The 273,957-nt window shown below is 33.1% G+C and overlaps 5 protein-coding genes and 3 long non-coding RNA genes across 13 annotated transcripts; 1 reads left to right on the forward strand and 7 right to left on the reverse strand.

Annotated features, from left to right (window-relative positions):
• Nucleotides 1–17,145: 17,145 nt before the first annotated feature.
• Nucleotides 17,146–27,392, reverse strand: LOC127722472 (uncharacterized). The gene is made up of 4 exons (XR_007991753.1): nucleotides 26,973–27,392; nucleotides 24,217–24,296; nucleotides 19,053–19,145; nucleotides 17,146–17,518 (listed from the first exon to the last, which is right to left on the reverse strand). It is a non-coding gene; the product is annotated as an uncharacterized LOC127722472 (long non-coding RNA).
• A 19,612-nt stretch (nucleotides 27,393–47,004) lies between these two features.
• On the reverse strand, nucleotides 47,005–60,399 carry LOC127722113 (centrin-3). The gene is made up of 6 exons (XM_052228952.1): nucleotides 60,298–60,399; nucleotides 57,247–57,382; nucleotides 55,276–55,390; nucleotides 54,642–54,756; nucleotides 53,924–54,000; nucleotides 47,005–47,985 (listed from the first exon to the last, which is right to left on the reverse strand). Exons 1-6 carry the CDS (start codon nucleotides 60,312–60,314, stop codon nucleotides 47,942–47,944), a joined length of 504 nt encoding a protein of 167 aa, XP_052084912.1. The 5' UTR covers nucleotides 60,315–60,399; the 3' UTR covers nucleotides 47,005–47,941.
• Nucleotides 60,400–90,369: 29,970 nt separating this feature from the next.
• LOC127722114 (ras-related protein Rab-35-like) lies at nucleotides 90,370–131,098 on the reverse strand. 3 transcript variants are annotated; one of them, XM_052228955.1, is made up of 8 exons: nucleotides 130,518–131,098; nucleotides 124,852–125,107; nucleotides 122,497–122,557; nucleotides 121,820–121,880; nucleotides 120,309–120,386; nucleotides 119,011–119,118; nucleotides 92,078–92,197; nucleotides 90,370–91,059 (listed from the first exon to the last, which is right to left on the reverse strand). In XM_052228955.1, exons 2-8 carry the CDS (start codon nucleotides 124,982–124,984, stop codon nucleotides 90,598–90,600), a joined length of 1,023 nt encoding a protein of 340 aa, XP_052084915.1. In that variant the 5' UTR covers nucleotides 124,985–125,107; nucleotides 130,518–131,098; the 3' UTR covers nucleotides 90,370–90,597. The 3 variants fall into 3 exon arrangements, with proteins under 3 accessions (XP_052084915.1, XP_052084916.1, XP_052084914.1); XM_052228956.1 differs by lacking the exon at nucleotides 92,078–92,197 and adding an exon at nucleotides 117,346–117,465 and having other exon boundaries at nucleotides 130,518–131,097; XM_052228954.1 differs by lacking the exons at nucleotides 90,370–91,059; nucleotides 92,078–92,197 and adding exons at nucleotides 115,639–116,328; nucleotides 117,346–117,465 and having other exon boundaries at nucleotides 130,518–131,095.
• Nucleotides 131,099–149,751: 18,653 nt separating this feature from the next.
• On the reverse strand, nucleotides 149,752–153,019 carry LOC127722115 (uncharacterized). Its single transcript, XR_007991659.1, has 2 exons — nucleotides 152,633–153,019; nucleotides 149,752–150,496 (listed from the first exon to the last, which is right to left on the reverse strand). It is a non-coding gene; the product is annotated as an uncharacterized LOC127722115 (long non-coding RNA).
• A 581-nt stretch (nucleotides 153,020–153,600) lies between these two features.
• On the forward strand, nucleotides 153,601–190,215 carry LOC127722116 (G patch domain-containing protein 4-like). The gene is made up of 8 exons (XM_052228957.1): nucleotides 153,601–153,637; nucleotides 155,747–155,795; nucleotides 175,557–175,630; nucleotides 183,068–183,160; nucleotides 183,838–183,939; nucleotides 184,714–184,805; nucleotides 188,871–188,921; nucleotides 189,695–190,215. The coding sequence occupies exons 1-8, from the start codon at nucleotides 153,632–153,634 to the stop codon at nucleotides 190,176–190,178; spliced, it is 951 nt and encodes a 316-aa protein (XP_052084917.1). The 5' UTR covers nucleotides 153,601–153,631; the 3' UTR covers nucleotides 190,179–190,215.
• Nucleotides 190,216–199,198: 8,983 nt separating this feature from the next.
• Nucleotides 199,199–225,388, reverse strand: LOC127722117 (uncharacterized). 4 transcript variants are annotated; one of them, XM_052228958.1, is made up of 7 exons: nucleotides 225,304–225,388; nucleotides 216,213–216,247; nucleotides 211,929–212,252; nucleotides 209,317–209,631; nucleotides 204,492–204,533; nucleotides 203,507–203,578; nucleotides 199,199–201,416 (listed from the first exon to the last, which is right to left on the reverse strand). In XM_052228958.1, the coding sequence occupies exons 2-7, from the start codon at nucleotides 216,244–216,246 to the stop codon at nucleotides 199,261–199,263; spliced, it is 2,943 nt and encodes a 980-aa protein (XP_052084918.1). In that variant the 5' UTR covers nucleotide 216,247; nucleotides 225,304–225,388; the 3' UTR covers nucleotides 199,199–199,260. The 4 variants fall into 4 exon arrangements, with proteins under 4 accessions (XP_052084918.1, XP_052084919.1, XP_052084921.1 ...); XM_052228959.1 differs by lacking the exon at nucleotides 216,213–216,247 and adding an exon at nucleotides 216,477–216,511; XM_052228961.1 differs by lacking the exons at nucleotides 216,213–216,247; nucleotides 225,304–225,388 and adding an exon at nucleotides 217,321–217,343.
• Nucleotides 225,389–235,827: 10,439 nt separating this feature from the next.
• LOC127722121 (ficolin-1-like) lies at nucleotides 235,828–242,131 on the reverse strand. Its single transcript, XM_052228964.1, has 4 exons — nucleotides 242,004–242,131; nucleotides 238,834–238,930; nucleotides 237,101–237,265; nucleotides 235,828–236,192 (listed from the first exon to the last, which is right to left on the reverse strand). Exons 1-4 carry the CDS (start codon nucleotides 242,115–242,117, stop codon nucleotides 235,957–235,959), a joined length of 612 nt encoding a protein of 203 aa, XP_052084924.1. The 5' UTR covers nucleotides 242,118–242,131; the 3' UTR covers nucleotides 235,828–235,956.
• A 688-nt stretch (nucleotides 242,132–242,819) lies between these two features.
• LOC127722127 (uncharacterized) lies at nucleotides 242,820–259,721 on the reverse strand. The gene is made up of 3 exons (XR_007991662.1): nucleotides 259,504–259,721; nucleotides 258,668–258,758; nucleotides 242,820–242,916 (listed from the first exon to the last, which is right to left on the reverse strand). It is a non-coding gene; the product is annotated as an uncharacterized LOC127722127 (long non-coding RNA).
• Between the last annotated feature and the right edge of the window lie 14,236 nt (nucleotides 259,722–273,957).

A 273,957-nucleotide genomic window follows, 5' to 3' on the forward strand; every position in this document is an offset into this window, starting at 1 on the left:
ATGTAAGCAGTTATAGGTATCAGTATATGGCCTTAGACAATGAGCCTGTTTATAATAAGGTCAAACAAAATAAACATCTACCGGATACAAACAGACAAAGATGTAAGCAATTATAGGTATCAGTAAGGCCTTAGACAATGAGCTTGTTTATAATAAGGTCAAAAGAAACAAACATCCACCAGATACAAAAAGACCAAGATGTAAGTAGTTATAGGTATCAGTATGGCCTTAAACAATGAGCCTGTTTATAATAAGGTCAAACAAAACAAACATCCACCAGATACAAAAAGACAAAGATGTAAGCAATTATAGGTATCAGTATAGCCTTAGACAATGAGCCTGATTATAATAAGGGCAAAAGAAACAAACATCCACCAGTTACAAACAGACAAAGATGTAAGTAATTATAGGTATCAGTATGGCCTTAAACAATGAGCCTGATTATAATAAGGGCAAAAGAAACAAACATCTACCGGATACAAAAAGACAAAGATGTAAGTAATTATAGGTATCAGTATAGCCTTAGACAATGAGCCTGATTATAATAAGGGCAAAAGAAACAAACATCTACCGGATACAAAAAGACAAAGATGTAAGCAATTATAGGTATCAGTATAGCCTTAGACAATGAGCCTGATTATAATAAGGGCAAAAGAAACAAACATCTACCGGATACAAAAAGACAAAGATGTAAGCAATTATAGGTATCAGTATAGCCTTAGACAATGAGCCTGATTATAATAAGGGCAAAAGAAACAAACATCTACCGGATACAAAAAGACAAAGATGTAAGTAATTATAGGTATCAGTATAGCCTTAGACAATGAGCCTGATTATAATAAGGGCAAAAGAAACAAACATCTACCGGATACAAAAAGACAAAGATGTAAGTAATTATAGGTATCAGTATAGCCTTAGACAATGAGCCTGATTATAATAAGGGCAAAAGAAACAAACATCCACCAGATACAAAAAGACCAAGATGTAAGCAATTATAGGTATCAGTATAGCCTTAGGGCTATTCCATTAAAATGTATGTGGGAGGGTAGGAAGGGACTTTCAAAATATCCCTACAACCAAGAACCATTTTTAGCTCACCTGACCTGAAAGGTCAAGTGAGCTTTTCTCATCACTTTGCGTCCGTCGTCCGTCGTCCTGCGTCCGTCGTCCGTCGTCCGTAAACTTTTACAAAAATCTTCTCCTCTGAAACTACTAAGACAAATTTGACCAAACTTGGCCACAATCATCATTGGGGTATCTAGTTTAAAAAATGTGTCCGGTGACCCGGCCAACCAACCATGATGGCCGCCATGGCTAAAAATAGAACATAGGGGTAAAATGTAGATTTTGGCATATATCTCTGAAACCAAAGCATTTAGAGCAAATCTGACATGGGGTAAAATTGTTTATCAGGTCAAGATCTATCTGCCCTGAAATTTTCAGATGAATCGGACAACCCGTTGTTGGGTTGCTGCCCCTGAATTGGTAATTTTAAGGAAATTTTGCCGTTTTTGGTTATTATCTTGAATACTATTATAGATAGAGATAAACTGTAAACAGCAATAATGTTCAGCAAAGTAAGATCTACAAATAAGTCAACATGACCAAAATGGTCAGTTGACCCCTTAAGGAGTTATTGCCCTTTATAGTCAATTTTTAACCATTTTTCGTAAATTTTTGTAATCTTTTACAAAAATCTTCTCCTCTGAAACTACTAAGACAAATTTAACCAAACTTGTCCACAATCATCATTAGGGTATCAAGTTTAAAAAATGTGTCCGATGACCCCGCTCGCGAACCAAGATGGCCGACATGGCTAAAAAATAGTACATAGGGTAAAATGCAGTTTTTGGCTCATATCTCTGAAACCAAAGCATTTAGAGCAAATCTGATGAGGATAAAATTGTTCATTAGGTCAAGATCTATCTGCCCTGAAATTTTCAGACCAATCAGGCAATCCGTTGTTGGGTTGCTGCCCCTGAATTGGTAATTTTAAGGAAATTTTGCTGTTTTTGGTTATTATCTTGAATATTATTATAGATAGAGATAAACTGTAAACAGCAATAATGTTCAGCAAAGTAAGATCTACAAATAAGTCAACATGACCAAAATGGTCAGTTGACCCCTTAAGGAGTTATTGCCCTTTATAGTCAATTTTTAACCATTTTTCGTAAATTTTTGTAATTTTTTACAAAAATCTTCTCCTCTGAAACTACTAAGACAAATTTAACCAAACTTGTCCACAATCATCATTAGGGTATCTAGTTTAAAAAATGTGTCCGATGACCCCGCTCGCGAACCAAGATGGCCGACATGGCTAAAAAATAGTACATAGGGTAAAATGCAGTTTTTGGCTCATATCTCTGAAACCAAAGCATTTAGAGCAAATCTGATGAGGATAAAATTGTTCATTAGGTCAAGATCTATCTGCCCTGAAATTTTCAGACCAATCAGGCAACACGTTGTTGGGTTGCTGCCCCTGAATTGGTAATTTTAAGAAAATTTTGCAGCTTTTGGTTATTATCTTGAATATTATTATAGATAGAGATAAACTGTAAACAGCAATAATGTACAGCAAAGTTAGATCTACAAATATGGCAACATGACCAAAATTGTCAATTGACCCCTTAAGGAGTTATTGCCCTTTATAGTAAATTTTTTACAATTTTCATAAATTTTGTAAATTTTTGTAAATTTTTACAAAGTATTTTCCACTGTAATTACCGGGCCAAGTTCATTATAGATAGAGATAGTAGTAAGGAGCAAGAATGTTCAGTAAAGTAAGATCTACAAACACATCACCATCACCAAAACACAATTTTGTCATGAATCCATCTGTGTCCTTTGTTTAATATGCACATAGACCAAGGTGAGCGACACAGGCTCTTTAGAGCCTCTAGTTTAGATAATTTTGCCTAATGGTAATAGATGCATACTGAAAAAAGACCCATGACACACATTCAATAATAAAACTTCCCTACCTACCCTCCCACATACATTTTAATGGAATAGCCCTTAGACAATGAGCCTGTTTATAATAAGGTCAAAAGAAACAAACATCCACCAGATACAAAAAGACAAAGATGTAAGCAATTATAGGTATCAGTATGGCCTTAGACAATGAGCCCGTTTATAATAAGGTCAAACGAAACAAACATCCACCGGATACAAAAAGACAAAGATGTACAAGCAATTATAGGTATCAGTATGGCCTTAGGCAATGAGGCTGTTTATAATAAGGTCAAAAGAGACAAACATCCACCGGTTACAAACACAAAGATGTAAGCAATTATAGGTATCAGTATGGCCTTAAACAATGAGCCTGTTTATAATTAGGTAAAAACAAAAATGTGTTGGAAGTTTCCCTTTTGACCCTTGTTAGTTCATATTAACCTTAATCTCAAATTTTTTACTGATTGTGTATAAAAGGGCTCATTTCTCACCTTCAAGAACAAGATAATTTGCTTTAAATCCCTGCAAAATATTGAGAATATTTGGTTAGTATTAGATGACTTTATAGGTTATTCAGGATATGGGCTCATATTCTCTGTCAGTGTTTTATATCTTTGAGCCCCCACTTGAAAGGGATATAGGGCACTGACAGGGAATATGAGCCCATGTCCCCTGTGAAGACCTAATAACAATTATATTATACTGGAGTGTCCTGATTTCAACATTCATTACCATTCTGATCTTCGTTTTTGATAACAGGCTTATATAAAGTAACCAATCAAATTGCAGGATTAGCAGGGACGTTTCACTCCAGTATAATATAACATTGTAATCAGACTTTTACAATACAAGATGCTTTATTTACAGTATGAATACATCTCTAAGATTGTCAAAATATAAAAATTATATTCTGAAAGGCTGTATTCAAAACTTGATTCACTGATTCATCATCAAAAGGATTATGGGTAATGGCATTGTTCCAAAATAAAAATAACTTAATAACTTCATTGGTCAAATATTCATTGTTACAAATGTAATCAGCCAATTAAAATGTTCTTATGTATGCTTTTGAAAATATTTATATGAATTTATTAGACTTTACAACAATGCATCCGTTAGGTTTTATGTATATTCCATATTTGTACTTGGTTAAAGTTCAATTGAAAAAATTTTGGGTAAAGATGCAACTTACTGACCCTTTAATTTTTAGCTCACCTGGCCCAATGAGCCAAGTGAGCTTTTCTCATCACTTGGTGTCCGTCTTTCGTCGTCGTCCATTGTCGTCTGTTAACTTTTACAAAAATCTTCTCCTCTGAAACTACTGGGCCAAATTTAACCAAACTTGGCCACAATCATCATTTAGGTATCTAGTTTTAAAAATGTGTCTGATGATCCCGCCCGCCAAATAAGATGGCCCCCATGGCTAAAAAATAGAACATAGGGGTAAAATGTAGATTTTGGCTTATATCTCTGAAACCAAAGCATTTAGAGCAAATCTGACATGGATAAAATTGTTCATCAGGTCAAGATCTATCTGCCCTGAATTTTTAGACAAATCCGACCACCCATTGTTGGGTTGCTGCCCCTGAATTGGTAATTTTAAGAAAAATATTGCAGTTTTTGGTTATTATCTTCAATATAATTATAGATAGAGATAAACTGTAAACAGCAAGAATGTTCAGTAAAGTAGGATCTACAAATAAGTCAATATGACCAAAATTGTCAATTGTCCCCTTAAGGAGTTATTGCTCTTTAAAGTAAATTTGTTCACAATTTTTCATTAATTTTTGTAATCTTTTACAAAAATCTTCCTCTCTGAAACTACTGGGCCAAATTAAACCAAACTTGGCTACGAACATTTTTTGGGTATCTAGTTTAAAAGATGTGTCATATGACCCCGCCTGCCATCCAACATGGCCACCATGGTTAAAAATAGAAAAGGGTAAAAATGCAAGTTTTGTCTATTACAAAATGTATTTTGAAAACCGTTATGAATAGAGAAAACATTCCAAGAGCAAAAATGTTCAGAATGTTAAGCTCTACCAATTGTCCATATATGTCAAAAATGTCAGATGACTTCTTACAGGAGTTATTGCCCTTAAATGAAAAAAATTACAATTTGTTTTCATTTTTGCCTATTATCTTGAAAACTATAATAGATACAGAGAAACATTTAACTGCAAAAATGATCAGTAAGACAAGTTCTCCAAATAAGTTTTGCATTGTCGAAATCGTCAGATGACTCCTTATTAGAGTTATTGCCCCATTTGATGATTTTTACCATTTTTTTTGTGTTTTAACCTTATATCTTAAAAATTATAATAGATAGATGGAAACTTAAATAAGCAAAAATGATCAGCAAGACAAGATTTACAATGAAGACTATTTAGACGAAATCGTCAGACGTCTCCTTGGAATTATTGCCTTTTAATGACAATTTCTATAATTTTTGGGGGGTTTTGCCTTACATGATAAAAATTATAATAGATAGACACTTTAAATCACAAAAATAATCAGCAAGGCAAGATCTACTAAGTAGTCTCATTTCGATGATATAGGTAGTAGGTTGTCACTCTCTATAGGAGTGATTGCCCAGGCTCATAAATAAGGATTTGTTTTTACCCTCTTTTGTGTTTTGAGCAAAAACTAAAGAAGATAGAGAGAAACTAAATAGACTAAATGATCAGCAATACAAGATCAACAAAACAGATTTTTGTCATGAATTCTATTCTCGTCTACAATGTTGGAGAGTGTCCTTTGATCAAGATGCACATAAACCAAGGTGAGCGCCACAGCCTCTTTAGAGCCTTTAGTTTTGGTTAAGAAACATAATATGTAATTTCTAAGGTCACACACCTATATGATTGATTCAGTGGTAATTACAAATGTACAATGTATTAGATAAATGATCATGTAAAGAAAAAAAGAACAACTACTGATTTTTGAAGTTCTTATATAGATATTTTATAGTTTTTTTTCATTAAACCTCAATTCATACAAATTCAATTCATATCTCTAAATGTGTACTTGCCATGAGCAACAGGATTGGTGCCGCGTGTGGAGCAGGATCTTCTTAATTTTCCAACACACCTGAGATTATACCCTTGGTTTTTGGTGTGGTTTTGTTGCTCAGTATATAGTTTTCTATGTAATGTGTTGTAGATTGTAATATGTCGTTTCGTCGTTTTCCATTGTGTTTCTCTTTGATTAAGATTTTTGATTTTCACTCTTGGTATCCTTTAACTCTTTTTCATACATATGATATTTTCAAGAGCATATTTACTTGTTGCAGGGAAGATAACATTTTCTTGGCTGTGTTGTCTTTAAAGTATGAAATTTATATTGTATGAATAACAGGGGATGTGTAATGTAGGTCAATGAGATAGATATTGAAAGGGCCAGCGAGAGTTTTTCTTGTCAATTGCCATCAAGCAAATATTTGAAACATCTTCTCTGAATACTTAAGACCAATTGAAGCAAATCTGGACCATAATCATTCGTAGGATAATTGTCTCTAAATTGCATCTTTTAATCAACAAATATGACCTCTGTACCCAGACAAGTGGACGAATAGCATCACACAGTTCCCCAGACCTACATCATCTGATATGCATCCTGATCCAGACTTTCAAAATTACAAATTAGGGTAATTGTGTTGTGTTATTGTGTTGTGTTGGAAGTCCCGTTACAACACAACCAAAGCATAGATACAGGAAAAAACAATACTATATATAACTGTATCACCGAAATACTGGCATATGCTGAAATCAAGTAAACTCTCAAAGTGCACCCGCCGATAATATAGTATATTGTGGCATGATTTCTTATCAGCAAATATGGTTTTATGCTTTAAGTGACTGCAGCATTCTTTGACACATCAACTGTGATTTTTATAATTTTGTTTTTGTCTTCTTTTAATCAGAACCAATATCATAGTGTTAGTTAGAAAATTAAGAAGATGCGGTATGATTGCCAATGAGACAACCCTCATAAGGTTAAAAGATTTGTTTTCTATCCGGTTGTGTAACTGTCTCATCGACTTTTCCCCATATCTCCCTTTATTCCTACCGGAATTCTTAATCGCAAAATGCTGACTATATTTATTTCCATTTCATCAAATAAGCGTTGTTACTTTGTTTCGAGTTTGATGAAAAGCTTGTAGGGATTTTGTGTGTTGAATTATTGTATTCATATTCTTTATAATTTCCATAATGTAAGAATTAAAAGATATAGTCTGACAATGACACAATTGCCAATCAATGACAGGTGAATCTACAAATATATAGGTCATAGTAATCATACACATTTTAAATGACTTAAAGTGACATGAGGCAATTCGAGATTGGTTCCCTAGGTGCTAAAACATGTCATTACTTTAAATAAACTTTTTGCAATAAATCTATGAGACAGTAACCAAATGGCTATCGTTTATACAATATGACAAGCTCTAAATTGTCACGAGTCTACAAGATTGTGAATTTTCTTGAACAAAAACTTAAATAATTTGTGTATATCAACTCAAACTTAAATGCATTTAAGCTATGATTGGACACTTTCTTTCAAAACCTGATATACCGGTATATTTTAGAACGTCTCTTAAAATTGTAAAATTGACCAGTTGCAAGTAATTTATTTAACACCTGTATAAGTTCGTGTGTAACTAAATACAGATTGAAATTCAATAATTTTCTGATGTCACATGGACATATATCATAAGTAAAAAACACAGACAACACCATGGCTCAATGAAAAACGCAAACAAGTCTTTGAATGCGTATGACTGAGCAGCAAGAACCCAACTAAAAGCGTGGGGTGTACTCAGGTGCTCGAGAAAGGTAAGTGATTCCTGCTTATCTTGTGACACCTATAAGGTAGGTAAACGCAGACACCTGAAACAGGGCGCTTTACGCGTGCCTTCTAAGTAAAACTAACGATTTGGATGATGTTGAACCATTTAATGAATACACCTTGTCTGTCATACAAGACGGTTCATAGATTAAAAATAATCATGTGGACTTGGTCTATGATGGAACTACAGAAAGCAATATTGGAAACAACAGTAAAAAGAGTAGTTTTTATCTCTTGTATTCATGTGGCAAAAGAGAGGCGAAAGATACCAGAGGGACATTCAAACCCACAAGTCGAAAATAAACTGACAACGCCATGGCTAAAAAAGAAAAAGACCAACAGAAAAACAATAGTACACAAAACACAACAGAGAAAACTAAAGACTGAGCAACACGAACCCCACCAAAAACTGGGGGGTGATCTCTCATGTGATGTGGAAGGGTAAACATATCCTGCTCCACATGTGGCACCCATCATGTTGCTCATGTAAGTACAAATCCGGTGATATGCAAGCTGACATCAACAACCACCGGAAGATACCATGATCATTAGCATTCCAATTCAATTTAGAAGAGTAAATTTATGGACAAAAGTGGTTGTGAGCACTGAAGGGTTACGATTGCATACATTTACAGCAACGTGAACTTAAATTAAACTCTAATTTGCCGAGAAATATACGTTGACAATGTATTATACTGTTCGGGACAATATTTCGCAATATCAGTGCATTAAAGCAATAACATTATACTGACAGATATTCCTACAATATCAATATAAATGATGAACTCAAAGTCTTTATTTCGTGTTCTAATAATCGCAATAAGTATAATTGTTTTGATAAATTACGTAACTAACATTTCATTATGATGCATAATGGCCAACGCAGATACAAGTATCCTGTCATAGGGAGAGATAAATCGTACTTTGTAAACATCACTCTTATTCAAACAACAAATTCTCTGAAACTGACATTATCAAGATGCTTGATTTCTTAATTGACAACATATTTGTTACGTTTGCAGGATTTTTATTCAACAAACAATCGTCATTCCCATGGGACCCAAATGTGCTTCTCTTCTTGCAGAATGTTCCTAAATTCATATGAGACTGACTTTATACAGGAACTTCTTAGGAAGAAAGAAAAGAAGTAAGCAGTATCCTTGAACTTCACTTTCCGCTATAAAGATGATGTTCTCTCACTAAATAATTCAAAAGTTGGTGACCATGTTAAACGCATCCATCCAATCGAACTTGAGATAAAGGATACAACAGATATAGTTGAATCTGCCTCATATCTTGACTTACATCTATAAATTGAAATTGAGGGTTGGTTGAAAACAAAACTTTACGACAAAAGAGATGATTTCAAGATCCCAATTGTGAACTTCCCATTTCTATTTAACAACATTCCAGCAGCGCCTGTATACGGAGTATATATCTCCCGCCTGTTCATTTTCTTAAATGTTTGAGAGATTATGCACTTGACAAGGGATGCATTAATTAATACTTTTCTCCAATATACAGACTGGTCAATAAAATTTGTGATGTAGCTCTTTTCCGTCATTTTAAACCAGTAAGATCATAAAGTATTTAACTATAAGAAAGCATTGCAGGACCTTGATTTAGAAGAATACTTTAACAACCCTCTGACAGTGGACTGTTCAAATTAGCCTTTTATTAACAGCCATTCTGGCCATGCATGTTACTACTGGGAATCCAAACATAATTCAACATCTCCGAAAGGTAATATCTCATGGACCGAAGTTCCGAAAACCCCAACACATCAATTGGAACCATAACTTCAAAGTAATTATGGATTCCATTGAGGACTACGCCAGAGCATGGACTAAACGAGCTAAGTCGAACTGGTCACTTTGTCAGATTGGGTTGAAGCAATCAGGTGATAAAAGATAAAATTGAAAAACTGTGTGAATGATCGACCAAAGTTCGTATTCAGAGACAAAGAAGCTGTGCAATGTCTATAATCTCTTCACGATAAATATGCTGTTGTTCCTGCGGACAAAGCTTCAAATGAAAATATTAATCCTCCTGTGTAATTAAAAAATTATCTAAAAGAAATGATCCACAATGCTTTTCAATATAAAAATGGTAGCATACGCTATATTTGTTTTGCTTTGGGATACCATACGGCATATTTTGTTAATAGTGAACAAAAAAGAAAAACATGCTACACCGAGGAACAAGTGATCACTATGCTGGAGTTTCTTATTGACAACATATTTGTTGCATTTGGAGGTAAACTGTTCAACAAATTGTCGGCATTCGTATTGGAACGAACTGTGCGCCTCTCCTTGCCGACCTCTTCTCATTTTCATTTGAGTCGAAGTTCCTTCAAACACTTGTCAAAAACAGAAGATCAAAGAAGCCAGATAATTTAATTTGACATTTAGATATATTGATGATGTTCTTTTATCTATTATGTCTGCTTGCTTTGCTCACACATTGTTGTCAATATAATGGAATTCTATGCGACTGTCATACAAGTGAGAGGTTTAGCTAGCTATAAAACCAGGTTTAATCCATCATTTTCTACATAAGGAAATGCCTGTACCAAGTCAAGAATATGACAGTTGTTTTCCATTCGTTTGATGTGTTTGAGCTTTTGATCTTGCCATTTGATAAGGAACTTTCCGTTCTGAATTTTCCTTGGAGTTCGGTATTTTTGTTATTCTACTTTTTCTGTACTCAATTCTATTAACTGATCTGTAGATCGGTACTTTGTACAAAAACTAATACAAAAAAGAAAATGAAAAAAGTACTGATCTAACAGTACTTGCAATTACTGGAAACTAGTTTAAAGCCCAAGTTAACCTAATTACCAAACCATGTTGTTTCAGACTAAAATGTCAATATGTATACCTCCGAAGGATTTAGTTAAAACAAATTATTAGCAGTCCGAGAATATATAGCAAATATTTTAATTTAGAGAAGCAAAACCGATGAAGTCGAAATACCATTAGCTATGTTGTCCTTGCTGGAGTTCCAAGTGAATATAATGATGCAATTTTATTGTTTTCATTTAAAAAATATGCAAAACGTTCTCCTAGACTTATCATGATACGTCAGTGCAAACATTGTTTCTTAAAAATCACAAACTACGGGTCTGTAAATAATAACTAACAATTTAATGCATTTGAAATACAACATAGTCATTCAAAAGTATTATAAATACAACTGAAACACCCTCTGTCAATGTTCGCCTAAGCCGATTTGGGCGGTTTTGTTTTGTTTTTTTCTTTTGGATTTCAAAAAAGGTTAGAGGAATATCCATTTCTACCTGTTGCTAGGAGAGCTTATTTATATTTTCGATTTTGTACACAATCCTTTCCTGCCTTGTGTGTAAAGTCAGAATAAAATAACAATGATTTTGCTAGATGGGATTATTAATAATTTTGATTTTATTTTGATTTTGTGCACAATCCTTTCCTGCCTGGTGTGTAGCAGAATATTATTTTCATCCCGTCTTGTGCAAGATTTCTTTTCATCATTTCAGAAGTTCGTCTTTATGCAACTTGTGTCGTATATACACAAATTGTGTGTACCTTTTTATAATGGAGAAAAAAAATACTGGAAAAAAGTTGACTCAAATAATACCGGAGCAGCTGTCCATGTCATTTTTAAAATCAAAATAAAATAACAATGATTTCCATGTTGCAATCATTTTCTCTCACAACCAACAACAGTTATATAATGTAATAATACAAACCATTAAGCTGGTTCATGTTCTGAATATATTTATTAGTCTTTCAAGACAGATACAACATTCACACGTTTACTGCATTTCGACTAAATTTATTTGCTATTTCGTTTAACTTATCTCTTTAGAGAGAAATAAAGTGCTTATTAGAAACATCTGAAAGTGTTAAAAGGGTCAATCAGACACCTCATATTGATTCCTTGTGTATTATCTGGGCATACGTTCATGTTTCGTAGTCTGACATCATCCTTTTCCGCACTTTTATGAACGATGGCCATTATGTTTTTGGGTCTCCCCCTTTCCATGATCAACCTGCGGATTCGGTATCACAGCATCCTCCAAAATTGTGTTCAATCTGTCAAGCATGTGTTCTGTTTGTGTTTCTGGACGTTTAGTTGCATTTCTTTGCTTATACATGTTATAGTACGAATTACATGTTCGTTAACTTTCATCCCCTTTATTTTACAGCAAAAGAGGGACGAAAGATACCAGAGGGACAGTCAAACTCATAAATCGAAAACAAACTGACAACGCCATGGCCAAAAATAAAAAGACAAACAGACAAATAATGGTACAGATGACACAACATAGAAAACTAAAGATTAAGCAACACGAACCCCACCAAAAACTGGGGGTGATCTCAGGTGCATGATCAAATTAGATGATCTGTGCATTTATGTTGGTAGTATTAGTTTCAATTTAAAATAATTATTTGTTTATGAGTTAATGTGGTTTAACACATTTAAATAGAATATCACCAGAAAAACTGTTCACTTTGATAAGATTTGAAAAATCGATAGGGACTGTCTACTTAAACCATAAAGAGTTTATACATGTGATGTATTTGTCTGTATTCTATTTATTTTTACCAAACAGAGAATATTTGTATTATTGATAATCCCTGAAAACATTCCAGGGAATTTGTAAAATAATTCATAACATTTTCAGTGATGATGTAACATGACTGGTCATTTTCAGAGATTATATATTAGTACTAATGATTTTAGTGATTATGCAACATCCCTGGAAAATCAGGGATTCTACATATTCCCTAATTATACAAATTCACTGTAGCATATCTATGTTATTTGCTATTGTAATTAATGGTGTTCATATTAAAGAATTTTTTTCTCAAACCTAACAAATTACTTGTTATTGTTGTTCTACGCACAAACATTGCTTAACGAGTTTGATTGATTGATTGTTGGTGTTTAATGGCATATCAATAAAGGAAGAGAAATTTTATAATGAAAGGTGTAGAAAAATATTGTTTGGCTCCACTGTCATGCGTTGTATGCATTTTCGAGCGGAATTCTAAACGAAGTAAATATTATGATTCTTTAAAGGTTTATAATTAAAATTGGTGGTCGTGTATTCCTTTAACAACATATCTTGGATGCCTTTATTGACTGTCGTAACATAGTTGTGTGGAACAGATGATCCTGCCATATAACGTTCTGTCTTCGTTTTGTTTTTGTTTGTTTTGTTTTAGAAGAAAGAAAACCATCTTATTTATTGCATTTAGAAGGAAGGAGAAAAGTACGGATTTCTAATCATCGTACTATTCAAAGCACCAACACCCTTTTTGAAGTTTTGTTCAACATCTTGTTTATTGATAATGCGGGGAAAAAATTCAGAATTGTTACTTACGCACTTAAGGATGTACTTATGTGAGGGTTTGTGAAATTCAAAAAATCAAGAATTTAAAATTGATACTATAAGTCCAAATATCATTGGTGAAGAATCAAAATAAGCAAAAAATATTGATAGCTCATGGACCTCCTTTTCGAGATATTTGATATTTAAAATATGGCGGGAAAAGGCTGACTCCGACTTTTACCTTATATTTGCATTGGTATTATTTGGGTCTCAAATCAAAAGAAGGAAAATCAACAATCTGCTATAATTTTGGTAAATCCTTTTATGAGCTATTAAATCTTGTATGAAAAAATAAATGGGTGTTATGGGGCAAAATATTTTACCTTGTATTGTATGGAAAAACACCAAGGAGTCCGAATATTTGACACAAATGCCAAAACCTCACCTAAATCCTTAAACGTTGGATATTAGGTCTAATGCATATAATTTCTGAACAAGGCAAATAAAAGGTAATGGAGTTTTGAACAGATGTTCGGTCCTCTGTTATAAAATAACAAGCTTTTTCAAAGACTGTGATAAATTGATAGTATATACATAACGAAACTTAAAAAGAGAAAAAAAATGAAAGGTCCATGTCCTTGTTTTTGAGATATTATCAACTGAAAATTTGGCGGGAAATGATTCTCTCTAGTTTTTTCATAAATTTAACATTGGCATCTTTTTTCTTTCAAAAAAAATGAAAAAATAACAAGGATTTCATAAGATTTTTAAAAATGGCTTTTTAAACTGTTATGTAATAAATTAACGAAAAGAAAAGTAGGGGTTAGCGGGCAATTTTTTTTTATTGGCACTACATGGATAAAACTAGAGGGTTCCGAATATCTGACAAGAAGTCAAAAATAAGAGTAGCAAACATCCTTAACAACAACTGGCGAGATGTTCTATTCAAAGTTTAAACAACATTAATTAAATATTCAAGATTATCTTGTTAAAGGGTCTTTCGTTTGCGTTTGAGTGATTGGTAATGCTAAGGACAATTGAATTGTTGTTATGGTCATATACTGTATAGGTTAGATTGTGGAATAAATATTTACTATACAGACATTATAGACAACTGATTGATGTATTGACAAAAGCATTGTCATAAATTGTCAGAGTTTGTATGACAATAAGACGAAAATATGGATTCAGCTGCCACAAATGAAATTTGTATATTCTTTTTTGGAGATTGATAGAACTCAAACGGACTTTAATGTCTAGTGGATGTGGTAAGAGACAACCGAGAAAATCTGAGGACACTGGGAAAATTAAATTGATAGTATATGCAAAACACAATAAAAAAAATGTTAATTGCATAGTATAGAAAGGATCTATTCCTGCTGTAGTGTTTTCAACGATATTCAATAAGACATTTCATTGAATCAGTTCAGCTATTAGAAAACATTGGCAGCTAATCGAGCAAAACGGAAAAACAAAAATGCAGTTTATTAAATAACGAAATTTGAGAAAATATGAGAGGGATACCTGATGAGGATAAACCTTGGTCCATATTATGTTAACAGGAACGCTATATAACTAGAGGCTCTAAAGAGCCTATGTCGTTCACCTAGGTCTGTGTGCATCGTCAACAATGTGGACTACAAAATGTCTTTTTTTTTGGTTGATCTTATTTTGCTGATAATTTTTTCTGTGTACAGTTATTATCTATCTTGTTTAGTTTTTGCCCAACCCACTAAAAAGGGCATACAAATTGTCATTTAAGGGCAATTATTCCTTCAAAGAGTCTACTAACGATTTCGGCAAATTTTGATTTATTTGTAGATCTTATCTTGCTTATCATTTTTAGACTATTTTAATTGTCTATCCTTCTTTTATAGTTATCAAGATAATAGGCAAAAACGTAAAAATATTGGTAAAATTGTCATTAAAAAGCAAGAACTCCAATCAGGAGTCTACTTACCATTTCTGCTATGCTGACTAATTTGTAGATCTAGTCTTGCTGTTCATTTGTGCTATTTGTAGTGGCTATCTTTCATAATAGTTTTCAAGATAGAGGAAGAACGCTAAAAATGGGTAAAAATTGTCATAAAGTCGCAATAACTCCAAAAAGGAGTGAAAAAAAAAGATTTTGGCCAGGAGACTTATTTGTAGATCTCGACTGGCTGATAATATTTGCTTTTTTAATTTTCTATTTATCTATTTTAGCTTTTCAGATATTAGACAAAAATGCATAAAAATGCTAAAAATTATCATTAAAGGACAATAAATCCAATAAGGAGTCGTCTGATGATTTCGATTATTTTACAAATTTGTAGAGTTGATAATTTTTTGCTTTTGAAAGTTTCTATCTATCTGTTATAGTTTTTCAAATATTAGGCACAAACACGAAAAAATTATAAAAATCGTCATTAAAGGGCAATTACTCCAATAAGGAGTCGTCTGATGATTTGGATAATGTTACACTTATTTGCAGATCTTGTCTTGTTGATCATTTCGACATTAAAAGTTCTCTCTAACTATTATCATTTTCAAGATAATAGACAAAAAAGAAAAAAAACAAGTGAAACTGCGAGCTACTGCTCACTGATGATAACCCCGCCCAAATATGCATTTGTTGTTGAGTTATGAATCTGAAAACGCATCACACGGTATAGCTGACATATATAAACCCTGAAACCAAATTTCAGAAATCCTTATGATGTAGTTCCGGAGAAAGATGCGACGAGAAGTATTCATGGGACGGACGGACGGACTGACGGATGGACGGACGGACGGACAGACGAACGGACAGAGGTAAAACAGTATACCCCACTTTTTTAAAGCGGGGGTATAAAAATGGTAAACTACGTCATTCAAGGGCAATAACTCCTATGAGAAGTCGTCTGACAGTTTTGATGTAAAATGATAATAGGTAGATCTCATTATTCTGAACATTTCTGTCACCCGTCAGATTTTCTCTATGGATAGCGGTTTTCAAGATAATAGACAAAACTTGCATTTCACCCCGAAGTTCTATTTTTAGCCATGCCGGCCATGTTGGTTGGCAAGTGGGGTCATCGGACACATTTATTTAAACTACATATCCTTATAATAATTTTGGCTAAGTTTGGTTAAATTTGGCCCGATAGTTTCAGAGGAGGAGATTTTTGTAAAAAGTTAACGACGATGAAAAAAGATCACTTGGCCCTTTGGGCCAGTTGAGCTAAAAATAAGGAGATGTTGTATGATTGCGAATGAGACAACTATACACAAAAGTTCAAATGAAGTAGATTTCAGTAATTATACGCAACCGTACGGCCTTCAACATGAGAAAAAACCATACCGTATGGTCTGCTAAATAGGTTGCACTTTTTTAATACAGCTGTTTCACAAGCCACGCCTCTTTTGGGGAGATATATACTATTCATAGATATGTTAATTTGTTAACGTACTGGTTCCCAGATTTGATCTCTGTGTTTCATCTCATAGAGACATTACTTGAGAATGTTACCAGTATAGAAAAAAAATGGTAGCGCCTAAAATTTAATTCTTAGGAGGTTCAAAAGTGGAGGCATGAGTAGTATAGAATTTTAGTATAAGTTTAAACATTTAGAAGTTCAGGGCATATAAATGTTAAAAATATGCCGCGCAGCCCTATATTTTGACCTTTGAATAAAATAGTAGTGCATATCAACTTTCCGTTCTGGGATATAATTTTTCACGAAACTTCCTAGTAAAAGTGGCACAGTTTTAGCCGCAAAGGGAGTTCCTATGGGAAATTGCATTGTCTAAATTTACAGAATTGCAACCTAAAAGGCCCCGACATGAAAAATATGAAACAATTCAATAGAAAAAACTAACGACCTAGTTTATTAGAAAAACAATATAATAAAAATAGATATGATACATGAATCAACGACCACTAGAGCTAATGTTTACACTTGCACAGTCAGCAACACCAGCAGGACCATTTGGTTCACCAGATTTCCAGTTAGAATATGAAATTGAAATTCGCTATATATAAAAATAAGAAGATGTGGTATAAATTGTCAGGGACACTGACCCTAAATATGTTCAAGTGACGAGAAAAGAAACATAACAGGCCAATATCTAAAATACAATACATGAATTGTTAAAGAATATATTGTGTCTGTTTAACGAGTCAAACTTGCAAACTACCCTGTGATTTCAGCTTTCAAGTTTTTTACACACAACAGTATGGATTCCGTCGCATCTTATATCATCCCATTTACCAGAGCTAATGTACACACTTGCACAGTCAGCCACACCAGCAGGACCATTTGGTTCACCAGATTTCCAGTTAGAATATAAAATTGAGATTTGTGCTGCATGTGTGTCTTGCCATACAATATCGCCACCAGAATCACGAATCCCGGCTATCCAGAAAAATGTCCCTGATACCTATTGGATTATTATAATTAATTTATGACATGTTTTTAGTTTGATGAACTTGTTTCATTATTTTAGTCCTAAATTTTTTTTGTATGTTTGATTGATTAAATCAGCTGCTGTTGGCTAGTTTTGTTGCGCATCATCTCCTCTTCGTTAAGTTGACTTGAGATGACTGGTGTTAGGTTTTCGCTTTACGCTTTCTTACAGTTAATAGTTTTAGTTTTCCTATTTAGGTCTCAATCTTGCATGATATAAATGTTCTGCGGGTGTAAATCGGCTAGCCAATCATTTTTTATGTCATGTCTTCGGAGGTTTAAGATTTGACAGATTATTTAAAACAAAGGCGTACAATTAAAGCATAAATATGTATGTGCTACTGACTAGGATAAAATTGAAAAAAAAACAAATTTCCGTTGTTAGTCCTAGACAGCCAATTTTTGCATGTAATGTCCAATTAAATAAATAATAACTTTTGAATTGAAGCCAAAAGCGCTTCAATTTTAATCAGATACATTTACATGTATTTTAATGGAAACAAAATTGATTATAAAATATAACTTTTAATGATTTGAAGCAAATATATGAATGATATGATTTGTTCTGAATTCGAAAGTTATGATTACTACGGTAGTGGTTCTCGTTGGTTGCTGCCTGTTCTATTTTTCTCTTTGGAACAGTTTCAGATTTTGTCATTCCAAATTTTATAAGTTACTATGGGTAGGGTTTTGCTCATTGATAAACGTCGTACGGTGACCCGTAGTTGTTTACAGTTTTTTTTTGTCTGATTTATGATATTTATGATGTCATTTACTGAACTTATCTTTATATATATGGAACCCACACATTCTTTCAGAGTCTTATTTGCAAGTAATGTACTTCTTTACAATCCAGCTGAATTTATGGTCAAAGGGACATGATTTATATATTTTACTTATATGCAGCAAGATACGAACAGGATTAACTTTTGTATACACATAGGACCAACTCAAATGTTTTTGTTCGGTAGTAAGAACAATTGATTGGTGTCTGTTTGGATATCATAAATATTTTTAATACGCAGTGACGTCGGGTCAACAATGGAACGAAAAATCCGATTCCTGGTATTGAGAGACTGTCAAGCTCCCTTTAAGAGGCGGATTTTAAAATTTAATCATTGCAGGCAGGTGTGCCTTTTTATGAGACCATCTCTTACTGTTAAAATCAATCTTTTAGCCCTTCTTCCGGATCGACACAAATTTTTTATTGTTAAATTTGTTCTTAATCCGAATATAGATAGAAAAAAAGTATTAAAAATATACCGCACGAGGGGTTTAAATTCAAAAAGGGGAATTCCATAAAAAGTGACAAAATCAAATGTTATACTGTATCAAACAACCGAACGACTGCAAAAGAACTGTCATATTCCTGACTTGGTACATGTAGTTTTCGAAGAAAGAAAAGATAAAATTCATTTATTTCCAAAACTGAAGTAAGCAAACCAAAATAATCGTTCCTTCATGTTATTCGTCAGTAATCAATATTCGTATATAATGTTATGACTTACATATGATAATTCACCAACTGTAGAATAAATCCAATTATTCTCATCTTGATCATTGATTGTGAGCAACTGGCTACCACGTGTGGCACAGAATGACTAGAACATATAACATTATTATCAAATTGGTTTTGTCTGATGCATTTTCCATTGTTTACCTTTTTTCTTGAGACACACGTTGCAACTCTCTTTGGTAAGGTTAATTGTTTTTTCTCGGTAAGGTTACCCGTTATTTCTTGGTAAGGTTGACCGTTATTTCTTGGTAAGGTTGACCGTTTTTTCTTGGTAAGGTTGATCGTTATTTTTGGTAAGGTTGACCGTTATTTTTTGGTAAGGTTGGCCGTTATTTTTTGGTTAGGTTGACCGTTATTTCTTATTTTTCGAAACTTTTTTTGTGTTGATCATGTATATTCATGGATGTTTATGCATTTGGCTGCATTAATGTCGTTTCGGGACTACGTTTAGCCCAGATAGGCGTTCATTTTTTTTATCCTAACGTTATCTGCTGTAGGTCGTTCCAGAATTAATTGCGTTTGGTCTTGGGTTTATCTGGTGTACACTGTTCTAGAACTACGTTTGATTCTGAGCGTATCTAATATAAGCTTGTTGATGGAGTTGTTCCAGAAAAAAATGTTTCGTCCTGATGAAGGTGCTCGAGAATAACGTTTTGTGCGCATATGTTTTTCGAATACTAAGTACTCCTGTGTCGATGTCTGCTAGATCATATAACGTAATTTAAGATGTCTAAATTACAACAGTTTTTTAAGAAGGATGTAAAAGGCAAACGTTTGGTCCTGAGTGTACCTGTTGTAGGTTGTTCCACAAAAAATATTGGATCTAAGGGTATTTGTTGTGGATTGTTCCAGATAAAAGTGTTTGGTCCTGTGTGTATCTGTAGTAGGTTTTTCTAGAATAAATTTTAAGGTCTAAGGGTATCTGTTATAGGTTGTTCCAGATACAAATTTCACCTGAGCGTAACTGCTGTAGTTTGTTGGTTATTCCAGAAATACTGAGCATAACTGATTTTGGTTGATCCAGAATTACAATTGGTCCTGATGGTATCATATGTAGGTTGTTCCAGAATAAATTTTAAGGTCTAATGGTATCTGTTATAGGTTGTTCCAGATACAAATTTCACCTGAGCGTAACTGCTGTAGTTTGTTGGTTATTCCAGAAATACTGAGCATAACTGATTTTGGTTGATCCAGAATTACACTTGGTCCTGATGGTATCAGATATATGTTGTTCGAGAATTACGTTTCATTCTTAGCGTATTTGATGTACATCGTCTCAAAATAACATTTCCTCTGCATATCTGGTATATTGTAAATAGGTATTTTGACCAAAAAACAAATAGCAAGAAGATGAAGGATAAAAGACACAGAGTACCGATCTAAGATCATACATAATTACAAAAAGCTAGCTCAAAGCCCAATTTCAAATAATTAATAAACTACTTTTTCCTAGACTAAATTAACAGTACACCTTCAAAGGATTTAGTATACTAGTAAATACGATAGAAGTGGTAGTATGGGAAAGCATGACCATATGCAATGTAATAATAATCAGTATGTAGGGCCTTGAGTGTAATACCTAGATAAATTTTACTTATTACTTTGATTTTTAAGTGTTTAACTTTATTATTTATTTTTTATCACACTCCTGATTCAGTTCTTTCTTGAAACATGTATGAGGTTCATTTTGGTTCGCTCGATATTCTAAAATAACATTAGGTATGTTTTTCTGTTGGGGTTATTAAAATGAGCAGAGTGTAAATATGTTCATTTAATTTCGTCTAAGGTCAAATTATTCGTTATCAGTTCTTACTGGGCCAACATATGCATTTACAAAGTCTTTCTTCGTGAAATACGTGGCATGTATACAGAATAATCTCATCATAAATACCATGATTAAAATTGTGTACGCCAGACGCGCGTTTCGTTTACAGAAGAATGATCAGTAACGCCCGAATCAAAAATGCAAAACATGCCTCATAAAGTACGAAGTTGAAGAGCATTGAAATCCTTCTTTTGTGTTTTATAACGGAAGTGCGTATACGTTTGTATACTGGGAGCATAAATCACCTGACTAAAGTTTTCGTCCATTTATTTCCCCTGGGAAACTAAAAGATATCCTGTGCAAAATATCAGAAATACTTACGCGTAATATAGTACCTTTAATTTTCTAATTCCCTATGAAACTTTTCGTGAATACCAGTTGAATCTGTATAGTTTCCCCAGGAAAATATTTTTGTTGTCTGTTTTGTTTTATGAAACTTAATCATTTCCCTAAAAACATATATTCTTTTTGGCTATTCTTTTTCATAAAAAAAATAATCCTATATGAGATATTCCTTTTTGTAGCACTGATTGTCTGTATAATCCTCGGAAATTAAACTTGTGTAGCACTGATTGTCCGTGTAATCCTCGGAAAATAAACTTGTAAAGTTAAGATGATTTCAATAAGTAAAATTGAATCATGTTCAGAAATCTATGCATTTTTCTCACATTGTATATGGCGGAAATTCGAGTTTCTATTGCTTCCCTCACAAATCACGTTCACTTTGGAAATCATTAATTTTCTTAAAAACAAGGAAGTAGTTTATTTGTGTATATTTTTCAACAGTTTCTATAACCTAATTCCATATAAAGAAGGAGATGTGATATGATTGTCAATGAAACAACTAGTTCGTTATAATATTAAGTTGTTTGTATCCCTCTGATATGATGAATTATTCCGTAAGAGTCGGCTTAATTTCAGTAGCAGTGCTGAATCAGGATTTGAACTCTTTGCTTTGTAGTTTTTATATATTTTATTTCATCACAATCACATTTGATTGTTTTTTACCCCGGAAAAATTTATTGCTATATTTTTTCTTGGATACTTTTCCATTAACTCTTACAAAAACCCCAAAGCAAGATACTATTGTTTACAGTTGTCAGCAATGTTAAGACTCAAAAAGATCATACTTCTTGCATATCATACTATTATAACGTTTGTTAGTAACTCCTAAAATGAAATATTAAAACAGTAGCATATAATTGATTTTCATTACTAGAACTAAATCATGTTGGTAAAACTCTGGACCTGCTCAACACTATATATGGATAACAATTGAATATTTATTTTTTCTCATGGAAACATTTCTGTTGTATGTTTCCCAGTGAAACTATTCATGGATAACAATCAAATTTGTATTGTTTCCCAAGGAACTGTTTTTTGTTGTCTGTTTCTTAAACAATAGGGTATTCTTGTTTGTAATTTTCTTCAACTGTTATCCATATTTGATGTGGGAAAGATGTAGAGATTTATCAATATAATAAGTACTACTGATACAACTCAACTATAAGCTTCTAGTTTAAAATGGTACCTTACACTACAGGGAGATAACTCTGTAAAAATCAGCTAAACGTTTTAATCACGTTGTATTGTTAAGGAAATATTAAGCTTCTCAATGATCAAAATCAGTGTTTGTCAAACTGCTATATAACCAATGAAATTTTTCTGATAAAGTGGTTGGTTCAAATTTTTTGAAATTTTTATATTTTTGTCAAAGGGTCAAAGGAAACATTTTGTCAAAATTTTATGAAAATTAAACGAGCCAAATTAATATTAGTCAAGGTGTTGGGTACCACCTTAATATGACATTTTAGAGGACAATTACAAACAAATATTATATAAAGAGCTGATTCGAGAAGACGATATTTTCTTTGGTCTTGCCATTTATGAAAAATGTATACATTAGAGTGTAACAGTTGGAGAAAATTGCAAACAGGTCCTTGGGAAACAATACAAATTCGATTATTATCCATGAATTATTTCTACAGGAAACAGAACCAAAAGTTTTTTTATGGGAAACAATACATATTCAATTGATATCCATATATTGTGTAGAACAGATCCGGAGATTTACATGATTAAGTACCAGTAATGGAAATAAATTATATGCTACTGTTTGTTTCTTTTTTTTTTGTGGTGAGTACTTATGTATTAAGAAGCATGATGCATGTGGTAATTAACTAATATACATAATATGCACAGACATAGATTCAAATATCGATTACAATAAAAATATTGGTTTTCTTTCTGTAAAAATAACATATTGTTCACTACGTTCTTTCTAAAATACAATAAGATTATTATATATGGAATCGAAAACACCTTTAGTATAGAGCAGTAGAACTAAGTATATCTTCTTATATTTTTTCGATAAAAAAAATTATGCTACTGTTTTAATATTTCATTTTAGAGGATACTTACAAACAATACTATATTATGAGATGCCTTGGTTCAAGAAGTATAATTTTGTTTAGCCTTTACATTAATAGCAACTATAAACAATAGAGTATCTTGTTTTGGGTTTTTTGTAAGAGTTAATGGAAAATTATCCAAGAAAAAATGTAGCAATAAACATTATCTGGGTAAATAATAAATTAAATGTGATTGTTATTCAGTTAAAATATATAAAAACTACAAAGAGTTCAAATTATGATTTTGCACAATGTAGCACTGATACCGGAATTCAGCTGACTCCATCGGAATAGTTCATCATATCAGTGGGATACAAAAAAAACTGAATATTATAATGAACTAAATATAAGCAATAAACACTTTTGAAAAATATACAAATGTAACCTACTATGTTGAGAAAATTAATAATTTCTAAGGGGAACGTGTTTTGATTGGGAAACAATAGAAATTCGACTTTTCTCCATATACATTGTACAATGTAAGAAAAATGCATAGATTTCTAAACATGATGCAATATTACTTATTGAAATCATCTTAACTTTACCAGTTTAATTTCAGAGGATTACACAAACAATCAATTAGATTTGGAAGTGGTGATACAAAAAGGAATTTCTCATATAGCACAATTTTCGTAAAAAAGAATAGCAAAAAAATGGGTTTATTTTTATGAAAATGAATAATTTCAATACAAAACAGACAATAATAGTATTTCTCTGGTATGCATATTCAACTGATATTTTCAGGGAAATAGAAAGTAAACTGGTACTATTTTACACGTAAGTATTTTCGATATTTGCACCAAAAATCTTATAGTTTTCGAGGGAAATATTTCTTATATGGTTTCACTGGGAAATAAATTCACGACAACTTTAGTCAGCTGCGATAATAAATACTTCATTGAAATTAACTCGATTAATACCTGAGCAGCTGGCCATGTCATTTTGTCAGTCGGAACATAATAACAACTATTTCCATGTTGCAACCATCCACACTCACAGCCTACAACAATTAATTATAAGATAAATAATTAGACTGGCAATCCTAGTGTACAGATAAATCAGAATTGTTTAGAACTGCCAGGGTTAAGCTAAAATGTGATAAATACGTGTTTAAATGATAGACCTGCGCTCTGTGCGACAACTCTTTAAATCAGAAAGTGCTTATAATATAGTCGGTTCCATCGATGATGTAGCGCAGTCATGTGAAACATAATTTTGATAATCGGTGTAACTGAATATCATAGTATAGAGTGCTGCAATAACAATATTGTTCTTTTTTTTCTAGAAAATATTTTAAAACATAGCAGTGATTTTAAGAGTGCGTCCAATAACCTAAGTTTGAACACCGGTTTACCGTTGTCACCTTCGTCTACCTCCGTAAAAGAAAGTTATATGTCTATTTGCAGTTCATTTTTTGGCATATATTTAAATGTTTCTTTGGGAGAGGAAAAAAAAAAACACTTTTCACACGTTCACTTTATTTTAGGTCGATAGGGGATCTAATGTAAAAACAAAAAGGTTGTTTTTTTCATACTTTGCCAAATGAAATTTATAGCTTACAATTTTCAAAAATTTTATAAAAAGTATAGGTCACTGAGTTTTTTCAAGCTACATTTTGTGCAAAGTTGCCAAATTTTGTAAATATTATACACGGCAAAACCATTTAATGTGTATAGAAAACTAAACTATAGCATTTATCATAAAATATGAGACGATAGCTCTCATGATGAGCTTTTAGAAAATAAAAAGAGTCACGAAACTAGTTTTTCTGCTACATAATAAAATGGATAAATTTACTGTGCATCCCTTTATAAAATTAGATTTACTGAGTTATCTCCTCGTAAATTGCTCAGTTGATTTGTTAAAATCAAACAAAGAATGATTTGTGTATGTAAGAAAAATCGTTGTTATAAGATTAATAACACACTGTTTTTTTCTTTATTTAGATGAAAATTCACACAAATAAATTGCATTCCTCTTTCAATATTCGCATATTTAGTTTAAAATCTAGATCGCTCTTTCTTCTTTTTTACAATCTAATGGAAAACACACGAACTAATTTAAACACATTATATTTGCTATAACGTACAACAAATGGGATCAGACTTCCCTTTCTTATTCAAATAAAACTAACTTATCTTCTTAAACAATTACATGATGCAGAAAGAAAGATAACTAACTACAAAAGGTTAACGTTTTTTGATAAATCTTAGATTTCTTTAATCAAGAACATATTTTTGCGTAAAGGTTAAATTAACGTTTCAATTAAGAAAAACAAACATCTGAAGACGAAACAAAAAGTAATTCATCCAAAAGATTGATATTATTTGTGCATAAAAAGGGGTGGGTGGGGGTGGGGGAGATGGGATTGGATGATAAATTTAAAGAATGTGATACATTTTAAAGTTAATTTCCTAGTGGAAAGGGCAGCTTTAAATTACTTGGTCCAAAGGAACATACATTTGGTACTTTTCAACGAAACAGGATGCCCTACTTATGTATTATGTGCATCGATTTGTTAGGATTTTAAATAGTACAGAGTTTCGTGAACAACTGATAAAGCATAAAAATTAGAAGTTGCGTCTACCAAATTTATAAAACTTTTTGTATAACATGTGAACAGAAAAGTTTACTCAATTCTGAAAGAACATACCAGAAAGTAGTACATATTACCTTAGTGCTGCTGATACCAGAATCTTGTTTTAAAAATTTGTAAAGCGACAAAGAAAATTTTCCTCCTTAAACATCGACATATACATGCATAAAATTTACTTATGAAAATACAAGGAATGTATCAAAGAGACAACAACTCGACCAAAGAGCAGAAAACAGCCCAAGGCCACCAACGGGTCTTCAACACAGCGAGAAAATCCAGCACCCGGAGGCGGGCTTCAACTTGCCTCTAAACAAAAAGGTGTACTAGTTCAGTGAAAATGGACGTCACACTAAACTCCGAAACATATAAATGAACCAAAATTTAAAAAAAAAGACTAACAAAGGCAAGAGTCTCCTGACTTGGGACAGGCGCAAAAAATGCGGCGGGGTTAAACATGTTTTGTGAGATATCAACCCTCTCTATACTTCTATCCAATGTAGAATAAACAAACACACAGTAAAACTCAGTTTACAAGAAGTCCGAGTCCGATGTCAGAATAGGTAACAGAAGAAACTAAGCAAAATGACAATGATACATAAATTAACAAAGGACTACTAGCAGTTACTGACATGCCAGCTCCAAACTGATTGAAAGATTATGTCTTCATCATATAAAAATCAAGCACAATCCCTCCCGTTAGGGATTTAGTATCATACCATCATAAAATATATGAGAAGAACATAACCCGTAATAACGGTTTTTAGAATAAATGTGTTTATTTCCGATGCAAAGACCCTATGAGTGAATCAATATTTATTCCAAAAATGCCATCTTTAATGACCTGACAACAGTATCGTAACTATATTCCTTCTGTTTAAAGGTTTGGTTAGCTTTTGAGGTGAATGACGACATTTTTGTGCTTTGTATAGAATATTACCATAAAAGATTGGATTTGAAATACCTGAACGTATACGATGTCTGCATGTTGATTATTATTTACGAATGATGTACTTGTACCGATGATAAAATTTAGTAACTGTTTTGACAAGTTTGTGACATCGAAAACCCTGGTATACTTACCGATCTTCTCTTTTGCCATCACATGCCACCCAACAGTTGATGTTGTAGGCAAGCAACAACTTCCAGAAACATCAACAATGCAGTCTGAATTAACAGTATCATAAGCAGCCATGCAACAGTCATTTCTTGATGAACATAGTACGGAGCAAGCCAATTTCGATATACCATTTACAGCCACATTTGATGTCGTTGTTGTTCTCTTTCCTTCAATGACTTTATAAATGGCGTATTGCAAATTGAAGTCTGAATGTCCATTACAAACTATTATAACTGTCAATATATAGTGAAGTGTATAAATCATTACTGAAATACCGATTATCACTTGTCAATAGTTATTCTTGTGATTCCTAATCTAAAAATGACTGATATGATTACACATTAGAGAAATAGGTTGTTTTTGTATATCAAGAAATGTTGATATAGCTGTCTTAATTGGCTCTGACTAGTTATCTATGTACATAAAATGAAACAAATGTTCCCCAACGTATACATTGATAAGAGTCACGCATGTCTATTTGATTTGATAATTGTCTATTGATCCTTATTAAGTTCAATAATTTCAAAATAAATTGTAGAAATACATTTGGGATTTACAGTTACCTACAAGTTCAGGTATTGGATATAGATAAAAGTCATTCAGAGCGTTTAAAATTTGCAATTATATGAGAACAATGATGATTTCACAAAATAAAACGATTCAGGAAAATCGACATTTTCAAGAAATTTGATCTGCATATATATTTTACAGTGAATTTGTATAATCAATGAGTTATTATATATGATCCCAGCAAATGACTAGTATTTTAAATAATCACTGAAAATTTTAAGAATTATTTTACAAATTCCTTAATATCATTTCAGGAAATATCAATAATACAAGGATCCTTTGTTTGATAAAACTAAATCAAATATAGACAAAAAATCAATTTTGTTAGTGATATGCTATTTAACTGTGTTGAACCCCATTAACTTATAAACAAAAAAGTGTTAAAAATTTAAATTAATAATACCATTTTAATGATAATGATACCTGCACATGCATGTAATGAATTGCATTGTTTGCCCAAAACAGCATCACACGCGCATTCATGTTCTAAATGTAAATGCACAGCGCTTGTAATTTGCTGTAAAACAAATGGCGACGAAGGTTATTGAACATCTGTTTTATGTTTTCTATGTTCCAATGAACAAGGAATTCAAACTTTAATAGCAAACTAATGCAACTAAACGTACACAAAAACAGAACGCATGCTTGACAGATTGAACACAATTTTGGAGGAGGCATACATTGGCTATAATGTTTTGATACCGATTCTACATGGTGATTGCGGAAAAGAAGACTTCAAAAAATATAATGACCATTGTTTATGAAGGGGCTAAAAAGGATATTGACTGGCTTACTAAACATCGAATTGTGCTCGGATCCCATACATGAAATGAATTTGAGGTGGCTGATTCACTTATTTGGCACCTTCAGATGTTTCTAATGAACACTTTTTTTTATCTCCAACATGCAGTAAAATCAGACTAAATATGCGAAGGACAAGGTTTTTTAAAGCGGATATTGTTGCAAAAAAAAAAAAAAGGAAGAAAACATCAAAGAATGAAAATGGCTGACTGGTAAATATGAAATAGTAGATGTCTCCCAAATTTACAATGTAGTTTTTAAAAAAAAAATTTGTATTAGAACATTTTTATATTCATGTTTCTAAAGATGCTCAAATAAGATTTTATAGAATCAATTATCGATAATTGTATTCATTGTCTCTTCATTCCAGTAATTATGTATAATCCCTGACATTATTTCTAGTGATTATGCATAATTCCTAAAAGAGTTGATTATTAATTGTTTTTCATTTTGTTATGTCGAGGCCTTTTATAGATACGGTGTGGAACAGTAATCCAAATAAACGGCCCTGTAAAGGTGTATTTTCTAAAACTTAAATTGTTTGAGTAAATCTATTGTGTATGTATTGCTAAATACATAATTTTTGAAAGTATGAGAGAAATTGCATAGCTTCATGTTTATAAATACATTAGCTTGAAATAGGAATAGATTTCCTTTTAGTCAACTTTTTTAGAAATATGTCGCCTTTTCTACTTTTTTTCTTGATTTTATATGGGGCGCCGACCCTCGCCCATTGAAATTGTGGTTGACAGTAAAGAATAAGGTATACAAAGAATATTTCAGTAAAAGTATTTGTGGGCTAGGGGAGGGGTGACTGTCAGAAATTTTGAAAATTCTGAAAAAAAATCAGGTTTTATCGAAATTCTCCTGAATTTATGTTGTCACAAATACATCACTAATGACGCAATTGGAAAAACTCTTTTCAAACTAAAACAATAAGAAATATTATCATATATTTTCATCAAATTCTACCAACATAGTCGCATTAAAAAAAATTCTGATTTGTAGGGCTAAAATTATGAGTTAGTGAACCTACTCTTATAATTGCTGTATTTTATAGTAATGAAATATGTGGTTAAATATCAGATGAATTTATGGTATTTGCAGTAAATGAATGGATTCACGTGAGAAAGAGCAAATTGTGTCTTATAATTTCATAAGTTTACTTACTGATGGGAACTTGCAAGACCGAAAATTTCAAAAGTGTTTGACGATGTATAGAATATACACAATATGACAACTATATTTGTTATGGGATCCCTACAAGGTCATTGATTAGTGATCAAGGTCAGGTTTCGCGGTGACGTCCACATCTCAGATACAATAATCAATGGATTAACTATATTTTGTTTATCGAATGATTGCAAGGTGAACATGACCGTGTGGTAGTGTTAATCTGACCTTCAACTCATTTTTATGGTCCATACATCATTGTCTAAAAAATAATCGTTCCTTGCAGTGTTTGAAAGACATTTTTTGCTGTAACAATCCGTATGTCACAACCTTGCCCCTTTCTATAATTAACAAAGCTTAGAGCAGCTCGTTTGGCGTATTTTCATTATTGACGATCAATTTTGATTTAATCGTAAGATTTTGGGGAACAATTATCAAGTGTAATATCACATTCAGAGTCAGACCGAAAATAATTTTTCTTTTCTTTTGTCTTTAATTGTAGGTTGTTTTGACTCATAAAATATGGCCAATGTGTCTACAGAATGTTTGATTTCATAAAATAATCATGACCTGCCGAAAAGTAAGATCCAAACAATTTGTTCTTATTATAAAAAGGGGAATTGATTGGAAAATAATCAACAATTTTTTTTTTGGTCTGTTAAAAAACTGATCACACATAGGTTCAAAAGTATAAAATTACCATTATCGAATGCAGGAGAATATGATATAGGGTTTATAGAATGAGAGAATAATACATCCAAAATATGAGAAAACAAACAATGGGCCCAAAATATTCAGAAATGCATATAAATGGGCCTAAAATGAAGAATACAGAAAAAGTGTGTTAAAAATGAGTTTAATGAACACAAAATTCAAAAAAATGTATCACATAGCCTAAATATAATACAATACCAAAACGTAGACAATCAAACAAACCTTCATACAGTACGAAAACATTTCACATTGTTTAATATAAAGCTTTTCAATGTAATATGAATTCGGCAATAACTGTGTAATTTACACAATTTCTGCATAACATAGATTACATGATTTTATCATTATTCTATTTAAGAGGGTCTGGATTTTTATTTTTTATTCTTTATTCTTTATATTTGAACACCCACTTGTTCTCTGTTCAATATTTTTATATTCATTTTCCCCCATTATCATCTATTCTGTAAACCCCATCCAGGCCCTTATTTGAATCAAGATTTTTTTTTACATAAAAAATGTTCAATGAATTTTAACAATAGTTATACATGATTGTCTACGTTTCGGCCTGTTTGAACAATCAATTTGTTGTCTGTCTTAAATTAAAAATGGATTGCAAGAACGAAACATATGAAAGCCGTTAGCAAACGTTAATTTTCTGGATCGAATTAAGTCTTTCGGCAATCGAATTGTAACTCATCAACTGGGTCAACAAATTGATCGATCCGAACTTTTTTTTTAATTTTATTTTTATATTATTTCTTTTACTTTTTATGAAATGTATAGAGTTTTTCTTTTGATTTTTCAATCAACTGTTTGAACATATACTCATTTTGCTAACTCCAATTATCATAGCAGTAACATATTCCCAGCTCCGTCGAACGGCGTTTACATATCTCAGCTAATACAATATTTCGCGCATGTTCACACTATACGGACTTCGTTATCAGGCGTGTGCTCTTTGAAACAAAACTGATCCGACAGAGTCATATGGCAGAACGTCTGAAATCTACACTATATAAATTTTATGGTAGCCATCACGAATTTGCAGGAGAGGCGTACCCTGTCGACATAAATTATTTGGTGTATTTTGGAGTTCATGGGATTCTCTTAGCTTTTGTTGGTGATTTTGTCTCTTCTAAATCAATTTTTGGAATTGAATATCGCTTAGCAACTGGTGCCTTATCTAAGAAACAGAGGTATTGTTTATAAATCTTACTGTTTAGAATTCATTTAAAATGAGATCATACCGTTCTATCCAATACTATACATCTGCTAGTATAAATTTTGAAAGAAACTTCCAACGTATTTATGTCATAAAGTGTATAATTCTTGAAACATATCAGTTGTTTGCTTTAAAGCCTTTACGTCGTTGTCGGTGCTATTTAACTGTTTATATAAAGCAACAACATCTTGCTGTCTTGCAGTTTCATGGCTAGTTAACATAGCTATTTAGTATTTAGCGATCGTATTCGCTGCTCAAGTGCTTAAATGGACTGTGACTGATTAATACTTTTAAAATTTTGAAGTTCCGTTATCTGTTCCTTCAAATGAAATGTGTTTTTTTTACTAAATTAAGTTCCACCATCTGTGCAATAAAATAAGACTGCATTGAAGCGTATCTACGCGTGAGGACACTTAGGTTAGCAGTAATAATGACATTTTCTACTTTTAAATTGGTATTTTGTGTTTTCAAATCTCAGAAGTCTTTTTCATTGATTGTTTCGGTCGGCTTATCAAAATAGATTCGTTATTTCAATCCTATTTCTTCTTGTTGGAGTTGCATTACAGCTTGCTCTAACTGATGACGGATTTGTTTTGCCTCGGACAAAAGTTGCATGAATAACAGTGACAAAATTTCGGTCAGAAAGAGATGACTGTTCAAGAAATGTTGATTTTGTACTAGTATCTAACAAAAATGCTAAACAAATTCCAAGTAGAAAAACTATAAAAAAAATAATACACATTTCATCTTGTTTTTACTACTGTTATTTGGGGTTGACATTGATGTTTTATACAGACTATATATTTATACATATCTATCAATATTGGACACCAATAAAAATATGGCAAAGGTTATCAATAGTGTACTTCAGATAATCGGAGTTTCGATATCTATTTTTTTACTCGGGGTCTTCATTCTATTTTGCAAACAGGACAGAGTAGACAAAAAAATAATTATGATATTAATGCTTCTGTGAGCAAAATAATACAAATGGCATCATGCTGTCACGAAACTACCTAAAACTTGTCTTTTTTATATATAAAGCCTATTTTTAATTTATTCGGTTGATGTGAAGGATACTTTTAACATAGTTCGTTATTCACCGTCTGAAGCGGGATTAATTTTATCATGAATTGCGAGCGCACACAAATAAGTAACAATGTATTTGAACATGCCGGCTATATAAATACAAACACTTTTATATATTGTTGCCTCGTGGTATTGTGCGCGCTTCGATCTCCAACCGGCTTATACCTGAAAATTGGTATTTACTACTCCGTCGTTAAGCACGCGACATCTAGGAGTAAACGCTATATAAATAACACACAGATAAGAGGGTGATAGTGCAAATTGTTACCCCAAGAAATAATTGTCAACTGAGTCGAAGCCGAGGTTGACAATGTTCTTTCGAGGGGTACCCATCTGCTCTATCACCCTCTCAGCTATGTGTTATTCAATTTATTATATTGACTGTTCTATCATTATTGTCTTTTATTGTTAAATTTAAAATTGAAAGTTCTTAACTATGACGTCACGTACAAAATAACTTTACAGTTATTAGAAAACAACAGAAGTGGAGCAAAATGAATTTTTTATTTTGACAGTCTGAAAAAGTTCTGAGGCCAAAGCGTATAACTTGGTCATTGTCTTTAATTTATCGATGTAAATTCAATTCATTGTCCTTAAAATTATCGATTTTTCATTGGTCTGCACGAAAGCATGACATTAAAAAAAAATGCCTCCCGCTGAGCCATGGAATACAGTAAATTGTTTCCCTCGTATTAGCTAATCAAACTCTTGCATTTTAACTTGAAGTATAATACAAATAATTTCTTTACACAGTTTCAAAAATTTTCATTGTCCAGGTTTTTCATAGAAACAATTAAATTTCTTTTCGTGAAATACTTGAAGTTATGTGGCACTGGGAGCAGTTTCAATAGTTAAGTGAGCAAACTAAAACAATCGTTTTTTATTTCACCCTCTCCCTTATTTATCAGTTTAATTTTGATTTGTTAGTTAAGTATGTGCTTGTCCTAAGTCAGGACCATGTTATTAAGAGGCTGTCGTTGGTTGCTGTTTCTCGTTTGAATTGTTTTACGTTGTTTCATTTCGGGGCCTTTTATACCTTACTATACGATATTTTTTTTTTTCATTTTGAAGGCTGTAAGGTGATGTATATTTGCTTACATCTACGTCATTTGCTTGATTGTTGTCTCATTTCAATCATACCACACCTGTTTATTTCCATATTAATTAGTTATACTATTTCGATACATGAAATCACAATTGTGTATTTACTATATTCTAAAGATCGTCAATCATGTTGGATGCTTATTTACTGCTGTAGAGTTCCTATGCACAAGTAAACCTGCAAACGTATATGACAGAGTTGGCAATTTCGTATCTCAATACATTCTTTCACTGCAGAAAAATAAATTCATTTGAGATTTTACCATATGTTTCTTTACTATACAGCAGTTTTATAAATTTAGGAACGCAAACATATCCTCTACCATTGTCTGATCTACCCTTTACAAGACAATTGTCATGAATTAACAGGCACTGAACATCTTCTCTGCATTACCCGTTCTGAATCACACAACATGAAAATAAGGATATGTGATATGATTCCCAGATGACGTTGAATGAATTCATTTCTACGAAACCTTAACGAAGTATCAAATGCATGTCTTTATTAACCTTTATTTTGTTAATTGAAGGATTTAGTTTTTGAATTCAAGGCACAACATCTTCATATATGTTCAATTTGCGGAGCTGGTAGTAGTATACATTTGAGAGACCTATTCAAAGAATCGTTATTCAAGGATTTGAAGTGTTTTCTCTTTCCATCTAAGAATGATATGATGTTAGTGCTGATGCAGGGGCAAATTTCTATATTAATTCTCTTTTCCATTGGTGTTTAGGCAACTCTCCTTGGTTTTCCATCTCGAACAACAAAATCTTGTATCAAGCGCAAACAAAAGAGAGGCGAAAGATACCAAAGGTAAATTCAAACTCATCAGTCGAAAATAAATGACAACGCCATGGCTAAAAAAGAAAAAGACCAACAGACAAAATACAGTACAAAAAACACAACATAGAAAACTATAGACTGATCACATGTACCCCTTCAAATACTGGGGTTGATTTCAGGTTCTCTGGAAGGGTAAGCAGATCCTGCGCCACATGTGGCACCCGTCGTGTTACTCATATAAGTACAAACCCGGTGATAAGTCTAATTCGGTAGGTCACATTCGGGGAAAAGGGGACGGGATTGTAGTTACGACAATAGGAACATATCCGTCGTCATCTGTGAAACAGATATTCCATAACGGTAAACCAACTCGTGATGACGTCCGCAAATTTTAAGAAGGGATGATTTCAACTTAACCACTTGGAACTTTTGGTTTAATAGCTTCCTTGTGAGCAGCAACCTACTATCAAGGAAATCATGATGGGAAATAAAAAAAGCCCTAGACTATCGTATCAACTGGGAGATGTAAACTCCGTCTGCAGAGGCTCCTGGAATGTTGTTACGTAGAAATGGAAAGTTCACAACTGGGAAGCTGAAATAATCTCTTTGTCGTTAAGTTTTGTTTTCAACCGACCCTTATTGTCAATTTCTAGATGTAAGTAAAGATATGAGGCAGACTTTACTGTATATGTTGTATCCAGTAAGTTCGAATGGGAATGATGCGTTCAACATTTTCACCAAATTTTGAATTAATAAGTGAGAGAACATCATCTATATAGCGGAAAGTGAAGATAAATGATACTGCTTACTTCTTTTCTTTCTTCCTAAGAAGTTCCTGTATGTATACCACCGAGGCCCCCTATTCCAGAAGATTTCTTGTTATTCTAGTATCGTTTGGGGTATTTCATTGCTGAATTAACGGTATGGGTTTTGCTCATTGTTGAAGACGGAGACCTATAGTTGCTTAAATCCATGTGATTTGGACATTGGTCAATAGTTGTTCCTTTGGCAATCATACAACATCGCCTTACTAGTATTTCATGTTGTAAGTATGAAGATTATAAAATGAATCTTCTACTCTTGAAGGACACAGTTTATCTCCAAATGTCTTTTTTTATCTTGTAATGATCTTATAATATTGGCAATTCCCAACATTTCATGTTACTTATATAAAACAGGTTTATCAGTTACCATGACGTTTTCGTAATGTTGAAATTTCTTTATTTAATTCAGACATCTGCAATTGTAAATTTCTTTGCAATGTTCGATTGTAGACGACATCATGTTTTAATCTTCTTTGCTATTTGTCACCTCCTTACGCAATACTTTTTACAAATTCTTGTTTTCGCTGATCGTCTGTACTAAGGTATCTGTAAGTCTAGGGGAACTATTCAGTTTTCCATTTATTCTAAATAGCTGTTTCAAGATTGTTGCAAGGATAGAATTATCATTTGCTCCAGAGGATATATTTCTTCTTTCATTTTCTTGATCAGCTTCAATTGTTGATAAAAGATACAAACCGAGTGCTATCCTAATAAAACACATTTTGGACAAGCAAGCCTTTTAAGGAAAACCGTTTCACGATTATCAAGTAATCAAACTGTTTGTTTTTGAGCAAGTGCGTGACAAGCAAAGCATGTTCATAAACATATGATATGAAGTCGATTCTTGATTCTCAGAATGTAATAAATTAAAAATAAATGTTAACTATAGAAACACTTCATATGGCAATAAATCATTATCTAAAACATTAAATGGTTTACATATATAAAAAGCAAAAATGTAAAATCGAATAAACAATAGATTAAAGAGTTAATAATGATGATAAATGATAAAATAGACAAGAAGATGAATATAAAAAGTTTTCATAAAGGTTTTCCTTTTCAAATTGATATGATTACAGTAATCATATACTATTCTATATATGATTCACCTAAAAACGTTACATATTCAAACCAAGCTACTAAGATATACTCTTTCATAAGAACTCTTTTTCGCTGCCGTCAATTTTGTTGGGTTTGAGCATTAAAAATGAAGGTATATCCTGAAACGTGCTTCGGTTGCATAAAACTTATAATTTATTATTTTCATGTGTTACTGTGGTTCCAAGTTATAATTTTTCTTTGATTTTTAAATTTTTTGCATTAATGAATGTATACTTTGTAATAAAACTTGGAATACAATTTGTTTTGATATACATGTAATAATATCGCGTAATTATTCACAAAATAATTCAATATAGTAGTATATCGTGTATCATTTTAAAAAGCCAGGATATGAACTGACCTTGTAAATTTCCTGTACAACGTCCGCTTTCTTGTTTCAATGTTATAAAACAATTATATTGTGCGTATACATTGTTTGACATTGCAAACAGTCGTTACTGAAGTATTTATAAGAATGGAGACCAATGTTCTTTGTTAAATCAAACTGATGTTTATAGTGCTGTACATATTCATCACGGTTCTGCACCTTCTTGCGACGGAGGCAACTGCAAGCGGTCAGTTGCCATTCCATTGGTTGCAAAATTGGATGCACCTTTAAAAGCTAAACTGGACATTACTTCACTTACTGAGCAATTGACAGCATTGGTCAAAAGGGAGGTTGGTAACAGTTTGGAAGACATCATTGACAGAGTAAGAAATGACACGCTTTTATCCGTGGTAATGACGGACTAATTAGATTTCAAAACATGAAAATGTCAGTAGGAATACACAGTCTATCGTCATTCCGCAGTACTAGGAAATTCACGGCGGAACATTCAGGACTTTTTAGCTAACTGACCGAGGACAGTGATAAAACTTTCGACATCAAGACAAACAGAGTTGTAACATGTCAGGTTACACACAACACCACGACTTGGACCAAAGATGGCATACTAGTACCATGACAACGGCTGTTGAATTGGATGTTGGTGATTTGCTGTACGTGTTAAAGGGCACTATAACCAACGTTTATGCTAACTGGTCGTGCATAATAATAATAAAAGTGTAATGAGAAAAAATTTCTTTGAAATAATACATTACAACGTAAAATCTAAAACAGTTATAGTTTAGATAATTTAAGGCGTTGTTTATACACCAAAGGATATCGTAATGCTAGATTTTATACGGGGCAATTTAACAAACTCCTGATAAGATGCATTCTTAATATTCCATTTTTTTCTGGCAACATTTACAATAAGCACAAGACGGACGTATGATGCGCTCTTTGTACTTCTGTCTATTTTTATCTTAAAGTTGTTTTAAGTTTTACAATAGAACCATATATCTGCCCATTTCCAAATAATCTCATCAGGGAGTATTTTTAGTTATAGTCAAATAGAGGCAACAGTAGTAAACCGCTGTTCAAAAGTCATAAATCGATTTAGAGAAAACAAATTCGGGTTACAAACTAAAACCTAGGGAAACACATCAACTATAAGAGGAAAACAACGGCAACAGAAACACTTCCTATAGAAAATTTTGAGTTCTTGGCAGATCTTTGATAGTCTATGTTAAATTTATTTCTTAAATTCTGATGATTTAGAGCTTGGTATGCTGTTTTAAATTCTTTTATCGGTTGGAGACATATATGTTGACATAAAAAAGTCAAGTCAAGATGTTTTTGTTTATATATAAAAAAAAAAGAAGATGTGGTATGATTGTCAATGAGACAATTCTCCATCAGAGACCAAATGACATAGAGGTTAACAACTATAGGTGACTGTTCGGCCTTTAACAATGAGCAAACCCCATACTTCATAGTCAGCTATAAAAAGCCTGGAAATGACAAATGTAAAACAATTCAAAAGAGAAACTAACGGCCTGATTTGTGTACAAAAAAATAAACGAAAAACAGATATGATATATAGCAACAAACGACAACCCCTCAGTGACAAGCTCCTGACTTGGGATAGGCACATACCGAACATGGCGAGGTTAAACATGTTCCTGGCGCGCCAAACCCTCCCCCTGACCTGGCACAGTGGTGTAACAGTACAACATAAGAACAAACTATAAAAAATAGTTGAAAAGGTTTATGTTTCACTTTTGCTCGTCTGGGTGAAGACCAGTATAGCTTTAACTATCACTTGGCCTTTGTCATTAATAAATATATTTTGCATATAAATAATTTGATTGAAAATATATTTAAGGAATGACTGTAATATTTTTTCTGTCTATGAAGAAATAACATAAATAATGTGATGCACACTGAATAACCCACGTATTTCGAATAGACAGAAAAAATATTAGTCATTCCTTATAATTTAATTCTAAATTCCATTTTTAATGAGTAAATTTTGAAAAAAACGTTGGTGACGTCACGGTCACATAAAAAAAATATGTCTTTGAGTTGATAGACAAAACACTTTCAGCCAATCAGAAGACGTGTTACATCCAAAATTAATTTATTTGTGTTTAACGTCCAGTTTTAAATTGAATGAGTTGAGTTTTATAAAATGGGAACTGCAATGTTATAAGCCTATGACAAAATTTTACAGAACTGCTTATATTTATTTCCAAGTGAATGTGCATGTTTCTTTGTAAACGCTGAACCCTGCCATAAAAGACCTGTATATCTATGAAAAATCGGGGGTTTGATGATAAAAGCACCACATTTTGCATGTTAGTAGTGATTGGTGTTTCAAACGAAATCAGCTATGGACCCACTTTGAACATTTCAATATGGTGGCTATTTCAAAGATGCCTGTCATAAAATATCAGAATAAAAGATTATCACTTATATAAGGCTACTGTGTGTTTCGTTTTAACGTACTTTCAACAAACTTAATTGCCCTATCAAAAAATTAAAAGGTGACGATTAAATTTTGAAGGAGGGGGCTGGTGAATTTTGAAAATAAATATTCTGACTCTTATTAAGTTGGAAATAAATTATCTTGCATTATTGCACATGAAAATAAAAAATATTCAAACGGTAAACAAATGTTAAGGACGCCCATTGATTCTAAGGAAGGAAGGGTGTAAGTTTTTGGATGAGCAGAAAATGCATATTCTGATCTTAGAATAATCTGGCTGTCTGTTAATTGGAAATAAATATTCTGACCTTATAAAATTTACCAGCCCCGTCCCCATTAAATGATGGTTCCCTTAGTGAGTAAAGTATAGATAATCCTCACCAGGGCACCGTTTTTACACAATAGTAGTCTACAACGAAAAATAGCGTATCGACATTGATGTCATTCCAATATTTAATGAAGACTTAACTAGAATGTTTACATCGTGACGCGAAACGTTTTCTTTATGAACAACTGGAAGGGTTATAGTAATGAAATTAACATTCTGAATTCATGCCAAAAACCCAGGCTTGGAGGGTCATTACCAAGGCAGGTGCGTGTTTATTCTTTCAATGATTAGTGTTGCATGTATGACAGGGAAACATCGATACTTTCAAACACTGCACAGGTAGTTCAAAAAGAAACGATGAAAAAGAAGTATACATTCTATGAAACTAAAAGACAGGTTATTGGCAAATGTCTTTTTCACAGTAATTGAAAACATTAGTTGATCATCGTTTGGCCGAATATTAAGATGCATTCAAGTTATTCAAGTGAGGAATACGATGCTTACCATTTCAAAGTTGTTTCTGCTTTATTTTCTTCTTCTTCTTCTTTTTTCTTCTTCTTCAATATAAAAGCAACTGAATTGAAACCGTCTCTTAATATAACTCGGCCTTCTACTGAATGTTAGAACCAGGAAAGGAACACGACTAAGTGACAAAATGTACAGTTTATGGTTGTTGTTTAAGTGTGATTCAATTATGTATTTATCTACAGTACTAAGAGATGCCGTCTATGAAACATTTAACATTGAATATATCGTTTGTACCGCGAATCTTGCTGGTGATTTTACAATTGTAGCCGATGACAAACTGAAAACAATCAGACTTCAACTACTGCTAAAAAATCGTTACAAAGTATGATAGTTTCAATATTTATGCGTCAATTTCCAGTGGAAGTGTAGTAACAAGTAATAATAATAAAAATCTCCGATTGAAGCCGCATCAACTTAACGCTAAAGTCTCAAACCTTTAACAGAGTCATATAGTCGTCTCACTTGTTATTCTTCCAAAGAAACTAGTTAAGATACTATCAGTTCATGGTAATGTTCTTATGATGGGTGACGGTGACGAAACTCTTGTTAATTTAAACTGGGTACAGGTTTGTTCTTTCTTTCAGACGTATGCTTAAAGAAGAGATCATTTTGAAAACTGCATTATTATGTTAGCTTTAAATATCAATAATATACAATTGGACTGTCATTTCAGTAGGTTACAGTTGGGAAGTTCATCATAACCTTTTGCTTCCAAATATGTACTTGGGCCAAAATATGACGTTTCAGAAATAGAACATATCTGTCGTTTCGATAATCAATGATATAATCAAACAACTTGTTAATTCTTAAATCCTAAACAAATACCTAATGAGTAGTATGGTTTGAGGTTTTCATATAGAAATTAAACCTGATGCGATTGGTAACAAACGAGTGTACTATGCTTAGGAAAATAACACCTTCAGGAACAGCAGATTCTTTTTAGGGTCTCTCGTGTGTCACGAAACATATATGTTAATGAGGTAAAAGCAGGTGTACTTTTCATTCTAATTCAAATATTCTGACAATCTTTATATTGAGGAACGAGACTCTGGTGAGATTTACGTAACATTCAATGCGGAGTGACAAGAAGGAAATTGAGACCACTTTACCTTTGCTAGTCTGTACCATCAAAGATTGAACTAGTCATGCTGATGTGAGATAACTATGGGAATGTTCCTTCTTAGTGTATAAAGATTGCATTATACTGCTTAAACATTGGTTCTTTTTATTAGTCCCCCAAAATAATTATGGTTACATTTACCATTTTTTTGCCAAATTGCCAAAGTTATCAACAAGTTTCAATATTCCTTTGAAAACTTCAATCGAGATTAGGATATATACATGATGTTTGACATAAGGAAGCGGTTAAAAGCAAACAAATGATATTAAAAAAACATGTGAAAACTGTAGGTGGGGGAATGTTTCGAACTTTTTCTCAGGGTGTTTTTTCGAATGATGTATGATTGGCATATACCCTACTAAACAGACAGGTATCAACATTGTGTAATGAGCTGATAAAATGTCGCTGCAAGATATAAACGGATATTGCGGAAGATACAAATGCGAGTCGTCAATTTTATTATATGCTGTGTAAATGCAGTGTGGAGTGTAACAAAGAATAAATAGGCTGGCAATCAGATGCTGATGATGAAGAAACAGCTTGTATTTTAAATGTGATAAAAAAAGATGGAGAATATCCTAAGTAGTTCAATAAAAACATACACTACCACGGAAAAAAATGCAAAATGCTTACTGCAGTTAACAAATCACTACAAAGATATCGAAAATAAAGAAGCAACACGAACCCCACAAAAAAACGGGATTTAACTTATGTGCTATAGAAGGGTCAGCAGTGCCTGTTCCACATTTTCTATATGTTGATAGGTTTTATCAAATGATAAGGCATCACAAAATAGAAGATTGGTAATAGAATCGTTTCCAACCCTAAAACATCACCAAATTAATAAAGCATCGGTAAAGTAAATATTTTAACCCTAAAACTTGACCAACTTTGAAAAGGGATGTTTAAACTTATAAGTCGACAACAAAGAGGGACGAAAGATACCAGAGGGACAGTCAAACTCATAGATCGAAAACAAACTGACAACGTCATGGCCAAAAATAAAAAGACAAACAGACAAATAATAGTACAGATGACACAACATAGAAAACTAAAGACTAAGCAACACGAACCCCACCAAAAACTGGGGGTGATCTCAGGTGCTCCAGAAGGGTAAGCAGATCCTGCTCCACGTGTGGCACCCGTCGAGTTGCTTATGTTATTACAAATCCGGTAAATAGTCTAATTCGGTAAGTCACAAACTGACAACATCATGGCAAAAACGAAAAACGACAAAAAGACAAACACCACTATACAAATCACAACATAGAAAACCAAAGACTGAGCAATACAAACCCCACAAAAAAAACGGGTATGAAAGCCTTGATTTCATTTTCTACTTGATATAAATTTGCAGCATTCGTATATCAAAAACGCAATCCCTAGAACATCGTATCAGCTGCAAAGTACAATTTGACCCACAATAATAAATATCAGCAAAGCCGTGTCTCAGTTTTGCTCATTAAGTCTTGTTGGTGGCCATTTTGATTTTTTTTTTAATTTCTAATAGAACATCATGACATACTAGAAATGTTGTATTACATTTTATTTGCCTTCAAAAGATTTGGTTTGAATATTATTTGCGTTGTTGTATACATGGTTGTGTTAATTAGACTAATTGGACGCCATCATGAAAATGGCCGCCATATTGAATGTTTCAGAGTGGGTCCATAGCTTAAATTGACTACCAGACATATTTCTATAATTGTGCAAAGTTTCATTCTTTTATCATCAAACCCACAATTCATTTGGAAATATACATGAATCATCAGCACTAAATCTTAAAAGGCTGCCGAATGACAAATGGAAAACAAGGACAATTTCAGTCTTTTGACAAATTCTAAGATAATCTTTTTTTCTGCTTACAGTTTTCGCTATCTATCATATATAGTTTTCAAGATAATTGCAACAAATGGGTAAACATCATCAATTAAGGAGTAGATTGACATTTTTGCTCATATCTAAATTTTGTAGATTGTATCCTGGTGTTCATTTTACTTTTTTTCAAATCGTCTATTACATATTTTATCAATCTATTTTCTTTGTTCTCTTTACCATTGCTATATATACAATATTTAGGTTTCAATACAGCCTACCTTTGCTTTTTGTGTGGTATTTTTTTGGAGTGCATGTACTGATTGTGTGTCATGAATGGATACCCCATATCCTTTATTTTTCTATTACATTTAGGCAGGAGGACCCACGTGTTTGTTTACACATACATACATAATCTGCTTAGCTCTGACCCTTTGTTCATATAAACCATCAGTTTGGTAAACTATAACATATTTACAAGTGTCAAATAGCATTTATCCAAGTATAATTTCCTGTTGTCGTAAAAAAACAATCCAGCAGATAATTAATTTAAATTGGTTTCAAAGATTATTAATATTGCAAAGATGACATTTGCTATCATTTCATTCTACGTAATTCTTCCTCTCCTGTTCTATGGATAATCTGTGATTCTATATTCCCTTATGAGCAATGCGCAAAACCTATAATGGTTAGTAAGCTATAAAAGCTCCTTAAATTGAAAAAAAAAATTAACCAATTAAAACAAACAAAAACCAAGAGCTTGATTTATGTACAAACAAACTAGAGGCTCTAAATAGCCTGGCTCGCTCACCTATGTACCTTGGGTATTTCAGTTTTACACGGGAAACTCCACACTAAAATTTACGACAAAATAGACGATTTTTCGTTCCCTATTGTTAATTTTCCTTTTTGGGATGGTGATGTTCCTTTGGCACCGTCTTACGGTGTTTATATATCACAACTCGTTCGCTATGCCCTTGTCTGTTGTGACGTTTTGGATTTTAATAAACGTAATCTATGTATTACTGGTAAATTATTAAGTCAGGGATTTCGTTACCACAAATTACTTAAAACCTTCACAAAATTCTTCCATAGATATAAAGATTTGGTTTTGAAGTTTGGTTGTACCTGTAGAAAACTTATTTCAAACGGGATAGCACATCCTAATTTTTACAGAGATGTTGTGTATTACCTTTTGAAAATTATATAAATTGATAATGTGTTCACCGTATTACGACTAAAATAGTATCAATTAAGTATTAATAACTACACATTCTGTATGTATATGCCTGTCCCAAGTCAGGGGCCTGTAATTCAGTGTTTGTCGTTTGTTGCTGTGTTACATATTTGTTTTTTGTTCGTTTTTTTGTACATAAATTAGGCTGTTAGTTTTCTCGTTTGAATTGTTTTACATTTGTCATTTCGGGGCCTTCTATAGCTGACTATGCGGTATGGGCTTTACTCATTGTTGAAGGCCGTACGGTGACCTATAGTTGTTAATTTCTGTTTCATTTGGTCTTGTGAAGAGTTGTCTCATTGGCAATCATTTCACATCTTCTTTTTTATATATGTGCATCTTCAATAATGGACCCTCTCCAACATTGTGGACTAGAATAGAATTCAGGACAAAATTTTCTACTTAGGTGATCTTGTATTGCTGATCATTGTTTCAGTCCACAGTTTTTCTCTGCCTTCTTTAGTTTTGCCCAAAAACATAGAAAAGGGTTTTAAACAAATCGTCCCTAAAGGGCAATTACACCTGTCAAGAATCTCCTAATGTTTTCGGAAAAAAAATATTGTTGATCTTGTCTTGCTGATCATTTTTGCGATTTAAAGTGTCTATCTGTCTTTGACATATTTCAAAATAATAGGCAAACATGCCAAAAAAAGTCATTAAAAAGCAAGAACTCCAATAAGGAGTCGACTGACGATGTCAGTTATGTTAACTTACTGTGGATTCATTGATATTCGTTGGATACCAATTTTCGAGGGTTTCGTGATTGAAGGTGAACCACGAAATCTAATATTCAACGAATTACAAATTTTGTATAGGCTTTGTATTCAGAGATTAACCAAACCACGAAATCAAATATCCACGAAAATGCTAGTTTTTCTGAATCCACGAAAATCAATACCCACGAAAATAAATTAATCGACAGTATTTGTAGAACTTATTTGCAGATCATTTTTTTTTATCTCTCTTTTATAGCTTTTAAGATTTAAGCAAAAAATTGTTAAAAATCGTCATTTAATGTCAATAGCTCGGTAACATTTTGTCTTGTTACAGATCGTGTCTTGCTGATCATTTTTGCTATTTAAAGTGTCTATCCATCAATGATAGTTTTCTAGATTTTCTTTTAGACTACTTTGTAGAAATTGTCTTGCTAATCAAGTGTGCTTATTTTAGTAACTATCTACCTATTATAGGTTTTAAGATAAATGTATTGACAAAACTGCAAAAAAATAGTAAAAATTGGCATTGAAGGGCAATAACTCCAATATGTCGTCAGACGATTTAGGCTTCGTTTCCTCATTTGTAGATCTTGCCTTGCTGATCATTTTTGCTGCTTAAAATGTGTATTTATCTACACTGTAGTTTTCAAGATATAATGCAAAATCACTAAAAATTAATAAAAATCGTCATTAAAGAGAAATAACTCCAATAAGGAGTCCTGGAACAATTTCGACCATGTTGACTTATTTGTAGATCTTGTCTTGCTTGCTTATCTAAGTTTCCATCTATCTATATTTTTTCTTGAATTTAAGACGAAAATGCTAAATGGTGCAAAGTCATAAAGGGCAATAACTTCAATGAGGAGTCGGTGGAGCCATAGAGCTTATTTGTAGATCTTGTCTTGCTGGTCAATTTTGTTATTTAAAGTTTCTCTCTGTTTATCATAGGTTTTAAGATTTTTTAATTGGTAACATTTGTCATTTCAGGGCAATAACTCCTTTAAGAAGTTGTCTGACAGTTTTGATGAAAATGAACAACATGTAGATCTCAACATTCTGAACATGTCTGTCCCTTAGTGGTTTTCATATAATAGACAAAACTTGCATTTTACCCCTATGTTCTATTTTTAGCCATGTCCGCCATTTTTGTTGACAGGCGGGCTCATCCGACATATTTTGTTAACTAGATACCCAAATGATGATTGTGTCTAAATTTTAGATTTGTCCCATTAGTTTCTTAGATATTTGTAAAAGTAACCGGACCACTTCTGGCTACAGAGGCCAAGACAAATATGATAAGACAGCAACCTACCACAATCACTGAATTACAGGCTACTGACTTAGATCAGGCATATACAGAATATGGCAGGATAACACATGTTAATGAGCACTCACTGCTCCACCTAAACTCAACCAGCAGTGTAAGGCTTGACCATTAGAATGACACAAAGCTAAAATAAATAAAATGTTTGACACAGAGCAGAAAACTTAAAAATTGCTAATTAATTCAAAATCATTGGACCATGACCTAGGTGGCAGGGCCTCAAAATAGTTTTCAAATTGATATGTACTGATCATGATAGTAATGCAACCTTTTAGGAAATGTCATTGATCTATCACAAGCAGTTCCTCTCAAACTAACTTAAGCAGAAAACCTAACAAGTGTTGATGCCAACAGTGCTGTTGCTAAAATAGTAACAGCTATGTCTCCACTTCCAGGTTTTTCTTTGCAGGCGAGACAAATACAACAACTCCCAAAATAACTTAAGACACAAAGTTACCAACTAAGAGTACTCACAGTAACTGAAAGCTAGTTAAAAGCAAATTACAACTTATAAATAAATCATGTTTCCCAGACAAAATCGACCAGTACACATCAAATAGATTTAGTGTAAAGAGGTCATAAACAGTCTGACCAACACCTTTTCTGGTTTTTATTTCAATGGTCCATCAAAAATCAGTACAACTTGATTTTCTCTTTGAAATTTGCAGTGGGACAATGACAGACACTTATTGTACATGTAATACCAATAACTCCAAAAAAAGTAAATACAAATCATAAAATTCTTAATAATTTTATTATATAATATGGAAACTAGCAATCGTTTATATAAAAATATTTAAATAAAATACAAATATTCACAAATACCTCTTTCACACCATCAAGTTTTAAAATGCATAATATAATTGATCTTTAAATAAAGGTGGGAAAAAACAACAGATTTGAATATACAAAAAAAATAATGTGAACTAGAAAAATGTTTCAGCACAAAATTTTAGTTGAAATATCAAAGAAATGTGACAGTACTTAAAGAAAGAAAAAGAAAATTGACATCTACAAGCTTCAACAGTAGTTCTATCTTACCAAGTTAAAAAATCCCTGAAACAACAAAACTTTCTCTAACAAAAAATATGTATCCTCTCTAACAAATTCTCATGGATTTCGTTATAAAATGAATTCACAATCCAAAGGAAAGACATTTTTTATGCAATTTTTAAAACCAGGAATAAAGAATTCATACACCAATCTTTTCCCTTACATCACAAATTTCCAAATTCATGTAACATTTTTATTATTGTATCATTATTTTTACAAATTTAGGAGCAACTCTATCAATATCTTGTAAAATAGTTTCAAAATTTGGATCGTAGCTAGCTGGTTTCTATTAATAGAAATATCATATATTTTCTCAGTGTCAATCAATAATATTTTGCAGGAATGTAGAATAGTGTAAATTGATCTTCATTCTTACTGATGCACAATAAAACTGAACACATTATCCATGAGTCTGTAATGATGATGACACAGTACATTTGTAAAGTGAAATGATAATCACACACATGTATACTAAATGCACATCTGCAAAAATGTTCATCTGTTTTTTATATGTATCCATAATAAATGCACATCTGTACATATGTTCACATTTATTATTTTATGTATCCGTACTAAATGCACATTTGTCAGGTCTGTACTAACATAGAGATCCGCTGTCTTATGTATCTCCTGTCATAATGGCAATGAACTCATCTTCATTTACTGAAATATAAAGAAAGTGTACAATTCATTTACCATGTTTACAGCAAATATAAAAATAAGGAGATGTTGTATGGTTGCCAATGATACAATTCTCCTCCAGAGTTCAAAAGATGTGGGTATACGCAATTATAGGTCACCATACAACCTTCAACAATGAGAAAAAACTCACACTGCACAAGCTTTAAAGTCCATCTTTTTTTAAATTTTTTATGAAAGAAAGAAAATTTAAGATCAACATCAATGGAACAGCAATTCACAAAACAGTCATGTTGAGGTCAAGACTGGGATATCAACAGAAAACAAATAGTATGTTTTATTTTGACTATTCTTAAATATTGAAAAATGAAAAATATACACCTTGCATAAACTGACCATATGGGTAAAGCCAAAAAGGTGCTCCAAATTGGTCAAATAACCATCTGAAGCTTAAATCCCAATTTTAAAATATCTAATATATGTTATTTGATTACAACTTGTTATTGTGCATCAGTGACATGATGAAGCAGAAGATTTGATAAATATCAAATATCCGCTAATTCAATATGTCTTGTTATTGAAGTTTGTCAAACGTAGATCTGTACGTTCCTGTGTCCCAAGCGTGACATGGAAACCCCCTTCTAACAAAAAATATACCTGGTTGTTTTTATGGGCAAAAGAAAAACGGAAAGTAAGTTAAATTGTCAGAAAAGTGTTATTGCACTATAAATCCGTCAAAGTTTTTCGTGAAATGCAGTAAAATTAATCAAAGAAACGATTATTTCGACAGGGTTAGTAATGTTATATTGACAATAGACTACAATGGTAAAAATAACGCACGGGGTTTTCCGCGATATCGTCATCTGCGGAACATTTGATTGGTTCCTGTTATATTCATGCGCCGTCGTATCTCGGCTGTTTCAAATAGTTCTAGTTTTGGTTTCGTATTCCGTTTTATGAGAAGCATAGAATGGCAAGTTTGTCATGTCAAAATAACGTTAAACGTACGTAAATGTTTATTCCTTATTATTAACGGAAAGAGTTTATCCAGGGAGAAAAAAATACTTTGTTTCATTTCAAAATTGCTATATATACGAAACTAAATGTAAGCATCACTATCATTCATGGATGAAAATGGAAAAAGAACTCGATGGTAAGTTTTGAGCAAAATGTCAAACTAATAACGACCAGGGCGTCAAACAAAATATAACGACCAAACCATTCTGTCAAATTGACACTGTTTTATATAATTTTTTCCAAAATAATATGCTTAGAATGATAAGAACTAGCGAAAATAACGCATTCAAACACCCAAGTCAAACCGTTCGTTCACTTTTTACAGTATCATCGATATGACCGTTACTTGACCAATTTTGTCAACCCAGTCAATATAACACCTAGGATGTAGATGATCTTTGTAGAGATATACTGCACCATTCTTTTCATTTTACTTCTATTTCAACTTACAGATAATAAAGGGGGAAAGTTAATATACATGATATACATTTAAAAAGGGTGAAGTAATTTTCAGTGCTTTTTCACAGGGTGTTAGTTGACAATTATATGCATAGTCAATATAACCATGGCCATTAAGAGAGTTAGTTGACACCTTAATGTTAGGGTCAATATAACTCCTACTCCCACAGTAGTCCTAAAGCTACTATTACTACTGAAATATGTTGACTTTGGCTTTTAGCCTACAAATCTCTTGTACAATAAAAAAATTAAGCCTTTTAGTGAAATTGTAAGCATATTTCCTGCTTCTTTGAAATAGAGAGTAAGTTGACGACTAAAGGATTCAAGTCAATATAACCATGGTCCATAAGAGAGTTAGTTGACGCATTATTTTTCAGGTATTATAACCTATATGAAATATATTTTAAAAGCCAATACCATTGTTATTTTTTTTGTTTGGTCCTGGCCCTTAGCATAAAAATGCCTAATATCTGGGACTATTATACTATTATAATTAGTATAATAGTCCCAGCTAATATCCAATTCATATTTAAATTGGCACTCATACCACATCTTCTTATTTATATTAAAGCTTTTTAGATAAAATATGCATATTCAAGTCTCCTTTAATATAGAGAGTTAGTTGACAACTTAATTTAAGAGTCAATATAACTACTACATGAAATAAGCCATGCCAAAACCAATTACTTTTTGTTGGTCTTAAGCAAACAAGTCCCTTATTTTTCCTGCGCACGCAATTGCAGGGGACAAAGAAATACCGTCAGGCGGTCTGTCAGGTCTTGTTAGCGCTCTCACGGGTACAATTCTTGCCAGATTTTTATAAAACTTATACTATAGTTTTATATCAGCAATATCTCGGACAAGTTCTGAAATGGGTGCCGATCAACTTTTTAAAAAGAGTTATGCCCCTTGGAAATATTAAATTCATGGAAAATGACCTCGTTAGCGCTCTCACGGGTACAATTCTTGCCAGATTTTTATAAAACTTATACTATATGTTAATTTCAGCAATATCTTGGACAAGTTCTCAAATGGGTGCCTATCAACTTTTTTTAAAAGAGTTATGCCCCTTGGAAATATTAAATTTATGGAAAATAGTCTCGTAAGCGCTTTCACGGGTACAATTCTTGCCAGATTTTTATAAAACTTATGCTATAGGTTAATATCAGCAATATCTTGAACAAGTTCTCAAATGGGTGCCGATCGACCTTTTAAAAAGAGTTATGCCCCTTGGAAATATTATTTTTTGGAAAATGGCCTCGTTTACGCTCTTACAGGTACAATTCTTGCTAGAATTATATAAAATTTGTACCATAGGTTAACAACACCAATATCTCGGACAAGTTTTAAAATGGGCGCCAATCATTATCAACTTTTTTTAAAAAAGTTTTTTTTTAATTTCTTGTTTGTATTCTTTTTCAATACTTTGGGAATTAAAGGATGTGGGGTATAAGTGCCTATGGCATGGGACAAAAAAAATAACTGGCTAAAATGTGACAAAAAGCAGCACCATTCAACTCACATAGACCCAACAAATTCTTAATGGCTAAATAGAATTAGTGAACACTGTAAAAACCACAACCTATATAGATGTAAATACAGCATTTTATCAAAAGAATATCAACAATAAACAAGAAAACAGAAAATTGTCTCAAGACTATAACATGCAAGTTTCTGTCTTGAGACGGTGCAACAAGTTTGTTTTTAAGGACTCAACCTCCCCATAGGCCCATACCCTTAAATTTGACAATAAAAACATGAATGAAGACACACTGCAAATCAATGTGAAGTGGTACTTATTTCCAATGCTGTTTTCAACATGGATAACATACAACATCATAAACATAAGAAGATGTGGTATTATTGCCAAAGAAACAACTCTCCACCTAAGACCTAAAGAAGTAAAAAAAAACAATTATAGCCTATAAGGTCACGTTATGGACATGGAGCCTTGACTCACATTTTCGTTCATTTCAATTTAACGTCATGTATAAAACTATTTTAACTTTATTTATTGCTTTTCAGATCTTTGAGATAAATCAACTGAGTATGAACAGTGGAATAGACAGCAGAATGAACTTTAAAATGTTTTTAATTTGTTTAAATAAATGATTTATGGTTTAATTCTTGAATAGTGGTTTAATTATTAGTATTGTCATACATTAATGTGTTTTATATTTTACTTTCAAAAGTGTTGATTTAATAAGCTCTTGAAAAAAATTTGTTGAAAACAGTTGATCAATAAAGTCACCATCTGACATAGCCAAGAGTATCATAACTGTACATATTAAATGAGCAACCTTTGACCAAAGTACAAAGTCAGTTCAAGTGAGCCTAATTAACAATACTCCTTAATACGAACAGTAAACAATATGTTCCCCTAAATACTGTGAGTAACTCATTAAGTGTCTGTTTACCATCAGGCTAAACTAACTCTTGCAGTGCACCGGATAGTTTTATTGGGTTTGAGTTGTTATTTAAGGTTTGTTCTTTTCTTGTTATTTATCTTTATTTCTCCTCTCCCTTTTGGATTTGTAAATTAGTGCACCTTTATTTTTCTTGCATTCTATAGTTGTCACTTTGATCTGATAGGTCTCAGATAGTTTTGATTATGAGCTTGTGACTTCATTATTAGCTGAACAATAATGAACATGAACCCCTGCATGCATTCAAGAATTAGGTTTATATCAAAATAAACATAATGGATCAAACTCTTTGTGTTCAGATGTTACACCAGATTTCCTGTTTTTTTTTCAGTAAGTTACTTGACATTGTGTCAATATAACAACCAAAAGACGGTAGTGTTGTGAGCAATATAAGCATTCAATCATAATTTGGTAAAATGAAAAATAACCATCAGTTACCTAGACAATAGTAGAAAAAAAATCTTAAAAAAAAATGATTTTGAAAAAGGTTAAATTTAAACACTATTCGTCAATATAACCTACATGTAAGATATGGTATACAAGATTTAATAGTCATCTTCTTCATTTAGAAGATTAAGCTGTATTGGTTTAGTTTTTCCCTACTTAAAATATCAGCTAGTGTTGCCCCCCTGTTTTTTGAGTGGCCTGTTTTAAAATTAAGGTAGAAAAACTATCAAAAAGGGTTATTGTCAAAATAACATACATTGAATTTGGATTTAAGTACGTCAACGAAGATCTGGGTTTACAACAACTACATAAAATATTTCATTTGAAATTTTAATAATTATGTTTACAAATGTAATTGCTGTTCAAAAAACGTTTTACACAAGTTACTAGAGGAAAACTTTATTTTGGACATCTATAACATACTGATCTTGCTCAGAGCACTGACATTTTAGAACATCAGGGATATCTCTGTGAATTGGTCTATGATATGATGATGTTGAAAGATATTATGTGCAGCTTAGTATTGATACATTTCATTAATCCCATAAGAAATTATTTAAAACAAAAGATTGCACTATTGTCAACATAACTTACACAAAATATACAAGGAAGGTCAATTTTACAAAAACATAGCAATACCATGGGTTTCAAATAAAAAGAGGTAGTAAGATACAGATGGTTGCAAACAAAATAATGTGAATTGATAGAGATATTAAAAACTTCAATTTTATATCCTAATGTCACACTTTCCAGACCACCTTTATGGCTTTACCCATATATTATTCTATTGCAATTTGTTTGTAGCCACCATTTTAATTGGAGAACATCATTATATTTGAGTGGAGTAAAATCTACCATTCATATGTCTGTAACCAGGGAAGCTACTATTTTGAATTAAATAATTCATTGGTAAATGTATGTTATTGTTACAATAATTAGGGTAACAATAAGATGTCTTATAGGTTAATCTCTTTGTCAAATTTGGAATAATTGAACGATTTTACATTAGAATGGAGATCAAAGTATAATATCTAAAGCTTGGCCAAATTTAGACTTGGTTTAACTGTCACAAATTTCTTTTTACCATTGCAACATATGACACTGGGTAAACTCAATTCGCTACAGTTACACCTACGTTTAATTCAAGTTGCTGTATTGTATGGGATATAATCAAAAGTTATGTAGTCACTTGTTGATTCAATGCTAATATATACAAATTGTGTCATAGACAATGGTGAAAGATACAAATATGATGGTCATCACTGAGACCCATACTTGCCGTCAGAAAACTTTTGGAGTACAATTATCGAAATCAGTCTCAGAATTCAATTTACTGGATTTGGTGCTTCGAGCACAAATTTTGTACTCCAAGTACTGAGCTAAGTTTTTAGACCGATACTATAAATTCAGAAATTATTGTGTGCACTTATTATTACGATTTTTCAACAATGAACAAAAATGAGAGACTAATTATTGTGATTTCAGCTTAATCTCTATAAAGATGTGTGTATCAGATAGCAGAATGTGAGTCCTTATTATTGCAATACTCATCCAGTTGCAATAATTTCTGAATTTACAGTAAATAAGACAAATGCCTTTAACAAAATACATACTTTCACCGTCTCCATCTCTATCAAACTCATCAATCATTGCTCGCAGTTCTTCATCTGTCATGTTTTCTCCCAATTCTCTGCAAAATAATCAAGAGTACTTCAAAATAGATGTACATTATATCTGATCTTATAAGCAACTTGGTACTTCGAAAGACCAAAGGACTGTCTTCTGTTATTTGGTCAAGTTATGGTCTCTTTGACACACTCCCTGTTTCCAATCTAAATTCAAATGAATACTACGGTATAAGTCTGTGATCCTTGTACATTCTTTGCTACATGTCACTAAGGCTAAATGAGAATATTGTCTAGAAATTGTATGTTCTAAACATTTCTTTTCATGACCTAGTTCAGACTTTATATACTGACCTTACTGGTAAACACTTAGCAAAGTAGTTCCATTGTTTCATTCCTTTTTTATATTATAAATAGTAAGTGGATAAAACATCTGATAAATATAATAGTAAAATTCAATTGTGTCTAGGTTTGTGTTTGCAGGTAAATAAATTGTAATTAAAGTCCCAGTGTGTTACTCCAAATAATTGGTTTTATTAAAATGATTGTAATCAAGGTTTTCTTATCGTGTTTTCATATCTTACAGGACATGTGAAACAAATCTAACCTAGTAAATTGAAAGATCTGATTTTAAGAATTATTTTTTCCTCTATATATATTTAATGAACAATGCATATGTATCATGAGAAAATGGAACTGTAATTACCTAGCCACTCTTCTTAGATTTCGTAAACTAATTTTTCCTGATGTATCATCGTCAAATAGTTTAAATGCTTTCAATATCTCTTCTTGTGGATCTCTTTCTAACATCATATCTGTCACTGGAATTATAAACATTCAATTTTGATAAATTTTGGACTTATCTTAATATCAATATTGGTGGATGCAAACTTCAATTTGGGTTAATGGATCTAACTAAAAATCATAGTTGGCGGAATGACCGCATTCCAGGTAAAAAATAAACAATGTAATTTTGTTCTTTCTGTGGAAATTTTTCACATCTCTCAAAAACAGGTGTTGAATGTCTTCACCACTAATTGAAAATACACCTACAACTTTACCCTGATATCCTGTTAATATAACACTTCATTAGATGGTTTGAAATGTTTAGTATCTACTTTTTGCATGTCCAATTAATTATAATCAGATTGCTAGAATCAAATTGATTGTTCTAATCGTCTTTCCATGAGATGCAATGAAAGGTCATGTGCAGAATGTAATGTAAGGGTCAGTATAAATCATTTTAAATATTGAATGTTGGTAGAATAGACAGGCAGAATAGTCATAGATTTTGGAAATTTATAACAAAACAAAAGGTGATACATGTAGGTCATACTTACTGACTTCATTAAAATCTTCAAATGAAATTTTACCCGTCCCTTCTCTGTCATAATCTCGTAAAATTTTTAACACATCTGCTTTCTTGACATCAAATCCAAGTGCTCTCATAGCAACCTTAAAAATAAGACAATAAATTAAATAAAATGTGATTATCAAAAAAAATCTTTACAAATATTGTTTTACATTGAGTTTGTTATCTATTACAAACAAAGACATGCGATGGATAAAGACTGTAGAAGTTCACAAATTTCTGGATTCAGTTTGTGTGTTGATTTTTTAAATGAACAAGAAAACTGAAAATTTGAGAGTAACTTGCTTATTTAATCTATGTGGTATCCATACATGCCATATGAGTGATTTTTTTTTTCGGAATTAAAAATGCCAATTTTTATCAACATTATAAAATAAAGAGGTGGCATATATCAAGAGGACTTCCAAGATTCGTCAGCCAAAGAAAATCTGACGATCCTATGGCAAAAAAAGAAAGAAGATGAAAGCTGAAGACTTAGCAACATAAACTCCACCAAAAACTGTGGTGATGTAAGGTGCCTTGATCACTAGAGGTAATCAGATCCATGATACATTATCTTCTTTTTGCCTCCCTTAAATATTTTATGCTATAAAAAATGAACAGCAGAAACAGGGGTAACATGAATAGTTTGTGCAATGTTTTTTTTATGACAATCTTTGAACACATAAAAGAGGTGCATGTGACTACCAGTAATTTAGCTTGTCTGGCAAGTCCCTTCATTTCAGGTCATATCAATAAAATGGAGAGACTAACTGGATGAACAAATTACCAGACTTTAGCAGGTGTTGGTCTAAGATTGAGGTAAGGGGATGTGGTCATTAAAAGTTGGCAAATTGGAGTGAAAGAAAAAAAATTGTTGACATGTTTTATGCCAAAAAAAAGATATTGTGAGGGATGCAAGCTAGGTTTGCCACAGCCTGAATCTGCCCCTTTCGAGGGATCACAAATATTTTATAATAAGTTAATAAATAAGATGATCTAAATACGATTGATTGATGCAAATGACTTGTAGAGGTCAATCTTTGGTCTGCAATATGTTCAACAATAAAAAAGTGTCTATTGAATATCATGAATATATAAATGCAAAGCTCTTTATAATATCACCAAAGATAGATTTACTGTACTTTGTGTTTCGTTATTATCCAAAGCCCTGCCTTTTCATGCTTCTGTTGTCTTTATATGTTAAAAATTTAGCTGTTGGTCATATATCTTTTGTTTTATTCATTGTTGTACAATTATAGCATAGATCAGGCAATTGTTTTTTCTATTTTGAATGGTATCATATTTTTGTCATGTAAAGACATTTTATTTTTTTACTATACAGTAAGGGTTTTGGTCATTGTTGAAGGCCACAGTGACCTTTAGTTAATCACATCTTGTCCTTTGGTCTTTATGGATAGTTGTCTCATCATGCTCATTGGCAATCACAACAAATCTCCTTGTTTTTATAAATATTAACATGATTAAGTTATGCTGAACCCTCAATTTAGGAAACTGTGGATTCATTTATTTTTCGTGCATTGAGGAAAAATTGTTTTTGTGGATATTTGATTTCTTGATTGTTTTTTTTTTAGTTTTCATACAAGCCTATAAAAAATGTGCACTTTGATTGGTTGAACATTTAACATTTAAATTCATGGTTTACCTTAACGCACAAAATCCACGAAAAATTAATATCCTTCGAATGATAATGAATCCACAATAAACTTTACTAGGCTATACCTCTGTATTATTTGTCCTAATACAAGTTTTATGTTACCTTGAGTTAATGATAATCTATAGCTCTGTATTATTTTTTGTAAGACAAGGTTTATGTTAACTTGAGATCATGATAATCTATAGCCCTGTATTATTTGTCCTAAGACAAGTTTTATGTTACCTTGAGATCATGATAATCTATAGCTCTGTATTATTTGTTCTTAGACAAGTTTCATGTTACCTTGAGTTCATGATAATCTATAGCTCGGTCTTTATCTGTATCGAATAAATCAAATGCCTCTTTAATTTCTTGTTTCTGTTCTTCAGCTAATTCTCTTTTCTTCTTTTTCTTTGTCTTGTCTAAAGCAAATTCTGCTCTAAAACAAGATTTAAACCATTATTTATTTCATATACCATGTATGTACATGATGATATTCATCATACAATACATTGTATATGTCATAAGAGACCATAAGGACAAAAATGAAGTAGTTCTAAATTTGCTCCATACTAATCACTCCAAACCTTAAGTTATAATGCTCCACAAAAGCATTGCATCAATGAACTATAGAATATGAAAAATAAAAGAATTTAGTTCAACTTTCTGAAAGTCAATTTTTGTAATATAAGTGAATATGATAGTGTAGTCCTCCAAGCAAATCAGTGTTCTCCCCAGGATTTTTGGATAGCACCAGGGTAACGTGTGTGGACAGCTTACTACATATTTATGAGTTGATTACGGGTACCTACATGTACATCATTTTCAATGTTCAGATCAATACATAAATGTTCTCAAAAACATTTACCACTTTTTCAAATTAAATAATTGCAGTGAACTTCCCAGATTTTAAATTCTTTATGAATAAACATGATACAAGGAAATGTATATGGGGTATACTTTAATGACACAGCAAGTGAACAATACAGCTGTGAAATTGTGAATCCACCAAGAAACCATATCAGCTGACTTATAGCATCAAATAAATTCCGGGGTCTCAGCTACAGCTTTACAAGTGGACGCAACAAGAAGATTCAAAATGTGCACATTGCATTGATTTTAATATGCGCTTGGTTGGATTTGCTGTTTGCGAGTTTTAATACCAGAAATATTACCAGATATCAGGCTAGCACCATTTCTTGATAAACTAGGAAATAAACATGTGCTATATGCAAAGTGCACCAGGGCACTTTTATTAGTTGCGCTTCGACCTGATATTACTAATGGAAACATTTATGTTTTTTCTGTACTCTTCATAATAAATGAAAACAGTATTGGGTTATTTTCTGTGCAAGTTGATTAATGTTTATTCTATTTTAATTGGTATCAAAGCCAATGAAACTCTTTGTACTAATTGAAGTACCACACGTAGTGAAAAATGTCAACAAAGAGATAAATTTTACGAATTACACATCTGGAACTGATCAAGTAATATAAATTTTACCTTTCACCGCTACTGTACATGTACATGTGATGATTGAAATGATTGATAACGAGACTATTTACCGTTACAAAAAGAAGATTAAAAAATGAAATATTTATTTAATCTTAATCTTCTTTATACTACAGAAAATTTTTAATTCAGACATACCTGTGAATATGCTATATCACATCTGTTTATTTTTTTATTTTTTAAGTCATGGCCGGTGTGACAATATTTGTTTCAAAACCAGGAAGATGTTTGATAGAAAAACAATTCACCCGTACGTTTACGGAGAAAATATGAAAAATTTCCGGAAACAATACCCAAAAATCAATTATTGCTAGATGATATATATAGTAAATTGTTAAACAAATAAGTACCATTGATATATACTTGTTAATTTCATTGCTGATAATTTTATAATTTAACTGTTAAATTAAAACTAATGTTAATTTAATATAATGATGCTTACCAGAAACAACCCTGGATTTCTGGTATTAACAAACAGGGACTCTTTACTGGAATGCTGGACTAGTGAAGTACATTGTTAACAGCAGAAAGTGCAATTAGTTGTTGTTGAATAAAAAAAAAAAAAAAAGGAAAATGTCAACACACAAAGATGTTTCAATTTTAGACGTTTATATATGAGGGTTGGAATGGGGTAATATTGATTATTAATTCTTTTTACCCATAATACGATTTTCCTTTCTTTTATATTTTAACACCATTTTAAATCTCTATTTTTAAAGTTTGAATTAATTTCTTGGCATTTTTCTGTATTCTGTAAAGCTCACTTAGACCCTCATATACTAGAAATTTTTCTCACACAAAATTAATAATTTTGCTTGGGGTAGGATTAAATAATTTTGTCAGCTTTAATTGTCAATTTTCATGATTTCCAATTAGGGGAGGGAATTGTTTCCACAAGTCTTGAAATAGCAAAGGGTATGAATCAATAACGACAACAAGACAATATAAGTTGTAATATTACATGTAGCATTAATTAGCGACTCGAGGCTGTTGCATTTTGTGAAAATTGTTTAAAAGAATATAAAGAAGAGTTTTTAATTTTTTAAATGATTTTTACCGAGGCAACTGCGGTTGCCGAACGTAAGCTATGCCAATGCTGAGTCCCACCTCTACATATAGCCCCTTACATAAAATAGAAACATGCTGGGGTGTCAAAAACAGGTCCCATATCTCCATGTTCATCTGCATCATCAGAGTCTGAATCATACTCTGAAATCTGATCAAACTGCCAGGAACCAGCTTCACGCTACTTAAACTTTAGTGACTGGTTTCCGTACATTGCTTCCGATAATACCAGTCCTTTATAGAGTTTAAGAACGACAACTCTTAAGATAAATTAGGGTGATTTTTATTTTCAATACCACAAAACTGTTCACGAAAAACAACGATTTAACATCTTCATCACGGAGAAAATATGTAAATCTGAATTGAAAACAAGCCACAAATAATGCACTCATCACGAGTCACGAATAATAAATCAATGCAAAAACGAATCACAGAAAGCAAAATTCCATGATCACAAGGACGAAAAATAACCCATCAGCCCCCTCAATATTACAATAAACTCAGATGGTCCAATAAAAGAAATGTTTTACTTTTATTTTGTGTTGTTGTTGACATTAAATGTTTATTTCAGTAATTTAACAAAGTTTCGTCAATGCTATCACAATGTCAACTTTGAAATAATTATTTTTTGCATTCATATCCGACTTGTCAGAACTTGAAAGATTTGGCCCATTTGCACACATTTTTTACTGTATACACGATATCAAAACGTTTAACGTAGGATTTACTTTCGATTACATTCGAATACAAATACTCGAAACCCGTGCACTTTGTACCTTAATGCTAAACTCATTGCTAGGTTAGTTTTCTGAAGATTTTATGGAAAGCGGTTAAAAATACCGCTTGTCGTTGCTATCCCTGTTTGCTGATAATTCGTGATTGTTTCGAAAAGGGAAATCAAATGTATGCGCAACAATTATTCAATAAAATAAAACAAAAAATTATTATAAATATTTGTATTTAATATTAATCTGATAATGTTAAAGAAAAATTAAAATTTGAAGATCCGAAAGTACAGTATATGTATTAATTTGAGACAATTCGCCCCAAATATACTCGTCCCCATTTTGAAAGACTCATCACTGAAAAAATGAGTCCAATCTCGCCCTACGTATAAAAAGAGTCAAAAACAGGGAATACAAACCAGTTAAGAACTCTTGATTAAAGGAATTAGGAGTTATCATAAAAGATGGGCGAAAGATAGCAGAGGGACATTCATTGTAATAATTTTACATTAATTAATTTTTTTAGCAATTTAATACAGATTGGTGTCTTTTGTCTTTGAACTAAGCCTGAATAATAATTTGAACGTTGACGAGCAATCACTGAAGGATAAATATGCCTTCTTAAACGGGGCAAGTTGGTAAAAAAATTGAGGACACTTAAGATAAAAAAAAAACGGGTCGTATGGATACTTACAATCTTTAATCTTTAAAAATAACTATTAAAAGTGTTGCTCAGTCTTTGGTTTTTATGTTGTGTTTTGTGTACTGTTGTTTGTTTGTTTGTCTTTTTCTTTTTTAGCCATGGCGTTGTCAGTTTATTTTCGACTTATGCGTTTGAATGCCCCTTTGGTATCCTTCGCCTCTCTTTTAAGAGCGGACGTTTTCTTCCTGTTATTGTCGATTATGACAATCATTTCGTGACTAAACAATGCTATGAATAAATAAAATAGCAAAGAGATCATACAGTATGACACGATAAACTACTGATTTGTTTCTTTTTTCTGTTTAAATATTTTTATATAGTTATTTCTTTCTTTTTTTAAATAGCGGTTGGCGGCTGATATTGCCATTACATGTATTATGTTATAGTAATCTCAGTTGTCTGCCAGTAAGTACATTTGTGTACTACAACTGTTAAAAAATATCTTACCAAAAGGATATTTAGTGTATCATGTAAAAAAGGACAAAAGCTAAAACAGTCTTAAAATGCTCGAAATGTATCAAGGATTTCCTCTGTGATCTTTACTTGTCATTTAAAGTTTGAAATTTTATTAATGATATTCCTTCATTTAAAAAAAACCAACATGGCTTAAACTCATCTTAATCTACAATATAAACAAACAGCACTTAAAACTTAAGTCACTTAGTCAGGATGATGAGTTTTTTGCTTGAAATGTTGAAATAAAATAAATTAAAATATATCAAACAAATCATACTTCAAACCTAAAATTAAAATATTTAAAAACTTTTTAAGTTATTTTTAACAATTTCATTCAGTTGAATTTCAGCTGATTTACAAGACAACCTTTTTTAAATTCCATTTATTTATGTGACTATGTGCAAATTCTTTCACATTAATTTACAGATTTTAAATTGAAGAAATAAACACTTTTAAAAGTGCTCCAAATCATACAGGTATATGCTTTCTATGCAGAGATGTGGGTGTTTTTATTTAGATATTTTTTTTTCGATTTTTTACGTGTGCATTTTTAACAGCATACCTGTAGTCAGTGCGGGTACAGTGCGTTTTATTATTTTTGAATAACTGGTTAAGAATATTATTTCCTCGTTATGATATCAATTTAAAATTAAAAAATAAGAATACATTACAGGCTTTTGACTTTGGACAGGCACATATTTAAAGAATATGGCGGGGTTATATATGCTTTTGAGGGCTCAGCTATCCCCTAACCTCGGACATTGCTGTAACAGTAACACATTAGAAATATTTATTTAAAAAAAATACGGAATGTTCCATGATGAAGATATTAGATTGAACATTTTGAAAGGAAAAATCACAATGAAACACAATTCATGTCAGGGTAAAATCTGTTTCACTCTTCATTCAGGCTAGAAGTGCTTCTTCTACCGGTTCCTGATTTTTCCTTTCTTTGGTAGTGAGCCAGAAGAAGTCCATTCCTGCGACGTATTTTTTTTTGTTCTTCAGTAGTGAGCCAGAAGAGGTATTTTTTTTTTTGCATTATGAAGATCTTCTGTCCCTCTTCTACCTCTTCCCTTTAAATGGGTAGATTAGACAACAGAGGCACATACCAAATATGACGTCGTTTAGTCTAAATGATGTTGATAAATTTATGAATGCAGATATATTATAATGTGAGCTGTGTGATAAACGTTTCTATGGTATGGTAGTCTTTGTATGACATCCCAGTAGGAACGATAAGATGGATGAAGATAAACATTTTCTTGCAATACTATTATATTTTTAAGGCACGAGTTAAAACGTCTGCTTAATAGGGGTACGTGTAAAGTGCGAAACGAAATAGAAACGGAAAGAAACAAAACAAAACGAAACAAAACGAAACGAAACGAAACGAAACGAAATTGCGCAAAACGAAAAGAAATGAAACGAAATAAATATTTTTTTTATAATTTTAACGTAAATATCTGCCAAATGTCTTATAATACAACATGTTTGTGTGTTGCAAAGTTTGCATGTATTTGAATGTCATTGTTTTAGTGGGAACAAATCAAATGAAACCGGCAGAGGGGCGAACGTTTATTTTCAGGGGGGGGGGGGGGGGGGGGGGGGGGGGAGGGGAGGGTCACACCTACCGGTGCTTACTGCCTAAATGTTAAGTTTTCATACGTCGTTTTGAATGATAAAAAGTTTTTACGGTAACATATTACCCTAGAAAGAAAAAGGGGTGGTACACCTGAGATAAATAATATATATGCGACTATATTTCACAACTGGGATAATGAGGACACGCACTTGGGTCTCAATCTAGATTTTGGGTTCTATGACTAAATGAAGGTATACACAGACGTGCCGCTGAAATAGGTTTCCCTTTTATATTTAAATCATATTAATGGCATACACTGAATATTACTGAGGTCAAATATCAATGGGTCAGTAATTTTCATCCTCCGAATTATAATAGATGTTTGTTTAAATGTTGTTATATCGTTTTTATTCAAATTAAGATATCAAAACTTGTACTTGGATGGAGAGTTGTCTCATTGGCAATCATACCACATCTTCTTATTTATATTGTATAATATGTGATTACTGAGAAAACTATGAATGGGTCATGATTTTGCCATCGGAAACATATTAAGTGTCGTGATTTTTTTCTCAAGGTTTTAATTTATGACTTTTTTGGGTGTTTTCCCAGCTGCACTGCTGTACCCAAAATCCAATGTTTAGATCGACCCCACTCCCCGTGATTGAGAAATAAGCTTCATTAAATGAGAGTGGCTTGAAAGATTTTAAAGCAAACTATTTCAATCCGAATACTATTGAAAATTAATAGTTTTGGGCTAAACTTTGGGGAAGTTTTTTTATCATTTGCATTTTTATTTGGGACATCAATAGATATGATCGTGCCACTTATAACCCCCCTCCCCTCTTCCTTTTTGCCCTTCCACCAAGGAAATTTACCTTCACGTACTGCTGCACCCAAATTAAACACAGAATGAAAATAAATAATTGAATTTGATCTTATAAAAAAATCTAAAATAATCGGGTTTGACAACAAATTAACATATGATGTCAGGAAATGTCAATCTAATTAAAATATAGAACTCGGATTTCGTTATACTACATATGTTTTGTGCCTCGTACTGATCTTTTGAGTTCAGCCAATTGCAACTAATTTTTACAAGTTGTTCTTCTATTGTGCTGTTACATCACTGTCCCAGGTTGGGGGAGGGTTGAGCGCTCACAAACATATTAAACCCACAGGGACTCGGCTAGAAGAATAAATTGTTGTTTATCAATGTTTTTCAATTTTTTTTTTTTCGTATTTTCTGTCTATTTGTATTAATTACATTATTAACGTTTTTAACGTTGGCATCAATATTTCTTTGTTTTCTAGCAATGTGCAGTTTACTATCCATATCAATATACTAAAAAATCAGTGGTTGTCGTTGGTTCATGTCTGTCATGATATTTGTTTTTCGTAAATCGTTTTGTCATAAATTAGGCCGTTAGTTTCCTCAGTTGAATTGATTCACATTTTTCCTGTCGGGGCCTTTTGTAGCCGACTAAACGGTATGGTTTTTTTGTCATTGTTGAAGACCGTACGGTTGCCTATAATTGCTTACATCCACTTTATTTGAACTTTGGTGGATAGTTTTCTCATTGGCAATTATACCACATCTCCTTGTTTTTATATTATATACCGAACTTTTAAGCTCGTGTCGTCCTGAACATGCATGAACTATTTGCCACTGGACGTTTAAAAATAAACAATTAACAATCAATCAATTTAAACTCGTATAAATTAAGGTGACACTTATTTTATATTTATTTATTTGGGGAGGGTTACAGGAGGATTTTGAATATGAATATGCGATCCAGGTAAGAACTGGGAAAAAAACATGCATAGCGGCAGATTGATGGTCGACCCCTTCCTGTTATTGTCCGGCTAGTTCTATAATATATAGAAACATTTTTTTCCTTTTTTTTTTTGCCATTTTTCATAGGATATTTTCATTATTTGTTTTCAATTGGAATATCTGATGGAAAATGTAAAAAAATAGACAAGAAATTTGTGATATATTTTATAGAACTACTATTAAGCGGGTACCTGTAAAGTGCGAAACGAAATAGAAACGGAACGGAACGGAACAAAACAAAACGAAACGAAAGATCGCAAAACGAAACGAAATACAGCAAAACGAAATGAAACAAATACAGATTTTTTTTTTTACAATTTCATCTTAAATGTCCCGCTCAATGTCTTTATATGTACCAATATAGGGAAAGGCAGTGTGAACTGATATATATGGGTCCGAAAAGTGGGATTATCGGGATATGATTCAGTAGTTAGAATGTTTTTCTGTGGACTGTTTTTGTGTGATCAGGTTTACATTCGGCTATTTTTTTACATGTAAAGAACATTACACATCGTAATGTTGGTTTATTTGTTGTCGTGAACACGAAATATTTGCTCCCGGGCCGACGTTAAGCCGCGAGTCACCCATATCGAACGAAAGCATTAATAATAGATCATTGTTAACGCTTTATTTCGCTGTCAGGTCCCCCAGGGGTGACTGGGGAATAAAAGTATGGTCACCATTGGTCTTCCTCCGACCGGCAGTAAAACCCTCGCATGAAAGTGGGGCGTCCGTTTGGCTGTGCGGGATGTACAAATTTGCAGCTACGTCCGATCAGAATGGGGACGTTAAATCCGATGCCTCGTGTAAAAAGAGTGCCACGCTCTTTGCACGTTAAGAACCTTTGCAACAACTTTTCGAGGGATTCATAGGTGACCTGTTGCAAGGTTAAATTTCTGTCCCTATCCAATATACCCTCATTTCCCGTGGCAGTCTAAATTTCTCCGACCTTAATCCCTTAATCTATTACAGAACCTACCTATTGTATTTATTGTTAACTTGTTCTCGTCCTGAATATGCATGAAATATTTGCCACTGGACGCTAAGCAACCAACAATCAATCAATCAATCGCTGTCAGGTCTAGGTATGGATGTGTAAACCTACGTTGGTTACGAGTGATGGCTGTCCTCTCGGGTGAACTTGGAGGGTTAGGGGATAACTACAGTTTGTTTATGTGAGGAAAAGTTTGGGCATTTTTGTGAGTACGTTTCAAGAAATTTCGGGTTGGCATTGGTCTTTCGGGTCTGCAATGGTCTTGAAAGCAGTTTTCGGGTAGCCTTTTTGTCAGAATGTCAGATTTCGGGTACGTGTGTTGTAATTTTATGCAAATTCCCTTTTGTCACATGTTTTATTAAGTAAAATTTTATTGGATTTATGTCAAGTTAAATTCGGATAATTTAGGGTATGATAAAAAAAAACCTGAAAACCCGACTGGCACTCAACAGCTTACATTTCCTCAATCTAATTAAAATATAGAACTCGGATTTCGTTATACTAAAAACGAAATCCGAGTTCTATATTTTAATTAGATTGGTTTAAGATTATTCTTGAAAATCAAATGGTCAGAATTTTAAGCCGGATTTGTTTAGCTAAATTAAGTTAGGAAAGCATAAAGAAAAAATGCCACGAACGTAGCGATTTTTTCCATCCAATTTACTTTGTTTTTACACATATCATATAATTACACCAATGACAAAAACAGAGCACAGTATTACGGCTATTACAGTTATGTTTTGTGCTGACGTAACTGAATTTTCTAATACATCATCGTAATATATCGTCATCCAACATAAAAAAATTCTGCTATATTCGACCCCAAATTGAAATAATGTTTTATTGCTTCTTCTTCCGAATATCTTCAGAACAGGTCCAGATTAATTTTTTTGGACTCTTCACCAGAAGATATACTGTAGATGTACAGAAGAGAGCAATAAAACAGGCACCCGTATCACTAGCCTTTCAACACTTAGTTTGCGAGTTTGAACCCAGAACGTGACAGGTGCGCCCGACTTCAATCTTAATTGACAAGAATTGTGTTCCTGCCGAAGGTCGGTGGTTCTCTCCGGGTACTCCGGCTTTCTCAACCAAAAAAATCCGACCGCCGCGAAATAACCAACAATGCTGAAAGTGGCATTAAACACTAACCAATCAATCAATCAATCAATTCTTAAAGTTCTCCATTATTACAGACTCCTTTGATTCCAATATATATATATATAATAGAGTTTCTAGGAATATCAACAAGCAAATCTAATAGTTATCTAATCATCTGGAAATGAAAATACAACAAAAATATCCATAAGACTTCAATATATATGTGAGAGTCAACTCTATGTCCGGCCTAAAATATATGTCATTTCCTCAGATCTGTGTATTCTGATGTCATGACACTCAAATCTGTGTCCTTTTGTCCAGCCTCAAATTTGTATCCTTTCCTCATATATGTTTCCCGTGACGTCAAGACACTCAGATATGCCGCCCTTTGTTTATTCTAATCCGTTTATAAAGTAATATTTCAGTAATGTGACGTGACTTGAGACAGGCACGTATTTAATGCAGAGGGGTTAAAGCGCTCAACCCTATTCTTATCTGGGACCGTTGTAAAACAACACAACAGACTCATCAAATCGAAACAAAGCATAAAATTTAACTAACAAGAACAAAAGACAAAAGACACATATCTATTTTACCGTTTGGCTTTCAAGATATCTGTACTAAATTGACGAACCCCCATAAAATCGTTCATGACTAATGTTTCTATATTGACAAAAATGTGTCCATAGTACACGGATGCCCCACTCGCACTATCATTTTTATGTTCAGTGGACCGTGAAATTGGAGTCAAAACTCTAATTTGGCATTAAAATTAGAAAGATCATATCATAGGGAATATGTGTACTAAGTTTCAAGTTGATTGGACTTCAACTTCACCAAAAACTACCTTGCCCAAAACTTTAACCTGAAGTGGGACGGCCGGACGGACGGACGAACGAACGAACGAACGGACGAACGGACACACAGACCGAAAAACATAATACCCCTCTACTATCGTAGGTGGGGCATAAAAATAAGTTCTGACTGTTTTTACTTTTTAACTATTTCTTTGATTTAATTTTTTTTTAACTTGATAATAAGGCTAACTTACATCTGATAGATAAAAAGGTTTTTTTCACCTTTTTTTAATATCCAAGAAAACGTGAACAGGGGGTTCCTGAATCTCACTTCCCATCCCTTCTCCTAATCCCCCTGTAGAAGAATTAGGAAGCATCGTTCCTGAATAAGGATAAGTGTTTATGGAAGTAGTTATATAAAGAAGCAGCATGCTGAAGAAGAAGTTGCGTCCGAGTCAATCATTCGCTGTAGCATAAAGCCTTTGCTGAAGTATAAAGCATTTGCTTTAGCTTGACGCATTGACCTATTTTAAGATAATTGGCTTTAGTTGACCCATTGACACATTTTAAAGGTCAATTAAGAGCATTGGCTGTAAACAGCAATTAAGAGCATAGGCGTTAAACAGCATTTAAGAGCATTGGCTTTAAACAGCAATTAAGAGCATTGGCTTTAATCAGCAGTTAAGAGCATTGGCTTTAAACAGCAATTAAGAGCATTGGCTTTAAACAGAAATTAAGAGCATTGGCATCCAAGAGCAACTGTAAGAAAAGCAGTACACTTGATCAAAGCAAATCTTCCTTGGCATCCATATTCAACAGTTATAACCCTGGTTACTTTATTTGAGGACACAAAGCCATTAAGCCCTACGTGTCCGTCGTAAATATTAGGGCGACCAAACCATGCGCCACGTATCTTGCTGTATCTGGAGAAATAACTCTGGTACAAACTCCGGAGAGTACCTACTCCGTAGCCCCGGTACGTGACAATATGTGTATAATGAAGAATTAAGCATCAATTACTTATGTTGAAATACTCTGGTCTAATGGTCACTAGTGACCCTATTTACAATAATTCATATCATATATACATCTTTTTGGAGTTTATACTTTTTTGGAATTAATATTGATTCACTCATAGGGTCTTTGCATCGGAAATAAACACATGTACATTTATTCTAAAACCAGTTGTTGGCATGATACTGGTTATGTTCTTCTCGTATATTTTATGATGGTATCACTATGATAGTAAACCCCTAATGGGAGGGATTGTGCTTGATTTTCATATGATGAAGACATAAATCTTTCTATCAGTTTAATTGAGCTCTGGAACTGGCATGTCAGTAACTGTTAGTATTCCTTTGTTTATTTATGTTAATCATTGTCATTTTGCTTAGTTTCTTCTGTTATCTATTCTAACATCGGACTCAGACTTCTTATAAACTTTTGCTGTGCGTATTGCTGTGTGTTTGTTTATTCTACATTGGCTAGAGGTATGGAGGGGGGAGGGGTGAGATCTCACAAAACATATTTGATAATATAAATAATTTGACGCTTGCGTGATACGAAACAAAAGTTCAGATTGAACACCCCTTTGCTTCATGAGGTTTGGAACTTGACTGAGAATTGTTATTTACAGTAATAATTTTTAGAAATTTTAATATGGCAAGCGAATTTATCACTTCGTATTAGCTGTAAAAAGTAAAACAACAAAATTACCGAACTCCAAGGAAAACTGAAAACGGAATGTCCCTTATCAATTATTAAAAAACACCGTCATAGACATGCTTTATTGAGAACTACAATGTACCATAATACAGGTAATCGGGCACAGTTTCCAAGTTACAGTCATCTCCCTTACAACAAAATGAGCATTGGAAATGAGCGTCTTGTAGTTTTAAGACGTTATAGTGCTTACATTCATTCCTGTCAGCCGATTCTGTAATCCAACTTTTAATACACTCTTCTGATGTTGCACATCTGAAATATGAATCGCCCGATCATGAGCTTATAAATGCAGCAAAAATTGGGAACTTATCGGTTTATATGTCAGAAATATATGACATACTTATATACAAGTTTGCAATTTTTAATGCCCATTGACTCCAGAATAGAAAAAAAGGTAGTAGCTACTGGTGTATGTATATTGAGATAGAGAGATGTCTACTACTTTACATGGTAAGATGACAAAATACAAAATATTCGAGTTTCTCAGTCTTTTGTTTTCTATGCTGTGTAATGTATACTGTTGTATGCTGTGTAATGTATACTGCTGTATGCTGTGTAATGTGTACTGTTGTTTGTCATTTGTTTTTTTTTCTTTTTGGTCATGGCGTTGTCAATTTATTTTCGATTTATAAGTTTGAATGTGCCTTTGGTATCATTCGCCTCTCTTTGACCAGAACAAGTATACATAGTTAAATGGCAATGGGCGTTCTGCATGACTTTGAATGTCCCTTTTGTATCTTTTGCCTCTCTTCTACATGTTTCGAAAACATTTTTCACTTCCACAGTAAAACTAAAGCTATGTTCAATTAGAAAAAAAATATAGATATATTTGACCCCAAGGTAGTTTAGCGGATATGCATTGAAAAACAACTATCAATAGATCATTTATAAGCTTAAGATTCCAGGTTTTGGAAATTGTTTTTTATTTCAAACTGAAAACTAAAACTTTATCAGAATCAAGATATATGTTTTCTACATATTGTATAAACACTTTAAATAGTCTCTCATAACCCTTTTAGAGTGGATCTTGTATGTTATGTGATTATGTTTTATTAACTATTTGTATGTTTTATAAAATGAGGAGGTGAGACTTAAATATGATATTGTCTTGTCTTGTCTTGTCTATTTTCCAATTCATGATGAAAGGGACCAATGTCCTTAAGAACATTTAAAAAAAATGATCGCCAACATCATCATTTTATGTGACATTGATATTTTTTCCCTCAAGTTTATACTACAAATTGTCGTCAAATTAAGTTACTTGAATTTACCTTCACAAGGTTTTCAAAGTTCAGTCTTTTTTGTGAACAAAGTAACTGCATGGATGATGGATGACCACAATAATAAGATAGCTTAAAAAGTTTGTACTCTGATCAAGGTATAAAGAACCATATTTTTTGTAACGTGTCTTTTTAGAAATTTAAAAAATATTTTTTAAAACCAACAATTTTAATAGCAGGATATATAGAAATCATTGTGAAAACTAATAACATATTAATATTACACTTCGGCACTTTTCGGTCTTAATATCTTGATAACCATACAATGCAATCTTATCCTTGTGGTCATTCATATATATATATATTAGCGGCAATAAGTGAAATTAGGCATTTAAAGCTTAAATCCTAGGCAATAAGCTAACGCCTAGGCATTAAGTTATTGCCTGAAATTTTCAGGTATTAAGCTTATTTTCTGAAATCTGATGAAGATTATTCAACCTATTGCCGAACATCATTTCAGGCAATAAGTTAACTTTAAAATTTTTGGTTATCTTCCAAATACATGAACATTCGGTGAAATATTCTTGAGGAATAATATTTTAAAAATTATATTCCAAAAGTTAACTTACTTGTATTCCTTTGTAGTATTGCAAAAATAATGGGTTTTAAACAAGTACTTGTATCTAATGGAAAAAGAAATCTGTCTGAAAATTATTCAATGAAAATGCAATGGTCGAGCCGGTGAAGATATGAAATTCTGCCAGTCACATCATCTTTCCATCTGTTTAATTGGATATGTAAATTTTCGTAGATACCGATCTTGTCTTAATCTGGATTATAGCAACAACAAATTTCTTGAATCTTTGCGGAATATAAATTTGAATCAGGGAAAACAAAGATCATATACCAAAGGCAAAAGACAGTACAATGATCATTTGGCAAAGATTAAACTTTCAAAATCAGAAAAGAAAGCAGCTAAAGACTTACAATTTAAAACGGTTTGACATTTTTTACCATTGGAGGTTTGAAAGACTGGTAACAAAAGTAAAAGAAAATATCGAGGGAAATTCCAAAGTTTATATTTTTCTAGAAGAACTGTATTTTGGGAAAACACATAAAGAAATACGTCAAAGTGGCCTGTTATTATTATAGACCGTATAATTAAGCAACCTTATAATGGCTTTACAAAAATTTTCCATGATTAAATTGTACTATTTCTTTCATTTTGTGAAAATTGTAACATAATAAATTGTGCATAGGGAAGTGAGTAGTAGAAAAACCCGTTTTATCCAAAGAGTTTTACCGAAAAAGACATGTTGATTTAATCGGTTTCCAATCAAATAAGATGAAACTATATTTTGTTAAGGCGTACCTATCACCTAGTAAATACTTTGTATATCACTAGAAGTCTTGCGTAAAAAAGTGCTTCAAAAGTGGCTTCTAATTTAGTTGATGTTTTCACAATATTTGGTGTGCCTCATAAACAGCAAAGTGACAATGTCGTGAATACACAGCTTAGGTTATATCTGAATTTATGCTAATGTGACCAGAACTAGTAAGTGTTCATGGGAAGGCAATACATCCCAAAACAAAGGATAGTTTTAATTGGTCAAACGGAAATATTCATGACATGTTTACTGCATGGATGAGAACAACGAATTAGCAGTGGTCAATTGGAATCAATTTCGTCCATATGCAAAAGAATTCTAAATCTGCTCTACACAAAGGTGGATCACCAGGTACAAATGCTAGAAAAAGTTAATACTGTGAAAAAGTCTGTGTTATAGTTCCGCACCAATTGGTAAAACATAAATTTTAATACAATTTTCTATCAATATAGAAAATAAGGAGATGTGGTATGATTGCCAATGAAACAACTATCCAACAACTTTACATATATATCAAGAGGTGTATTCTATGAGTTTTAACATCAATATTTTAATCATGATCTTATTTCATGTAATTGACATTCAACCTTCAGTTTTTATTATTTTACAAATTGTATTTTAACTTTGAATAAGTTTCTTTTTATTCACTCTCATTTTCATTTTAGGCATTAACTTTAATGCCTGGACATAATTTGTAGGATTTAAGTTTAAATCCTAGGATTTAAGTTTAAATCCTAGGATTTAAGAGTAATGCCTAACATTAGTTAGGCAATAGACTTACTGCCTAGTCGTTAGCTTATTAAAAGATAATCTTTTACAGAATTTTACAGTGAAATCGAAATTTCTAATTTAAGAATACTTTCAAAAGGTATACTTATTTAAACGGTTTGAGACCTTACAATGGGTTCTGTTAGTATGCAAAAAATTTCCAACGTCTGAAAGACTTTAGCTGCCGTTTATTTGTTTTGCGTTTAGTCAAATTGTCAAAACCTACACGCTATTTTGGAAATAAAAGCACACACAAAAATATTAATTTGCCCATAATATACAATTTAACACCAGAACATTTTATAAAACCAAAATTATTCCTGTACGATATTTCTATCTAACAAAACTCACAACAGTGATTTTTAAAATTTGTAATAAAAAATGATTAAAAGGATTTTCAACGGACAAAGCAGAACAAACAAAGTTACGCAAAACAAATAATGCAAAATATAATGTCTTTGGCCTAACTCCGTCCGAAACATGTTTTTACCAAAATCTTTTTCGATGTCACAAACAAGTGATTTTTATTTTTAGATTTTCTGAAAAAAGAGCAGATATATATATATATATATAGTGAAATGCGATAATTAGAATTAACTTGCCTTCTTGTTACATATCTACTGCCATTCAGTAAGTTCTCCACATCGTTTATGCAGAATTGTTGTTCTGGATCGACACATTTACTGGACACGTGAGATCGTTCGCAAATGAATTTCGGGCCTCGACAAAGATGACAGGAAATAGCTTTAAAGTACAAAATTTTACAATAGGAATTGCATTTATTAAAGTGCATAACGGAGAGGAAAACCGGTTTTGAGAAGCAAATGTAGGCAATCGGAATCGAACAATAAAGCCAAATGTCAGGAAAATGGCCATTGTTATATTATAGTTCGTTTCTGTGTGTGTTACATTTTTAATGTTGTGTCGTTGTTCTCCTCTTATATTTGATGCGTTTCCCTCAGTTTTAGTTTGTAACCCGGATTTGTTTTTATCTCTATCGATTTATGAGTTTCGAACAGCGGTATACTACTGTTGCCTTTATTTAAGACAAGACGCTGAAATGTCTCGCCTTTACTAACCATAATGGGTTTTATGTTCAAAGTCTTAAAAATAAAGGTTTTACTACAAGTTTCACATGAACTTAGCATGTTTAAAAATGAATAACAATGAGGTCGAGGTCAGATAAACCCTGTCAGACAAACATGTACACCTTACAATTATACCGTACAACAAATGTAGGTCACCTATTGCTTAAAGTATCCAAGAAACAGGAGAAAACCATGAAAACTAAGCATAGAACTAGGAAACATGAAAATTAGGTCAATGTCAGATGATACATGCCAGACAAACATGTACACATTACAATCATTCCATGTACCAAATGTAGTTGACCTATTGCATGCGTATAGTATCTAAGAAATATACTTAACCAAGAAAACTAAACATTTCACAAAACATGTTTAACCCCGACGCATTTTTGCGCCTGTCCCAAGTCAGGAGCCTCTGGCCTTTGTTAGTCTTGTATGTTTTTTTTTTTAATTTTAGTTCATTTATATATTTTGGAGTTTAGTGTGACGTCCATTTTCAATGAACTAGTACACATTTTTGTTTAGGGGCCAGCCGAAGCTCGCCTCCGTGTGCGGGATGTTCTCGCTGTGTTGAAGACCCATTGTTGGCCTTCGGCTGTTTTCTGCTCTTTGGTCGGGTTGTTGTCTCTTTAACACATTCACCATTTCCATTCTCAATTTTATTGACCAATGAAAATGAAAAAATGAAAAGGTCGGATGAACCCTGCCAGACTTGTTCACATCACCATTTCATACACCAAATAATGTTGACCTGTTACTTACAATATATGAGAAGAGGATATCACCATGAAAACCTAGCATTGTCCAATAAACCATGAAAATGTGGTCAAGCTCAGATAATACGTGCCAAACAGACATGCATACCTTACAATCATTCTACACACCACATATAGTCGACCTCTATAAGTGTTTATAGCATGAGAAGAGGATCTAACTATTGAATGTAACATTGACATATAATAACATGAAAATGAGGTCAAGGTCAGATGAAACTGGCCAGACTGACATGTACACCTTACAATCATTTCATACACCACATATAGTTGACCTACTGCTCAAAGTATATGAGAAACGGAACTCATCACGTAACTTTAATCTTGATCACTGATCCACGAAAAATGAGGTCGAGTTCAGGTGAACCCTGTCTGACGGATATGTAGACCTTGCAAGAAACACGTTTCCAAACATAGTTATCCTATTACTCGTAGTAAGTGAGAAATTCACAGAACAAAAAAATAAGCATTTTTAAGCAGTCACTGAACCATGAAAATGAGGTCAAGGATAAAGGACATATGACAGACGGGAACTTCGTAACATAAGGCATTTGTATATAAGATATGAAGTATCCAGGTCTTCTATCCTTGAAAAATAAAGCATTATACGTCCGATAGTTTACGCCGCCGCCGCCAGAGGAAAATAATCCATGTGTCTCGCATACTACGACTTTCATCATAGGAGAAACAAAATGCAACGTTCAGCATGTTCCATAAATTAGTACACAGGGTCTAAATATTTAACATCCTTATTCTACTGATTAGTGGTGAATGACGTCTTGGACTGAAAATAAGCATTTCGTGTTCTTATTTAGGAGCAACTGTGTTACTTCTGTTTAATTTCGAGACATGTCATGTATTGAATGTTGAGAGAATATGACTACGAATCATATAACAATGTCTGTGGTCATCATCTGTGACACAAATAGTCTGTTACGTAATGTTAAACTAAACAGTAGTTATCTAAAACTGTCTGTATATATGCAGGTTATCATATGACCATAAAGATGTACAAGTGTGGACACCATATGGCACTCTCTAAATTGGACATTTTGAGTAACTAATTGGAAGTCACATCATGATCCATCATATCCTTTTTGTGTTTATTTCGAACGAAATGCACCACATTCTTCAAAGATCAAACAGCAACACAAAGTGTGACAAAGGACAGTGTAGAGGCTTGGTTAAACTATCTTTTGGGAGAACTCAGCCCTCAATGCATTTACTTGTTCAACGGAAGATCGAATTCTTCAGTTTAAACATTAAGCAAGATTTCAGTATCACGAAAACATCAAAGCAAAGCTACAAATATTTGTACTAGCCAGTTATATGATTTTTCGTAATAAAAAAAGACATCTATCTTTGTAAACGCTTTGTGTTAATATGTGTCTTAGCTAATTCGGCTTTCCCATAATTTGTTATCGGGTTGATCATAAATAATAGCTACCTTTACAAAATGTAGATCAACCAAAATTAAACAAAAACAATGTTTTATTTGAAACTTGCACACATGTGCGTATATATAGTATTCGTCATGGTTGTAAGAGAAAACTGTAAATTTTAATATTTTTTTTTTAAAGAAACAAAATAGCGTTAGAGTATAACAAACAAATGGAATTACGTTCAAGTGGCTTCGTAGTCGTTGAAGTAGCAGCCGTAGTCGTAGTTGTAGCAGGCGTAGTTGAAGTAACAGCCGTAGTTGAAGTAGCAGACCTAGTTGTTACTGCTTCCAAACTGGGTTTGACAGTATTTACTAAATTGACTATAAAACAACATATGCTATTATTTGATATCCGTATTTCTGTGGGGTGCGTACGGCAAGTGATTCTAAAATTACCTTCATCAGATATTATTAGTCATTTAGCTCCTAACAGTTCTTAGTGTTTACGAATACCTGGCCTTCAAATGTTTAGGTTTTAGTGTTCCGTGGGATGGTAAATCCAGAAAAGTATTTCGGACGCACGGAATTTATAAAGCGTTTATTTCATATCTTCGAAACTCCATGGTTTCGGGACAGATTCTAATTATCATTCAACAAACAAAAGCTAAACAATTCCCAATTGAATTGTTTAATATTTTTTCATTTTCTAATTTTTGAAGGCCGTACGGTTGCCTTGAATTGCTTTCATTCACTTCATTTGAACTTTGGTGGAAGTTGTCTCATTAACAATCATTCCTTCAAAACTCAAATTTGCTTTGACTAATTCACACAAAATTTTAACAGAACATTCAGACTGATAGAAGAAAACATCCTTTTGATTTTAAATTCTTTGGTGTCGTCATTCATAGATACCATATTTTTTTGAAAATTTATGATTTGCCATTCCACAGTTATGGAACTTTGACGGTAAGGTAAATAAAATAATATTTATTTGATTATGAATATTTTCCCGCATATTTTCCACACAGCCATTTTATTAACTTATTATTATTATAATACCTCCTGAATATTCCAGATCTACCTCATAACAATTCTAATGCACAATCATGTAGTCTAGGCGTAGCTGTTTTTTTACTTGAATGTATATATCATTTGTTTGTATAACATGAAACACAGGAATTCTGACAAAATGCTTGAAGATCATTGGCAACTATATGTATTTTAAGTGTTGGTGTATATGCATATATAGTCACATGAGCACTCAGAAACGTGTTCATATTTGCCCCCTCTTCTTATTTACCAATAATGTACATTACAAATTTAGGTAAACCAGTAAAGGCAAAATTATTCATTCATCAGATACCCATAATGTAATTGTTCCCGTATTTAATGTCTTCTCTTTGCCTGTAAATGTTCGCAATTTTATATCGCTTACTAACCAATACAATCATTCAAAAATCATACGGCGACGAGTTTTTTTTTTAACTACCTTGACTACCCATGAGGGTCTTTCACGGTCGGTGAAAAATCATACGGCAACCAATGAGAACCGATATTTGTTACGTAATAACTTCAAGATGGTGTGACTATCTTATGAAACTGATAGCTTTGCACCGTGATGCGACGCGAAAAAGAAAGCTCTACCCACTTTACATATTTGTTGTGTAGGAAATAATAATAGCTTTGTGAAAATTATCTTATAAAATCCTCCGGGTGAAGGACCTTTTCGTTGCGTTTTAAAATACCCATTCGTAGCCTGTGGCTGTTTTCTGCTCTTTGTTAGGGTTGTTTTCTCTTTGACACATTCCCCTTTTCCATTCTCTATTCTAAAGTGATATTGATGCATTTGATGTTTTTATATGATCTGTATTGTACAAATATTATATTATTTTATTTTTGTTTCTCCTATTCACAGATTACGTTTCATCAACATAGAATCGTTTCAAGATTGGTAACCTGTATAGTTTTATTCTTGTATTTTGCCAAAGAATTAAGATCGTTTATAATAAATATGGATACAACAATATAAATTTCTTTTACTTACGGTTACAAAAGTTGGAGTCACAGCAAGCTGTCGATAAATCCCTCTTGCCAAATATGTATCTATCACAAATCTACGGTAAAAATAATATTGGCTATTTTAATGAAGAAACATGTCATTTTTACATTCTTTCTAAAAGTGGATAATTGTATAAAACTTCCATGTGCATTATTCTTTATGACGTTACTGTTTGAAATCTAGTTGCAAGTGCAATGGTAAGAATTCATGATTCGTAATTAACAGCTTAAGTACTTTATCTTTCTCACACATGTCACAGTGACACCTGAAATTCTTCTTAGTGATAACCATGTCATTCGTTTTCTTGTAAACTAAAATTGTATTTAACATAAAATAAGGAAAAATGAGAACATAGACAAGCCATATTATGTAAATTGACAGCTTATGGGCTGAATTAGCTTCATCTTGCATACGGCAGTAGATCATGTCCCCATTTTCATAGTTCCATTACCTTTTTTTTGAATTCATACTTAGGTTTTCGTATCTTATTTAGTTAACAATGGTTTAATGATGTTCAAATCTCATAAATCGATTAAGAATGTAAGAGACAAAACTTGTGGGAATTGTATGAACTCAAACAGAGCGAGATAAGGGTGGTAGGATAACCGTCTCCTGTGATACATGCATTACCCGCTATGCGAGTCAAATGTCGGAATTGAGCATAGGACACAATGGGTAAATTACATAGACTGGTGGTCACATGTGGCACCAGACCACAATTAATGATCCCGATAGTTCCCTTTAATTAAAGTGTATTTTTTCTTTATTTTTTTTCTTTCCCTTTCTCATACTTTTTATGGGGTGGAAATGAAAGAAGAGAGCTGAAATAAATTTTTGAATGTTTTATTTTAACTGATTTTGATATGGAAAGAGTGATTAGGCCAGGTGCAAAAAGGTAATATTTACAGTTTTCGGAAGATCTCTTGACTTGTCTATAGGGGTATGGATGTGTATTGGCTAAATTTGTAAGATGTACACATGCAATTTTTCTGAAAGTTGGAGATATTTTTGGACTTGTACTATACATTACACACACAAAAGATTTGACAAAAAAAGTAGATAATTTTTTTTTAATGCAACAAAACGTTATAAAGAACTAATAGGGGAATTAATTGTGGTCTGTGGCCATGTTTAAGAAAACGTGACAAGGTATCGAGATTATAATTGTATTTAAAACACAGTCTCTGTATAAGACATATCAAATTACTCACAGACTTTGGAATACAGCCAAGTGTATGAGACAGTCTTCTACTTAGATCTGGTGCCCGGTTTGCTATGCATATCTGATAAACGAAAACTTATAAATATGTATATATATGCTTCCTTTTTAAATGACATATAAATAGTGGGATTATTACAGGTATAAACATCTGGTGAATAAAAACAATTGGACAAATTCTGCAAAACCCAAGAAGTTACAATATGTCTAGTTATTAAATTTGAATGTAGTTATTTTTTCTTTATAAATGATTTTTCATTATCAGGTCGAAGGTATTCTCATTACACATTGTGTCACATTGGGGCCTTTTAAGCTTACTACATAGTATGGGTTTTGCTCATTGTTGAAGGCCGTAGGTTGATCCTTCGTTGCTTACGTCTACATCACTTTGGACACTCTGGTGTTTAATTGTCTCACTTACAATTTTAACAAGCCTTCTTATTTTTATTAAGTTTGAAATTTTCTATAGCTGATCTGTAATTAAATTATAATTGTACATTAATATAAAATTAAGGAGATGTGGTATGATTGCCAATGAGACAACTATCTACCAAAGTTTAAATGAAGTGGATTTAAGCAATTGTAGGCAACCATACAGCCTTCAACAATGAGAAAAACCCATACCCGTATAATCGGCTATAAAAGGCCCCGACATGAAAAATATGAAACAATTCAATTGAGAAAACTAACGGCCTAATTTATAACAAAACAATTTACGAGTAACGAATATAAAACTAATTGTAACGAACCTCATTTGATTGACACTCCACTAAGGACTTACACCTATTTAAATCATACTCTTTGTCACAATGGTAGCAAATTATAGCTGTAATAAACATGTTACAATGTAATAAAAGTATAACAAAAATAGCTCCGATGCAAATTCAAATAGGGGAAGTCCATACAAACTGACAAAATCAAACGCTACCAATCAACGGAATAAGGAAGCTGCCATTTGATTTTTATGGGGGCTAGGATGAAAAATTTTGTCCAGCATTTTTTTTTAAGTTGTAATCTCTGTCCTGCCTTTTTTTTTTAGTTTATCCTGACTTTTTTTTACATAAATTGTTATCCTGCCTTTTTTTTTGCAAAGTGTCTCATCCTGCCTTTTTTTTTTACTCAAAACTCCTGTCCTGCCTATTTTTTTTTAAATTTCATCCTAGCTCCCCCCCCCCCCCCCCACCCCCCACCCCCCATAAAAATCAAATGGTAGCTCCCTAAGTGAAAAAAAAAAAAAAAACCACCTTGTAATTGGCACTTAAATGTCTTCGATGATGCACTTAATATATGACACATAAATCAGGTTGATTGAAATGATGTTCAGTTAGTTTTATCGGGTTTTTTTTTTTGGTGCTTTGATTAATTCACAGTTTCTAGTCTAAAGGGTTGTACAACATTTTATAAAAAAAAACATAATATGTTTGATAATACTACAAAAGTCGTGTTAATGTACGCTTATGAATCAATGCTCTATATGCATTTTGAGTTAACGATGTAACGGAAAATAATACCACGTAGATTAGTTTGGACGTACAATGAGGGTACTGTTGTCTAATAGAGGGACGAAAGATACCAGAGGGACAGTCAAACTCATAGATCGAAAACAAACTGACAACGCCATGGCCAAAAATAAAAAGACAAACAGACAAATAATAGTACAGATGACACAACATAGAAAACTAAAGACTAAGCAACACGAACCCCACCAAAAACTGGGGGTGATCTCAGGTGCTTCTAAAATGCACACACATGACGTTGAATACCATCCTTTCGATAAACATCGCCTTTTTAAATATAGATATGAATTATGCAATGCCATATTACTCTTTTATTGAAATAACATATATCTATATTTTGAACATTATAAGGCTGGACGAAAACATGTGGCATTTTTACCGCAAACTATGGAAAACGCTAAGGCAAAATCGTGAAAGCGAAAACGCTGATGATATAAATAAGAAGATGTGGTATGAGTGCGAATGAGATAACTCTCCATCCAAGTCACAATGTGTAAAAAGTAAACAATTATAGGTCAAAGTACGGCCTTCAACACGGAGCATTGGTTCACACCGAACAGCAAGCTATAAAGGGCCCCAAAAGACTAGTTCAAAACAATTCAAACAGGAGAACCAACGGTCTAGTCTATATAACAAAAGATAAACGAGAAACACTTATGAACCACACCAACAAACGACAACCACTGAACAATAGGCTCCTGACTAAGGACAGGTGCATAAAAATGCAGCGGGTTTAAACGTTTTAACAGGCGCCAACCATCACTCTTATTTGAAACAGTGGTATAACATTACAACATAAAAAGACACACAATAAAATATCAATTGAAATGGCTTAACTCGATCAAAAAGACAATACACAAAAACAAGTAAATATACACTGAACGAGTAAGTTTGATCTATGACACAATATAAATAAAAAAGATGTATCAATGTCAAAAAGACAACTTTAACCAAGGACAAAATGGCGTTAAATAAAGTAACGTACACAAGTTCAAATATAATAATTTTGTTGTTAGGAGTACAGAAACATTTTTTACAAAAATAAATTTGTTATTCATAGTACGAGTACAGAAGTGAAAATTTTTTTCGTCATACTAAATACTTAGCATGAAATTATTAAACGTGTTGTTTTCAATTGTTTATCAAAGGTGGTACATATTGAAAATAGTAAAACGAGACAAAATAAGTAAACATGGAATAACAGAAATGCATTACAAATTGTGTCAACAGGTCAAATTAAGCACGATTTGAGAGTACTCGCAGTTACTGAAAGCCAGTTAAAAAAAACAATTAATAATAAAAATTCATACATCAGAGACTAAAATCAATGAAAGAACCTAAGTGAGCGCGCTCACATACCCCACGTCCCCACATAGTCATTGGAGAAATAAAATAAGTGTAAGTAAAAAAAAATTGTATCAGAAAAAAAAATTGAATCATAATTTCCTATCAATATGCACATCTACATAGTATGTCCTTATTATCTACACATTTTCATGAAATTCTGTTGTGTGGTTTGAGAGGAGTTGCGATGACAAAAGGTTGCAGTAGTATATTGGGCAAATAAGTTCAAAAAGGCGTTACTCCTGGAAAAAAAATTGAATCGTAATTTCCTGTCGATATGCACATCTACGTAGTATGTCCTTATTATCTGAGAAGGTTTCATGAAATTCTGTTGTGTGGTTTGAGAGGAGTTGCGATGACAAAAGGTTGCAGTAGTATATTGGGCAAATAAGTTCAAAGGGGCGTAACTCCTGGAAAAAAAATTGAATCGTAATTTCCTGTCGATATGCAAAACTACATAGTATGTCCTTATTATCTAAAAATGTTTCGTGAAATTCTGTTTTGTGGTTTGAGAGGAGTTGCGATGACAAGAAACAGAACTGACGGACAGACGGACCGACGGGTCAAAAACATTATACCCTCCGCAACTCGTTGCGTGGGGTGTAATTAAAACACATCCCAAACAGGGATTTAGTGTTTTAACGCCATAGACAGTCAAAGAAGACATGACTTGTGCAGTGCCAGCATAAAAGTAACGACAGGCAGTAGGATAGTTAGGATTTAACCTTATAATAAATATGTATGATGTTATGTATAGATAAAACAATTTCTAAATAGAAAATAAACGTGGATGTGTATATATACATCCAAAAAAAAAAACATTCGAAAAGAATACAAATTTAGTTATGTTTTAATTTGTTGATGACAAAATCGATGTTAGTGTCAATGAAAAACAATATTCAAAGACCTTATTATAACATTAATAAGATAACCTTTACTAATAAGTTTGTTTAAAGGTTCGATGAATTTGTTTTCGCGATTTTGCGATTTCACGATTGAAAATACAAACGAGAAAACGCAAAAATTGGCTGCATCCGGCTTCCATACCAACCAAAGTTATATGCAAAGGTTTTATAAATATGAAGTCAAGGTTAAAGGCAAATGTCGTGCAAAATGTCAAGAAGGTTAATACTGTCTCAACGTGATATATTAACGTGTCAAACAAAGGAACTTTGATGTAGATGTTGTACAGTCAAACTTATATGTAAGAATATCACCCTAAATACGTCTTTTACGACGTTTAACCCTAACTGATATGGATCTTCCTTCAATTTTCTAGAAATAGTGTCGGAAGATAAATAAAAAAATTCCAAATAACATACAACCAAATTCCAGTGTATTTAAATCTGTTATTTTTAGCTATAGGATTCTTTTTTTTCCTGAAATATTTCCTCCCGTATCCAAATTTTATATTCAAATATATTCCATATTTATCCAAATATTTTTATCAAGCAGTTGGGAAAATAAATTTTCTGATTGAGAGTTTTAGCTATTAAATTTTATTAATGTAAGTTAAAAAAAAAAGATTTTGAGATTCGATCACCTAAAAAATGAATATTTGATGCTTGCGTGGAATGAAATAATATTCCAGAATTTATAAAAAAAAACATAACCCATTACTAAAAGTGCAGCCTAAAAATGAGGCGTGGGTACTTTAATTCGGTCACGGGGGTGTGTTCTAGTAGACTAGAATATAAACGTAATTCGTCCGGTTTCGGTGCCTTCGACACGTGCTTCTGGGACTCCCCTTTAACAGGAATGATCGAGACATGTACGTCGCCAGTAAACAGTCAATTTGCGACTATCAAATCACAATTGAAGCCCGCATATCTTCAAGTACTATAATATGGTTTCTCCTTAGTTTAAACATATTTCATTTGCAAAAGTAGCTAAAGGGATTAAACACAATTTATAACAACATTTCTGACGTCCTCTCCCGATACAATAAATACAAAATATAAAAAAAACAATATGATATGAAATATTGTATAAGATTGGACTGGAGTGATTTGTGAAGTCAAGGTTAAAGGCAAATGTTAATTGATAAATGAATTAGGTATTGACAATTCACTTGGAAACTCAACATATATCCTCACGACACTTACAAAAGAGGAAATCCTGGATAACCATAGGTCTGTTGGAATTTCAACCAAAGATGAAGAACTGGATCTTCCATCACTGTATTGGATACCTAAACTACATAAGTGTCCTTACAAACAACGGTATATTGCTGGGTCTTCCAAGTGCTCCACGAAACCTCTTTCTAAATTATTAACATCTATTTTATCAACAATCAAAGCCGGGCTCCAAAGTTATTGTGAAACTGCCTATTCTAGAGGTGGCGTGAATCAGATGTGGATACTAAAAAATTCCAAAGATCTTTTAGAGTACATACAATCTAAGACTCTCTCATCTTGCAATAGTATTACTAGTAAAACATTTGACTTTTCTACACTTTACACAAGTATTCCCCATTCCAAACTAAAAGACAAATTGAAAGAGTTGGTATTACTTTGTTTCATTAAAAAGAATGGCGAACGTAGATACAAGTATCTTGTCTTGGGGAGGGATAAATCCTACTTTGTAAAGAATCACTCTGATTCAAACAAAAAATTCTCTGAAACTGACATTATCAAGATGCTTGATTTCTTGATTGACAACATATTTGTTACGTTTGGAGGACGTGTTTTTCAACAGACTGTCGGAATTCCAATGGGAACCAATTGTGCCCCTCTTCTTGCCGACTTGTTTCTTTATTATTATGAGGCTGACTTCATACAGGAACTTCTTAGGAAGAAAGATAAGAAGTTAGCAATATCCTTTAACTCTTCGTTCCGCTATATAGATGATGTTCTTTCACTAAATAATACAAAATTTTGTCACTATGTTGAACGAATCTATCCCATCGAACTAGAGATAAAGGATACTACAGATACAGTTAAGTCTGCCTCATATCTTGACTTACATCTAGAAATTGAAAATGAGGGTCGGTTGAAAACAAAACTTTACGACAAAAGAGATGATTTCAGCTTCCCAATTGTGAACTTTCCATTTCTATGTAGCAACATTCCAACAGCGCCTGCATACGGAGTATATATCTCCCAATTGATACGATATTCCCGGGCTTGTGTTTCCTATCATGAGTTCCTTGATAGAGGATTGCTGCTCACAAGGAAGCTATTAAGCTAAGAGTTCCAAATGGTGAAGTTGAAATTATCCCTTCGTAAATTTTACGGACGCCATCACGAGTTGGTTGACCGTTATGGAATAACCGTTTCATAGATGATATCGGATATGTTCCTTATGTCGTAACTACAATACCCTTCCCTTTTCACGAATGTGACTTACCGAATTAGACTATTTACCGGATTTGTAATAACATAAGCAACACGACGGGTGCCACATGTGGAGCAGGATCTGCTTACCCTTCCGGAGCACCTGAGATCACCCCCAGTTTTTGGTGGGTTTCGTGTTGCTTAGTCTTTAGTTTTCTATGTTGTGTCATCTGTACTATTATTTGTCTGTTTGTCTTTTTATTTTTGGCCATGGCGTTGTCAGTTTGTTTTCGATCTATGAGTTTGACTGTCCCTCTGGTATCTTTCGTCCCCCTTTGTGAGACAGTAGGAATTCAAAATTTTAATTGTATGTTCTGAATCTTCGTGATTTCGGATAACAAATTGTACAGTCTCAAAAATGTCTATACCCTCACCAGCCAATAGAAGTTCAGTTGATATAAAATATCTTTCTAATTTTAAAAACAATATTTATCTTGCTTCAATGTAAAAAGGGCACTCGAACAAATAGTAGATACAATGGTTTTTCTAAGCAGCGCTTTTATCTTATTTTGTTTTCCCTACCATTTCATTGAATTTCAGTTTTATGTACATCTGCCCCATATCTTTTTGTTTCGTAAATTTCAACAGTAGTATTTAGTTATTTGCTAATGATTTAATTTTGGATGTAACACGTCTTCTGATTGGCTGAAAGTCTTTTGTCTATCAGCTCATAGACATAATTTTGTCATGTGACCGTGACGTCATCAACGTTTTTTCATGATTTACTCATTAAAAATGGAATTTAGAATTAAATTATAAGGAATGACTGTAATATTTTGTCCTGTCTATTCGAAATATTAAACCTCGAGAGAGTTATTCAGTGTGAACCACATTTTTGATGTTATTTCTTCATAGACAGAAAAAATATCATAAGCAATTAATTATTTCAGTATTGTACACCTGTAGTGGGCTAATATGCACAAACCCACTTAAGTTAAGATATCCAATCGTAGTACTAATTTATCGTAGGACATGTAGAAAAATCCGTTTGTTCGGAACAAATCTTAACTTAAGTAGTATAATGCATATCAGCCCTGTTCCATATCCCTTCCTCTTGTAACTGTCAAATGTATAATGAAATTATGCTTACATGTACAACAATGAAACACTTGACGAAATCAACCTGGACGATATAGCCGTAATCAAATATAAATCATTGATCATTCTGGTAAATTGAAAATGGTTAAAAGGAAAGAATGTAAACCTATTTCCCCTTTTATTTCTATATTTTACCTGTACACACTGGTAAAAGTAATACTATCCAGCAGTTAAAGAAAACCATGATCAAACCTGTAGTTTTGTGCATTTAAATTTTGTGTTTATCATATATCTTGTGATAAGACATTCTCTATCAATAGAACGAATATCGGTCGTAAACTGTTTGGTATGATTCTATTTATCTTAAATAAGTAGCAGATGTTTAAAACGAACTAGTTTTACAAGACAATTCAATTTTTGGTACCTCAATTCATAAGGTAAAGAACTAGTAGCTGGGGTTTTTGTAATCATGTCCGGTTTGTTAAAATCTTGTACATTTTCATAAATATTTCAAAACACTATGTAAACCGCACTACTTTATGTATACTAATTTTTAGTTACAGACAGTATGAAAACACCGTCCAAGGTTCATCGATTTTCAACTTTATTTTTAGTTTGTTCTAATGTTGTGGTGTTACCTCACTTCCTATGGACCAATTCACTACACAAGATGTGCAATTTTGACTAGCTTCTTTATTGATGCTCGAGGCCAAAGTATTTGAAAATCCAAATCATTATACAAACGTTGAAGAACTTATGTAGAGCTAGTAGCGTGAGGGAGATAAATTCCGTAATTTCAAATAGTTTCCCATGTTATTTCAAATAGCTTCCATGTTCTATCTGCAAATTTCTTATAAATAATATCCGTATGTTCATGCAAGTACCTAAGATTGGGCTATTAGACTCGTGATACCTTCGGGAACTAACAAAGGTGATACCAACGGAGAGTAACGGTCCACCAGTAGATATATCGTTCCAGTGGTACAATAAGCGGTACCAGTTTTACTGCACCAGCTGCCCATTGCGACAACTAAGTAATGCTCGAGGCCAAGATTTTTAAATCCAATATGAATTAGGCAAAATAGGCAGCACGAACTCTATACAAAATTAGGGATCAACTCGGATGTCTAGGCATTTCGACAACGTATGTCTTTTCAGTGATGTTCGACGCCAAACAATTAAAACAATCTAATATATATTATGCAACGCTATAGGCCTATTCAAAACTGGGGATGAACTTAGTTGTCTGGCCATTTTGACGCTCGAGGTCAAACAATTTAATTGATAGAGATAATGCAACACTAGCCCTATCAAAAACTGGAACGCCTGACAACTAAACACTTTTCAGCGATGCTCAAGGCTTAACAATTTAAAAACCACCATAGATTATGCAACACGAACTCTATAAAAAAAACTGGGGGAGGGGAACTCATATACTTAGAAATGGTAAGCTGTTCATGTTCAATTCGTGACTTCCGACTTGTTACTCCTGTTTAAGATAACAGGATATCAAATGGCATATCTTCAGATTTCTAAAATTTTTGGCACACTTGTACTTTGATTCTAGTTACATCGGATTATGAAATAAAAATGGGGGTCACAATTTTTTTTTTGTTTTGTCGTGATTTTCATAAGAAAACGTCAATTTTGCCGACAAATTTACATATTAGTGTATGGAGAAAATGGTTTTTTCCCCCTTTTTTCCTAGATTTTTTAATGGATGGCTATGTTCTCATATACGGAGTAAGAACGAAAACTAACATAATATCAAGGATAGTATACTGGATCCATGCATGTATAAAAACACATATGTCACCATCCTTGTTTTTTTTAGATAAATTACTTCAAAGTAGACCGATACGCTTAAAATTTGACAGAAAACGTTTGGCTTTACTGAATACAGAATAGCGTTATTTGTATCCAGAGATATTGAAAAAAACTTATATAACGGGATTCCAATGGTGTTGTTTTTTAATCTTATTTTTATTTATCTGTCGGGTTTCGTAAATTTCCTATTAATTCAATATAACATACTGTTGATTACTGATTTAATTGCATTTCGTCCTGACCGAGTGCACATTTAGCTTTTCAAAACTGAATCTTCAACTTATCCTTCCAAAATAGACAAAGGTGATGCCACCGCTGCATGCACGAATAAAAAAATATTAAAAAGTTTAATGTAGAACATTGTAAATAGCGATGTGATAGTTCAATTTGAAATGCTTGTGTATAAAAGACACATTTGATGCACCCGCCAAAAAAGGTTAAACATTATTATTTGTGAATAATTAAAAGTAAATCGATATCCTGATAAAATACACATTCTTGAGATCTCTTAATATATTATATAATCTGTATGATGTAAACGTGTGAGGAGTAAACCGGACTCTGTACTCTGCATATTACCTTAAATTACCAGATTGCCAAAGTTCAGTTTCCTGTCATTTTTTGAAAATTTAAGGAAAAACCAAAATCCTGACAATAAGCACATCTTTAGTATAATGCTTTGAGTTTCCCCCTGAAATACAAGAAGTTTAAATGCTTTAACAGATATGTACTATGATATTAAAATGTGCTACTATTAAAATCTGACTGTGTTGTGAACATGTGATATTATGATTTGATAGATTTAATACTTGTTATAATGTCATAGATTTAATACTTGTTATAATGTGATAGATTTAATACTTGTTATAATGTGATAGATTTAATACTTATTATACTTAATATACTAATTTACATTCGAATTCAAGGGACCAAAGATCCTTTACTAAAACTACAAAACAGGAGTAAACAAAATATTCGTCCATCTTGCTAAATCCGTTGACGAGTCATACTATGAGGAAAGGTATTAAACACTAGCAAGTTTGTAAATGTATATCTCATCACTTAAATTTGTCGTTTTTCATATTCTAAATGCGGCAGTGAATGCAATGTAACAAACGCATTAGCTTAAGGATTCAACCTAGCAAACTGTTGTAGTAAGGACGAGATAACCAATTTTCAACATATATATAGAAAAAGTGGTATGATTGCCAATGAGAGAACTATCCAGCAAAGTCTAAATGGCGTGGATTTAAGCAACTATAAGTCACCAAACAGCTTTCAACAATGAACAAAATTCATAATATATAGTCAAGCTAGAACTTAGAAACAAATTTGAGTTTTGTCTTTTGTTATCTCTTAAACACTGTGAAAACGAGATTTATTCAAGTTATATGTGTCCATGATATAGTCCCATAAGCCCAATGGTTCATCAATTTATATTTTGATAACCAACGAAAGTGATATATAAAACCGGATGACCCGCCATCGGAACAATTTTATCGCGTTTCAGAAGGTTTTACTTTTCTACGTAGCTCCTGTAATATTCTTTTTCATAATTTTATAACATTCGCATATATTGTAAAATTTTTGAAAATCTTAAAAAATCCTTGTTATTTTTTCATAGTTTTTGAAAGATAAAAGGTGCCAATGTTAAATGAAAAAAGAATCTAGAGGGAATCATTTCCCGCCAAATTTTCAATGGCTTATATCTCAAAAACAAGGACACGAATCTTCATTTTTCTCTGCTTTTTTAGTTCCATTATTTGTAAACAACCAATCTATAAAAAGCTTGTTATTTTGTAATTTTACAGTTGAAAACAACGCCTGTTAAATTATAGGAATGACAACTCTACAATAATTACTGCTGGTTCATTCCAACTGAAAAAGGGTCATCGTCTAAGAATAAGTTTGGACTGAAATAAAACTAATCATTATTATCTTTCTTTAGACAAAATAACAAAACTTGGAAAATTATGATATCGTTTTTTCAGATACAATTAATATAAATATTTAATCCATATTTCAAATAAATGCCACCATGTAAAAATTAAGTTAATACTGAACACATTCAATCAAAAAATGTTAAACAGTTTTCTCCGACATAGAACCAAAAGAGCACTTTCCTTGCTCAACAACTGTTCGAAACTTCGTTTGGGGACTCGGATTGGAACACTGTATGATAATGCTTGTGACATATCATAATATAATACAACTATGATCATGTCTTGATGTGTCTTCGGTACTGCTTCCGCTTTCTCTCTTTGAACTATCTCGTTTTCGCCTAGTAAGCTTCCGCCAAAGGAAGCCTAGTGTCTTTCTCTTCTTTTTCCTTTTATTTTTATTTGTAGTTTTAATGATTTTTAGTTTTCTCTTTGTCAATTTCAGTCCTCGAGATTTTTTCTTTATTTTTCCGTTTTGTTGTGGGTTATGTTCATCACAGTTTGTGATTTCATTTTCTAGGAGATGACCATTTGAATGTTCAGTTGCTGTACATGGAGATGTCAGTAACTTATCTTTTTTCGATTTATTTTTATCTTGTTTTGTACTTTTTTCTTTCTTTTTCTTTTTCTTCTTTTTCTTTTTTGAATTTTCATTCTGCTTTCGCTTTTCTTCCATTATTTCTGGCGGTCGTAACATGTATGGATGATAACTTTTCATCTGTTCAAAATTAGAAATGTTATAATAAAAAGAGTTGAAAAATACCATTGAAATTTCATTATTAATTACTGATTATCGTGTGAGGTTGAATTCTCGGTACTCATAACTATTTATAGGTCATTTCTCTAGAACTTCTAGAATTTTATTAGATAAACTCAGACGAAGTAACTGTTCTACAGGAGCATCAATTATAAATAATACATTATAATAACAGCAGACAGAATGAGTACAGTTTATCTAATATACACAAATAAACAATGTCTAGTTATTAAAACTTAATTGATACTATTTATTGTCGTAATACGGTGAATGCATTATCACGTATATTTTTCAAACGGTAATAAACAAATTCATACACCAATGATTTATGCCTTGAGTGCACTCGATTCGATTTCAGAAATGGTGTTGTATCAAAATTTGATTTGTTTGGCTTAATAAAACAGAATTGTTTCAATGAATTACGATTTAAAGAAGAAAAAAGCAGTGGCAAAGAGTAAAACTATAAGCATTGTAATTTATGTCAGATAATGAAATCTGAAAGATATATTTAAACGTAGTGCATGATTAAGAATGTTCCTACTTTTTACAAATAAGGCAAAATACTTGTGTTAAGGGTTTCCCTATTGGCCCCTTTTTTAATGATATGGTTAATGTTTTTATTGCCACCTTTTGTAGTGAATTGTGACAAAATTGATGGTCTCCCTATATACTTAAGATATAAAAATCAGCAAATTATATAAAAAAAAATTCTAAGGGAGCAACCATTTAACTTCAAGGGAGGGGTATATGGTTTTTTGTCTGAGTCAGACATTTTTTTTTAGTTTTTCGACGCTATCAATCAAATTATTTTTTTCAAAATTTAACACTATAAGGTATGGGGAAAATCTAGATTCAGATAATTTTTTTTTTCATTTGCTTGACCACAATATTTTTTTCATCAAATTGGGGATCAGAATATTTTTTTAGGAAAAAACCGTAACCCTACCCCCCCCTTATATATAAGTATAATTATTCTTACCACTTTAGGATCAAACGTTTCAGTAACATACTGAGCAAGTCTTTTAAACATCATGAAGACATTTTCATTCTTTTTGGCACTGGTTTCTATGAAGTCAAACGCCAGTATTTTGGTTGCTAGCTATAAAATATAAACAAACTTTACTGCTTTCCCTTTTAAATCATTTCAGCTTTTAATTTTCTTTTGTGTGTTTCTATAGTGTTAGTTTTCTGGTGGCGTTTTGTGGACTTATTTGTCTGTTTTCTTTTTTGTGATGGTGTAATCGGTCCTTCTGGCACTACGACGTCAACGTATATTTTTGCATGCTGACTTGATTTTGTGTCGTATTAACGTATCCCCCAAATCTCATCATTGTTATATTCTACTATTGGTAAATTAAGTACTTCGAGTTTGCTTCCAGTAACAATTGAATGCCTTCTTTATGCACTCGTTTGCGTACCTTTTTATATTCTACTCTATAATGTTAAAGGTGGAGGGTTGAAACCTTGAGATTACGGCTCCAAGTTTGCTTTGCTTTGTGTTTCCGTCCGAGTCGAAGCAAACAAACAAGTATGTTCTGTAAACCTGATAAAGGACTCTACCATATCCATGCATTATACCTGCCGAGTTTGGTATAAATGTGCATGATGATGATAAGAGGAGATGATGAAAATTAAGATAATCTAAGTACAAATGGTCCGTCGGATGAAAGACGCAAGTGAAGAAGCTCACGAAGCTCTGTTGAGCAGGTTGAACTAAAATTCTAAACTCGCCACATGGTTATATGCCAGGGCAAGTCAGGTAAAATCATTCACATCTATTACAAAATAAATGGAGAATGTGTCCATAGGACACAGATGATACCTCATCTTGCATATAAAGTTAGAAAGATCCATCACTACAGAACAGTAAAAGTGACGCCACCCAAATTCGAACTTGATCTGAGTTTTGTGGTAATAAGCATTGTGTATAAGTTTTATAACATTTGCTCGAGGTAAACTGAGGTTAAAAATGGAAACTAATTTCGGGACGTACATACGGACGGACGAACGAACGAACGAACGGACGAACGGACACACAGACCGAAAAACATAATACCCCTCTACTATCGTAGGTGGGGCATAAAAATAAGTTCTGACTGTTTTTACTTTTTAACTATTTCTTTGATTTAATTTTTTTTTAACTTGATAATAAGGCTAACTTACAACTGATAGATAAAAAGGTTTTTTTCACCTTTTTTTAATATCCAAGAAAACGTGAACAGGGGGTTCCTGAATCTCACTTCCCATCCCTTCTCCTAGTCCCCCTGTAGAAGAATTAGGAAGCATCGTTCCTGAATAAGGATAAGTGTTTATGGAAGTAGTTATATAAAGAAGCAGCATGCTGAAGAAGAAGTTGCGTCCGAGTCAATCATTCGCTGTAGCATAAAGCCTTTGCTGAAGTATAAAGCATTTGCTTTAGCTTGAAGCATTGACCTATTTTAAGATAATTGGCTTTAGTTGACCCATTGACACATTTTAAAGGTCAATTAAGAGCATTGGCTGTAAACAGCAATTAAGAGCATAGGCGTTAAACAGCATTTAAGAGCATTGGCTTTAAACAGCAATTAAGAGCATTGGCTTTAATCAGCAGTTAAGAGCATTGGCTTTAAACAGCAATTAAGAGCATTGGCTTTAAACAGAAATTAAGAGCATTGGCATCCAAGAGCAACTGTAAGAAAAGCAGTACACTTGATCAAAGCAAATCTTCCTTGGCATCCATATTCAACAGTTATAACCCTGGTTACTTTATTTGAGGACACAAAGCCATTAAGCCCTACGTGTCCGTCGTAAATATTAGGGCGACCAAACCATGCGCCACGTATCTTGCTGTATCTGGAGAAATAACTCTGGTACAAACTCCGGAGAGTACCTACTCCGTAGCCCCGGTACGTGACAATATGTGTATAATGAAGAATTAAGCATCAATTACTTATGTTGAAATACTCTGGTCTAATGGTCACTAGTGACCCTATTTACAATAATTCATATCATATATACATCTTTTTGGAGTTTATACTTTTTTGGAATTAATATTGATTCACTCATAGGGTCTTTGCATCGGAAATAAACACATGTACATTTATTCTAAAACCAGTTGTTGGCATGATACTGGTTATGTTCTTCTCGTATATTTTATGATGGTATCACTATGATAGTAAACCCCTAATGGGAGGGATTGTGCTTGATTTTCATATGATGAAGACATAAATCTTTCTATCAGTTTAATTGAGCTCTGGAACTGGCATGTCAGTAACTGTTAGTATTCCTTTGTTTATTTATGTTAATCATTGTCATTTTGCTTAGTTTCTTCTGTTATCTATTCTAACATCGGACTCAGACTTCTTATAAACTTTTGCTGTGCGTATTGCTGTGTGTTTGTTTATTCTACATTGGCTAGAGGTATGGAGGGGGGAGGGGTGAGATCTCACAAAACATATTTGATAATATAAATAATTTGACGCTTGCGTGATACGAAACAAAAGTTCAGATTGAACACCCCTTTGCTTCATGAGGTTTGGAACTTGACTGAGAATTGTTATTTACAGTAATAATTTTTAGAAATTTTAATATGGCAAGCGAATTTATCACTTCGTATTAGCTGTAAAAAGTAAAACAACAAAATTACCGAACTCCAAGGAAAACTGAAAACGGAATGTCCCTTATCAATTATTAAAAAACACCGTCATAGACATGCTTTATTGAGAACTACAATGTTCCATAATACAGGTAATCGGGCACAGTTTCCAAGTTACAGTCATCTCCCTTACAACAAAATGAGCATTGGAAATGAGCGTCTTGTAGTTTTAAGACGTTATAGTGCTTACATTCATTCCTGTCAGCCGATTCTGTAATCCAACTTTTAATACACTCTTCTGATGTTGCACATCTGAAATATGAATCGCCCGATCATGAGCTTATAAATGCAGCAAAAATTGGGAACTTATCGGTTTATATGTCAGAAATATATGACATACTTATATACAAGTTTGCAATTTTTAATGCCCATTGACTCCAGAATAGAAAAAAAGGTAGTAGCTACTGGTGTATGTATATTGAGATAGAGAGATGTCTACTACTTTACATGGTAAGATGACAAAATACAAAATATTCGAGTTTCTCAGTCTTTTGTTTTCTATGCTGTGTAATGTATACTGTTGTATGCTGTGTAATGTATACTGCTGTATGCTGTGTAATGTATACTGTTGTTTGTCATTTGTTTTTTTTTCTTTTTGGTCATGGCGTTGTCAATTTATTTTCGATTTATAAGTTTGAATGTGCCTTTGGTATCATTCGCCTCTCTTTGACCAGAACAAGTATACATAGTTAAATGGCAATGGGCGTTCTGCATGACTTTGAATGTCCCTTTTGTATCTTTTGCCTCTCTTCTACATGTTTCGAAAACATTTTTCACTTCCACAGTAAAACTAAAGCTATGTTCAATTAGAAAAAAAATATAGATATATTTGACCCCAAGGTAGTTTAGCGGATATGCATTGAAAAACAACTATCAATAGATCATTTATAAGCTTAAGATTCCAGGTTTTGGAAATTGTTTTTTATTTCAAACTGAAAACTAAAACTTTATCAGAATCAAGATATATGTTTTCTACATATTGTATAAACACTTTAAATAGTCTCTCATAACCCTTTTAGAGTGGATCTTGTATGTTATGTGATTATGTTTTATTAACTATTTGTATGTTTTATAAAATGAGGAGGTGAGACTTAAATATGATATTGTCTTGTCTTGTCTTGTCTATTTTCCAATTCATGATGAAAGGGACCAATGTCCTTAAGAACATTTAAAAAAAATGATCGCCAACATCATCATTTTATGTGACATTGATATTTTTTCCCTCAAGTTTATACTACAAATTGTCGTCAAATTAAGTTACTTGAATTTACCTTCACAAGGTTTTCAAAGTTCAGTCTTTTTTGTGAACAAAGTAACTGCATGGATGATGGATGACCACAATAATAAGATAGCTTAAAAAGTTTGTACTCTGATCAAGGTATAAAGAACCATATTTTTTGTAACGTGTCTTTTTAGAAATTTAAAAAATATTTTTTAAAACCAACAATTTTAATAGCAGGATATATAGAAATCATTGTGAAAACTAATAACATATTAATATTACACTTCGGCACTTTTCGGTCTTAATATCTTGATAACCATACAATGCAATCTTATCCTTGTGGTCATTCATATATATATATATTAGCGGCAATAAGTGAAATTAGGCATTTAAAGCTTAAATCCTAGGCAATAAGCTAACGCCTAGGCATTAAGTTATTGCCTGAAATTTTCAGGTATTAAGCTTATTTTCTGAAATCTGATGAAGATTATTCAACCTATTGCCGAACATCATTTCAGGCAATAAGTTAACTTTAAAATTTTTGGTTATCTTCCAAATACATGAACATTCGGTGAAATATTCTTGAGGAATAATATTTTAAAAATTATATTCCAAAAGTTAACTTACTTGTATTCCTTTGTAGTATTGCAAAAATAATGGGTTTTAAACAAGTACTTGTATCTAATGGAAAAAGAAATCTGTCTGAAAATTATTCAATGAAAATGCAATGGTCGAGCCGGTGAAGATATGAAATTCTGCCAGTCACATCATCTTTCCATCTGTTTTAATTGGATATGTAAATTTTCGTAGATACCGATCTTGTCTTAATCTGGATTATAGCAACAACAAATTTCTTGAATCTTTGCGGAATATAAATTTGAATCAGGGAAAACAAAGATCATATACCAAAGGCAAAAGACAGTACAATGATCATTTGGCAAAGATTAAACTTTCAAAATCAGAAAAGAAAGCAGCTAAAGACTTACAATTTAAAACGGTTTGACATTTTTTACCATTGGAGGTTTGAAAGACTGGTAACAAAAGTAAAAGAAAATATCGAGGGAAATTCCAAAGTTTATATTTTTCTAGAAGAACTGTATTTTGGGAAAACACATAAAGAAATACGTCAAAGTGGCCTGTTATTATTATAGACCGTATAATTAAGCAACCTTATAATGGCTTTACAAAAATTTTCCATGATTAAATTGTACTATTTCTTTCATTTTGTGAAAATTGTAACATAATAAATTGTGCATAGGGAAGTGAGTAGTAGAAAAACCCGTTTTATCCAAAGAGTTTTACCGAAAAAGACAGGTTGATTTAATCGGTTTCCAATCAAATAAGATGAAACTATATTTTGTTAAGGCGTACCTATCACCTAGTAAATACTTTGTATATCACTAGAAGTCTTGCGTAAAAAAGTGCTTCAAAAGTGGCTTCTAATTTAGTTGATGTTTTCACAATATTTGGTGTGCCTCATAAACAGCAAAGTGACAATGTCGTGAATACACAGCTTAGGTTATATCTGAATTTATGCTAATGTGACCAGAACTAGTAAGTGTTCATGGGAAGGCAATACATCCCAAAACAAAGGATAGTTTTAATTGGTCAAACGGAAATATTCATGACATGTTTACTGCATGGATGAGAACAACGAATTAGCAGTGGTCAATTGGAATCAATTTCGTCCATATGCAAAAGAATTCTAAATCTGCTCTACACAAAGGTGGATCACCAGGTACAAATGCTAGAAAAAGTTAATACTGTGAAAAAGTCTGTGTTATAGTTCCGCACCAATTGGTAAAACATAAATTTTAATACAATTTTCTATCAATATAGAAAATAAGGAGATGTGGTATGATTGCCAATGAAACAACTATCCAACAACTTTACATATATATCAAGAGGTGTATTCTATGAGTTTTAACATCAATATTTTAATCATGATCTTATTTCATGTAATTGACATTCAACCTTCAGTTTTTATTATTTTACAAATTGTATTTTAACTTTGAATAAGTTTCTTTTTATTCACTCTCATTTTCATTTTAGGCATTAACTTTAATGCCTGGACATAATTTGTAGGATTTAAGTTTAAATCCTAGGATTTAAGAGTAATGCCTAACATTAGTTAGGCAATAGACTTACTGCCTAGTCGTTAGCTTATTAAAAGATAATCTTTTACAGAATTTTACAGTGAAATCGAAATTTCTAATTTAAGAATACTTTCAAAAGGTATACTTATTTAAACGGTTTGAGACCTTACAATGGGTTCTGTTAGTATGCAAAAAATTTCCAACGTCTGAAAGACTTTAGCTGCCGTTTATTTGTTTTGCGTTTAGTCAAATTGTCAAAACCTACACGCTATTTTGGAAATAAAAGCACACACAAAAATATTAATTTGCCCATAATATACAATTTAACACCAGAACATTTTATAAAACCAAAATTATTCCTGTACGATATTTCTATCTAACAAAACTCACAACAGTGATTTTTAAAATTTGTAATAAAAAATGATTAAAAGGATTTTCAACGGACAAAGCAGAACAAACAAAGTTACGCAAAACAAATAATGCAAAATATAATGTCTTTGGCCTAACTCCGTCCGAAACATGTTTTTACCAAAATCTTTTTCGATGTCACAAACAAGTGATTTTTATTTTTAGATTTTCTGAAAAAAGAGCAGATATATATATATATATATAGTGAAATGCGATAATTAGAATTAACTTGCCTTCTTGTTACATATCTACTGCCATTCAGTAAGTTCTCCACATCGTTTATGCAGAATTGTTGTTCTGGATCGACACATTTACTGGACACGTGAGATCGTTCGCAAATGAATTTCGGGCCTCGACAAAGATGACAGGAAATAGCTTTAAAGTACAAAATTTTACAATAGGAATTGCATTTATTAAAGTGCATAACGGAGAGGAAAACCGGTTTTGAGAAGCAAATGTAGGCAATCGGAATCGAACAATAAAGCCAAATGTCAGGAAAATGGCCATTGTTATATTATAGTTCGTTTCTGTGTGTGTTACATTTTTAATGTTGTGTCGTTGTTCTCCTCTTATATTTGATGCGTTTCCCTCAGTTTTAGTTTGTAACCCGGATTTGTTTTTATCTCTATCGATTTATGAGTTTCGAACAGCGGTATACTACTGTTGCCTTTATTTAAGACAAGACGCTGAAATGTCTCGCCTTTACTAACCATAATGGGTTTTATGTTCAAAGTCTTAAAAATAAAGGTTTTACTACAAGTTTCACATGAACTTAGCATGTTTAAAAATGAATAACAATGAGGTCGAGGTCAGATAAACCCTGTCAGACAAACATGTACACCTTACAATTATACCGTACAACAAATGTAGGTCACCTATTGCTTAAAGTATCCAAGAAACAGGAGAAAACCATGAAAACTAAGCATAGAACTAGGAAACATGAAAATTAGGTCAATGTCAGATGATACATGCCAGACAAACATGTACACATTACAATCATTCCATGTACCAAATGTAGTTGACCTATTGCATGCGTATAGTATCTAAGAAATATACTTAACCAAGAAAACTAAACATTTCACAAAACATGTTTAACCCCGACGCATTTTTGCGCCTGTCCCAAGTCAGGAGCCTCTGGCCTTTGTTAGTCTTGTATGTTTTTTTTTTTAATTTTAGTTCATTTATATATTTTGGAGTTTAGTGTGACGTCCATTTTCAATGAACTAGTACACATTTTTGTTTAGGGGCCAGCCGAAGCTCGCCTCCGTGTGCGGGATGTTCTCGCTGTGTTGAAGACCCATTGTTGGCCTTCGGCTGTTTTCTGCTCTTTGGTCGGGTTGTTGTCTCTTTAACACATTCACCATTTCCATTCTCAATTTTATTGACCAATGAAAATGAAAAAATGAAAAGGTCGGATGAACCCTGCCAGACTTGTTCACATCACCATTTCATACACCAAATAATGTTGACCTGTTACTTACAATATATGAGAAGAGGATATCACCATGAAAACCTAGCATTGTCCAATAAACCATGAAAATGTGGTCAAGCTCAGATAATACGTGCCAAACAGACATGCATACCTTACAATCATTCTACACACCACATATAGTCGACCTCTATAAGTGTTTATAGCATGAGAAGAGGATCTAACTATTGAATGTAACATTGACATATAATAACATGAAAATGAGGTCAAGGTCAGATGAAACTGGCCAGACTGACATGTACACCTTACAATCATTTCATACACCACATATAGTTGACCTACTGCTCAAAGTATATGAGAAACGGAACTCATCACGTAACTTTAATCTTGATCACTGATCCACGAAAAATGAGGTCGAGTTCAGGTGAACCCTGTCTGACGGATATGTAGACCTTGCAAGAAACACGTTTCCAAACATAGTTATCCTATTACTCGTAGTAAGTGAGAAATTCACAGAACAAAAAAATAAGCATTTTTAAGCAGTCACTGAACCATGAAAATGAGGTCAAGGATAAAGGACATATGACAGACGGGAACTTCGTAACATAAGGCATTTGTATATAAGATATGAAGTATCCAGGTCTTCTATCCTTGAAAAATAAAGCATTATACGTCCGATAGTTTACGCCGCCGCCGCCAGAGGAAAATAATCCATGTGTCTCGCATACTACGACTTTCATCATAGGAGAAACAAAATGCAACGTTCAGCATGTTCCATAAATTAGTACACAGGGTCTAAATATTTAACATCCTTATTCTACTGATTAGTGGTGAATGACGTCTTGGACTGAAAATAAGCATTTCGTGTTCTTATTTAGGAGCAACTGTGTTACTTCTGTTTAATTTCGAGACATGTCATGTATTGAATGTTGAGAGAATATGACTACGAATCATATAACAATGTCTGTGGTCATCATCTGTGACACAAATAGTCTGTTACGTAATGTTAAACTAAACAGTAGTTATCTAAAACTGTCTGTATATATGCAGGTTATCATATGACCATAAAGATGTACAAGTGTGGACACCATATGGCACTCTCTAAATTGGACATTTTGAGTAACTAATTGGAAGTCACATCATGATCCATCATATCCTTTTTGTGTTTATTTCGAACGAAATGCACCACATTCTTCAAAGATCAAACAGCAACACAAAGTGTGACAAAGGACAGTGTAGAGGCTTGGTTAAACTATCTTTTGGGAGAACTCAGCCCTCAATGCATTTACTTGTTCAACGGAAGATCGAATTCTTCAGTTTAAACATTAAGCAAGATTTCAGTATCACGAAAACATCAAAGCAAAGCTACAAATATTTGTACTAGCCAGTTATATGATTTTTCGTAATAAAAAAAGACATCTATCTTTGTAAACGCTTTGTGTTAATATGTGTCTTAGCTAATTCGGCTTTCCCATAATTTGTTATCGGGTTGATCATAAATAATAGCTACCTTTACAAAATGTAGATCAACCAAAATTAAACAAAAACAATGTTTTATTTGAAACTTGCACACATGTGCGTATATATAGTATTCGTCATGGTTGTAAGAGAAAACTGTAAATTTTAATATTTTTTTTTTAAAGAAACAAAATAGCGTTAGAGTATAACAAACAAATGGAATTACGTTCAAGTGGCTTCGTAGTCGTTGAAGTAGCAGCCGTAGTCGTAGTTGTAGCAGGCGTAGTTGAAGTAACAGCCGTAGTTGAAGTAGCAGACCTAGTTGTTACTGCTTCCAAACTGGGTTTGACAGTATTTACTAAATTGACTATAAAACAACATATGCTATTATTTGATATCCGTATTTCTGTGGGGTGCGTACGGCAAGTGATTCTAAAATTACCTTCATCAGATATTATTAGTCATTTAGCTCCTAACAGTTCTTAGTGTTTACGAATACCTGGCCTTCAAATGTTTAGGTTTTAGTGTTCCGTGGGATGGTAAATCCAGAAAAGTATTTCGGACGCACGGAATTTATAAAGCGTTTATTTCATATCTTCGAAACTCCATGGTTTCGGGACAGATTCTAATTATCATTCAACAAACAAAAGCTAAACAATTCCCAATTGAATTGTTTAATATTTTTTCATTTTCTAATTTTTGAAGGCCGTACGGTTGCCTTGAATTGCTTTCATTCACTTCATTTGAACTTTGGTGGAAGTTGTCTCATTAACAATCATTCCTTCAAAACTCAAATTTGCTTTGACTAATTCACACAAAATTTTAACAGAACATTCAGACTGATAGAAGAAAACATCCTTTTGATTTTAAATTCTTTGGTGTCGTCATTCATAGATACCATATTTTTTTGAAAATTTATGATTTGCCATTCCACAGTTATGGAACTTTGACGGTAAGGTAAATAGAATAATATTTATTTGATTATGAATATTTTCCCGCATATTTTCCACACAGCCATTTTATTAACTTATTATTATTATAATACCTCCTGAATATTCCAGATCTACCTCATAACAATTCTAATGCACAATCATGTAGTCTAGGCGTAGCTGTTTTTTTACTTGAATGTATATATCATTTGTTTGTATAACATGAAACACAGGAATTCTGACAAAATGCTTGAAGATCATTGGCAACTATATGTATTTTAAGTGTTGGTGTATATGCATATATAGTCACATGAGCACTCAGAAACGTGTTCATATTTGCCCCCTCTTCTTATTTACCAATAATGTACATTACAAATTTAGGTAAACCAGTAAAGGCAAAATTATTCATTCATCAGATACCCATAATGTAATTGTTCCCGTATTTAATGTCTTCTCTTTGCCTGTAAATGTTCGCAATTTTATATCGCTTACTAACCAATACAATCATTCAAAAATCATACGGCGACGAGTTTTTTTTTTAACTACCTTGACTACCCATGAGGGTCTTTCACGGTCGGTGAAAAATCATACGGCAACCAATGAGAACCGATATTTGTTACGTAATAACTTCAAGATGGTGTGACTATCTTATGAAACTGATAGCTTTGCACCGTGATGCGACGCGAAAAAGAAAGCTCTACCCACTTTACATATTTGTTGTGTAGGAAATAATAATAGCTTTGTGAAAATTATCTTATAAAATCCTCCGGGTGAAGGACCTTTTCGTTGCGTTTTAAAATACCCATTCGTAGCCTGTGGCTGTTTTCTGCTCTTTGTTAGGGTTGTTTTCTCTTTGACACATTCCCCTTTTCCATTCTCTATTCTAAAGTGATATTGATGCATTTGATGTTTTTATATGATCTGTATTGTACAAATATTATATTATTTTATTTTTGTTTCTCCTATTCACAGATTACGTTTCATCAACATAGAATCGTTTCAAGATTGGTAACCTGTATAGTTTTATTCTTGTATTTTGCCAAAGAATTAAGATCGTTTATAATAAATATGGATACAACAATATAAATTTCTTTTACTTACGGTTACAAAAGTTGGAGTCACAGCAAGCTGTCGATAAATCCCTCTTGCCAAATATGTATCTATCACAAATCTACGGTAAAAATAATATTGGCTATTTTAATGAAGAAACATGTCATTTTTACATTCTTTCTAAAAGTGGATAATTGTATAAAACTTCCATGTGCATTATTCTTTATGACGTTACTGTTTGAAATCTAGTTGCAAGTGCAATGGTAAGAATTCATGATTCGTAATTAACAGCTTAAGTACTTTATCTTTCTCACACATGTCACAGTGACACCTGAAATTCTTCTTAGTGATAACCATGTCATTCGTTTTCTTGTAAACTAAAATTGTATTTAACATAAAATAAGGAAAAATGAGAACATAGACAAGCCATATTATGTAAATTGACAGCTTATGGGCTGAATTAGCTTCATCTTGCATACGGCAGTAGATCATGTCCCCATTTTCATAGTTCCATTACCTTTTTTTTGAATTCATACTTAGGTTTTCGTATCTTATTTAGTTAACAATGGTTTAATGATGTTCAAATCTCATAAATCGATTAAGAATGTAAGAGACAAAACTTGTGGGAATTGTATGAACTCAAACAGAGCGAGATAAGGGTGGTAGGATAACCGTCTCCTGTGATACATGCATTACCCGCTATGCGAGTCAAATGTCGGAATTGAGCATAGGACACAATGGGTAAATTACATAGACTGGTGGTCACATGTGGCACCAGACCACAATTAATGATCCCGATAGTTCCCTTTAATTAAAGTGTATTTTTTCTTTATTTTTTTTCTTTCCCTTTCTCATACTTTTTATGGGGTGGAAATGAAAGAAGAGAGCTGAAATAAATTTTTGAATGTTTTATTTTAACTGATTTTGATATGGAAAGAGTGATTAGGCCAGGTGCAAAAAGGTAATATTTACAGTTTTCGGAAGATCTCTTGACTTGTCTATAGGGGTATGGATGTGTATTGGCTAAATTTGTAAGATGTACACATGCAATTTTTCTGAAAGTTGGAGATATTTTTGGACTTGTACTATACATTACACACACAAAAGATTTGACAAAAAAAGTAGATAATTTTTTTTTAATGCAACAAAACGTTATAAAGAACTAATAGGGGAATTAATTGTGGTCTGTGGCCATGTTTAAGAAAACGTGACAAGGTATCGAGATTATAATTGTATTTAAAACACAGTCTCTGTATAAGACATATCAAATTACTCACAGACTTTGGAATACAGCCAAGTGTATGAGACAGTCTTCTACTTAGATCTGGTGCCCGGTTTGCTATGCATATCTGATAAACGAAAACTTATAAATATGTATATATATGCTTCCTTTTTAAATGACATATAAATAGTGGGATTATTACAGGTATAAACATCTGGTGAATAAAAACAATTGGACAAATTCTGCAAAACCCAAGAAGTTACAATATGTCTAGTTATTAAATTTGAATGTAGTTATTTTTTCTTTATAAATGATTTTTCATTATCCGGTCGAAGGTATTCTCATTACACATTGTGTCACATTGGGGCCTTTTAAGCTTACTACATAGTATGGGTTTTGCTCATTGTTGAAGGCCGTAGGTTGATCCTTCGTTGCTTACGTCTACATCACTTTGGACACTCTGGTGTTTAATTGTCTCACTTACAATTTTAACAAGCCTTCTTATTTTTATTAAGTTTGAAATTTTCTATAGCTGATCTGTAATTAAATTATAATTGTACATTAATATAAAATTAAGGAGATGTGGTATGATTGCCAATGAGACAACTATCTACCAAAGTTTAAATGAAGTGGATTTAAGCAATTGTAGGCAACCATACAGCCTTCAACAATGAGAAAAACCCATACCCGTATAATCGGCTATAAAAGGCCCCGACATGAAAAATATGAAACAATTCAATTGAGAAAACTAACGGCCTAATTTATAACAAAACAATTTACGAGTAACGAATATAAAACTAATTGTAACGAACCTCATTTGATTGACACTCCACTAAGGACTTACACCTATTTAAATCATACTCTTTGTCACAATGGTAGCAAATTATAGCTGTAATAAACATGTTACAATGTAATAAAAGTATAACAAAAATAGCTCCGATGCAAATTCAAATAGGGGAAGTCCATACAAACTGACAAAATCAAACGCTACCAATCAACGGAATAAGGGAGCTGCCATTTGATTTTTATGGGGGCTAGGATGAAAAATTTTGTCCAGCATTTTTTTTTAAGTTGTAATCTCTGTCCTGCCTTTTTTTTTTAGTTTATCCTGACTTTTTTTTACATAAATTGTTATCCTGCCTTTTTTTTTGCAAAGTGTCTCATCCTGCCTTTTTTTTTTACTCAAAACTCCTGTCCTGCCTATTTTTTTTTAAATTTCATCCTAGCTCCCCCCCCCCCCCCCCCCCCACCCCCCACCCCCCATAAAAATCAAATGGTAGCTCCCTAAGTGAAAAAAAAAAAACCACCTTGTAATTGGCACTTAAATGTCTTCGATGATGCACTTAATATATGACACATAAATCAGGTTGATTGAAATGATGTTCAGTTAGTTTTATCGGGTTTTTTTTTTTTGTGCTTTGATTAATTCACAGTTTCTAGTCTAAAGGGTTGTACAACATTTTATAAAAAAAACATAATATGTTTGATAATACTACAAAAGTCGTGTTAATGTACGCTTATGAATCAATGCTCTATATGCATTTTGAGTTAACGATGTAACGGAAAATAATACCACGTAGATTAGTTTGGACGTACAATGAGGGTACTGTTGTCTAATAGAGGGACGAAAGATACCAGAGGGACAGTCAAACTCATAGATCGAAAACAAACTGACAACGCCATGGCCAAAAATAAAAAGACAAACAGACAAATAATAGTACAGATGACACAACATAGAAAACTAAAGACTAAGCAACACGAACCCCACCAAAAACTGGGGGTGATCTCAGGTGCTTCTAAAATGCACACACATGACGTTGAATACCATCCTTTCGATAAACATCGCCTTTTTAAATATAGATATGAATTATGCAATGCCATATTACTCTTTTATTGAAATAACATATATCTATATTTTGAACATTATAAGGCTGGACGAAAACATGTGGCATTTTTACCGCAAACTATGGAAAACGCTAAGGCAAAATCGTGAAAGCGAAAACGCTGATGATATAAATAAGAAGATGTGGTATGAGTGCGAATGAGATAACTCTCCATCCAAGTCACAATGTGTAAAAAGTAAACAATTATAGGTCAAAGTACGGCCTTCAACACGGAGCATTGGTTCACACCGAACAGCAAGCTGTAAAGGGCCCCAAAAGACTAGTTCAAAACAATTCAAACAGGAGAACCAACGGTCTAGTCTATATAACAAAAGATAAACGAGAAACACTTATGAACCACACCAACAAACGACAACCACTGAACAATAGGCTCCTGACTAAGGACAGGTGCATAAAAATGCAGCGGGTTTAAACGTTTTAACAGGCGCCAACCATCACTCTTATTTGAAACAGTGGTATAACATTACAACATAAAAAGACACACAATAAAATATCAATTGAAATGGCTTAACTCGATCAAAAAGACAATACACAAAAACAAGTAAATATACACTGAACGAGTAAGTTTGATCTATGACACAATATAAATAAAAAAGATGTATCAATGTCAAAAAGACAACTTTAACCAAGGACAAAATGGCGTTAAATAAAGTAACGTACACAAGTTCAAATATAATAATTTTGTTGTTAGGAGTACAGAAACATTTTTTACAAAAATAAATTTGTTATTCATAGTACGAGTACAGAAGTGAAAATTTTTTTCGTCATACTAAATACTTAGCATGAAATTATTAAACGTGTTGTTTTCAATTGTTTATCAAAGGTGGTACATATTGAAAATAGTAAAACGAGACAAAATAAGTAAACATGGAATAACAGAAATGCATTACAAATTGTGTCAACAGGTCAAATTAAGCACGATTTGAGAGTACTCGCAGTTACTGAAAGCCAGTTAAAAAAAACAATTAATAATAAAAATTCATACATCAGAGACTAAAATCAATGAAAGAACCTAAGTGAGCGCGCTCACATACCCCACGTCCCCACATAGTCATTGGAGAAATAAAATAAGTGTAAGTAAAAAAAAATTGTATCAGAAAAAAAAATTGAATCATAATTTCCTATCAATATGCACATCTACATAGTATGTCCTTATTATCTACACATTTTCATGAAATTCTGTTGTGTGGTTTGAGAGGAGTTGCGATGACAAAAGGTTGCAGTAGTATATTGGGCAAATAAGTTCAAAAAGGCGTTACTCCTGGAAAAAAAATTGAATCGTAATTTCCTGTCGATATGCACATCTACGTAGTATGTCCTTATTATCTGAGAAGGTTTCATGAAATTCTGTTGTGTGGTTTGAGAGGAGTTGCGATGACAAAAGGTTGCAGTAGTATATTGGGCAAATAAGTTCAAAGGGGCGTAACTCCTGGAAAAAAAATTGAATCGTAATTTCCTGTCGATATGCAAAACTACATAGTATGTCCTTATTATCTAAAAATGTTTCGTGAAATTCTGTTTTGTGGTTTGAGAGGAGTTGCGATGACAAGAAACAGAACTGACGGACAGACGGACCGACGGGTCAAAAACATTATACCCTCCGCAACTCGTTGCGTGGGGTGTAATTAAAACACATCCCAAACAGGGATTTAGTGTTTTAACGCCATAGACAGTCAAAGAAGACATGACTTGTGCAGTGCCAGCATAAAAGTAACGACAGGCAGTAGGATAGTTAGGATTTAACCTTATAATAAATATGTATGATGTTATGTATAGATAAAACAATTTCTAAATAGAAAATAAACGTGGATGTGTATATATACATCCAAAAAAAAAAACATTCGAAAAGAATACAAATTTAGTTATGTTTTAATTTGTTGATGACAAAATCGATGTTAGTGTCAATGAAAAACAATATTCAAAGACCTTATTATAACATTAATAAGATAACCTTTACTAATAAGTTTGTTTAAAGGTTCGATGAATTTGTTTTCGCGATTTTGCGATTTCACGATTGAAAATACAAACGAGAAAACGCAAAAATTGGCTGCATCCGGCTTCCATACCAACCAAAGTTATATGCAAAGGTTTTATAAATATGAAGTCAAGGTTAAAGGCAAATGTCGTGCAAAATGTCAAGAAGGTTAATACTGTCTCAACGTGATATATTAACGTGTCAAACAAAGGAACTTTGATGTAGATGTTGTACAGTCAAACTTATATGTAAGAATATCACCCTAAATACGTCTTTTACGACGTTTAACCCTAACTGATATGGATCTTCCTTCAATTTTCTAGAAATAGTGTCGGAAGATAAATAAAAAAATTCCAAATAACATACAACCAAATTCCAGTGTATTTAAATCTGTTATTTTTAGCTATAGGATTCTTTTTTTTCCTGAAATATTTCCTCCCGTATCCAAATTTTATATTCAAATATATTCCATATTTATCCAAATATTTTTATCAAGCAGTTGGGAAAATAAATTTTCTGATTGAGAGTTTTAGCTATTAAATTTTATTAATGTAAGTTAAAAAAAAAAGATTTTGAGATTCGATCACCTAAAAAATGAATATTTGATGCTTGCGTGGAATGAAATAATATTCCAGAATTTATAAAAAAAAACATAACCCATTACTAAAAGTGCAGCCTAAAAATGAGGCGTGGGTACTTTAATTCGGTCACGGGGGTGTGTTCTAGTAGACTAGAATATAAACGTAATTCGTCCGGTTTCGGTGCCTTCGACACGTGCTTCTGGGACTCCCCTTTAACAGGAATGATCGAGACATGTACGTCGCCAGTAAACAGTCAATTTGCGACTATCAAATCACAATTGAAGCCCGCATATCTTCAAGTACTATAATATGGTTTCTCCTTAGTTTAAACATATTTCATTTGCAAAAGTAGCTAAAGGGATTAAACACAATTTATAACAACATTTCTGACGTCCTCTCCCGATACAATAAATACAAAATATAAAAAAAACAATATGATATGAAATATTGTATAAGATTGGACTGGAGTGATTTGTGAAGTCAAGGTTAAAGGCAAATGTTAATTGATAAATGAATTAGGTATTGACAATTCACTTGGAAACTCAACATATATCCTCACGACACTTACAAAAGAGGAAATCCTGGATAACCATAGGTCTGTTGGAATTTCAACCAAAGATGAAGAACTGGATCTTCCATCACTGTATTGGATACCTAAACTACATAAGTGTCCTTACAAACAACGGTATATTGCTGGGTCTTCCAAGTGCTCCACGAAACCTCTTTCTAAATTATTAACATCTATTTTATCAACAATCAAAGCCGGGCTCCAAAGTTATTGTGAAACTGCCTATTCTAGAGGTGGCGTGAATCAGATGTGGATACTAAAAAATTCCAAAGATCTTTTAGAGTACATACAATCTAAGACTCTCTCATCTTGCAATAGTATTACTAGTAAAACATTTGACTTTTCTACACTTTACACAAGTATTCCCCATTCCAAACTAAAAGACAAATTGAAAGAGTTGGTATTACTTTGTTTCATTAAAAAGAATGGCGAACGTAGATACAAGTATCTTGTCTTGGGGAGGGATAAATCCTACTTTGTAAAGAATCACTCTGATTCAAACAAAAAATTCTCTGAAACTGACATTATCAAGATGCTTGATTTCTTGATTGACAACATATTTGTTACGTTTGGAGGACGTGTTTTTCAACAGACTGTCGGAATTCCAATGGGAACCAATTGTGCCCCTCTTCTTGCCGACTTGTTTCTTTATTATTATGAGGCTGACTTCATACAGGAACTTCTTAGGAAGAAAGATAAGAAGTTAGCAATATCCTTTAACTCTTCGTTCCGCTATATAGATGATGTTCTTTCACTAAATAATACAAAATTTTGTCACTATGTTGAACGAATCTATCCCATCGAACTAGAGATAAAGGATACTACAGATACAGTTAAGTCTGCCTCATATCTTGACTTACATCTAGAAATTGAAAATGAGGGTCGGTTGAAAACAAAACTTTACGACAAAAGAGATGATTTCAGCTTCCCAATTGTGAACTTTCCATTTCTATGTAGCAACATTCCAACAGCGCCTGCATACGGAGTATATATCTCCCAATTGATACGATATTCCCGGGCTTGTGTTTCCTATCATGAGTTCCTTGATAGAGGATTGCTGCTCACAAGGAAGCTATTAAGCTAAGAGTTCCAAATGGTGAAGTTGAAATTATCCCTTCGTAAATTTTACGGACGCCATCACGAGTTGGTTGACCGTTATGGAATAACCGTTTCATAGATGATATCGGATATGTTCCTTATGTCGTAACTACAATACCCTTCCCTTTTCACGAATGTGACTTACCGAATTAGACTATTTACCGGATTTGTAATAACATAAGCAACACGACGGGTGCCACATGTGGAGCAGGATCTGCTTACCCTTCCGGAGCACCTGAGATCACCCCCAGTTTTTGGTGGGTTTCGTGTTGCTTAGTCTTTAGTTTTCTATGTTGTGTCATCTGTACTATTATTTGTCTGTTTGTCTTTTTATTTTTGGCCATGGCGTTGTCAGTTTGTTTTCGATCTATGAGTTTGACTGTCCCTCTGGTATCTTTCGTCCCCCTTTGTGAGACAGTAGGAATTCAAAATTTTAATTGTATGTTCTGAATCTTCGTGATTTCGGATAACAAATTGTACAGACTCAAAAATGTCTATACCCTCACCAGCCAATAGAAGTTCAGTTGATATAAAATATCTTTCTAATTTTAAAAACAATATTTATCTTGCTTCAATGTAAAAAGGGCACTCGAACAAATAGTAGATACAATGGTTTTTCTAAGCAGCGCTTTTATCTTATTTTGTTTTCCCTACCATTTCATTGAATTTCAGTTTTATGTACATCTGCCCCATATCTTTTTGTTTCGTAAATTTCAACAGTAGTATTTAGTTATTTGCTAATGATTTAATTTTGGATGTAACACGTCTTCTGATTGGCTGAAAGTCTTTTGTCTATCAGCTCATAGACATAATTTTGTCATGTGACCGTGACGTCATCAACGTTTTTTCATGATTTACTCATTAAAAATGGAATTTAGAATTAAATTATAAGGAATGACTGTAATATTTTGTCCTGTCTATTCGAAATATTAAACCTCGAGAGAGTTATTCAGTGTGAACCACATTTTTGATGTTATTTCTTCATAGACAGAAAAAATATCATAAGCAATTAATTATTTCAGTATTGTACACCTGTAGTGGGCTAATATGCACAAACCCACTTAAGTTAAGATATCCAATCGTAGTACTAATTTATCGTAGGACATGTAGAAAAATCCGTTTGTTCGGAACAAATCTTAACTTAAGTAGTATAATGCATATCAGCCCTGTTCCATATCCCTTCCTCTTGTAACTGTCAAATGTATAATGAAATTATGCTTACATGTACAACAATGAAACACTTGACGAAATCAACCTGGACGATATAGCCGTAATCAAATATAAATCATTGATCATTCTGGTAAATTGAAAATGGTTAAAAGGAAAGAATGTAAACCTATTTCCCCTTTTATTTCTATATTTTACCTGTACACACTGGTAAAAGTAATACTATCCAGCAGTTAAAGAAAACCATGATCAAACCTGTAGTTTTGTGCATTTAAATTTTGTGTTTATCATATATCTTGTGATAAGACATTCTCTATCAATAGAACGAATATCGGTCGTACAACTGTTTGGTATGATTCTATTTATCTTAAATAAGTAGCAGATGTTTAAAACGAACTAGTTTTACAAGACAATTCAATTTTTGGTACCTCAATTCATAAGGTAAAGAACTAGTAGCTGGGGTTTTTGTAATCATGTCCGGTTTGTTAAAATCTTGTACATTTTCATAAATATTTCAAAACACTATGTAAACCGCACTACTTTATGTATACTAATTTTTAGTTACAGACAGTATGAAAACACCGTCCAAGGTTCATCGATTTTCAACTTTATTTTTAGTTTGTTCTAATGTTGTGGTGTTACCTCACTTCCTATGGACCAATTCACTACACAAGATGTGCAATTTTGACTAGCTTCTTTATTGATGCTCGAGGCCAAAGTATTTGAAAATCCAAATCATTATACAAACGTTGAAGAACTTATGTAGAGCTAGTAGCGTGAGGGAGATAAATTCCGTAATTTCAAATAGTTTCCCATGTTATTTCAAATAGCTTCCATGTTCTATCTGCAAATTTCTTATAAATAATATCCGTATGTTCATGCAAGTACCTAAGATTGGGCTATTAGACTCGTGATACCTTCGGGAACTAACAAAGGTGATACCAACGGAGAGTAACGGTCCACCAGTAGATATATCGTTCCAGTGGTACAATAAGCGGTACCAGTTTTACTGCACCAGCTGCCCATTGCGACAACTAAGTAATGCTCGAGGCCAAGATTTTTAAATCCAATATGAATTAGGCAAAATAGGCAGCACGAACTCTATACAAAATTAGGGATCAACTCGGATGTCTAGGCATTTCGACAACGTATGTCTTTTCAGTGATGTTCGACGCCAAACAATTAAAACAATCTAATATATATTATGCAACGCTATAGGCCTATTCAAAACTGGGGATGAACTTAGTTGTCTGGCCATTTTGACGCTCGAGGTCAAACAATTTAATTGATAGAGATAATGCAACACTAGCCCTATCAAAAACTGGAACGCCTGACAACTAAACACTTTTCAGCGATGCTCAAGGCTTAACAATTTAAAAACCACCATAGATTATGCAACACGAACTCTATAAAAAAAACTGGGGGAGGGGAACTCATATACTTAGAAATGGTAAGCTGTTCATGTTCAATTCGTGACTTCCGACTTGTTACTCCTGTTTAAGGTAACAGGATATCAAATGGCATATCTTCAGATTTCTAAAATTTTTGGCACACTTGTACTTTGATTCTAGTTACATCGGATTATGAAATAAAAATGGGGGTCACAATTTTTTTTTTGTTTTGTCGTGATTTTCATAAGAAAACGTCAATTTTGCCGACAAATTTACATATTAGTGTATGGAGAAAATGGTTTTTTCCCCCTTTTTTCCTAGATTTTTTAATGGATGGCTATGTTCTCATATACGGAGTAAGAACGAAAACTAACATAATATCAAGGATAGTATACTGGATCCATGCATGTATAAAAACACATATGTCACCATCCTTGTTTTTTTTAGATAAATTACTTCAAAGTAGACCGATACGCTTAAAATTTGACAGAAAACGTTTGGCTTTACTGAATACAGAATAGCGTTATTTGTATCCAGAGATATTGAAAAAAACTTATATAACGGGATTCCAATGGTGTTGTTTTTTAATCTTATTTTTATTTATCTGTCGGGTTTCGTAAATTTCCTATTAATTCAATATAACATACTGTTGATTACTGATTTAATTGCATTTCGTCCTGACCGAGTGCACATTTAGCTTTTCAAAACTGAATCTTCAACTTATCCTTCCAAAATAGACAAAGGTGATGCCACCGCTGCATGCACGAATAAAAAAATATTAAAAAGTTTAATGTAGAACATTGTAAATAGCGATGTAATAGTTCAATTTGAAATGCTTGTGTATAAAAGACACATTTGATGCACCCGCCAAAAAAGGTTAAACATTATTATTTGTGAATAATTAAAAGTAAATCGATATCCTGATAAAATACACATTCTTGAGATCTCTTAATATATTATATAATCTGTATGATGTAAACGTGTGAGGAGTAAACCGGACTCTGTACTCTGCATATTACCTTAAATTACCAGATTGCCAAAGTTCAGTTTCCTGTCATTTTTTGAAAATTTAAGGAAAAACCAAAATCCTGACAATAAGCACATCTTTAGTATAATGCTTTGAGTTTCCCCCTGAAATACAAGAAGTTTAAATGCTTTAACAGATATGTACTATGATATTAAAATGTGCTACTATTAAAATCTGACTGTGTTGTGAACATGTGATATTATGATTTGATAGATTTAATACTTGTTATAATGTCATAGATTTAATACTTGTTATAATGTGATAGATTTAATACTTGTTATAATGTGATAGATTTAATACTTATTATACTTAATATACTAATTTACATTCGAATTCAAGGGACCAAAGATCCTTTACTAAAACTACAAAACAGGAGTAAACAAAATATTCGTCCATCTTGCTAAATCCGTTGACGAGTCATACTATGAGGAAAGGTATTAAACACTAGCAAGTTTGTAAATGTATATCTCATCACTTAAATTTGTCGTTTTTCATATTCTAAATGCGGCAGTGAATTCAATGTAACAAACGCATTAGCTTAAGGATTCAACCTAGCAAACTGTTGTAGTAAGGACGAGATAACCAATTTTCAACATATATATAGAAAAAGTGGTATGATTGCCAATGAGAGAACTATCCAGCAAAGTCTAAATGGCGTGGATTTAAGCAACTATAAGTCACCAAACAGCTTTCAACAATGAACAAAATTCATAATATATAGTCAAGCTAGAACTTAGAAACAAATTTGAGTTTTGTCTTTTGTTATCTCTTAAACACTGTGAAAACGAGATTTATTCAAGTTATATGTGTCCATGATATAGTCCCATAAGCCCAATGGTTCATCAATTTATATTTTGATAACCAACGAAAGTGATATATAAAACCGGATGACCCGCCATCGGAACAATTTTATCGCGTTTCAGAAGGTTTTACTTTTCTACGTAGCTCCTGTAATATTCTTTTTCATAATTTTATAACATTCGCATATATTGTAAAATTTTTGAAAATCTTAAAAAATCCTTGTTATTTTTTCATAGTTTTTGAAAGATAAAAGGTGCCAATGTTAAATGAAAAAAGAATCTAGAGGGAATCATTTCCCGCCAAATTTTCAATGGCTTATATCTCAAAAACAAGGACACGAATCTTCATTTTTCTCTGCTTTTTTAGTTCCATTATTTGTAAACAACCAATCTATAAAAAGCTTGTTATTTTGTAATTTTACAGTTGAAAACAACGCCTGTTAAATTATAGGAATGACAACTCTACAATAATTACTGCTGGTTCATTCCAACTGAAAAAGGGTCATCGTCTAAGAATAAGTTTGGACTGAAATAAAACTAATCATTATTATCTTTCTTTAGACAAAATAACAAAACTTGGAAAATTATGATATCGTTTTTTCAGATACAATTAATATAAATATTTAATCCATATTTCAAATAAATGCCACCATGTAAAAATTAAGTTAATACTGAACACATTCAATCAAAAAATGTTAAACAGTTTTCTCCGACATAGAACCAAAAGAGCACTTTCCTTGCTCAACAACTGTTCGAAACTTCGTTTGGGGACTCGGATTGGAACACTGTATGATAATGCTTGTGACATATCATAATATAATACAACTATGATCATGTCTTGATGTGTCTTCGGTACTGCTTCCGCTTTCTCTCTTTGAACTATCTCGTTTTCGCCTAATAAGCTTCCGCCAAAGGAAGCCTAGTGTCTTTCTCTTCTTTTTCCTTTTATTTTTATTTGTAGTTTTAATGATTTTTAGTTTTCTCTTTGTCAATTTCAGTCCTCGAGATTTTTTCTTTATTTTTCCGTTTTGTTGTGGGTTATGTTCATCACAGTTTGTGATTTCATTTTCTAGGAGATGACCATTTGAATGTTCAGTTGCTGTACATGGAGATGTCAGTAACTTATCTTTTTTCGATTTATTTTTATCTTGTTTTGTACTTTTTTCTTTCTTTTTCTTTTTCTTCTTTTTCTTTTTTGAATTTTCATTCTGCTTTCGCTTTTCTTCCATTATTTCTGGCGGTCGTAACATGTATGGATGATAACTTTTCATCTGTTCAAAATTAGAAATGTTATAATAAAAAGAGTTGAAAAATACCATTGAAATTTCATTATTAATTACTGATTATCGTGTGAGGTTGAATTCTCGGTACTCATAACTATTTATAGGTCATTTCTCTAGAACTTCTAGAATTTTATTAGATAAACTCAGACGAAGTAACTGTTCTACAGGAGCATCAATTATAAATAATACATTATAATAACAGCAGACAGAATGAGTACAGTTTATCTAATATACACAAATAAACAATGTCTAGTTATTAAAACTTAATTGATACTATTTATTGTCGTAATACGGTGAATGCATTATCACGTATATTTTTCAAACGGTAATAAACAAATTCATACACCAATGATTTATGCCTTGAGTGCACTCGATTCGATTTCAGAAATGGTGTTGTATCAAAATTTGATTTGTTTGGCTTAATAAAACAGAATTGTTTCAATGAATTACGATTTAAAGAAGAAAAAAGCAGTGGCAAAGAGTAAAACTATAAGCATTGTAATTTATGTCAGATAATGAAATCTGAAAGATATATTTAAACGTAGTGCATGATTAAGAATGTTCCTACTTTTTACAAATAAGGCAAAATACTTGTGTTAAGGGTTTCCCTATTGGCCCCTTTTTTAATGATATGGTTAATGTTTTTATTGCCACCTTTTGTAGTGAATTGTGACAAAATTGATGGTCTCCCTATATACTTAAGATATAAAAATCAGCAAATTATATAAAAAAAAATTCTAAGGGAGCAACCATTTAACTTCAAGGGAGGGGTATATGGTTTTTTGTCTGAGTCAGACATTTTTTTTTAGTTTTTCGACGCTATCAATCAAATTATTTTTTTCAAAATTTAACACTATAAGGTATGGGGAAAATCTAGATTCAGATAATTTTTTTTTTCATTTGCTTGACCACAATATTTTTTTCATCAAATTGGGGATCAGAATATTTTTTTAGGAAAAAACCGTAACCCTACCCCCCCTTATATATAAGTATAATTATTCTTACCACTTTAGGATCAAACGTTTCAGTAACATACTGAGCAAGTCTTTTAAACATCATGAAGACATTTTCATTCTTTTTGGCACTGGTTTCTATGAAGTCAAACGCCAGTATTTTGGTTGCTAGCTATAAAATATAAACAAACTTTACTGCTTTCCCTTTTAAATCATTTCAGCTTTTAATTTTCTTTTGTGTGTTTCTATAGTGTTAGTTTTCTGGTGGCGTTTTGTGGACTTATTTGTCTGTTTTCTTTTTTGTGATGGTGTAATCGGTCCTTCTGGCACTACGACGTCAACGTATATTTTTGCATGCTGACTTGATTTTGTGTCGTATTAACGTATCCCCCAAATCTCATCATTGTTATATTCTACTATTGGTAAATTAAGTACTTCGAGTTTGCTTCCAGTAACAATTGAATGCCTTCTTTATGCACTCGTTTGCGTACCTTTTTATATTCTACTCTATAATGTTAAAGGTGGAGGGTTGAAACCTTGAGATTACGGCTCCAAGTTTGCTTTGCTTTGTGTTTCCGTCCGAGTCGAAGCAAACAAACAAGTATGTTCTGTAAACCTGATAAAGGACTCTACCATATCCATGCATTATACCTGCCGAGTTTGGTATAAATGTGCATGATGATGATACGAGGAGATGATGAAAATTAAGATAATCTAAGTACAAATGGTCCGTCGGATGAAAGACGCAAGTGAAGAAGCTCACGAAGCTCTGTTGAGCAGGTTGAACTAAAATTCTAAACTCGCCACATGGTTATATGCCAGGGCAAGTCAGGTAAAATCATTCACATCTATTACAAAATAAATGGAGAATGTGTCCATAGGACACAGATGATACCTCATCTTGCATATAAAGTTAGAAAGATCCATCACTACAGAACAGTAAAAGTGACGCCACCCAAATTCGAACTTGATCTGAGTTTTGTGGTAATAAGCATTGTGTATAAGTTTTATAACATTTGCTCGAGGTAAACTGAGGTTAAAAATGGAAACTAATTTCGGGACGTACATACGGAAGGGCGTACGGACGGACAAGTGTAAACCTTAATGCCCCCTCCGCTACGGCGGGGCATAAAAAAACATATCTAAACCCGCTGCATTTTATGCACCTGTCCTAAGTCAGGAGCTTGTTGTTTGTTGTTGTGGTTCATAAGTGTTTCTCGTTTCTCGTTTTTTTATATATATATATAGATTAGACCGTTGGTTTTCCTGTTTGAATGGTTTTACACTAGTCTTTGTGTGGCCCTTTATAGCTTGCTGCTCGGTGTGAGCCCAGGTTCCGTGTTGAAGGCCGTACTTTGACCTATAATTGTTTACTTTTCACACATTGTGACTTGGATTTATAGTTTCATTGGCACTCATACCACATCTTCTTATTTATATATACGTGAATGTGACATTTGCGTCTCAAAAACAAGAATAATTATGTCAATTGAAATGATGTAGAACATGGAAAAACGATTCCAGAATATTATACCATTTATGAAATATATGCTAGAAATATAGGGCTAATTGTGAAAATAAATTAGTTAACATGACAGCGATGTGCTGTATTTAGTGATAAACAAGATAAGACATGATTTTATTCATTTAGTTTTCATTTCTAAGGTTTCAATTCTATATAGTAGTTTTCCAAGTGTTTGTTCTAAACTGTACCCACCTGTTTCCCTTCTTCCTCCTCTATTTGTCTTCCATGGTCTAAATCTGATTTGTTTCCCACTAATATGATCGGTACTGTATCGTATTTATTCTTACTATTTGTTATTCCCTGAAATTGGAAAAAAATCGTATTTATTATATACAATGTCAAGGAATTGTTCAAGAATAAATTAATATGATTTTTTAACTAAGGAAGTCATATAAAGGTTCGTGAACACTCATAAATGTTAATAAGATTATAATATTTACTTCGTGTATTTTTATCTACCTTATAAACCTGAAACCCTAGATAAGCGAAAAACATTTTTGTTTATTTCCTCGGTCTTTCATGATATAAATGTATTTTCAACGTAATCGATTTTGTTCGTGTTTACCTTTTTAATAGTGTGTATTTGTTTTGTTTTTTTAAAGGAAATTTGAAAATAAATAACCTAAAAAATATTTAACCCATCAAAATGCAGGATATGAATGTGTACAAAAGTGAAAATAAGTTTTCACGCGGCAAAGCACAAAAAATAAAAGATACTTGCAAAAGGTCCAAATAAACATTCCGTCAGAAAAAAAAACCTCATGCCACTCCCGCCCCACCTGAATATCAAATGATAAAATCATCCTGCCCCTCACCACCCACGTGCACCGCCGTACCCCAGAATATCAAATGTTGACCCCTAAGTGAGATTACATGTATTTGTACACTCTTTCATAGTGATTTCAAGAACATTTTGATTGTCAAATAAAATTTTATGTCTTTTTATCGTGTCTTATAATTCCACTTCGAAGTACACAAGTTATAATTTTCCTTCACGAATTCTTTCATGTCATGCTCTATGCTAATTTTAGCATTGGCAGCCATTTTTGTGTCAATATCTTTACACTTTGGATGGGTATTTGTTAATTGGACGCTACAACAAACTGACACTTTTCAAAGACACATGCAAATTATAGAAAACAGTAAATACTTGTATTATAATAAGCGAAAATTTTTAAGCTGAAGATAGTCTAACCAATGCCATATCAATGAGTTTTATCCAATTTAAAATAAAATAAGTTTTTAATTTATGGTCAGACTGGTGTGTACAGTGTAAAGACATATTCTCTCTCTTGTTACCTTTATTTTATTTTAGTTTAACATTCATAACTATATTAACAAGGTAATTTTTTTTTTAAATAAACACATATATTGTTAATGCGGTGGCTCTGTAAATAGGGTGGATACCCTATAGAAGAAGACAAAGAAGAAGATGGAGCATGAATCAATGTTCTGTTATAATTTGCAGTTTTCCAAGATACTGCACTTACTTTATTTACACTGTCGACCCAAAACGATAAATGTGTGAATGATTTCCTGTCTGTGATATCATAAACCAATACTATACCCTGGAAAAAAAACGTCGAAAAATGATTCATTTAGAATAGAATAATACTAAAGAAAACATTTAGAGTATATATAGAGGAACGAGTTCTTTCACGCCAAGCTTTTACCGTTATATTATTTTTAAAATTACAAGTTTAAGAACTCCCCCCCTAATGTTTGATTTGGTCGCCATTGCATTATTGCTAAAATTTAATGATAAATTATACTGTCGGTTTTTTTTTTGCTCATTGCGTCTGGTATTTTTTCGATGAACATTAATTTGCTAATTTATAGTTTCAAACAAGACGAAAAAGTTAGTCTTATTTCTACATTAAAATATAGCACAAGATTGTGTTTCTGTGTAGTTTTCATAACAGAAAATTTATTGTAGGAAATCTGCCTTGGGGAACAACCACCGATATTAGAGTGTAAGACGGCATGGTGTTACACCTGCAGAAAAAGAACTTTTAACGCTGCCATTTGATCTTTACCACTCCCATGTCAGGAACCTAGTTAGTTGTTGCATTTTGTCATATCTTATTGTATTTTGTCATTTACTAGGTGAAGTGAATTGTGTGTTGATAACAGATCTTTGATGGGCTCTGTTAATTCTGTATATTAATAGCTCAGTCTTTAGTTTTCTATGTTGTGTTTTGTGTACTGTTGTTTGTTTTTTGGTCGTTTTTCGTTTATTGCCATAATATTGACAGTTTGTTTTCGACTATGAGTTTGAATATCTCTATAGTATTGTTCATCTCTCTTCTATATCCAACCTGATTGGTGTCGGTGATTTGGACACTAGTTGGCAATGGGGAGGTTTGTGCGCACATTTTGGGCATGTCCTAAGTCTGGCTATCTGGACCATGTGTTGTCACTGTTATTTGAAAGTGTTTTAAAGGAGTTTGGTTTTGGTGGTTAGTGTGTTTGTTGTACTCTCCAGTATTTTTGGCGATTCCTTTAATCATTTCTATGTATTAATATAACTTTTTGAATTAAATTAAGTTTGAAAACTCAGTTGAGGTATTTTAATGTATACAGGTCAGAACACCTACCTACATGTAATAGTGCTAGCAAATGTACTTGCAATGTGTTAAGTACACGAACGTGTTGTAAGTAACTGTATTTGTTATAAGTACACCCTCTTTAAGTAAGTAAATATACTTTATTATACATAAGGGATTACCATTGGATATTCTAGGGACTGAGAGGGGGCAGGAGGATTTTTTTTCGGATTGATCATTTATTTTGAACTGTTGCTATATACGTATGTTATTTTTTTATTCACTTTTGCACACATTTGTTTCCGGGATTTTGTTTTGCAGACTATTCATTTTCATCCTGTCTTGTGCAAAGTTATTCATTTTCAGTGTTAACCAGACTAAGTTGTTCATTTTCGAAATCCTCTTGCCAGAAAATCAAATGGTTGTCCCTTAAATGATTTTTATTATAATGTTACCTGTACTCCTCTATAATGCTTCCTCGTGACAGAATGAAATCTTTGTTGACCAGCAGTATCCCTAAAAAAACAAAATATTCTAGTGTAAAAAACTTATAAGATCTCATCTGGTACTTTTTCCCAATTTATCAAAATGTGTATGTCCATAGTATAATCTGTTTGTGTTCATGTAACTTTTTAATGGACTTATATTTCTATTATGTTTTCATTTTGTTTTAAAGATATAACGTTCAAATGCATTTTACTAATGTTATACTGTACACACTGCTTTGTTTTTATAATAAATTTCGATAGACATCCATCACCTAGAACCGTCACTCCTTTCTGTTTTGTAATCCACTGTGCATTTGAAATATAAAATTTACATTTTGTGGGTGATGTAGATTCGTGGCTAACATACATTATGTACGACTTGTATTTCTTACCATCAGCTAGTGAAAACCTCTATGTACTAAATTCCTTTATCAAAAAATCATTGTTCTACTTTATACGTTCGTGTGCAAAATAATTTCATCAGACTATTATTCCAATAATGCAAAGTGACAAACGTGAATGTTGACATCTCATAATGATTTAATTTTGTTCAATGCCATAAAAGTTGCAAAAAAAATGTTTTATCATTGCAGGCCTCTAAAAAACGTCTAAAACATGGATATACTATTAAATAAGTCACTCACCATACATTTAGTTTGACAAGAGCTCCATCAACTTCAAATGTTCTTCGAACAAAGTCAATACCTAAAAATGTGAATTTAAACAGCATTAGTACACAAGCTTATTAGTCCTAAATATGAAGATGGTTTTTCGACTTAATTGTAAAGAATTCGCCGCGTCGTGTTACAGGAATAAAAAAAATACTAGTTCATCCAAGAGTTGACTTGGTAAAGAGAGAAGTACTTTATAATTTCAGGGATATAAAAATACACAGCCACGTCCGGTCGGAATGGAGATATTAATTCGATTCCTCTTGTAAGGAGCGTGCATTGTACTCTGTATGTAAATGAATCCTTATAGCAACTCTTTTAGGGGCATGTTGCACGGCAACATAGCTGTCCTATTGATGATGATGATGATGATGATGATGATGATGATGAATGGCTGCAGCAAATTGATATGCATATTCAGGCTGAGAACCTGTTAATGTTATATGAATATTAACCCTGCTTTGTACTAGACCGACACGCTGAGCTTGATTTTTAACGTGCTAGTTCACAAGGTAACAGTACGCAGGAAGACATCTCACATTAGTCGGATTACCCGGACACATTATTCTGACTCCGAGCCGCCAGTCTTTGCTTTTAAAGTCTTTGGTTTGACCCGGCCGGGGTCCGAACCCACGACCTCCCGCAATCGAGGCGAACACGCTACCACGAGACCACCGAGGCGGTCTCTGTTCTATTAAACTTAATACCCTGTTATTTTAAGTGGCAGTATAAATTGCCCAGCATTCACCTCAGTTGATCCACTTTGCATAACCTTTTGCGTTTATTGTTTTAAATTATCTAATCTCGTTTAAATACTTGAAATATTTGCCACTGAACGTTAAACAAACAGTAATCAAGTAAGCAATCAATCAATCATTTAATTAGTTTACTTTTTACTGTAATAAATAACAAATCTGGGAATCCTACTGTAACCTCACATAGAAATAGACTAAGGCCTCACTGTGACTTTGAGATCAAGAACTGCAATAAAATCGCTGTTCCTTTGCTTTTTGTGTGTTTTTTGCTGTGCATGTACTGATTTTGTGTCAAGGATGGATACCCCATATTCTTGTTTTTCTATTAAGTTAAATTACATCAATGAATCTTCGCTAATACATGCATATACATTCGCTCGAAAATAACAACATTTTATTAATCTTATCATTGTAACACTGGATGCAATGTGATTATAATCGACTTGCACGAAATAGCTGCTCCTACTCCAAATCTGATGAGCAGACGTTACACATTTTGAGATCGCACACATAAAAATTGCCTCCAATCATAGTTATCTATGAAGTGCTGCTTTGTTGTAGTTAGGGGCATATATAAATATTTTGTTTGACTTATTAGTTAAATGTTATTGAATGACTTAAAATGACTCCTCAAGTGTAAACATGTTGGTCACAAGCCCAGCCCGGATAAAGGAGGGGGTTTTTCTAATTGGCGCAATCGTATACTTTATTTTTGCGCAAATTATACTAGGTATTTTGAAAACTAGTGGTGAAAACGTAGCATTGGCACAAATGAGCTAGTTGTTGCTCAGCAGGGCACATTTTTGGCGAAAACGGATTTATCCTGTCTTATCACGTTATTCAATATCAATGGGGAAAGAGATTGCAATTCGGCAAAACACTTGATCCTTTTCGGTCAAATCAGCTTGTTTGTATAAGTTTTGGATTTTCAAATATTTAGGCCTCGATACCACTGTCTGTAGAAACATTAAAAGCACATCTGTTTGGGTAAAATTGTGACGTAAAATGTTATACTTATTCTGGTAGGAGACGCGGACATAACAAAGGATAATCAAAACCCATAGGTCAAAGAGCCGGAAGATATCAAAATGTACAATCAAAATTCATAAGTCAAAGAGACCGGACGATACCAAAATGGACAATCAAAACTAGTACGTCAAAGAGACAGAACACACCGAAGGATACCCAAAACTCATAAGTCAGAGTGGCGGGAGATACCAATTGGACAATCAAAACTCATTAGTCAGAGTGACGGGAGATACCAATTGGACAATCAAAACTCATTAGTCAGAGTGACGGGAGATACCAATTGGACAATCAAAACTCATAAGTCAAAGAAACGAGAGATACCAAAGGATAATAATACTCATTAGTCGTTAACTAAAGCCATAGGACTGAAAAAAGCATGTTCACATGCAAACAAAGATCATTGTATCTGTACAAAACAGCACAATGGTTAAACGTTTGCCATTGGAAGGTGGACGACTGCGTGAACTGTCTTTTTGCTGACTGAATGTGATTAATAATTAAGAAGATATATATATTTTATATAAGATTATTATGAAAAACTTACCAACAGTCGGGAGAGTCTTATTCACGAAATCTTTCCCCACTAAAGTTCTTAATATAGAAGATTTTCCAACAGTTGTATCCCCTAATACTAGAATCTTATAGGTGGCAGCACAGTCGGAATCAGTTAATGGCATAGTTCAGTAACACAAATAAACACACAATGTTTTGGTCGGAGTTTTCAAGAGTTACAATAACGATTATTTAGTTTTTCGTATCTTTATTTCCTTTGTATCCTGTTTATCTGTTCTCTTACAGCTCTAAAAAATAACAAGAATTAAAGTTTATACAAATATTAGACATATCAGAAAGTCAGTTATTTCTATCTTTTCATCCTTTTTAACTATGCTCTGAGAGCTCTAAAAAATATGGAAATTTTAAACATTCATATGCAACATGCTCGCAATTATTTTAGAGAAGAAAGAGAAGCAAGTCAGAAAAGCCTGCGACAGTTAGATCTCTGTACAAAAATATTTAACACGTGACTATAAATGTTTAGAGTAAGACTGCCAATGCTGTGTTCTCGCTAACGATACATTGATCGGTGCCTTTATACATGAACAACTGTGGTGTTATTACCATGCGAATTAATGACATGAACAACTGTGGTGTTATTTACATGCGAATTAATGTGATGAACAAATATGGTGTTATTTCCATGCGAATTAATGACATGAACAACTGTGGTGTTATTTCAATGTGAACTAATGACATGAACAACTGTGGTGTTATTTCCATGCGAATTAATGACATGTACAACTGTGTTGTTATTTCCATGCGAATGAATGACATGAACATCTGTGGTGTTATTTCCATGCGAATTAATGACATGAACAACTGTGGTGTTATTTCCATGCGAATTAATTACATGAACAACTGTGGTGTTATTTCCATGCGAATTAATGACATGTACAACTGTGGTGTTATTTCCATGCGCATTAATAACATGAACAACTGTGGTGTTATTTCCATGCGAATTAATGACATGAACAACTGTGATAGTATTTACATGCGAATTAATGACATGTACAACTGTGGTGTTATTTCCATGCGAATTAATGACATGAACAACTGTGGTAGTATTTACATGCGAATTAATGACATGTACAACTGTGGTGTTATTTTCATGCGAATTAATGACATGTACAACTGTGGTGTTATTTCCATGCGAATTAATAACATGAACAACTGTGGTGTTATTCCCATGCGAATTAATAACATGAACAACTGTGGTGTTATGTCCATGCGAATTAATGACATGAACAACTGTGGTAGTATTTACATGCGAATTAATGACATGTACAACTGTGGTGTTATGTCCATGCGAATTAATAACATGAACAACTGTGGTGTTATGTCCATGCGAATTAATAACATGAACAACTGTGGTGTTATGTCCATGCGAATAAATGACATGAACAACTGTGGTGTTATTTCCATGTGAACTAATGACATGAACAACTGTGGTGTTATGTCCATGCGAATTAATAACATGAACAACTGTGGTGTTATTTACATGCGAATTAATGACATGTACAACTGTGGTGTTATTTCCATGCGAATTAATGACATGAACAACTGTGTTGTTATTTCCATGCGAATTAATAACATGAACAACTGTGGTGTTATTTCCAAGCGAATTAATGACATGAACAACTGTGGTGTTATTTCCATGTGAACTAATGACATGAACAACTGTGGTGTTATGTCCATGCGAATTAATAACATGAACAACTGTGGTGTTATTTACATGCGAATTAATGACATGTACAACTGTGGTGTTATTTCCATGCGAATTAATGACATGAACAACTGTGTTGTTATTTCCAAGCGAATTAATGACATGAACAACTATGGTGTTATTTCCATGCAAATAAATGACAAAGTTAATTCAATGTTGGCAACACCCTGACCCCTAGAATTTCTTATAATCATAATGATGTTGTACGATTTATAATTTTCATATTGTCCTACGTGACTGTGTGATTGGTGAGATATTCCCGGGAAGTAACTCTCACCTTGGTGCTTATTACTTTAAATATATGATAACACTGACCATGATTTTGTACAAATGTGTACAAAGTAGCACGAAGCACGAATACAACTACGAGGGTGTTTACTGACCAATGATCATGAGGGTATCGCACGGTTTACCCTGGCTTTATGATGCTTTCTTAATTGTTCCTTTAATATTATTAATTTTAACCACTAGATAATTCATGCTAAAGGGGCATTTGCTATGAGATATGAAAAAAAAAATTTGAAAATATGATTTTTTTTTTGGTTCAATCATTAATGAAAGTGAAAAAGTGAAATAATAATTCGGTTTTAAAAGCCAACTTGGTTCAATTTTGTCAAAATAAGCTTAGAAACATCGCTGATGAATTATTCACTTGCAAGTGAATAATTCGACCTCATTGAATCCGTATTCATGTGACCTTCAATTAATTAAACCCCTTAGCTGGACATGGGTTACGCAAGTATTCAGCTATTAAAGGGAAAAGAATGTCAACATTGAAATTGAAACAAGGATGAACTATTTAATTGACTAATTCGATCCACAAAAAAAAATCATACTTATAGAGGTAAAAATGACGAATAACATACTTTTTAACCTACAATGTGAAATCAAACAGATTAAGAAAAATCCAATTGCACGTTGTCACTATATCTGTTTATATTTATATTTATGTTTATATCAGGTTATATGACCGTCGGCAGTCTTCGGAGGTCACCTCGAAGGTTAATTAGATGGCGTCTAGACAGAAATACACACTATGTTGTTAAAAAAATTCTTGATAAAAAACAAAGTAAATATTAAACGATTACCGAACAATTGTTGAATATTGACTGTGTTTGCTGGCATGTCGTTATTACAGAATTTGAGTTTCAATGCTAGTAAATCGGAACATTGTCGACATCCACGCTTATTCCTTAAGTAAACTGGGATAGTGCAAACCAGACCAAACGAAAACGATGCAATTAATAAATGAACGCGTACGACGACGTCGTATAGTTTAGGGAATAAGAAATGTACTATACTCCTTAATAATATACGGCTTAATACCAATAGTGGTTTCCATTAATTTAAATAACCGGTTATAACATTGTAAAACGAGATTACTTATCACTGTTTAAAATTAAAAAGTCAAATTCAACATGTATATATACGATGTAATACCTTTAAGATCTTTACTATATATAATATCAAATTTACCTTACTTTTTATGAACGATTATACAGGTATCATTATAGAAGCTGGAATATTTCACATAATTTTTATGACCTTACCTTGTTTATTTCGTTGTGTCCTTAATTATCATGCACATTGAATCATATGACTTGTATATGTAATTGGAAGAAAAACGGTTTCTTCTTGACAGGTATATAATTGGAAGAAAAACGGGTTCTTCTTGACAGGTATATATAACAGTTACATATGTTAGTTACATTTTCGTGATTTTATTCAAATATAAAACCGGTTTATCATTGAACAGTTTTAAGCTTTGAATCTTATTCATTTATAGTTATATCATGTATATAAGAGTTTCAATAGTAATTTTAATATATCCATATTAAGAAAACGTGTCGTTTCATTTTCATCGTGGATCCAAAAACCCTTGAACTTTCAAATTGTAGGGGTAGCAGGGACCATAATCTTGTTTGCATTTTTCCTAAGGTTACTGTTCAATCGAGAGAGAGCGAGCGAGAGAGAAACTCGGTGATTGGTGCCTACATCCCAAAAGAAAACTGACGCGGTTGGTAAACAGTATCATGTTCCGAAGGTGCGAACCGAGTAAGTGTTTACCGATGGATTGGTTAATTGGTGTCCTATGCAAACCGACGTTCTCATTGTAGGAGCTCAAGTCCAGAGTCTGATCAGTTCGGAAAAAATCGCATACACCATCAACCTATCTCTCTGTGCACTTTTTATACGTTGGTCATTGTGTGATCTATTGTATGATTTTGTACGTAATGAGAAATCATAGAAAAGATTAAAAATTTCAAAATTAGACAATAATATAATTTAATATGCCACCTACGTCATGTGGGCTCTGGTTGATAGTTGTCTCATTGACAATTTTACCAAATATTCTTATTTTAATATATAAATCATTTCATAATCAAATGACTTATCACTGTGTTTACGACATAAGCTATATCATGATACTAAAGGTTAACCCTCGTCTGTAGCCACGACGAAGCATTGTTGTAATTTCCTAGGGAACAATTCATCAAAATTACAAACAATTTATCAAGAAAAACGTTATAACATATTGTATATTTCAATTTATGAGAAATACAGATAAATCATTATCACATTAAATATAAGGTAAATTTAGTTTATATTGAATATACCTGTATTATCGTAGGTGTTTGTGAATTGACATTTATATCAATACAATTAACTTGAAATGATCTCAGTAACCTTCCCGGTTGTGATAAAATTGGGAATGGGTGCTGCACGTTTTTCAATTTATATAAATTAAAGAATTTTTATCAATAAACATTATACAGAAATGGGTAACGTTTAAACCGACCACAACAGTTTAAATTGATAAAGGTAATTTCCTTGTTGTGTTACGATGGGGAAGTTGAACAAAAGCATACGTATGCTTTAGAGGAGTGGCTTAATTGGTATAAATATTTTGACGGTCTCGTTTTCAACTTTTTAGGGTTGCTATCGAAGACCCTTTCCCGAAAAATAAGCGGGAAAAAATAATAAATGTGTAAGAAAATGTTTCCAAGTAAAATCACGGGGTCCTTCATTTCTGTATTCTTTATTTTTTAAGGTAATGTTTACCTATTCTTTATTTTATTTGTCCATTATTCTCTATTCTGTAAACCCCATACTTTAAAGAAAATGTATCTTTATTTGATAAATGTTAATTGATTACAGTAAGTATTCAGTTCAGTTTAAAATCAAGATTTGAATGTTGTTTGCTTAACGTCTGATGGCAAATATTTCATATATACCCAGGACGTCAACAAATTAACAATTAAAGATATTGGTATACTAGGGTATGCAAAATGAGTCTACCGATAGAAGGCTAAGAACTTCGACTGCCATAGACTGGAAAATTAGGTTTCTAGCAGTAGTAATCTAGTCTTAAAGTTTGCAACTGGTCAAACAGGACCCTTAAAGAGTTATTGCAAGGGTTCTTTAAGCAAGCACTAGTATGTTTTCTAATAGCAAAGGTTACCGATATGTAAAAATAAGAAGATGTGGTGTGATTGCTAATGAGACAACTCACCACCAGAGACAACATTACGTAGGAGTTAGTAGCTATAGGTCATTTACGGCCTTCAACAATGAGCAAAACCCATACCATGCTTGGTTTAATTTATTCGTATTTGTAATGCAAAATTTTTGATACTTTCTTACATTGAAATTCAAGAGAAATAGATTGATTAACAAAGACGATTATATTAAGGAAAATAGCAGTAGGAGTCAGTAGACTCGGCTTTATTCTTTAATTTTTCATCGTTTATTTGTAACATAAATGAAACATGTACATTCACGATAAAAGGGGTCTGGGTACATGGGTGTATGCTTTTGAATGATAACGTTATATAAAAAATAACGACAATTTAATGTATGCATACAAAATGATAAATATACTTGTAAAGAAATATCATGTGACCAAAAAAATAAATAAAATAACCTACCGTTCAACAGTACTTTAAACTTAGAAAGTACGAGGTAACACTATCATGACTATATCCAGTTTCAAAGAGGCCGATGTGTTTACTGCTGTCAAACACGAATTTACACTCAAAAATGGAACAATCATTGTTGTTTATATCAATATGAATTTGTAGTCCCTGTGAAATTGAGTTTACAATAGAATGTAGAATCAAAAAGCGAATTTTAACAATCCTATACAGATATTACTAGTTCCTTTGGTTATGTAGTTAGGGTAAGAAATCCTAAATAATAAAACATGCGTTCATTGCACTCGACGGAATACACATCTTTTCAATAAATATAATCAGGTAAAAGAAGTTTAAACCACATTATTTACATAATAAATAAAAATCAAGGTGAAAGTGTCAATTCACGTTATAAAGTTGTTCGTCCATCAGTTAACAACAGGAGTTACTCCTACATTCCAATGATAAATCAAATTCTATCTTTTATTCCCCAGTGAATAGCACCAATTATCACCCTTTCGTAAATTTTACTGTAAACTTTAATTGTTACTTCCCCGTTTTAAGTAGCCGTCTACAGACAGTCACATCTTGTACGTTTTAGATAGGTAAACTTTAAATTTTCTTTGTTATATATAACATGCGTGGGCCTTTATATATCATTTTTTTTTTATTTTTACGCTTAGTAGGTTAAGGTTGTTTATATATTTTTTTGGTGAATAAAATAATCGAATTTGAACAGACTTAGGTGAACGGGTTGGATATGGTTACATTTGTTCCTTGATAATGAGTTTTTGTAACCATATTAAAGACTGTGTTTTTACTGATATTTTCGGATTTCTAGTTCAGAACAAATAAAAAGGATAGGCCTTTTTGGGGACATTTTTATCTTTATTAACATATTTATTCAACTCTATAAATTTACAAAGATTATCTTTCTTTCATCGACTGTTACCCTCTTGACATTTTATTATTATATTTTAAAAAGCACAAAATTTACGTAATACTATGTCTGGTAAAGATAAATAAACAAACTACGATTTATACATTTATACAATTATGTAACATGTATGCGATAATATTGCGATATTTTAAAATTAGTACTGTTCTTTCTCTTACCGTTTAAACGTGAATTGTATGAAAGTTCAAAATTAAAAGCATGACACTTAATTTCCATTAATTGAGTGAACAATGGTGAATTGTAAGTAAAGAGGTTTTAAGATTCAAATTATCACGATGTCTATACTGCATACTCACCAACCCAGCCAAAAATACAGATCAAAATTAAAGTGGAAAATTCTATAACTCCAAAAACATTAAGTTCCACCATAGAAAAGACCTTCCTTATAGTGATTGTTCTTTTGTTGCGGACAGTTTTAAAAGATCTATACACATGTGAATTTTATCCAAATTGTAAGACAAAATAAGCTTTTTTTTCTAGTACAGCTGTTCATTTTTATACATGTATGGTTCCATAAAACACTGTGGGAAACAGAAAGCAATAAGTTCAGACAGTTAAATGTTGTTTACATTATATTCACCTGTCGATAATCTACACCTGGCCAAAATAATCATCTTCTGATCTCTGGCTTGAAAGGTGAAGAAATCATTACTTTAATCCAATAAATATTTATATCTTTAATATATACAGCGATCATATTCTCCGTCCAATTTGAGATTCAAATATACATTGTAATGTCTACCAGCAAGATTTATTCAATTGCATCTTTTCGTATGTTAAATATCCCTTCCATTAATATACAAATACAAACAAGACTTTGAAAGTTTCATAAACTTTAAATCATGACATCTTTGATTTGTTAGTTTGATTTCTGTATTTTAGAATCATATAGAAGCGTTTGCCTAAACTACAAAAGACTAAGAACTTTTCTATAAATTCATGAAAATCACGTGAAATGGCGTCATTAACGCGAACGAATGTACGCACTCTTGCATGCATGGATAATATCACCAAATGAATGACAAATATTTTGAACTGTACCACGATACCAACTATCATAATGTTTCATTTTTTAGTTTGTAAAGGAAAAATGAAATATGCATGGTTTTTTGGAGGATTAAAAAGAACAAATAAAATGCGATAGAAATTATAACTGATATGACATTGATGAAAGAAACAAAAAGTCTTTCTTTAAACAATTGTAAAGTACAAGTAAATCTAGAATGAACGCCAATGTGACAAAAAATCAGGCCAATTTTCCCTGAAACTAGTTAATATCTGGTACTTGAAAAGTCAATTAATCGTTTCTAAAATTCCCAGTATCTCATCACCACTGTGGAGTTCTAATAGAACATTGTCTTTTTTATGGCAATCATATTTCAGATTATCGTGCTCAATGTAGATTGGAACTGCAATTTTGCATAATGTGACGCTAACATTGAAGAGATATGTATCGAAAAAAAAAGAATTTAAAAAAAAACCAAAGAAACTGTTCTGATTGTAAGATATATACGGTCCCAGATGTAACACTATATCAGTTTCCAGATGCAATGAATTTATGTTGGTTTTAAATGTCCAACATAGTAAAGTTTTACAAAATCCAAATATCCATTTTTTACGAAAGCCTATTAGGGTCACAAAAAAAATATTTATCGCGTAATTACGAGATAATCATTTTTTAACTCGTAATTACGAGATAATCATCGCGTAATTACGAGAAAACTATCGCGTAATTACGAGATAAGAAGTTTTTATCTCGTAATTACGAGATAATTATCTCGTAATTACGTGATAGTTATCTCGTAATTACGCGAAAATTATCTCGTAATTACGCGATACCTATCTCGTAATTACGCGATAGTTTTCTCGTAATTACGCGATAGTTTTCTCGTAATTACGCGATAAATATTTTTTTTTTGTGACCCTAATAGGCTTTCGTAATTTTTGTATGACAGCCTTCGTCATTAATGTTTTGCGACCGAGATTAAGAGGGTTTGAGAGAAAAAAAAACAGAATATTGATTGAGAAACCCTATATTATGTTGTGATACATTGATTGAGTGTTGTGAGCTTAACGTCAAGTCAGTGCCAACGTTTTGATACAAGATTCTGGTAACCGGAAATGAAAGTTATCAACAAGATAGAAAGTTTCTTGATTTGAAATGCTACAAATGCTTTCTAGTTTTTGATTGAATTGGTTATCTGGCCAAAAAAATTCCTCCACGAACTAGATCAAGACTGATAGTTTTGTATGGTTCAAGTACATGTATATCGAATCGCCCAAATGCATACGAGAGGGTCTTGATTGGGTTTACAGAATAGAGAATAATGACCCAAAAAATAATGATTACAGAAAAACGAGCAAAACATAAAGAATAGCTAATGATTGGGTGCAAAAGTATACAGAATATCTGTTGAAAATAAAAGCATTTAGCTTACAGAAATGAACGATGTACAGAATACAGAAATCATATAACTATAAATGAATTTGATAGTAAAATGTAGCGTTATTTTTAAAGATAAAGATAAATACCCCATAATATCTTTTTAAAATATACAGAAATAAAGAACCCCCATCCAAACTCTTATACGAGGCTTTTTATCTTATATCTTATAATTATAAACCATGACTGTGAATTTGAAAAAAAAAACTCAATGCTGACTTGTTATGCATACGAAATGGCGGAAGTGTTTATAAATGTGAAGTACTGGTCTTTACAAGAAATCAATTTCAGAATAAAAAGAAATATGTTTATGTTATATCTTCATGATCTTCCTGTCTTTCGGCAGTTTTTAATATACTTTACATACAACTATCGACCAAGGTTAGTAAGATATTTCAGGGTTTAATGATTCACAAATCTTGCAGAATACGCAGATCTAAATTGAATGATTTATCTCAACACAAACAGACATCTATCTATCGGCCTCGTTAAACCAGGAGAAAAATGTTACTTGCACTGATAAAAGTTTAATTACTTTAGTATGTTATTTCAAGACTATAAAAAATTTTACATGCAATTTTATTATTATTACTATTGAATTATATAATTTAAAACTTAAATTCAGTATAACGTGGACGAAGGTGTTAGATTGTGTCTTTTTCAATTTTCTTTCCAATCAATAAAATATTGTGTCTCATTTTCCCTCCTAGGTTATCCTGTACATAAATCTACCTTTTAGTTATGAAATTCCTTGATTTCCCCCTTAGTAAGTACAAGTTTAACCTACTCATGTTAAAAAATGGCTTGATGTGTTAAAATCGTGTTATGATGGATAAGCATGCTGATTTTTGAAGTCAAGTTTATCCCAAAGGTGCATATCCTTAGATAGGGTAGTGGTGATATTACTATAACAACTGCCACCGGAATTAAATGGGCGCATTACATTTGACAATGTTTGAGAGCATTTGGATATTAATTTTTTTTAAGTTTGCGCGCAGCTTTTTATTACATTTGCGCGCATTTAATACAGTTAAATATGAAGATAATTCGTAAAAGAAATGTGAATTATTATAGTTATTAATTTGGAACATATTCATCATATTGAATTATAAAAAAATGTATACGGTGATCATGATAATTCCCGTAATCGCAACAGGCATACGTGTAACTTAATTGTGAATACGGCAGAGTGAATAGCATTCTGCTTCCAAACTATTTTTTTAGTTCAATAATATAGGTTCCCATTGCTTTTCTTAATTTGTACTTATCTCCCTTGCGCAACAATTCTGCACATTAAATACGTGTCTCGTCTCAGGGTAGAAATGACTTCTCGTTCCCTTTTACGAAAATATATTATTTTGCCTTTGGTATAATGCAAAGTGAAAGAAGTGTCTAGTAATAAAAAATTCCTGCTGCGCACATCGACCAATCAGGATTAACCATAGTCTTAATTCTGAATATCATGTTATTTAATTATTTATAGTAACCTTCATATAAAACATAAATAAGGCCATAAAAAAAACATGTTTGTTTGCCCTAACCCTACCTTCCCAGAAAATATCTGCCTACTCAAAATCTTTTATTGTCCTGATTTGAAAAAGTTTTATTTTAATCAGATAGTCATGAAGAAAAAAATCTGACACTTCAATTTCTCTTAGCCGAAAAAAAAAATGCCTGCCTACCTACCCACTGTCTCTACCTTTGAGTAATTAAAGGTTTGGGCAAACCAAAATAGTTTTAAGTGTGGCCTAAGATTATAAGATTATCTTATGGAAGCATCAATTCACAACACTATACAATGTCTTCACAACACTACAATGTCTGTGGCTCTAGTCATGTATAATTATGTTGAAAAAAATCGATGTGCTTCAAACAATTATCAAACATTTTACGTTAACTATAATATCTGGGATTAATTATACATTGATTTACTAGCCCCAGATAATACGAAACAAAATGTTTAGATACTAAAAAATAGCATGTTATAATTATAAGAGAGGCGTACCTGCATAATTGTCTGATAATCCTTTGTACGGTGTCAATATAACTCCGACTAGAAAGGATGCGAAAAGATGTGCTCAATGCCATGCTTGTAAATTTTGAATTATTCAAGCATTCCAGGGGTAGTGGGTGAAACGTTTTGATCTTCTTTTAAAAGATGGTATCGTTTTTATTTATATATCCCTTTATATATTTTATTACTTGCTAAAATATTTTCTGTGGTCAGTTCTCACCTTTAAGATTTACACGTACGTACTTTAGACATTTGAAAAATCTAAACGTTTCACAAACACAAAATAATTTCAGGAAATTCTTTTATATATTTGTCAATATTTAGTTGCTGATAACAAGAACAGTATTAAACCAAAAAAAAAATGGATTTTTTTTTACCACGGAGTGTTTTTATTATTATATTGATTAATAAGATTTTTTTCAAAAATTTATCATGCTCTATCTGTTCAAAATTTTATAACCGTGGCTGGGGTAAAATTTGCTTCTATAGATATAAAAGAGTTTTCTTTAACGATTCGGTTGTACGGTGTGTTAAAATGGGTTTATATAAGATTTTTACATGACGAGTACTGTGGATCATATCACATTCTGATCATTAACATTTACTTGAACACATGCACGACTCTAGTCCTGAATATATCAACAAAACAGATACTTTAAGATATTAAAGAATTCCTTTTTCCAAAAATTCTTTTCATGTCCACATTATTTTATCGGCTATTGTTTTCAGCATAAATCAGGATCTTGCTTTTTCTTTTGATTTGTTATAAATTTCGGCATGCCGGTGTCCTTTATAGCTTATATATCTATACGGTATAGGTTTGGCTTATTGTTGTAGGCATCGACGTCATGTGCTATCTGCTGGATAATTGTCTCATTGACAATTAAATCACACATCCTTACTGTGAAATCTTTACTTTATCTGCAGTAAATACTTCAGAATCAGTGTTTTTGAAAAGTTATCGTGGTTCTTCATAGGTAATTCATAATTGATTATAACTGTAATTTATTCCGTTGCCATGGTACTGTTTTATAATTCAATACTTATTTTTTTTATTAATTATACTTAATAATTAAAACTGAGGGTTGATTATTTTGTGAGTCTAATTTGCATAGATAAAGACTAGTATGCTACACATACCTCTGAAGAAGAAAAAACAAGTGTTAGGAATAAAAGAGGGACGAAAGATATCAGAGGGACAGTCAAACTCATAGATCGAAAACAAACTGACAATGCCATGGCCAAAAATAAAAAGACAAACAGACAAATAATAGTACAGATGACACAACATAGAAAACTAAAGACTAAGCAACACGAACCCCACCAAAAACTGGGGGTGATCTCAGGTGCTCCGGAAGGGTAAGCAGTAATAAAAAAGACCAAACATCCTTCCATATATGAGAATAGAGTCATGGGAAACATCTAAATTAGATTCAAATGAAACAAACATGTATATATAAGGTGTGTCTGATAAATTATCAGTCAATTAGCAATAGTGACATGCCGTATAGATATAACGGTCTGTTTAGTACATAATCAGATTGACCACAGGTTATACTGGTCACTTTGGTTATTAATGTATACCTCTCGACAATTTACATCTAATCGTGAAAATTCAAATATATATACAGTTACCTGGATCAATTAGTCAAAATTTATACATGAATTCAAACTGGTTTCATTAGATTTGGTATTTATCATTTGCAATTAATTTCGTGAGCACGGGGAGTTAGTTTGTATTATAAATTTTCCAATTCTTTATTCATATAGAAAAGTAATATATTCTATCCTCCAAAGACATTGTGTATAAATATACACAATTAGTATTCAACGCGTAACCAGTATCATGTAGTTAAATTATGAAAACGAATATTACGAATTTTACGAATATTTGTACTATTATTTTGTTTTCCTAAATATAATGTTTCAGATAAATTAATAAACAATTTTAAGTAATACAGTAATGATGGATGTGTAAATACACGTACATGAATAAATCATTTTTGCAACTAAGGTATTATAGTACACGGCAAATAAACATGTTCGTACACCAGACTCAAGCTAGCGAACAATAAGCCAGCGAACAATAATGTGTATCAAGCTAGCGAACAATAAGCCAGCGAACAATAAGAAATACGCGCCAAACTGATCTTGCCTAAAAACCGAAGACTTGCATTAACATGAAACGTTCTTTGAAATCTGATGACAATCATTTCCAGAAGGAAGACGAAATGCAATACATTTTCAGAAAGACTATTAATTGAAAACTGTTTATTTATTCATTTATTTATTTATATATTCAAGACAACATAATTGTTCTTGATCACAGGACATCTCTTGTAGGATTTTCAAAATTCCATTTAGGTTCTCCTCTCCCTTTTTTGATTACCTTTGAGTAGAAACGGTTTGTCTTTATAATCATGATAATAGTGAATAAATAACTGAAAAATTAGACCATACTTAACTAGTGTAAAGATAAAATTAAATCCACATGCTTATATTCTTTTTAAAAGAAAACAAAATACCGATTTTGGAACGTAAAGTACAGAATTTTGCAGTCAGAATTATAAGTTGAAATAAAAGCTAATAAATATCCAGTTTTCGTAAGGAATGATTGAAAACTGGCAATTTATTTATTACATTTCAATAGGAAATGTGTTTTATGTGACAATGACACACGTGACACGATATCTGAATGGATTTTAGCTACTGTAACAGACAAAATTTTCAAATCAAAGCTTTTCAAGGAGGCATATTTAAAAAAAATCGGGAAACAGACGGAAAACCGAAATCAGAAGAACAATTTCTTTACACTGATTTAAATTAACAAGAAAGGGAAGCAATCACAACAATACAAACTATTTCATTTTAACATTGGAATTATAATCAGGGAAACGGTTCAAAGTTGGGGTAGGGTGACCCAACCCCCTCCCTTCTTTAATTCATAAAAAAGTCCCTACGGCAAAGCTTTTGTCCACACTAGGTACAAATGATAGGCAATTGCCTAAGGTTGCCTGGACCCAAAGACCCAGGTGGGTAAAGTTACGGAACTTTTTTAATTGAGGTCCGAAGTTGGGGTATGTCACCTTTTTAATTTAATTCATAAAAAAAGTTGCGCACCATACATTGATACATAATATTGTTCTCAATCCTTTAACAAAAAGAAAAACGAAATCCGCTTTTTCAAGAAAAAATCAATTTACTTAAACACTTTTGTCTTGAAAGGTAATCATTTACATAGTTTTTACATTGTCTATACGTTTATTCTACAAAAAATGTTATTTTAGGAACTATTTGACAGGATGCCGAAAGTACGGAAAGCCATTTCACACAACACATAATTTATAGTTGAAAAGTTGATAAAATAACAGGGAATGTTGTTTACACTTTTAAATTAGATTATTTAACAAAATATAGAAATTTATCTGCAAAAACCAGCAAAATATAAACAATCAACTGACGACAATAACTAATAAGTAGATCATAATTAGCGGATCATTTTTGTGGAAAATCTTTTGTAAAAGTAAATGGATGATGACGGCGGACGACTACGGACTACAAACAACAGACGCCAAATATTGTAAAAAGCTCACACTGAACCTTTAGACCAGGTTAACTAGAACTTTCCATCAAGCTGGACTAATAACCCCGCATCTTGGATTGACAGAGTATTCTAGTTACTGAAAAACATGTTGTTAAAGAAGCTGATAATAATAATTTGGTATTTTTCCCAGTATGGAACTGTAGATTCATTTGATATATATTTTTCTTTGATTGCGTGGGAAAAGGTGAACCAGTAGTATTGTCTGTGATTTTTTAACCCCCACCACAACCCGTGCTGCTGTGGTTGTCCAAAATATGGTTTTGCCCCGCCCCTTAAAGCCAAACATGGGCATATCCCGCCCCCTTACGTTATATGATATATGGGCATATACGCCCCCCCCTCTCCCCGATCTAATGACGTCACCGGAAGTAAGGAAGATGAATCACGACGGATGCATGTTGACCATATTTTGATATGTATATATACCGCCCCCCTTTCCCCCAACCTAATGACGTCACCGGAAGTAAGTATATATATATATATCATTTTATTCTGATATCACCTATGTTGAACAGAGGTAAGGAAGATGAATCACGACGGATGCATGTTGACCATATTTGGTCTTGTTGTGTAGGTCTGACGAGTCAGACATCCGTATGAGTAACAAAGTCGACATTGTTGGTACGTTCATTATACAAGGGCATCATGTCTCCCTTATTGGAAAATTTAAACTATAAAAAATTCAAAAATTCAAAAATACATTTTAAATATGTAGCTTATGTGAAGTTGAATCGTAAATGCGCCACCGTTATTATTTTCAAAAAGCATAAAAGAAATCCGCTGGATACGTAAAGGTAAAATTCATCCATCGTTTTGCTTCAGGCATTCTTATAGATAGGTTGATATCAATGTATGCAGTGATTTTTTTTTTTTCGATTTTCAAAATATTTTGATTTTTTTTATTTGATTGTTTTTTTTTTATTTATTTTAAAAAAAATTATTACTTTTTTTTTTATTTCAATTTTTTTTTCTATTTTTCAAATTTTGAATTTGAATTTTTGGATTTTTTTGCATTCAAAATTTTTAACAATTTTTATAAAATTTTGAATTGTGTGGATTTTTGGATTTTTAAATTTTATATAATTCAAATTTTCGAATAAGGGAGACATGCCCTTGTATAATGAACGTAACAACAATGTCGACTTTGTTACTCATACGGATGTCTGACTCGTCAGACCTACACAACAAGACCAAATACGGTCAACGTACATCTGGTGTGACTAATGGTATTGTGTCATGTGGTGCGTCATGCCCTGATCTTGCATCCTGATGACTCGTTGTATCGAAATGGTCGGATCGCATCATGACCAAATATGGCGGGCGTGCATTCGATATGACTCATGGTTTTGGCATGGTTCTACGTGAGTCCTACTGTTATATTCATATCCAAATATGGTCAACATGCATCCGTCGTGATTCATCTTCCTTACCTCTGTTCAACATAGGTGATACCAGAATAAAATGATATATATATATTCTTACTTCCGGTGACGTCAATAGGTTGGGGGAAAAGGGGGCGGTATATGCCCATATATAATATTAGGGGGGTGGTACCACAGACAATACTACTCATAAGATTATTCATCTGATGACATGGGCCATCTGGTCTGGGCAAAAGACAAAAGCTTTGCCATAGGAATCTGTTAAGGGTTACATGTAAAATTGGGAGGGGAGGGGTCTCCATACCCTAATTTTGAATCTCATTTGAAGAAATTCGGTGAATTTACCCACCTCCGCTATCTGGTCCGGGCAACTTCAAGGCCTTACCTATCGTTTGTTCATAGTATGGACAAAATTAAAGCTTTGTCGTAGGAAATTTTATAACAATTAAAGTTTGGACGGAATGATCTCCTTATCCCAACTTTGAACCTCAGTTGCAGTAGTTCCGTGAATTAACTCACCAGGTTCATCTAATCCGGGCAACTTTATGCCATTGAATTTCATCTGTACGTTATGTGGTCAAAGCTTTGCCGCGTAGAGAATTGTTTTGACGAATTAAAGTTTTGAGGGGAAAAGGTCTCCATTTCCCAACTTTGGACCTCAGTTGCAAACGTTCCAAGAATTTATCCACCCGGCCCATCTGTTCCAGGTAACACGTAGGGAATTGCCTATCATTTGTATCTAGTGTAGAAAAACGCTTAGCCGGAATGATTTTTTGACAAAATTAAACTTGGGATATGATAGGGTGTGCAAACCCCAAATGTGAAATCAGTTGTAGAAATTCCGGAACTTTACTCACCTGCGGGTTCTTTGAGTCCAGGCATCCTTAGGCAATTAATATCATTTGTTACTAGAGTGGACAAATGCTTTGCCGTGAGAAACTTTTTAAGAATTCAAGTTGGGAGATACGGTCTACAAACTTTGGACCTAAGTTGTAGGAGTTCCGTAACGTAACCCACCTTGGTCTTTGGGTTCAGGCAACCTAAAGGCAATCACAATTCATTTGTACCTTGTGTGGACAAAAGCTTTGCCATAGTGAGTTTTTATGAATTAAAGTAGAAGGGGGGTTGGGTCACACTACCCCAACTTTGGACCTCAGTTGTAGAAATTCCGTAACTTTACCCACCTGGGTCTTTGGGTCCAGGCAACCTTAGGCAATTGCCTATCATTTGTACTTAGTGTTGGCAAAAGATTTGCCGGAGGGACTTTTTTATGAATTAAAGAAAGGAGGGGGTAGGGTCACCCTACCCCAACTTTGGACCTCAATTAAAAAAGTTCCGTAACTTTACCCTTCTTGGTCTTTAGGTTCAGGTAACCTTAGGCAATTGCCTATCATTTGTACCTAGTGTGGACAAAAGCTTTGCCGTAGGGACTTTTTTATGAATTAAGATTGGGTGGTGGTAGGGTCACCCTACCCCAACTTTGGACCTCAATTTAAAAAGTTCCGTAACTTTACCCACCTGGGTCTTTGGGTCCAAGCAACCTTAAGCAATTGCCTATCATTTGTACCTAGTGTGGACAAAAGCTTTGCCGTAGGGACTTTTTTATGAATTAAGATTGGGTGGTGGTAGGGTCACCCTACCCCAACTTTGGACCTCAATTAAAAAAGTTCCGTAACTTTACCCACCTGGGTCTTTGGGTCCAGGCAACCTTAGGCAATTGCCTATCATTTGTGCCTAGTGTGGACAAAAGCTTTGCCGTATGGGGCTTCTTTATGAATTAAAATTGGGTGGTGGTAGGATCACCCTACCCCAACTTTGGACCTCAATTACAAAAGTTCCGTAACTTTACCCACCTGGGTCTTTGGGTTCAGGCATTTTTAGTCAATTGCCTATCATTTGTACGTAGCGTGGACAAAAGCTTTGCCGTAGGAAATTTTTTATGAATTAAAGAAGGGAGGGGGTTGGGTCACCATATCCCAATTTTGGACCTCAATTAAAAAAGTTCCGTAACTTTACCCACCTGGGTCTTTGGGTCCAGGCAACCTTAGGCAATTGCCTATCATTTGTACCTAGTGTGGACAAAAGCTTTGCTGTAGGGACTTTTTTATGAATTAAAATTGTGTGGTGGTAGGGTCACCTACCCCAAGTTTGGACCAAAATCTTTATGTAAATTCGTTTCTCGTTCTATTTGGGTGCCACTCTTACACTTATCACTCTTCCTATCGAAATATAGTAAATACATTACCAGAATGACGACATACTTTTGAATAATTAGAACAAAATAGTTCTTTGACAAAAGAAGAAAACTGCATATAATGCTTTTATTTCTAAAGAAAATCTAACAAAAAATACTGGACGTTCCAAAATCAGTCGATTTATTTTTCTTTTCTTTTCAAACGCATATGTAAAGTAGAAGATTTATTTGTATCGATCAGAGAGCACTAAAAAGAGAAAGGATTACCTAATAGGAATTTTAGATGTCCGGTTAAAAAAAAGTTGTGTTAGATACACGAATAACTAATTAACTTTGTCTGTGTTAAAATGGAATTGCATTTCGTTCTCCTACTGGAAATTATTGTCATTAGAATTAAAAGGACGTTTTGTGTTATTGCAAGTCATCGGTTTTTAGGCGTGATCATGTTGGCGCGTTTTCTTATTGTTCGCTGGCTTATTGTTTGCTAGCTTGATGCATCTTATTGTTCGCTGGCTTAGTGTTCGCTAGCTTGAGTCTGGTTGTTCGTACGACACCAAAACGATGAGTCGATTATTAACGTGCTTGCATGTTCACAAGCGGTAACGTAGTCTTCAAGGCATGTGTCCTTTCTGGTACGAATCAACGGACTTTTACTTCACGACGGAGTAGCAGAAAATACAAATTGGCTAGAAAGTCACAGTCTTTCGTTTGACCCGTTTTGTATCGATTGAATCCTAGACCTCTAGCACTTGCGGCGAGTACATTACCCCCAGTCTTAAGGATGTCTATTTTCTTTTGAGGACTAAAACTTTAGAGCACTTCGAAACGATGTGACGTTCCCTATACATTATAAAATATCAGATTACAAGTTATTAAAAAAAATAAATAACAGTTCGACCGATCCTTAAAACTGGTCCATTTGAATCCCTCTTGCAGTCTTGTTTTAAAATGAGTCAGTCTCAGTGTCTCTCGAACAAAATTAAAAGAAAATGACTTACCGTGAATCGTTAATTTCTCGATTAAAGATATCGAATGACAGACTGATAAAGAGAAAAGCAAAAGCCAAAGAGCACTGACTGTTATTGAACAAACCAATAATCTACGTTTCAGGATTGCATCGTATATACCTGACCTTTATCATTTCCCAGTAGCGCATCAGGTAGTCAGATCAAATGACAAGAATTGTAGTACAAGAATACAAACCTTTATTAGTCAGATAAAGAAACTTTTCGTGAATTCGAATTGTGTAAGAAAAAAAAAGGATAATTAAGAAAGTTTTTGTCAATAAAAATGTCTGGCTATACTTTAGAATTTAGAAATTTCCCCTTAAAACACGATTAATAACTTCCCGGACATCCGGCTCTGTTCTTTTCGTCATTGCTTTTTATTAGGTTTCCACCCAGACTTTTATTTTTAAGTGTCACGAATGTCTTGGTTTTTTCTTAGTTAGTTGTGTAAATACTGATTTTGCATAATTATTTACGACGGAGTTTACAAATTAGTTAATATTTGTCCAAAACATAAAGAATAGACTTTATTATTCATAGATCAAATTTATTCGTTCAGTTGTATGTTTACTTGTTTTTGTTTATATGTCTTTTTGATTGAGTTAAGCCATTTCAATTGATATTTTAAAGTATGATTTTCTATGTTGTAATGTTACACTACTATTTCAGGTTAGGGTGAAGGCAATCTAATTAAAATATAGATCTCGGATTTCGTTATACTACGTTATACTACATACGAAGATCTAACAACTACCCGTATAAGGTTTCACTTCTGAAGGATTTTGCATGTGACCTTTTCAACCAATCAGAATTCTAGTTATCCAATCTGAACAGCGCACGCGGAACATATTTACTTGAATGAGGTTCATTGAAAGGTCCCGAGGGTATCCAAAAATAAAAACAATGGGACTTAAAATTTATCGCTACGATTGTTAATCGTTTGGAAATAGTTTTTAAATCTCCTTCGTCGTCATATTGTAACTATAGCCATGAATATTTGAAATATGTGACGTTTGTCAAAGTTTTCAGATGTGCCTCATATGCTTTATGACTTGAGGTCGGATCGTAATCGTGGAAATTAAAGAGTACAGTAAACACTGTTAAACTGTACACTATAGCACTGCCAGTGGCGGATCCAGGGGGGGGGGGGTGGTGGCTCCCGGGGGTTGGAACCCCCCCTTTTTTTTGACGATCAATGCATTTGAATGGGGACATATAGTTGGAACCCCCCTCTTTATCCTGGGTTAGGAACCCCTCCCCCTTTTATAAATGGCTGGATCCGCCCCTGACTGCTTCCCTCTGCCAGACGTGGATCAAGGATTTTGATAAGGGGGTGCAAACGGCTATGCATAGTTTGAATGGGACATGTAAAAAGTCTAAGCATTGATAAACCATACATATATATGTTTAGGGCTGCAGAAGTCATATGCAGAATATAGTGGCCCTATTGCTTCATAGTGTCTGCAAAATAGACCAAAATCACAAATAATAAATCATGAAAAAGGTCAAGGTCAGAAAAAATGCCTGTATTGGACATGTTCACCTTAAAATCATTCCATACACTAAATGTAGAGGCCTTATTGCTAGTTTGAGAAATAGACTTAACCACAACAACTAAAGAATGAACCATGAAAAAGAGGTCAAGGTTCGATAAAAACTGCTAGTCCAAAATGCACATGTACATCTAACAATTATTCTATACACCAAATATAGTTGACCTATTGCTTATAGAATCTGAGATAATACATTTGTAAAGTGAAAATTTCAAATGAGAAAAAAAAACATAATTTTTAATCAAGCAGTCACTGAACCATAAAAATTAGGTCAAGGACAATGGACATTTGTTGGACAGAAACTTAGTGACTACACATATAAGGTACACAAAAATGTATCTGTGTACAAGGTATAAAACATCCAGGTCATCTATCTTCTGAAATATCAAACTTTATTCAAATAGTTTATGCTGCTGCACAATTATGCTGATTGTAATCCCTAAGTGTCACATTTTGCAACAATGGTCTCAGGTGACACAAAAACTATTTCATTAAATTCAATCACATTTCATGTGCCTGTACCAAGTATAAACCCTGTTGTATACTTGTAGTACATGTTGCATGGCCTATAGTTCTTATTTTTTTTATTTTCAGAATTGTGTATTAAATGCATATGACAGATCTATATAAAATAGATGTGGTACATTTTTGTACATGCAGTGATGTGATGTACATGTACATGAATGATTATCACAGACACAATGAACAAGATATTTCTGCTGAATTTATTCACTACTTTTATAGACACATTAAAGAGTAGAGCTTGACATATTGCATAGACAATTGCCTTTCCTTCTATTGAAGCCTTATATATACATATAGGTTTCATTCTAGATGTCATTTAGTTATTTTTTGCTATTTTAGTTGCTGTCGGTCTATAACAAAGCAGGGTTATTATTCACATCACATAAACATATTCTTGTCCTGAATATGCATATTAATTTGCCACTGGACTGTAAGCAGCTATCCATCATCGTTAACATATATATAAACGTTTCATGTATAGTATCTCTTCTTGTTCATATGTAAACTTTGACCTACTGCTTTATATACATTGTGTAGAATCTGAGAAATGGAATTAACCACAATATATATTAATTTGCACAAAAAAATAACCTAAATCACTGATGGGTAAAATGAGGTTGGGGTCACATGAACACCTTCTTTTGTTTGATTTTATTTTTACCTAATGTATATACCTTAATTTTTTATTTAGATATCTGTAGACTTATAAGTTGAAACAAGAGTGCACACGCTGAAATGTCTCGCCTACTATACTGACCATTGATTTTATGTTGATAGTCCTACTTATAAAGTTTTACTACAAGTATCACATTAACATTTATGATCCAAGAAAACGAGGTCAAGGTCAGATAAACCAAGGCGGAAATACATGTACACCTTTAATACAATCATTCCATACACAGAATATAGATGACCTATTGCTTGTAGTATAAAACAAACAGACCAAACCATGGAAATTCCATATGGACCAATGAACCATGAAAATGAAGTCAAGGTCAGATGATACCTACCAGACATACATACATGCATACACCTTACAATCATTCCTTACACCAAATATAGTTGACATATTGCTTAAAGTTTAAGAGAAACAGACCAAAACACAAAAGCTTAACATTGAGCAATGAACCGTGAAAATTAGGTCAAGGTCAAATAATACCTGCCAGACTGATATGTACATTGTAAAATATTTCCATACACCAAATATAGTTGACCTACTGCATACAGTATTAGAAAAACAGACCAAAACACAACAAGAGTGCACACGCTGAAATGTCTCGCCTTCTTTACTAATCACTGATATTATGTTGATAGTTCTAAACATAAAGCTTTATTACAACTGTCACATAAACTTAACATTAACCAAGAAAACTAAACATTGACCAATGAACCATGAAAATGAGGTCAAGGTCAGATGAACCATGCCAGGCAGGCATGTACAGCTAACAATTCTTCCATACAACAAATATAGTTGACCTACTGCTTATAGTTTAAGAAAAACAGACCAAAACACAAAAACTTAACACTGAGCAATGAACTGTGAAAATGAGGTCAAGGTCAAATAAAACCTGCGTGACTGACATATAGATCATAAAATATTTCCATACACCACATATAGTTGACCTATTGCATATAGTATTAGAAAAAAAGACCAAAACTCAAAATCTTAACTTTGACCACTGAACCATGAAAATGAGGTCAAGGTCGAATGACACCTGCCAGCTAGACATGTACACCTTACAATCATTCCATACACCAAATATAGTAGACCTATTGCATACAGTATAAGAAAAACAGACCAAAACACAAAAACTTAACTATAACCACTGAACCATGAAAATGAGGTCAAGGTCAGATGACACCTGCCAGTTGGACATGTACACCTTACAGTCCTTCCATACACCGAATATACTTGACCTATTGCTTATAGTATCTGAGATATGGACTTGACCACCAAAACTTAACCTTGTTCACTGATCCATGAAATGAGGTCGAGGTCAAGTGAAAACTGTCTGATGGGCATGAGGACCTTGCAAGGTACGCACATACCAAATATAGTTATCCTACTACTTATAATAAGAGAGAATTTAACATTACAAAAAATGTTAACTTTTTTTTCAAGTAGTCACTGAACCATGAAAATGAGGTCAAGGACATTGGACATGTGACTGACGGAAACTTTGTAACATGAGGCATCCATATACAAAGTATGAAGCATCCAGGTCTTCCACCTTCTAAAATATAAAGCTTTTAAGAAGTTAGCTAATGCCGCCGCCGCCGGATCATTATCCCTATGTCGAGCTTTCTGCGACAAAAGTCTCAGGCTCGACAAAAACTAAACTAGTACCACTGAACCATGAAAATGAGGTCAAGGTCAGATGACACCTGCCAGCTGGACATGTACACCTTACAATCATTACATACATGTACGCCAAATATAGTAGACCTATTGCTTATAGTATCTGAGATATGGACTTGACCATGAAAACTTAACCTTATTCACTGATCCATGAAAAGAGGTCGAGGTCAAATGAAAACTGTCTGACAGGCATTAGGACCTTGCAAGGTACGCACATACCAAATATAGTTATCCAATTACTCATAATAAGAGAGAAATTAACATTACAAAAATTCTGAACTTTTTTTTCAAGTAGTCACTGAACCATGAAAATGAGGTCAATGACAATAGACATATGACAGACGGAAACTTCATATCATAAGGCATCTATATACAAAGTATGAAGCATCCAGATCTTCTACCTTCTGCAATATTAAGCTTTTAAGAAATGAGTTAACGCCGCCGCATCACTATACCTAATTACACAAAATTTAGATTATTTTTTAACTTTTGTGATAAAATGGTGATATACATGTATGTGCTCAGTTGATACAACATTTTACAATTTTCATGCATCTTAGGACTCGCAAGTTTTGAAAATGATGAGTCCAGGACTCGCCTTAATGAGAACCCGGGGCTCGACAAAAAATTGAGAGACAAGTTGAACCCTGTCTGACAACACATGTAAACCTTTGATCCCATACATGTATACCAAATATCGTATTACTTATAATATGCCACAAATTCACTTGATAAAATCACTACACATGTATTTTTTTAAGGAGCACTGAACAATGAAAATGGAATAAGGACAATGGACATATGTCTTGACAGAAACTTCTAAACATAAGGATTCCTTATACATTATCATGATTATGATTTTAAGTATGACAAATCCATGATTTCTACCCTCTGAAATATAAAACTTCATATAAATAGTAAATGTTGTTGTCCTATTAGCATTTCATGTCTTGCATGTCTTGTATTCTGAAACTTTTGTCACAGACAGGACATAACTGGAGACCTTGGAGGAATTAAGCCTACTTATACATGTTATAAGCCTCATGGTGATAGTCAGTAATTTATCTGGAGGAAAAATGAACAAGGAAGATACAAAAAGTGAAGGTAGTCTTCAGTTCCAGAACAGACATAGTTGTCAGAAATTTTTTTTTTAATTATCTGGTTTATCCGTTCAAATAAAGACAGAAGAAATCTATCTATTACTAAAATATAACTGTTCTGAACTGCATTTTATTTAATAGACGTATAGCACTGTCAACATGTACAATGTACCTGACAACAACCAAGCAACAATCTTTTAGTTCACAAGTACAACAGCTTGATCCATATGTGATCCAAAATGTGCAGAATGCTATTATGGTGGGAGGTTCAAATTCACTTTATACTTCTCTACTTTGAATATTATATCCTATATCACCTTCATTGCTGGTGATCATCATGTCATGTACATGTAGAACTTATTTTTAAACTTCTATAAATGGAAACCAGATTGGTCAAATATGTCTTCATAACGAGTTGAAAATATGGAATGTCTTGGACTAGGTACTGTGGCTTCCAAAGATTTAAAGATTGTCTGATGGTCTTAAATCTGTATTGTATATGACTGTTACATGTATAAATGAAAAAGGCTTTTATATCTTTGCTTTTGTACAGACATCATTGACATTTATATTAGCAAACAATTTGCATTTCCTGGCATATCTATTTGTTTGGCGGCTGAACATTTCCAAATGCATGTTTCATGTTTTTCACATTCTTTTTAGTTTTCTGATGAAAATGCTGTTGCTTCCAGTTGATACAGATTCTATAGCTGAGCCTGTGTCTGGCCATTTCTTTACATGTATGTCTAGCATGTGTGTGAATTATTCACAGTGACTCTCAATTTCATTTTCCAAAACTTTCTGTGTCTGATTCCTTTCAATGAAGCTATATAGACCAGGGAAGAATGTCTGCTCCTGAAACATGTGAAATATCAATTTAAATATATTTATGGAATATTCTGATTTCAAAACAATGCTGACTCCATTATAAAGCTTATTTAAGATTATTTAACATCCGTTTCAGAGGAACTCATTTAATTTTTTTCTTTAATAATTATTACTAGCTTTTCCAGACTAAAAGATGAAGAAAAAATGTACATGCATGTTTGTTTAGGTTTTCCCTACCTACATGTACATACCCTGTTACTTAATACTAGTGGGAATTCAAACACATTTTAATTGATATGTTCCTCTGGTTAATGACAGAATGTTTTATTAAATAAATGTTACTTACAGATATATATACATGTAGGTTATCTAAAAGTAAATTTATAAATTGACACTGTGAATCCATTTCTAGGATCCACATCTTCTTATCTTTGAACATTTTTTGGGGAAATAAAAACACTGGCCCTTGAGTAATCCTTTTTGGGATTAGTCCTTGAGGTGTGGATTCCCTAATCAAATTTGTACGTACATGTATTTATTATCAGAATCTGTACACAAATCTTTAAACTTGTATTTCATTTCATTTCACATTTTTTACTTTTTGTTTAGCATCATCATTTCCAGACATTAATCTTATAAGATACCTATTGATTTTGTTTGATGGTTGGTTGTTTTCTGAACAATTTAACATACATGTATGTACTATGATAGAGATAGCCTCGTCTGTCTTGTTCTATATATTGATCAAGTATATATATGTATTAGACATGTTGAATTTAAAGATAGAGTATTCTATCAGTCAAGAGCATAATTACTTAATCAAGTCTTCAAAATTATTTATACTAGTAATGTTACAAATGAAAACAAAGCAGTGGCGGACCCAGAAATTTTCTTCATAATGGGGGCCTGTACAGCCATGCTTCAGTGATTCCCTATATAAACAACCAAATTTTTCCAAAAAAGGGGGCCTGAGCCCCCCTCTAAATCCGCCTCTGCAAAGTTACTCAATCATGTAGTTAAAGCTAAATATTTGAGTATAAAAGACTACAATAAATGGGGAATGTGTCCATAGGACACAGATGATGCCCACTCTTGCAGATCATATAAAGTTATAAAACGACATAACTGAAGAACGGTAAAAGTGATGCTACCCAAATTTGTGCTTGATCTGAGTTTTTTTGGTAATAAGTATTGTGTAAGTTTCATAACATTTGGTTGAGGCAAACTAAAGTTAGAGAATGGAAACGAAAAATTCAGCAATTATACCATTTGTTCTGGAACGGTTAAAGTAACACTTTTTGCCTCTTTCAACTGATTTTTATAGTTCGTTCTTATATTGTACTGTTACACCACTGTCCCAGGTTAGGGGGAGGGTTGGGATCCCGCTAACATGTTTAACCCTGCCACATTCTGTATGTATGTGCCTGTCCCAAGTCAGGAGCCTGTAATTCAGTGGTTGTCATTTGTTTATGTGTTACATACTTGTTATTCGTTTTTTTTTTTTTGTACATAAATTAGGCCGTTAGTTTTTCTCGTCTGATTGTTTTACATTGTCATTTCGGGGCCTTTTATAGCAGACTGTGCGATATGGGCTTTGCTCATTGTTGAAGGCTGTACGGTGACCTATAGTTGTTAATTTCTGTGTCATTTGGTCTCTTGTGAAGAGTTGTCCCATTGGCAATAATACCACATCTTCTTTTTTATATGTACATAAACAGGATGAAGTTATTTTTCTCACAAAGCACTAAACTAATATTTAATGAACACTGAAACACTAATTGCCATTCTGACCCACTGTAGCCGAGTCCAAGAATAGTGAACAATTAATTTCTTTCTTGGCAGAAAATTTCCCCTAACAATTATCTGGAGCACCTCATGATATCAACATGTATCAGTGTGTGACAGAGGTAAAAAAAGTATGCTGATATTAAAACTTCTTCTGCATGTTCTGGCATTGACTTTGTAAATTAATAATTATAATTTTTTGGTAGGAGAATTAGGAGAATGAAGTTGAAGACTTGCAATGTATTTTCTGGGATATTGTCATGTTTTTTTAAAGTACACTGTGAATCCTCCACAAAGATTTTTTTTTAATAAACACTCGAGAAGTTGCCCAATGATAGAAAAATGTCAACCTTTAATACTCTATTTTCGAGAATTTACCTTTGAATGCAGACTTGATTATCGGGTAGCAGATATCTGGTATGTAAACTCTTTCCATAGCCCGTTTGAAGCATGTTGGAAGCCTGACCATGCAATCTTTGATTTCCAAAATTTGTCTCTTCTCAAATTTCAATTCTTTCACTTTGTACTAAGGCAAAATTTCAGTAAATGCATTTTCTATGTTGTTTTTCCATTTCTACGTCGCCATCTTCAACATGTTCCTAGGTCGCGTTTATAAGGAGCATTCTGATTGGTCGATATAAATACTTTCTGGGGTCAAATATTACGTTATATAAGGTCACAAAAGTGAAACCTTGTAGGGTAGTTGTTAGATCTTCGTATGTAGTATAACGTAGTATAACGAAATCCGAGATCTATATTTTAATTAGATTGGGGTGAAGGTTGACGCCTGTTAAAATGTTTAAATCCGCTGCATTTGTTTGCACCTGTCCTAAGTCAGGAACTTGTTGTTCAGTAATTGTCGTTTGTTGATGTGGTTCATAAGTGTTTCTCGTTTCTCGTTTTTTTTTTATATATATAGAGTTAGACCGTTGGTTTTCCTGTTTGGATTGTTTTACACTAGTCATTTTGGGGCTAGTAAACTTTTTTTCCATAAATGATTGAATAAAAACTAGTCTACATATTTGTTTAGGGGCCAGCTGAAGGACGCCTCCGGGTGCGGGAGTTTCTCGCTGCATTGAAGACCCATTGGTGGCCTTCGGCTGTTGTCTGCTCTATGGTCGGGTCGTTGTCTCTTTGACACATTCCCCATTTCCATTCTCAATTTTATCTCATGTCACTAAATTTATCTTTTCGCTAATTTTGTTTTCTTGTCGCTAAATTGCACTTCTTGTCGCTTCTTGACCGCTTCTTGTCGCTATAGAGCTCTGTTAATTGTTGCTAATTAGTGAGACCGACATGTTGTCTTTTTATTCGGAAAAATACAAACCAGTTCCGTCATTGTGCATATTTTAGAATGCATAACACACTTCCGACAGCATGTCGAAAAGGGAAAACGGTACTATTACATTTTCCCAGCATTAGGTTGGTCTTTTGTGTACCCAAGGCAGGTGAAGGAAGTCAACTTAGGAGCGCTGTGATTGGATGTTAGGGTACAATATATTTTTTTATTTATCTATGAATAACTGCAGTGTGTATATTTACAATATAAATTTTGAAACCTATTGAAATATTTTCTAGAGAATTATTCAAAAAGACTTCAAAAATTTCATAAATTTGGTGTAAAATGACGGTGGGCATGGATAACATTAACAAGCTCCATTGGAAGTTGGTCATGATACTATTTGGCTTCAATTTTCAAAACAGAATAATAAAGTACTAACACCACACATAACTGTTTTATCGGGGTTTTTATTATAAAAAGTGGTAAATTTAGAAAATGTTAGTATTGTCGCCTATGGCAGAATAAATAGTACCGTGTTCCCTATACTGAAGATAGCAAGGGAAATCAAAATCAATCAGACTTCAGTTAAAGTAAACTATTTTGAAGCTTTTGGTTAGTACATTTGATTTTTATCACAAAGAATAGAATTTTTTCACTGAGAACAATACTGTGTTGAGAGAAGTGCTGAGTCATCATAATAAGTCAAATTGATGGGTACTGATATAAAACTTTATTCTAGGATTTCAATATTAACTATATTGTATAAAATGCACCAAACTATAGTTCTTTTGTATTTGTTTTCACCTTTCGCAATGATTAATTCAATTGGAAACACCAGAATTCAAGTCGCGACAAATATTTTTAACTGAAATATTTGCCTTTTTTGCTGTGTAATTCCCTAAATGTATCACTTGGGTATTTCTGTAGACATAATCTATTCAAATGGGAAATTGTCTGGTTAAGTTTGTACTGTTTATGGAGTAAGGCAACATTTGGTCATACTAGAAGCATTTTCAGTGTTAAAATTGTCCATTTAAGGAAAAAAGAGGCCCACTTGAGGCTAAATTTAGATAGAATTTATACTCTCCTGTGTAAAGAATTGGTCATATTCTTGGCAATTCATGCAGCAAATATTTCAATAGTGCTTCATTTTGTAGTTTCTATCTTTTATTATATCAGGCATATATAATTTTTCATTTTCTACTGTTTGAAAGGACTTTTGTTGGAAATTAATACTCCAAAGGGACATAATTCAGCTTTTTCATAGATTAATACAGGCAACAAAGGCAACTTTACAGCTGAGTATTTTGCATATTTAATGTTGAAAGTGTCTAATATCTTTGTTCTCATCATCTCAAGACAGAATAATGGATTTTATAACAAGCTCTGAAATTTTGAACCACAGTATGGCATATACTAAAGCATGGAATGGAGATTAGTATGAAAAATCTTGAGTTTGTGCTTATGTTGTAAATTTTAGATGAAATGAATACAAATTGAATGGAACTGTTATTTTTATCTGTTTAAATGGAACTGTTTATTATTCTTTTTAAATAAGATAAGATATGATTGGATACAGGTTGTTTATTAAGCCTTATCTGAAAGAAGTAGAGAAAGAGGTAAACCAGCATGTAGGGGTGGGGACATTAAATGATCCATGTTTCTTTAAGTAATGGGAACATACAAGTATTTATTATAGCCAAGGTTTTCACAATAACCCAGTATTGCATTAATGGTGTCAAAAGAATTCTTTATATCTTTATGTCACAGTATAGGGAAAACGGTACTATTACATTTTCCCAGCATTAGGTTGGTCTTTTGTGTACCCAAGGCAGGTGAAGGAAGTCAACTTAGGAGCGCTGTGATTGGATGTTAGGGTACAATATATTTTTTTATTTATCTATGAATAACTGCAGTGTGTATATTTACAATATAAATTTTGAAACCTATTGAAATATTTTCTAGAGAATTATTCGAAAAGACTTCAAAAATTTCATAAATTTGGTGTAAAATGACGGTGGGCATGGATAACATTAACAAGCTCCATTGGAAGTTGGTCATGATACTATTTGGCTTCAATTTTCAAAACAGAATAATAAAGTACTAACACCACACATAACTGTTTTATCGGGGTTTTTATTATAAAAAGTGGTAAATTTAGAAAATGTTAGTATTGTCGCCTATGGCAGAATAAATAGTACCGTTTTCCCAAAAACAAATTCGCTAGGAGTCAACTAACAAAACATGGCTGGACTGAAGGTTTTTAATTCTGAAATTTACAATGAATATTTAAAATTACAAAACTAACATATTCTCAAATAATGATACATTGCATTTTTTTGAAAACTAAGTACAGTGATGCCATATCGGTGATATATACTCATTATTATATAGCATGTATGTACGTAATTTCCTCCGATATCCGAAGGGAAGCAAGTCAGCTCGTACCATTCTGTAGATTGAAATAAACAATTAATTTCCCCATAGGCGACAATGATAGCCTTTTTCGAGATACAGACTTCAGAAAGTTGATTTTTTTAACGAAACCTTGCTAGAATTAAAGAAAAGTTATGACAGTATTTTTTGGTCCAAAAAATATAGGTTCGCGTTGCTTTTCTTAGCGTAATTTGTACTTATCTCCCATGCCTATCAATTTTGCACTTAAAAATACGTGTCTCATCCTAGCGTTTAAAAGACATCTCAGTTCCGTTCGGGCTAAGGAAAATAATTTATTTGGCCTTTGGTATAATGCAGAATGCACGAAGTCTCTAATAACAAAAAATAACGGGCGCACTTATCAACCAATCAGGATTAGCTATACTCTTAATTCTGAATACCATGTTATGCTCATAAAATGGCTGCGCCCATAAAATCTAATGGTGTATTGTAACCTATACGGTATTTAATACTTTCTAGAATCATGCAATTCATAGTTCGTTATATGCACAAATATATATGCCACACAAAAATCATCTTCAAAACGTTCTGGCATTACTCTCTGAATTTTCACAATTTTTTATCAGAGGTGACCCCAGTCAAGAAATGGGGAAAAAAAATTTCAGATTTTTTGAGTAAATGCGGTACTGCTAAAAAGGGCCTGAAGATAATGTCCACTTTCTCCAATGATTCTTTGTATGTCATCAAGTACTGATTATATTGATACCAAAACCGATCCAATATGTAACTACTACGGTGAATTTTGAACAACAGTTTTAAATGAAACCATTTTCGTATAAAAGTACATTTTTGAAACAGACTATAGCATTTCAAAATATGAAAAATGTGTAAATATTTGTGTTTAAGCATCAAAAACTATTCGTTAACTACAAAATGTCATGCCTATTCTTTTTTTATAGTCTGTCATTTGAGTGAACATTTCAATGTTCGATGGGGATCATTTCTGTACATTTTCACTGAATTTGGTAATTTCGATAACAGCACTTGGATCGAGATTGTCATGTTTAAAAATCGATTTGTATATCCAAACTCTAGACGTGTACGTGCTTTTTTCAAACAAATCAGCAGAAGTTCAGAAAATGACATATTCTCTCCACAGTAAGTCAAAAGTCGAACCCACCCATGCTTCTAAGGTAAAAAGCAATACAAAAATGAAACAGACTATAGCTTAAAAACTAGTTAATCAATAATTCATTTGTCACCAAAAAATACTGTTTCACATCAAATATCAAGTAAAATTACTGTTTTTGACACTTTTTGAGCACTATGATAAAGAAATGCAGGGGTGAAACTTAACTTTGTAAGGCCAGTAGCCAGCTGGGCTACTAGACTTGAAAATCAGTTAGCCCAGACAGAAAGTAAGTAGCCCACTTTATTTCACTATGAGTATCACCGGTGAAGCCCGCAAAGCGGGCTGAACTTGCTAGGGGGGGTTTGGGGGCATGCCCCCCCCATGAAAATTTTGAAATTTTAGACTCAAAACCCTGCATTCTGAGCATACCTGGAGGTGATTTAGATGCTTGGGAAAATGTAAATTTTGTCTTATTTTTGTTGTTGACTTCAATCAAATTTAATAAAAAGAAAATAGGGAATCTTCATACCCTGTGTACCAGTTTTTTTTTAATATCTTTTTAAGACAACTAAAGAATTCTCTGTCCTTAAATACATGTAGATGATCGATGAAATATTTAATTTTATTTCTTTAATAATCTAATTTATTAAATATCTTGATCGATTTATTTTGCGTAACTACGTACATTTGTAAACAAATGACCCCCCTTTTTTCTCAAAAGACTTGTAAACGTATTTCAAAAGCATTGTCATAAAATTGATATCTCCTCTGATTTTCTCTTTTTTGTAAACTGTTCAGTAAGTAGGAAACTAAAATCATTTTGAACTAATGTTATTTATTTGTGGTCGACAATATTCTACTTTCGTTTTTGACCTTCATTCTCTGGACACCACGTGGGCTTTGAAAAGGGAACTACAAAGGTACTGTAACAAAACCGAACAGGGTATTTGATTGTAAATGACCATCGGAACGTCTCTCTTGTTATCCTTGCAAACATACGATACTTTCCGGACTTTAAATAGACGACCAATCAGTGACCTGAATTAACGTGAACTATATTTAGTCAAAGGTAAACACTGATTTTACATCCTTGTTTATCGCGACCGCGACTTTGCGACAATACAACTCTCGACACTTGCCTGTATACATTTTAAAAAGATTTTTTTTTCTTTTTGAATTTATATTTTTGTCAGTGAAGTAGCCGGCACTTGGAGCCACGGTAAACAGCGGATTTCCGTCTGTCGAGTACTTTGTTTTCAATTCGCCACCTGGGCTACCACAACTGAATAAAAAGATCGCCCAGTTCAATTTCTGGTAGCCATGGGCGACTGGGCGACCGTTAAGTTTTTTCCCTGAAATGTCGACGCTGTATAGATTGAAATAAACAATTAATTTCCCCATAGGCGACAATGATAGCCTTTTTCGAGATACAGACTTCAGAAAGTTGATTTTTTTAACGAAACCTTGCTAGAATTAAAGAAAAGTTATTAGGACAGTATTTTTTGGTCCAAAAAATATAGGTTTGCGTTGCTTTTCTTAGCGTAATTTGTACTTATCTCCCATGCCTATCAATTTTGCACTTAAAAATACGTGTCTCATCCTAGCGTTTAAAAGACATCTCAGTTCCGTTCGGGCTAAGGAAAATAATTTATTTGGCCTTTGGTATAATGCAGAATGCACGAAGTCTCTAATAACAAAAAATAACGGGCGCACTTATCAACCAATCAGGATTAGCTATACTCTTAATTCTGAATACCATGTTATGCTCATAAAATGACTGCGCCCATAAAATCTAATGGTGTATTGTAACCTGTAATCTGTAATCTGCTATATAGCTTCTGCCAATGTAGGCACACCTCTTCCGAGTAGTGTATTTTACAATATGAATAAAAATATCTTCCACAAATAGGCAATATCACTGACACTGTCAGGGGTTAAAAAAATTTGTTACAGCTCACTAGCCCAGGACTTATTGGTAGCAGGATTTTACTAGCCCTGTTGAAAGAGCTGCTAGCCCATCAAAACTGACCTGCTAGCCCGAGTATACCTTACAAATTTAGAGTGGGTGTCCCTTGTTTTGAATGCAGCATTATACACGGTATTTGATAAAATAAATCAAATAAATTTTTGTTTTATTAATTATAACAAGGATCCCTAGACATCTTTTTGGATATCCCTTGTACTATGGGTTGTTAAATATTTTCTGGCACAGAAAACATGTTCATTGATCTTGTCATGTGAAACCAGTGGTTCGTATATTTGTTGTTCCCACATTCAAAGCAGACTTTTTATCAGCGTGATCAGGAAAATAACGGCAATATTCACAAAACATCATCTCTTGTTTATCATCAGTAACAGTCGACCTTGCCCATGGGGAATCTTTCTGTCCATGACACTATAAATGTTTTTTTCCGCTTTTCCTGGTCGTATTTGGCATTTTTTGGGATAAATTTTCAGCCTCATTACCTACCCCCTTCATCTACCGCTTTTTGTTTTGAAACTGACAAAGTTCCTATGGTGGCCGTACTAAAATGTTTAGAAATAATTTGTGCATGGTTTCAAGCTCAAATTAACAGCTGTCTGACAAGACAGGTCAATATCGATCATTACATCATACACCCAAGTACCATTAATTGAAAATCTCGGCATAAGCAATGTACAATACCCCCTGTACTGAGAAATTGATATTGAAAGTACGTGAATTGCGATCAATACATGACCGGTCCACCCAGAGTTAGTTGTTCTATTTTTAAAACATGTACAAAATCGGTTCAAATTCTTGGAATCCCGGATGACGAACGTAATTGAATCTGATTGGCTAAGATAGAATAGTGATGAGGGGATTTTCCACTTACTATTTTGGAAATGCCAAGAATTGTTTGTTACTAGTCCGTCGGGCATATTCGGTTACAAGTTTTAATTGCCCAAAGTGTAAAAGTCTAGCGTCGGGCTAGTGGATTTTTTAACCCCTGCACTGTACATTATTTACATTCTTGACGATAAAATTGGGCTTAATGTCAATTTAGACTGCATCAACACTTTAAATACTTTAAAATCTAAAATATCTATCTAAAGATATCACTGTTTAAGAGTAGACAACCATTAATCACTTAAGGGTTTATATAAAGTTATTATCTACTTTTTCTTCTTTTTCTTTATATCATCTAATTGCAACAATCTATACCTTTCACAATGGAGATTGTAACATAATCGTCTACATTTTGGATCTATAAGTTTCTGTATCACTTTAAAAGCTTTTTCATTTCTTCACATTGTCAAGTAAGCAAATGGATCTATAAACAGTTGTAAAATGTCAAAGTGTTCATCTCTCATATTAAACATTGTTCATCTCTCATATTAAACCATTGCAAACTCGTACCACATCAGCCCGTACCAGTAAAAGTCAACTCGTATCATAAACTCGTACCACTGCGAAGTCGTACCATTGCGAACTCATACCACTATAAACTCGTACCATTAAAAATATACAATATACATGATATATATGCATTTGTACATGATATATGCAACGTTTTGGCAAATTAATTAAAATATTAGTTGATTTTCCTGAATTTCATTACTGAATTTTCGATTGAATAAATATACAATATACGGATGTTTTATGAATTGTTTTTGCAATTCTTTATAAATGATTTTTAGAATTTCTTAATCAGTCAGGGGACTTACTTAAAGGGAAACTTCGCAAAAAAATGAAAAATTGATATTATGTTCATTATGTCATGTATGTATAAAAAAGCACAAATTCATAAATATTAAAGTTTTATTCTGCTAGATAAGAGATCACCATCGATTTTAAATTTAGAGTATCAATTCTCCGCATGCGGCCATTTTGACATCCTCCCTGAATAGAGACCACGATATATCTATAAACCACAAAGGACCAAAACAAGCAGTAACCTAACGTAGCCGTAATTTAGTGTATATATCTTGTCAAGCGTACGGTTGTTTTATCCGACAAGAAAAGCATAAACAGTTTCCCGGGTCACAAAAAAGATTATAATAGACATGGTTGTGCAACCTTTCCTAACTAACTTGATACGGAAAATGTAATTATATATTTTTTTTTAAAATAACTAGTGTTTTCAACCTGTTTTTTTTAACTTAGTTTTTGAAACAAGAAATTTTAATGGAAATTAGTTAATAGTCAAAGTTCAAAGTCATAAATAAGTGTTCCGTGTAAAATTGTTTTCGAAAATCACGTTTGTTCATAATTCTTTTATGTAATAAACTTATTTAAATAAATTCAGACCTTCCCTTATCTGATCACTAGCATAGCTAAAGAAATCCCAGAGGTATTGTGAGGTGACACGTCCAGGTATTCAAGCGATTTCCTGTCGGGCTTTAAAACTCTTATTACACAATTACATAAAGCAAGTAGTTCTTCTGAGGGTATTGATCAGTGTACACGGCCGACTAACTTGCCGGTAACTTTCCATTTTGAAACTATCAGGTGTAATATACATCTTTTTCTTGCGTGTCCGATAGTGATATACTAGTCATTACTAAACTCATACGCTTGTTTATAGATAACATTTCTGGTGTAAAGAATGATATTTATGAAAATCTAAATAATTCCAAAAAAAAGATTTGATAAAATAAAAAATCTATTTACATATTTTCCAAGGGTAAATTGGGGAAAATGTAAGTATATACTCGTTGTCAATAAGTATGGACATTTTGAAACATAAAAATATTGATTTAACAAAATGTACGCACTTGTCGATCATTGGTTTATATGCCTAGATAGAAGGTTACGAAACTATAGATAGTCGCAATTTAGAATATATACATGTAAATTGAATATACGAGAGAAACATCCAGAACCAATCTGATTTAAATACAGTTTGATATCTAACTTGCTTTGGTTCATCGAAGGTATGGACATAGTAAAATCACAGATTTATTTTTCAATAAGATTATTTTGAACAGTTTAAGAAATTCGTCATCATCACAATTGTTGGGTATAATGTATAATAATGTGAACATGGTTCTAAAAGTACCTGATGTCAGTTTTCCTGTTCCGACATGCATGTAATATATATGCCACTAGACGTACACTAATGATCCCCAAAAAGCCTATTTGAAGAAATAAAGAAACTTCACTGCGGATAGACTGATAGTAGTTGTATTAACGTCTGGTCAGCTAGAGGGTTGATTAATTTATTTAGTTAGCTTGTGGTGGTAATAAACCATTCCCAATATTGCACTTATGCATAAAATATCAAATGAGAGTAATATAAGAGAAAATATAAATACGAAAAGTTGCATATCTGGTACAAAAAGTCTCACCATGAACTATAGGATTTTACGTACGATTGTCATTCTTAATCGAAATAACGGACAGTCATTTAAATACATGCATGTACGCTGTGATAAAAAAGGGTGTCGCAGTTGCATAGTATTCATCATAAATCTATTTCAAGTTTATACTTTCCTGTTTTTTTTATAAGTTAATGCAGAGACATGTATACATCTCTAGCTAACGACAATCAACTATATAAATATCTGAATCTGATGTGATTTACCGTTCATCTCTTTCTTTTTCTCCTTTTTTGTTATTTTGGCAGGAATATGTTCATTGTAAGATATACTGTTCTCAGGTTTGGGGAGGGGGGGGGGGGAGTTCATGTCTATCGAAAGTTACAAAATAAGAATGGTGTATTTATGAATTTACAAGAAGAATTCTGTTCTTGAGCGTAGTTTTCTTCTTTTTTTTTAGTTCAGTGATTTAAATTGAGAAAAAAAAATCTAGTCAGAATTTAAATTAAATCGTTCCGGCAATCCCCCACCTAAGACGCCTCTAAAATCATGAATGGTCATGCTTCACAATCATCAGAATTTTCTTTGCATTGGAACATTCTGTATCAGTAGTGATTAACCTTGACATTTCCGGGTATAACAGAGCTACTTGTATATTACATGTATGTGGTTAGGTGATCTTAGTTGACGTCCCATGAGGTCTTGTAACGTATACAGGTTCACATTTATAATGGTTTCTGATATAACAATTAGGTTTTATGACATTCACACTTCTGCATGTTCTGTATACCAAATTCTTATCTTTTTTCAGACCGAATGAGGATGTGAATATTTTCTTGGAAAAATATTGAGTATCAAATTAATTTCGGGATTTTTTTCTTTCTTGGTATTAAATCACAGAAATTAAAAGAACATACTGCTTGTCCGTTTTAGGAGTATTCTTGTCAGTTTAAACAGACGTATATATGTCTCTGGTTTAGAGTGGGTTTATGAATGAATGATAATTTATAAGTCTTGCAAAGGTACAAGATATAAAGCAAATTGAAAATTGATTCCGCCGGTCTTTCTCCATTCAAAAAAGAAAAGTTGATGTTAGATTGATTCTGTTAATTTTTTAAAACATCGTTGGTCAAATAGCTAAAGAATTTATACGTTGTGAGATTTAGAATATTTTAATCAGGGCATTCCCGATTAGGTAAATGTAGATCGCTTTGGACGGACCAAACTATATTTATGTAACTGATCATTTTCTCTGCACATTTAAATAAATATTCAAGGTTACTGATGATAATTTGAAATAGTACAGTTTTGATTTATACGCTCATTTTCGTGAGCCATTTTTATCTATAAAATTATTTAATTGAAAGTAATTCAGAATTTCGATGTTACAACAAATTGATCACCTATTTATTAAAAAATTGAGCTAACGCAAAATATTAAAAAAATTATAACGACGATTCAGTTATTTTGCCACCATATTCCTCCCCAAATAATTAAAAAAAATATCCTGTCTCAAACCCGCACTTCTGTTTTATCCTTTTTTTCCCAATGTTTTTCATACCTACAACGGTGAACCCTTGAGGCCAAACAAAACTCTTGTGAAGATCAAAAGATTAAAATTACATAATGCTAATCTTTTAATAACCGTGAATTTAACCACGCCTTTACCAGGTGGTGTCAGTATAATACACATGCATTGTATTTACACAGTACTAGACTGTCAAAGCAAGGATTTGTATAGTAAGACAAATCCCGGTCGACTGAAGTAATAGGTGAGAATACAAATATGCATTTTTATTACACTATCAGTTATATTTGTTTGTTCAACATATCCGTCGGAAAAAAAATCATAACAACATTCTATTGTCTGATTTACTTTTATTACTATAATCATATCAGAAATCCTTAAAATATAAAAGGTGCATTTTAATTTTAAAAGTTGTATGGCTGATCACTTTTCTTTCTGAATTATTAGTTGGTTAATAGCTACGCCAAAAGTCGTCGATGCGCTTTAAATCGCGTTATAAGATGATTAATGAACAAGACTTAAAATGAGATTAATCCACTCCCGGCATGCAAAAAGACTTAAACTACGTCACAGAAGTCAGGAAGTTCGAATAAATAAAATTAATAATTCCCAATTTTCTTCTTTATTAGTGTTCATATCCAGATAAAACTTGGTGAATATGTTTTTTATGGTATTATGAACATAATAAGATGATAAGTAAAAAATCGTGAATTTTCCCTTTAAATGAATGATTTCTAAATCCATGATTCAAGTAACATTTTGTCCACAAATGTTGGAAGTAAGAGTTGTCTTTCTTTAATAATCACCTATTTAAGTAGTACAAATAAATCACGAGACTAAGTGATTTGATTTTATTTTAGCTTTAAATATACAATACTAATGATCATGATGATCCAGGGACTAATTATGTTGCTAAAATTATCAGAACCAACATCTGTGTTGATAAGATGACCTGTCATGTCAGGTGATGACCTTGCTCTGAAAATGGGATAATGACATGAAAATCACTTGTTTAAGTATCATACCTCTATTTTCTTCCAAAAAATCACTTCTTTAAGTATTATTACTTAATTACCCCCACTAATTTCAACACCCCCGAACAGTGAAATTTTGATTGCGAACAGTAAAATTTTATTACATAATCTGTAAGATGAAACCTTGCATTTTACAGGAAAAATACTCCCACTGTCGTGACTGCTGGGAAAAATCTGTTAAGAAAGTATCAGATCATTATGTAAAGCCTTCATTATAACATTTTTTCAACAAATATAGAATTTACAGCTAAATGATTGCATCAAAGGCATACACCTTGCTACTTAAAAGAACCAAAAGGTTCATTTTTTAAAGGCAGTGCTTTAATGCCTTTCTAGTTGCCGTGTTAATATTTCTTCCCGCGATATCCAACTTATCTACGTGGGGGGGTCATTTAGCTCTAAGTAGATCCGGAAAATGTTGATTCTCTCCTCTTCTTATTGTGGTATAAAATGTTTTTTGTCTCATTTCATTTACATTGGGAAATAGAGAAACGATCATTGTGTTTTGTTAGTTTTAAAAACTTTTGATATATTTGTATTTTACATTATAAGCAGTCAACCGATTGACAAACTAGAATTATTTGAATTCCGTGTGGAAAGAGGTCGGGTTAATTTCGAGTGTTATCTGCAATCTAGATGTTTATAAATCATTTCAGTCGTTGATATAATAATTAAAGGTCGACTGAACATGAATTATATTATACAATTTAACGCGCATTTCTGTTTATGCACGCGAACCCGTCTAACGTTATTGTTATTTCGCAGTTATATAAAGTAGCAAATTATCGTTCCTGAATAGGTGGCGCCGTGGAAGCCGATCCTGTACTTCAACTTCCGGTTTCTGCACTGTGCAATTACAGTTGCATTTTTAATTAACGATGCCAAGTACTTGTTGTTGTGTACCTGGATGTCATTTAAGAGGAGGACATGCATTTCCAAATGACTTAAAAAGAAGGAAAAGTTGGATCAACGCCATGGCCCATACGCAGATTGGACGAGAACACGATGAAATCGTGGAGTCCATCTCAATCAGCTGTTGTTTGCAAGGCACATTTTACTGAAAAAGACTACGTGCAGGAAACTATTCATGGTAAAACTCTATTTTCTTTTTAAAATATATAGTTATATATGTAATCGCCATGCGAATAAACCAAAGTCAGTTTACAACTGCAATTATCGTTTTAGAATAAAAGGGGGTGGTTAAATCAAGACGTCATAATTTTTTGGATTACGATTCAATGTGATCTGTTTGAGATTTTTTGGTGCTTGCTACAATTATAATGATTTCTTACAAGAGGTATATCATACTGAGAATTATTTTAGCAGTAATTATGCTTATGTAGTAATGACAGGAATGCATAAGCTATGCCTCATAGACTTTCTTGAAAAATATCAATGACAATGTTGACAGGAACAAAACAATGACATGCTCTCATCTATATTATAGTTATTTAGGTAAAAACAATGTATGTTTGTTGCATACGTCTCTCATTGTTTGTCCTTTGGATTTACATAACATACATTTTGATGTACATTGAATCAGGCTAACATAGTTTTATCCAGATTGTAATGAATAAATCTAGTTAATATTTTGCCAGGTTACGAGTACAAAGGAATTATAGTTATCTTGTACCATTGTAACTCGTACCAATGTCAACTCCTACCACTAAACAAAAACTCGTTCCAATGCAAACTCGTACCACTGCTAACTCGTACCACGGTAAATTCATACCATTGTAAACTTGTACCAACTTATTTAAATGCATTCAAATGGTGTTTAATGATGAATATATACTTTAATTTCACTCAATACCTCTTAAGTCTGTAAAATGTATATAATTTGAAATTACAATAACCAATTTGTAGCTAATTTTCCTTGTCTAATTGGATAGAGAAAACCGTGGCAGATTGGCTTTGTTGTCTCCCTTGAATAGACTCTTTTTTAAACTTTTACTGACAACTATTTGATTTAATTTTTAATCATTCCAAATCAGTAACATTGAATAGATTTGGGTATTTTTCTATTGTTTCTAAAAGAAATTTTATTTAATGAAAGAATTTATTGATTGTGTTTTAAAGGTTTAAAATTGTTTATGACCAACAGTTAGAAAGTATGAAATTTATTTTTATACAGTATTCAGCACATTTCAGCAGAATATGACCATGCTTATATGATTATACAAGTTGATTAGTTAAAGATAAAAAAAACCAAGTTGATTAGTTAATAATCAACCAATAATCACACAATCAAAGGAATTTAATATATTTATTAGCATGATAATTAAGAAATTACATTTGTATTTTTGTCTAAGTTTTCATTAAAATCTGGTATAAATGTCAAAGATATTTTAATTTTTTGTATAAAGCTTAAGACAAAAATAATCATAAAACATTCGTATTTTTGTCTAAGTTTTCATTAAAATCTAGTATAAAATTCAAGTAATTCAACTTTTTTTATTTAGTTTACCAAAAAAAAAATCATAAAACTTTCGTATTTTTGAATATATTTTAATGGTACGAGTTTGCAGTGGTACGAGTTCTGATTGGTACGACTTCCCAGTGGTACGAGTTTACGTTGGTACGAGTTTACATGGTACGAGTTTACAATGGTACGAGTTAACTTGCTTCTGTACATTGCTACATTGTAATGGAAGTTCATTTAATTATAAAAAAACTAATGTTTTATAACCTTTTTCAGGGCACAAACCCATCATACAGAGACTTAAGTCTACTACCAATCCCAGCCTATTTTCCTGGACCAAGCAAGAGACTGAATCGTCCGCATAAAGAAAAATCAGGGCAGTTTCCTGTGAAAACAAAAGAACTAAACTTGATGAATATTGTAGTAGAAATCTAGAGGAAAGTTTTGATTGTAAAGTTGGTTTTCCTGAAGAAGTAATTCATACTGCAGACAGGATTTATGACTGTCCACCACCAACTGCCGAGCTAATGTTGAGCTTCACAGATGGAATTACGCAAACACCATCAATGCCTATATTTTCAGCAGAGAATTTTGAAATGAAGACACGTGACACACCCATGCATTTTTATACCGGTTTAGAGTTGTATACTAAATTTTTATTTGTTTTGACCACACTTGGTCCAACAGCACATTGTTTGAGATACATATATTTTCAAATTGATAGGGTGTCATTTGAAAATCAGTTTTTTTATGACTTTGATGAAATTGATGCATTATACAACCAACTTTGAACTGTCTAGATTCTAGATTGAAACTAGTGTTAAGAATATTGTGTAAACATGGATTGTTTTTATGTCTAAACAGTGGCGTGAGGCTAACACTTGGCCATTTAGTGGTTTAGTCAGGTATTTTTCGCCATCCAACTTAGAATTAAAGTTTCCTACAACTTGGATTATTATTGACAGCACAGAATATCCTGTGATAAAACATAAAGCTCCTAGAGCTCAGGCAACCTTTTCATCATATAAAAACAGAAACACTGAAAATACTTGTATGTTCGACACCTGGTGGTTTAGTCAACTATGTCTCTAATGCATATGTTGGTTGTACCAGTGACTGTGAAATAGTTGAAAGATGTAGAATAGTTCAATTATGTGATCCAGGTGACAGTGTGATGGCAGACAAAGGTTTAAATGTGCAAGATTTGTTTGCTCACTTTTTTCAAAAAAAGAAACAGAATTAGTTCCAAAACTCTTATACGGGATAGAAAAGTCTCCAATTAACACGTGCACATAGAGCTAATTATTGGACTTGGCAAAACATACAAAATTCTAATAAATCCTATGAATGGAACTGAAACAAAACATTCATCTGAAATAACATTTAGTTGTTTTATGTTGTGTAATTTTAGAACTTGTATTGTGCCAAAGGATGCATAAATAAAAGTGACGCAATGAAGTTTGTTCTGATATATATATATATAAATATTATTTACAATTATAGCACATGTAAATTGTAATGCATATAAAGATAAGGAGATGTGGTATGATATTCAGTGAGTTTATCGAACCAAAGTGCATAAGAAATGGGTTAAGCAGTTACAGGTGTTACTGTCACCATACAATCTCCAATAATTAGAAAAACTTGTACCGTGTAAAAAATTTCAGAGATCTTACAACTAAGTTTTGTTGTCTCACCTTGACTTTGGTGAATTGTTTATATCTGTTGATGTAAATATAAAAAAGAAGATGTGGTATGATTGCCAGTGAGACAACTCTCCACAAGAAACCAAATGACACAGAAATTAACAGCTATAGGTCACAGTACGGCCTTCAACAATGAGCAAAGCACATACCGCACAGTGAGCTATAAAAGGCCCCGAAATGACAATGTAAAACAATTCAAACAAGAAAACCAACGGCCTAATTTATGTACAAAAAATGAACGAATAACAAATATGCAACACATAAACAAAAGACAACCACTGAATTACAGGCTCCTGACTTGGGACAGGCACATACATGTACATACAGAATGTGGCGGGGTTAAACATGTTCGCGGGATCCCAACCCACCCCCTAACCGGGGACAGTGGTGTAACAGTACAATATAAGAGCGAACTATAAAAATCAGTTGAAAGAGGCTTAACTCATCAGATGGATAAATACAAATACAAGTGGACGTGGCCGGGTAGTTGTACATCCAAACAACAAAAAGACACTAAGTACAGATCTGAGAGTACTCGCATTTACTGACAGCTAGTTCAAAGCCACAAACAACTGATTAAAAAATCTTGCATCTAAGACTAAATTATCAATCCGTAAGCTCCCTTTAGAATTTTATAAATTTTAGATTTTACATTTCTGAGTTGTGGGGTTTTATTCATTAAAAAGGGGGGGGGGTTTCCAGTTTTTGGACAACAACTCAAAAATGCTTTAAGCAGTTCGAATGAAACTTTGGTGAATTATTTATAGCTATTGATGTAATCTCCCTATTGATTTTCATAAATTTCAAATATGACATTGAGAAGAAATTGAACTTTATTTGTTTATAGTCTGGCAACAGATTTATTAAGTATTGCACAACAGCACAGTGTATTGCACAACAGCAAGAAATCTTTAATTGAATATAAATTCAATTCAAATAACCGATTTCAAGTTCTTTGACTACATTTATTCAGAAACTATAATATGTCAAATATTTAATTACAATCCAAATTCAGACCTGTATCAAGCTTGAATATTGTGTCCATTTTTGCCCCAACTGTTCAGGGTTGGACCTCTGTGGGTGTATCCAGCTGCGCTCAGCGAATCAGTTTATCACTTAATTAAGAACTCCTTTTTGTCGAGCCTGCGACTTTTGTCGCAGAAAGCTCGACATAGGGATAGTGATCTGGTGGCGGCGTTAGCTAACTTCTTAAAAGCTTTATATTTTAGAAGGTGGAAGGTCTGGATGCTTCATACTTTGTATATGGATGCCTCATGTTACGAAGTTTCCGTCAGTCACATGTCCAAAGTCCTTGACCTCATTTTCATGGTTCAGTGACTACTTGAAAAAAAAGTTAAGATTTTTTGTAATGTTGAATTCTCTCTTATTATAAGTAATAGGATAACTATATTTGGTATGTGCATACCTTGCAAGGTCCTCATGCCCGTCAGACAGTTTTCACTTGACCTCGACCTCATTTCATGGATCAGTGAACAAGGTTAAGTTTTGGTGGTCAAGTCCATATCTCAGATACTATAAGCAATAGGTCTAGTATATTCGGTGTATGGAAGGACTGTAAGGTGTACATGTCCAACTGGCAGGTGTCATCTGATCTTGACCTCATTTTCATGGTTCTGTGGTTATAGTTAAGTTTTTGTGTTTTGGTCTGTTTTTCTTATACTGTATGCAATAGGTCTACTATATTTGGTGTATGTAATGATTGTAAGGTGTACATGTCTAGCTGGCAGGTGTCATCTGACCTTGACCTCATTTTCACGGTTCAGTGGTCAAAGTTAAGTTTTTGAGTTTTGTCTTTTTTTCTAATACTATATGCAATAGTTCAACTATATTTGGTGTATGGAAATATTTTATGATCTATATGTCAGTCACGCAGGTTTTTTTTTTACCTTGACCTCATTTTCAAGGTTCATTGCTCAGTTTTAAGTTTTTGTGTTTTGGTCTGTTTTTCTTAAACTATAAGCAATAGGTCAACTATATTTGTTGTATGGAAGAATTGTTAGCTGTACATGCCTGCCTAGTATGGTTCATCTGACCTTGACCTCATTTTCTTGGTTCATTGGTCAATGTTTAGTTTACTTGGTTAATGTTAAGTTTATGTGACAGTTGTAATAAAGCTTTATATTTAGGACTATCAACATAATATCAATGATTAGTAAAGAAGGCGAGACATTTCAGCGTGTGCACTCTTGTTTCATTCATAAATTACTTTATACTTGGAAATATAATTTTGCTTGGAGTTGTAGTTTCTAAAAAAAGTATTGTCATTGAAAGAGTTGACATGTTGCAATGTACATTTATTCTACATAGTTCTATGGTACCAAATCAAAAGTTTATATTAAAGAAAGAAGTCAAAGGTTTCCCATCATAGTTTAGTTACATACATTTTTTTTGTACCTGAGGTCGTTGAATATAGATCATTATATAAATAAGGAGATGTGTTATGATTGCCAATGAAACAACTATCATCCATACATTGTACTTACCAGTAACAAACCACATTTGCAAAGTTGAATAAAATACAGTTGATAACATTTACTTATTACTTAAAAGAAAATGCCAAACTATTTTAAACAGTATTTGACTATAAACATAGATAAAAAAGGTACAAACTGGACATAATGCACTAGTTCATAAACAAGTGAGAACAATCGCCTTCATATAGTGCTCAGAATATGACATTCATAAAACTTGTTCAATATCATTAGAGAACTCTAAATCTCAAATACTGAAAGCCACCTCTGATAAGTACAATGCACTATGCAAGATAATGATATAACTGGACTAAAAATACACACAACCTGTAATTAACTGCCTTTACAGCGCTTTCGCGCTTTGATTTCAATTTTACTAATAATAAGATATAATCTAAACCTATATGTTTAAAATTTTGGTAAAACTACAAAATCACAATTTGTGACAAAATTTTGAATTTGCTACTTAAATCAGTGATTTTATAAATCACTTATTTCAGTAATTCCCCTGACTGTTAATTTGATTTTAACTTTGTATCATTACTTTACCATTCTAATTAATAAATGCAATTTATTTGTTCTGCTACAGTTTTCTTCATCCAATTAACCAAGGAACAATCAGCTACAAATTGGCCATTGTGATTTCAAATTACATTGGTACATACTTTTTACAGACTTATGAGTTATTAAGTGAAATTTAAATATTTATTCATCATTTAACACTATTTGAATGCATTTAAATAAGTTGGTACGAGTTTGCAATAGTACGAATTTACCGTGGTACGAGTTTGCTTTTGTTGGTAAGAGTTTGCAATGGTACGAGATGACTATAATTCTTTGAGAAGCACCCCTCGAGAGCTGCGAGGGTACAGTGGAATCCATGTACACTCCCTATAAGGATTAATGGAAATGTGTCACTAACTTATATACAACCTGCCACATGGACAATCCCCAACCCAACCCCAAGGGAGTGTTAGGACACCGTGAAGTTTGTTATTATGGTACAGGAAGCCGAAGTAGTGAGTATTTGGAGAGAACCACCAGGCTCCTCGGTGGAAATAGACAAACCGAAGAGATACAGATTGATCTCCAGTTCAAAGTCGGGCGGCCTTTTTGACCAACCGAGGCCCCTAAAGTACTCATTCTAGTTTTAAACTCCAATCTGGGTACCAGAGATGTGTGTGGGAAGGTGAAAATCGCCCTTCTAATGTACTGAAATTTCCAGTGCCCTGAGTCAGGATTAAACCTGGGACTTTCAGTACTGTAGCCAACTGTCTTAACAACTGAGTGACACACCCACATAAAGCATGTATAGCAGATATAGTATTTGACATTTGTAGATTTCTTTCTTTAGTTGTTGCGATAAAAGGTTGAACTCTAATTTAAAATATTTAGCAACCAAGAAAAAAAATGTATATAGGCCTCTATGATTCAAATTCACATTCACTCCCATTCACGTTTGCCCCCTTTCATGTTCTTTGCATCCTTTTTCATGTTTTTATTGGTTTTGTGTTGAATACATTTTTTAATTGTGTTTAAGGAAGTGTATAAACATGATTAATAAGTCTTTTTCAGTCTTCACAGTAAACTTTTTGGACCACAGGCCCACACCCCATTTTTCAGAATTTTTTGTTTAAATTTTATAGGCCTGTACAACTTATTTTCACAGGCCCACCAGGAAGTTTACAAGCCTCGGGCTTCGGACTACTGGTTTATTGTGAAGACTGCTTTTTTATTGTGTCCTCATGAAAATAAAGTGACATTCTTAAAACTTAAACAGGTTTCCATTTAGCATGTATAGTCCAAATAATTATGACGTCTTGAAATGCTATTTGGACTAGGTTTCCTTAAGTGTTTCATTAATAATTATGAGGAAATGAATCATTGATAAAAGATTGATATGAAGAGTAAGGGATCATAGATTTATTCTTACGAGGAAGCTCCGAGCATGCTCAGAGGATGCTCGGAGCTTTTTCAGTAGGCTCTTCTCTGCAGTTTATGTGAAAATAATTATCATGATCCATTAAAATTGCTATTTTATAAAAAAAAAAAAACAACCATTGTTTAGTTAAGGGCATTACTTAAACTAGTAATTTTCAAAATTACCTATACAAGTTATATTGAAAACAAGGTTGTTTCAAATATTACTTATATATCATGAATAAGTAACTTCTGTTAATATTATTTCTATAGGTGTCCATTCATACAGGTTTTACAAGCTTTACCAAATTTTCACATCTGGTTATTTTCCCCATGCAGTATAAAACTATTTAAATCCTCCTGAAACACTAATTGCCTTTCTGATGCCACACTTCTTGGTCATAGATTGGTCTCTTGGGGCTATTAAAATAACATTTTCCTTTAAAATCTTAGAGATGAACAAATATAAATGGATGGAACTTTGTGATTTAATTAAGACTTGAAGTTATTTATAATTTGAAATCTTTATCAAAAACAATTACATATGTTCCTTAAATAATTGTAAGTATGCTTAATTTTTCGAAGATGTATCAAATAATTTATAAAAGTAATATTTTTGTCATTATTTTTAAAGTAATCTCTCTATACTCATCTCAAGTTGGATAAATACTTAATTTTACTTAATGAAATGATATAAAAATTCTTAAAAACTACATTTAGTCCACTTTTGACATATAAAATAACAATTGAGATTATATCAAATAATTTAAAAAAACAAAAAATACCTATTAATATAAGTAACTAAAAAAAATAACTTGTTTACTATCGCCCCCTGACTGTTGTTTGTGTCTTGATAACTTTTATGTAGCATATTATATAACATAAACTATATTTAAATCATATCATCTAATTATAAAATTTGAGAATTTTTTTTATTATAAAAAAAGAAATGATTATTTTAAAAATATAATAATTGTATATTTTTTGTTAAATGACTTTCACTTTTTGTGGAGACTTGAGATTTCTTTCCAAGCATTACACAGTACTGTTGAAGAATTTCTAATCTATTCTATAGTTTTGTAAAATTTCAGGCAAAATTTATTTGAATAGATTAGATGTTTACACAGGTGTTAATTGAGCTTCCTCTATAATGCTCTACTTTCCTTATTATAGAAGTGGTGTAGATTTGATTGACATCTTAATGGATCATGATAATTATTTTCACATAAACTGCAGAGAAGAGCCTACTGAAAAAGCTCTGAGCATCCTCCGAGCATGCTCGGAGCTTCCTCGTAAGAATAAATCTATGATCCCTAAGGCAAAGTTCATTCATCTCAGACTTGTGAAAAGAAGAAAGGCAGAAGATACCAAATCTTCATTAAGTTAACTCATAGCAAGCTAACTTCATGCAGTATTTACATCAACGCTAGTTATTACAACAATCATGATTTGTAAACACAGAACAATAATACCAAATTTGGCTGTGTAAATACCTATTAACAGATAGTAATCATACATAATTAACATTTAATATTAAATTAATCATCAACATGATCAAATCACCCCAAAAAATATTTCATTTATAAAAATTCTCAAATTTTTATTAACATGATTAATGAAAATTTAAATATTGAAAATAGGGTGCGAATGAACCCAGGGGCGAACATGTGTGGTGCAAATGTGTATTGAGAGAAAATGGACTCGATACCATAATGGTAAGCAAAAAAATATAAAACAATTCAAACGAAAAAACTAACAGCTTAAACAAAACAATTTTAAGAAAAACAAATATGAAAGACATGAACTACAGCATGTACAGAACATGAACAATGATGAACTACGTATACTGACAACCACTCCTGACTTGGGACAGGCTTATAAAGAATGTGGTGAGGTTGAAGATGTTTGTGAACACTCAACCTTCCATAACCTTGTACAGCATTTGTACAGTGGTGTATCAGCTCAACATAATAACAAACTGTAACGTGTAAAAATCAGTTGCAATAACCCTACTTAAAAGATCGGTAAGAGGTGCAAAAACCTCTAACATAAAAAAATAGACCCAAAGCCCCAAAATAATTTATAAAGTGTTATTTTCCTATTTTACAGGATCTGGGCTTGGTAAAAATGAAAGTGGTATTACAGATGCAATCAAAGTGAAGCTAAAGCATGATACTGCAGGGGTTAGTATTCAACTGTTATATCAACCTTGTAATATCTTCTTAATAGATTTTATACTCCATGTAATGTAATTATGCTTAAGCTTAGGTTGCATCTCACTTTGGCTGTTCTTATGAGATCTATTTATACCCTACAACACTTTGTTTTGTAGGGTATAATGTTTTTGACCCGTCTGTCCATCAGTGAGTCCATCTGTCAGTCCTGTTCTTGTCATCGCAACTCCTTTGAAACCATGAAACCACATACAGTGTTCTCCCCAGGAATTTTGGATAGCATCACATTTGGCGTAAAAAAAAATTGTATTTATTTTTCAATGTCATTTGTTGCGTCCCGGCGATGCTCTCTTTCTTTTAAGTTATTATGTTGATTTTTTTCAATTCATAACTGAGAATACAATAAAGTATAACCAATCTTTTAGTTTATTTCTTTAATATTCATTTATAGTTACAGAATTATATTTTTCTTGTTAGAAACTACCAACTAAAAATCTAGTACAAAAGAGAACTTCTTTTATATCAAAAAGGAAAAGAAAGTATCATATAGTAATACCATTTCAATTAAAAACTATTCTGTTCATCATGTTTATGAAATTCATTATTTCCTGGGACTCAATGTATCAGTCAGTCCCAGTTGTTTCAAACAGATTATGTTTTTAACATTGTTAAACTACTTTAATCAGTAAATTAATTGAAACAATGCGTTTACATAGAAATAAATACATTTTGCAAGGAGATCTAACAAATAGTCTGTAAATTCATGTGGAATGAGTAGCTTTCCCTATTGGGATCATTATTATTCTGTCAGCTGTGCCGTTTCTGTGTCTGTAGTTATTACCGTATAAACGCGGATTTTGATCATAGCTGGTCCGCTTCCGATCCGTAATTAGTACAAATATATCAATGGCGGTCGAAGAAAAATTTACGAAAATAAACAATGTTTGAGAAGCGAATTGGATGAATATATCACGATTTTACTGTAATAAATAGATGAAACATTACCTAAAGGCAATTTTCATCACGTTCTTATGAAGTATAGAACTTATTTTGCCCAGAATCGAAATGTTTTAAGTACGCTCTCGAGTACCGGAATGGAAAGAAAACACTTCTTTACAAGTTGTTAGTTTGAAATAACAAACGACCAGCCTGTTAGGTTCGCTCGTTTTTTTTCTTCTCTTAGGAGACGAATTTGCCTTGATTCAAACGTAGATTTCGAATTGTTTATGATTTTCTCGATGTCAAAATTTTGCAATTGGGCCACGTGTTATCAGTCATGTCATAAGTGTCAGCTTGGGGTATTCGTATCCAAACAGTTATCACCCAAAGGGCAATTAACACCTATTTAATCAATCTTAATTGCCTCTTATGTCCGATTTGAAGGGATTACAATTAAAGGTGATATAATTTTTATGATCACAAGCGGCAATTCGATGAAAGTTCGAAATTTAGGACATCGATATTGCGGCAATGTATAGAACAGACAAGAAAAAAATAGCGTCCTCAAAATAATTATAGCGTCGCGGAAATTATTATAGCGTCACGGTAAATAATTATAGCATCGCGGGGCCGCGACGCTAAAACGGCCTGGGGAGATCACTGACATAACAGAATTTTATGAAACTTTTAGATAATGAAGACATACTATGTAGATGTGCATATCGACAAGAAATCATGATTGAACTTTTTTCAAGGAATTATGCCCCTTTGAATTTAGAATTTTGGTCTAAATATCCAGGGTTTAAAATTAGCGGTTGCCCACTCACCATTTGCAAGTGCTTTTTGATGTGTGCTTATAAATATGTTATCTTGTTAGCCAAGGGTCGACGTAACCGCTGGGCTGCCGGCCCGTGGCCAGTTAAATGATGCTCAGGCTGATTGTTTTGAAAGTATAGTAGCTGTTTTGGGACCAGTTGAACCAGTAGGTTAATATTTTCGGGCCAGAAGGACCCAAGGTCAATATGCAGATACGAGATACCGAATAAAAATAATGACCAATCAAATTTCTCATTATCTGGCGATAACCCAATAACGAACGTCCGTGATTTCGCGAGACTTCAGTTATCAAAATGGCAGCCCTAATAATATTTTAAAACAAAGCCGAGATGGAGTGTTTTCTACATAATTTTAACCCACAGAAACGTCCCGCTGCAGCTAATTGTGAAGATCAAAAGGAGAAACGAAAAAAGTATGAAACAGAAAAACGGAAGAGAGAATTTATTCTGTCGTGGAAAGCTTCTTATAGATGGCTGGAGAATACGGATCATGGGACATGTAGAGTGACCAATAGTTGTTTACTTCTGAGTCATTTGGTCTCTGGTGTAGAGTTTGCTGTACAGTGACCTATAGATGTTAACTTCTATGTCATTTGGTCTCTAGTGGAGAGTTTGCTGTACAGTGACCTATAGTTGTTAACTTCTGAGTCATTTGGTCTGTGGTGGAGAGTTGTCTCATTGGCAATCATACCACATCTGCTTATTTTTACATTAACATACATTTCAAAAATAAACTGTGTGACACAATTTTAATTCTGAAAATATTTGATAACATAAATATAATGCTAAAAGATTGACTGTTATCTACATGGATTTTCACATCAGAGGCTCTCAGAATGCAGGATTTTGCATAAAAAAAATCATGGAGGGAAACAACCCCAAACCCCCCTTTTGGAGAGGTCCACACAGCGGACCGCTGACTTTAGGGCCAGTTTATCAAAAAAATTTCTGGCCCTATGGACCAGGTTCTTTCTGATCTTAAATCTACCCCTGTTAGCCCACATTGCAAGTGTACTATGAAACTTATTATTATTTTAATCACATGATATCAAATGTAGTTCCGCTGGAAAGAATAATAATCTGCCAAAAAACCAGCTTTAAAACTGTTACGTTTTTTAGAAGTCTGGGATTCAGTTCGTAATTCAACTGACACAAAGTTGAGGTTGGGCCATGATCACCTGATCACAGGCTCCCATTTCACAACTTGATTTCATCTACACATACACATGTCAAATGCTTCTGGCTGTTCTGTTTTGTGGGGATGTTATGTTTCTACATGTAACTTAGTCATAGAATTGTTTTTGGTCTGATACATGAACCCTGAGGTCATATTCATCTCAGATGTCTCGTAATTTTTCTTTCCAAGTTGCTTGTCACACATCATTTATTTTGTTAAATTTTTCTTCGTCCGCCATTGAAATATACACAAATTCATTGAAATTACGGATACTATGAACGAAATTGGTATTCTATCAATAATAACTACAGATACACAAATTACACAGTTGACAGAATAATAATGATCACACAAGGGAAGAATAGGCATTCCACATGGATTAACAGACATTTGGTTAAAATAGGCATTCAACACGCATTAACAGACATTTGGTTGAAATAGGCATTCCACACGCATTAACAGACATGTGGTTGAAATAGGCATTCCACACGCATTAAAGGACGTGTGGTTAAACTAGGTATTTCAAACGCATAATGGACCTGGTTAAAATAGGCATTCCACACACATTAATGGACATGTGGTTAAAATAACCATTCCACACACATGAACAGATGTGGTTAAAATAGGTGTGCCACACGCATTAACAGACATTTGGTTGAAATAGGCATTCCACACGCATTAACAGACATGTGGTTGAAATAGGCATTCCACACACATTAAAGGACTTGTGGTTAAACTAGGTATTCCACACACATTAACGGACATGGTTAAAATAGGCATTCCACACGCATTAACGGACATGTGGTTAAAATAGGCGTTCCACACGCATTAATAGACATGTGGTTAAAATAGACGTTCCACACACATTAACACACGTGGTTAAAATAGGCATTCCACATGCATTAACAGACATGTGGTTAAAATAGGCATTCCACACACATTAACAGATATGGTTAAAATTGGCATTCCACACGCATTAACAGACATGTGGTTAAAAAAGGGTATTCCACACACATTTACAGACATGTGGTTACTATAGGCATTCCACACGCATTAACAGACATGTGGTTAAAATAGACATTCCACATGCATTGTAACAGACATTTGGTTGGAACAACATGATGAACATATATTTTTCATAGCATGTGATATAACATAACAAAATGAAAACAAACAATATCAATAAGATCATTTACATGTATATACATAATGAAAGTAAATATTTCAAGTGTCCCTGTCCTCAGTTCTATAGACTGGGAAACTAAGCCTAGGTGTCCCCAAAATTTGTATTGAGAATAAAAAATTCTATAAATTTTGTGGGCTATTAAGATTTACTGTGGGCCCCAAAATCATGAAAATCTATTTTACTAATGGCCCACATGGCTCCTTGAAAAACCCTGTATACTACTGCAACAGTTTGTCATCACAACTCATCTGAAACCACACAACAGAATTTCATGAAACTTTGTAGATAATAAGGACATAATACATGTATGTAGATGTGCATATCCACAAGAAATTATCATTTTATCAGTTGACTTTTGTAGGAGTTATATAAGTCTTTGAACCTAGGAATCTGGTGAGATTTTGTTTGCCTAGTTGCTCACAAAGGTTGTTTAATTCATTGTTGTGCTATCCAATGTTGCAGCAATGTAATGTGCCTTTAGCAATCATATACACCTTATCTCTATTTGTCGCCATTACTGGACATCACAAAGGTTCGCATAAAATTTTGACGTCACAATAGAAAGTAACTTTGACGCCACAATGGAAAAGTGATTATTGTATGACGTCAATAGTTCAAGAGGCGCAGATTCTCGTGTCAAGCGACAAAGATTTCCAAATAGCGATAAGGTCTATTGTGACCTTATATAAATAATTTTATATAAAGCATGATGCACAAGAGGTCATTTTTCAGGCTTATACTTTAATTTTTTCATGGAATTGAATATGAATAAAATGAGGTGGGGACATATGTCAATGAGATGGACACCTTAGGATAGATAAAAAAAAACAAAAGATGTGTAAAGGTCAACAAACAGTTTGTTAATTGCCAAATATAAATGATTATACACTTTTTAAACATGTTAAAGTGCTGTTTCAACAAGATCACAGATATAAATCAGAAGTTACCAAAGCATGCAAAGGTCAATATACAGACATTTGGACTAATATTGTGCGTCTCTGGAATAAACTTGTTCTATTTGATGACAATCGCATTACCAAATAAGCTTTCAATCATGACTATGAGAGATGTAGAAATAATTGGTGTTCTGATTTCAAAGACATACTCACGAAACTTGATATAGTGGAATATTTTGAGCGCAAGGACATTATTAGGATGAATTTGTTCAAATCCGTTTTGAAAGAATATTACAACTGTTAATGGAAAAACGACATTTTGAAAACTCTGAAGTTGAGAACTTACCGGTATGTGAATCTAAAGGATAGATAAATAGAACTTATATTAGGTAAATTAAATTTGAACAAAACTGAATGTTCTTTTCTAACACAATTGTTATGTGGAATTCTTCCTTTGAGGCTTGAGACAGGAAGATTTAACAGTGAGAAACCAAATGAACGCTTATAAATGTAATTTTGTAACAGCAACTCCAGGGAGGATGAGTGTCACTTTATTCTCCACTGCTCCTTATACAGTGACTTGAGAGAAAGTGCTTTTAATGATTTTTTGGAAGCAATGAATTACGAAATATGATCAACGATGAAAAGGTGTTCTTTTTTATGACAAACTATCCTAGAAATCTGGACAAGTATACAATGAAAGCATTCTGACATCGGCATGGAGTGTTATACACATGAAAAGCTTGATAAATAGTAGATTGTTATTTCAATTTTGATAATTAAGTTAACAGTAAAGAGTGTGTTTTGTGTTTGCCTGTAGTATTAAAACGTAAAAAGGTTACTGCTTAATTAATCTGAATATTTTACGATTCTTTATTATAATTATACCTCATGCAACAAGTTGCGGAGGGAATAATGTTTTTGACCCGTCCGTCCGTCAGTCCTGTTTCTTTGTCATCACAACTCCTCTCAAACCACATAACAGAATTTCACGAAACCTTTTTAAATAATAAGGACATACTATGTAGTTGTGCATATCGACAGGAAATTAAGATTCAATTTTTTTTCTAGGAGTTACGCCCCTTTGAACTTATTTACTTTAATGTACTACTGCAACAGTTTGTCATCGCAACTCCTCTCAAACCACACAACAGAATTTCATGAAACCTTTTCAGATAATAAGGACTTCTACGTAGATGTGCATATCGACAGGAAATTACGATTCAATTTTTTTTCCAGGAGTTACGCCCCTTTGAACTTATTTGCCCAATATACTACTGCAACCTTTTGTCATCGCAACTCCTCTCAAACCACACAACAAAATTTCATGAAACCTGTTCAGATAATAAGGACTTACTACTTAGATGTGCATATCGACAGGAAATTAAGATTCAATTTTTTTTCCAAGAGTTACTTCCCTTTGAACTTATTTGCCCAATATACTACTGCAACCTTTTGTCATCGCAACTCCTCTCAAACCGCACAACAGAATTTCATGAAACTGTGTAGATAATAAGGACATACTATGTAGATGTGCATATTGACAGGAAATTATGATTAAATTTTTTTTTCTGATACAATTTTTTTTCTTACACTTATTTTATTTCTCCAATGACAATGTGGGGACGTGGGGTATGTGAGCGCGCTCACTTAGGTTCTTTAATTATTAATTTATTATTTATTCAACAGGACATTAAATTAATCTTTTATTTATCATGTTTATTTCATTTTTATTTATTTTTCAATTTTTCATTATGAATTACTTCATGTACTTACTTTGAATTCAGCTGAAACTTTTTCATTATTTTGTATGAAAAATCCATGATAAAAGAAATACTTTTTATGTTTTTGAAAGTGACTTCTAGACCCAATGAGTCAGCTGTATTTTGTTGTTTTTGTTACATATTTGTATTTTGTTAAACTGTTATTCATGGTCAGTAAAACCGGTGAGACATTTCAGCATGTGCACTTTTGTGCAAGTTATTTTTAATTTGACTATTATACAACTGATTTAAGTGTATTTAGAAATAAGAAGATGTGGTATGAGTGCCAATGAGACAACTCTCCATCCAAGTCACAATGTGTAAAAAGAAAACAATTATAGGTCAAAGTACAGACTTCAACACAGAGCCTTGGCTCACACTGAACATCAGAACAGCAAGCTATAAAGGGCCCCAGAATGACAAGTGTAAAACAATTCAAACAGGAAAACCAAAGTTCTAATCTATATAAAGAAAGAGATACAAAAAACACTTAAGAACCACATCAACAAACGACAACCACTGAACAACAGGTTCCTGACTTAGGTCAAGTTAGGACAGGTGTAAACAAATGCATCAGGTTTAAACAGGCACCAACCTTCACCCTAACCTGAAATAGTAGTGTAACATTAACATTTACTTATATTTACAGGTAGGACATAATAAAGGAGACGAATTTACATTCCAGTGGTGGGACCATGTATTTAACAAGGCAGCAAATAGTATATCTGTCAAGTCTTCTGATGTAAGATTTTCTTACAAAGGTGATCCCCAAAATGTAGCAATGATTACAGATTTACCAACTGTTTAATTTCTGTAATCATTTTCTTGTTGTCAAGTTAACTGGTTGATGTATCTTTTTTTCAGTGTTGTAATAAAACAATATCTTTAAAAGAAGCAACCTTTTGGAATATAAAACATATGAGATTTGTTACTTAGAGCAAAAGTGTTGAATGATTGATTGATTTAGTTGGTATTTAACACTACTTTCTGCACTCTTGACCACTTGGTATTGGTGGAGGAAGCCTGAGTTTCTCTAGAGAACCACCAACCTTCAGCAGGAAAACAAGCAATCCTAGTCAATTTAGATAGGAGTCAAATGTACCTACCACATACAGGATTTGAACTCAAACCCTCGTGTTGACAGGCTAGTGATACTGTAGATGAACTCACCAAAAAAATCCCTTCTTAACTGATGAGAGTTAAAATTATTTAGCAATCTGAATAAGGTTTTCAGTTGAACATGCTGTTTTCTACTTTAAAAAGTCACATATAAATCACTCACAAATATTAATTGGTTAAATATTTACAGTTTTAATTCATAAATGCTTACAGAAAAAATATCCCTGTGAACATGTTGAATAAAAGCTTGTTTTTTTCCCCATAGTTTTAATATATGTATTAGAATTTGGTTCTTTACAGGATGGTGTAGCTGTTAAGAAAGTCGGAGACAGTGGACCTGTCAGTAATAAAAAGACAAAAACATATAATAATAAGGCAATGTTGTATGGTCAGTTTGTAAAGGTAAATTATATCTGTATTAGAAAACATTTTGACGCCCTGCACCCCTTCAATGAGGGGGGAGGGGGTAAAATGTAACATTTGATTTTAAATTCGCAATAAAGAATGAAAGCTATTCTTACCCCCATTAGGTGCTGACTTTGGAATAAGGAAAGTTGGTGGTAAAAGATATGGCACAGAAGAGAGACACCAAATATGTAAGAGGGATTAAGGATTTCATTACACAGTCAGTAGGGGAGATAATTCAGATTGTCTAAACATTGAATAGTACTTTGATATCAAAAACTGTATTAGTCATGAATAAATTAAATAAAATTGAACTGATTCAGCAGATAAACAACAGAGAGACAGCAACCAATCTTTGCCATCAGTATAGAAATATCTTCAAGCCTCTTTCAATGGTTTGTAAGCACCAAAACCATATGGCAAGCAAATAAGTACAAGACTCTTAGACAATTTGATTTTTAAATTTGATATCAATGTATATATCTTATGTAAGGGCTGTACCAAAATTGAACACATGAGAGACACTTTTTTACGACCCAAACTGCCCAGAAATAAAATTTTCATTCAACCTACATTATTCTTGCAAAATTCTAAGGAAAATGCAACAACCCATACTTGATTAATTTGAGTGACTCCCATCCTCCACTGGATAAATGTTGGAACAGTCCTAAAGTGAGGACAATGTAGACATATAACAATTAAAAACAAAAGATGTTGCCCTGGGGTCTTGGATGATTTTCTCTATCATATATTTGTTTTATGTTTTTTCAGGGAGCTACCTTAACAAATGGCAATGAAGATCATATAGAGGAAGGTGTTGAAAGCAGTGAGGATGAAGAAACAGAAAAAATAAAGATGAATAGGTAGTAGAAGTTTAGCATCATTTGAAAGAACAACGTTCACTTTTGGTCAAATATCACTTTGAATTTCAATTATATCGTAAAATATCAAAAAGGCCATTATCTAGTTCTTAAGGATGTAGTTAGGTGAAATTAAATAAATCTAGATTTTAAAATTGATACTATAAGTCAGAAGAGCATTAGTTAAGGAACAAATAAGCTAAAAATATTGATAGGTTATGGAACTCCTTTTTGAGATATTTGATTTTTAAAAAATGGCTGGCAAAGGCTGACTTGGACTTTCACCTTATATTTAGCATTGGCATTATCGAAAAAAAATTTAGAATCTGCTTTAATTTTGTAATGACCTTTTTATGCCCTATTGAAGTCTATGAAAAAAAAGTGGGTGATATGGGGCAAAATATTTTGCCCTGTATTGTAGGAAAAACCCAAGGAGTCCAAAAATTCCTAAACCTGATCAGACTACATCCTTAAAATGACATATTTCAATAGCCTTAACGCTAGGTTAAACACATCTTGACATAAGAATATGTAATCAGGGCCGTAACTAGACATCAGAAACAAACAAGGCAGGGGTATTGGGGCATCAGATTTAGGCCCCCAGGTGAATGAAAATTTTATTATTAGGGTCCGAAATATAACTTGTTACATCTGTTTTTGTTTCATATTTACCATGTTTACCGTATGAAGAACTGCATTAGGCTATCAGAGCTTGCTGACAGATACGCACCTCGAATTTTGTACCATCAAACATGTATCCATTTGCAGTAGGATACATGTTTGATAGAAGAAAAAGCAGGACAAGTGTGTGTGGTCAACACTTCATTAAAAATAACACATTATAATAACACTTGAATAATGCCTACAGTGATATTGTTTGCCTCAAATTACAGCCGAAATTCGGCTTTTTCCCCTAGATAAAATTCCCAATTACTAAAAAAAATGGCTTAAAATTCCTCCCAAAATGTTTTACATTTTCCCCAAACAGTGATGGCATTGGTAGTAATGTTTGTAAATATCGTATTCATGTATTTTGATATTAGAAAGCACTTTTAAGATCCATTTTTCTGATCAGAATCATCACGGTGTTTGTAACACATGTGGTTTTCAATGCATTAAGTACCATCATTGCTTCTGTTTCTTTCCCCTCTCCGAAAAGTACCTTTCAGGTTGAAAATGTCTGACAACCAAAATATACATGAAAAAAAGTTGCAAAAAAGACAGCAAAGGTCAGCAAAAAATCGGAGATGTGTTTAGAATAAAATATACAAATTTCCCAATTTCAATAAAAAATATGCATTTTTCCCAATAAAAAACGGTACAGGTAGTTTTGAAAAAAGACAACAATATCACTGGCCTAAAAAGTGGAACCTAGTCACTGTCTGTGAATGCCAGTTCGACCTTTCTTGTGCCACTAATAAAGATCCCATCATTTGAGAACAACTTCTGGGTCCACTTGCCCTACATTGTCCGTATGGTGGACGTGAAGCATGGCTAAAACAAATAATCTGTCCTTGGTCATTGTTGACCTGCACCATGTCTTTAAATGCTGAAGGGCAGACAAAGATCTCTTACATGAGCAAGAACCAACCATCAACCAAAATCCCTTACGGTCAAACTTGTTCATGAGACTTTTTCACAGGAAATAAATAGTTGCAGAATCAAATGCTGGTTTACAGATGATGGTAACAGACAGAGAGTTAGATACCTAAAGTAGTTGAAATAAAAGTACAGAAGCTGCACGTCAACATTAATTACTATTCGAAGTATGCATTTCTTTATTCTTGATCATCTATGAAAATGCAAGGATGTTTTCGACATAGAAATACCGGGCGTCCGTCTGTTCTTTCCACCGTCTGCCAGCTCTTGTGTAGCACTGTCATGTGTTCAATTCTTGCCAGATTTTTATGAATCTTATATCATAGGTTTATATCAGCAATGTCTTAGACAAGTTCGAAAATCAGTACTGATCAATTATTTTTAAAAGAGTTATGCCCCTTGGAAAAACTAATTATATTTGTCTGCCTCAATGGTAGTTAAGGCCCTGGTAATAGTCTCCAAAATCAAAATATGATGATTTTGTGCATTTTTCAGAGCTAAACAATTGAGGAAACCTTGGCCGCATCCTATGATACAAAATGTTCCAGATAAAAATTAAATCCCTAGAGACAAACTTTTTTGCTGGATCAGGATAGAGTAAATGATGCACAAAGCTGTTATAAGTTATGAGAAAATTGGACCTAAAATTTACTTTACAACACAAATAATTCGTAATTAAGGGGTCATTTCTTCATAAATTGTAATGTGATGTGCCAAAAAGAAATATTAAGAATTATATTTATAGTAATAATACAACTATTAAGGGTCAATTTTAACCTTTTGTTAATTTACTCCTCTGTTGTGCCCTACCACAACATTAAAATAATCTTTCATACAGGTGACATACTTCGGAAGTCATTTGAGAAGATTGTGTAAATCTTTTTTTATCTCCAATGCAAAGCAGTGTGAAGACCTAGAAATACTAGATCTGTGTCTGTCTGTTTGTTTGGTCTTGAAAGTGCTCTCACATTTAAAATTCTTGACATATTTTAAGGAAATTTATATCAAAAGTTTATAGCAATGCCTGACGAGTTTGAAAATTAGTACTGATCAATTATTTTGAAGGGAGTAATGCCCCTTGGAAATAAAATTTATATGGAAATTGCATTCTCACATCTACAATGTACATTTTTTGTAGGATATTTGTGAAAAGATTTAAAGAAACAAAAAAAATATTATACTATCATTCCTAGAGTGAAGGCTATATTGCATTCACCTTGTCTGTTCTTCTGTCTGCTATTTATCCAAAAAATATTTCCATCACACTTTCCTTAACTGTACTACTGAACAGAATTATTTCATATTAGGTCAACTGCTTCAGCGGGGGACATTGAAACATTGTTTTGTTATATGATAGAAATATTATCACCATCTAAACCTTGGTTGTTTTTATTATACCCCTATATACTGCGTTTGAGGGGTATTGAGGAATAACCATGTCAGTCCATCTGTCCCACTTTGTGTCCCATGCATAATTTTTGTACTATAAAACTTAGGTTAACCAAAATTGGTATGCATTTGCATCAATGACTGGGTGTGTGTCATAAACCAAGTCCGATAACTTAGACTTTGACCCCTATGATAGTAAGACCTTGTCTAATTCATGTCCACCTCATAACATTCCTACCTCTTAACTTGGGCTAACCAAACTTTGTTGAATCATGGGCTTGAGGTTTGTCACATACCAAAGTCATGTCACTCTAATGGTTGACCCTCATGGTAGTAAAACCTTGTCTGATTTGTGTCCTGTGCTTTTATACCATTGAACTTAGGTAGGCCAAACTTTGTATGCTGATACGTCATGGGATGGGAATGTCTCACATATAAAAGTCAGGTCACTCTGACCTTGAATTTGACCTCTGACCCCTATGATGGTAAAACATTGTCTGATTTGTGTTTGGTGCATAACTTCTGTACTGTAGCATTAATATTGACCAAACGTTGAATGCAGAAGCATCATACTGACCTTGACCTGTAATTTCTGAATTTACAGTATACAAACCTTAGACATTGTTCCTGTGTCAATATAATTTTTTCAGATTGACCTATCAGTAGCCATGTGTCAATATAACACAGTGAATGATAATATAAAATGAATGGCTGAAAAAATCCACTCAAAATGTCATTGCCTCAATACTGAATTTCAAAGCAGTAACTAAAATGCATGTACAGGGGGAATTAGTCTCACTATGCAGACAGCTCTTAATTTTTGCTGGGTTGGCAAATAGGCTTATAGTACGGCAATGTCTGGCAGGTACCTATGGCTGGCTTGTTGGGAAAAGTTTGTACCTATTTTGTGTGATCAACTTCTACTTTTTTCAACCCAGATACCTGAAACTTCACATAAGGATTGGATTTAAGTATATTTGTTGTATAACATTATAAATAACTGTCACAAGATGAATGGGACAATAAAATTCTGTATATCGTATGAACCAAGATATCATCATGATTATTATATTTTTACAGACTTATGGATGACAATATGGTGGAAATTTGTGGAGGTATGACAGCTCACAAGTAAGTATTTTGGAATATAAATGTAAATCTATTCCACATCCATAAACAGTACTTACTCAAATTATTAATTTACTTTTGCCATCATAAATTATATGAGAACATAACCCCTATCATGCCAACAACTGGTTTTAGAATAAATATGTTTATTTCTGATGCAAAGACCCTATGAGTGACTCAATATTAAGTTAAAAAATGCCACCTTTAATGACTTGACAACAGTATCATTACTGTATCCCTTCTGTTAAAATGGATAATATACAATAGGAAATGAGAAATCATCACTTTTATCAAAAATTTTAGAACAAATAAAACACAAAGACAGTATTGTAGTCATTTATTTTCAACAAAAACTTTTTATTTATTGATTTCTGTAGGTTTGGCAATCAAAAATGTAGTTTTGACCAGGAAATTCACTCCTGACCACTTTTCTCAAGCTTGGATTTTTCCTCTGGTCGCTAGATCTCGTCTATTAGTCGGTCCCCCTCTCTGGATTATGAATTTTACTCCCAATTTTCCGACTAATAATCGAGTAGGTACGGTAAGCTTCCCGTTAAAAAATATAGATATCCGGATATAGGAAAGGGTAGGGTTCATTGTTAGTATTAGCCTTATTTTAAGTAAGTTCAACAGGATAAATCTATTTAGTGTACATACTGAAGTCTTCATTATTGAGAGCCAATATATCATTCAAATATCTAAAAGTTTTGTAAAATTTTTGTATCAGATGGGTCTATGACATGCTTTTAATCTTTAATGCTTTTGTTCAATTTCAGAGCAGCCAGACATGGCCATAAATTAAGTGCCAAGATGGCAAGAGTTATGGAGCAAGAAAAACAGGAGTTGGAAAAACTGAATAGGATAAAAGAATTAAAACAAAATCATGGAAGAAAAAGAACAAGAAGTCAGACCTTAAATGATACAGAAGAAGATAAAATAAATGAAGAGGACAATAAAAGTGTAAAAAAGAAGAAAAAGAAAAAGAAAAACAGAGACCAAATCACTGATTCAGATTTACATTCTAGCAGTGAAAATGCTAAAAAACGTAAGGAAAAAGTTGACTCTGATGAAAATATGTTAATAGATGGTTACCACAGTGCAATATCTAATAATTGTATAAAACCAACAGAAAGTGAAACAATGGACATTGAAATGTCAGAAAGCAGTAAGAAAAAGTCAAAGAAAAAGAAAAGAAAGAAGGAGAAAATTGAAGAGACAGATGCAAATGAGAATAAAAAAAGAAAGAAAAGGAAACATTAGGAACTAGATTTAAATAAATACATATTTTATTGATTTACATTAGAACTATTTTATTTTGCCTCTAGCATGTCTTGCCCATTATAATGAATAGGTGACACTATCGTAAATAAAATGTGCAGATTAATTTTGAGACAACTATTCACCAGAGTTTAAATGAAGTGGATGTAATCAATTATAGGAAACTGTACAGCCTTCAACAAAGACAAAATCCATACTGTATAGTCGGCTATAAAAGGCCTTGACATGAAAATTATGAAACAGTTCAATAGAGAAAGCTAACTGCATAACCTATAACAAAACAATTTACGAAAAACAAATATGACAGACATGAACTTACAAACTACAACCACTGAAATATAGGCTCCTGACTTGGAACAGGCACATTAAGAATGAGGCGGGGTAAAATATGTGTAAAGGCGCCTACCAACCCTAACCCGGGACAGTGGTGTAATGGCACAACACATGAACAAACAATGCAAAACAATAATCGAAAAAAAAATATGAGAAACAGAAAAAAATGAAAACCACTCAATAAGAGTCTCCTGACTTGGGACAGGCACATATAGAATATGGCTGGGTTAAACATGTTTGAAGGTGAAAATGCTCCCCTAACCATTAACAGTCAATAAGTCTTTTCTGAACACTAAATCAGTCATCCTTTTTATTGTCACAGTCATTGATATGGTATTAATAAAAAATCAACTTTACAAAATTTTTTTTTTTGCATTTTTGCAAAATACTAAGGACTTTCTACCCCAGGAATAGATTGACTTAGCTGTAATGGGCAAAACCTTTTGGAAATTTGGGTCTTCAATGCTCTTCAACTTCGTACTTTATTTGCCCCTTTTAACTTGTTATGCCCCCGCTGTCACCGGAGGGGGCATTAAGTGTTACCATTGTCTGTCCGTATGTCTACGTCTGTCCCAAAATTGGTTTCCGTTCTCTATAGTTTGCCTCAACATAATGTTATAAAACTGATACACAGTGATTACTACCACAAAACACAGATCATGTTGAAATTTGTGTGGCGTCACTTCAACCGTTCTCGAGTTATGCCCCTTTATAACGTTATATGTAAGCAGAGGCATCATCTGTGTCCCATAGACACATTCTCCATTTTTAGCTCACCTGGCTCAAAGGGCCAAGTCAGCATTTCTCACACTTGGCGTCCGTCATCTGTCGTCTGTTAACTTTTACAAAAATCTTCTCCTGTGAAACTGCTGGGCCAAATTTAACCAAACTTGGCCACAATCATCATTGGGGAATCTAGTTTAAATATGTGTCTGATGACCTGCCTAAAAATAGAACATAAGGGTATAATGCAAGTTTTGTCTATTATTTTGAAAACCTTTATAAATAGAAAAAATCTGACAGGAGCAAAAATGTTCAAAATGTTGAGCACTTGTCTACCAAATAACCACATACGTCAAAACTGTTATTGCCCTTAAATTACAAATTTTACCTTTTTTGTTCATTTTTATATGACTGCAAAAAATTTTGCGGTCGTATATTGGTATCACATCGTCTTTGTTGTCTGCATCGCCTGAAAAAAATTTGGTTTCCAGACAATAACTTTAGTATATGTAAATAGAAATCTATGAAATTTAAACACAAGGTTTATAACCACAAAAGGAAGGTTGGGGGTTATGGTCCTAACAATTTAGGAATTGGGGGCCAAAAAGGGGCCCAAATAAGCATTTTTCTAGTTTCCTGACAATAACTTGTGGAAAGGTGTATGAATCTCTCTGAAATTAGTTTCCATACCACAAAGGGATGGCTATGATTGGCTTTGGGGGGTTATGGCTCAAACCGTTTAGGAATAAGGGGCAAAAAAGGGGAAAAAACAAGGGTTTCCTGGTTAATGGACAATTACTTAAAAGTACAATTAAGTTTCGATTACCTCCCTTACACTGCTTTTAAATTATGTATAAAGAAATGTATTTTCTTGAGGTGATTAGCAGTCAATTTATTTTTTTTTAATGAGGTTTTTTATTACCCTCTTTTGTGTTTTGAGCAAAAACTAAAGAAGATAGAGAGAAGCTAAATAGACTAAATGATCAACAATACAATATAAAAAAACCAGAGATATTTGTCATGAATTCTATTCTCGTCTACAATGTTGGAGAGAGTCCTTTGTTGAATATGCACAAAGATCAAGGCACTACAAAAGTCAAAAAGTCTGAAAAGACCAGTTTTTGTCTGAATTTGCATGAATTTTTACTCGACATTCTTAATTTGTCTGAATAATTTTTTAAAATTCTTGACATAGTATGAATTTGTCTAATAAGGTTCTTGATTTTTCTTGACAAGTGTCTTGACAGTATGAACATTGTCTTAAAATTTCTCGACACTTCCTGTATCATCTGATAAGTGTCTGGATTAGTCTCGACCAATTCTTGACTGTCTTAAATTTGTCTCGATCTGTCTTGACATATTCTTGACATTCTTAATAATGTCTGAATATGTCTCGACATATTCTTGACATTCTAAATAATGTCTGAATATGTCTCGACACATTCTTGACAGTCTTAAATATGTCTTGACATTATCTCAACAGTATAAATTTTGCCTGAAATGTGAACAGACTTATTCTGCACTGTTTATGACATTCTATTGCTGTTGTATACTCCTTTTTATTATGGCTAAACTAAACTTTGAAGAATCAAGGATTAATTTGGTATAGTAAGATACTCATTTGGTGCAACTAAGTTGGAATACCCTGAATAATCACCCATGTAGTTTAATTTTGATTTATTTTTATTAAACATTTACGTAATTGTTTTCACTTGGAATATAAGTCGAAGGTAATGACAAACAGCATTTAGATTTTTGCCGTTCGCAAAACTGCCAGTCAAATTTGCTTTACTAAAATAGGTGTCTTGTATCTCTTTTGGACCCCACAATTCATCTTTTGGGTTTGTGTGGCTAAAAAAAGAGGGGGGCTTTCATTTAGGTCAAAGAATTTGTTCCCATCTTGATTCAAAAACCTTATTCATTTTTTAGAACAACCCAAAAACATTTTTATAATTTTTTATCAAAAATAAATATTTGTGATAACTCCTTCCTGAAAAGAAAAAAATGTTTAGATCTATATTATGCATGTCTGTTTGAGAACCATTTCATAAGACCGATGATTTCTATAGAAATCATTGATGGGACCCATTATAAATACATTTTTTTTATTATTCCTGGAGTAGATAATAATTTTCTTTTAATCTTTGGGAATTATTCAATTTGTTTTTATGTTAAAATAATTAACTTCATAATTTTGATGAAGAAAATCCATTTCAATTCAATTTTTTTTCATCAAAATGATGATTTTCATTTTCATCTATCAACAAACTTATTAAATTGTAGTGGCATGGTCGGTCAACTGATAAGTTGTATGGCTGATTACAGGTAAAGCAATAACTTCTATTTGACAGTTGCGTGTACTCTGGGGTGTGGAATACCTTAATTTTATGGGGAACATCCTGTCCATGTGTAATACTTAATATATTCCAACAGATGACATTACACTAATTTTTCTTCTGTTAAATGAATGATTTGTATATCATCATAATTTGCTATTTATGTAAACCATATTTTGGTATAATAATTATTTACCATATCAACTTTGAATATTATGAATGTAGAATGAAATATGTCTACAGTATGATTGGTTTGAATCATTTAATTTATAAGATTTAGGAATCAAAATTTGTAATTATTTAAAAACCCACATTGAAATTGTTTTATATCAACACACCCACATTTGAATTATTTTTATTTGAATTCATAGCCATATTTGCATTTGTAAAAATATTTATATACCCAAATTTTCAATTATTTTACATGCCCAACTTTTATTTTTGTTGTAAAGAAGTGTAACTTGAAACAACAGTATATCATATAAAGAGAAATAAAGATTAAAGTTATATCATGAATATTGGTCATGATTTGTAAAACTCAGAACTGTCAAGTAAATTTAAGACACGATTCAAAATGCTCAGAATATGTCAAGCCATACTGAGAAAAAATAAGAATGTCGAGAATATGTTGAGAAATTTCAAGACAGTATTCAAATGTCAAGAATTTGTCAAGAAATTTTAAGACCATATTCAGAATGTCGAGAATATGTCGAGTAAATTTCATACAAATTTAATATAAATGAGAATTTGTCAAGAAAAATTAAGACACAAGTCATACTTTTGGAGAATGTCGAGTAAAAGTTCATGCAAATTAAGACAAAAACTGGTCTTTTCAGACTTTTAGACTTTTGTAGTGAGGTGAGCTACACAGGCTCTTTGGAGCCTCTAGTTTGATTCTAACATCACTGAATTCAAATTAAAAACCTAACAACGCTTGCATGATTTTAAATGTGGAAGGTCACGCAAATTAAGCATTTACAATTGACGAGGCTGAGTATGTATACATTCCAAATGAAACAACACATCAGCCTGCAATGTTGAGCACTGCACGATTATTAGACTACATATTTTCATTTATCCCATTTGTGGCCAACATGAACCCACCAAAATCCAGGGGTGATCTCAGATGCTCCAGAATTGAGAATTACAGTCAGTCAATTGAGATATTCCTTAGTGCGGTCAAGGGATCTCAAATATTGACTGAGAGGAAGGTCTTGCTTACATTCATAGTCGCTAGGATGGCCGTTCATATGTTTGTTAAATGGCTGTTCTGACGGTAAACGTCACAGGATAGGAAATAATAACAATTGTTGTACACATGTCTAATATAAAATTGAGAATGGAAATGGGGAATATGTCAAAGAGACAACAACCCGGCCAGAGAGCAGATTACAGCCGAAGGACAACCAATGGGTCTTCAACGCAGCGGGATTTTCGCACCCGGAGGTGGTCCTCAGCTGGCCCCTAAATAAAAATGTATACTAGTTCAGTAAAAATGAACATCATACTAAACTCCAAAACATATAAATGAACTAAAATTAAAAAACATACAAGTCTAACAAAGGCCAGAGGCTCCTGACTTGGGACAGGCGCAAAAATGCGGCGAAGTTAAACATGTTTTGTGAGATCTCAACCCTCTCCCTATACCTCTAGCCAATGTAAAATAAAGAAACACACAGAAATGCGAACAGTAAAACTCAGTTTAAAAGAAGTCCGAGTCTGATGTCAGAATAGGTAACAAAATTAACTAAGCAAATTGACAGTGATACATAAATAACAAAGGACTACTAGCAGTTACTGGCATGCCAGCTCCAGACCTCAATTAAACCGATTGAAAGATTATGTCTTCATCATATGAGTATTAAGTACAATCCCTCCCGCTAGGAGTTTAGTATCATACCATCATAAAACAAAGGAGAAGAACATAACCCGTATCATGCCAACAACTGGTTTTAGAATAAATGTGTTTATTTCCGATAGATTTTCTAATAGTCTTTCCTTGTCTTTCTCCTCTCTAAGATATGCATACCTTTCAATGGTTGATTAAGGACATATTAAAAAAACAATTTTTTAAAGGTTTTAATTGTAAAACTTTCTTCCTACATTCGTTCTGACTCACCAACATACTGTTTACCACATTTACACTGCAGTAGATGCACAGTATATGTTGTTCTTTTAATTAACATGGCAAAATATGGTGTATTAAGTAACAATTCGCAATGAAGTGACAGTTAAACGTCTGGGTATAATGTTTGCCTTATAACCCTTGCGAGAATTTGCTGAGGTGGCTCGGGGAAGAGCTTGGAGAGTTTTTGATGTTCATGATTTCTTTCAATTTGCGTGGATAAGATGTCACACTTTATCAAATTTAGGATGATGAGTCAGAACAAATAACCTTTTTGATGACCTTTTTCTCCTTATACTGTAAGTTTATCTTGGCTGATGTTTTAAGGAGGGATAAACTTCTATCAGTTTTTCTTCTGTAGTCCTGTTTTTCGTTGACCGCTTAGTGCTTGTAAACGCTTTGCCACAGTATCATAGGTGAAGCAAATCCACTTAACTGTGATGACTTGGCTGTAGGGAAGGCTTAAGGCGCAGTGTTTTGGATAACAACTTGGGAAAGAAAGATCTTAATGTTTGTCTGTTGTCTTGCAATACAGATTTGTTAATATGAACCAATTGACAACTAATAGTGTTCGGCGAAAGTGCTTTATTATAATAATGCTATCAACTATAGTTATAACAAACATCAATAAACTACAATGAACAAAGTGTCTATATGAAGCACCTGAACCCGTTCTGTGTAACAACAACATTAATAAAAAAAACAAAACAAAAAAAACAAAAAAAAAAAGAAATAAAATGTGGCTGAAACATGCTCTTGCTTAAAAAAATCATTGGATGTTGGATTTTTACTGATTAATAACTTAGTCTTAGATACATGATTTTTAATTAGTTGTAAGTGGCTTTGAACTTGATGTCAGTAACTGCGAGTAGTCTCAGATCTGTACTTTGTCTCTTTTTTTGTTGTGAGGGATGTCGAAATACCCTGCGACGTCCGGTCTGTGTTTGTGTTAGATGTTTTTCTGCTTTGTATCAATCTGATTAGTTTAGCCCTTTTCATCTGATTTTAATAGTTTGTTCTTACGGTGTACTATTACACAACTGTCCCACATTAAGGGAGGGTAGACGAACTCAAACATGTTTAACCCCGCAACATTCTGTATGTGCCTATCCCAAGTCAGGAGCCTGTAGTTAAGTGGTTGCATGTCGTTGGTTCAAGTCTGTCATATTTGCTTTTCGTAAATTATTTTGTTATAAATTAGGCTGCTAGTTTTCTCAATTGAATTGTATCATATTTTCTATGTCGGGGCCTTTTATAGCCGACAATATAGACGGTATGGAATTTTCTCATTGTTGAAGGCCGGACGGTTGCCATATTGATTACATCCACTTCATTTTAAACTTTGGTGGATAGTTGCAATTGTCTCTTTGGGAATCATACCAAATCTTCTTGTTTTAATATTCAGAGTCGTAAGATTGGAAAGAACAATATCGTACTATATCGTACATAATTTGTATAAAATATTTTCACTCGGGGACACAACCACGAATTTGTTGAATGATTTCGAATTTGAACAAACTTAACTACCAATATTTTGGAAAAGAGGGTACAGATCTAATTCTACCATACGCTATTGGGATCTCCCGATGCTCTCTAAAAGGAAGCTGATCAACAAAATACTAAGTAGCTATGTACACAAGCGTAAATTTTACGGACGCAATCACTAGTTGGTTGACCGTTATGGAATATCTGTTTCACAGATGACGACGAATATGTTCCAATTGTCGTCACTACTATCTCGTCGTCTTTCCCCCGAATGTGTCCAACCGAAATATACATATATAAAAAATTAAAAAAAAGTAAAATTACAAAAAATGCGTAACTCAAAGGAAAATTCAAAACGAAAAGTTCCTTATCAAATGGCAAAATCAAAAGCTCAAACATATCAAACGAATGGAAAATAATTGTCATATTCCTGGATGATACAGGCATTAAACCAGATTTTAAAGCAAGCTTAACCTCTCATATGTATGATAGTAGCATAGAATTCCATTATATTGACAACAATGTGCGAGCAAAACAAACAGACGTCATAGGTACCAAATGTACAGCAGTCCACATTGGAAAACAATGCATGTTGTAAAGGATTTGATTCTAGAACTGTCTAGTAGTTTCAAGCAAGAAAATTATCAATTTTGTTGTGTGTTATATCATATGCAACAGGAGTACCTAAATTCTACAGTTGTTGGGATCAGTATTGATGTGATGTAATAAGGATGCTTGGTCGCTCCGTCTCTTCTAAATCATTCAGCTAGCTTAAAGTACTCTGACTATTACAAGGTGCTAAAGATTGACAGAAGATATTAGATTTCAACATAATTTTCAAAAGGGGGTAAGAATCCGCATTTTTTAAATCCATTTTCGTAAGGGGTAGGGAGTGTCTGTCAAATGTTTTTACGAAAATAAGAAAATGATTTTTAAAAAGGTGGAGCCTTACAAATGTGTGAAAATATAATAATGCTCTGTTCCTTACATAGTCTACAAGAGTGTAGATATGATACGGCAAGGAATTGATTAAAGCATAAATTGGAGCATAATTGGAGTGTCTAATTTTTTCTTAACAGAAAAAAAGGATATTCTTTGCATGCACAAATAATTTGGATAGACTTTGTAAAAAACGAAAACAACACGTTATATATGCGTCCGAAGCGCTTTTCTGGATATACCTTCATCAGAAACGCTTAAAGTCGAATATTTCAAAGCCAATGATGGGTAAGGACCGAAAACGTTGAAGAGCTATAAATCACATAAAAAATTAACCATGCAAATGGGATCCGGTTTAACATTGTATGTTATTCCGCTTGTACAATTTGAAATCAGCCCAAGTTAGTCGTGAATAGTGAAACTGACATTTGCTGAACCAACTTTACCGTATCTGATGCACATTTCGATTAATGTCTCTTCAGTGATGCTCGAGACACAAATATTTGAAAACCTTGTACAATCCTCGAAGAGCTGATGAAACCAAAAAAGAACTAAAAGTATAGCATTCGTCGCTTTGCCTGAGGGAGATACATTTCTAGTTACATATTTTCTTTCCTGAAAAGCCTCTGTCAAAATTTTACGGAATAGGATAATGTTTAGGAAATGGTGTGCATTATATTAGAACAATAAGATGTTCAATTGATATTTTTATGTCACAATTCTTGAAACGTGTATTTAGTAAAGTTTGATAGGTATAACAACTGTAAGGAGGATATATCTTGACTAGATATTTATAGCCGACTATAGTATGGGTTTTTCTCAGTGTTGACGGCCGTACGGTTACCTTAAACTGCTTACATCAATTTCATTTGCACTTTGGTGCATAGTTGTCTCATTGGCAATCATATACCACATCTATTTTTTTTTATAGCAATGGATAAAGCATCTCAATAGATAACTGAAGAAACTTAAAAACAATGAAATTATAACATGGTAAAACTTATATAAGTATAAAGCATATAAAGAAAATTTTTAAAGAAATGAAAGAAAATGAACGTAAAGACAAAAAAAAATTCTACAAAATACAACATGTACAACTGATTTCGAAGAAAATAACGATACTCTATAAAGTATGGCAGTGTTCTTGTGCAAAACATAAGGTCACGTCTGCTCCTTTATCAATTAGTGTGTTTGCAATGGACGGTTGCTTCATATGGCATGCCTTATATAAAGGTGATGCACCTCCTTTCACGCCAATGTTGACCTCTGCCCCTCCTTCAATTAGTTTATTTACAATAGGAATATTCCCACTACCGATTGCAACATATAATGGTGTATATCCTAATTTTATGTATGTATTGGCAGACGCTCCATTATCAATCAATGCGTTCACTAATTCGACATCCGCAATACTACAAGCAATATATAGTGGAGTGAACCCATCTAAGTCACCTTTGTTAAGGTCAGCTCCTGCGGATATCAGCGCATTAACAATAGAAACGTGCTTTATATAACAAGCTGTATATAACGGAGAAGAATTAGTTTTGGAGCATATATTTACATCTGAACCATTCTCAATTAGCATTCTGACAGTTTCAATATGTCCTTTGTGGCAAGCATTGTGTAAAGGTGTCATTCCTTTGTTGGAGCTTTCATTTACCTCTGCACCTTTGTCAATGAGTTTTTTGGCGATTGAAAAATGACCGTTTAGTGCCGCTACACCCAGTGGAGATTGTCTATCACTTCTACACACATTCACGTTTGCGTTGCAGCTAAGCAAAAAGTCTACAACATCAATATGGCCCTCTTGACTTGCCATAAAAAGTGGAGATACGTTATTTTTCTTAGATTGGTTAATTTCAGCACCATGATTAATTAAAAGACGAACGATGGGTAAGTGATTCATATACGAAGCAATTAAGAGTGGTGATTCACCATTTGGTCTGCTCTTGTTGCAATCATTATCGTATTCTAATATCCAGCTGGTAATTTCTTGGTCCCCTACAAAACAACTCTGTAGTAAAGCACTGTCATCAATATTTGTATTATCTTTTTTTCTTGCGAGGTCTGACTGAACAGATGTATCAATAGTCTTCAATTGCTGAAGTAAGTCTGTTTTGAAGGACTGGTTCTTCATATTAACGTTGGACAAAGCAACGGATACGTTTCCTTTTGACCATTCGGTAATAACTCTCAAAATGTATTTGGAAGTACATTTTACTGGTAATGTTATTGCAAACTCTGCATCAATATTCTCTATTGGTGTTGGATATGAAAAACGCTCCTTAATAAAAGAACTTGCACAGCAATCTAATAGACAGTCGATATGTCTTGTCCCAAAGTATTTACCAATGAAGTCAAATAGTTTGTCATGTATAGTACGATATTTGTCGTGTTCCTTTGATATAAACGTACCATTAAGTAAATCTAGTGCTTTCCTAAATACAAGCTTGGATGTACCCTTGTTTAACTCGCATGCCTCGCATACTGTTTCAAGTTTTTCATTAAATACCAGGTCATGTATTGCAAAATGATTTTCCATCAAACTGTTGTCATAAATGACGCATAGAAGAAGAGCACAATATTTGTATTTACCTTCATCCCCACCCACGAACAGACTATCAAGTTCATTTTCAAAGACAGAAAAGGGATGTTTTAGAAAATCATCTAAATCAAAATCCAAGTTAGTTTTATTCCTTTTATACAGTTTACACATGAGAGGAAAAAAGTCACATGTTTCTGCCATCGTAACAGCTTTTTTAGAATGATCTCCAAAATACACATCTGCCAATAATATTTTCTCATCTAAAGTTAGACAGAGATCGTCAGAGTTCAGATTGCATTCACAAGTTCTGAAAAGGGGCAGTTCCGCCATTTTTGTATCCTTAAAAACTTGTAATCTGCAAGTTGCGATAATTTTACAATACTCGTCTTCTAATACGGTTTCTATGTCTCTCAGCCACAGTTTCCATTCTTCTATGCTTTGATAATTAGCCGTGTAATTACCACATAGGTCATCGATAACGAAAATGGTTCTCCTTCCAGTGGAATAGAAGTCTCTGATATCTTTTGGAACAGTAACTGGAATAATTTCATATCCCATCTTTTGCATTTCAAGTGCAGCGTATTGTGTTGTCACTGTTTTCCCCACTCCAGGATTCCCTAAAACCGTCACACATTTATTGCTCTGGAGACATTCCATTACTTTCATGCTGGCCCTTGTAGACACAAACTGCATATTATCAGTTTCCCAAGATTGCAAGATTCTACAAATGTGCGCTGAAAGTAAAAGCAAAAATTTGTATAAGGCCATATGTCTTGTAAACAATGCATATCGTATACAGATTTTATTTCACTGTTCTGTTGGAATGTAACCTTGAAAGTCTCGATGAAAGTCAGACTAAAACCTGCAATAGACTGTATTTTCTACAATGTCGGACTGATGTGATGTTGCTGTTAGTCCAGGTTAAATGTTTTACAAAACTGTTGCTTTTGTTTTTAGTTATTAACAGTTATTCGTGGACAGAAAATTCGTGCAGAATGATCACAAAGACGGAAATATTTCCTTTTCTGTTTTTTGCTGTTCTGATTTTTTTAGTATGTTTTTTTTTCGTTCAAGGCATATTGGAAGAGAAAGATTTACTACGCACATCAATTTAACTACTAGTATCTAAGATACCGATATCTTATTGTTGAAAGTTAAAAATTAATAACCCAAAATGATTTGAATTACAAGATCGGTAGCAGTAAGTTTGCAAATTAACTCGAAGCGTAAAGAGTAAATATAATATTGTTATACTAATTACTCAATCAAAAATATTTTACTCACACATTTCTGTCAACATAATGGAATTATATGCCACTGTCATACAAGTGAGAGGTTTATCTAGCTATAAAACCAGGTTTAATCCACCATTTTCTACATAAGGAAATGTCTGTGCCAAGTCAGGAATATGACAGTTGTTTTCCATTCGTTTGATGTGTTTGAGCTTTTGATTTTGCCATTTGGTAAAGGAATTTCAGTTTTGAATTTTCTTTGGAGTTTGATATTTTTGTTACTTTACATTTTACAGCACAATAACTAATTATAAGTCTTATTTACTATAATTGTACATTGTTAAAAATATTTATTTGTAATACTAATGTCCATCTTAACCAAAAAACAAAACAAAAAAATAACACCACTTTGCTTTTAATTTTGTTTATGATAATATTGTGCATAATATTTTCAGAAAGTTGCTGTTAAAAATTGTTTCTCTGCATAAAACTTAAAAAAAAGCCTCTATAGCAATGAAATAAATCGTAATAAAATTAGCATTTAGAGTTTAGTTTAACCTTTATGTAAGGAATGACTGCAATATTTTTTTCTGTCTATGAAGAGATAACATCAAAAAATGTGGTGCACACTGAATAACACGCATAGTGGGTTATTTAAGAGTATGCACCACATTCTTTAGGTTATTTCGAGTAGACAGAAAATTATAACAGACATTCCTAATAATTTAATTCTAAATATTTCTAAGGAGTAAATCATGAAAAAAAAAACGTACATGATGTCACAGTCACATGAAAAAAATATGTCTAAGAGCTGATAGATAAAACACTTTCAGCCAATCAGAAGGCGTGTTACATCCAAAATTTAATTATTCCAGTATGTCGATTAATGTTATTTGTTTGTAATGTGCGCTTCCACAAATTCAATAAAAATGTGCGTGCTGTCTTGTAAAATATATACCCACTCTAAATGCAAAACATTGAAAAAGGAAGTATGTGCAGATCAAATATGAAAAATGCGCGCACACTTTACAACTCATTACGGCTTATCTGTTAACCAACTATCAAATAATTCTGTTCTGCAGTACAATGTGTAACTGACCAATAATTACACCAGGTTCACAAAATTCTGTTGAATTCGACTTTTAATTTTGAGTTCTTAACTTTCGATACAAACAGCCTGTGATTTTAGATTATTCTCCGTTCAATCGATCTTTCTGTTTGTTACCCCAGACAATCTAAATTAATGATAACAGTCTGTACGTGTCATTATTTCCCTACAAACCATGAAATGCTTTGACACTTGCTATTTCCTGTTCATGACGATTTTCAAGTTAAACATCATCCTTTAAGAAAGACATTAATACTTAATTCTTTCTACAACTATAGGAAAAAGAGACAAATTTTCCGACTGCTTGTCCGTGTCTCACAGCATCTCTTGCAAACCATTTAGCTTACTAGTAATACCTGACATGTCATTGCTTTTGTTTTTTTTTATTAGAATTTCAAATTTTAAGCGTTAAAAATTTGCGCATACATGCCAGTAAAGCAACGATCGATAGTTTAAAAAAATAGTCATCTATTATATTAAGTACCTTTAACGTTTTTTGGAATACTTTCGTTGATATCAATTTCTAACCTCTGTACCGTTTCTTGCAGCTCCTTCACTAAAGATGTATGAAATAAAAAATAACGTAAGATCAACTGAAACATGAGTCATTGACATATTTTTAGCACTGACTTGTTTGTATATTTCTTTGGCTACTAAGAAAGAGTAAGTTGTGCAGAACATTTTATCAAGTTAAAAATAGATGATTGATATAAAGATTCAAGTTTTATATCAACAAAAATGTGTTGTTTTCATTCTTGAAAGCTATATTCTTTAACAAATACACGGTTTTTTGTGCGGGGATAAAGGGGAGGGGGAGGGGTTTGTGATCTATATTTTATTACATCATCAACATTGTAAACACATAATAATTGATGGATTTTAGGATTCGACATTGTATTTCGTAACTAACTATTGTCGTGTCTGTTTTACGTAAATAAAACGTATGAATTTTGCTATTCATCGTGTTCATTACTGATATTGTTTATCATTTTATTAATATATGAGCCCCGTCGGATAGAAATCGACCTTATGCAAGTGCACGTCTACATGTACATGTATAAGACTTTGATTTATTTTAGAACATTGAAATACGAAACAAAAAATGAATCTAGGTCTGTTTTATAGAGTTCTTATAACAACTCAAGTTTCAAACAGTTACAGACTTTCCGAACTGATTTTGTCAATCCGAAATAGGCTAACAGATGTATTGATATTGATTTGTATAGGTCGATTTCTATCCGACGCAGCTCATATGTTAATCATTGTTAATTGTCTGTTTCTATGAAAGAGAAAGAGTCTCCGGCGCAGAGATCATATCCGTTCCGTTCAATACTACGTAACACTGCTACACTCAATATGGACATATTAAGTGTAGTATTGCGGAGCATGTAAGGAACGGATATGGACCCTGCGCCGGAGATTGATAGTTTACATAATCCACGGAAATTAAACGTCTTACAATAACATACCTTTTTCTACATCTTTCATCCTGTCATTTATTTTGTCTCTTCCTGAAAAAATATAAGTGATACAACATTATTACATAACTATGCAGTTTAACAGTCAAATCGTATATTCTTACTGTTTTGTGAAGTTCCTTACTATGACACATTCATCAGGACATATCTTTGGAATCATTATATGAAGTTCTGGAGGGGGAGGCGGTCCTTCATTTCTGTATTCTTTAATTTGTTATGCCATTTTCACTATTCTTTAATTTGTTATGCCATTTTCACTATTCTTTATTCTTTTTGCCAATTAATCTCTATTCTATTTTATTTTAGCACCTCAATATTCTCTATTCTTTATTTTTTGGGCCATTTTCTCTATTCTTTGTATTTTCCCTCATTATTTTCTATTCCGTATAACCCATCCACACCCTCATTATATTTTTACTATATACATAGCATGTGATGGTTTCCCTATGGCAAAGCTTACCCGTATGTCATATCTTTTGTAGTTTTTTTCAACTTTGATTTTGTTTCACTCAAGTGTTTGTTTGTTTATACCTGCATTTACGACATTTCATTATATCAGAATTGACCTCCTTTTTAGATCACCTAACCGAAGGTCCAAGTGAGCTTTTCTCATCACTTGGCGTCTGTCGTCGTCGTCGTTAACTTTTTACATTTCGAACTTCTCCTAGCTATATATATATAGAGAACCACTGAATGGAATGAAACCAAACATGGCATGAATGTTACTTATGGGGTCCTCACCAAGTGTTGTTACTTTGTAGCTGATCCATCATCCAAGATGGCCACCAGAGGGGGACTTCGTTTAACATAGGACCCTATGGACAATACATACACATGTCTTGTTTTAGAGAACCACTGAAAAGAATGAAACCAAACATGGCATGAATGTTCCTTATGAGGTGCTGACCAAGTGTTGTTACTTTGAAGCCGATCCATCATCCAATAGTGCCGCCAGCTGCGGGACTTCGTTTAACATAGGACCCAATGGACAATATATACAAATGTCTTCTTTTAGAGAACCACTGAATGGAATAAAACAAAACATGGCATCGTTGTTCCATATGAGGTGCTGAACAAGTGTTGTTACTTTGAAGCCGATCAATCATCCAAGATGGCCGCCAGAGAGGGACTTAGTTTAACATAGGACCCAAAGGAAATACATACAAATGTCTTCTTTTAGAAAACCACTGAATGGAATGAAATCAAACATGGAATAACTGTTCCTTAAGAGGTGCTGACCAAGAATGGTAACTTTGTAGGTGATCCATCATCCAACACGGCCGCCAGCGGGGGACTTCGTTTAACATAGGACACTATGGACAATACATACAAATGTCTTCTTTTAGAAAACCACTGAATGGAATGAAATCATACATGGCATGAATGTTCCATTTGAGGTGCCGACCAAGTGTTATTACTTTAAAGCCGATCTATTACCCAAGATGGCCGCCAGAGAGGGACTTAATTTAACATAGGACGACGATACATACAAATGTCTTCTATTAGAGAACCCCCGAATGGAATGAAATTAAACATGGCATGAATGTTCCTTATGAGGTTCTGGCCAAGTGTTGTAACTTTGTAGGCGATCAATGATCCAAGATGGCCGCCAGCGGGACTTAGTTTAACATAGGACCCTACGGGAAATACATACAAATGTTTTCTTTTAGAGAGCCACTGAATGCAATGAAACCAAACATGGCATGAATGTTCCGAATCAGGTGCTAGCCAAGTGTTGTTACTTTGTAGCCAATCAATCATACAAGATGGCTGCCAGCGAGGAACTTAGATTAACAAAGGACCCTATGTGAAGTACATAAAATCTTCTTTTAAAGAACAACTGAATGGAATGAAACCAAACATGGCATGAATGTTCCATATGAGGTGCTGACCAAGTGTTGTTTCTTTATAGCCAATCAATCATCCAATATGGCTGCCAGCGGGGAACTTAGTTTAACAAAGGACCCTATGTGAAATACACAAAATCTTCTTTTGAAAAACCACTGAATGGAATGAAACCAAACATGGCATACATGTTCCTTATGAGGTGCTGACCAAGTGTTGTTACTTTGTAGCAAATCCATCAACCAAGAAGGCTGCCACCAGGGGACTTAGTTTAACATAGGACCATATCGGAAATATGTACAAATGTCTTCTAGAAAACCACTTAATGGATTGAAACCAAACAAGGTATGAATGTTTCTTTTGAGGTGCTGAGCAAGTGTTGTTACTTTGTAGCTGATTTGTCATCCAAGATTGCTGCCAGCAGGGGGGAGTAAGTTTAACATAGGACCCTATGGGAAATACATACAAATGTTTTCTTTTAGAGAACCGCTGAATAGAATGAAACCAAACATGGCATGAATGTTCCTATTATAATGAGGTGCTGACCAAGTGTTGTTACCTTATGAAGACCTTAATACATGTATCTTTATAGATTAAGATATACTGTAAACTGCAAAAATATCAAGAAAAGAAGATCTACACTTAAATCAACATGAGCAAAATTGTCAATTGACATCTTGTTGGAGTTATTGTCCTTATAAAATCATTTTCTACAATTTCAATGAATTTATTGGTAATTTCTGTAAACTTTACAAATGTCCTCTGCTTTTCATTAAATTACGGGCCAATATTAAACCAAATTTGGCCTCAATCATGATTAGGTTATCTGTTATGATTTTAATGTATTTTTACATGATTTCCAAAACCAAAGTAGAATCAGCTGAGCGACACAGGCTCTTCAGAGCCTCTAGTTTACATAATGTTATCTATTCCATAGACAGAAATTAAGGACAGGCAAGCAAAGATGTGTAGATAAGTTATCATATAGAATAAATGTCTCTCACGACTTGATCTCATAATCCAACCAAATTACAATGTAGAACAGGTTAACAATGATATGTAAAAAGCTATAAGAAAAATCCCGGGTACGGCTTGGTTTTATATTCACACTAAAATGGTCATGTTTAAATTTCAGGATTCTAGACTCTACGCATAAAATGTATCAACAATACCTGAAATGATAATTCGTTATACATGTTATTGGCTGTAAATGTGCCTTTGAATTTGATCCAAAATTTAAACTACTGATCTTTCTATTCCTTCCGATTTTGACAGAGGTAAGACGTTTATGTTTGTCAAATCATTTGAATAGGATCTTGTTGTAACACTTATTGTTGCTATATTGTTCCTTAATTATTGGGCTCTTCAAAGATTCTAGCCACTGGAAGTTAAGCAACCAACAATCAATCAATCAAAGATTCTAATTAGCCAAGATATTTTTTTCCATTTGGTCTGAATCTTTAATAGATAACATTTACAACCATTTAATTAATTCGTGGTTACGACGCACACTGAATCGATGCTTTAAGGGCCCGAATCTCTCTCCTGACAAATAATGCGAATTGAAATCATACTTATATACTACTTATGTTTTACGACGCTGGGATACGGTACTGGTATTTTTTATATCCCACTATCAAATATCAAACGTTTCAGAAAAGTATGATACATTAAAAAAAACATCCTTTGATTTTCCTGTAAACCTCGCTGTTACATTTTCTGTCTCTTATAGTTTTCAAGATAAGCGCCAAAAAACGTAATTACGGGGTAGTTACTCTTATAAAATGCCGAACAACAAATCAGTTATCAAATAATATGTATCTTATTGATCTTTTTCGTTGTTAATAGTTTAACTCTATCTATTACGAGTTTCCTGAGTATAGCAAAATAGGTAAACGTCGTCAAATGTAGACAAAACGTCATAAAATTAGCTTATTGTCGACTTCGGCCACTATGACTCTTTCGTAAATCGTCATTGATCATGTCTTGGTGATTTGGTGATTATTTATGTATTTCATTGTTGCTCTATCTTCTATTATTTTCGCAAAAAAAAATCCTTAATTGAAGTGAAACCACTCTTCCACTGAAGATTCGACTGATCTATTCGACCATGTTTTTTTGGTTTTGTTTTTGTTTTTGTTTTTTCATTTACCACAGTTTTCAAGATGAAAAAAGGGTTAACAATTGTCATTTAAGAGGTTATAACTTCCAGTCAGTTACAAATGAAAACAAAAATCAAGTAAATAATTGCATTCTGTTCGATTTGAGTTGACGATTTGTTTTTCTATCAAAACATTTTGAAGATATAAACCAAAAGCACATGCGAACCCTCTGTTTTTTTTAAAGAAAAACCTGCCATTTTCATTGCTTAAATCCATGAATACAAGTTAAAATTCAAATGTTTTTAAACCTTAAGGTAAATTCTTTCATTTCTTTATTTTTTAATCTATCGATCAATTTTTTTTCTCTATTCTTTTTCTGTTTAGTCCATTTTTCTCAATATCTTAAAATTTTAAGACACCGTTTTTCTCTATTCTTTTTGGGGCTATGATTCTGCACTTTTGGCCGTTATTTTCTAGTCTGTAAACCCTATCTAGACCCTCATTTATATATTTTAATTAGAACATTTATCTTGAAAATAATACTATTGATAAACAGTGCTTTCACAGCTGAGCTAGCCACATAACTAGAAAAGATATATTTTCTCTTCTCAAAATCGACCGATTTACCTCAAAGTATATTGTGTGAACAGCTGAAGCCGCCTCATGAAAAACGCAGAAAAAATAGACCATCTGAAATGGCCGAGAGCACATTCATAATTGCTCAGTATTTACCTTTAGAGCTTTTACTTCCATTTCTCTTTGATTGGCCATAACATGAATTAAAAAATTGACATATTTATATCCTTCTTATACCCGTCATTATTATAGAAAAAAGTCTCCAGTAAATACAAAACGGTTGATGTACTTACCTATCATAAGAAATGTAATATCAGTTTGACTAACATCTGTTTGTTCAATTTCATCTGCCAAAGCACTGTCACAATTGTCGTCCCTTAATACTTCTAAAAAAGTCCTGTAGCAAATTTTATTCTTAGGAATAAGTTTTTCGATAATCAATCTGTTGCGATCTGTGGCCGTTATTTCTGTCCCCATAATCTGTTCTTTTTCTTCTCGTCCTATTACATCTTCAGAAAACAACTTGTCAACTATATGTAAACTTGATCCCATCCCCTCTACCAAAGATTTATAGTTCTTTTGCAATCTAACAGAGTGTTCTCGCAGATCTGTAAATAAAAACAGAATATTCAAATCGTACAAAATAGATGTGTATTGTAGAAGACTATACACATGCGGGAACGCAAATTTCTATATAATTATGTGTTATGCATTTAAATTGGGTACTGTTAAGATTAACAGAATGTTCGAATGACTATTAAGTATTTCATACCATTATAAATTTGTAAGAGGATTCAACTCTTTCCTTTTCATCCGGAGCAATGAAAAAACAAGCTGAAAAAAGCAGTGTCTATATCGATATCAGATGTATTATGTATATATATGTCTTTGGGTGCTGTCAAATAAGCTATTATCACATCTCCAAGTATCAACATTTATCGCACCATGACGGATGTCACAGATGGTGCAGGATCTGATTACCCTTTCGGTGCATCTGAGATTACCCCAGTTTTTTACGGGGTTCGTGTAGCTCAGTCTTGAGTTTTTATGCGTTTTCTTGACTGGTTTGTATTTTCGTTTGCCATGATTTTGTCTCTCCGTCTTATACATGAGTTTGTCTCTCTGTCTTATACATGAGTTTTGTCTCTCTGTCTTATACATGATTTTGTCTCTCTGTCTTATACATGAGTTTTGTCTCTCTGTCTTATACATGGTTTTGTCTCTCTGTCTTATACATGATTTTGTCTCTCTGTCTTATACATGAGTTTTGTCTCTCTGTCTTATTCATGATTTTGTCTCTCTGTCTTATACATGAGTTTGTCTCTCTGTCTTATACATGAGTTTTGATTCTCTGTCTTATACATGATTTTGTCTCTCTGTCTTATACATGAGTTTGTCTCTCTGTCTTATACATGATTTTGTCTCTCTGTCTTATACATGAGTTTGTCTCTCTGTCTTTTACATGAGTTTGTCTCTCTGTCTTATACATGATTTTGTCTCTCTGTCTTATACATGATTTTGTCTCTCTGTCTTATACATGAGTTTGTCTCTCTGTCTTATACATGAGTTTTGATTCTCTGTCTCATACATGATTTTGTCTCTCTGTCTTATACATGAGTTTGTCTCTCTGTCTTATACATGATTTTGTCTCTCTGTCTTATACATGAGTTTGTCTCTCTGTCTTATACATGAGTTTTGATTCTCTGTCTTATACATAATTTTGTCTCTCTGTCTTATACATGAGTTTGTCTCTCTGTCTTATACATGAGTTTTGATTCTCTGTCTTATACATGATTTTGTCTCTCTGTCTTATACATGAGTTTGTCTCTCTGTCTTATACATGATTTTGTCTCTCTGTCTTATACATGATTTTGTCTCTCTGTCTTATACATGATTTTGTCTCTCTGTCTTATCTCTGTCTTATACATGATTTTGTCTCTCTGTCTTGTACATGATTTTGTCTCTCTGTCTTATTCATGATTTTGTCTCTATGTCATATACATGATTTTGTCTCTCTGTCTTATACATGAGTTTTGTCTCTCTGTCTTATACATGACTTTGTCTCTCTGTCTTATACATGAGTTTGTCTCTCTGTCTTATACATGATTTTGATTCTCCTTTTGATATCTTCCGCCTCATTTTTATCGAACACAAAGTCGTCTTTTCAATATCAGAGGTATATACACGAAAACACAGCTGCTGGTAACACAATTTTGTATTATGTATGTTTTAAAAAGAGGCAACTCACAGAAAATTCAACATACTTAATTTGCTGAGATGAAGGTTGATAATAACAATATACCTGTGTATACATGTATCAAGAGAGAAATAAGACACACACACGAAACTAAAAGTAATTTTAAGTTTGTCATCTTGGCGTCAACATTAGACAAGTGTCCTTACAACATGGCAAACGCTTCATCGAAAAGAACCTAGAAAAGATATGCTTTTCACACCAACATCGGTGTATATCTATAAATATTTTGTACATGCAGAAGCGTCATGTAAAGTGCCAAAATCAAAGACCACCATTCTGAAAGTAGAAGATACTTACACCGTACCTACTCTTATCGGTGATGTCATTGTCAGTTTAATGTATTTATGTCAAAGTTGCAGATACTTGTTAGTATTAAAAATGTAACAGTCAATGAAATCGGCAAACAAGTAATCAGTACAGATTTGTATGTTTCATAAGAAGGAGCCAATATAACAGTCTCATCAACATGATCAAAGAAAGGTAAATGTGCAAAAAAAAGGAACCACTATAACTGTCTTTAAGCATTTATTTGTGTGTACAATACGTGTTTTGGTCTCTAATGGAAATTAACGTTTTTGATTTTAAATTGCTGATACATGTATCAGACAGTCTGTCATATTAAAGCCGGTCCATTTATATTACTCTTACCACTTCTAAACGAATCCTGCTCAGTTTCAATGTCTGTTCTGACGTAGTTGTTCTTGTTTTGTCTCATCCGTAGCACTAGATCGAGGTATAAAGAGCCAGATTCTTCCAAAGCATCAACAAGATAGTAAAAGCTATTGTACGGCCGGTCTATCAGGATATCTAATAAGATCTTGTTTCGTTGAAACTGTCCAGGTGGACTTTTTATTTCCCGTGAATCATCAATCGTCAGAACACATCTCGAAATAAGATAATCAGCTACACATGTGTGCAGTTCTGTGTCATGTAACAGTTCGTTATAGAAAACATATATTCCGTGATTTGTAGCTGAAAAAGACACATGATTACACGCTTACATATTTTGATTGAATGTATTCCTCAGGTACATAAGCTGATAATGTTTAGCTAAACAACACATTTATATATTTACGTAAACAGATCCACATTTGTATTATGTTACTGCAATATGATGAGTGGTATCGGTGAGCCAGTGGTCTAAGTAGTTCATCTATTGTATCACTAGCCTGTCAACACTTAGGTTGTGAATTCAAACCCCGGACGTGGCAGGTGCATTCGACTTAAATCTTAATTGACTAGGATTATCAGTTTTCCTGCCGAACGGCGATAGTTCTCTTCGGGTCTTTCGGCTTCCTTCACTAATATAAACTGACCGCCACGAAATAGCAAATAGTGTCGAAAGTTGCGTTAAAGACTAACAATCAATCAATCATCATTATGATAAATCAGCTGATGGAATACGCATTTCGTTGATAATTCATCACATTAATCATATAGTTTCATTTTTTTTTATAAATCGTACAATCTAATAGATATAAGAAGATGTGGTATGGGTGCCATTGAGACAACTCTCCATCCAAGTCAAAATTTATAAAAAAGTAAACCATTATAGATCAAAATACACTTTATATTAACACAGAAAACTTATTTCGTGGTCTTCTATGTTATCTTTTTATTTAATATGTTTTACTTTCTTTCCCTCGATTATATCTTCCTCTGTATTTCATTCAATGTATTGCATAGAATGACTATTGTACTTATTTCAGTTGTTGACTTTAAGGGAAATAATTATCATTACTTTACCGTTTAATTATTTGTTACCTTCTTTTCAACTTGTGGAAGTTTTATACATTGGCTAGAGGTATAGGGGGATGGTTGAGATCTCACAAAACATGTTTTACCCCGCCGCATATTTGCGCCTGTCCCAAGTCAGGAACCTCTGGCCATTGTTAGTCATGTACGCTTTTTTGTTTTTTAATTTCGGTTCATTTATATGTTTCGGAGTTTAATGTGAAGTCCATTTTCTATGAACTAGTACACATTTTTGTTTAAGGGCCAGCTGAAGTCCGCCTCCGGGTGCGGGATTTTCTCGCTGTGTTGAAGACCTATTGGTGGCCTTGGGCTGTTTTCTGCTCTTTGGTTGGGTTGTTGTTTCTTTGACACATTTCCCGTTTCCATTCTCATTTTTATTGAAGGGTGTCATATGAACCTTATTCTAACTAGAAAAAAAGAAGTATTTTGACAGTTGTTATTTATTCATTCTATCGGTTAACATATATATATTAGGTATTTTTCCCGTTTCTTGTAGTAAATCTTGAAGGTGCTTTGCCAAATAAGCGTCTCTAATTATAACCTTTCAATTATAGATTGGTAAATAAATGTTGTTGATTGTTATTCAAAAAACACAAGTCGTGCGTTCGGTAGACTGGTTCCCGATCGCAATATTCAGTATGTTACACATATACCAATGTCGTGACAGCGTATGGCTATTAGCTAATACCTGGAACGTAGTACCGGGAACCAGGATATGCGTTCTGTAGTCTGATTTTTAAATATGAAAATAAAGAGATGTGGTATGATTGCCAACACACCACCACAGTTCAAAGGAAGTGGATGTCAGAAATCATAGGCAACCGTACGGCCTTCAACAATGAGCATACCGTGTCAACGGCTATAAAAATCTCCGACATGGAAAGTATGAACCTATATTTAATTGAGAAAAGTAAGGGCTTAATTTATAACAAAACAATTTACAAAAACAAGTTTGACAGACATGAACCAACGACAACTACCGGACTCCTGACTTGGGACAGGCATTTCTTTTGAACCTATTGTCAAATATCAAAGTCATATTAACGATTTATACAATATTTTGAATTATAACCATACTTTTTATGATACCCAAAAAGTTAGTAACAGTGACGTACAGTGGTAAAAGAAGACAAGCCGTAATTTATTCATATTTTGGGATTAGAACCTGTTTTAATGAAAAAGAAATATGGGTTTATACTAATGCTTCAATCTTCATTAATACAGAAAAAACAGATTAAAATATGTTTTCACCATTTGTCTGGTAAATTATAACGACAAAGCAGACTTGGAAATTGACCTCTAAAAAAGAATGAAGGTAAACATTAAAACATAATTTTATACATATAATATATGTAATACCTCCCTATAGCCAGAAACAAAAACAACACATTTTTTATAACTTAGATATATACAGATACAGATAATTCTATTAACCAATCAAGATGCCATTTGAAGGGCAGATTAGTTACTATGTAATTATTCATAACTTACCATTATCAGGTATTGATCGTGTGTCCGTGGCCATCCTGTAATTATTGATAACTTACCATTATCTGGTATTGATCGTGTGTCCGTGGCCATCCTGTAATCATAACTTACCATTATCTGGTATTGATCATGTGTCCGTCGCTATCCTGTAATTATAACTTACCATTAACTGGTATCGGTCGTGTGTCCGTGGCCATGCTGTAATTATAACTTAGTTATCTGGTATTGATCGTGTGTTCGTGGCCATCCTGTAATTATAACTTACCATTATCTGGTATTGATCGTGTGTCCGTGGCCATCCTGTAATTATAACTTACCATTATCTGGTATTGATCGTGTGTCCGTGGCCATCCTGTAATCATAACTTACCATTATCTGGTATTGATCGTGTGTCCGTGGCCATCCTGTAATTATAACTTACCATTATCTGGTATTGATCGTGTGTCCTTGGCCATCCTGTAATTATAACTTACCGTCATCTGATATCGATCGTGTGTCCGTGGCCATCCTGTAATTAATTATAACTTACCGTTATCTGGTATTGATCGTGTGTCCGTGGCCATCTTGTAATGATAACTTACCATTATCTGGTATTGATCGTGTGTCCGTGGCCATCTTGTAATTATTTAAAACTTACCATTATCTGGTATTGATCGTGTGTCCGTGGCTATCCTGTATTTATTTATAACTTACCATTATCTGGTATTGATCGTGTGTCCGTGGCCTTCCTGGTATTATAACTTACCATTATCTGGTATTGATTGCGTGTCCGTGGCCATCTTGTAACTATTTATAACTTACCATTATCTGGTATTGATCGTGTGTCCGTGGCCATCCTGTAATTAAAACTTACCATTATCTGGTATTGATTGCGTGTCCGTGGCCATCCTGTGATTATAACTTACCATTATCTGGTATTGATTGCGTGTCCGTGGCCATCCTGTGATTATAAGTTACCATTACCTGGTATCGATCGTGTGTCCGTGTCCATCCTGTAATTATAACTTACCATTATCTGGTATTGATCGCGTGTCCGTGGCCATCCTGTAATTATAACTATCGATTATCTGGTATTGATCGTGTGTCCGTGGCCATCCTGTAATTATAACTTACCATTATCTGGAATCGATCGTGTGTCCGTGGCCATCATGTAATTATAACTTACCATTATCAGGTATTGATCGTGTGTCAGTGGCCATCCTGTATTGATAACTTACCATTATCTGGTATTGATCGTGTGTCCGTGTCCATCCTGTAATTATAACTTTCCATTATTTAATATCGATCGTGTGTACGTGTCCATCCTGTAGTTATAACTTACCGTCATCTGATATCGATCGTGTGTCCGTGGCCATCCTGTAATTAATTATAACTTACCGTTATCTGGTATCGATCGTGTGTCCGTGGCCTTCGTGTAATTATAACTTACCATTAACTGGTACTGATCGTGTGTCCGTTGCCATCCTGTAATTATAACTTACCATTATCTGGTATTGATCGTGTTTCTGTGGCCATTTTGTAGTTATACCTTACTCCTATCTTGTATCGATCCTGTGTCCGTGGCCATTTTGTAATTATAACTAACCATTATCTGGTATCGATCGTGTGTCCTTGGCCATCCTGTAATTATAACTTGCCATTATCTGGTATTGATCGTGTGTTCACGGCCATCCTGTAATTATAACTTACCATTATCTGGTATCGATCGTGTGTCCGTGGCCATCCTGTAATTATATATAACTTACCGTTATCTGGTATCGATCGTGTGTCCGTGGCCATCCTGTTATTATAACTTACCATTATCTGGTATTGATCGTGTGTCCGTGGCCATCCTGTATTCATAACTTACCATTATCTGGTATTGATCGTGTGTCTGTGGCCATCCTGTAATTATAACTTACCATTATCTGGTATTGATCGTGTGTCCGTGGCCATCCTGAAATGATAACTTACCATTATCTGGTATCGATCGTGTGTCCGTGGCCATCCTGTAATTATAACTTACTATTATCAGGTATTGATCGTGTATTCATTGCCATCCTGTAATAATAACTTACCATTATCTTGTACTGATCGTGTGTCCGTGGCCATCCTGTAATCATAAGTTACCATTATTAGTAACTGATCGTGTGTCCGTGGCCATCCTGTAATTATTTATGACTTACTGCTATCTGGTATCAATCGTATGTCCGTGACCATCCTGTAATTATAACTTACCATTATCTGGTATTGATCGTGTGTCCGTGGCCATCCTGTAATTAATTATAACTTACCGTTATCTGGTATCGATCGTGTGTCCGTGGCCATCCTGTAATTATTTATAACTTACCGTTATCTGGTATCGATCGTGTGTCCGTGGCCATCCTGTAATTATAACTTACCATTATCTGGTATTGATTGTGTGTCCGTGTCCATCCTGTAATTATAACTTACAATTATCTGGTATTGATCGTGTGTCAGTGGCCATCCTGTATTTATAACTTACCATTATTTGGTATTGATCGTGTGTCCGTGGCCATTTGGTAATTATAACTTACCATTATTTAGTATCGATCGTGTGTCCGTGTCCATCCTGTAGTTATAACGTACCGTCATCTGATATCGATCGTGTGTCCGTGGCAATCCTGTAACAATAACTTACCATTAACTGGTACTGATCGTGTGTCCGTGGCCATCCTGTAATTATAACTTACCATTATCTGGTATTGATCGTGTTTCTGTGGCCATTTTGTAGTTATAACTTACTTCTATCTTGTATCGATCGTGTGTCCATGGCCATTTTGTAATTATAATTTACCATTATCTGGTATCGATCGTGTGTCCTTGGCCATCCTGTAATTATAACTTACCATTATCTGGTATTGATCGTGTGTTCGTGGCCATCCTGTAATTATAACTTACCATTATCTGGTATTGATCGTGTGTTCGTGGCCATCCTGTAATTATAACTTACCATTATCTGGTATTGATCGTGTGTCCGTGGCCATCCTGTAATTATAACTTACCATTATCTTGTATCGATTGTGTGTCCGTGGCCATTTTGTAATGATAACTTACCATTATCTTGTATCGATCGTGTGTCCTTGGCCATCCTGTAATTATAACTTACCATTATCTGGTATCGATCGTGTGTCCGTTGTCATTCTGTAATTATAACTAACCATTATTTGGTATTGGTCGTGTGTCCGTGGCCATCCTGTAATTATAACTTACCATTATCAGATATTGATCCTGTGTCCGTGGCCAACCTGTAATTATAACTTACCGTTATCTGGTACTGATCGTGTGCCCGTGTCCATCCTGTAATTATAACTTATCATTATCTGGTATTGATCGTGTGTCCGTGGCCTTCCTGTAATTAAAACTTACCGTAATCTGGTATTGATCGCGTGTCCGTGGCCTTCCTGTAATTATAACTTACCGTCATCTGATATCGATCGTGTGTCCGTGGCCATCCTGTAACTATTTACAACTTACCGTTATCTGGTATCGATCGTGTGTTCGTGGCCATCCTGTAATTATAACTTACCATTATCTGGTATTGGTCGTGTGTTCGTGGCCATCCTGTAATTATAACTTACCATTATCTGGTATTGATCGTGTGTCCGTGGCCATCCTGAAATTATAACTTACCATTATCTGGAATCGATCGTGTGTCCGTGGCCATCCTGTAATTATAACTTACCATTATCTGGAATCGATCGTGTGTCCGTGGCCATCATGTAATTATAACTTACCATTATCAGGTATTGATCGTGTGTTCGTGGCCATCCTGTAATCATAACTTACCATTATCTGTAACTGATCGTGTTTCCGTGGCCATCCTGTAGTCATAACTTACCATTATGTGTAACTGATCGTGTGTCCGTGGCCATCCTGTAATTATTTATAACTTACCATTATCTGGTATCAATCGTGTGTCCGTGGCCATTCTGTAATTATAACTTACCATTATCTGGTATTGATCGTGTGTTCATGGCCATCCTGTAATCATAACTTACCATTATCTGGTACTGATCGTGTGTCCGTGGCCATCCTGTTATTATAACTTACCATTATCTGGTATCGATCGTGTGTCCGTGTCCATTCTGTAACTATTTATAACTGACTGTCATCTGATATCGATCCTGTGTCCGTGGCCATCCTGTAATTAATGATAACTTACCGTTATCTGGTATCAATCGTATGTCCGTGGCTATCCCGTAATTATAACTTACCATTATCTGGTATTGATCGTGTGTCTGTGGCCATCCTGTAATTATAACTTACCATTATCTGGTATTGATCGTGTGTCCGTGGCCATCCTGTAATTGATTATAACTTACCGTTATCTGGTATCGATCGTGTGTCCGTGGCCATCCTGTAATTATTTATAACTTACCGTTATCTGGTATCGATCGTGTGTCCGTGTCCATCCTGTAATTATAACTTACCATTTTCTGGTATTGATCGTGTGTCCGTGTCCATCCTGTAATTATAACTTACCATTTTCTGGTATTGATCGTGTGTCCGTGGCCGTCCTGTAATTATAACTTACCATTATCTGGTATTGATAGTGTGTCCGTGGCCATCCTGTAATTATAACTTACCGTCATCTGATATCGATCGTGTGTCCGTGACCATCCTGTAATTAATTATAACTTACCGTTATCTGGTATTGATCGTGTGTCCGTGGCCATCCTGGGATCATAACCTACTATTAACAAGTACTGATCGTGTGTCCGTGGCCATCCTGTAATTATAACTTACCATTATCTGGTATTGATCGTGTGTTCGTGGCCATCCTGTAATTATAACTTACCATTATCTGGTATTGATCGTATGTCTGTGGTCATTTTGTAGTTATAATTTACTATTATCTTGTATCGATCGTGTGTCCATGGCCATTTTGTAATTATAACTTACCATTATCTGGTATCGATCGTGTGTCCTTGGCCATCCTGTAATTATAACTTACCATTATCTGGTATTGATCGTGTGTTCGTGGCCATTTGGTAATGATAACTTACCATTATCTGGTATCGATCGTGTGTCCTTGGCCATCCTGTAATTATAACTTACCATTATCTGGTATCGATCGTGTGTCCGTGGTCATCCTGTAATTATAACTTACCATTATTTGGTATTGATCGTGTGTCCGTGGCCATCCTGTAATTATAACTTACCATTATCTGGTATTGATCTTGTGCCCGTAGCCATCCTGTAATTATAACTTGCATTATCTGGTATTGATCTTGTGTTCGTGGCCATCCTGTAATTATAACTTACCATTATCTGGTATCGATCGTGTGGTCTGTGGCCATCCTGTAATTATAACTTACCATTATTTGTTATTGATCGTGTGTTCCTGGCCATCCTGTAATTATAACTTACCATTATCAGGTATTGATCGCGTGTCCGTGGCCATCCTGAAATTATAAATTACCATTATCTGTATTTTATCATTATATTTTATGATGGTATGAGATCTCACAAAACATGTTTAACCCCGCCGCCTTTTTGCGCCTGTCCCAAATCAGGAACCTTTGGCCTTTGTTAGTCTTGTATGTTTTTTTTTTAATTTTGGATCATTTATATATTTTTGAGTTTAGTGTAACGTCCATTTTCGCTGAACTATAAAAATAAGAAGATGTGGTGTGATTGCCAATGTGACAACTCTCCCCAAAAGACCAAATGAACTAGAAGTTAACAACTATAGGTCACCGTACGGCCTTCAACAATGAGCAAAGCCCATACCGCATAGTCAGCTATAAAAGTCCCCGAAATGACAAATGTAAAACCATTCAAACGAGAAAACTAACGGCCTGATTTATGTACAAAATAATGAACGAAAAACAAATATGATGTACAGCAACAAACGACAACCATTGAATTACAGGCTCCTGACTTGGGACTGGCACGTACAGAATATGGCGGGGTTAAACATGCTAGCGGCGCCCAACCCTCCCCCTAACCTGGGACAGTGGTGTAACAGCACAACATATAAAGAAACTATAAAAAACAGTTGAAAAGGGCTTAACTCATCAGATAGATACAAAGCAAAAACAAGTAACAAAAATACAGAGTAGACGTAGCAGGATACTTATACATTCCAACAACAAAAAAAAAAAAAAAAAAAAAAAACTAAGTAAAGATCTGAGAGTACTCGCAGTTACTGACAACTAGTTCAAAGCCAATAACAACTAATAAAAAACCCATGCATCTTAAACTAAAATATCGATCAGTACACATCCTACATCCAATGGATTTAGTGTAAAGACGTCATAAAAAGTCAGAGAAAAACATGACGCTATGCAATGCCAAGATACAGGTATCGACAGATTGTAGAGCCATAAAAATGCATATGTATATGAAAATAATGTTTAGTTTGATTTTAATTACTGTTAACAAAATCAATATTAATACCAATAAAAACAATATTCAAAGATCTAATTACAGTGTTGAATTGGTAACCTTTTAGAATAAGTTTATTTAAAGGATCGGTAAGTTTACCCGGATCGTTTCTAAATTTCCGGACTCGGTAAACAACATTTCAGTAAAAATTAGGATGTGCTATCCCGTTTGAAATAAGTTTTCGACAGGTACAACAAAACTTCAAAACCAAATCTTTATATCTACGGAAGAATTTAGTAAAGGTTTAAAGTAATTTGTGGTAACGAAATCCCTGACTTAATATTTTACCAGTAATACATAGATTACGTTCATTGAAATACAAAACGTCACAACAGACATGGGCATAGCGAACGAATTGTGATATATGAACACCGTAAGATGGTATCAAAAGAACATCACCATCCAAAAAAGGAAAATTAACAATACGGAACGTAAAATCGTTCCTTTTGTCGTTAATTTTATTGTAGAATTTCCCGTGTGAAACATAAATATCTAAATCTAGGAAAGGACAGTTATTACCATTTATATTTCATCTATTAAGAGTAAGTTCCTTTGTGTAAATTTCGGCAGTTTATTTAGAAAATTATTGATTATTTCACGAAAAAATATCATCAAGATAACGGTAAGTGTTGTTGAATTTATCAATTAAATGCAATTTAGACGGGTCTTTACTGAGTTTGGTCATAAACTGTGTAACAGTACAAGAACAAGTCTGCCGTTAAAGGGGCGCAATTGGTGCCCATAGGAATACCTACAACCTATCGATGAACTTTATTGCCGAAACGTACATACATATTATCAAGGAGAAAATTGACAGCTTCAATCATCTCATCACACCTCCAGTAAGTATATCTAGCATATTTACCTTTCTCATTAAATTTAAAGAAGAAGGCTTTCATTGAGTTGCAGCAAATATATTAGCATTCAGATTTACCAAACGACCAGTTGATTAAATAGGAAAACTTTTGTTTGATAAGATTGTGTGGAAGTGTAGTATGAAAAGTTGAAAAGTCAAAAGTGTCAACAGAATCAAAAGGATCATCAAAAGCACGTAATTTATCTAAAACATCTAAAGAATTTTTCACATCCAAAAATAGTTAATTCCACTATTTTCAGATATTTTACTGGTTTTTTGTGTATTTTAGGTATCCAATACATAGTAGGGACCTTCAAATGGTCAGACGAGGCCTTAAGCTGTGATGTGGTTATGATATGTTTGTTTACTATATGACTCTCTGAGGTGCGCACGGACTTGAATGTAGAAGAATTAAAAATCTCATTCTTAAGAACGTCCGTGTAGTATTTACGGCATACCACCACCACATTGTTGGCTGCTTTGTCGGCCGGTACAAACACAAACCACTTTGAAAGTATTTGAAGTGTGTTTCTTATTCTAGAAATAGCATACATTTTTTAAGGGGCCAGCTGAAGCCCGTCTCCGGATGCGGGATTATCTCGCTGTGTTGAAGACCCATTGGTGGCCTTTGGCTGTTTTCTGCTCTTTGGTCGGGTTGTTGTCTCTTTGACACATTTCCCGTTTCCATTCTCAATTTCATTGTCTATTCTTCGCGGTATCAATTTCTTGAGTTTATTTGTTGTTTTGTTTTTTTACTTATCCTATATACAGAAAATTAGAATTCGATCATACGTTGTGGTATTGTGTCAATATTATTTTCTTTTATACCAGAACAAAGGTTGGTGAAATCAGGTGTTCCGAAAAAGTAAGCAAATGGTGGCCTCATAATATTTATAGTTTCGCTTTATTCAAAAGATAGGCAAAAGATACCAAAAAACTGACAATGGTTAAAAAAGAAAAAGACAAACAACAGTACACAAAACATAGATAACTAAAGACTGAGCAACACGAACCCCACTCAAAACCGGGGGTGCACCGGAAGGGTAAGCAGATCCAGCTCCACATGTTACACCCGTCAACAGGATAACATATTTAGTTCAATGATTAGTTTACAATATGGTTGTTCATTATATACATATAATACAACATAAAGTATAAAATTCAATGATAAAAATACTAATACAAATATTAATTTATTAAAATGGTCTTAGGATTAAACGAAATATTCTTCAATATATATATTTTTCAAAGATTAACAATCAAATGTGTAGAAAAAATGTTGCATAAAGTACTTCTAAGAACGTTTATTGTGTTTTTTCTATTTTTTTTTTCTAACATTCCTTCTATTTGCCTCCTTTTGATTGACCATGGCAGCTAAAAAATTTAAAACGTCTTAGTCTTTAAACATTTAGTCGACAGAATCGTGGAGGATCGTACGGAAGCGTTTTAGGGACATAGTAAACATTAAATTGGCATTGAACTTTTTTTTTCAAAGTCGAAATTTTGACATTTCAAGTCTTAAAATTTAGTACAATCGAAATTTTAACTTTTGACTTTAACTTGAAATTTTGACTTTATAAAACTTGAAATTTCGACTTTAAACTATTTTTACTATGTTCCCAATACGCCTCCGTAGGATCGTGGCTATTGCAAATGAAAATAGTTTATGATCATTTACACTGATATTATGTAACGATCAAAACAATTAGAAAAACTAATTATTGTAGCAGCAATCCTGATAGGACGCGGAAGCTCTGGAATCGTATTCCAACTGACCAATGGAATACATGTACAAGTCCAGTTGATTCGTGCATATTTTTTTTGACGAATTGTGGGTTGATGATAAAAGCATGAAACTTTGCACAATTGTAGATATATATTTAGTAGTCAATTTAAGCTATAGACCCACTCTGAAAAATTCAATGTGGCCGCCATTTTTAAGATGTCTGCAATCAGTCCATATTTCACAACCATATATAATTTAATGAAAGTTATATTCAAACCAAATCATTTAAAAACATATAAAATGTAATCCAACGTTTATAGTAAGTCATGACGTTATATTAGAATTGTTATTTTTTTCAGAATGGCAAGCTCTGAAATCGCATTTCAACTGAGCGATGGAATAATTATTCTTTGCATGCATTGGCATCTAGCAATCGTCGAAGCTATGAGTACATATTGAACTTGGAATGAAGTGTGAGCTTAAGCTCCATGTTTAATAATGCAATATATGCGTTGTCGATTTGCTGATTTTGTTTATAGTGTTTAGAGGTTTTGTGTCATGAATTAAAACATCAGACGCCTTCATTTCCAACAGTTCTTTTTATTCGACGTAGATATATGTAATTGTTGTCTTTTTATTGTTGAGTAACTGACCAAAATAGAAATGTGAAAATATTGTTGATTATCATTTTAACGAGTCAAACAGAACATTTTGTTTAAAGTTTTTTTACATAATCTATTCTATGTATGTGAAACCAATGATAATTCATGTTTGTTTCTATACGCCCGTCTAAGACGGGACGTAATATGGTATACCGCTGTCCGTCTGTGCTTCCGTCCGTCCGTCGTCAACACTTCGGACAATTACTCAAAAACGCTTTTATCAATTTTCATGAAACTATCAAATTGGTAAATTGTTTATATCTATTGACGAAAACTCCCTTCGGATTTTTATACATTTTATAATTTACGTTTCCGAGTTAAGGAAATTTTATTGATAAAAAAAGCGGATTTTCCAGTTTTTAACCAATAACCCAAAACGCTTTGAGCAGTTTTCATGAAACTATGGTGACTTGTTTATATCTATTGCAATTAGCTTCGTTTTGTTTTTCATGAATTTCTGATATGATATTACGGAGTTATAAAACTTTATTCGTTGAAAAATCATCAAAACTAAAAGGACGACGGGCGTATCATGCTCTCATGGCGCAGCTCTTTATTATTTATTAGGTCAAACTTTATCAAAATAAAAGAACAACACTTGATAAAGTTATCTCACAACACATAGATATAAGAAGATGTGGTATGAGTGCCAATGAGACAACTCTCCATCCAAGTCAAAATTTATAAAAGTAAACCACATGTATGTAAGAGAATAAGAGAATACGATTCTTCACTACTCAATCAAATGAAAATACCTTTAACTTAAAGCAGAAAAAGTAGCAAGACTGCAAAATTTAATCTTAAATAATATTAAAACTTCTACAACCGCTATCACAAATTCAATGAAGGGTTTTTGTGATGTCCGAAACCTTCCAAAGTTTTGTAAATTTTCCATTCGTAACATAAGCCATTTGATTTTCTTGCCATTGCAGAATGAATGATGCATATATATAGATTGCAGACACATGGTCTCATTTTTTGGTTCACTACCTTTGCATTTGAAATTTGTTATAATACAATATATTATTTAAGCCGCATTATTCGGTTACACGATGTTGAGATATACAAGAAATTCTAATTGTCTCTGCATATGTGCTGAAAATTAAATATGTAAATATAGCAATTAAACATAACATATCTTACCTTTTTCAAAGAAGTAACAACTTTTAGTGTACATGGTGTAGCTACAAAAGTGAAAAAGTAGAACATTCCCCTAACACTTGATATAATGAAAGATTAATCACAGATTTTACCTGTAATGTCAACTTCTAATGTGTACTGTGCAAAAGTAAACTTTAAGTGTATTTCTGATTTACAAAAAGATTTATTTACAGGGGTTGAATTTCTGTTTTTGTTATCACTGATATGATTTTTATCACTGAGATATGAGGGTCTGAATGACGTTTACATAACAGAGAATAATGGACAAGACGTGCAGAATTTAAGGGGAAATAAAAGAAATAGAAAAAAAAAATGGACAAAAAGATAAAGAATAGAGAATAATGGGGTGCTAAAATATGTAAATAATAGATATTATCGCTATTTTACGAATTTTTCCTTTGATCTTGCTGACTGATAATTCCCGTTCTCAGCGGAGTCTAGTGATATGAAAACGGAGTCGAGTGATATGAAAATTATCGCTAGAAACTAAGGGAACACGTGCCGTTGTCAAGGAAATTAACAACGTCTTCATAGGTAAAATAGCGATAAACAGATTATCATTGGTCATCTCAACTCGATTGCTTTTCTCGCTTTCGCCGTACTGGCTCAAGCTAGAAAATCAATCTCGTTGAGATAACCAACGATAATCTATAAATAACAGTAAATAAAGAAAAGAAAAGAATAAAGAAATGAGGGACCCCCTATCCAGACCCTCAGATGTGAACTTTATACTGCGTGTGTACTTCTCCGATCTTCTCCTTTAAGGATATAACTAGAGTAAGAACATAGCGTAGTTATAATTAAAACTGTTCAAACTAATATATCTTGAAAACCACTATAGATAGAGAAAATCTGACAGAGACAAAAAAAGTTCACAATGACACATCAAAGCTGTCAGATGACTTTGTTTTATAGCAGTTATTGCCCTTAAACAATTATCAACAAGACAAGATCTTTAAATAATTCAAACATGATCGATTTCTTTTTGGAGTAATTTCCCTTTTATAACGATTTGCTCATTTGTTTTTGCATTTTTATAAAAAATAGGAGATGTGGTATGATTTCCAATGAGACAACAATCCACCAAAATTCAAATGAAGTGGATGTAACCAATTATAGGTAACCGTGCGGCCTTCAACAATGAGAAAAATCCATACCGTATAATTGGCTATAAAAGGAACCGACAAGAAAAATATGAAACAATTCAATTGAGAAAACTAACGGACTAATTTATAACAAAACAATTTACAAAAAACAAATATGACAGACATGAACCAACCACAACCACTGAACTACGCTCATCCCTTCCCCTAACCGGTGACAGTGGTGTTACACCACATCATCTATAAAACTCAGTTGAAAAGGGCTTAACTCATCAGATCGGAACAAAGCAGAAACACATTTAACAAAAACACATACCGAACGTGACAGGGTATTTATACATCCCGAACAAAAAAGGATTTATAGATCTGATAGTACTTGACAACTAGTTCAAAACCAATAAAAACAAATAGAAAGAATCTTGTATCTAAGACAAAAATATCAATCAGTACACATCCAACATCCAATGGATTTAGTATAAAGACGTCATTAACAGTCAGAGAAAAACATGACCTTGTGTAATGCCAAAATATAGTTATCGACAGATTATAGTACCGCGAAACTGCATATGTGTATAACAATAATATTAAGTATGGTTTTAATTTACCGATTACAAAATCAATGTTTATACCAATAAATACAATATTCAAAGATCTAATTACAGTGTTGAATTGGTAGCCTTTTAGAATAAGTTTATTTAAAGGGTTGATTATTTTTCCTGGATCGTATCTAAATTTTCGGACTCGGTAAACAAGATCACCGTAAAATTTAGAATGTACTATTCCGTTTGAATATTATGTCGAAAATTATAATAGATAGATGGGAACTTTAAATAGAAAAAATGATCAGCAAGACAAGATCTTGCATTGGACTCATGTTATCTTGAAATCTGTAATAGAAAGATAGAAACGAAACGTGATCAGCAGGATAAGATCTACGAATAAATCAACATGACCGAACATCGTTAATCGACTCCTTATTGAAGTCACTGCCCTTGACTTTTTTCTCCAATTTTTACATTTTTGCCTATCATCTTTGAAACTATTATCCTAGATAGATAGAAAATTAAAATGGCAAACATGGCAAAAATGATCAGCAAGACCGTATGGCCGATATCTTCAGTCAACTCATTGTTAGAGTTATTGCACTTCAAGGATATTTTTATTTTATTTTTGTTGATATTTTTTTTGAATACTGAAACACAACACTGGCTAAAGACTTTAAATAATTAGAATCATTGTGTTTGAAGGCATTTTTAGGTTCAGAATCTCCTCACACATTGTCATGTGATAAACATCGCGAATAACAGTTTTGGTATTTTAAAATATATATGATTGGAATTGTAATGTGCAGTAAGATAATTATCACAATGTATTTCAACACTAGTCGAAAAAAATACATTATCGGCAATTTACCTATTCAGGTTTTTAAAACAAGGTAGTCATTTCTTGATAAAAATATTCTAAATGAGACAGCAACGTTAAGACGCAAAAGACACAAACATCAAATGACTATTGTAGCATGTACATTGTAGTTGCAATCTCGTAGTAAAGTATTGTCATAATCTATATAATCTTAGTTGTTATCATATCTAACTGATAGAACTCAGCGTATTGCAATCGGCTCTGTTCAGTCGGACGATATTCATCTGAAGTATGGTGTTCGGCAGGGATTCGTCTTCGGACCCAAACTTTACTGCATTTTCTCGAAACCCATAGGTGAAATATGTAAACGTTATAATATGTGTTACCACTGCTATGCGGATGATACTCAGGTGTATCTCGTAATTAAACCGCTTGACAATTTGAACAATATATCTGCTAGACTTGAAACCTGTATGGCGGACATAAGCTCTTGGATGTGTTCAAATAAGCTTCAATTAAACGAAGATAAAACTGAGCTGATAATTTTCTCTCCGAAACACCGAGTAAAAGAGTTCTCAGACCGTCACTTCACTTTTGGCAAAAACATCGTTAGATTCAGCATGCGTCAAGAACCTTGGTGTTTACTTTGACAAAACATTGGCGATGGACCAACAGATTAGTTCGACCTCGAAATCGTGTTTCTACCAGATCAGAAATATCGGTCGAATTCGTCCATCCATTACAGATAATGCAGCAAGGACACTTGTTTGCTCTTTAGTGATGTCTCCCTTGGACTACGGGAATGCATTGTTATATGGACTTCCCGCAAATGCAATCCAACGATTACAGCGTGTACAAAACACCACCGCAAAATTAATAGCAAGAAAAAAGAAAAACGAACATGTAAGTCCCATTTTAAAATCTCTTCATTGGCTGCCAATAACATTTCGTTGCAAATACAAAGTGTTGCTTTATGTGTTTAAAGCACTGAAAAAGGAAGCACCCGTGTACTTTCTAGAACTAGTTAACATTTACAAGCCAAAAAGAACTCTTCGGTTTGAAAACAACATGCTTCTAGTCAAACCAACAGTTAGAACAAAAACATACGGAGAGAGACGGTTTGATAGAGCGGCCGCCGTTTTACTGAATGACTTGCCGAAAGAACTGCGAAACACGGAATCTGTGAATGCTTTAAAACTTATTTATTCAGACAAGCTTTTCCACATAATTGATAATCGGACGGTATTAGACTTTTTTCGATCTCAGTATATATGTTAATGTATCATACTTACTTTTTATTGCATTTTTATTTCCTTTACACTTTTTATTTTTAGACATTTCTCATACTTACTTATTTTTTATTGCATTTTTATTTCCTTTACTATTTTTATTTTTAGACATAAAGCTATAAGTCCAATTTCTAAATTGAACCTCTTCTGTTTATTTTCTTTTAATATTTTTTTTCAAAATTTATTTATATTCTAAAATTATTTTTGATGAATAATTTTTAATTTTCCTATATTGAGTTGTATTTTTAACGGTTTCTATTTTGATTCTATTGCAACATTGACACATAGATTATTTTTTTTTAATTTTGTTTATATATATATGTACTTGTATCGTTGTTTTTTTTTTCTAAGCGCTTAGAGTAAACGTTTATTTAGATAAGAGCTATATAAGCACTGTAAATGATAACTTAGATTGATTTAACGATAAGAAAATATCAATATAACTATGTTGAAGTCATCTTTATGCACGTGATCTTTACTTGCTATGATATCAATTAGTTATTCTTGTGAACTTCATGTGACACCAATATTAGCCAATTTTGTGACGTTTAAATATCGGAAGTAAAAACTTCATAGTAAAATGTTAGAAATATGTATTGAATAATAAGCACTGAATGAATAATCTAGTGTTTAATGAAAACAAAAATCTGTACTCATGGATTTAATGCGATCAATAAAAAAGTGTTGAAATTGAAATACTAAAAAATAAACAAGTATAGGTAGGTGTAAATGAAGACAGTAAAAAAGCGGCATGAAACAAATTACAATCACAAATCAAAAAACTTTTCGTGGTAGCATTCCAAATCATGGTTTCTGCTAAAACTTTAGATAAATTAAAAGAAAAGACTTAACAAAATAAGATGAAACCTGATAAAAGACAGCTTTTACTTTCGGGGTTAAATTACAGCTTATCAGTATGATACCGACCAAAAGATATATGTATAAACTCAAACAAAGCATACTATCTTTCTGTAATCAATGCATCAATGTTTACTTATTATTGACGTCAGTGCCTATGAAGGTTCAATATTTGGTAAATTATTTTGGTCTAGCGTATCTGGTGAATGTTGGTCTAGCGTACCTGGTGAATGTTGGTCTAGCGTAACTGGTGAATGTTGGTTCAGTGTACCTGGTGAATGTTGGTCCAGCGTACCTGGTGAATGTTGGTCCAGCGTACCTGGTGAATGTTGGTTCAGTGTACCTGGTGAATGTTGGTCCAGCGTACCTGGTGAATGTTGGTCCAGCGTAACTGGTGAATTATTTTGGTCTAGCGTACCTGGTGAATGTTGGTCTAGCGTACCTGATGAATTATTTTGGTCTAGCGTACCTGGTGAATGTTGGTTCAGCGTACCTGAAGAATGTTGTTCTAGCGTACCTGGTGAATGTTGGTCCAGCGTACCTGGTGAATGTTTGTCCAGCGTATCTGGTGAATGTTGGTCCAGTGTACCTGGTGAATGTTGGTCTAGCGTACCTGGTGAATGTTGGTCCAGCGTACCTGGTGAATGTTGGTCCAGCGTACCTGGTGAATGTTGGTCCAGCGTACCTGGTGAATGTTAGTCCAGCTTACCTGGAGAACGTTGGTCCAGCGTACCTGGTGAATGTTGGTCCAACGTACCTGGTGAATGTTGGTCCAACGTACCTGGTGAATGTTAGTCTAGCGTACCTGGTGAATGTTGGTCCAGCGTACCTGGTGAATGTTGGTCCAGCGTACCTGGTGAATGTTGGTCCAGCGTACCTGGTGAATGTTGGTCCAGCGTACCTGGTGAATGTTAGTCCAGCGTACCTGGTGAATGTTGGTCTATCGTACCTGGTGAATGTTAGTCCAGCGTACCTGGTGAATGTTGGTTCAGCGTACCTGGTGAATGTTGGTCCAGCGTACCTGGTGAATGTTAGTCCAGCGTACCTGGTGAATGTTGGTCCAGCGTACCTAGTGAGTGTTAGTCCAGCGTACCTGGTGAATGTTGGTCCAGCGTACCTGGTGAATGCTGGTCCAGTGTACCTGGTGAATAGTCCAGCGTACCTGGTGAATGTTGGTCCAGCGTACCTGGTGAATGTTGGTCTAGCGTACCTGGTGAATGTTGGTCCAGCGAACCTGGTGAATGTTGGTCCAGTGTACCAGGTGAATGTTGGGCCAGCGTACCTGGTGAATGTTAGTCCAGCGTACCTGGTGAATGTTGGTCCTGTGTACCTGGTGAATGTTGGTCCAGCGTACCTGGTGAATGTTAGTCCAGCGTACCTTGTGAATGTTGGTCTATCGTACCTGGTGAATGTTAGTCCAGCGTACCTGGTGAATGTTGGTTCAGCGTACCTGGTGAATGTTGGTCCAGCGAACCTGATGAATGTTGGTCCAGTGTACCTGGTGAATGTTGGGCCAGCGTACCTGGTGAATGTTGGTCCAGTGTACCTGGTGAATGATGGTCCAGCGTACCTGTTGAATGTTGGTCCAGCGTACCTGGTGAATGCTGGTCCAGTGTACCTGGTGAATAGTCCAGCGTACCTGGTGAATGTTGGTCCAGCGTACCTGGTGAATGTTGGGCCAGCGTACCTGGTGAATGTTAGTCCAGCGTACCTGGTGAATGTTGGTCCAGCGAACCTGGTGAATGTTGGTCCAGTGTACCTGGTGAATGTTGGTCCAGCGTACCTGGTGAATGTTGGTCTAGCGTACCTGGTGAATATTGGTCCAGCGAACCTGGTGAATGTTGGTCCAGTGTACCTGGTGAATGTTGGTCCAGCGTACCTGGTGAATGATGGTCCAGCGTACCTGTTGAATGTTGGTCCAGCGTACCTGGTGAATGTTAGTACAGCGTACCTGGTGAATGTTGGTCCAGCGTACCTGGTGAATGTTGGTCCAGCGTACCTAGTGAATGCTGGTCCAGCGTACCTGGTGAATGTTGGTCTAGCGTACCTGGTGAATGTTGGTCCAGCGTACCTGGTGAATGTTGCAATTGGTCTAGCGTACCTGGTGAATGTTGGTCCAGCGTACCTGGTGAATGTTGGTCCAGTATACCTGGTGAATGTTGGTCTAGCGTACCTGGTGAATGTTGGTCCAGCGTACCTGGTGAATGTTGGTCTAGCGTACCTGGTGAATGTTAGTACAGCGTACCTGGTAAATGTTGGTCCAGCGTACCTGGTGAATGTTGGTCCAGCGTAACTGGTGAATGTTGGTCCAGCGTTCCTGGTGAATTATGGTCTAGAGTACCTGGTGAATGTTGGTCCAGCGTACATGGTGAATGTGAGTCCAGCGTACCTGGTGAATGTTGGTCCAGCGTACCTGGGGAATGTTGGTCCAGCGTACCCGGTGAATGTTGGTCCAGTGTACCTGGTGAATGTTGTTCTAGCGTACCTGGTGAATGTTGGTCCAGCGTACCTGGTGAATGTTGGTCCAGCGTACCTGGTGAATGTTGGGCCAGCGTACCTGGTGAATGTTGGTCCAGCGTACCTGGTGAATGTTGGTTCAGCGTACCTGGTGAATGTTGGTCCAGCGTACCTGGTGAATGTTAGTCCAGCGTACCTGGTGAATGTTGGTCCAGAAACACATGCTCGTAAATCCGCTAAATTTAGGTATTCCAGAGAAGAATGAACGGCAATGTTGACTTTTACAGGATTCGGATTCTTACAAACAATCAGAAGAAACCCATCTAAATACGGAAAAGCTTGATTTTGGTGGGCCTGATTATTAGCTGCCATGTGCAACACGGCGGGAATTTAGGCTTTGGTCCCGATTATCCACACAGAGTGCTCTCATGTTTAGACTTTTTTAAAGATGTTAATTTATATCTTTTTTTAGGTCTAATATCCCCCCTTCCCCCGTCTTTGCACTTGAAGTAGTTCCTTCTGCCTAAATACATTTGTCAATTTATTTGAAAGTGAAAATCATGTAGGAATTTCTGAAAATAATTTTGGTAATTTTAATTTAAGAAATAATATCAATTACTTAAATGTACTGCGAGAAAAGGTCTTTCATTCTAAAATCGGTATTCACCTTGACCTTGCAAACAGGTATTCCTCATTCACCAACACTGCATGGTAGTTCGTAGCAATAATTTCATGCTTTATAAATAAGGCATTTGAAAGTTCTGAGTCGAACAAGACTTTGTATATATTTGAAATGGGAATGTACTTTTTCTTTTTGGTAGATATCTTGCATATAGACCTTTCAGTAATATTATTTCACAAGCTTTTAGTCTGTCATAACTTTTGTACATTTGAAATTACGTTTAGGGCCTGGTAGACAGATAGCAATGCATCCTGTGGTGATGGGCTAAAATGATAAAAAGACTCATATATATCCGGCATGTCAATTAAATGTTCCGAGTCGGACACGACTCTGTACATTCTAATAAAGGGATTTAAAGTTTCTTGTTCATGCAGACAGACATTAAAAATTCTTCGCAACACACACTCATCTTTTAATTCATAATCACTACCATTACATTCAAATGATCCGAACAAGAATCAATATGCACACAACAAAAAAACTGAGTGATTGTTGCTCAGTATAAAGTTTTCTATGTTGTGTTTTGTAGACTATTGTTGAGTCTTTTTTTCGTTTTTTGTTTTGTTTTTTGCCATGATATTGTCAGTTTGTTTCAGCGTTATGAGTTTAACTATCCCGTTGTTTTCTTCCGCCTATCTTTTATATATTTCTTTAAAATCCTCGCAGTTTGAGGGAAGGTTATGATAAGTAAAATAATCAGTCACCATGCTGTATTTGTTTACATTAATATATAGTTTCAGCTTTGAGATAGTTCAGCAGTGGTAACAATAAGGACCGATAATTTCAGTGGTCTTGTTTAATAAATATATGCTTTTCTAGTATTGCATGATATTGTAACCTCAAATTCATTTACTTGTATCACTTCTTCAAGAACATTGAGGCTGACCTGCTAGAAACGATCCCACAAATCAGTTCAAATTAACTTTGATCACAAAGATGGAGAGAAAGTTATGATTCAATCATGTAAAACATGTCAAATTAAAGAACCTTAGTGAGCGCGCTCACATACCCCACGTCCCCACATTGTCATTGGAGAAATAAAAAAAGTGTATGAAAAAAAATTTGTATCATAATTTCCTGTCAATATGCACATCTACATAGTATGTCCTTATAATTGACATTCACATCGCAACACACACTCATCTTTTAATTCATAATCACTACCATTACATTCAAATGATCCGAACAAGAATCAATATGCACACAACAAAAAAACTGAGTGATTGTTGCTCAGTATAAAGTTTTCTATGTTGTGTTTTGTAGCCTATTGTTGAGTCTTTTTTTCGTTTTTTGTTTTGTTTTTTGCCATGATATTGTCAGTTTGTTTCCGCGTTATGAGTTTAACTATCCCGTTGTTTTCTTCCGCCTATCTTTTATATATTTCTTTAAAATCCTCGCAGTTTGAGGGAAGGTTATGATAAGTAAAATAATCAGTCACCATGCTGTATTTGTTTACATTAATATATAGTTTCAGCTTTGAGATAGTTCAGCAGTGGTAACAATAAGGACCGATAATTTCAGTGGTCTTGTTTAATAAATATATGCTTTTCTAGTATTGCATGATATTGTAACCTCAAATTCATTTACTTGTATCACTTCTTCAAGAACATTGAGGCTGACCTGCTAGAAACGATCCCACAAATCAGTTCAAATTAACTTTGATCACAAAGATGGAGAGAAAGTTATGATTCAATCATGTAAAACATGTCAAATTAAAGAACCTTAGTGAGCGCGCTCACATACCCCACGTCCCCACATTGTCATTGGAGAAATAAAAAAAGTGTATGAAAAAAAAATTGTATCATAATTTCCTGTCAATATGCACATCTACATAGTATGTCCTTATAATCTACACAGTTTCATGAAATTCTGTTGTGTGGTTTGAGAGGAGTTGCGATGACAAAAGGTTGCAGTAATATATTGGGCAAATAAGTTCAAAAGTGCGTAACTCCTGGAAAAAAAATTGAATCGTAATTTCCTGTCGATATGCACATCTACGTAGTATGTCCTTATTATCTGAAAAGGTTTCATGAAATTCTGTTGTGTGGTTTGAGAGAAGTTGCGATGACAAAAGGTTGCAGTAGTATATTGGGCAAATAAGTTCAAAGGGGCGTTACTCCTGGAAAAAAAAATGAATCGTATTTTCCTTTCGATATGCACATCTACATAGTATGTCCTTATTATCTGAAAAGGTTTCATGAAATTCTGTTGTGTGGTTTGAGAGGAGTTGCGATGACAAACTGTTGCAGTAGTACATTTAAGTAAATAAGTTCAAAGGGGCGTAACTCCTAGAAAAAGAATTGAATCGTAATTCCCTGTCGATATGCACAATTACATAGTATGTCCTTATTATCTAAAAAAGTTTCGTGAAATTCTGTTGTGTGGTTCGAGAGGAGTTGCGATGTCAAGAAACAGGACTGACGGACTGACGAACGGACAGACGGACAGACGGACGGACAGACAGACGGACAGACAGACGGACGGACAGACGGACAGACGAACGGACAGACGGACGGACGGGTCAAAAAATTATACCCTCCGCAACTCGTTGCGTGGGGTATAATGAGGAAGGAGATATCAAGGGTCCATTAAACCTGTATATCACACTGACCAGTTATAAAAGTTTCTGATGGTCTTTTAATCAATGTATATTTGACAAAGTGAAAATTGGTAACATACTATTTTTCAAATAGTTCACTCATGTCAACAAAAAATATAGTATTTCAATCATTTTAATAGAAAAGAAATCCGCTGATGAATAGCAGAGTCGAACTGTTTCAAATTTTCAAATGATTGTTTTGTTATTATTGAGTGTCATATTAAGATTGAGCAGCGGTCGTGACGTTAACAATGATCTGTACTGTAAGTTACACATGAGTGATTGTTATGCTCTACGGAACATCATTCTTGTCGATTTAAGTGAGTAGTAATGTCCTCTCCATTCAAACCAGTTCAAACCATCAGCATATGACGCATGCCTTCCGCTCAAATACTGACCATTCAGGTTGCTATGGTGACAAGCATTGTACCACCAAGCTCCTTTAAATTCCTGGGCACATTTGATCTTATTTTTATCTTTAGTCGAAAACATCTGTCCATTATGAGTCGCAAGCGCATCTCCTAAAAAATCATATTGATATATTAATTTGATTGAGTGTTATTGATTAACGATTAGAAGACCCGCAATGTTATAAATCGAATGAATTTTTAAGTAATTTACCAAAATGTATTTTACATCATCGCCTTGTCAAATACATGTATATAATAAACAGTATGGATCACGCGGCATTTGTCAAGCTATCAGGTTGTTCATGGAATATACAATATAAATGTGATAAAAAAAAACTAAATGATAGATTTTTAAGATAAAATATGAGAAGATATCTATTACAATGGGCTTTCGAAAAAAGAAAAGAAATTTCCGGGTCACGGGACTCGTTTTCTAGCCACAAAACCAAATAGGTAAAATCATAACTCATTCCAGTATAAAAGTTACATTATCTGAGTGTTCTACCCTTATATCATGTATATGGCAAAGATGAAAAAATTGAATCAAACAAAAAAATTGTGATTTTTTTAAAAACAGTCGCAAAAATGAAAAGTTTGACAAATGAATTACATTCTTCTCTCCAAATTTGCACATTTCATTAAATATCTAGACCAATTTTTTCTGCTATTTTACAATTCAAGATGATGGGAGACACCCGAGCAACCTTAAATATTGGTTTGACAATTTATAGCTCATAAATTTAAACTCCCTCAGACTCAGTTGACCTTAGACCTTTTGTGTTTATATAAAGAACCTCTCTTCGTTTTAAGATTTTAATTGTTTCGTAACTTTTGCTTTCTCAAATTTTGGCTTCGAGCGTATCCCGTGAAGTTTATTCCAAACACGGTGACTTATCCCACTGTTTAATGCCATGTCAGAGGATATGTTGTTTTGACGAACCTGCTAAATATACCCATGTCCTGGAAAGCTACATCTACTAGAAAATTGTAACAACTATTGAATTTATTTTTAATAATACCTGCATCTCCTGTATAGTCACTGTATTTCAGTTTGAATCCAGAACTTTCATCGCTTATAGAGAAATGTGTGTATTCAGCATAACGATGATTTCCGTCAAAATCCTCTAATTCGATTCTCATAGTAAAGTTGCCTGGGTTTGTCAATAAATGTAAATATGTATTACCTGAAAATTAATGGATTAGATTTAAAGTAGATATACAATTAAGCACGCAAATCCCACATGCAATGTTGACCCCAAACAGTTTTGATTGTGTGTATGCCATGTCGATATGAAAGCTTTCAAATATGGTGTATAATTTGGTCTAGGGCATACTTGATTAATGTTATTCTATAAACTCGTGTTGTGACAGGCCTATGAGAATCATAGCGATGGGTTGAAGCTACTGTAAGTGAACTGCCAGTCACCGATTTTACCATGGTCCATGGTCCTGAAGCCAACGCTTCAGTAAGGGAATGATTCAAACTGTTTATTTTGTTTTAACAATGATGACCTTAGAAGGTTTTGGCTGTTTTGCTTAGTGGCTACAGGACATCATGCTTTCTAACTAATTATAGTTTGCGTGGGTTTTAGAACTTTTCCGGGCCAATTAGAAGGCTTTCGAAAAAGTTAGTTTGTTTTCCATGCGACTGTTAATATTGGTATTGTTAAGGTTTTGAAATGTGCAAATTAAACGAATTATAAAGTACATTCAAACCTGCTATAAATGTCAACTGTAGCAAGCGACACCTGTCTTGCCAGTCAACTTCTACTTTTCTCACTGTAGTTACATTTATACCGCATACATATTAAACTTGAATTACCAGGTCACCTTTCGTGTAAGGTCAGTTTCCTCTGCTCCGGATGGTGACCTTTATTTGAAGGTTTGACTGTAATTTTGAAATTCTTATTTTGAGTTTAGATTGCAATTTTCGTTCAATCACTCGGGCCTTTGACATTTAACATAATATTCCAATAGGAAATTCATCTAACCAAAAGAAGATAAACGGTCAATCTTAAAATATCATCTGATGGGCTGTGCTACGCTAATAATATTTTATCGGATGCTTAACTTATCCTTCGCAAAGTGTTTGTTCATCTTGCAAGATCGTTGTCAAGAAACATTTTATAAATTACTAGGCATTAGGACTTTAAACAGCTTTCACCAGCTAGTAAGATTAACAGACTGGTTCCCTGTCCTTTATTCGTTTGGCTTTGACAACAATGGTAACTCAAATGCCCGTATGTTTTAAGGGATATTACCAGCCTAGTAAGATGAATTACGTGTACAAGGGTATTTGATTGGCATGTATTGACAAATATTGAACACAATCTTTCACCTGAAATGTACAATTTGTTCAATTGATTGAAATATGTGGAATAATCCGGAATCTATTTTAATTTCTTCGTCTGTAACATTTTTGTTTATAACTGATGCATTCAAGGATATAAATCTGTAAAAGAAAAAAATACGGCTCCACAAGTTTTTGAGTACCATCCCTGTCGAAAAAACTTTCATAAAAAGATCTAATTTGCATCAAGACCAAGAGACAGAATGTGATTTGTTGTACATGTATATTATATTTTTTCTTAACCATAGAACAGTCTAGAAATGTTCGTTTTTCTATTTGTTATCGTCGTTTCTACTCAAGACTAAACCTCTGACCAGATATGCCATACATTCGTTTTACATGTGTAATGCACTTTCTATGCTAATTCAAATTGTAACTCAAATACGTAGACATACAGCCTACCTAGCCAGAACTCTTCACTCATATTTCCAAATCCTAGTTTGTAAGAATCCCAATCCCTGTAAAATTCAACATTGCCGTTCATTCTTCTCTGGAATACCTAAAATAATTAGTAAAATCTTAATGGTATAGGGACATGGTTTTTGCAGAGACATATCATATAACCGATACAAACAAACAATGTAGATGTCTGAGCAAACGACGACGTGTGTTTCTGAGCCAACCTTCACCAAAGTAAGAACCAATTAGTAAACCGTCATGAATATTAGCTACATGTATCTCCAAAAAAATAATCTCAATAAATTTGAGTTATTTACAGAAAGTTGGTACATACACTTTTTTTTTGAGAAGTCAATGTTTTGGCATTTGTCGGATTGTTGTTCTTGTTTTTTTTATCCTTAAACTGACACCAAAAACTTCTGTAATTTCTACAGAAACCATGGTTTAAATGCTACTATAAGAAGAATTTTTTGCTTTGTAATTGGAAATTGTGTTTAATTTTAATATTTCATTACTGAACGCTTGCACCCATGAGTACAGATTGTTATTATTAGTCAATACGTGATTATTCAATTCAGTAAGTGCTTGATATTCCATACATCTTGTTTTTATTACTTTTTTTCATCTGACATTTTAACATCACAAGATAGGTGTCAAGTAAAGTTCAAAAGCATAAATAATTTGTATCACGTGTATAAAGATGACTTCAGCATATTATATTGTCACCAATTAAGAGATATTTTCTCTTCGTTTAATCAATTTAATTGCAGGTATAACAAAAGCAGTTTTGTCAATATGCAAATTGTGTAGTGACATTAACTTCCAGTCGGGATTACAAGCAAGACTGAACACATTGAAATTGTGAAATTAGTAATTATAAAAAAAAATTATTGTGTAAATGGTTTTCACATAAGAATGTAAATTGCAATACAGATAAATGGAGTAATTACAGACGGAAAATCTCACATTAATAACATGAAAACTTGCAGATAAACATAATAAAGGTATTGAAATGGTCATTATCCAATAAGAAATTTTACCTAATTTGCAAGTTTTCAGTTCACTGTCATCAGTCTCTATGATTAAATATTTAATATAAAAAAAAAAAAAAAAAACGGTTGACACAGACATTTGTCTCACCTATCTGATGAACAGCAACATTGCTTATTAATTCAGTCACTTGACCATGATATAGTGGATACGGCCTAAAAATGGTCGACACGCGGAGATGTACAGACAATAATGTAACTTTATAGAAAATATCGTTTTTTATTGTAAGTAGTTCTTATCGAACTAGCTTAAGCGGAAAAAAACTTAACATTAAAAATTGCTAATTAATTCAAAGTCACTGGACCATGGCCTAGGGGGCAGGGCCTAAAAATAGTCGTCAAACTGATATCTATTGATAGTAATGCAACTATATACATATAATCATTGATCTATCACATGTAGTTCTTATCAAACTGTCTTAGCCAGAAAAACTCAACATTGAAAATTGCTAAGTGATTCAAAGTCACTGGACCATAACCTAATGGGCAGGACCTCGAAATAGTCATCGAACTAATATGAACTGATAGTAATGCGACTTCATACAAAATATTACTTGATTTATCACCAGTAGATCCTATCAAACTAACTTAAGCAGAAAACTTAACATTGACATTTCCTAATTAATTCAAAGTCACTGGACCATTTCCTAGGGGGCAGGGCTTCAAAAACGTCGTCAAACTGACATGTACTAGTAGTAATGCAACTTCGTAAAAAATATCATTGATCTATCAAAAGTAAATCCTATCAATATAACTTCAGCAGAAAACTTAACATTGAACATTGCTAATTGATTCAAAGTCACTGGACCATGTCCTAGGGAACAGGGCCTTGCAATAGTCGTTAAACTGATATGTAATGGTAGTAATGCAACTTTGTACCAAATATCAATGATCTATCACAAGTAGTTCCTATCAAACTAACTTAAGCAGAAAACTTAACAATTGTGACGCTGTTGCCGGATCCGACACCGCAGACTTCGCCGTCGCCGTCTCCGGAGACGTCGCCTGTTATTCCAATTCCTATATATGTCTGCCTTTCCGCGACTTTCGTCGCAGGCGAGATAATAAGGATACGTGGTATGGTGTCTTTTAATACCATTTGTAAATATTTTATTTAACTTAATTTCAAAGGCACTAGTCTCTGAGATAATACTCTATATACATTTACAAGTTAACCAACGATAATTAACAATGTATATTTGTTAGAGACAAGTGCGAGTGCTCAATTTTCAGAATTTTCAGAATTTTGACGTCAACTTAAGGCGTTAAAATATGATAAAATATACATAAACAGAAAAGGTTTTACAAAATGCTCCTATCTGAAGTCGTCGGATATCTTTTTTAAAGATAGTTTTTGTTATCGTAAATTTCACTTCTATGTAATTCATTTGTAAAAAAAGTCAAAATTATATTCATATTACCATGATTACGGATAATGCACTTGCGAAGTAACAAGTATTGTCAGATCACGCATACTGCTCTAACGAAGTAAAAAATATTGTCCGATCAAGGATAATGCACTTACGAAGTCAAAGTTATTGTCAGATCAAGGCCAATGCACTTATGAAGTCACAATTATTGTCAGATCATGCATACTGCACTAACGAAGACAAAACTATTGCCAGATAAAGTATAATGCACTTACGAAGTCAAAGTTATTTTCAGGTCATAGATAATGCACTTTTAAAGTACCAATTATTGTCAGATCATGGATAATGCACTTATGAGGACACAATTAATGTCAGATCATGCATACTTCACCTTCGAAATCAAAATTATTGTCAGATCACGGAACATGCACTTACGAAGTCACAATTATTATCAGATCATGGTTAACGCACTTACGAAGCCACAATTATTGTCGGAACACAGATAATGCACTTACGAAGTCACAGCTATTGTCTGATTACGGATCAAGTACTTACCAAGTCTAAATTAATGTCAGATCATGCATTATACATTATGATCACACCACTTCACTTCCTCTTTTAAGGTAAAGATACATTTTGTCGTACCTAGGACTTGTTTTTCTATAATTGTGAAAAATCAATAAATTTTGAAACAAAGTCCTTAATTTATAAATAGACTATCAAGGACATTTGACCATTAACTAATAGTACTTACTGTCCAGCTTCCTCCATTATCATTCATTTCACAGAGTACATTAAATGTGCTGTTCATATTGATTTGGTATATACCCGTTTTGCAGATAGGGTTTTTGAGATCAGAACAGTCCATCTTAACATCACATAATTTTACTAAAAGAAATAGATTCATTCAAAAATAGTACTTGATTTTAGGAATGTCATACATTATGTGTTTTTGATTGGTGAAAACGGAGTATTAAAAATACATAACGCCAGAAAAATTTCTAATTATATATCATCGTAAGTAACTCACAATGGAAAAATATAAAAATTGTGGTAAGTTCACCTGTTGTAAACCCAAAATTATGTCACTTGGTTGGTTGGATTTGACAAATACGAATACTTATTTAAACCAATTATCGTCCCATAAAGGACATGTTATATATAATGATTACAATAGACATAAGTAAAAAAATAAAAATAGTGAGAATGCTTATAATAATAAGGATTTAACCATAGCAGTTGTTTATTTACTGTTAAATATTTAAAAAAAATTACAGCCACAGCGTTGAATATTTCTTCATGTTCACAAGAAAGAAACCAAATAAATATGTTTTCTCTATTTAGATTAAAGCAAAAACTAATATTACTTGTCGTTGTTCGAATGCTGGACTTTCCATCAGAAAATGAATTCCATCTTCAATTGAAGTTGAAGAACACAATTTACAAATTCTTTAATTTTTGTCAATTTTTCTATAACGACCCTCTTCATTCTTTCCCAACCTAGTCAGTCTTACTAAAGGGCTTATACAACGAACAATTTTAAGACTAATTAAACTTACTTTCACAGTGAGGACCAGTCCATTCATCCGGACACGTACATAAATAGCTGTTCACCTGGTTACGACATATGCCTCCGTTTGTACAAGGCTGCGCATCGCATGGTGCTCCTGTTAATGGATAACATAGGTATAATTATATAAACTTTCCAATTATAATTTATAAAAAATATCAACTACTATACAATTCTTTTTTGGTGTATTGGCGAACTCTTCTATTATAATTTCTTTACAAATGACCACGTATCTGAACACTCCAGTCATTTTTACAAATTCGTTCTTATTTCTGCGTTTATGACAAATACGAAATTCAACATACTAACATTTTCAAATGCAATTAGAAAACACGGATATATCCCGATTTGAGCAGTTTTTTGTTCTTTATCACATTCAGATTAACTATTAAAATAAAGTATCAAGCATTCAAGTTGACTTTAAGGTCGTTCATATAAATACAAGTTTACATAGCACTAACTGGTTCATTTTTGCTTTGTGACTACCTACGAATAAAAACGTAGTTTGAAATATGCATAAACTGCATAAAATACACTTTGGTACATGTATGTAGCAGCTTTGTATGTCAGAAACCAGACTGATTCTGTACATTTTTTATTTTGTCACTGCTTGCAATACTTAGGAATATGATTATTACGCCATAATACTGCTAAGCACATTCCTTCTTCGAAATAATAAATAACAAAATATAGGTGTGTGGTGTGATTGTCAATGATACAATTATAACCAAACGTAGAAGTCGGAGTGCCAATGCTAATACTTTGTAGTTAGTTTTAAAAGGTTGAGGATGAAAAATTTCGAAAAATACAAATACTTAGAACTTACAGCCTCATTAAACTATAAACTAGAGGAGATATACGGAACACAATTATAACAAACGTCAACCTCTTGGCTGCAGGTTCAATTCTGGCTAAGGAAAGGCAAACGTAGAATGCGGTTGGGTTAAGCATATCTTTGAGCGCTCAACCTTCTCTAATATGGGACAATGGTGTATCAGCTATGACTGATTTATTAACATACATTAATAATGATTTAGATCAGTCAATTAACTGTACGAAGAGAAAGCAGAGACCAAAAGGACAATCAAACTTAATAAGTCGAAGAAAAGTCGACATTACCATGGTTAAAAAAAAAGAAGAAAAACGTCAAAAACGCAATCAAGTCTAGAAAACATTAGAATTTTGATATTTCAATTTTAGTAATAATTTTCGTTTTATTATCTATATATGATGAACAGCCGATCCTAGTGCAGATTGTAACAAAATATTATGTCATAACATTGTAAATAGATTATGTTTGTAATAAATAAGTTTATATTATTTACAAATAATTGTCTTATTGCTTTTTCTTAAAATTGATAAGCTTACATCAATATGAATTGATTACTTGTGCAATGCAATTATAACGTTTACAATTTCACAAATTTACTCAGAAGTGTATGATCAAGTGTAAAACTATGTACAATATGTAATTGGTCAATATACTGTTTCAAGAAAGTGTTTTAAGTAGTAAACAATTTAGTAGAAACACATCTTTGGCAACTCCAATTGGTTTAAATTCAACTCTATATCATTTGAGTGATAATCAACGTAATGTGTAAAAACATTCAAGTGACAACCATTACGGTTATTATGTTCCAGCTCATATAATTATTATATACCTTACCTTATTTGACCACGATATGCAAATCACTCTATTTCCTCTTTCGATACTATTAAGGAAAGAGAATATATATTGGTCGCTTATTTGGGTTTGTTTCATCAAGTTTGTATGTTTTTAAAGTATCATTCAAACAAAATCTTCGTTAAACATTCATCAAACCCCGCCGCATTTTTGCGCCTGTCCCAAGTCAGGAGCCTCTAGCCTTTGTTAGTCTTGTATTATTTTTAATTTTAGTTTCTTGTGTACAATTTGGAGTTTAGTATGGCGTTCATTATCACTGAACTAGTATATATATTTGTTTAGGGGCCAGCTGAAGGACGCCTCCAGGTGCGGGAATTTCTCGCTGCATTGAAGACCTGTTGGTGACCTTCTGCTGTTGTCTGTTCTATGGTCGGGTTGTTGTCTCTTTGACACATTCCCCATTTCCATTCTCAATTTTATTTTTTACAGAGTTTGTCTTTAGTGCCGTGTGGAGACAGTAGAGTGCCTCCCCGTGCTTCAGGTTTATGCTCTTATAATATACTAGATTATGGAGTGTGTGTCCGAGCGAGAACTTCTCTAGTTCATTACTTTAGGAATATTTATCAAAAAGTAGTATTTTAATATTCAGCCCCATTCTACTATCTAGTCAGACGTCAGTCGCTATCCTGATATACCCGTTCTTTTTCGGGTAATTAATACGGATAGCGTTTGACATCTTTAGCCGAACAGATTTATCATGTTTACATAATTTAATTCATTGTATGCTGGTTCATATTATGGAGTCTTTGCTCCTTTCTAATATAATTCACAAACAAAAAACAAATATGAAGCTTAGAAATGGAAAAATATTAAATACTAAACTCGTTCAAAGGGTATCTACACGTCTCAATCTTTGAAATCGCTTATCTAAAAATACTACCATCGCTAACATTTTTAACAATAAAAATCGTGGTTACCCTTCTATCGATAAGTGTCATGCGAAAAAATGACTTACATATCCCCGTCTTTCCACCAACAATACGGTAAGGTCCACGTTTAATGGTCGCACATTTTCTTTAAATTTTGAAACTGATATAACTTGAAAAACAAACAGTATTATTTATTTACTCACATGAAACAAACCGGGATGCGGTATTCAGTACGTAGGTGAAACTGGACGATATTTATCTAAACGCACTCAAGAACATCTGTATCGTTTTAAAAGACCCAATAAATTCAAAAGTATCATTTATCAACACCTTAAGAAGCACAATCACCCTATTAAATATTTAGCAGTTCAACCTTTAGAAGTAGTAAATAAGCAGCCTGGTGAATCTCATTCAAAGTTTGTACGATCACGGAAAATAATTGAATTAAATTGTATTAAAAAATTACAGACAGTCTACCCTCTTGGTCTTAATGATAATATCATGGGAATTGGTAATATATCAAGAACCGATTCTGTTAACATTTTGGATATAGTTTCTAAAACTGTTCGTAAAAACCGTTCTCATGGTCGTAGAAAAAATCGCAATCAAAGAAAATTTCGGACCAATCATACCAATATTTCGGACCTAATTTCTATTTCAAAAAACAACGGCAGACATTATCTGTTAACAAAGCTCTGTGCATTACCGGTTAATAAGTTAAATAAAATTTTAGAGGATTGCAACACAATTTCATATAGCAGTCCTAAGTATGAAATCGTTCAAATTATAATGGCATATTGTTATTCTAAACTGTTTCCCAAAATTGATCGCCCTGAAGATCATAAAAAACAGTTTATTAAAATAAAGTATGTCAATAAAGGTTTTGATTTTGTAAATATTGCCGGTATTTTTAACGACCATTCTGTTAAAGAACAAATTCCGGGATATTTTGATAATACTGAGCTCCCTCTTATTTGTTATATTTACAAGAAATCTACCCGGAAATTTGTGTTTAATTATAGCCAATTGTGTAAAGATGTTAATATCAGTGAAAATACACCCACTTCATGTAATTGCAGTAATTCCGAATACATTTATGGACCCATTTCCCATGTTATAACAGGAGATCTTAACATCGTTCAAGACCGAGAGTTAAAATCATTCCTCAGTAAAGGACCTAAATATCGTCCCCCGTCAATTATTAATTGGAATGAGTGTCGTAATATCATCCACGACTCACTCCATACTTACTGTTTGAAATGGATAAAACGGGCAAAAAATCTTTGGACTCTTTTTTTAATTCAGTAATGAACATAGTTGATGTACGTATTCAACATTTTAAAGAACATTTTACTCTTAACAATAACCACAATAAATCTATTTCTCGTATCAAACATAAACTAAAAGAACTAGCCAAGGAATTTGTTTTTGTCCCGGCCGATAAAGCTGCTAATAATATTATTATTGTTTGACGTAAATTTTACATTGAGGTTCTGAAAAAAGAAATCACCAATTCACCAACATTCCAACTGACTCCATTTTCAGAAAAAGACATTTGTAACAAACATAAACTTTTAGCTACCGCTTTACAAGCAGAACCAAATACAATGAAAGTCCAAACTATGTATTGGCTTCCTAAGCTACACAAAACACCTTACAAATATAGATTCATTTCGTCTTCAAGCCATTGTTCCACTACTAAATTGTCTATTCTTCTTACCAGTACACTTGGTACAATCAAAAACCTGATAATAAATTGTTCAAATAAGGCCTTCGAAAATAGTGGAATTAATTACTTTTGGAGTGTCAAGAACTCGTTGGAAGTACTTGATAAATTACATGCATATATTGGTGATTTTGAATCTGTTCAAAGTTTTGATTTTTCTACCCTATATACCACATTGCCTCACATTCTCATTAAGAAAAAATTCACACACCTAATTAAATGGGCATTTAAAGAATGTGAATATATATGTTCAAACTCTTTTAGGTCATTTGTTAGTAGCAATAAACAAAAAAACTATGCCAATTGGACATGCTTTGATATTATATATGCCCTTGAATTTTTACTAGATAACATTTTTGTTCGCTTTGGAGATTCCGTATATCGTCAGGTTATCGGAATTCCAATGGGGACTAACTGTGCACCACTTATTGCGGACCTTTTTTTGTATTGCTATGAGTTACAATTTATGACAAAAATCAGCAAAGAACCATCGAAACAACATCTGATACACAAATTTAATAATACTTTTAGATATTTGGATGATATTTTGGCTCTCAATAATGACGACTTCAGTATGTATACTAAAGAAATTTATCCTGTTGAACTTACTTTAAATAAAGCTAATACTAACAATGACCACTGCCCTTTCCTCGATCTTGATATCTATATCATTAATGGAAAGCTTAATACTAAAATATATGATAAAAGAGATGATTTTTCATTTCCTATCGTTAATTATCCATTTTTAGATGGTGACGTTCCCTTGTCACCATCTTACGGTGTTTATATATCTCAACTTGTACGATTCGCTCGTGTATGTAACAATGTTTTAGATTTTTACGAGAGAAATTTATGTATTACTGAAAAATTATTACACCAGGGTTTTCGATATCACAAACTAGTCAAAACATTTACTAAATTTTATCATCGGTATAAGGACATCATTCGTAAATATAGCTCAACATGCAGACTTCTTATACGTTCAGGTATTTCACATCCAATTTTTTACGGAAATATTCTTTATAAAGCACAAAAATGTCAGTATTCACCTCTGAAGCTAACAAAACCTTTAAATAGACTTATTAAGAAGGGATATAGTTACGATACTGTTGTCAGGTCATTAAAGATTGCATATTTTGGCGTTAATATTGATTCACTTATAGGGTCTTTGCATCGGCACTAAACACATTTATTTAAAAACCAGTTGTTGGCATGAAACGGGTTATGTTCTTCTCATATATGTTATGATGGTATGATACTTAACCCCTAACGGGAAGGATTGTGCCTGATATTCATATGATGAAGACATAATCTTTCAATCAGTTTAATTGAAGTCTGGAGCTGGCATGTCAGTTAACTGCTAGTGGTCTGTTGTTATTTATGTATTATTGTCATTTTGTTTATTTTCTTTGGTTACATCTTCTGACATCAGACTCGGACTTCTCTTGAACTGAATTTTAATGTGCGCATTGTTATGCGTTTACTTTTCTACATTGGCTAGAGGTATAGGGGGAGGGTTGAGATCTCATAAACATGTTTAACCCCGCCGCATTTTTGCGCCTGTCCCAAGTCAGCAGCCTCTAGCCTTTGTTAGTCTTGTATTATTTTTAATTTTAGTTTCTTGTGTACAATTTGGAGTTTAGTATGGCGTTCATTATCACTGAACTAGTATATTTATTTGTTTAGGGGCCAGCTGAAGGACGCCTCCAGGTGCGGGAATTTCTCGCTGCATTGAAGACCTGTTGGTGACCTTCTGCTGTTGTCTGTTCTATGTTCGGGTTGTTGTCTCTTTGACACATTCCCCATTTCCATTCTCAATTTTATCTCTCTGATATTTGCAATATCAACATCGAATATTTACGATGTTAAAATATTACCTTTTGTAAATGTACATATTTTAATTTTCCTTTTCTTTTTATTCTTTGGAAATTCATGAACGGTCATTCGAATCATATTTGTCCATAAAATGTATCATGTTTTACAGTCCCAATAATCAATTTCTTATTTCTCAGCAGTAATATACCCTCTGCTCCATCGTATGGTGTTTACATATCTCAGTTGATACGTTATGTTCGTGTATGTTCACACTATACGGTTTTAATATACATGAGTGTGCTCCTTAAGCAGAAACTGACTCAACAGAGTTATGAGGAGGAAAGATTAAAAATGACGCTCCGCAAATTTTATGGACACCATCACGAATTGGTTGATCTATACGATGTATCTGTGTCTAAACTAACTAACGACATTTTTACCACGTCTTAGATGGTGGTTTTCCATCTACGTTGGCTGGTCTTCTACGTACCGAACGTAACCTATACCCGAATATGACTGTTTTGCCGAGTGGCAATTCGTATTGCTATTAGACTTGTCTCGGTATTTATACATCCAACATTCATGTATTTAGTTATGATGTTTCATTTGTAATTATGGTAATATATTGTTTTATATCTTATCGTTTGTCATGTTTGTGGTTTGTAATTCTATTTTTTTTTTCTTTATGTATGTAAAAGTGAAGATAATTAATCACCAAGTCCATTTATAATGATTTTTAGTTTAAAGCAACTATATGCAAAGGATTTATTTTTCTTTTTACACAGTTTGATTTAGAAGAAAAACCGACATTGTTAAAATATACAAATAATTACACCATTGCTAACACAATTCTATATTAATAGTCTTGTAATGAAAATACATCAAATAACACCATTACAAGTTTAATCCCAATTCTATATTTATTTTTAGAATTTTAACAGTGACGTCACTTTTTTTGGCGTTGAAACATTCGTGTGACGCACAGTTCATAATTCTGTTGTGCTTTCGTAAATTAATTTTAGGTGTTCGTTGTTAGTCTGTGGTTTACATGTTGAAATGTACTATTATATTATTTATCTATGTATTTTTCTCTGTGCTGAGTGTTCTAACATTTATTTGTACTGTATTCCTGTCGAAAAATGTTGTCATTTTATCGGTATTTATAACATTGCCATATAAGCGGGAGGTTTGGCTAGACATAAAACCAGGTTCAACCTACCATATTTTCTGAAAATGTCCTGTGCCAAGTCAGGAATATGGCAGTTGTTATCAAATAGTCCGTTTCTATGTATGTTGGCGTTTGTTTTTGTAGCAGTTCAGTGTTTTTTGTTGTTCCGTTGTTTTCCTCTTATAGTTGATATGTTTCCCTCAGTTTTGGTTTATGACCCGGATTTGTTTCAGTAAAAACAATCTTAGACTATTGGACAGCGGTATACTACTTTTGCTTTTATTTACAATGCTGTCCTATTTTGTTATCGTTTTCTATCGTATTGTATTTGACAATGGGTAATGACATTGAAGCGTACATAATTACAACAGGACTGTTTTATCACAAGACTAGTTTGGGTTGTTTGAGAAAAACAGTTTACCGGTATTGTTTTCCTGAAAGTATATGCTGGCAGAATGAATAAAGATGATTTCAAGATTTAAACTATGTTTTCGCAACTTATACATAGCTTGTGGTAATTTAATTGCTTTTTACATATTGCTATGATGTTTATTAATAATATGTGGTGACATTGAATCGAACCTGGGTCCTGAACGCACACAAGAGTATTCCGAGAAAACATTGTCAATATTCCGTTGCAACATTAGAAGCATTAGAAATAAACTGAACTATAATACCGATACCATTGAGGATTATGATGTAGTATTCACATGGTGGTGGCATTATTGTGTTTTTTAAAAATTATGTTCACATAATCCGTCGACAAGATTTAGAGCATGACGAAATTGAGAGTATGTGATTTGAGTTAAAGACCAAACTTCTATTTTGATTAATATAAATTATAGGTCGGAAAGGCAATCTACAGTTTATTTCTGGCAATATTTTGATCAAATGTTGAAAAACGCCTTGGATGAAAATAATTGATAATTTGTTTAGGTGATCTGAATAAAATTTTTATTTCTGAACTACCATCAACTATAAGAGATGTTATTTTCATTAATGGTCTGATTAACATAATTGACAAAGCCAAGCACTTGGACACACAAACAGGTAGCTCGTTTCTACTTGATTCTAATTAAAGTACAGATTCTATACCAGTTTTTAATAAGGACACAATACCTATTGATAGAGGTAAAAGTGATCATGATGGAACCTACGTCACAATTGATTTTGGTTTTAGTTATTGGATCTGTATGGGATTATAAAAGAGGGGATTATGACTTAATGAAACAAAAATAAAACAATATTTAATATAATTTAATTCCTGATGCAAGTGACGTTCATGTTGCTGCTACAAACTTCACTGACACTTTAACTAATATATCATCTGCGTGCATAACTACATGGAAAGTAACTATAAGATGTGATGATACAGTTTGGTTTGATTCACATTTGAGACGGAAAACGAGAAAACGGGACAGACTTCGAAAATGTTTTATTCCTTCAAGAAGTACATCCGCTGAACGTAAATATAAGCAACAAAGGAACAAAGTTAATAACTTAAAAGAACAGGCTGATAGGCATTTCTATGCGACTATAAACGAGAATCTGGATGAACTCAAAGTGACAAACGGTAAACAGTATTGGAAGACCATCAATAAGCTAATTAAAAGCGACATACCAACTCATAATATTCCCCCGCTAAGAGACCTGGATAAAGAAACAGAAATGTATGAAATTTAAAATAAATATTTTTGTTGTTTTTCTAATTTAGATACTAGTAAAGATTAACCGGAATTTGAAGATCGCTGTCATGATTTTCACAAATAATAGTTAGTAAACAAGATGTACTTGATATTGTTTCCGAGCTTGATGCTAATAAAGCTGTGGGACCAGATATCGTTAGCAACAGAATGTTACTTGTTGTTAGAAATGAAATTTCTAAACCATAATGTTTACTTTTTAATTAATCTCTTAATGATAGAATATTTCCCGATCAATGGAAAATTGCTTCTGTAATTCCCTTATTCAAAAGTGGTGACAAATCATTACCTTCCAACTACGGGCCTGTCTCCGTATTGTCATATGTGAGTAAAGTTTTTGAAAAATTGTTTTCAGAATTAATTTTAACCATTTACATGAAAATAAACTGTTGTATTAGTATCAATCTGATTTATTCTAGGATATTCCACTACGCATCAATTAAACCGTACAACAAAATTTTATTGGCGCTAAATAATAAGCTAGTAACTAGCATTACACTTGCTAATATTAGTAAAGCTTTTGATACTGTTTGGATCAAGGCTTTACAATTCAAACTTGAAAAATGTAGTATAAAAGGAGATTTTGCTATGTTGGCTTAAAAGCTACACGTGTAAACGATCTCAGAAAGTCGTCTTAAAAGATTCACTTTCCAAATTTGGAAAATCAAACGCCGGTGTGCCACAGGGTTCGGTATTAGGACAGTTATTGTTTTTGATATATATTAATGATATAGCTGATGGTTTTTATGGATTTGGAAAGCTCTTTGCAGATGATACCTCAATAGGTCATACTGCCCCTAATGAATCCATTAAAACAAATGCAATCAGCACAGAACTTGTTTATTTAAGTAAGGGGTAAAAAAAATTGCTAGTGAAGTTTGATCCTAATAAAACAGATTTTATAATATTCAGTATGTAAACTATACAAAGTGATTTTTCTTTTTCTTTTGATAGTGTTTTATAAGAGCCAGTTCATACGAATAAGCATCTTTGTGTCATATTAAGTAGTGATTGTAAATGGAGTAAGCATGTTGATAAACGGATAGAAAAAACTTCGAAGCAGCTTAATGTTTTACCCAAAACTAAAATTTAGACTTAAGAGGGAATATTTGGAAAAATTTATATGACTTTTATTCGGCAAATTCTGGAGTATTCATCAGAAGTCTTGGGTAACTGTGGGCAAGTAAATTCTGATCGATTGGAAAATATCCAAAATCGAGGCAGTTCGAATAGTTACGGGATTACCAAATTACGCTTGCTAGAACAGTATCTATGTAGAGGGTGGAAGGGAAAATTTAAGCGTCAGACGGGAGGTTAAAAAATAGACTATGTTATGTACAATAACTAATAACCAAGCGCCAGATTATTTACACCATTTGGTTCCGGGTTTTGTATCAGATATTAGTAATAATAATTTGCGTAACAGTCAAAATATTACTATTCTTGTAAATAGTTTATCAACTTATCAACAGTCTTATTTTCCGTCATCTATTGCATTGTGGAATTCTTTTGACATAAGTATTAGACAAATTCCTACATTTTCCTTTTTTAGATTAAATTTGCATAAACCATTTTATAGAAATAACACTATTTACTATATTGTATTAATTTTTAACTCATAGAAAATAATGTCTTTAATGTCAATAATACTGTTGATTTATCATTATTTGGTGATGATGCATTGAGTACTGAAGAAAATGATATTATTTGTTTATCTGTGCAAAAGTTCATTGACAACCTTAACTCTGTAAACAACACATGTGATTAAATATATTTCTATATACATGTAATGGCAATAATCGAATGATCTTGATGAACAACTACTGTTATGGCATTTTATCAATAACGATTCAATGGATTTTAACGAAAGAATATAAAATCAAATTAAAAACCAATAGTTCAGAGAACAATTGAAGGTCTTTCCACATCAATGTTCTAAATTATTGATGAGAAGCTACATCCAGTTTACTCAAAATTACTATTGGCGTCCAAGCTTTGGTTTCTTCATACTGATTCAATTTATATATGGTTTCTATATACTTTTGCCTGAAATAAGGGAGATAATTGCCAACTTCCGGTTTAGAAAATGTCACTTCCGGTCTCATATGATAGCTTTATTTTTACTGATTCCAAAAATATATGGTTTATATATACTTTTGCATGTAAAAAGGGAGATAATTAGCTACTTCCGGTTTAGAAAATGTCACTTCCGGTCTCATATGATAGCTTTATTCACACTGATTCCAAAATTTATAGTTTGTATATACTTATGCCTGAAATAAGGAAGATAATATGCTACTTCCTGTTTATAAAATGTTACTTTCGGTCTCAAAAGATAGGTTAACCTATGGTCATTCAAAAAATATATGGTTTCTAAGTACTTTTTCATGATATAAGTGCAAAAAATACTACTTCCGGTTATTTCAAGGTCACTTCCGATAGACATTTTTCAAGGTCATATGTCAACCAACAGTTTGCAAAACACCCTATGACTTTATCATGTAACAAGTTGGAGTCATAATCAATTAACCTTAAATTGAATCATTTCAGGGACAATAACTCCTATAAGATGTCATTGGATTGTTTCAGACCAAATGTATCATATCTTAATCACAATTAGGCAAACATTTTGCACTTGTTCTTTAATTTGTATCTTTAAAAGTGACAGAGGAGATCAAATAACAAGGAAAAGTCAAAATTTAGAATATGACCTTGACCTTTGACCTTGGCCTCAATTTCATTTAAATGAACCAAGGAACTCAAATCAATACCTTAGGTCTCTATCACTTACCATTCATGCTATACATTTATATATCCCTTATGTCAAATACAGAAGGGGAAATAACTCTCATATGGAGTTTACGTATCGCCTCGGTCAAAATTGGACAAAACATCCTGAGGATATAATGAGCAATTTGGTAAAATAAATTTGTCGCTTTCTTTTACGGTTACGGAGGAGATGCAGTAACAAGGAAAACAGTGTTCAGGGAGATAACTCCTACAAAGAAAATTGTTCGGCTTAGAATGGGTAAAAATAAAAAGCGCATAAACTGTATGATATTATATAAGAAATATCTAAGCGACATCCTTCGAAACAAAAATTTTACGTGAGAACAAAATTAGGCGGAAGAAAAAAAAAAAAAAAATAATAATAATAATAATCAGAACAAATACACTAGGTCTTTCCACAGAAAAGTGGAAAGACCTCAATATTACAATCTGGTTAAAAATAGCATTGCCAGTGTCATATGATAGCTTATTGTGCGCTGATTCCAAAAATAAATGGTTTATTTACACTGTTGTTTGAAATAAGGAGACAATTTGTTACTTCCGGTTTGAAAATTTTCCCCATCCAATATTATTTGATAGTTTACATGACACCGATTCCACAAATAAATGGTTCTATATACTTTACATTAAATTAGTTTAAAATAAGGACTTCGGGTTTACACAAGGTTTCCTTTTGTCTTTTTCAAGGTCATATGGCCTGCAACCTAATGCATAAAATCCCATGGCTTTATCATGTATACATGTGAATTCAAAACTAAGGTCAAAATCTAGAACGTCAAAAGTACCTGTGACATTGACCTCAATTTCAAGGTCATAAATCAGGGAACTCAAATCAAAATACCCTAGGTCTTTATCATATAACGACTTTCGGTTTACACAAGGTTATTTCCGGTTGTCTTTTTCAAGGTTATATGGCTTGCAACCTAATGCAAAAAATCCAATGGCTTTATCATATATACATATGAATTTAACGCAAAGGTCAAAATCTAGAACGTCAAGAAAAACTGTGACATTGACCTCAATTTCAAGGTCATAAACCAATGAACTCAAATCAAAATACCCTAGGTCTTTATCATATATGGTTATTGAGTAATATCACTATATGCATGATTTTAAATATAAAAGGGGAGAAAACTTCCATTTAGTATCAACGTACCCTTTTAACCAAAATGTATTTGTTACGACATATCACAACTAACAATTTAGTGATAGTTATTGTCGATATATTATACGGTTTTTGAAACGCAGTGATAATAAGCCAAAATCAAAATTGAATAGAACATGACCTTGACCTTAGACCATGACCTAATTTTCTTTTTTTTTTCGGAACAAGGACCTCATTTCAAAAGACCCTAGGTCTCTATCACTTATGGTTTACCATTTCAAATGCATACCACTTTTATCAAATGCATAATGGGAAATAACAATTCGGTGTGTTTGTTTTATATTTATACTGTAAAAAGATTCACTCGATTAAAATCCATTGATTCGTTTCAACAAATTTCTTTTTGTTTTCATGTCTTTATTCTTTAATCAATTGTTACTATGGCTTATTTGATGTATTCGTTAATTAATGTGTATATTTTTTGTTGTTTTGAAGAAGACGTTACTAAGTTGTAAAACTTGTGTCTGATCCATTTGTCGTTTTTAGCAATAAAATATGGTTAAACTAATGAACTATTTATTAAGCTGTAAGTCAAAACATGAATGGAAACATTATAGTCAAAACATGAATGGAAACATTATAGTCAAAACATGCATGGAAACATTATAGTCAAAACATAAATGGAAACATTATATTCAAAACATGAATGGAAACATTATAGTCAAAACATGAATGGATTTCAGGTTGAATAAGTTTATCTGTTTATTCTTGTGTCCCCCTTCAGGTAATTCAAACTGAAATCTATTGGTTGTCCGTTCAATTACATTTGTTGTTAAAAGTAAAGCTCGATGATATCTTGTATAGTCGATATACATTTTATTCACTGTTTTTCTACACTGGTAGTGATGTAGATATTGATTTATTTTATAGAGGGTTTGCTGAATACAAGGCACATTCGGATTTACTGATCCCTTTAAAGGAATAAATCCCTGTCCAGCTTAGCTGGAGCAAGAGAAAAGAAAATATACACATGGGAAAATTCTAGTACAACAATTCATTTATATAGCTTCATTTTCATTTTATTTTTAAATATCATTAACAAATATAATTGGTAGTTGCAATGTTAGATATTTTATTATCTATAACTTCGTAAAATCGTTAAATCCCTTTGCTCTTCATTCAGCCATGACATTTCAGGCCCTCGAGAGAACAGAATAAATCCCTAAAATTGTAATTGCTGGGATGAAACTTGGTCTTCAAAAACACTATCAATAAAAAGCTGTTAATTGTTCAAGTTGGAGTGGTTTGATTAGTGTTGCGAGTTGTTGCTATTGCGTCAATAACATGAACCGACACATTTCATTTTTTTCCTAGCAACCACGTCGTCATCAACTAACATCATTAACTCAACACAATCAATGAAGGATATATACTTATACAAACCAGAAACACACAGTCGATGCACAAATGCATTTGTAAATTTAGGATTTTGAAAAAGGTGACAGGTTCTCATATTTGAATTGCAGAAGTGAACATTTCAACCAAGAGAATGAATAGAGTCCATGTGTGAAATGAAATGTATTTAGAGAAAAACAATATGAAAAATCGATTTTTGCTGCCATTGACTATTTATTTATTACTAATCTCTATTAGCAAACATATTAAGGTCAATCGATCTGTTTATTGTTGAAATTTGATGGATGTTCAATCAGAAAATACATTTTTTTAGACTAACCTACGTTTTTAAAAGGGGAGTTTTTCTCAACATAAGTAATCTGTGTGATGTTTTGTAAACTATTTATTGATTTTTTTCTTTTTTTTTCTTTTGCAATGTTGTGTCCTACATTTTACTTTTAATGTCCCTTTGGTTACCTTTGGATTTTACTGTCCCTTTGGTTACCTCTGGATTTCACAGTTCCTTCGGTGTCCTCTGACTTTTACTGTCTGGTTTCCTCTCATTTGCAATATCCTTCTTTGGTTTCGTCTGGCTTGACTCTCACTTTAGTTTTCCCTGACTTTTACTGTCCCTTTAGTTTCCTCTGACTTTTACTGTCCCTTTTGATTCGTCTGATTTATACTGTCCCTTTGAGTTCATCTGATTTGACTCTCCCTTTGGTTTCCTTGTATTTTCCACTGTCCGTTTGGTTTCTTCTGATTTTACTCTTCATTTGGGGTCTTCTTACTTTTACTATCCTTTTGGTTTCCTCTCACGACTCTCCGATTGGTTTCCTCTATTCCTTTGTTTTCCTGACTTCATTCTTCCTTTAGTTAACCATGACGTTTTACTGTCTCTTTGGTTATTCTGAACTTTACAGCTCTTTTGATGTTCGCTGACTTTTAATGTCCCTTTTGTTTCCTCTGACTTTTACTATTTCTTTGGTTTCCCCTGATTTTTATTGGTAATGTAGTTTATTTCTGTATTAACATGTCCCTTTTGTTTTCTCTGACTTGACTCTCTCTATCGTTTCCTTTGACTTTAACTGTCCCATAGGTTTCATCTGAATTTCACTGACATTTCGGTTTCCTCTGATTTAACTTTTCATTTGTTTTTTTTTTCTTTCTTTTACCACCCCTTTGATTTTCTCTAAGGACTACCCCTTTGGTTTCTTCGGACTTTAACAGTCTCTTTTGCTCCAATGACTTGATTCTACCTCTGGTTTCCGTTTACTTTACTGTCCTTTTGGTTTCATCTGAATTTTACTGTCCCTTTTGTTTCTTCTAATTTTAACTGTCACTTTCGTTTCTTCTTATTTATTCATACTGTGTAATAACTAAATACATCTTTATAGGTGATCGAAAGGAATGCTTAAAAAATATATTATATGATACACGTTAAGAGGAACCACAGAGGCATTTCTACCTCTTAAGAAAATTGAACATTAAATAAACGTTGCACATGTAATATATTCAAAAAGGAACAAAATACCGGCTAAATAGTAAGAAGTTGACTCTCTCTATGTCAGTAAGTCAGTGTTTAATTCTACTTACGATATGATAGGCAAACGTGTCCATTCATATTCAATGGAACACACCTTTCACGTTCTTTACAAGGATTCGTAGGCAGACAACTATCTCCATCCTGAAATAATAGTTATATAAAGAAAATCAGAACAGTTAACGTGTCCTTTGCAACAAACGCTCTTAACGTCTAGTGCAAAATAATGACAGTATATCATGAAAGATTTTACATTAATATTTACATTGTATATATATAAATAATGATTATTTAAAAGGAAATTTGGTAAAGTTAAATTATTTCTTTTTGACATATTTTCTTCAAATTATATACATATGTAGCGATTACACAAGAATTAAAAGAAAGACACATTTATAAGTAATTAGGACCTCTTATTCATGCTCTTACAGAAGTTAAAAATCTCAATGTAATTGTCAAGAAGACCAACAATACAAGTCGTCTCCCTTTGATACAATTTTTGCTCAGTATTTCATTAAATTATCATGGACCCTTTTTACATAGATTTTCTTTTCCAATATTGAAACAAATTTAGTAAAGGGGTGTCGTGAACTATTTTTTCCAATAATACTTGGTTACGAACCATTGCGTTGTAAAGTTACTTTTGTTTGTTTTCTGATCGTAAGCACCAGCACAGCAATTCACCGATAAAGGGTGTACTGGTTTTTCTTTTACTATAATAACACTTCAACAACATCCATCAACTATTACTACATATTCTTTTATTGCTACTATCACTTAGCTACTAATACTAAAACTACAACAACTACTACTACTACTACTACTACTACTACTGCTGCTTAATGATAATAACAAAAGTCATGAATCAGAATCAGAATAAAAATCTTACCACAGTATGATTGTCTAAGTAAGCAAATGAAAACCCTTCACTATATTTAAGTTGGTCTGCTGGTGAGGATACAGACAACAGTTGGCAAGTCAGGGTATCTGGTCTGTAATTGACACCACTACAACCTTTATAATGCGTACATTCCCGAAGACACATCTTTTGTCCTGTATTTTCCAATGCAAAAATCACATGTGCGTCCATCTGTTTGTTTTTCTGAAATAAACCTAAAACGTTTTGTATATAACACGATAGTGTAAAGTAAGAAATTATTACTTCTGTAAGTGTAAAGAGAGTTAGCATCCTTCTTCGTTGTTCTTGCAAACAATTATGACAACCGTTATCGGAAAATTTCATCGATAACTATTTTAATTATTAAAACAGATATATGCACTGATTTTTATTTATACAGTTTTGATTATGAGGAAATATCGACATGGTTACAAAACACAAATAATAACACCATTACAAATACAATTTCATTTTAATATTCCTGTGTTGGTTAGAAAATACATAAAATAACACATTAGAAACTCAATCCTAATTTTACAGCTTTAATTTAAAATAGCCTTTCAATACCGTCATAATCATGATAATTATTTGGACTAGTATTGTGAAAGTAATTGTTAAATTTTCGATCTCGTTCCATTTAATTGTATAACTTTCAAGATTATATATACGTCACAAAAATACGTCAGTTTGTGGAGTCCTGTGCTGTCTTTTATGGAAGATGTCCGTTGTTATTCTGCGGTTTACATGTTGTAATGTACTATTATATTATATTATTTATGCGTTTCTATGTGCTGGGAGTTCTTGCGTTTGTTTGTACTTTATTCCTGAAGTGTTTTCTTTTAAGCGATATGTTTTAACATTGCCATATAAGCGGGAGGTTTGGCTAGCCATAAAACCAGGTTCAACCCACCATTTGTTTCCTAAAATAGTCCGTTTCTATGTATGTTGGCGTTTGTTTTTGTTGCACTACAGTATTTCTGTTGTTTAGTTGTTTCCTCTTATAGTTGATGTGTTTCCCTCGGTTTTAGTTTGTAACCCGGATTTGTTTTCTCTCAATCGATTTATGGCTTTTGAACAGCGGTATGCTACTGTTGCGTTTATTTATATTCTTGTTCATGTCTACAGTAAAACAAATGTGTTCTATTTTTAGAAATTTACCTGTGATAATATAAAGGTAACAAAAAATACGTCACTTTTAGTGGCGTTGATATATTCGTGGAACGTACAGTTTATAATTCGTTTGTGTTTTCCTGGGGTACTGTCGTAAACTCATTGTAGGTGTCCGTTGTTTTTCTGTGTTTTTTTTATGTTTAAGGTACTATTATATTATTTGTTTATTTATTTCTCTGTCCTGAGTGTTCACAGATTGATATAAATATTGTATGTATATAGTCTCAAAAAATGGTGTATACAAATATTTTACTTGTTTGATACATATAACTGTATTTTGTTTGCAATATTTGTTACTTGTTGTGATTCGACTTGAATAAACCATTGACATTTGACATTTTAACTTTAATTAAAAAACATCTTCTTATGTTTATATAAAATATGCTTACTAAAGTAGTGACAGCTATTTGTTGGATATTAATACTGAAGAATGTTAAACAATTCATAAATGGTAGTGTGAAAATACTCAATGATTTTGATGAATTTAACATAATAATCGTATTATCATTATGTAAGTATTTTCAATTTTATCCCAGGCATAGATTACCTTAGCCGTATTTGTACAACTTTTTTGAATTTCGGTCCTCAATGTTTTTCAACATTCTACTTGTTTTACTTTATAACTATTTTTATATGAGCGTCACTGGTGAGTCTTATGTAGACGAAACGCGCGTCTGGCGTAATAAATTATAACTCTGGTACCTTTGATAACTAATTGCATTATACCAATATCAAGAATTATGATAATAGATGATTTCTATGATTTTTAGATAAAAGTGCTGATCTTAAAGAGCTATTGAAAAAGAATTTGGGGATTTGGGGATTTGGACATTTTGATGTTTTGTTCAATTGGGAATGCTAGTTTGATTAATTTAATCATCCAATATCATAGTCATGTATGTCTACAAAATCACTTTGATAATGTCAACCAATAACATATGTTTCTTCAATTTTTTTCATGCATCTCATGGTCCTTATTCATCCTCTGCTTTAAACTAGTTGATTCCCCATTTCCATTCTTAATTTTATCTGTACATGTAAGCATGTTGAACGGTTATTACACCTGTTCGTGTGGACCATTAAAATCGGGCAATGGAAGTGTTATGTAACCTCAGGGTTCCAGCTAATTAAAGGCAACAGTAGTATACCGCTGTACAAAAGTTATGAATCGATTGAGAAAAAAACAAATCTGGGTTACAAAATAAAACTAAGTGTGATCAATAAACATAACTTTTTATTAGCAAAAAAAAGTGTCATATTTTGGGAAAGTAGCACAACTAAGAGAAATATAATCCAACTCTTCCAAGAAATCATTCATACAATTAAAACATTGATTTAAAAGACAATAAGGTTATAAATAAAATACCACATTATGAAATAAAGAATAGTCAATGCATGTACCTGAATGAAAATATGATAACAAGGGAGATAATCATTTCATATATGGATTACTTCCCTTTGTAAATTGTGTAATACGTACACATTTTTTATTAAATTCTGATAAAAAAGAAAACTTAGTCACAAGGTTTATACAACTTTAACAAGGAGTTATATATACATATATATATATATGCAATATGAATAAACAATTCTAAAAATGTTTACAGATTGAGAGCTATTAGGGTATTCTGTCACATAGATATTTTGAAGAGCACAGTTATTTGACAGACAAGTAAGTCTAAAACTTAATCATTGAAATTTGTTATTTAACTCCTTATGTTGATCTTAATTTGCATGTTTTTTTTTACATCTATTATGTCGCAGACATAAATTAAGTGTTCGTGTGAAAGAATAAGTAATAGGTTGAATATATGGGCATCAACATTTTTTTTTTTAAATATTAGAAATAATGTTTTTATACACATTACAGAAATGGCAACAGGTGATAACTTGTCCCTGGGTAGTAATTGGCAGACATTTTATAGTTTTGATAATTTTCGCTATGCAATTATGTACAGATTTATTACTGGAAATTATAGTGAAATACTGCCAGATGACACTATTTCAGATACTCTTGCAGATCATGTTCCTTATCTAGGTTTAGACTGCTCCTGTTGTATATGTAGAAGATATTCAAGTATAATTGTTGCTGCAAGTACATGTACTTATGATTTATCTGATTCTCTTTTCGCATTTGTTATGAGCATGAGAGTATCAGATAAATCAGGTAGTGTGACAGACGTCACATCTGAACTTACAAGTGAAATAACAGTGAAACTCTATTTTTCTTCTGGTTCAGATGAAATTGAATTACCTAGAGAAAGTATGACTTCTGTTGTTTCACATTCATTTAGTGATGATGAAACTCAGATGCCAACTTTTTCTAGGACAGATATGTACCTGCCGGAAAAATCATTCCAGTCTTTAAGTTATGATGACTTTGACAGTCAGTTGCTGTTTGAGCCTGAGGGGCCAGATGGTATTAGTTTAAGTGATGCTGAAACGCAGTGTCCAACTAATCAAGTCATGCACAAGCATCAGTTGAATTCATTCATACTACCATCAGCAAAACTGAAATTAAGACACCATCTGAAGAACATGATACATCTCTTTTCTTATGTTTAAAACGGAAACAAAATGAAGAGTCAAGTGATTCTGATACTTACTATTCTTATTCTGAAAGACTTTTTAAATGTAAGAAATAAGATAACACAAATCTAAGAACAGACGTCCCGCTTGAATGGGTCCTTTTTTGGAAAGTAAAATGTATAATGGGTTTCAACTGAAGCAATGTAAAATGTCAATAGGTCATCAATTTTCATTTATTCAATTATAATTTTGTATCAATGGTGTGTTATTGGAATAATTTAATTAAACGTGTAATAAAGTGTATATGTTATAAATTAGAAATAAAATGAATGGGTTAGGCTTTTCTGGGAATATGTTTTTGGGTTATTATTTTTACAACATTTTAATATATGAATGAATGGGTGTTTCCAGAATTCATGTTCCTGTGTAACAACTACATAATTTATGTCAAACAAAATTTGTACCAACCTTTTATAAATGTTTTGCTAATCACAATTATACTTTTTTATATTTTCTACATAGCATTTGCAATGCATAGTTGTTAAATGGCAAAATTTAGTAATTTGATATTTACAACAGATTGCAAGTCTGACATATGCATATACTTTTGTTTGTGCGTATCTGGAGGATGCACTTTTGCAAATTTAATGTTTAAAATTGTCACGCAGATAGATAGATAATGTTGATTGTTGCAATTTCTAAACCTGATATATATTTATAGTTATTGTATAACATAAAACTTACAAAAAATACTGCTTAGGGTTCAAGTAAACGAGCTGTTATTTACGGTGAGAATACCAACAAATTATGCTTACTAATTTAAAAAGCCCTTTCACAACTATAAAAGTGAAAACCACACAAATATTATGGAGTAGTTCTTTTTAATTTTAATTATTTTAGCAAGGGTAATAAATATTTGAAATACCTTGAAATGGCAAAATGGCAGTAAGTACATATATTTTGGGCTTCTCATGTACATGTATATGTTCTGTCTTTGTACGAGTAGATCACTGCAAAGATTAATCTGTTTGAGGGAAGACAATCCAATCATTATTAGTAGTACTGATTCTGATTGTAACTCCCTGTCACAGAGTATTCTTTGCACAAAACAACATAGGCACTAAACCCCATACCCTCTTTTGCTTCATTTTTAGTTTTAGGAAGCAACTTTGGTACAAAGTTTGTTTTGCACCAGACCAATGTTCCCTATTTATTTACGAATTAATTGGTAAAATAGCATATCCAATCACAAGATAACCAATAGCCTTCCATGTGGATCCTTGGCTAACACTGATTTGATGTTAAACACTTCTGCCGGTGAAGGATAATAAGATTTTAAATTGTTATGATGCATCTAAAACAGTCTGGAAATGATACTGGTTGTGACTGTTTTATGACATTTTTTGATAGAAATTAGATAAAGACAATATTGATATGTATCTTACCTCCTATACATTTCTAGGAATATGATTGGTTAAAAGCAAACGCGTGGAGACCGTATATATTTCATACGGGATTAGCTTATTTCAATACACGGTTAGTAGTGGTATTACCTTCATTTTTAAAAAACAACACGGTGTTAAAGAAAAATCTGAAAGGTTTCAACAGACGAAAAAATTTATGAAGAACGATTGAAATGAATTCATTAAACACATTTAAAACTAACAGGTTGTTATTGTTGAAATTTGTTTTTGTATAGACCAATAGAAGTAGGTTCTTGATACTGACGGTGTTGAAGACGGTCACTTTTATAGGCCACTAGTCTAAATACCACATGTTAAGATAGTCGGTAAGATCAATTCGTTAAACAGTGTGCTAATGACCTGATATGATATATATAGGTGATTCGAGATTCCCTCTCACCCCATATGGAAGTTTCTGACCCAATATATATTGCATTAGGTCACTAGCACACTATGTAACTAATATTACCATGTAAGGCAAAATATTTTGTTTTTGACTTTGTCCAACGGTTTTCAATCATATCCAAACAATTCGGTTGTACTGAGAAATTGTATTACTTAATGATATTTAAAAATAAAATTGAGAATGGAAATGTGGAATTTGTCACAGAGACAACAACCCGACCAAAGGACAGAAAAAAAGCCATAGGCAACTAAAGGGTCTTCAACACAGCAAAAAAATCCTGCACCCTTAGGCGGGCTTCAGCTGGTTCTTCAACAAAAATGTGTACTTGTTCAGTGAAAATGGACGTCACACTAAACTTCGAAACATATAAATGAACAAAAATTTAAAAACAAATATACAAGACTAACAAAGGCCAGAGGCTCCTGACTTTGGACAGGCGCAAATCTGCGGCGGGTTTACATGTTATGTGAGATCTCAACCCTCCCCTTTACTTCTAGCCAATGTAGATTAAACAAACACACAGCAATTCGCACAGTAAAACTCAGTTTAAAAGAAGTCCAAATCCGATGTCAGAATAGGTAACAGAAGCAAAATGACAATGCTACATATATTAACTAATAACTACTAGCAGTTACTGACATGCCAGCAACAGATAAAAAATCCAATCTGTTCTTAAACTTAATATGTTTTTAAAAAAGGCCTTAATTCTGCTTTTACAGGTTATATGAAAAAAAAAAGTTTAAAAGACATATTGGATTCATTTGGTTATATTTAAACAGGCATGCAAATAATATGTTTTTGTTAATATAATTTTGAACCTTCTGTGTGTCTCTACCTATATTCATCAAAGCAATTTACATAAGGTCCTTTTTATTCGTGTATTATAAGATAATATTTTTCCTAGCTATATCAATTAGTTACTGCTTTTTCTGACAGAATACGTGGTAAATATCAATAACCAATCTCATGCATGAACTGTCATTATGGATTCGTTTATATCTAATCGTATTTTACATGCGGTCTACACAAAGGTGGATGGAAATGTTAAAGAAGTGCACCGATACATACATAAACCTATAAGATTAAGCAATTGAATGATAGAATAAGAAATGTAAACGTTTCAAAATTAAACCTGATAATCAAACGTCAGCTTAAATTTATTAATGATTTGAAGTTGTATAATTCGAAACAAATTTAAAAAAATAAAATTTATCCAAAATCATGAGCTGTAAATAAAAGCACTTAATGGTACTCAATTCATCAACATATTTCTGACCTGAAGTCCAATATAGAGTATTAAGAGTCTAAAATTGACACATTTGACGACAATAGAGAAAATTTAACTGAAGAAAAAAACATCTTTAGTTTGAGGAAGCCAACACAAGGCAAACCATTTTCAGAAAAAATAAAGGCAGGTTTATTACTACTTTCGCAGTTGAAAGATTGGCTTGAAACTATGTGTTCTACTTATAAAATGTGTTCTCTCACTGGCTGATATAAATATTTCAACAGATGGACTACCAAGGAAGTCACTACAGTCAGGATTCTACTTCGTCAAAATTATCTCCCTATTACGCAACCTAATTTTATTATCGTAAAAATAAATTGTAGTGATGACACGCTCCGATCAATCTATTCTCATAGCACCATTACGATTTTTATATGCCCGTTGTATTTTAAAACATAAATGTATCTACTTACTATTGAACATCCAATGTACCTTTATGCATTTGGTCAACTTAAAACTATTGTCGGATCGGTTGGGAGGGGGAATTTTCGAAAGTTCCAAAATATTCCAAAAATATTAATTAAATATTTCGTGGAAGGGCAGACTAAAAAAAGATTAATTACCCTAGATAACACACACAAAAAATGAAGTATTTTTGAAGTTATGCATTTTTAAGATCCACTTGTAAAATCTGTCGTCAAGTACTCTTATTGTTATTCGAACACACCTTCTCTGTTGTTATGAATCATTAGAAAGGTATTTTACTTGACCCATATATTTCATTTTTTAGTACTTTAAATTTTTAATGTTATTATACGAACCTGTAGCCTAAATATATAAAAATTATAGAATCTGAAGCGAGATGATGCATCAAATATTTTTTCTTTATACGGTTTCAAGGCAGAATAGCCAACTCAAACACGCCTGAACATAAAACGATGTACTCGACTTTCTCTTTTCGATGAAACTATTGCCCATTTTAGGGATTTTTTCGAAAAAACTGTCGCCGGGGGCAGAAATGCAAATTAATGCTTTAAAAAGATCAATATATTATCTTTCTTTGGATTTTTTTTGGCGGAATTTATGCTTTTGCACAAAAAAGATCAACATATTTGAACCTACCACAATCAACTGTTTTGTGAAAATATGTCTATAATTTCAAAGTATACAAGTATCTCGAAGCTCTTTGCCGTACTTTAAGTATAAACACATATATAAGATGTATAAAATCCTACATTATGCACATTCGATAACTTTGATAGCCCATAGAAACGGTTCAAATTTACTAACTTGGCCTTTTTTACCTTCTCTAATGAAGAGTTTCATTTCTTTTGTTTAATTTCAACTGGGTTTCCGCCTGAAAAGCTGCGAAATTAACTTCCAAATTAGGCATTATTGCAAGAAATCGGCTAAAGTAAGAGCTTGTCCCTTTAACAAACATAACGATGCCAACGGGACGCAATAACAAAAAAGAGTACTAATTTTTTGGAGTATTTTTTTTTAATTATTTCTATGAAACAATCTTGCAAACTGAACATAGAGTTGATAAATTAGACATTCGTTAAAAATAAATCATTAAAGTGGCATAGCCCATCAGATCTTACTGTAGATAGAGACCATCGATACTTGCCTTCAATATTTAAATGGACAAAGAACATATTTATCAAATGTCAGGACGTTTTTAAAAAATAAACGTGCTTAGTTTAAACTTACATCTTTTGTAATTTTGAATAAAAAGAATTATATGATTACTGTGTGTACCACGTGTTCCTAGAATACATAGTGCAGGATCGTGTGAAGGCCACGTGTTTTTGGAATATACAGTGAATGATCTTGTGACCAACACGTGTTTCTAGAAAAGAGAGTTGATGAACGTGTGTGCAATATGTTTTTCTAAGAAACAGAGTGAATGACCGTGTGTACAATATGTGTTTCTGGAATGCGCTGTATTACCGTGTGGATAACACGTGCTTATGAACTATACAGTGAATCACTAAGTGTTCAACTCGTGTTTTTGGAATGATACTACTGTGTGAACTACCGTGTTTACAAGTGAATCTAGAACACACTGTGAATTACATTTTATACTTCAGCTAGAACGCCTCTGGTGTGTATGTTGTCTATACTATGGTGTCAGGAGCCTGTTGTTCAGTGGTTGTCGTTTATTGGTGTGGTTCATAGGGCTTTCTCGTTTCGCGTTTTTCATATAGATTAGACCGTTGGTTTTCCTGTTTGAATTGTTTAACACTAGTCAGTTTGGGGCCCTTTATAGCTTGCTGCTCGGTGTGAGTCAAGGCTCCGTGTTGAAGGCCGTACTTTGACCTATAATTGTTAACTTTTCAACATTGTGACTTGGATAGCGAGTTGTCTCATTGGCACTCATACCACATCTTCCTATTTATAAATATAAAAATAAATGGATATTTCGTGTATTAAAAAAACAGTTGTTGTGTTAATATTCTCATTAGTATAATCGTAGCTATTTTTAGCTGCAGTATTAAAAAAAATATTAGGTCAATTTTAGAAAAAATCTACTTTTGAGTTTTCGACACGAAACTGTTGAAGAGCTGATTAACTTCGCTTTTACCTAGTTTTCAAGCCTCATACAAAACAGTTGATATTTTTTTGACTTTATATTGTATATATATACAATACATGTTTCTAATATACAGATTGAATCACCTAAAAGTAAATAAACTTCGCCAGATACGCACGAAGCCAAAATTTGGGAAAGCCAAGGTTATGAAAGAATTTAAATCACAAAATGAAAAGAGATTTTTGATATAATCATAGCAATGGTCTAAGGTCGGTTGAGTCTGCGGGAGTTTCAGTTTTAGCTTTAATACATTCACATGATGTTATGAACTGTAAATTATCGGACAAAGTATATGTTTAAAATCATACCAATACAAAAGCACTGGCTACGGGTTAGATAGTACTGTCTTGGACTAATAGTCATAAACAGCGGTAGCTACCAAGTGTTAGGTGCACACTACGTATTTTCAGGAATAATCTTCAAAAGAAACGTTTTTTTACTAAAACCAAACATTACAAACAATGTAGACCTCAATATACAAAAGTACCTAAATATCGAACTACATGTCAAAAAGTCTTTGGTTAATTTTGTCTGATGGGTTGCAATATTAACTTATGCAATAATATTTATAAGGGGGTGGGGTGGGGGTGAGGCGATGCAACATTTACTTTGAACAAAATTTATTATTGCTCCGTAATATGAAAGAAAATAAATTGATTTAAGATAGTGGAAATAATTCCCATACACCTATCCCCCACCCCTAAAAAAAATAATGAATGGTTGATACATAATTAGTGAGTTCTGTTCACAGGTTACACATTGAAGTGTTAGAAGTCAATAACGCTATTGTACTTGTTGTTAATCTCTTGTTTAATGCATGTACAAAAATTGGTCTAGAAATTCATCATATCTAATCATATCTAATCTATATTTTATCTTGTTGTTTTCTAGATCCGATGGAATGAACCACAACAGAAGAATGCATAGACAAAGACAGCTGAGGATGTCTACACATTACAGTGCGAGATCTTAGAGGATTGGTAAATATTAATCTGCAGATTCAGTTTTATGAAAGATTACACAACAAGCTTGATGATAACCTTGCTGCTGAATGGCTCTATTTTATGGAGCAGTAGACATTGATTTCAATACTTTTCTTCTTGATGTTAACCTGTTATTTCTTTAAATGTGTTTTGATTAATATCCTATTACATATTTATATGTCACCTCTTTGTCTGGTTTATTTTTTTTCCACTTGCAAAAACATTGAATAAAGAGTGCATACCATGAAACGTTTCGCCTGCTTTACTGATCACAATTTATTTTATACTGAAAGTCTGTTAGATACAGGTTTTCTACAAAAATTACATACACTTTATAGATGACTATACGGTATGTTTTTTTTCTCATTGTTGAAATCCATACAATGACCTATAATTACTTTTATCTTCGACATTTGAAATTTTGTGGATAGTTGACTTATTTGCAATTATGTCACATCCCCTTATTTTTATATGCACAACTTACAATCAATTCATATCGATCAAATATAGTTGGCATATTCCATCTATTATATGAGATAAGGACCAAACTACAGGTACTAAACATTTACCAATGAACCATGAAAAGGAGGGCAAGGTCAGATGAAACCTGCCAGACGGATTATTATTATTCCATACACCAAATATAGCATCTGAGAAATGGACCTTATCAAGTATTTTTAACCTCGATCACTGATCTAAAAAATGAGGGAGAGGTCAGGTGAACCCCGTCTTACAGACATAAAGACCTTAAAAGGATTCTGTAGACCAAATATTATTGTCCTTTTACTCATAATAACTGAAACAATTCACATGACAAAAAAAGTTAACAGTTTTTTAAACATTCGCCTAAACCATGAAAATGAGGCCAAGGACAATAGTCATATGACAGACTGAAACTTCGTAACATAAGGTATTTGTTTTAAGGTATGAAGCATCCTTTCCTTCTGAAATAGTAAGAGAGACAAGAAATAGTTTATAAGTAATTATCATAATTTAATATGTGAAGTACATCTGAGTGATGTGATCCCCTATTCTTCTTCCATTTTTGGCTCCATTGTACACCTCATTAATATTAAATATCTCCTCTACTAGATCCTCAGGCTCAGACTCATTTATCCACAATTCTATATTGTGCAAAATAGTACAAGCCATTATAATGGTGCAAACCCTTTCAGGTTTCATACGAACTGTAAAAAAGTATTCAAAAGTTATTATAAACAACATGAACTTATGACATTAGCAGACTATACACGCATTTCTGCATTTTTTGTGACAACATTTACTATTCTTGGTGGGGGGTGTTCTAGGATGATTGTTTGCGGATTGAGTATTCATTTTGTTCATCTGTTGCTAAGCAGGCTTATTTTTCACTGTTGCACACACTACTGTATTATGAAAGTTTATATTTATTATCAGCTCTTACCAGTGCAGTTGATTTATTTTCAAAATAATCCTGTTCACCCTTTTTCAAAAAAATTCAAATTGTCAAAACTATTTATCATGTTTCCGCATTTTCTTTACTGCGTACTTTAAAAAAAGATCTTTGTGGATTTTGTACTAATTGCCATTCCCCATATATTCTTTTTTGTGTGTCAATATATAGTAAAGATATGCATATGTCTGCTTTGTATATATCTGATGAGTTAAGCCCTATTCATCTGATTTTTATACTTTGTGTTGTGTTGTACTGGTACACCACTGTTCCAGGTTAGGGGTAGGGTTGGCGCCTTCAAACTAATTTAACCCCGCCACATTCTGTATTTGCCTGTCCCAAGTCAGGAGCCTGTTATTCAGTGGTTGTCGTTTGTTGCTGTATATCATATTTGTTTTTCGTTCATTATTTTGTACATAAATCAGACCGTTAGTTTTCTCGTTTGAATTGTTTTACGTCTGTCATTTTGGGACCTTTTATAGCTGACTATGCGGTATGGATTTTACTGATTGTTGAAGGCCGTTACGGTTACCTAAAGTTGTTAATTTCTGTGTCATTTGGTCTCTTGTGGAGAGTTGTCTCATTGGCAATCATACCACATCTTCTAATTTTTATATCAAGATTGATAACGTGAGTATTCTTTTTTTTATTTAATACCTGTAGTACATGAAAACGCCTTTTTCTACATCCCAAAGTTCCTGTCAATAACACATCTTGTTCAAGCATGATGCCTGTTAAATCTTGTATGGTCTTCAATTAGCAGAATGCCATAAGGCGTCATGATGAATGGGCGGCATAAATATACACTATCCCAAAGAAAGATGCCACTTTCCCAGTTAGGTGTCCTTCCCATATCGCATGTGTGTACATACCTAAATAAATGAAAATGATGTGGATATATGTAAAAAAAAAAAATTCAATTGGAAGGCATATAAAGGAATGACTAAATTAAAAAAAAAAGGATTTCGCAGCAGATATCAAAATAATTAATAAATTCTTGGGTAGCACGAAATAAAAAATCTGAATGAAACAGTCACACTTAATATGCTACATATGTATTCTGTACCGAATTCCATTGAACCTGTGAAAAACTATTATTAATATACCAGGATTCGTGTATGTGTATATTGTATATTTTTAATTGAACGAGTATGCAGTGGTTCGAGCTGTTTTTTACTCGCTTTTAAGGATATCAAAATTTTGTAAACATACCATCTGCATCACACACATCCTGAACATTGATGCTATGGTACCCTTTCCTGTTGACGTAGGAGGCTTCATCAGTGTTAGATGCCTGTATGCTGACATGTGTACCACTAAACCGGTCTGAAAGCACCAAGTACTGCGCCTCCCAAATGTCTATCTGGCTCGGAACTCCTCGTCACTAAAATCTAGTGATAATGCATCTTTGTTACGAAAATGTCTTCATTGAAGAGGAACATTGTGTCTTTCAAAGGCAGTCATATTTAACGAGTCGTTAGTACTTAATTATGGGTAAAAAATGATTAACTTTAGTGAGATTTTAACACAAAAGTTCGAGATATTAATTTTGAACAGCAGTTCATATTCTCGTTAAATAATAACGCCACGTTAACGAAAGTGTAACGTATACGTAGTCGTTATGCTAACGACACTTTTGAACAACCGGGCCCTGGTTGCAAATATTCCATGTATATTCAAAACAAGGGTTAAATCCGTCGACAACTAAAGAATAAACGGAGTTTGAGTTATATAATATTCTTACCTTTCGAGCCTAATCCATTTGGGCCAATCCACCTATAATAATTCTAAAAGCTTCAAGTCCCCAAGCCATCATTTAAGGGAACTATTTTAACTACATGTATGCACAGATCTTTTTACACGAACCGCGTAAAAAGGTTCATGAATCTGTATATGACACAAAACATTAAATTACACATTAGGCTTGCACGACGCGATCATTTCCACGCCCCTGCATTGTCAATCACGTTTAGCTCCTAAAATATAATGTAAATATAACATATGGACATATCAGCATCGGCTGGAAAAAAGTAATCATTCGCTGAAAAAGAGGGGCGAAAGTTACCAGAGGGACTTTCAAACTCATAAATCGAAAATAAACTGACAACGCCATATCTAAAAAAGAAAAAAATCAAACAAAAAGACAAAAAATAATACACAAAACACAACATAGAAAATTAAAGACTAAGCAACACGAACCATGTATATGAAGTATTTGTACTCATAATGCAGTTTACATTTGTATTTTAAACATGGTATAGTAGAGAATTAGTTGTTGAATTTGAAGGCATACGATACAGTTTCGATCCCACGGTGAACTTTTGACGAAAATTTGCATACAAGCTATTTTTCACCTAGCCAATTCAAATATGTTATAAAAAATATACCTTCATGTGCTACTTTCAGAGATAAATTGGGTCGAAATTTTTGACATTTACTGGAAATTTTGGTTTCGTGGACATTTCTATCCTTTGGAAAGACATATCTAACTTTTTTGTTTCAAAAGATAAACGAAAGCGAATTTTTGTAAAAACATCTAGTTCAAAGCCAATAACAACTAATTTAAATAATCTTATATCTTAGACAAAAATATCAATCAGTACACATCCTACATCCAATAGATTTAGTATAAAACGTC

The sequence above is a fragment of the Mytilus californianus genome, unplaced genomic scaffold, assembly GCF_021869535.1.
Source record: "Mytilus californianus isolate M0D057914Y unplaced genomic scaffold, xbMytCali1.0.p SCAF_12, whole genome shotgun sequence".
Classification (NCBI taxonomy): domain Eukaryota; kingdom Metazoa; phylum Mollusca; class Bivalvia; order Mytilida; family Mytilidae; genus Mytilus; species Mytilus californianus.

Coding starts and splice junctions, on each gene's coding strand:
- LOC127722114 (XM_052228955.1), bottom strand. CDS start 124,984: ATGCCATTAACTGATTCCGACTGTGCTGCCACCTATAAGATTCTAGTA. Junction 119,119..120,308: donor GGGTCGACAGTGTAAATAAA/GTAAGTGCAGTA, acceptor TTCCAATTTCAG/GGAATAACAAATAGTAAGAA. Junction 92,198..119,010: donor AGGAGGAAGAAGGGAAACAG/GTGGGTACAGTT, acceptor TATATTTTATAG/CTAGCAACCAAAATACTGGC.
- LOC127722116 (XM_052228957.1), top strand. Junction 175,631..183,067: donor TAAAGCATGATACTGCAGGG/GTTAGTATTCAA, acceptor TTATATTTACAG/GTAGGACATAATAAAGGAGA. Junction 188,922..189,694: donor GGAGGTATGACAGCTCACAA/GTAAGTATTTTG, acceptor GTTCAATTTCAG/AGCAGCCAGACATGGCCATA.
- LOC127722113 (XM_052228952.1), bottom strand. Junction 55,391..57,246: donor TAGATTATCATGAACTCAAG/GTAACATGAAAC, acceptor CTTATTTTTAAG/GTTGCTATGAGAGCACTTGG. Junction 47,986..53,923: donor TAGAGATGGAGACGGTGAAA/GTATGTATTTTG, acceptor TTTATATTTCAG/TAAATGAAGATGAGTTCATT.
- LOC127722117 (XM_052228958.1), bottom strand. CDS start 216,246: ATGGCCACGGACACACGATCGATACCAGATAATG. Junction 212,253..216,212: donor ACGATCGATACCAGATAATG/GTAAGTTATAAT, acceptor TGTCTTTTTCAG/CTACAAATCACGGAATATAT. Junction 203,579..204,491: donor GATGAAAGATGTAGAAAAAG/GTATGTTATTGT, acceptor ATACATCTTTAG/TGAAGGAGCTGCAAGAAACG.
- LOC127722121 (XM_052228964.1), bottom strand. CDS start 242,117: ATGGACTGTTCTGATCTCAAAAACCCTATCTGCAAAACGGGTATATAC. Junction 237,266..238,833: donor GAGTGAAGAGTTCTGGCTAG/GTAGGCTGTATG, acceptor ATTAATTTTCAG/GTAATACATATTTACATTTA. Junction 236,193..237,100: donor TGACTATACAGGAGATGCAG/GTATTATTAAAA, acceptor ATGATTTTTTAG/GAGATGCGCTTGCGACTCAT.